This window comes from Ursus arctos, unplaced genomic scaffold (genome assembly GCF_023065955.2).
Source record: "Ursus arctos isolate Adak ecotype North America unplaced genomic scaffold, UrsArc2.0 scaffold_4, whole genome shotgun sequence".
Classification (NCBI taxonomy): Eukaryota; Metazoa; Chordata; class Mammalia; order Carnivora; family Ursidae; genus Ursus; species Ursus arctos.
This window is the reverse complement of record NW_026623056.1, coordinates 4,428,639-4,675,267: the sequence shown is the minus strand read 5'-3', so window position 1 is coordinate 4,675,267 and position 246,629 is coordinate 4,428,639. Positions and strand designations below refer to the sequence as shown.

At 39.1% G+C, this 246,629-nt stretch overlaps 3 protein-coding genes across 11 annotated transcripts; 1 reads left to right on the top strand and 2 right to left on the bottom strand.

Annotated features, from left to right (window-relative positions):
* Positions 1-23,529: 23,529 nt before the first annotated feature.
* On the bottom strand, positions 23,530-99,306 carry PRKCI (protein kinase C iota). Its single transcript, XM_026498813.4, has 18 exons — positions 98,969-99,306; positions 82,740-82,861; positions 60,613-60,702; positions 58,919-58,969; positions 55,601-55,686; positions 53,911-54,051; positions 50,757-50,811; positions 49,397-49,455; positions 41,504-41,680; positions 40,978-41,075; positions 39,889-39,975; positions 37,896-38,031; positions 34,679-34,766; positions 33,317-33,442; positions 32,706-32,785; positions 30,501-30,590; positions 30,008-30,123; positions 23,530-26,155 (listed from the first exon to the last, which is right to left on the bottom strand). Exons 1-18 carry the CDS (start codon positions 99,067-99,069, stop codon positions 26,068-26,070), a joined length of 1,791 nt encoding a protein of 596 aa, XP_026354598.1. The 5' UTR covers positions 99,070-99,306; the 3' UTR covers positions 23,530-26,067.
* Positions 99,307-123,628: 24,322 nt separating this feature from the next.
* On the top strand, positions 123,629-201,169 carry PHC3 (polyhomeotic homolog 3). 9 transcript variants are annotated; one of them, XR_003316226.4, is made up of 17 exons: positions 123,629-123,700; positions 126,407-126,572; positions 130,724-130,879; positions 131,978-132,055; positions 145,147-145,305; positions 147,349-147,447; positions 155,269-155,515; positions 162,182-163,053; positions 163,346-163,393; positions 167,399-167,549; positions 172,075-172,325; positions 175,113-175,272; positions 183,369-183,483; positions 186,485-186,617; positions 186,709-186,940; positions 187,112-187,239; positions 192,256-192,343. XR_003316226.4 is itself a non-coding variant. In XM_026498818.4 (16 exons), the coding sequence occupies exons 1-16, from the start codon at positions 123,687-123,689 to the stop codon at positions 192,408-192,410; spliced, it is 3,036 nt and encodes a 1,011-aa protein (XP_026354603.2). In that variant the 5' UTR covers positions 123,629-123,686; the 3' UTR covers positions 192,411-201,169. The 9 variants fall into 9 exon arrangements, 7 of the variants coding, with proteins under 7 accessions (XP_026354603.2, XP_026354622.2, XP_026354608.2 ...); XR_008957366.1 differs by lacking the exon at positions 163,346-163,393; XM_026498818.4 differs by lacking the exon at positions 187,112-187,239 and having other exon boundaries at positions 192,256-201,169.
* A 686-nt stretch (positions 201,170-201,855) lies between these two features.
* Positions 201,856-245,113, bottom strand: GPR160 (G protein-coupled receptor 160). The gene is made up of 4 exons (XM_026498863.4): positions 244,879-245,113; positions 244,109-244,239; positions 207,271-207,372; positions 201,856-203,321 (listed from the first exon to the last, which is right to left on the bottom strand). Exon 4 carries the CDS (start codon positions 203,247-203,249, stop codon positions 202,233-202,235), a length of 1,017 nt encoding a protein of 338 aa, XP_026354648.1. The 5' UTR covers positions 203,250-203,321; positions 207,271-207,372; positions 244,109-244,239; positions 244,879-245,113; the 3' UTR covers positions 201,856-202,232.
* Between the last annotated feature and the right edge of the window lie 1,516 nt (positions 245,114-246,629).

Here is a 246,629-nt window from a genome sequence, read left to right as displayed (position 1 = left end):
TGACAAAATACAAATAGTACAATTGGTTTGCAGCGTCAAAATGAAAATCAGAATAAAACTGGGAGTAGTGCAGAAACACCAGAGAACAACTGTGAAGTGCCTGACTCAGTCATTGTAAACTACATCCCTACCTCCCAACCCATATCAATATGGAAAAGGATAATAGGAATTACTTGTAAAACAAACAAAAAGAAAGAAAGGAACAAAAAAGGGAAGGAAGGGAATGCCTGGGTGGCTCAGTTGGTTAAGCGTCTGCCTTCAGCTCAGGTCATGATCCTGGGGTCCTGGGATCGAGTTCTGCATCAGGCTCCTTGCTCAGCAGGGAGCCTGCCTCTCCCTCTGCCTGCTGTTCCCCCTGCTTGTGCTCGAGTGCTCTCTCTCTCTCTCTCTGACAAATAAATAAATAAATAACCTTTAAAAAAAGAAAAAAAGGAAAGAAGGAGGAAAGCAGAGAGAGGCAAAAACACTTTGAAGACATAAAATGGTTCTCTGGGGGCACCTGGGTGCCTCAGTTGGTTAGGCGTCGGACTCTTGGTTTTGGCTCAGGTCATGATCTTGCGGTCCTGAGATCAAGTGCAAAGTCTGCTTCAGATTCTTTCTCCCTCTTCCTCTCCCTCCCCCTCTGCCCCTTGCCCCCTTCTAATAAATAAAATCTTAAAAAAATAAACATAAATGATAATAAAATAAAATAAAATAAAATGGTTCTCTGGTCAGAATAAAATTCACCAGATGGCGGGGCGCTTGGTGGCTCAGTCGGTAGAGCATGTGATTCTCGATCTTAGGGTCGTGACTTTTAGCCCCACGTTAGGTGCAGAGATTACTTAAAAATAAAATCTTCAAAAAAAATTCTTGACCTGATAACATGAACAAACCTACCAAATAAACGTATTCCTCAGAAGGCCTAACTGGTCACCAAGATTAGCAAGGCTGTCTCAATTGTGGAGATGAATGCATCAGCCTCAAGGTATCCAGAAAGCAAATTGTGTATTTAACCTTCCTTATTCTGAAGCAAACTTCTGATTGCAGTTGAGCTTCCCAAACCACGGGCACGTGGGGAGTGCACGTCAGTGCGAATGTCCAGTGCCTTTCTAACTGTAAGCAAAAGCTTGCCGTGCCGACTGTGCGCACCAGATGCTGCGAGTTTGGTTAAAGTGAACCTGCTCGCAGACCAGATCCAATCTTGTTTGTTGACAAAATCAAGTGCCTGAACCTTCAAGGCCAAGAACCAGGTTCTAATGAAGCCAGATAAGGCCAACCGGGTCGAGCCCTGGCAGACAGCCAAATGGCCTTCCCACACAATCCCTGACCTGTCCCAGGGACTGGTTCTAGAAATATAAATTCCTAAAGTAGAATCAAGAGAAACTCTCGAGCTCCTCAGTGGATTCTGGCATGGGCCAATAAAAACAGGAGAACCAGAAAGGTTAGGAATGGAAGACTGTGAGACACATGAGTTAATTTTTTTTTAAAGATTTTATTTATTTATTTGACAGGGAGAGAGACAGCCAGTGAGAGAGGGAACACAAGCAGGGGGAGTGGGAGAGGAAGAAGCGGACTCATAGCGGAGGAGCCTGATGTGAGGCTCGATCCCATAACGCCAGGATCACGCCCTGAGCCGAAGGCGGACACTTAACCGCTGTGCCACCCAGGCGCCCCAACACATGAGTTAATTAAAAAGGATGGATAGTAAGAGAAAGCAAGGGCCAGCAGCATTCTTGTTAGGGAAGTACTGGGTTTGAAACAGGGTCAATTTCTTCTTTAAGATGCATCCAGATCTGGGGCGCCTGGCTGGCTCAGTCAGGGGAGCGTGCAACTCTAGATCTTGGGGTTGTGGGTTTGAGCCCCACGTTGGGTGCAGAGATTACTTAAAAATAAAATCTTAAAAAAAAATAAAAAAGATGCATCTAGATCTGACTTACTGAAACAAAGAGTAGCATAACCATTTTTTATAGGAAAATTTTGTTAAATAGAAAATTTTTGCTTTTTATTTCCTCCCACCCAAAAAGTACCCATTTGGTCCCCCAAACAATTTTTCTCCAAGTGGGGTTTACCAAGCACCTGCACCAGAGTCATCTGAGGAAGTTGTTAAAAATCTAGACTCTCGGGCCCCAGAACTACCAAATTAGCATCTCAGGTGTTGGAGCGCAGGGATCGGCACTTTCAATAAACATCCAGACGTGTCTCTGCCCTCTCAGGTCTAAGAAGCTCTACACCAAGGGAAGTATACAGAAAAGGTAAAGGGGAGAATTCTTCTACCCGAACAACCGGCAGCAGAACCACTCAGACCAGCCACTTGGGCAGACAGGGCAGAATACCCAGGCAGCTCTCCCAGACACAACAGCCAGGCCCACTTTCCAGCCTCTGTCAGCTGTCACCCCCACACTGAGGGCAGTTTGACTTTTGTTTTTTGATCTTTTACAACATTCACAAAAATAAGTGAAAAAGAATATTTTTTATCTTTTTCTCTCCCTCGGATGCTAGCCTCCCTAGCAGCAGTCAAGCAAACCCTCACCTTTTCTTGAAGTAAAAAAATTCTAAAGGTGTAACAATTTCCCAAAACATCACATTAAAAATCTTTCGTCACAGCTTCACAGAAAAACAAGAAAGAGAGCAAAGTGGTAAGGCTCAACCCTTTTTGTGAGCTGATTGCAGAAGTAAAACTTGTATTTCTTACGTTTACACACATGGAAAAAAGGAGTATTATATTCTTGGTGTTCGGTAAGTGAAATAGTAAGAGACGAACACAGGGTAGACATATAGCAGGGCAGGTAGCAAAAGTAAAATTTTTTAGATCCTTGGACTTAATAGTTACTCTTCTAGAAATATATCCTAACAGAGTTAATGGACAAGTGCAAGAAGATATAAAACAAGGATGTACATCAGTGTTGTTCACAACAAAGACAGACTGGAAACTTCTGATATGAAACACATCAACCGCGATGCCAGCAACTTCTCCATCCTCTTAACAGAACCCATCCTGCTCAGTCTTTCGCTATGACCTAGACTATTCTTTGAGCAAAGGGCAGTCACTGAATGGATCAGGAGTGGGGCCCTGAATCAGAGGCTGGCCAATAACTTACACTTAGCCTAACCCAAAAGTCCTGGCCCAGAGGGGTTGATATTAACTAATTAGGCCAATTAGACTTTCTCCTTTTACAATTTAAGAGAAAAATACAGAACTAGCAATGGAAATCGACATATACATTTTTCTTTATAAATAAATTATAAGGTTATATATTAAAACGTCAGGCAATAAAATGATTACTTGAAAATATGCTTAATATAAGTACAGAAGTTATTTTCATAAGAAAATATTAACACTGTTGTTTCATCCATTAATGTCTCAACTATTTACCAGTTAAATTAGTTACAGTAGGTGGTCAACATATTCTTTCAATTGACAGCATGGGAAATAAGTGTTGGTAATAAAGTCTTATATTCACAAAGTTAAATATCTTGGATTTTAAAGCTCACTAGAATTGGCCTCTGTGGGATATGAATATTGGCTCTGTTACCAAAATCAGAGACTGGATTTCTAATGAATAGGTTTTCTGTACACAGGTAATATAGATTTTAAAGAAACCACATGGGCTCATTAAAGGTTAATATAAATGTGAAATTACTACCCTGAAGTTCCATTAGCCACTCTGTTGATTTTTAAATAAATCAGCTTGTCAAATAAAGCTGTATATAATATTTTCCTCATGTGCTCTAGTCACTTTCTTCCGGATGGACAAGTGCCAGGCAGTCAGTATGTTTTACACACTTAAAAATAGATAAAATAAACATGGCATTACCATAATTTTAGGCACAGGGAGAACAACTTGCCAATAAACGTTACAGAATTATTTGGTTGTAAACAATCATCCGTATTGGAACTTCTAAGGCCCTCCATGAAATACACGCTGCAGGGATTGTGGTGGGTCATAATAATTCCCACAGACCTCTAGGACCTTAGCAACCCCACGCCTGCTCAGATGTCCAATTGAGACCTGTACCTAAACTAGGTGTCACCGCTCCACGTTTGTCTCTTTGATGCCAACCATAACTAACCTGCTCCATTGACTGTCCGCCTACCAGAATGTCAGAAATACGCATCTACTGTGAAACAGCTGTATCCAGTTTCTGCCCTTCGGGATATAACCTCTCTATCCTTTAATTCTTATGAAAGCACGGTTGTGAGGAATGTTATTCATCAAACATTTCCTGGAGGACTGGAAGGCTGTCCGCTCCTCTAGGCATATTATATTTTCCCCCCTTAGACTTTTTCCTGGGATCAAATCAAACCATCAATATTCATGCTTAAAACACCCTTCCTTAGCAGAATTTCATGTTATGCTCTTCATCTGTGTAATGGTTATTCTAAGAAAGAGCCACATGTCCTTCACTGGTTGAGAATGACGTGGTGTTTCCTTCACGAGAACCCATGAGACGTATTTCCCTTGGGCCTCAGCTGCTGTACTTCTGTCTTACAAATACTAAAAAGGTTGTTATTAACCACATTTCCCCCCAGCTAGTTACAAGCTCAGAATCAGATTTGTAGACCACATCCAGTTACAGACCTGTGTTGGCTCTACACCTGGTTTGATTTTATTTCTCACCTTAAATTTCTCGTTGCTCTCATTTCATCCATGAGACAAGGAAGGAGGGAGGGGGAGAGAGAAGTTGGGAGTAGGAGAAAGAGAAACTGGAAGTTCTGGTTAACTCATGCCCCTTCTTAGTTCCTGTTGCATGCAAATATAAGGGTAATGTCTACCCTATAAATACTAAGACGGCTTTCAAGGTATTTGTACCAAGAGAGTATAAAGAGCTAAGAGGGAGGGCAAAAACTTACTATTTCCATTCATCTTGTCCATGTAACTTAATCAGATGATTTGGTTAAACAGATCCATTCCATTTACTTCAAGTCACTTAGAGGCGGAGGATTACAAGGACACCGTTAACCGGAACCAGAAAATGCTCGTAGACTGGTACCACCACTGAAGTCCTTCAGAACTTTGACTTACACATGGCATCCTTCCATTCAGCTCTTTTCATATCTCTACTTTTACATTGTCAAAAAGGAGACTCTCACGGGCTCAGAATGTCTTTGTAAGCTGGGCTAGGCTGGTCGGGCCACACGTGGGAGTGACATTCCTGGGTCATGTAACCAACTTTTACCTACCTCGCTGGAACAGAGGCCATGGGCATTAAAACGTGACTGCCTAGAAGAGCCTTGGGCAAGACAGCTTCTTTAGAGGGAATGCAGACAACATCTAGTATATCATGAAAGAATTAGATAAGGAGGCTCCCTCCCCCCCAACGCCTACTAAAATTTGGGCCACCCTCCAAAGCTAGTGTCATTTCCCAGATCTTTTGTGCAGATTTGCCTATCTCAGCCTTTGCTAATCTCACAGCCATTGGTAGTCACCACATTGTGTATCAGAATGTCATTTCATGATCTCAGACCGTCATCTGTATTGAAAGATCTGACAGGGCAGGACCTGCGTCTTATTCATGTCCGTATCCCCCACGGGGTTTCGTATGGTTCCTTTCCGTGGTACTCTCAGTATTTGTTCTTGACAACACAAAAGTTGATATGGTCAGCCTTCCTATTAACCCACCCCATAAGCTAATAATCCTATCAGCAAGATCCTGAAACACACCAAAAATCCCGGGTTTTTTGTAATACTTTCCTGCCACAGATATTTCTCTAATACTTAGGAAGAACCTCAGAATGATTTTTTTTAGATTATTTATTTATTTCTGAGAGACAGAGAGAGCACAATGAAGAGGAGGGGCAGAGGGAGAAGCAGACCTCCCGCTGAGCCGGGATTCCCAACATGGGGCTTCATCCAGGACCCTGGGATCATGACCTGAGCCGAAGGCAGACTCTTAACCGACTGAACCCCTCAGAATTATTTTTAAATTGAATAAAAATCAACCAATCACAGGGAGGAAAGGAGTAGGTTTCCTGCTTCTTTCCTAGGCCCTTAATCCTCCTCCCACTGCCCTTTACTCCCTTACAGTGTCCAAGAAAATCTCTGGTGACTGCAAAGTCTAGACATGCCCTTTGCCTGTGTGTATAAAGGGTGCCCTTTGGAGCCAATCAATGTGGCCACAGCCTGTCAGTCCTGACTGGGTCACTTCTGAGTCTCCACCAGGATGGGTTTCCTGTCTGGCTGACACCGTTGGTGTACAGATTCTTATCATTAGGTCAACACAGACAGGCTCCCTATGGGACGGCCTTTTTCCCGGTCATGCATTTCCTACCCATTCTTGCTTTGTCAGTTTGATAAGCGAAATATTTTTTAATCCACTCTGACTAGGCGCTAGCTAGTCAGAGTTCCCTATTGGCTGTCAAAGAGATGGATATGGCCAGAAGTTGTACTTCCAAGAAAAGTCTAGATTCAGCTCAAGTATAGGTTAAGGTTTAGGTCTACCGCAGGGATCACGAGTTTGACGAAAGGCTACAGCTTAGACCTGTACTCTTTGCTCTCCTGTGTTCTCTTTCTGTGTGACATTGAATCTGAATGCTTTTGGATAGAGCGTGTACTCTTCAGTTTACCGTGACCCCAATACTCCCTAGCGCTGACCCTGGCACACATTTTCACACTCAGCAATTACTACCATTCACAGTGTCAGCTACGCTGGATCTTCCTTGCTCTGAAGACCCAGCCTGACTCCAAGGGCCCGCACAGACTGGGCTCTGTGACAAGCCAGAGGAGGCCTGGACATCTACACCAGCTTTCTGACTCTCTTGTAAAGAGAGCCCATCCCGTGGGATAACAGTTGGTGGGACAAAGAAGACAAGCAAAAAGATAAACCTCTCTTTACTCTGGTGTGTACCTCTAAACAACAAATCCTCTTAAAACACAATCGCCACACCAGTGCCGTACCTTAACTAATTAATAACAATTCCTTAATATCATCAAATATGTTGTCGGTGTTCACATTTCCCTGGGTGTCTGATCAAGTCTTGTTTGCTTGTTTTCATAGTTGGTATATTTGAATCAAGGCCCACCTCCTACAGCTGGGTGTTTCTTGTGCCTTTAAATCTATAGGTACTCCTTTTTCTTTGCAATCTATTTGTGGAAGATGCTGTCATTGGGGCCTGGACAGGTGCCTATATTCTGATTTTGTTGACTGCATCCCTGTAATGTCAATTTTTCATGGTCCTGCGCCCTCCATTTTCTTTGATAATGGTAGTAAAATTGCAGACTTGAGCAGATTACGTGTGATTTGTCGGCACGAAGAGCTTATTGGCAAAGTAGTGTGCCTCCTCTTTACATCACCTGAGACACGCGATGTCTGCTTGACTCTCTTTCCTGTAAGATTGAGATCAATCATGGTTTTCAGCCTGTTTTCATCTATTATAATGTTCCCCATCAGCTTTCAACAAATGAGTTCAGAGGCCATTGATGAGCAATGCCTGGATTTATTATCTCATTAGAGGTTGCGGTATCATCTACTCCTTCCTCATTTATTAGCTAGGATGTGTTTTTAAAAGAAGAACTCTCCCTCGTCATTTATTGGTTACCCTGAGGTAGAGGCTTCTTGTTTTGTCTTGTCTTGTTCTTCAGGGAAGGCGGGGTGTTCGCCTTTTATTCACCAGTTCTCAGCATAATGAGCATCCTCCAAAGATGACCAAGGAATATTTAAGGTTTTAATCTTTGTGTTCTTATGAACTCATGGATTTTAGCATATTTTCTGCATCTCAAACTATTCCAGTGTGTTTTTGTTCACAATGTTTCACTTTCAGCCATAGCAGCTGCTTTGGTTCTTAGAGATGAATGACCCACAATCACGTAAGCGCTCACTTTCCCGTATGTCTAAGAGCTACTTGCCAGAACCTACAAAATGACTTGTTGTGAATTACTTAAATCCAGTATTTCTAGACTGAAATCTGTGTGCTACTAGGGTGGAAGAGGACTCTGCCTTCCTCTGTGAAGTCTGCCGGTTGTGAAGGTGGTTGGAGTCAGCTCCAGCTGGGAGAAGGAACTTTCCTTCGGTGTGTCCTTGGTACTGTGCTGCTCGCGGTTTTCAGGCGCTCCTGTTTCTGTGTGGCTGCTATGACTTTTACTCTACAAGACTGAGGTTGGGAAATACCACATTCCTACTACCCGACAAGCAGCCATCCTGGAAAAATGATCTGTGCGTCTTTCTGAACCCTCATTAAAGGGGGAGTGAATGAATAAACAAGAACAGCCACAACAACAGTGACAAAATGCCAGAGATAAGGACACAGGACAGAAAGATGAGACTGCTGTGGAAGGGAAGCCCCAGGTGAGAGGCATGTTCCAGGCGAGGTTAGTACAGGAGAATGAGAAATGACAGAAAAGGACACATTTCCCAACATATTGAGAGAGCCCTAGTGTGTAGGGAGAAAGTTTGAAGATGAATGAGCAATAAATGGGTATATAGAGAACTAAGCAAAGTTGTTTTGTTTTGTGTTTTTAGGTGCTAACTAACTCTAGGGGAAAAAAGTTATTCAGGAAAGGAAATCATAATATATTACCTGGCTCTGCTGTGAATAAAACTGATATAGTCATAGTAATGTAAATCCTCTATAAATAACCAAAATTGTGAAACTGTGATATGACTATATCGAGAGGAAGGAGGAGAGGTAGTGTGTGTGTGTGTAAGGGAGTTGAACTTTTATCTTCCATAGTAAGAATTCCTTAGATAATACATAAAACTCGGAAACTTCAGAATTCGTATGAATTACCTTATTTAGAATTATGGAAGTAAATGTGGGAAGAAACAGCTAAAAAAGTTGAAGGTGGTTGCTCCTGGGAAGTGGGAATCTAAAGTGTGGAGGTGGGGTGAAGGACTTTTATTTTCATTTCTATTTGACGTTTCAAATTATGTAACTATGTACATTTATAAATTAAGATATTTTTCATTAAAAACTTGTCACATTTCAGGGGTGCCTGGGTGGCTCAGTTGGTTGAGAGTCTGATTTCAGCTCAGGTCATGATCTTGGGGTCCTGGGACAGAGCCCCACATTGACCTCCCCGCTCAGCAGGGGGTCAGCTTGTCCCTTTCCCTCTGCCCCTTCCCGCCCCCCCATGCTCTCTCTCTCTCTCTCAAATACATAAATCAAATCTGTAAAAAAAAAAAAAAAAATTAAAAACATAAAAAAAAGCTTGTCACATTTCTATTTCAAATAATTCTACTGCCAAGAAATTAATCTCAGTCATGATTTGGAATCCTCCTCTCCTTAAGGTCATTCAAGAGTCCCAGATGGTCTCATGTATTCTAAAACAAATGGGGCAGGTCCTCTAGTCTCTAGTGTAAGAGGTTCCTATGCAATGTCCAAGCCCATAATCTCTTCAGTTCTTGGTCCAAACTTGGGCAGAGGAGTCTTTCACTGCTGCCTTCAAATCTTAGCATCTCCCTACACTTGTCATCAGAAAGGTCTTGTCACCTCTCGGGGCCCTATGTGGAGTGGGACTCCATTGCCCCTGCTCATAGAACCTGAAAACATAGGCACTGGCTCCTTCTCCACTTTCTTCTTTCCTTTCCTTCTCTTCTTAATGAACTTTTAGAAACTCAGATCCTGTTTCTCTTAACTGTAAAAGGGGGCAGTGGGGCGGGGGGGGGGGGGGAGTCGTGGTGGAGGGGAGAAGATACCAAGCAGCATCTGCCTTAGTCCCTCTCCCATAATCTTTGATTCCAACAATTGACAATTTTGCAATCCTATGTGAAGTTTTGCATACAGATAGCTTCGGGGCTAGATCTCACCGCTTCTCACTTGGCCCCTCCTCCATTTGCCCACCAAGCAACTAACTTCTGCAGCTGCAACTGAGAGGAGCTTCCTGCTAGTCCTTTTTCTTTTCTTTTTTTTTAACTCAAGGTGTAACATTTGTAATATTTTACTTTGGTTGTACTTGTGTAATCTGTGTATTGTTTCAATTTTTATTGTAATTTTGTTTCTCTCCCATCATAAGCACCAGTTCCCCTACTCCCCAAAGGAGTGTGATAAATGGGTCCTTTGCCTCATCAAGAATCAGTTCTAAGGTAGCAATTTCCAAAGGGGTATGTGCACATCCCAGGGGTACACATGGAGATCATTCGGGTGTGGGAAGAAGATACTGAGACTTCTATTCGTATGTTTGCTTTCTATTTTTGCATGTTTTCTAATGTACATAAAGTAAACTTCTTTATTTTTTTAAGCCTTTATTTATTTATTTATTATTTATTTATTTGACAGAGATATAGAGAGAGCCAGAGAGCACAAGCGCAGGGGCGGGAGGGGGGGCAATGGCAGAGGGAGAGGGAGAGCAGACTCCCCGCTGAGCAGGGAGCCCAATGCGGGGCTTGATCCCAGGACCCCAGGATCATGACCTGAGCTGAAGGCGGACACTTAATCGACTGAGCCACCCAGGCGCCCCGTAAAGTAAACTTCTAACAAAAAATGTACATTTTGGGGGGTGCAGTCTCAAACACTTTTTCATTGATGAATTGTTGTTATTGATGTTTCAAGATTTTATTTATTTACTTCATAGAGAAAGAGAGAAAGAGCACAGTGGGAGAAGCAGACCCCCGCTGAGCAGGGAGCCCAGGGCAGGGTTCGATTCTAGGACCTGGGATCATGACCTGAGTCAAAGGCAAATGCCTAACCAGCAGAGCCACCCAGGTGCCCCTTCACTAATGAATTGTGTGATCTAAGATATTTGAGAGTTACGTTCTAGGCCAACACTGTCCAGTAGAAATGTAATGTGAACCACAAATGTGAGCCCCCTATGTAACTTTAAGTATTCCATAGCCACAATTTTTAAAAGTAAAAAGTATTTTACTTTTTACGTAAAAATGTATTTATATAAAATATGCATTAAAATATATTTTGTTTAACACATTATGTCCCAAATAGTCTCATTTCAACATGCAATAAATATAAAAATTACTAATAAAAATTTTTACATTTTTTTTTTCTTACCAAGTTTTTGAAATCTGGCATGTAGTCTACACTGACAGCTCATCTGAATTTGAACTAGCCTAATGCTCAGTAGTGCATGTGGCTCCTGGCCAGCACGTGAGACCGTGCAACTCAAGGGCATCTGACCGGACTCTAGGAACTGCTTCTAAGATGGGGACCTCCTGTGGTTAAGACAGGGGTGCACCTGCTTCGTATCTGTGCACACCCCGAGGCAGTGAGGAGGAGAACGATAGTTCATGGAGTATCCGCTGTGCGCTTCAGCGTGTTTCCAGCCATGCCATTTCATATTCTAGCACCCCGTTTGAGAGAGAGATTATTAAACCATACGAAGTGAAGAGACAGAGACTCGGAGCACGGCACTAGTTAGAATCCCAGTCTTCTTCATCCAAAGCCCTGAATGGCAGATTCTTCTAAATGACACTCTGTTCCTTCCTCTACCAGCTACTGAACTGATTCCACTCACCGCTGTGTAATGCTGTTACCTACTGAGAAGGCTTTCAGAGAGCCAGTGAGCAAAATCTGCAGCAAGACCACAGGGTCTTGTCAGGATGCCCTCCCCCACCCCTGAAAGAACAAAAACTGAAAATTATACCACAGGGCATTCTCCTGCCCTCTTGGACTCTCCAACTGTTCACTGTCAGATTTCCGAGCGTAGGACTTTCCTGGTTGGGGCTTCTTTATGTGAAGTCGATCTGCAGTAGATTAATTAAACACTGGATTGATTTTCTATTCTCTGGGGTATTTCTAAAAGGGTTATATCCTTGAAACCCCTCCTCTGAGTTAGTAGAATGTTTCCCTTTTGGAAATGTGATACTTGGGACTATCTCTCCGTGCTCCCACCCACCCCTACTCAGACATTGCCCCCACCCCAATCACTTGGCATGAAATCTGACTTCTTGCCTTTCCCAAAAGACGGTTGTGGCAAGAAAAGGGGGAGGGAGTCCTGCTGGTTTAGGTCATGTTGATTTAACACTTCATGATTTATGCATCCTGTCTGTCTCGCTTGTAGATTTTCATTTTTGCATCTTGCTAAATACCTTGCAGGGGTGTTGCTCCTTAATGTTTGTAAGGCACGTTCCCGAGGAAAGTGCTGCATCAGTGCTAATACGAACCCTCGGTATCCTCAAGCTGTCCTTTGTCTGTCTGCACAGGGGTTTTCGTGGTAAGACAAATCGTGAAAGATCTGCATTGGAAAAAGGCTTGGGCATGCTCTCAGGCTTGGGCTCTGAACTGTAGCTTTTATTAAAATACACATACTCGGGAATCAAGAGTCGCAAGAAACACAGGGCTATTTGCATTCACACGTTCTTCTGACCCCGATATAACAGTGCTCTCCCCACTTAGTCAAAGTGTTATGATGGTGGGGAGTGAGTGAGAAAAGAACCTTCCTTGTGAATTGTGCTGCGCTAGTGGTAGACCCTCCACCGTCCTGATATGTACCAAGCAATAAGTCATTTTTTGGTTCAGGGAGTGGGCGACTGAAACAATGTAGCTGCATCTTCAATGTGTCTGAGTAGGAAAAAAGATTCATTTAAAAGTACAGCATATTAAATGAAGTGTTGAGTAATGTTTCACTAAGAAAAATTTTTAAATACCAGTTTCATTTGCTTTTGTGAACACAGTCACTAAAACTGACTTTATCAAATTTCTAAATGTGTAAAGAATCCTCCCTGCGAAGGTATGGGTTTCAATGGCCCATCTTTGAACACAAATAAAAAACGTTTTCTTTTAGAAGGTTAAGCGGCTTTCCATTCTTTATTATTTTCTAATCCTCAGCCTTTAAGCTAGATTTGTTTTAGAATAAGAAAGCCGCTTGCAATGGAACCGAGAGAGTTGCAGCCTTCTATTTTGACAACGACGGTTTATGAAAAAGATGATTTGGGGGGTACCTATCTATTTTTTATAAACAAAAAATCAAAAGTAAATTTATAGCCTAAAACTTGACATTCGCCCTCACATCCACGAAATGGCTGTTACCTACAAGTAATTTACAGTCATGTTAATAAACATTATTTTTGCTGGTCCAGATTTCATGCTAAGACTGTAGCAAATTATCCTTCGGTTCAATTGTTTTTCAATGTAAGAAAATCTTAGATTTGTTTTTAATAACCAAAATTCCTAAATGCTCCAACAGGATCTTCAGTCAATGTAAATTTACATAATTCATCTTCTTCCACTCAACTTGTTTTTCTATAATTAGTGCAGCTGTCACCAGGGAGCCACATTCTTGTGGGCAGGTAGCTATGGGTACAGCAGGCAGGCTTCAGTCAAACATTTCCTCTTAAACCATCCATCAGTTTTTTTCTTCCATTTCAAATAAATGGAGTTCTTTAAAAAAGAATTCACTTCTTACCTAGCAGGTTTCCCTTTTCACATTTTGCCTGTTATTCCATAATTTACAATTCCTTCTCCAGGTTCACTTAGCCAGAAGATACAGATGAGTGTCTGCAGAATTTCTTGATCAGGTCAACTTCTAGCCAGCATAGGTGATATTTCTCTTTATAGCGGCCATATTTTTACCAGGACAGATCCTCATTTCCACATGTAGTTAGAATGCTGTGAAAAGCACAAGTAAGCCACAGTGTAAGTACAATGACAAAGCAAGCTTTAGAATAGTACAATAAATATCTAGCTTTACATCCTTCTAGTATATATAGTCTTTAAACTGCTTTTCTCTTTAGCTTTTTATAAAATCTTCCTCAGTAGGGCTGTATATTTAGCCTTTTCTATTGTCTATTCTGTCGTTGCTTCATTTGTAATATTTATTTTAAGGGCTGAGTTGCCAATGCTTAAGTCATCTAAATCTTCACTATAAAAAGAATTTCCTGGAGCGCCTGGGTGGCTCAGTCGGTTAATGTCGGACTCTTGATTTTGGCTCAGGTCATGATGTCAGGGTCCTGAGATTGAGGCCTGCGTCGGGCTCCAGTCCTGAGGGTGGGGCCTGCTTGGGATTCTCTCTCTCCCTCTCTGCCTCCCCTCCCCCAACCCCACACTCACTCCTTCTCTCTCTTTCTCTGTCTTAAAAAACAAAAAAAATTAAAAGTTGCTGTGATGATATTTAAAAAAAAAAGAATTTCCCTTAAAATAATAAATGGATGAGGGAAAAGCTAGTCTTGATAGCATTTAGCGAGTGCTTAGTATGTGCTAGGCGCTCTGGGCTAAACAAAGAAGTATACATGCGCCACAATACTTAGGTCATAATAAGATACTCAGTAAATATAGACCAAGGGTTTACAACTTAGATGGGGAGGCGGGTGGCAGATCACCCACATAAAAAAAAAATTCCTGGGGAGTCTGGGGGGCTCAGTCGGGTAAGCGTCTGCCTTCGCTCAGGTCATGATCTCAGGGTCCTGGGATCGAGCCCTGGGTTGGGGGGGGGGGGTCCCTGCTCAGCGGGGAGTCTGCTCCTCCCTCTTCCTCTACCCCTCCTCCTGATTGTGCTCTCTCTCTCTCAAATAAATAAATAAAATCTAAAAAAATTTCCTGCAACAAGGCTGTTGACACATGTGAAGTGACAAGTGGGGATTCTTAATGGAGGGTATTTTAGGTCTATCTGTCTTCTGAACTGCTTGGGCCACAGAAGATTTCCAATTAGGGAGCTCCTCACGGGAAGGAGGAACTAGGCCGTCAGCCCTAGGCCTCCAACACAGACACAGTCTGCAGCTTGGGAGAGCAAAAAGCTGAGTGTGTTTGAGTGTGAAAGAGACAACTTCAAGAAGGCCAAACCATTGCTGGAGTGGAGGAGGGTGGGAGGGATGGGGGGGGCTGGGTGATGGACATTGGGGAGGGCATGTGTTGTGTGAGCGCCGTGTGTTGTGTAAGACTGATGAATCACAGACCTGTACCCCTGAAACAAATAATACAGTATATACTAAAAAAAAAAAAAAAAAAAAAAAAAAGGCCAAACCAGCCATCAGCCTGGAGGGAGGTCAGATGGAGGTGAGGAGAACAAAGGAGGAGACCAAAGTGCCAAAGCCAATGGGAAGCCATGAAGGCATCATGGGCATGGGACATCAGGACAAGGACTCAGAGCCCCCCGGCCATTCTCTGCATTAGGAGGAACAAAGGGACCCCCAAGGCACACGAGCCAAAAGCCAAGGAGTCCCCAGGCAGTCGAATAAGGGACCAGGAAGCTCACTTGGCAGGTCGTGGGTAGCAAGGAGAGACTGTGAGCCTGAGGCCACACTGCCTGGGAGCAGGGCACAGGAGGAGAGCAAAAGAAGGAGCCGGAAGTCCAGCTGAGCCAGGGATGGGAGAAGGAAGTCAAAGCAGGACATAGCAGCCGCATCCACCAGGAACCAAGAGGGGGTCGTGCCAGTGACCCTCCGATGGTCAACTCAGGACGTCCCACCTGATCTCTCCATCTGAAACATATGCTGACGTCCCTCCAAGTGTCAGTTCAGGGCCTCTCATCAGACGTGACCCAGTCTGAAAGAAATTCTGCCGCAGCATGGTGGAAACAGCTGGCCTCTTCTTCCTAGGGGCACAGCTGGCTGACATTCCTCAGCCTCCCTGGTTTTAGGAAAGGCCAAAGGACCGAGTTCTAGCCGAAGAAACGTGAGCTTGAGTAAGGCAAGCTGCTTGGGGCTGGGTCATCACACCTCACGTGGACATCCCTCCCAGCCTTTCCCCTTCCCATGGTTTGAAGACGGCAGAGCCACCATCAGCCTGGGCCCCTGAATGTCAATGGGAAACAGAACCCCATCCTTCCAGCTCCAGCCCCAGAGCATCTGTCCTGGACTGTTAGGAGAGGAAGAAATAAACTTCCCTTACCTTACGAGTCTGTTTGTTAGAGCAGTGTAGGCTACCTTACAGTAGTACTCAGTGAGGCCACAGATTCGCCAGGGCCCCAAAAGGACCGTCACAGAGAGAATGCCCCAGAGCAAGGCCTTTATGTGTGCTGTGGGTGTGACCACCCATGCAGACACATAGAGACTGTTTCCACGGTAACACTAGGTCTACTAGTTTGCTTGTCTGTCCTTATTCAGAACATAGAAGATCTTTCCCCATGTAGATGGTGTTAGAAATGGCAGTTAGGTCCTCACACCTACACTTGCTTAACCTACAATACCAAAAACAACAACTCGATACAGTCTCCCATCATTTATAACATCTCTGTCTGATGTTGGAGGGCGAAGAAAACAGGAAATTGAGAAGGGGAAATCAGACGTGGTTTCTGTTAAGCTCACATTAATAGAAAGGGACTTGGTAATGATACTCCAGGTTTTAAAAGGAGACAGATGCTCTTTTAAGTCCCAAAGGCCCAAGAATCATGCGAGCAGAGAGAGTATGAATCTTAATGGTAGACCTGGAGATGCAGCCACAAGATATTAATCCTCACGATGCAAGGCGTCTGATTCTTTAGAAAAAGGAATTTAGAAGGGACCCCAAACAAAACAAAGCAAAACAAAAAACACAAAACAAAAGCAAGGCAATTGTGATTCTTTTCTGCCCCCGTCCAACCCCGAAATGCCTGTCCCCCACACCCATCTGAGCAGCCGCGGTGGGATGTGGGGTAAGAACAGCAGTTACTCATGGGCTGAGGAGGTGGATTAAAGATGGACGATGCGGAGGGAGAAAGGGGGGCTCTGAGTGGGACATTCCCTGCTACCGTAGAGAGAACCCACGGGAGAACACTTCCAGGCCTGCGGCCGAGCCCCTGCAGTTGTGTAAGCCTCTAGGGACGAGGATTCTTTTTTTTTTTTTTTTAAGATTTTATTTATTTATTTGACAGAGAGAGACAGCCAGCAAGAGAGGGAACACAAGCAGGGGGAGTGGAAGAGGAAGAAGCAGGCTCCCAGCGGAGGAGCCCAATGCGGGCCTCGATCCCAGAACGCTGGGATCACACCCTGAGCTGAAGGCAGACGCTTAACGACTGAGCCACCCAGGCGCCCCAGGGACGAGGATTCTAAACTAGAGGTACGAGGCCTCTCTTTTCACCCCCACACCCCAACCCTGTGAACTCCTGTTATGAGTAGCCTGGAGTACAGAACTAATTAAATATTCTTCCGGGTTCTGCAAATATAGACTTAGAAGAGCTTTGGAAGTACACCCTCTCCACCCCCTGGTCCACAGCCAAGCCCCCGAGGTAGACCCAGTGCACTGCAGGCGAAGACAAAGGACACAGCTTTGGGGAATCATTATGCTGGAGAGAGAGAGAGAAAAAGATGTTCTCTAGGTCATCATTTCTTCTCCCCTGAGAATTTAAGTCTTCCTCTGTGAGCCAAAGAGAAGAAGCAAAATGTCCTATTTACCTCAAAGTCATTCCAACAGAGGCTCTTCCATCAGGGGGTAGAAAGGAGGCAGAATTAAGGTCCGAGTGTCCAGAACAATATTCCCCAGATTTGCCACCCACCTGAGACTTGACTCCGAATAGCTTTTGAGGATTTCTGAGAATCAAATCCATCTTCAAAGGATGAAATGTGCTGCCACTGAGGATTTCCAAGAGGTTCCACCCGGTCAAGGCAATCGAGGCAATCTAGACACTGAAATTCTCCTCTCCTCAATTCTTCCTACAAAACAGAAAACTAATAATCAATAAACGGCTCTATGCTTTGCAGTCTCTACATTCTTTCAGGAGCCCCCCTTCCCCGGATTTCCATGTATTACCTGAGAAATGTAGGGCCTTCTCTAAAAGCTTCCGTTTACATCAGTGCTGGGGAATCCCACAAAACCCCAGAATGATTCACCTTCCCAACTGTAGCAGAAAGTTTCTTTAGCCTAGGTCAGCATTCAGTGTGTGGGTGAAGGCCTTTTCCTGGCTCCGCTTTCCAGTCCCTATTAAAGCATCAAAACCAGCTGTGTGGTCTCTTCGCAGTCCTGGCTCCTTAGCCCCAACTCTGCTGCGGCAATGAGTTACCCTGGCAATCTCCACTCAGAGGGAAGCCACAAGCCACCGGGAGCTTCCTCCCTCCACAGTACAGAGCTGATGTTTGTTCATTCGCTTGTTTATTCATTCATTTAATAAATATTTCTGGAGGGTCTGTGTGCCAAGCATTGCTCCAGGTGCTGGGATTACAGTGGTCAATGAAGTTGACATGGCCCCTGTCCTCGTGGAACCCCCAGATTGGTGGAAGTGACAGATGTTAATAAAATAAGCCAACGAAGGGGACGCCTGGGTGGCTCAGTGGGTTAAGCTTCTGCCTTTGGCTCGGATCATGATCTCTGGTCCTGGGATGGAGGCAGCCCCCAGCGTAGAGAGAGCAATGCGCCAGGTGCCAAATCCCCCTCGGGTGAAACGGAATAAACAGGAGTACGTTATAGGACAAAGAGGTCGAGCCACACGGCATGAACCCCGAAGAAGGGGGATTTTCATACTTGGGGGGAGGAGTAAGAACAGGCAGTGGCATTAAGGAACCGGAAGAGTGCTGACCCCCAGGCTGGGAACCATCCAGAGAACAAGGAGCTTCCACGTGACAGGATTGCAGGGAAAGCAATGACCTCAGGGGAGTCAGAAGGAGAGGGAAAGTGCAATGAATATGCTGAGAACATTGATGTTCATTGACCCAGGAAGGAGGGTCCCAGTGGACACTGGGGAAACGGTAGGAGGGCGGGGGGGGAGGGAAGGGTGAGAACAGAGAAGAATGGGACAGCGAGGGTGGGGCCGGCTACCTCACCTGAGTCACAGAGGGCGGTGCGCACAGATCACCGGGCGTGCGGGCACAGCGAGCTCCAAGAGAGCTAAAAGAATGAACCCCTACAGTCACCAAGTGCATTAGGGACGGGTGTGTGTCAGAGGGCACCCTGAGTTCCCAGAAACCAGCAGCACCCTGGACGTCTTGATCTGAGGGTGTCCGCGCTGGGTGAGGAGGCCAGGCCCAGGCTTCTTGCACGGGGCAGGCTCGCACCCAGTGTTGGATGTCGGAGCAGTTTCTGACGGACTACCCCATGGTTCTGGAAGGAAGGGGGCCTGGGCTGTCTGTGAAGCGGGAGGCTCACACTAGGGAAAGATAGAGTACAGCATCACCGGAAAGGCTGGGGAGCTTGAGCTGACACCGTTGCAGAGACCTGACTAAGGCCTTAAACAGACCCGCGGAGATGGCCTTCAGCTTACAAGACAGAACTTGAAAAACAGTATTCGTTGTATGTAATTTCTCGGAAGGAGACTGAGATTTTAGAGCAAACTTTATATAAACTCTCTTGGGAAGCGGTAGACACTGGAGCCAGAGGGACCTTGAGCAAGTAACTTCCTAAATTGCCATTGTTTTGCACCTGTTGAATAGTGATAGGAGTACGTATTAATACAGGCTAGTGGTTCTCGAATTTTAAACTGAGACCAGTCTGAGATGCTAGCCCCGGGTCCCAGCTCCAGAGATTTCAGTTTAGTGGCTCCAGGGCAGGAGGCCCTGCCAGAGGATTCTTAGGATTGAATGCAAAATGTTTAGCATTATGAAGTACAAGCTTTCCCCTCTATTTTAAAAAACAAAAAGGAATTCCTGTACTTCTAAGCTTACTGTGCAAGTGGACGGATATTATACTTCCTAGTGACTCTTACTACCAAGTTGCAATGTGCAGGTTATGAAGTGGTGTCATCAACATGACCAGTCTTAAAAAAGTTGTTGATGAAAAGCCTGTGAAAGAGAGGGTGTGAGGTTGTTTAATGCAACTTACGGCACATTGTACAGTCAATTATTTTGGGCAATGAGGTAAATACCTGCCTGGAATTGAGGCACGGCGCAAATTAACTTTCAACAGGATTAACAAGAAAATGCTTTTTCTTGGCATATTGATGCTCTCAACCATTTACCTCCAGTACAAAAGTGTTTAGTGTTTCTGAAATAGCAACGGAATCAAAATTCTTCTGAAATCATGTTTTTAATGGACACTCTGAGTGTCTACAAACGTTCGTGGGTTAAATCGGTAATGCCACACTATATTTGATGTAGACAGTTCCACAACTAAAGAATGTGGACAATTTCGTAGATTTTGTTTTTGCTGAATTTCTCAGTATTTACATGACCAAAAACAGCCCTGGGTTTTATTTTCAGCTAAAGGTACCCTCCCTAGTGGGAAAAATGCCCAGATAGCATGAGACATGATATGACTAAATTCTTGCTTGATATAGCCTCCGTGCCTGGCACATAGTAGGTCCTCACTTGTGTTGAAGAACTATAAAAGTTCTGACACCCAGAAGGCAAAGCACTTCTGTGGAAACTTGCCTGACTCCCAGATACATACTTGAGATATGCTTCAGAAGAGCAGTTCAAATGTTGATTTCCGATAGTTCTGTAAAATCACAATACACATGCTTAGCACCCACGAATTCCCGGAACCTCTTGTTAACCGGACTGCAGCCACCATACTGCCTCTTCCAGAGGGCTAAGGTGCTGGTAACTCTGACCTTGACTACAGCAACAGACTGGCCCCTGGTGGTGGTAAGGCAAATAGAATCACCAGTCTGAGAGGTGGATGCAGTGCTGTCTCCCACTGCCCTGCGTTTCAGACCTCACTGCCTGGGGGGAAATGTCAATCTTTATTTTAATCATAGGGAATATCCCCTGACTAAAGGGATAACATACCCACAGACCTTTCTTTTTTTTTTTTTAAGATATTTATTTATTTATTTGACAGAGACAGCCAGCAAGAGAGGGAACACAAGCAGGGGGAGTGGGAGAGGAAGAAGCAGGCTCCCAGCGGAGGAGCCTGATGTGGGGCTCGATCCCATAACGCCGGGATCACGCCCTGAGCCGAAGGCAGACGCTTAACGACTGCGCCACACAGGCGCCCCCCACAGACCTTTCTTTTGAACTTACGCCAACTTTTCTGAACGAATTTATTGTTTATATCACAAACAATTCCTCATAATAAAAGGTTTCTAAATCTTGCAGCACTGGCAGAGTGCTAGACACATTGTAACGCCTCCAATATATATAATTAAAAATTTAAACTTAAAGAATAATTTAGCAAAATATCGAGTCTTTGCCACAGTGCTTTAGATTTCCTCATTAAAATATTGTTTCAAACTGGGTAAACTTTTAAATTGCTCACAAATGTGCATTCTTTCATGATCCTTAAATTAAAAAATCTGGCTTTTAAATAAAAATCTAGAGTGCCTAGAAAAAAATTTTGCTTAGAAAAAAATGTTCTGTAAAAGGCCATAAACTGTTAGAATAGGTTCCCGTACTTAACTACCTTTACCTGATTTTCCCCTAAATATGTTATGAATAATGTAAAAAGTCACCAAGTATAACCACCCACATTGCAGACAGTTTATATCATGTAAGTTTCAAATCTCTTTTCGTGTCACTACCTCTAGAAACCCAGCACTTAACCTTTTATGGAAAAAAAAGCAGCATCTGATTTTTCAAGGATTTTGGGAGAGCTTTTCACCTGGCTCTTTTTTCTTTTCTAACGGGTTTTCCTATATAATTAGAATTTGCTTCTGATCAGCTAAACTGACAATGAAATGCTAAAGCTCCTGGGGTGCCCGTGTGGCTCAGTTGCTTAAGCATCTGCCTTTGGCTCAGGTTGTGATCCCAGGATCCTGGGATCGAGCCCCACATTGAGCCCCCTGCTCAGCGGGGAATCTGCTTCTTCCTCTCCCTCTGCCTGTCACTGCCCCTGCGTGTGCTGTCTCAAAAAAATAAATAAAATCTTAAAAAAAAAAAAAAAGCAGCTAAAGCTCTCTCAAATCTCAAAGCCATCTGGCATGGGTTTTAACTTTCAGACATCCTGTAAAAGGTCACACCAAGCACTCTTAGAAAAGATCACACAGTTAACTCTTAGAAAAATTATCATTTCATTTTCTTCAACACTAAGAATGGTAATTAGAGTACAAATAGTGAAATGCAGCAAGGCACAAATGGGTACATGAAGGTGGACTGACTGCTGAAAGTCACTCTCAAATTCTGAGCCGGATTCATTTTCATCATAAATTTCAGAGATGAACTGTACAATATTCAATCTAAGCAGAAGCATCTAGCAATTTTCTCTCCCCTTCCCATTCCTATTTCTGGGCACAAGAGCCAAAAACAATCAAATAAAAATATACGAAAGCATATATGTATATATATGAATTCTTATTGTATATAAATGCATTCTGTGTATTTATGAATTCTGAAAGCTTTGTGGAATCTACCATAAATCTGAAAAACGTCTAGCATAAATTACTTACGAATGTCAAGTAAAACTCAAACAAGTTTCATTGGTGAAGCTGATAAACTATCACGACCACATACTGTAGATATTACTGCATTTACTTGGCTCCTATCATTGGACGGTTTGTTGTAGACGTGAACATCTTTCTCAGTGCGTCCCTGCTCTATCTTGAAGGTCAAGGTCAGAGATTCTTTTTTAGTGCCACACATAGTAAATTACAGTGTATATTCTGGAACAATAAACTATGGACACAAACTACTCGGACTATCTGGGTCTTAACTGATCCCTTAAGTGCTAGGGCAGGGGAGGGTAAATCTAGGGAGACCGGCCATCAATACACCAACCTACTGTTGGGTGTTGTCCAGAAACCAAGCAGGTGAATTTTAAAAACTGGAGGTTGGCTTTACCTATCAGGGAGAAACTGGTTGCCCTAGTGACTGCCTTAGTGCTCAACTTCCCTAAAGCTTCAAGCTCCTCTTTGGACTTATTTTGGGATTTTACTATCTCAAGAGAACAATCAAATTTATGATTTGATACAGGGGTCAGCCTGAACAGAGCTTCCTTAATATGGCCTATAACTCCATTTTAAGCAAGAATTGAAATTAGGATAAAACAGTAAGACACAGGAGGTGCGGGGCTGGCTCAGTTGGTAGAGCATGTGACTTGATCTCGGGGTTGTAAGTTTGAGCTCCATGTTGGCTGTAGTATTTTATTTTTTTTATTTATTTTTTTTTTAAAGATTTTATTTATTTATTCGACAGGATAGAGACAGCCAGCGAGAGAGGGAACACAAGCAGGGGGAGTGGGAGGGAAAGAAGCAGGCTCATGGCGGAGGAGCCTGATGTGGGGCTCGATCCCATAACGCCGGGATCACGCCCTGAGCCGAAGGCAGACGCTTAACCTCTGTGCCACCCAGGCGCCCCGGCTGTAGTATTTTAAAATAAAACCTTTTAAAAAATAAAATAAGACACAGGAGATCAATCTTTGGGGGTTTTAATATACAAGTCCTAACTCTGTGACAAGTCCACTGAGAAAAAAAGTAAAGGCACTTAAGATTTCATTCTCCTCGTGAAGAGGAGACGTTAAGTTATGGTAAAGAGGTTTGGAAGTGTGGGGTGCTGGGCTCACACCTGTTCTATATAGACACGAGCTACAACCGAGAAAGGAGAGGTCCTGGAACCTCAGGTCACTGTACTAAATAATTTGGGAATAACCTGTTCTGAATCTGTTTAAATTTGCTTCAGTTTTAAAACTAGTTAAAATGCTCTATGTTCAGCTGATTTTTTTTTACTAATTTGTTTTCCAATAGCAGGGATGCACAGAAGAGTGAGTAAAAAAATACACTCCATCTTTTATGAATGAATGTCTGTGATACGGCATTAGTACTACCAGATGCTGCTTTACGTAGAGCAAAATTCCGAACTCTAAAATTTCAGCTTTCCTTCTTGAATCGATTTTGATGCACCCTGTTCTTACACAAATTTCTGAAATACTACATATTAAACCTGTCCCAGTCGAGTATTAAACATTTTATTTAAAGATTTTTAAAGTAAAAAAAGGGTACACAAATACAGATTACATCATGATGACAGAGGCAGTATTCTACATGACAAAAATCAAAACAAAATTTAAAAAGTGGACGTACAGATACTAAACAAGCATAATACCTGATAGGCAACTCAGGCTGCATACACATAGAACGGTCCGACCAGACATGCTTATGCAAAATAAATTTTTTCTTAGAACACCATTCTGTCAACTGCCTTATTCCCATTGAGTATTTTGAGAGCACTTCTATAGAAAAGGAACTGGCATGGCACTTAAAAACTACAAAAAAACAGAACGCAATTAAAAACATATCTGTAATGCAATTTTGTATAAAATATACATGGTAAATCTTATTAGTTAAAAAAAATATTTAAAAACAAACGAAAAAAAAAAAAAAACCCCACCCTGAATAACGGTTAAAAGCTCATCACAGAAAAATGTTCATCATTTTAACATTATTGATAGAAAATAGATGGGATTTTGGCGGCGGGGTGGGGGGAGATCTCTAACTTGAAGAAGTCATTCAAAATTTATGTAAAATTGTAGATAAGATAGTAACTCACTGCCTACCCCTTTCTCAAAACTTATCATGAATATTCTAATATATAACTACAGGACAATAAAAGAATAGCTCAAAGAAAGTGTTTCTCAAAATAAGGTCCAAAGACCCAGCAGAATTCTAAGGTAGGCCCAGCAATGTGCATTTTAAACAAATGTCCCAGGTGATTGCTCCCCATTCTGAAATCTGAGAACTAATGCCCTAGGGAAACAGTACCACTTAAAAGATAATAAATATATTTCTGATATATCAGAATTTTCTATGACTTTATGGTTTGCAGTGAATACTGCTTCTTAAAACAAGTTTCAGGTATTAAGAAAAACATATATACCTGTTACATGAACGTGGGAATGTATATAAACTTTTTCCTTTGAGGTTTTCGTTGCTTTCAGATTTAGTTATTTCACGAAAAATGAGTATATGGCCAGAAACTTCAGAAAAATCACATTTCTAATAAAATGTAGCATCCAAAAAAAAGGGAGATAATTTCTTAAACGCCTATAAATTTTAAATCATCCTAAATTTAAGACTAGATGGCTTCCCCCAAAACTCAGTTTTACTAAACTGGACAATTGTGACTTACATGATCAGGGTTACTTTTTACATCCCTTTTCATTAAAAAAATATTCAAAATAAACAGATGCTATCACTGGCATCCCTTTAAATAATAAATTGCTAAACATTAATATTAATAAAAAATAATCTGAAGAACTCTGCCCCTGAAATGTACTCCACTCTGATTACATGTGTTACCTACTTAATAAAAACTCACTTAAGGAGCTGGAACTATGGGGTATGTATGTGTGAGTTCCCTAATATTTAATCATGTTTATCTTATTTTTTAAAATTTCACTGACGACTCCATAAACAGGGTCCAAACGTATGGATAATAGGGCTTTGGTGAAGAAGTGAGTATGGTTAAGACACTATCTGGAAGATAAATACTTTTTCTGTATACTAAATTATAAGGAAAAAAATAGCATACATTCTGTCTCCACTGGATAATGGAATGCTTTTACAAGTCTGATAACAAGTGCTTCTTTATTATCTAAATCAAATCACAAAAAATAGCCGTGGGATTTGCTAATAAAGAAATAAATCTCACCATTGCACTTTTCTGTATCTATTTTAAATTTCTATTTTTTTCCCTTTCTATATACTGAGAAATGCTCCATTCAAATGCATCCTGGGCTCTTTGAGTGACATTTATTAACATACCAGTTAAAGTTCTGGCTAAGGGGTAAGCTCAGAAGCTAAAGCCCCGATATGAAAGAAATCCCTCTCATCGGTTTTTCAAAAACAGCTAATGATTTAGAATCTGATACTTAGTAAAATGTGTCCGTTTTTTTTCCCTCAAGGAGAATTTGTATTCCCTAACTCTAAGCAAGCGACATCTTTTATTACCAATTTAATAAATGTTGCCTTAAAAATCAATAATTTAATTATCCAAGGCAATAAAATTTACAGCTGAATTTTTAAACACAACTCAGAAAGTAATAGGTAATATAATAAATTGTTGTTTTTTGAATTATTCTTTCATATCAAAATTAAACACTTCAAGGTGAAGTGAATGAGGAATGACAAAAAAATCACGGGAGGCTTATGACGTAATGTCCCACCAGGTGCCTTAATGCAACGGATACTCTGTTTAAAAGCAGTGGTTAAGTATTGCCTTTAAACAAAAAGGATAACTTCATGACTCATCAGTGGGCTGCTGGATTACCAGTAGAGTTAAGCGCTGACACGACTGTCTGGAAACAGGTAGTTTCATTTTCTTTTTCACAGTTAGATGTAATAATTGACTCTTACAGCCAATAACAGAAGATACTGAGTGATTTTTGGGGGGGTGAAAAATATAAAATGGTTCACTGTATCCAGGCTGGTAACAAGTTTATTCATGCATTAAATGGCCACACAAGCAGAAGGAATAGTTGGAAAATGAGGATTAGACACATTCTTCTGCAGACATCAGAAGAGGGTTGATGTACTCAAAACCTTCGAATTCAGACTGATCAATCTTCCTCACGATGTCACTGTTGAAAGAAAAATACATTAATTTTCATAACCTAGATTTCTTTACCTTTTTATTTATTTAATGGGTAAAATAAAATGGAAAAAAACCCAAAAAATTAGGCTAATTTACATGATTTATGGGGGGGGGAAATCTGTGTTTAGATTAGTTCCAAAACATTTTCTAGAAGAACCAAGAGTACTGAAAATAAAAGAAGACTAACAATCCTAACGTGGTCCAAAATTGAAGGCTAGGAATTAAAAAGTCGCAAATTGTCACAAGTCTAGCTAATGTTAACTTTGGACCTGAACAACTTTCATACTTATAGGTGAACATCCAGGTCTGAATTCAATTTAGTAGTCACCTCAACAGGAAGATGGTGACAAGGCCCAGAAGAAGTTAACCGCAAGGAGAAGGCAATAGGGGCAGGTAGCCGGAAAGACCTGAAATAAGGAGAGGACACCGCAGGGAGGTGCAATAAGAGTAGTACTACTGAATGTTTTAACACTTAAATGCACACCCCATACTGCAGAGCACAAAGTTACACAGGATACAGTCCCCTCCTTCAAGGAGGGAAGGTATCTCATGTAACAAAAAGCTGCAAGAGAAAGCAGTGCCTGCTAAGTTTCATAAAGGACAGCGAAGCCTGATCTAACCACAGTTCTAAAAAAAAAAAAAAAGAAAAAGAAAAAAAGGGTGACTTCTAGTTAGAGAAATTGAGAACGCCAACGTTCATCGTATAAACACTTACCAAATGGAATTATAAAAGATCAGATGTTGGGTCTGAGAAAATGCAAGTAATTTACTTGAGTTGGAAGCACAGGAACAGAAGCATGTCAGACGGCAGATGATCTGGAGGGAAGGTAATGGCTAGCTCCAAGAAGCCAGTGATGCTCACACTAAGGCGTTTCACCTTGATTCGTCAAAGATCTGGCTGCATCTGAGGCAGCTCGGAAAGATGGAGATCTCAATATGCAAAAATGAAGGATGCGCACGGAGGAACGGCGCGAGCAAAGACAAGGGCACAGCATCAGGGAACGCAGAGTCACGCACACTGGCCAGAACACAGCATCTGCGTTAGAGCACAGTGAGAGAGGGCCGGACAGGCAGGCGGGAGGAGAGGGCGGGGCCGTAACTGCTGGCCAAGGGGACAGATTTTATCTGCTAGGCAAGCAGGAAGTGCCTGGAGGCTTCTGACAAGGAGGGTTACAGAACTGGGAGCGCTACTGAGATGTGCGGAATGGCTGGCAGAGCAAAGAAGATGCCCAATGAGGAGGATGGTGTAATATTCTGGGTACGATCGGAAAGAGACGTGAACTGGACTCATGGCCATGGAATGGAAATGAAGGCTCTGATGCAAGGAATGAAGTAAAGGGAGAACAGACAAGGACTTGGCAGCCGGATGTGTTCTCGTTTGTTAAGGAAGAGTCAATAATCATGGACACTCTGAGTCTGAACGAATATAAGATGGCACAGTGAGCAGAAAAAAGGTAAATAAAAATAAGAGATTGAGAACAATAAAAAAAGCAAACATAAAGAGTCATTTCTTTTCTTTTCTTTCTTTGTTTTAAATCTCTATGCCCAAAATGGGTCTCGGAATCATGACCCCGAGATCAAGAGTTGCACGCTCTCCTGACTGACCCAGCCAGGCACCTCGAGAGCTGTCACTCAAAGTATTTTAGATTTCGTATGTTTGAAGTGTGTAGCCTACAAACTAGGGGAGATGTTTATCTTTTTTTTTTGTTTTTAAGGATTTTATTTAGTTATTTGAGAGAGAGAGAGCGCACATGAGCAGGGGCAGAAGGAGAGGGAGAAGCAGACTCTGCCGCTGAGCGGGGAGCCCACTGTGGGGCTCGATCCCAGGACCGAGACCATGACCGGAGCCGAAGGCTGACGCTTAACCGACTGGCCCACCCAGGCGCCCCTAGGGGATATGTTTAAACAAGCAGATAGCAGTGCAGCTCAGGAGAGTACCAGGTGGAGGCCAGGTGCTTCAGAATCATTGTTCACTTACCCTTCACAGCAGCCTCGTGATGCAGGCAGTAAGAGAACAAATAGGCTCAGAGAAGTTATGAAATTCAAACTCAGGTTACCCGGTTGGTAAGAGGTGGTGTCAGGATTCAAATTCCTGTCTTTTGATGGAATCTAGTGTTCTTTCTAATATATGACGCTGTCAGAAGTAATGATATTGGTACACATCTCTCTCCTTTGGAAGACATTAAACGTTTTGTGAGACTGACCTACATCTTAATCATCTTTCAATGTCTAGTACTTAGCACAGTGCCTTTCGCTCAACACTATTTGCCAGTTTAGCTGGGAGTCACTTAAATAGCTGGTATCAATATTGTGGGCCTGGCTGAAATCTCCAAGGTTCAAACTGCATATAGCAAAGAGAAGGCTAACATGAACAGAACTGTGGAACATTCCAGTCTCAAGGGGACAGGGAAAAAAGGGTGACAAGTGGCCACAGAGATGCAGCAGAACCAGGATGGGTAGCGCCAACCAAAGCAAGGCCATGAGCACCAAATGCTGTACAGACATCAGGGGAGATGAGGACTGATCACAATATGCTTTAAAAATCAGAAATTAACAAGTCAATTCAACTTTTGGATGCTGAAGGAACAGGTTAAATTGTAAGGCGTTCAAGTGCTGGTAGTAAGAAAGCATAAGACAATCAATGTTGACTATCCTGAAGGAGTTTGATAGAGATACTGCTTATTTATTTTTCTTTTACCAAGAGCATCTATTAACTATTCTGAAAAGGAAATGAGGGAAGAAAATGTGACGGTTCAAAGATGTGCTGAGATTCTGGGGAAAAACTAGGATTTCCGAGCATGCTGATAAGTAGCAGAAAAGCAGCCGGAAAAGAGAAATTAAAGGAGGTGGAAGAATGAACGTTAACTGACAAAATGAAATCCTGGCAGAAGCTAAGGAGACAGACATAGGGAAATGGAGCACCCCCTGCAAACGAGGGACATCCAAGCACAGGGAAGAAGGAAGAGGAGGGAAGAGAGCAACTGTGAGCCGCGCGGTGGTCTGGTGAGAGTGGAAAAGGGAGCAAGCTCACACCAGGAGGTCCCCAATCCTTGAAGTCAAGGCAAGGCCGGTCCCCTAACGGTGCTGGACGCGGGGGTAGGACTGAAGGCTTCTAAAATGGACAGAGTTTGGAAGAGCTGCATGAGGAATGTGATAGGAATTAACAAGATGTGAGTAAAAAACTGCCCAGGAAGAAGGTCCTCCTTGAGATCAGAGAACAAATCTGTAATGACAGGTAAACGATCAAATGTGCCCAAATTATTCTAAACCATACTTTTAAAAGATGCAACATGAACATAAAAAATTCGTCAGATCACTGCTGGCTGGACATGGTAGGGTAATGTAATCTTTTTAAAACCAGTCGGGCAATACACATCAAGAGCTTGAAATATTTGATCCCCTTGGACCTCATTCCCTTTCTAGGAATCTGTCTTAAGGTAACACGCGGGGACTCAAAGATGGCCATCTGCACAAAAGGGCAGCCCAGGGCAGCGGCAAGAGCGTGGGCCTCGGGCGGACTAGGGTTTGTGTCCTGACGCTGCCACCTGGCAACTGTGAAACTCTGCTTCACCTCTCTGAGCCTCAGTTTCCCCGTCGGTAAGACGGGGAGGACAGTAAGTAGACTTTCAAGGTTGTCGTGAGAATTCGAGATAAGGCATGGAAGGCAAAGTAGAAGAGGGCAGTCGTTATAATTTGTAAGAGTGTCATAGATTCAAATATCCCATAACTGAATGGCTAAATAAATTATACTATAATGTGAGAATGAAGCACTGTGTAGCCATTAACAATGAAACTTTCAAAGAACTTTAGAAATATCTCCGTCTATAGAATTACTTACTCATCATCTGGAGTGAGCTGGACAGGTTCATTAGTAAACTGAGAATCAAAGTTGTCCAAACCAAATTCCCCAGAAATATTTGGTTTAAAGGGAGGTACCACCTGCTTTTGCTCCATCTAGAAAAGACATATTAGATGACAGCTCAAGCCTACGTTCTCAGAAAAATGCCACCTCTACATTGCTCCTCTGCCCTCAGATGCCCCCTGTCCTACCCCAGTGAGTTCCTAGCAATGGCTCTACGGTATTCACAATGATGGAAATTATTCACTAAACTGAACACTGATGCGGGCCTTACTAATATTACAACCCGCTCCATTAAATTCGTATTCTAAGCTTTTATTGTTTTAAAAGCTTTTTAAAAAGCACTTCAGAGAGTGGTTTTAAGTTACTGAGGCTGTGATATATTTGTTTTACAACAATCTTTTTAAGATAATAAAATGTGGCCCAAGAGAATAATGAAACCTAATATAGAAAACAATGAAAATTTACATACCATATCCCAATCAACATTTCGAAAGAATGGGTGTCCCTGAATATCAGCAAATCCTGTTTGAGGATGACAACCCAATCGTTCCTTTGGGTCCTATGGTGGGAAGAAATGTTTCAAGAAGTGGATGGATATCATGCTTCAGAATAAATCACCTTTGTGACCTGGGTTTTGTGTCTATTATGATACCTTTATATCTGAAATCAGAATGCCTTTCATTTCTACATAGTACAACACTAGACTTAAATGGATGTCTGAAGCTTGTGACAAGTAAGATTTCCTCACGGCTCTCTGTCCAGCTATCATGTGATTATAGTGGACACAGGTCACTACTTCTTGCTGAAGAAAAATGGGAGGAAAAAGCAGTAGAATCATTTGAGCAGCATCCTGATATTTCTTTGGCATAGATTAGAGTGCTGGTCAAAATATACAGACTCCAAACTTCACAAGTTTGCTCGTGGCTCATTTTAAAAGCCCTATGCCCAAATACAGCAACAAACCATAATCTGCGTACGATGATACAACCGTTATGTGAACCACTGGACTGAGACGGGGCTGCAACTTATAAAAAGTCACGGCTTATTCATTACTACGAATGAGAACATGTTACTATTTTCCTTTCCAATAAAAGACATTTTGTTTTCAATATAAAACCTCTCACCTTCATTTTTCAGTGTAATATTTAGATTTCCATTTTAAATCTTTCTTCATATAAAGTACTCAAAAGCTTCAATTTCTTATTTTATTAAAATTCCTCATTACCTTATCTATACGTACCTAGGAAGTTAAATGCATATCAACCTACTTTATAACCTACGATTTATTTAAAATAAGATTTATGATTGCCAAGATCACTGTGAGGCAATACGAAGTGTATCTGGGGTCTGTCCCAGGTTCCCGACACAGAGCCCCTAAAACCCTTGTCATTTCCTCAGTCACAGACACATCGTTATTCATATCACGTCCCTTTCAATTATACCTTAGTTTATGCTAGTTAGGTGACTTTCGGTGGGCATGTAATAGCTTCAGGATGGGATCTGGTTGCCAGAGGAGCCAACCATGTGATTAGAGAGTTCTAATTTTCAGCCTCCTTTTCAGAGGGGCTGGAAATTGAGTTCAATCACCAATGGCCAGTGATTGAATCAATCATGCCGATGTCACGGAACCGCCATAAAACCCTCTGAACCCTGGGGTTTGGAGAGTTTCTGGGTTGGTGAACACATCCATGTGCTGTGAGGGTGATAGACCCCAACTCCACAGGGACAGAAGCTCCCGTGCTCAGGATCCTTCTGGACCTCGCCCTGTCTATCTCTTCATCTGGTTGTGCATTTGTACCCTTTATAATAAACCAGTGATAGTAAGTCAACTATTTCCCTGAGTTCTGTGAGCCGTTCCAGCAAATTACTGAACCTGAAGGGGGAAGGTTGTGGGAACCCCCATCTGTGTAGCCAAGTCAGACATAACTAGGGGTACTCAGTACTTGTGACTGGCATCCGAAGTGAAGACAGTCTTGTGGGACTGAGCCCTTAAGCCCCTGGAATCTGATGCTAACTCTGGGCAGTTAGTGTGAGAAAAAAAATGAATTCTAGGACACCCAGCATGTCCGGAGAGTTGGAGAATTGGTTGTTGGTATGGAAAAAACCTACACATTTGGTGTTAAAAGTGTTATGAGTAAAAACTGTTCCGAATCATAATCTTAGATCCTAAAACTCTTCTAACCTACAGACCACAACAAATAATTGAATGGTTTTCAGATTTTTTAAGACCAACGATGGCATTTCATTTCTTCTGACTTTTAGCTAGGGCTTTTGACGTGATAATCTGTAGGGAACACTGCTGCCAAGCGCTCAAGAAGTAATGAGACTCTAAGAATAATAATCCAAAGAACACTGGATAATAGAGCTATAAGTATGACTGAGGTGATCCCCCAAGATGTAATTGTTCCCTAATTGTGTACATGGTACGTTATCATTTACACTAAAAACACCATATGTAAATAGCTGGGGGTGAATTATATTGCCAAAATGGAAAGGACAACTCATGTCAGGTTCTCCCGCTGTCAAATTACTCTTTGGTGAAGAGACAAATTCCAGATCTAACTGAAAAAATTACATACTCTGATGTTCTGGAATGTGACTCTGCCCGAACTTCGACTTACAGTTTCATTTACATACAGATAAACCACTAGCGATTGTTACGTGCAATTTCTACCTTGTTGAGAAAACTCTTCAGGACACTTGCAGCTTTTACAGACAGAGAACGCGGTATGCGTATTTGCTTCTCCAAAATAACTAGAAAAATAAAATTATGGCATTATGTTTAACTTTTACGTGGCTTCAAGCTTCACATTTTTATTACGAGGTACATAAGGTATTCCAGCAGAAGAAATAAGACATTACATATATTACTTCGGCGTCTGCTTGCTTTTATCCAGTTCGATTCTTTGTATTTCCAATCGTGGGCCCTTTTTTTCACCTTTCGATTCTCTTATGTTTTGGGGACCCTACTTTTTCTTCATTGTTCTTGGACTTACACGCTCACCCTCGGGGTCCGCGTGAAGAGACTGTCCTCTCTAGCCACAGGATTCCTTCCTCTAATCTCTGTGATATACAATCTGAAGGAACCTCTTTGTTATATTCGAGTATGAGAAAGCAGTTGGTAAATGGACTGAAGGTTCAGAGGTAGGAAGATACATTTTTTTAAAAAATTGAAGACTCACATATTAAGAAGTACACATTAAGAGGTAAAAATGTGAGCCATCCTCATTCATGCCCTGGAATAGGTTTATTCACAGAGAATCTCTGTAAAATACTGTACATTACCTTGGAAGAGATAATCCTCTGTGTTTTGATCAGGGTTGTCAGAGCTTCCAACAATATCAAATGGAGATCTTCCTGCCATCATCTCAAACATTAGTACTCCAAGGGCCCACCAGTCGACACTGAAACCTTCAAAAAAGAAATTTTTTGAAGCAACGAATTATCTATTCTGCAATTCTTGAAAGTCAGTAACTTGAGATTCATTTTATCATATAATAAAAAAATAAACATAATGAAAAAACTAAACTCCAAATGCATTATAACTATCATGGTAGGCACCGAAGGTTATAGGAATAATTCACTTAACAAGGGGAGGTACCTAAAAGATTACTTTAAAAATAAAATACTGGAGGGACGCCAGGGTGGCTTAGTCAGTTAAGCGCTTGACTCTTGGTTTCAGCCCAGGTCGTGATCTCAGGGTCATGGGTTTGTTCCCCGCGTTGGGTTCAGGCTCAGTGCTGTCTGCTTGGGATTCCTTCCCGCTTCCTCTCCCTCCCCCTCCGCCCTTCCTCCTACCTGTATAGGCTCTTTCTCACTCTCCCTAAAATAAGTAAATAAAATCTTCAAAAATAAAGAATAAAAAATAAAATATTGGAAACGAAACGTAAGTTTCTTTCCCCAAATATGCCTGTACTTTCAGACTCATGACCTGTTTCTAACATGTTGTTTTTGAGGATATAATTAAATTGTACTTGAGAATAACCTTCCTTGGTCTGAAACCTGATCTTCTGCTAGCTGATTAAAGATCCTTGAAGGACCCTGGAATCAGATTATGAGCAGCTGTCGGAAGTACCCATCCTCCTTTACATCTGCTGAAATCAGAGGGCCAGAACCCAAGAAGTCAAATGTGTTCTTAAGATAAATATATCCTCTGGTTCCGGACAAGCAGTCAATCTTTCCCTCATTTTTCAGATTCCTGGAGGAAACATCCCAGGAAATATGAACAATCTTCTAGGGGTTCATGACCCTAGAGTCACATGGCTAAAATTTAAATCCCTACTCTGCCACTTTCTAGCTGTATGACCTTGGGCAAGTTATTTAAACTTTCTGTATAATGGAAATTAACAGTGCTTAACTCCTAGGATTATTGAGAGGCTTAATTAATATATGTAAACTGCTTATATTAGTGCCTAATATTTTTAGTGTTGCCATTAATAAAATATTATTCAAATCTGTACCCCAAATACTGCTAAGGTCCCATGGTCTCCGATTTCATAGTTTAGGGTTTTCATGTAGGTTTTAAGGGGATCAAGGTTTATATTAATAAGATTAGTATTTAAATACTATACTATACTATAATGCAATTGGTACCACATTTAACCACCCATCTAGCATATAGCTAAATGCCACCTATTTATTTATTACCATAATCTTCTCCTCTTAAAATTTCAGGAGCAATGTAATTGGGAGTACCACAAAAAGTGCTGGTTGTATCTCCTGGCCGTAATCCTTCCTTTTATAAAAAAAAAGAAAAGAAAAAAAAGATATAATAAGATAGAAAATTATCTTCTAAATTCACCTCTTTTATTTCATCTATTAAAAAAACTCAGCATCTATAGCTAATATACTAAGCTGAAATAAAATATCACTAGCATAGTTGTCCATATTATTAAAATCACAGGTTGCCATTAAATAGCTTAAAGAAAACCTGTCCTCATTAGATGTTGGTAGAGTTAAGATAAAAACTGCACTTGAAGTAATTTATATTCAAGTAAAAATTTAATACAAAAATTTAAATTGTATGAGTAAAAGGAATCATCATATTTTATGAAGAAAAGAAGCACTGTAAATCCCATCTCCTAACACAAGCACTGCTGGCATTATGATGTTTTCCTTCTGGTTGTATTTCCTAAGGCATAAATTTTTTTGGTTTTGTATCTCAATTGAAAAAATTAAGGCAAAACATACTAATGTGTATAAATAGAGAAACTACACAATGACAAATGGAACAATCACCAAAAAGTTATAACAAACTTGTATGCATCTAACAACACAGTCTCAAAATACAAAGAGTAAAAATAGACAAATAAGGAGAATTTCACAATCCCTGCTATGGAACGAACATTTATATGCCCCCAAAATTCATATGCTGAAGCCCTAATCTGATAGCACTGGGAGATGGGGCCTTTGGGAAGTAATTAGGTCATTAGGTTGGAGCCTAATCCTGATGGGATAAGTATCTTTATAAGAGGAAGAGAGCTCCCTCTCTCTTTCTGCTATGTGAGGATACAAGGATACATGCAAATCATGAAGAGCGCCTTCACCAGACACTGGTTCTGTTAGTACCTTGATCTTGGACTTCCCAGCCTCCAGAACCATGAGAAATAAATGTCTGTTGCTTAAGCCACCTAGTCTACAGTATACTGAGATAGTAGCCTGAACTGATAATACAATCCCCAATCATGACAGGTGATTTTAACACGTTTATATCAGAAAATGTATATCATACAAAAAAATTTTTGTAAGCAGACTTAAGATTTAGACAAAAGCTAGAGCTAAATATAACATATGTACTTATAGAATATGTATAATCTATGTGCATGTGAGGAGAAAGGGAGGAGGGAAAGAGAGTGTAAAGGACAGAGAGAATCCTTGCATGCAAAGAAGAGATTACATATCTTTTTTTAAGTACATGTGGGATACTGATCAAATACTAAGTCACAAAAGAAAATCAATATATTTTCAAAGAACCTGTAACATTCAGACCATTTGCTGGCTACAAGGCAATTAAAGAAGAAAACAATAAAAAGATAGTTTAAAAACAAGCTAAATAACATTAAATATACAATTAAGCAAGCAAGAGAAAGACAATTCATTTTTGTGAGTTTCAGTTTTAAGTAATGCATGCCCATTATAGTAACTTAAAAAATATGTAAAAGTAAACAAAATAAATGTGCAATGCTACATAACAGAACAACACATACAGAATTAGACAATCCTATACTTTAGAACTTGATTTAATGTTATAAACATTTTACATTGTTATGAACTTTGGTAAACATTTTAATGACTTCATAATGCTCTGTTCTGTGGTCATGCCGTAATTTCCCTAATCATTCTCCTTACCAGCGGCCATTTAGATATTTGTAATATTTATCACAAACTACAATAAAAAATTTTGCTCATAAACTTTTCCTCATAGACCAAAATATTTACTCAGAATATGCCAGAGGCAAAAGTACTAGATAAAAGAGTGTGGCTGTATATCTTGAAGAATCCTGATACTTCCCCACCAACTACTTTCCAAAAGATTGTAACAATGCATACACTCACCAATGATACAGGAGAGTACCCATTTCTTTAAACTCTTTTAAGTGACTATTATAATTTTAAAAACCAGTACCTGGCATGCAAAAATGAAGTCTCATTATTGTTTTAATGTGTACACTTGATAACAAGGTTAGCATTCTTCATGGTTTTGTTGTTGTTGAGCTTTATTTTCCTTTGACAAATTATAAGACTTTTGTTATTGTCATTTTCCTTTTGAAATAAGAAAAAAATCGACTGGGGAAAAAAGTGATCAAGAGGGGCGCCTGGGTGGCTCAGTGGGCTAAGCGTCTGCCTTCAGCTCATGTCATGATCCCAGGGTCCTGGGATCAGGCTGTGTTGGACTACCCGCTCAGCAGGGAGTCTGCTTCTCCTTCTCTCTCTGCCCCTCCCCCGTCTCATGCTCTCTCTCTCTCTCTCTCAAATAAATCAACAAAATCTTAAAATAAGATTTGTGTAATAGAAAAATTTAAGGATACAGAAATTTAATATAAGAAAAGATAAATGTCTGAGTTTTGTACCTAAAAGCAAAAATACTTTAGGTAAAGATTTTCTTTTCTAATGTTGCTGAACAGATAAGGTCAAATCTTCAGTATTACTAGAGTGTCTTACTTACTGTTAACATTTAAATAATCTCCAAGCTCTGGAGGCATTTCCCTCGGGTGAATGGGGAAGTGTAATTCACACATTTACATGCTTGTTGCCATATTACGGTGTGAAGATAATTCTATCCCAGCTACTTTTAACAAGGAGAGTAGCTCCCTACACATTTGGTGGAAAAACACTGGACCCTTAAATGAAATACTGTTACAAAAAGAATAAAGTACCAAGAAATAAAGGACATTGTCCTGAGATTCTTATTGTAACTGAAATTCTTATTTTGTTCTACTGTACTTTATGTCAAATATTTAACCTTAAATATAAAAAAAATGATGATTTCCTGGGAAAATCTTGAATGCATTATCAAGAGTTACAATTAAATGGCAAAAACTGGAAGGTGACATGCAAGTAGTTATGCTAAAGTCATGGATTGCAAACAATTTTTACTTCCAAATTTTCTTCTATGGCATCACGACATTCAAGATAAAAAGTTACAGACAAAAAAAAGAAATTAACTCTTATTATAGTAAATATAACACTCACAGAAAATACCAAATTTTGTAAATGGTTAGAAAATACGTATATTTGTCCTTGTGCTAAAATCCCAAAAAGTATCCCAAGTAGCAGTCATTTCCTCAACTTTAAATATTGTTATTTTACCAAAACAATTTTATGAGCTGCTGAGACCTTCTGATTACCTAGAAATTTCCCTCACCTTACACATGCCGTAGTCAGTGAGTTTAATGTGTCCTTCTGAGTCCAGCAATACATTGTCCAATTTCAAATCTCTATAAATTATCCCTCTTTCATGAAGATAATTTAATGCTAGACTGATTTCTGCAGAGTAAAATCTAAAATGAAAAATAACGCATTTGATTCAAATTTTTAAATTGTGTTAAATTTCTAGAAGTCCTACCCCCATCTGCAAATGAAAACATCAAAATCATGTCAAAAGATTTTTTTCCACTGATGTTTTTAGAAACACCACCAAAACACAAACTGAAGTACCACTTTAAAGTATCTGAGCCCAAAACACAATTATAGAAATTCCAGCCTACGTTAAACTCATACTGTTCATAAAATTATTAATTTGCAAGTCTCGAACAGAAGTTCTTAATCTGGGTCCTTGGCGGACTTCAGGCAGTCCGTACCGCTGCAACCGGAGGCACAGCGTGTGTACATGTGTACTCGTGCATCTCCATATGGTGTATATAGCTTCCGACACTTCTCTAAGAAACAAACGATCTCCCCAAATCCCAAGAATCACTGATTCGCCTAGAATAGAAAAAATACTAGAAGTTCTATTCAAACTATAAAATCCGTACCAAAATTCTACAGAGGGAATTAAAATAAATTATTCTACAACCATACCATTTAATATTAAGGAGCTTTTTAGAACTGCCACTAACTCATTGGTGATAACCAGAACTTTTCACCTTAATAATGAAAATGAAACACCCAAGTTCGTTTATGGCTACTTTGGTAACTGTTACCATGATCATGTTTGGAGGTGCATAACACATACCTTCTCAGCTACTTAATTCTATGCATAGAGAACTTGAGCCTGTATTTTGTACTTTGGTTCCCCGGAAAAGTAAAGATGAAATAAAACCAGAACTGGCACTTGAATACAGTAAAAACTACTTTCCCCAAGTCCAACTGAACAAACAAGGAACAGATACAGTTATGGTCACAATTAGAACTATCATTTGTGGCTTTGCTGAGAAGGGTGATCATTTAATAAAGACTAAATACAGGAAATGAACATACAGGAAATTAACAGAACACAGTTAGGCCCGAGGTTAGATTAGTACAATTTCTACCTTCTTATAAAATCAATGAAAGGATATTATCTCTTTTTGACAAGAAATAATCAATGTCCTAGCAAGATTTCCACTAAACAAGTATTTATAAAAATAAAATCTTTAACCTTTATTACATGCATATACAAATTCATATGCTTCATTCTTGCATTACTCTTATGGAACATAAAAGGGTGAGAATTATTCCTAATTCTGAGTACAAAACAAAACAAAACATGGCACAGATGGATTAAACTTATCCAAGGCCATGATCGTTCCCTACCTAATTCCCCCAACATATAAGCAATTTACAATCTTATATAATAATATCAAATTAAAGGCACAAAATAAACAAATAAATAATATTTAATGATATTTTCTCTTATTTATCAACACGTGTGAGAGCAGAGGGGCCAAAAAAAAAAGCCAAAGGCAGAACAACTCAGAGATTATAATTACAGAAGAATAATCTGATTACTCTCAAGTATATACAAATAATAATCAATGAAAACTGTCCGAGATCACTGCAAACCTTAGATGAATAAGTGTTTGTAAATTTATCAATTATTTCAATTGTGGATGTTGAATAGACAAAGTATTTTAAAATAACTGGGTTTAGTAAACTAAAGGTTCCCCCTTTGTTTATACCTTTCAACTGCTTATATTAATATATATATATGTATATAATATACATTACGTTATATAATGTAAACTAACTTTTAGCTTAGCCCCTACATGACTTACAAAAAACTAACTAGCATCAAAATCAGTGATTTATCTACTGTATTCAACCAATGACACATAAAAAGTCCCATAGCATTCCCTTCCCCCTACACTTCCCACCCTCCCACCACCCCCACCACCCCCACCTCCAGCAAAAATCTAACACAAACAGTACACATTTACCTGGCATGTTCTTCAGGAAGTTTTCTTTGTCGCTGCATATGAAACATTAGATCTCCCCCATTTACATACTCTATGACAAAGAACAACCTAAAACACAGAAGAGATAAGAAACAAAACAAATGAACATGGGGGAGAAAAAGGAAGGCAAACCAAGAAACAGACTCTTAACTCTGGAGCACAAACTGACGGTTACTAGAGGGGAGGTGGGCAGGGGCAGAGGTGATGGGGATTAAGGAGGGTACCTGGGAGGAGCACCAGGTGTTGTATGAAAGTGCTGATATACTATACTGTACACCTGAAACTAATATTACACTGTGTGATAACTAACTGGAATTTAAATAAAAACTTGGAGGGAAAAAAAAGTATTTTTTAATTAAAAAAAAAAAGAAAGAAAAGAAAATCAGCAGGGCTTAAATCCAAGAACTTTACATGTTAGCAGGCTTTAAAAAAAAATAAACACAGGAGAGCACAAGAAACCAAGATCCAAAAGAAGGCAGTGTCACTTTGCATTTTAAGCACCGCAGAGACCGCGTACAACACAGAGAGCAGTCTATAGATTTACCCTTAACAAACATTCCAGGAATTTGGTGCAAACAAAGGGTAGCTGGAGTGGAAAGCTGTTTAATCACAGAAGATACAAGAAAATAGACCAGCATAATTGTGGAAACTGTTTCTTCTATTTGAAAGTAGTACCACTAGCAACCCAGAGCCTCTCACTCTCACCCCGATTTTAGCATTTGCAAGATTAGTCATTTTCAACTGTCACTTAAGGTAAAGAAGTTAGGATCTCTCTCTAGTTAAACTTTAGGAAACGTTAAGTACTAAAACTAGAATCTTGGAGATATTTATGACCTGGCCTTTTTTTTTTTTTTTTTTTTTTTTGCCTAAAGCGGGTAATTTCCTGATGCTGATCCCATGTTAAAATGACATCAGGGACTGGAGTCTGAGTAGTAGGAAATTTTAAGCATAGTACTGTTGTGTCCATCTCCATGTCTTCCGCTTCAGGCTTATAGTAGAAAGCAGTTCTCATTGTGGAATATAGCAAAATGTGTAAAGCCCAGTAATCATTCCATTATCTTTCAATCTTACCTGCTTTCTGTCTGAAAGCAAGAATGCAGCCCAACAAGAAAAGGATGATTGGATGCCTGCTCAAAAACATGCTTCTCCGTCTGTACCCAATCAATATCCTATTTCAAAATATGAAAGAAATCTATGTCAAATTGAATTATCATCAAAACGATGATAAATTTGTCCTTAGTAGTTCAATTACCACAATCGCAATTAGTAACTACACTAAACAGCAAAAGCACTGATAATCATGAAATAAGAGCTTATATACAAAGAGAAAAACACCACCAACAAATCTTTCAGTATTATGAAACGGTCGAAAACCTTTTACAAAGCTCCAGTACTTTCCCTTGGGAATAATATGGTTTGATTTTTATTTTTTAAAAATCTAGTAATCATCACATTACATTCAATCTATCTTATGTAATCTGTTTGAAGCATATATTTAGAATAGACTGAAATTATAAGACACAAACATTGAGGTTTTCTCTGAAACAGTACACTTAAGCAATTTAACAGTTCAGAAATAATAAATCATTGTGCTTACCTCATCATCATTGACCAGCTCTTTTTTCACAACTTTCATTGCATAAATACGATCTGTTTTTTTTAATCGCACCAATAGTACTTTGGCATAACTTCCTCTGCCTATTACCCGAAGCAAATCAAAGTCCTGAAGACCTAAACTGGATGAAGCTTTGCCACTTTCCCTGGTATTCATTGCCTGTCGAGAACATTTATATCAAAGAGTTACACCTGGAGGAATTTTGCATAATACAGTATATTTCTAACACCTGGTTATACCTAAGATGACCTTAAAATATCTTCTGATTTAAGTTCTTAATAATTATTTTCTTACATCATTCCAAACGAGATAATCTAACTACTCAAGAGGTAGGATGAATTCAGGAGTTGAGGTCAGAGGGATAGTGACAGGAAGTTGAAATCTGAGAAGTGTTAAAGCATATCTTAAGATCTGATGAATTCTGGGTCTGGAGGCAATGAAGATACGTGAATTCAAAAAATGACACTAACTTTGATGACTGGGAGATTGGAGGTACTACTGACAGAAAAACAAAGTGTGCACACAGGATAAGATTGACAGAGCTGTTGAGATAATAGGCTTGGTTTTTCATCCTGAAGATACAAGCTACAATGGGATATCAAGATTAAAGAGTCTACTGGAAGCTTGATATATGACATCTGAACTAACGGGAGGACACATTCAGAGACATTTTTAGAAGCTATACACAGAACACGAGCGTGAGGCAGTTTAACTAATGGAAAACATTTTTTTCTACACACTACCAAGGTTCCTTTGGAATGACAAAATCAGCCTTATAATGCATTTACAACTAGAAACTTGGGCTTCTGGTAATTTATAGAGAAGACCAAAGATAATCTTTTTTAACATATCTGCAAAATCCTCTGCATACAATCAACAGATGTACCCATAAGAATTAAGTATGAATTTTCTCAAGTGAAGAGAATCAAGAAAAGCAAAGAGCAAATTGAGAAAAACTAGTAAGCACAAATCAGAAAAAAAAAAAAAGTATTATGAAAACTGAAGGAGAATGATGTTTCAAGAGAAGAGTCATTTATAAAAATCTAGAAATAAAAATCTGATGTGGTAACAAGGATCAATAAAGAGGAGTGAAAGAAATCAGATTAGAGCAGATTAAGAAAGCACAGAATGGTAAGAAGATTAAGGCAATCTACAGACTTCAAATGTGGTTAACTGGAAACTATAAAAGAGAATGACATGGAACAAAAGCACAATACCTCCATAGAATCGATAACAAGGCAGAAGCCAGAAACTAGTGGTATGTCACCTTCAAAGGATCTAAAAAATACCTTGCTGACCCATAAAAATAGCCTTCAAAATGAAAGTAAAATAAAAACATTTGCAGACAAACACAAACTAAAGAAACCCATCACTAGTAGCCTCTCACTAAAGGAAATACCGAGTTCTTCAAGAAGAAACAGAATCTCATATGATGGAGAGATATACAGGAAGGAATGTACAACAAAAAGAATAAAATGTGGATAAACCTAAATAAGGACTATTTAAAAACACTACTACAGGGATGCCTGGGTGGCTCAGGTGGTTAGACAACTATCTGCCTTCAGCTGAGGTCGTGATCCCAGGGAAGTAGGATTGAGGCCCACATCCGGCTCCCTGCTCAGTGGAGAGTCTGCTTCTCCTTCTCCCTCTGCCCCTCCCACACAGTCATGCTTGCTCGCTCTCTCTCTCAAATAAATAAATAAAATCTTAAAACAAACCCAAAACACTAGTACATACAAACAGAAAATATACAGAATTATAAAATATGAAAAAAAAATTGAAAGTATAAAAGAAATAGCACCAAAGGCAGGAAGGGAGAGTGAGTAAATTATTCTAAGGTCCTTGCATATCTTGGGAAGGGGTAAAAGTATCGTTAATAATTTGCATTGAATTTAAGTAAGTTAAAGACATAAGATGCAGTCTCTAGAACGTCCAGTAATAGAACAGAAAACAATGTCAAATAAGCTAAAAGAGATGAAAAAATAATAATTAACTGAAAAGAAGGCAAAAAAAAAAATAAAGTAACAATAAAAGTAGAGACATAGAAAACATCGAAAATGGAGAAATTTTTTTAAAAGATTTATTTATTTTGGAAAGAGAGAGAAAGGCAGGATAAATGGGAGGTGCAGAGGAAGACAGAATCTGAAACAGGATCCGTCCTGAGCGTGCAGCCCAATGTAGGGCTTGATCTCACAACCCTGAGCCAAAACCAAGAGTCGGACACTCAACCAACTGCACCACCCAGGTGCTCCATAAAATGGAGGATTTAAACACAAATCAATAATTAGCTTAAATATAATTACATTAAATGTAAAAAAATACATAAATAATAAAACATATTAAATACTATAGCCAAGTACTATCAGGCTAGAGGGGGAAAAAAGCCCAACAATATGACCTTAACAAGGCATACCTTAAGTATATGGGTACAGAAAGGTTGTTAGAAGTACAAGGATAAAAAACTGTATACCATGTAATCACTAACCAAAAGACAGTTGTAGCTAACCCAGTATAAGATAAAGTAGTTATAGCCTCCCGTGGTAGGCTGACTTCTAAGATGTCCCCCAATGATCCCCACCAGTTAGTATCCATGCCTTTGTGTTATGCCCTCCCCTGGAGTATGGGCTAGATGTAGAGACTTGCTTCTAATTAAAAAAATATGGCAAAAGTGACATGATGTCACTTCTGAGATTAGGTTATAAAAGACTGAGTTCTGTTCTGCTAGTATTCACTCTCTCTGGATCTTACTGCTTACTTGCTTTGATGAAATAAAGCCAGCTACTTTGTTGTAAGCTGCCTTACAGAGAGGCCCATGTGGCAAGGAACAGAATCCTGCCAACAATTAGGTAAGTATGGAAGTGGCTTCTTCCCCAGTAGAGCTTGGAGATAACAGCAGTCCTTGCTAGCACCTTGACTGTAGCCTGTATGGGATTCTGAGGTAAAGGACTCAGATAAGTCATGCTTGGATTCCTGACCCATGGAAACTACGACATTATAAATCTTGTTTTAAGTCATTAAATTTTGAGATTATTTGTTATATAGCAATTACTTAACATAAGGACTTCAAGGCAAAAAGCATTACTATAAACAGAAAGGGATATTTCATGATGAAAAAAGGTTAATCCAATAGAAGATATTATGATTCTAAATTTGTATGCATTTAATAACATGGCCTCAAAATATATAAAGCAATAGCTAACAAAACAAACAAGGAACAGACAAATCCACAATGTAACCTTGTGGTTGAGAAAGAACAAGCAGTCAGTGAGGGAACAGAGATGCAATAACATTAATAATCTTGACCTAACTGACCTGTATAGAACATCACACCCAATAACTATAAAACATAACTGTATTTGAAAATATGTAGGGAACATATACCAATGCCTATGTGCTTGGTCTTCAAGCAAGTTTCAACAAAATTCAAAGGACAGAGATCACATGCAATGCATTTTCTGATTTGTAGAGGAATTAAGCTAGAAGTTAAAAAATTTTCCAAATATGTAAAAATCTGTGTACTTTAAAATTATGCTCTGATTAAAGAAGAAATCTTAAAAGAGATTAAGATATATTTTAAAGTGAATGACAAAAAAGCATAAGGAGATCATCAGAGGAAAAATCAATGCACTAGAATAGTAAATAAGCATTCAATAGAGAAGAGTCAAAAGCTAGTTCTCTGTAAAGACTAATAAGTTGATATCCCCCTGGCAAGAATGATGAAGTAAAAGGGAATGCACAGTAAGTTTTGTCAGGAATAAAAAAGGATGTCACTTCATATCCTAAGAAATGGACAACATTATGTCGCTAAATCTGAAAATTTAGGCTAAACAAATTCCTAAGAATAACATAAGCACAAGACAAAATAGAGATATCTAAACTGTCCCAGATCTATTCAGACATAAAATACAGAATTAAAATACTTCCCACAAAGAAAATGTCAAGCCCAGCGTGCTTTTCTGATGGACTTTTTTCAAAAATATAAGAAATAATGCAATCTTATAGGAATTCTTCTTAGGGATACTGAAAATTCCAAAATATTTTATGACACCAAAACTTGGCAATCCAATTTAAAACACAGAAATTGCAGGTCAATGACTCGCATTAATATTTAAAAGAAAATAAAAAACAAAACCTAAACTAAATATTGGCAAATTGGATCCACCAATATAGAAAAGAATTACATGTCATGACAAATGGAGTTTATTCCAGAAATAAATAGACTTGACAATTGAAAGTTAATGAAATTTACATATGATCAACTCTACAAATGTCATAAAATGTTTTTCATAAAATTCAACACCTTTTGATGATAAACAAGAATCTTAGCAAACTAGAAATACAGACAAACTTCCTCATTTTGATAAGGGGTATCTATAAAATAAAAACCTGTGGCAAACATCAAACTTCCTGATGAAATACTAGATTTCCTCTGAGATACAGAACAAGACAATGATATCTGATCACCACTTTTTTCCAACATCATTTTGGTCATCTGTAGAGGTACTTGCTAATTCAATAAAGTAAGAAAACTATAAGTCTATAGACGTGAAAAGGAAGGAAGGACACTGTTATTCATTGATAAGATGATCATAGACGGAGAAAAACTAAAGGTATCTATAGATAAGCTATCAGAATTAATAGGTAAATTTAGCAAGGCGTCAGGATACAAGGCAATTGGGAAAAATACCTTATTTCTATATAATGGTATTAAATAGACAATTGTATTTTAAAATAATACCACTTACATCCAATAGCTACAGTTCAAGGACTCTGAAAACTACGAAACATTGACAGTTTAAAGAACACGTAAACAAGTGAAAGAACATATCATGCTCATGGTCTGAAGACTTCATATTGTCACTTTTTCTGAAATGTGTCTAACGGTTTGGTTTGTTTATTTGCTTGATTTTGTGGGAACCAGCAAGATGATTCTAAACTTTACATGGAAATTCAAAAAGCCAGAAAGAGTAGTCAAGGCAATCCCCAGAACAGCAAAGTAGAAGAATTTTGCTAGGTAGACTTATTATAAAGCTATTGTAATCATGAAGCATGATATCCAATAACAAAATAACAAAAAATAAGAGAATCCAGAATTAGATCATGTAATGAGCATATAATTAATGAAGAGATAGCTTTGCAGAGTAATGGGCGAAGGTACAGCCTTTTCAATATCTTCAATAGTCTTGAGAAAAACAGGTTTCTTAAGGCCCAAAAGCACTACCAAAAAGGAAAAGATGAATGTATTTCACTACATTAAAGATCAAGAACATCTATTCATCCAAAGATACCGTTAACATAGTGAAAATACTAGCCATAGAGTGGGAGAATACATTTGCAATATATAACTGATAAAAGGCTAATAATGTCAAGAAATACAATGAATGCCTATAAATCAACACAACAAAGGCCACTCAAAAACAGACACATAACTAAAGAGGATACCCAAACGGCCAATAAATACATGAAAAGTTGTGCAGCAAGGAAATACACATTAAAAAACTATGACTACCACTATATATTCAACAGATGCACTAAAATTAAAAAGAAGGACCACAGAAAGTGCTGACAAAGATTTGTGGAGCCAAACTCACACATTATTGGGGAAAGTATAAATTGATACAAGCACTTTAGAAAACTCGTATTATCTACTAAAGTTCAGTTACACATGACTCAGGAATGCCACTCCTAATTATATACCTAACAGAAATGTTTATATATGTGCACCAAACTCCACTTACAAGAATGTTCATGACAGAGTATCATAATAATCCCAATGTGGGGGGGAAATCAAGAGAATAAATTGAAACAACAGTGAAAATAAATGAAATACTACTACATGAAACATGACTGAATCTCACAAAAACAATATTGAGAAAAAGCAGCCAGATACAAAAAAAATACATACTGTATGAATCCATTCATATGAAGTTTGGGGAAAAAGCAAAACTAATCTCTGGAGTTAAGACAATGGTTACTCATGGGGAGAGGGGGTGTTAGTGACTGGGAAAAGGCACATGGTGGGCTTCTGGGATATTAGTAGATCCTATTTCCTGATCTGGGTGGGTGGTCATTACACAGGGTCCACTCTGAAAATTCGTCTAGATATATACTCATGATTTGTGTACTTCACTGTATGTTATTCTTCAATTTAAAAATTTTTAAAAATCTTGATGATACAAGCAAATGAGTCTTTGGTAAACAACCAACCAATAAATAAAAACAATAAAGGCGAGAAACTCCAAAAAGAATAAAAAGCTGTAAGAGTGTCAAGGATTGAAAAGAAAGAAATATTAGCAATCATGGTGCTAGAAGAATAGATTATTCATTCCTTATTATTAGGAATTTCCTCTTTTGAATGATTCATTCAACTTGTGAACAAAATATGGAAGATGTAGTTACAGTTGCAGGATGGATTATAAACATTAACAACTGTGGCAATGTAAAAAAAATATGTACGTAAAAGAGGAAAGTTGGAAGAAAGAGAAGGAATGGCTAAAGGAGAGTCAAGGTATTGACTTAAATACAACAAAAAACTAAGATATGAGATTAAATATGGAATCAACAGATGTGCTTCAAGATAATTCAGGAGTGAAGGAAGTGGGTAGACAAAACAACACTGGCCATGTATTGATAATTGTTTTATCTGGTTAATGGATACAGGGGCTTTGTTATACTACTCTGTTTACTTTTTTTTTTTTTTAAGATTTTATTTATTTATTCGACAGAGATAGAGACAGCCAGCGAGAGAGGGAACACAAGCAGGGGGAGTGGGAGAGGAAGAAGCAGGCTCATAGCGGAGGAGCCTGATGTGGGGCTTGATCCCACAACCCCGGGATCACACCCTGAGCCGAAGGCAGACGCTTAACCGCTGTGCCACCCAGGCGCCCTATACTACTCTGTTTACTTTTAATTAAGTTGGAAATTTTCCAAAATGAAAAGTTTTTTTTTTTTTTAAAGGTAACCAAGAGTAAAACATAATGCACCTATCAAACGAAAGAGAAGGGAAAAGGGGGAGGTACTGTGAACTAAATCTTTATGGCCTAAAATATATAAAGTTGGAAAACTGAAAAACAGAGGTATAAATATTATAGGCACAACTAGAAAAGATGAAGAAGAGTTGTCTCTCAGAAGTCAGTGGGAGTGGAAGGTGTAAGGCATGATAAATCTTTTTACTACAAGCTTTTTTCAAAAAAATATCATATTAGGGGCGCCTGGGTGGCATAGCGGTTAAGCGTCTGCCTTCGGCTCAGGGCGTGATCCTGGCGATCTGGGATCGAGCCCCACATCAGGCTCTTCTGCTGTGAGCCTGCTTCTTCCTCTCCCACTCCCCCTGCTTGTGTTCCCTCTCTCGCTGGCTGTCTCTATCTCTGTCAAATAAATAAATAAAATCTTTAAAAAAAAAAAAATCATATTAATTAGACATTTTAATTAAAAATTTAAAAGCGGACAAAATGTTTAATAGAAAAAATAGTAGTTAAGATGCTTAATCATTTATACTTTAAATAAACAATTAGCCCATAAAATGGAAGGAGTTAGAATATATCTTAACAATACTACCAAGTATTCTAAATTTCATTCTTAATTATATTGTTCAGGTTATGCTATCTCAAGATGAAATAAGTTATCCCTGTATGCTATTAAATTTGATTTTCTCTGGTTAAAAAAAAAAAGGCAGTTATCTCACCAGATTTAATTTAAATGAAATTAATAATGATTAGATTAAATCAGAATAAAACTGTTAGCATCATTAAACAGCATTCCTGCATTTTACCATTATGATTTAAAATCCAAGCAAGTTAGTTGTCATATTTTTAAACTGTTAAGTCTTATTAAAAAGCTGATGATGTAATATACAATAAAACTTAATTATCTTACCTCCTTTTCTTCACCAACTTGGTCCAAACTCTCATGACTTGAAGGATTATATGGAATTACTGAAAACCCAATCCCAAATGTGGGCGGGGGGGGGGGGGGGGGGAGAAAAACATAGGATCCATTAACTGAGTTTGACTTAAAATGTACTCATAATTTGATTTAAGTTTTTATTTCGGAATAAGTTTTCATTATTTAAAATTGAGTATCTGTCCTACTAGTAATAACTTGTATGTATTTATGAGTTAAATCCTCATCTTTAATGAGAGCAAGAACCAATTAGCAGCCAAGTACTGATTCTAACAAATATTTTTGGTATTTTAAAAATATTTCTCTTCACAAACTAATTCTTTCTATAAGGGTGACTCTATAAACATTCAATTATTTTATGTTTTTTTTAAAGATTTTATTTATTTATTTGACAGAGATAGAGACAGCCAGCGAGAGAGGGAACACAAGCAGGGGGAGCGGGAGAGGAAGAAGCAGGCTCACAGCGGAGGAGCCTGATGTGGGGCTTGATCCCATAACGCCAGGATCACGCCCTGAGCCGAAGGCAGACGCTTAATGACTGCGCTACTCAGGCGCCCCTAAACATTCAATTATTTTAGTATGACTAAGGCACAGAGATAGGGGGCCTTTGGTTTTTACTCTTCACTTCCTTCATACTCAAAATGTTCCTAAGTACCATACCATACAGGTCAAGTAAAGAACTGACAAAGATTGAACTCTAGGTTTCTATTCCTCAAAGCTGCTTCAGGCAAAAAAAGCCCACGTTTCATATAACCAGCTTCTTGTATGAACAAGAAAGTACATTCTGTCCTTTCAGAGAAACCCCCTCACCTTCCCTTTCTTGATTCATCCGAGATCAGTATACTCTGCCCTGCTAATCGCTCTCCAAACGTCACAGATACGTATTTAAGGTCTGTATCTATTTGACTCACACTAAAAGACTCACACACGTCTTTTTTGAATATTTTATGCTGCATCTCTGTATCTTCTACATAATTTCTACGTCTGATAACAAACCTTTTTAATAAAAACAGATCACCCAAACAGTCAACATGACCCACAAAATCACATACGTGTTTTCATTGTTGAAAAAACTAGGTTTGCGCAATTTAAAAAAAAGTCTCAGAAGAAAATTATCTGAATTAGAGAAAAGAGTCATTTGTTGTACATAGTCGTCTTCTTAAAATGCCAAAGGCATATGTTGAGTATTATGACTGATAGTGCCACAGCAAAACAGGGTTAACTAACTTATTTGGGAAGAACATAAATGGTTTTAAACTTAAAGAGTCACCAGAAGAAGTCTTTAAATGATACTCTGTCGATGAACACTGGTTCCTACCAGCATCATTCTTACCTGTCTGTGCGTGGTCTGCATGCATGGATGACTGGTCCATGGGCATCATTGGTTCCTACAAACATTTCCAAAGACACAGTAACTCAGTGGGTTCTTTCTAAATCCCAACACCACTATGAATTCAGAAACATTATTTCAATGAGACACGGCATGTTACAATTTAAACGTCAAAGAATAGAACTTAAGTGAAAACTGCATTACTATATTTAATTATATGAAATTTATATTTAATTATAAGAAATTATGCAATACTCCTGTGAATGAGGTAACATTAGTCACATTTTACAGACAACAGACGAAACAGAAAAGTAATTTCAGTAATTTCTTGAAGTTAGAAATCAAATTAAACTTCTATCTACTTTGTTTCTCTTCTACACTATTCTTCCTTTGAGCACCATACACTCACTTGACATCTTCGACAAAGGGAGTCCCTGGTCCATAAGTTCCTTTGCTGAGACCAGAGATGAACTTCAAGATGGTCTGTGAGCCTAAAATTTTGTGGGTTTTCTATTTTTCTGAAGATTCTCAAAGGTGCCAGAGACCCAAATAAGGAAAAGAAATACCTTCTACAAACTCACTTAACCAACTCACTGCCAATAACCTCAGGAAAAATGTTAATTCAAACCAAAATGCTACTAATGCATTAAACTTGAACCCAGGTTTAATGAATACCAACAAGAAAGGGAAAAGTTGGGAAGGAGCATTAGTTAAAATTATTTTTTAAGATTTTATTTTTAAGTAATGTCTACACCCAACGTGGGGCTCAAACTCTCAGCTCCGAGATGAAGAGTCGCAGGCTCTACAGACCGCGCCAGCCAGGCGCCCCTACACAGGTATAATTTTAAGGCTGTCTTAAAGATAGGCCCCTGGATTTTACAATGCATTTAGTGATTATCAATATAGTCACTAATCCAATCCCTCTTTCCTTCCACATTTATAAATTTACACAGGTCATTCCAACACCTAAGAATACTCAAGAATAGGGGCACCTCGGTGGCTCAGTTCTTAAGCATCTGCCTTTGGCCCAGGTCATGATCCTATGGTCCTGGGATCGAGTCCCGCATCGGGCTCCCCGTTCGGCGGGAGGCCTGCTTCTCCCTCTCTCACTCCCTCTCCCACTCCCTCTGCTTGTGTTCCCTCTCTCGCTGTCTCTCTCTCTATCAAATAAATAAATAAAATCTTAAAAAAAAAATACTCAAGAATATCAACAGTAACCTAAATAAATTATGTTCACAATTTTTGGCCATGTTTTTTTCCTTAAGATGGGATTTTCACCTTCCTAACGACAAACTCACTCCTGAGCTTACATGAACTAGCTAAATAATTGTAATAGAGCCACCAATAATAACCTCATTCACAATGTCCAAAGAAGATACTATGAATAAACATGGTATACTCATTCTAGAAGACAATTTAGAAAGATGCACCCAGATCTTTTTTTTTTTTTTTTTAAGGTGGGATAGGGAGGGACAGAGGGAGAGGCAGAGAGGGAATCCTAAGCAGCCTCCATACCCAGAGCTCAATGTGGGGCTGGATCTCACAACCCTGAGATCATGACCTGAGGCAAAATCAAGAGTCAGATGCTTAACTGACTGAGCCACCCAAGGGCCCCGGTATCCAGATCTTTTTAAAAATGCATAACCTTTAAGCCAATAATTTACTTCTGGATCCTTAAGGAAATAATAAGATTTACCTACCAGAAAGTTCATTATAATTTTCTTTACAGGAAAATGTAGAAAACAACTCAAATGTACAATCATGGGGAACAGGTTAAGTAAATCATGATATAGACATATAACAAAATATGCTAAAACTGATGAAGAGATGGATAGACAGATATGGAAAAGTGACCAAAAAATATAGTTAAGTGAAAAAACAGGTTAGAAAACAGTATATGTATGAGCTCACTTTTGTTAAAAAGTATGTAACAGAATGAGACTCAATCAAACATTACGTACATTCTGATAAGCACTCCCCCTTCTATGAAGCAATCTCAAAAACAATCTACAAAAACCAAAAATGAAAAGCTGGAATCTAACTAAACTTCTAGATCCAACTATAATACACAGAAAATAAAGAGGACAGGGGAACATTTTAAACACAGAGAAGCAAAGAGAAAAATACCGAAACACTTCAAATGACAACCTAAATTCTTCTACACTTAAAATTTAAGAGGGGGAAAGAGAGAGAGAGAGAGAGGGAAGAGTCAGTTAAAAACTATCCAGGACACACATCAGGCAGCTGCAAATACGGGCTTCGTTTACATCCTGATTCAGAGTGAAAGCTTTAAAAACAGTATTTTCACGTTTATGAGGCAACTGAAGTTTTGAATGTTGCCTAGATGAATATTTGATTAAGGAATTTGCATTTTAGGTTTTAAAGAGTCCTTAGCTTTTGGATTTCTTTCAAAATAATACAGGATGCGAGCAGGTTACATGGGTAGGGGTGTAGCTGAAATAAAACTGGTCAAGAGCTGGTACCCTACTGAAGCTGGGTGACTGGTATAAGTTCATTATACTGCTACAGTTAATCTTAAAAATACTTAAAATTTTCCACATAGAAATTTTCCATTTAACATTTTTCATTTATGCATATAAATTTGCAAAGAAAAAGTTCTGGAAGGATATACACCAGAAGACAATTACCTTTAGACAGTAGATCTCATGGGGGATTTTTATGTAATTTTCATTTATCTTTATTCTCTATTTTTTCTATAATGAACATGTTGTAATTGTATATTTAAAACAGAAAGTGAAAATAAAAATTTTAAATTCAAGAACTCCCCAGGAATCACACACTTTAAAGAGCAAACAGGAAGCCTCTGACTCTTCTTCCCTGATCTCTGTTTATTGTAGGTGCTAAAACAATGCGAGCAAGAAACTAATCAGTTTATCCTGAGAGAAAAGTCTTTTAAATAGTTCTCCCGACCTCTTCCTAATTTAGACCAGATGATTTTGTAGCAGATTAAATCAAGAAGTTAACCGTATACTATAAACAAATTTATAATAACAATTCCAAAATTCACAATATACCAACTGGATTGTAAAGTTACATTCTGTAACAACTGCGATTCCTTACCACCTCTGTGTTTTAGCTCTCTGTCCTAGTAGTGTTACTGAAAATGTTCTATTAAAAAAAGACAACGGAGTCTTACCGGTGGCATAGAATGCCGCCCACATTCAATTGTGACAAGTTTGTGGCACTTCTTATGAACCAGGAGCTTGCAGTTGATGCACTTATATCCCTGACGTCCAAGTCCCCATATTCGGTCAGTACAGATGGCACAGTGGGCACGCTGGAAAGGGTAATTCAACAGTATTTTATTAACAAATGAAAAGTCATAATCATTTGCCAACACTTTGCTGATAAAATTGTGAAAATAAGGGGCGCCTGGGTGGCTCAGTTAGTTAAGCGTCTGACTCGTGATCTTGGCTCAGGGCATGATCTCAGGGTTGTGGGAATCAAGCCCTGCATTGGGCTCCACACTGGGTGTGGAGCCTGCTTGGGATTCTCTCTTCCTCTGCCTCTGCCCTCCCCATGCACCCCCCCCAACCTGCTCTCTCTCTCAAAAAAAAAGAAAAAAAAAAAGTGAAAACAAGTGGCTTTCTTCTCTAACTCAATTCCCTTTATCATACATAACTTTCCCAAAGCTATGATGGTCACAAGAGTGAAATTTGCCACCATATTGTTTTCTGTTATATGTTCAAGAATTTTTGGTCTTCCCATAAATTCGGAGTACTGAAAATAGTAAAAGTGAATTAAACTTGAAAAACATACAGCAGAAAAAGCTATGCAAGGACTCCCAAGCAAATATAAACCTTCCAGATCATTCAGAGGTCAAACCAAAGCCCTGCTCTCTCAAAAAACAATACCTAAAGTGATTTGTTCATTTCAAAGCTTTTTAAATATCAGTGCTACTGGGAAAAGGATTTTGGGAACCTCCGGTGGTAGCTTTTATTTACATGAATGAATTCAGAACATGAAACTAGTTTTACAATGGAAATGGGGTCCACATATTTGTAGTTACCGAGAGTGGTTAAAAACATGGACTTCTGGAAACAGACTTCTTTCAAACCTTGGCTCTGCTACTTCCTAGCTGTGTCACCTTGGGCAAGTAAACCGCCCCACACCTCAGCTTTTTTATCTATAAAACAGAAATAGATAGTACCTATCTCACAAGGTTGTTGTAAAGATTAAATGGGTCAATATCTGTCAAGCATTTGGAAAAGGATCTGGTACGTAGTAAAAGCTAGATAAGTGGTCTGCAATTATTATTTTTGCAACAGTGAAAGTTAAAATTACATTAAATGGTTTGGAAAATAAACTGCTTATTTTCCGGTTGTCTGGAATTACAGTAAAAAAGCCAACTTTCTTTTAGCTAAGGTAACTATATAATTTAATCAGGGGTGTTTTTAAGAGTGAAAGGAGATGCTATTAAAAATTACCTCAAGATAACAGGGATACTGCCCCAGGGAAACTGGGAATGTTGTCACCCTACTTACTCCTTTAAAAGGGAAAACAAGGGGTGACTGGGTGGCTCAGTCATTAAGCATCTGCCTTCAGCTCTCAGGTCATGATCTCAGGGTTCTGGGATCAAGCCCCGCATCAGGCTCCCTGCTCAGGGGGGACCTGCTTCTCCCCCTCCTTCTCCCTTTGCCTGCTGCTCCCCCTACTTGTGCTCGCTCGCTCTCTGTCAAATAAATAAATAAAATCTTAAAAAAAAAAAGAAAGAAAACCTTAATCTTTAAAAAAATAAAAGGGAAAACAAGACTACCTTTTTTTCACAGTAGTGAGAAAAAAATAGATTATCTCAAATTATTAATATTTAATGAACTAAGGTTTACCCTGTTGAAACGCTTAGCTTGAAAAGTGTGGCCATTTGCACAATAAAGCTTTCTCCAGCGGCGTGCGCCTCTGCGGTAGATGGATTCTAAAGAGAGATAAAAGGTTAAAAAAAGAAAAAGAGCAAGTGTGAATAAAAGCCTTTTTATAATTAAGTCTGTGATTTTTTCATGATATCCACTTCAAGAAAAAAAATATTCTTTTTTTTTTTTTTTAAGATTTATTTATTTATTCGACAGTGAGAGAGACAGCCAGCGAGAGAGGGAACACAAGCAGGGGGAGTGGGAGAGGAAGAAGCAGGCTCCCAGCGGAGGAGCCCGATGTGGGGCTCGATCCCATAACGCCGGGATCACGCCCTGAGCCGAAGGCAGACGCCCAACCGCTGTGCCACCCAGGCACCCCAAGAAAAAAAATGTTCTGATAAAAACCTGAAAGTGAAAAAATAAAACAGATTTATCAAGGGACTAGATGAGAACAAAGCCCATGGAGTAAAAATCTATGAAAAGTTACTATTCAGGCTTTTCTGTCTTTTAATTTTCCCCCCAACCTTCAGGCGCCTGAGTAGCTCAGTCGGTTAAGCATCTGCCTTCGGCTGAGGTCATGATCCCGGGGTCCTGGGATCAAGTCCCATATCAGGCTCCCTGCTCAGCAGGGAGTCCGCTTCTCCCTCGGCCCCCCTTCCCCACCCAACGCTCTTGCTCACTCTCCTGCTCGCTCTCTCACAAAATAAATAAAAGCTTAAAAAAAAACTTTTCCCCCAACCTTTAACTTTGAAAAATTTTAAGTCCCCAGAAAAGTTTAAAGAACAGAATAGACAGCTGCCTCCCTCACGGAGACTTACCAATATCTAACATTACGCCGCCTTTGCTCTCCTCTCTGCAGATGCCTTTTTGGTCTGCATCATTTATAAGTTGCAGACATAACACTTAACCCTTAAACACCTAAATATCCACTCACTGCCATAGATTAAGGGTGTTTCCCCTAATTCTACTTAACCCTAATACCATTACCATGTCTTAGAAAATCAACATTAATTCAATATCACCTAAGAGACAGCTCATATGCAAATTGCCCTATTTGCCCTTAAAGTACCTTTGATAGCTTTCTTTTTCTCTGCAGGATCCGATCAAGATCCAAGCATTGCCCTTCGTTACTATACCTTTTTTGTCTCTTGAATGTATGCAGAAACAGTCATGCTGCCATATTGGCTGTTGTTTATTCTTTGTGATGTTGATTTTTTTTTTTTTTTTAAAGAATCCGGGCAGCTGTCTTATATCCTACATTCTGGATTTGCCTATTTCCTCATTCGAATCAGTATCAAATACTTTTGGCAAAAATAATATATAGGTGATATGTATTGCTTATTGTGTCACATCAAGAGATACGCAAAAGTCAGACTGCTGACTCCCACTACTGGTGTTCAATCACTCTGTTAAAGGCAGTGACTACTTGTTCTCGTCATTGCAAGGGTACATTTTACTTTTCACAGAGGCTCTAAAAAGGACACTTTGCAACCACAAGAATATTATCTTCCCCATTAATCTCTCTCTCTCTCTCTCTTTTTTAGGGGGGAGAGGGGGACAGGGAGAGGGAGAGAATCTTAAGCAGGCTAGTACCCAGCACTAAGCCAAGGTGGGGCTAATCTCATAACCCTGAGATCAAGACCTGAGCCAAATCAAGAGTCGGAGGCTTAATCAAATGAGCCACCCAGGTGCCCCTCCCCATTAATCTTTAATCCAATGGTTTTTATATTAATACTTTTTCTAAACAAACTAAGAGGTTCCCTAAGACCAAATCTAGTTGACCTATGTAATTTTGGTTAAGACAATCATGATTATACATATTGTCTATTAGTCATTCATATTAATATTCCGCAGTGATAGCTAATACTGTAGAAAGATTCCATTAGGTTTCTAAACTCATATTTTAAAGCAGATGTAGCACTGGGTTTACCATTTAAAATTAAGATAGAAAAAACAAGTTGAAATGCTCTGAATTAGAAATCTTAAGATAGCATAATAGGGAACTTTAAATACAGATGCTTTTATTCTTATTTACTTATTCTGTCAGGAGTAACCAAAGCAGAAAGTTTCTGTTAACCATATTTGAACCTAGGGGTGCCTGGGTGGCTCAGTCTTTGATCCATCCATCATTGGAACTATGGCAAAATATTCTTAGCTGAATCCAGACCTAAATTTTTCGATATTGCTTCAGGGTTCTACCTACTCCCTTAAATTTCCCCATCTTCCTATACAGTACATGGCCCCCATTCAATTCTATATAAATACTCATAGCTCTTTAATTTTTCCTTTTCACCAAGTTGCAGGAAGAGTCACAGAACTGGGGATGCCTGGGTGGCTCAGTCAATTAAGCGTCTACCTTCGGCTCAGGTCATGACCCCAGGATCCTGGGACTGAGCCCCACATCAGGCTCCCTGCTCAGCGGGGAGCCTGTTTCTTCCTCTCCCTCTCCCCCTCCCCCCTGCTTGTGCTCTCTTGCTCTTTCTCTCTCTCTCTCAAACAAACAAAAAAAGAGTCCCAGGACTAAAAGTTTAGAACTATTTCATTTATTTCAAAGGAAAACACTTATCACTATTCTTTCTAAAGCCATGGATATGTACAGAAACCACAAATGAAAATGAGTAATATCCACAACTAATAAGTTATACTGTCTATCAAAAGCAATAACTGATGATCATAAATAAGTTTACGTATTTCAGCTCCATCAGACCAGTTGTTTGACTCTTCAGTTCTCACTAATGGTAACCATCAGCCTCGACATTCAAAAGAAAATCCCTAACTATTTCTAATTACACATGCTCAAGTATTTAGAGAGGAAGCATCATGTTACTTTCAAATGATACACTAAAAAAATTTAAAAACAAGCATGTTTCTTACGTACATACATGTATGCCTATGTGTGAACACATACAGATGCAGAAATAAAGCAAACACAGAAAAAGTCAATAATTGGTCAATGAAGGCAAAGGGTATCTTTGTGTCCTTGTTTTCAATGTTGTTTCAACTTTGTAAGTTTGAAAATTTCCAAAATTAAAAGCCAGGAAGGAACATGACTGAAAGTGCACTTAATTCTCCTTTCAAATGCACAACACTTAAGTCAGTAACTTGCAGCTAAGAACTGCCCGATTTTCATGTGGCAAAAGTAGAGAGTTTAGGCAGTTGCTAAGATAGTCTAAATTAGGCTGAAGAATGGAAAAGAAACCAAATGGACTAAAAGTTCTATTTCTGATTTCCTTTCACTTGTACAATTGTGCCCTAAACAACTCTGCACTCAAAGATATGAAGTATATACACACTCACTGTCTTCTCCTGGACACGGCATTCCAGGACGTTCTGGTACACAAGGGAAGACTAAAAGAAAAGAAACTAAAATTAATATAGCAAATTTAAAACATACACATTACATAGAATTTTAAATTCTACATCAAAAAATTGACCCAAATTTCAACCTGACCCTCTCTTGACACAAGATACTTAGCATATGGCCAGTAATATTTTTTCAAAGGACTCATTTATCAAGGCTATATGAAAGAAGTTTTCATGAAAGTAAACGGCCAAAAACAAACGCATTAGAAGCTCAAATTATTCATGCTAGTTCCTATTATGTTACTAATTGATTTTTTTGTCCTTAGAGAAATCCTTAACTATTTCCTTAAATCTTTGTTGTACTGTCAAGTTTGCTACAATGAAGAATTAAAACTGAATTACAAAAAGTATACAAATATGAACATAAACCATTACAGTTCTTAAAAGATGTATACTGAATTTTGGAAAAAAATTACACCACTAAGAGTACCCAACTCCAAAAAATGTAAGTTTTATCTTAGGAACTATAAATTTATAAACATGCTAATTCAGGGCATTTTTATAAACACAGTATATTTATGAACTAGCCAACTATTTGTAGTTGGTGACATAAAAAAGGACATGGCTTAAAAAAACACAAAGTATGGGAAGCATAGTTCCTCATATATTCTTAAAAGTTGAAATATAAGCTAACTTCTGAAAACAGATTCGTGATATAAAAATAATGAAAACTTAAACAAACTGTTTAATACTATTGATCAATCACTTCTTTAAACATTCATTGTAGTATTATTCTAGAAAGAGGTGACTCCAAAAATGGATGACTTCTGGTCTGCTAGAACCTCAATAAATTAGATAATGGATCCGTTAGGAGCACTATGTCAAACTCAGAAGGTAGAAAAATATTAAGCTACTGAGTTTTAAAAAACACACTGTAAAGAAAAGTACAAGGGAATAATAACAAGGTGTTGACTCGGTATACTTACGGGCGATTTCTATTTGTTCAAGTTTTAAAGAGTTCCCTAGGTCTCCTAAAAATGTTACATGAAATATTGCCAATGAATTGCAAAGAAATGGGATATATAAGCAGGGTTTTACTTGACATAAAAAATTTGAGGGGTAGCATAGTAAAAGAACAGACTTGGAAGCAGAATACCCAGATTGTATACCCAGGCCTACAACGCACCATTACATGATGGATGAGTTTCGTCTCTTCTTCTACACCACTATCCAGCTTGTGGGCTTGCTGATGTTTCACACACTAATCTCTATAACTATGTAAATAGTTCACTGTTAACCCTCAAATAAAAGAACGGACATTTCTGATACCTTTGGAGATCATTATTTGCATACATTACAAAGCTGCAAGGGAATGGCTTAGGAGAATTCTACTAGGCACTCAATTTTAAATTCTCTCCTAAACTCGGCTGTGAAACACTTGAGAGATGATCAGTTTAATATCCACAAAGGCATACTCAAATAACAAATTTCCTAAGATGGTAAGAAAATTGATTTTATTTTCTCTAGCATTTGAGAAACTACTGAATATGAACAATTACATAGCAATGAGGGACAGAGTTTAAGAAAATGACATCGGGATCATGTTTTTTAAAATGATCAAGAATATAGGGTTATTTAAAAAAAAAAAATTATAGCTCTAGAAGAATAAGAAACGACTACTCCTTTACCGTGAATCAAGAGCTCAGAATCCTTGTTTAGCTCATAAAGTCTAAAGGCTTCTTCTAACTCCAACTGAGATGATACTGTACACGGGTCTCCTAAAAAATATAAAAAGTAAAGCAAAGCTCACTTTTTAAATCCTCTAAAATGTACTGTTTAATAAGCAATTTCCATTACATAAAATCTTGAGCAAAAATAATTTCTGTTATATAAAATCTTGAGAAAAACAATTATATATATATGTATTTATATTATATATACATATATATATATACACATATATATATATGTATACATACACACAGAAGTATATGACAAGGACAAATTTTAGATATTTATTTAGACAATTCTATTTTCTAAAGTAGGTAACATAACTTCCATTTCTATTTCTACAGAATATTACATGAGGCTCATCAACACCAAATTTGATACATATAAAAACCATTTAATTCTCAGTAACATATATATTCAAAATATAGCAAATGGCATCTACCCTGACCACCTTTGGACTATTACTACAATATGACTAATGGCCAGGGACAAGCTTTTTGTTACCTACATCTTCAAAGGAGGAAGTGAAAGTGGTCTCACTGCTGTAATATGGTTGGTTAGGGGTCTCCATGTAATCATTTCGTCAAACTTTTCCTTCACCTGAGAGCCTTTCCTCACCCAAGAGGCTCACAGAAAGGAAGCCGAACTACTCAAGTACTTTGGACTGAAGAGCAGTCCTGCCTGAGCCGCTTTCGAACGTGAATGCGTCGTTTTAGTAAACTTACCCACAGAAAGGCTAAGGGAGAAGCAGCTCCCTAGCCAACCTGCCAAAGAACTGAGTCATCCCTGGCAAACAGTGAGATGGCACACCTCCCCAGATGATGGCATTCCTCAATGAAAACTCACTTTGATGGTGGCTGGGGCCTGAGCTGGGGCCTCCACACTGCAACGCTTTTGCTCATTCCTGTGGTTACACCAAATGTGACCGCACACAAGATGCCACCAGCCATATCCAAACCTCAGTCACTCTCAGCGGACAACTATGTCTATTACTCAAGAGAGAAAAACAAAGCCATCTCCTTCCCTCTGGTCTCAAAGAAATGAGCGCCTCTGTACCTTTCTCCAACTTGGAGAGTCCCTTAACGAATCTCTTCCTTTTATCTTCTCTGGGCCTTATCCCACTAGTCCCCTTCAGGTCCATTTTCATTTTTTCTTTCCTTCCACTGGCTCTTCTCAGGGAAAGGCAGGTCTGAGCCTGCCTTTCAATAATCTCCCTCACGCTCAGCCTGCCGTGCCATTCATTCATTCAGCAGCCACATGTCTCAAGAGCAAACTCAAGACTGAAACTGAAGGGGGTCAGTGAGAAGAGGGGAAGAAAAAAGGTAGGGCCTTTGATGTTTGGCTTCATACTTTTCTTTTGTAATTTTAATCAGAGGCTTATAATCTTTTAGATTTACCAGTAATAACTTTTCTTAATATCAAGAGTGACCCCACCCTGCTTTCTCCATGTTCCTATCCTCTCAAAATTCTGCTAACAGGTTTTAGTCTGTACACGCTACTAAAATGGCTATATCCAAGCTCATGAAAAGAGCCGCTAAAATCCATAGCACCTTTTCTGTCTTTACTCTGATTGACCTCTCTATGGCATCTAACAAAGCTGCCTACTATTTATAGAAACCCTACATCTAGATTTCTTTTTTTAACTTATTTTATCTAAATTCAATTACTTAACACACAGTGTATCATTAGTTTCAGATGTAGCGTTCAGTGATTCATCAGTTGCATATAATACCCAGCGCTCATCACATCACGTGCCCTCCTTAATGCCCGTCACCCAGTTACCCCATCCTTCCACCAACACGCATCTAGGTTTCTAAACACCATTCTTCTGGTTTACTAACTCTCCTTTTTAACCTTTTATTTTGGAAATTTTCTTTTTCTTTTCTTTCTTTCTTTTTTTTTTTTTTTTTAAAAGTAGGCTCCACTCCCAGTGTGGAGCCCAACGTGGGACTTGAACTTATGACCCTGAGATCAAGATCCGAGCTGATATCAAGATTCAGATACTTAACCAACTGAGCCATCCAAGCGGCCCTCGTTTTGGGAATTTTCAAACACATTACCAAATCTGGCTTCCCCCTATATTTCCACTCACTTATTCCCTTCTACCATATCAGTCTGAACAAATCCCTATAACTCTAGATTAAAATTCTTAATATAATCACAATACCATTATAAACCTATAAACACTAACAAAAATTAACTATAAAATATCCAAACATAACTATATGCAAAAGAATAAAGTTGAACTTTTATCTTATACCATAAACAAAAATTAACTCAAAATGGATCAAAGACTTAAATATAAGTGCTAAAACTATAAAACCCGTGGAAGAAAACATAGGGAGAAAGCTTCATGACATTGGATTTGGCAATGACTTCTTAGATATGACACCAAAAGCACAGGAAAGAAAAAAATTGAAAATTTCTCCAAAGAAGAGATACGAATGGCCAACGAGCACATGAAAAGATGTTCACCATCACTAATCATTAACAAAATGAAAATCAATGAGATACCACCTCCTTGCGATGAAACTACACAGAGAGAGAGAGAACCAACTACGCCAGCATCCCCAGTGAGCCTCCACGTGACTCCGGACCCAGCTGCCCTCTGATGGCCACTACACGAGAGACCTCTCGTGAGACCAGCAGAGCCAGTCAACTCACAGAAGTGCGAGAGATTATAAAATAAAGTGGTGGTTTTTTTAAAGCTACTCCACTTTGAGGTGAGTTGTTACGGAACCAACACCTTACTATCATCTTTGAAGCTGAATCTTGAAATTCCGTGGATCTTTACAAGACCCAGGACAAAGGCCACCTCTTCTGAACAGCCTTACCTAAGGAGATAATATTTCACATTTTAGGAAAAGTCTAAAGATAACCTAATTTTAATAATGGCTTTATTGAGATATAATTCACATAGCATCCAACTTCCTCGTTTGAACTGTACAATGGTTTTATGTTCACAGTGCTGTCAACTATCAATACAATCAATTTTAGAACATTTTCATTACCTCCTCAAAAAAGCCCCTTGCCCACAGCGGTCACTCTCCATTTCCCCCCAACCTCTCCTCCTACTGCCAGACCTAGGCAACCACTAATCTATTTTCAGTATCTATATTTTTGCCTTTTCTGGACATTTGATATAAATGGAATCACACAATATGTGGTCTTTCATGTCTGTCTTTTTTCCCCTGAGCATGTTTTCAAGGTTCATCCATGTTGTACCATGTATCAGTACTTCAGTCTTTTTTATTAGTGAATAATAAAGCAAATATTCTTGAAGTATTTGAGTGTTTGAGTAACTTCTCATGATGATTTCCTAAAAGTAGGATTGATTAAAGTGTGCCCATGTGAGGCACATGGATGGCTCAGTTGGTTAAATGTCCTACTGTTGGTTTCGGCTCAAGTCACGATCTCGGGGTTGTGAGATCCAGCCATGCGACCGGCTCCACGCTCAGTGTAGAGTCAAGACAAAACTTTCTAGCCCTGCCTGTGCCCTAGGACTCATCAGATTCACCTTCCACACATGCTCAATTTTCTTTCTCTAAAATAAAACTTTTAAAAAAATAAAGTGCCCCCATTTAAAATTTTGACAATTATTCCAAAATTTAGAATGACAGGAACTTCAAAAGGTTATCATATACACAACAGGGTATCTTTCCTAACTACCTACAAATAATTATTAAATTTTAAATATCTTCAAATCATGTAGTGAAAATGTCTTATTTTTAAATCTTTGGTTTTTTTAATTATTAGTAATTTTTGAGCTTTTTTGGGTCATTTATGAATTAGCTATCTACATTTCTTTAAGTAGATTTTTCACTTTTTTTACTTATTTTATATTAGAGATAGCAATCCTTTGGAAAAGTTACAAATATTTTCTGTCAGTTGTAACTATTCTTATGTCTGTGATTATGATGTTTTTCAACATAAAAATTAGGAAAATTCTTCCTTCTTTACATTTCCGTTTTCAGAATTTTCCTGTTTATTTTTCCAAATGAAACTGTCAGTTTTTTAGAAGTCCTATTAGAATTTTGGGGGGGATCATGCTCTTTAGACTGATCTATAGGGAGCTCTCATTTTACACAATGCTTCTTCCTAACCCCATTCATTTAAAGTTTTGCTCATGGCATCCAGTTGTTTTTGTTTCAGTTTTCTTTAAATGGTTTCTTCACATTTCTTTAAAGTTTATCCCTAGGTTTAAAAAAAAATTATGTTGTTACTATGGATGAGATCTTTTCTTCCGATATACTTTCTGACTGAGTATAATTTACATAAAAGGAAGACTGGTTCTCTCATAAACCCACTTTTTAACTTACTGTTATTGATATTTTAAAGATGCTAGATGAAAAACAGTGAGTCAAAATGACTCAACCAGGTTACACAGATACACCATATTTGGACCAACACTCAATACACTGATAATAAGTATTGGTGAGGATGTAGAGAAACTGGAATCAATCCTCATATGGTGCTGGTGGGAAAAGAAAATGGTGCTGCCACTTTGGCAAACAGTCTGGTAGTTCTTCCAAAGATTAAACATAGTTACCATATGACCCAGCAATTATACTCCTACGTATACATCTGAGAGCAATGAAAACATACGGCCACACAAAAAGTTGTAACTAAATGTTCATAGCGGTATTACTCATAACAGCCAAAAAATGGAAATAACCCAAATGTCCGTCAACTGAACAAGTCCTGATATGACACATCTAGATTAGGCGAATCTATAGAAACATGAAGTAGATTAGTGGTTACCTAAGTCTGAGGGCTGCGGGCGGTAAAGAGCTTACGGGGAAATAGGTAGTGAATGCTAACGAGCATGCAACTTATTTTTGGGCTGATGAAATGTTTTAAAATTGACTGCGGTGACAGCTGTGCAACTCTGTGAATATACTAGACACTCCTTTAAATAATAAATTATATCTCCATGAAGCTGTTTTAGAAAAAATGTTTACTGCAGCATTTTTATAAAAGTGAGTCTGATAGCAAAATAACATTCTAGTCCAAAAGCAAAGTCTTAGTTTGCCTCAAAGAAATAAAGTAATTCAGTCACAGACTCACTTTCTCAGTTACCCAAATTTCTCCCATTTTGCCACATTTATGAAAGTAAAAGTCGATATATTTACATATCATTTTTGACACAGGTTAAAAAAACTTCCATTTCTACAGAAGTAGATTTAAGTACAAGCCAAAAATAAAAAAGCAACATAAAAGTAATGAAAATTTCACATATCGGTGTGTAAATTATTCTTCCAGTTAGACAAACAAGCCAGTTGACTAAATTAATTCTAAATAATGAAATACTCTAAGAATTCTAGAAATAGATTGAGACTGAAATTTAATTAACACTTCATTTCCAATTTTCCAGGTAAGGAAACTGAATCCACACTGGAAAATACATGCAAACGTAGCTCGGGTTGTTTGTAAACAATGAGAAACATCGATGTCATTCCTATGTGTATACATGTATGTGTGTGTACATATCTATCATCTCTCTCTGCAGAGGCCTATTACCTATATTGTGAGGATGATGGGAACACTGGGGAGTATATATTTAAAGTGACTCATAGTATGCTTGGTTCATTACACATGGGGCTTTTATTATTGCACCTTGACTAAATGCCATGAATGGAATTTACTATTGTTGAAAGTATCATTACAACCATATTTTAAAAAATCAATCTTGCCCTTCTACTAGACATTGTCTTTTTGCCAGACCAGTACCTGTTTGCTGTTGGTTGAAACCTGGACCGGGTAAAGTACCTGTATTCAGTATTTACCTAGAGATTGATACTTTTGAATAACCACAAGGAAGTGTGAAAATAGAAGTTAATTACTGACATTACGTATACTCAAACCTATTTTGTTTTTATTGGACTGAATGTCTGTGGTTCAAGTATTACCTTTTTGGGCCAACTGTTTAATGCCTGATAAAGCAGGACACACACATAACTCAGAAGTAAAACATTCCATGAAGAGTCATCATGAAACAAAGAGGAAAAGCTATTTCTCAAAGCCCACTCGTTTATTAAAGTCCAAATTCACATCCTGCAACAGGCATACAGCCACAGTGAGATCTGCTCAGGTCAATGAATTTCAAGGTAATAAAATCTGTGTATTATAACCAGAAGATCAAGTCTCTTTCAATGCATCTACATTTTCTTTCACCTATAAAAAGAAAGAACCAAATTAGGGCACTGGACCTCAGGTGTTTGATATATATGCAAGATTCAGTTATTTATGAGATAACCTGACAAGATGCAGAACTTAAAAAACATACATTAGGTATATTAGGTATTTCAGCATGTGACTCAAGTCAGTGGCCCACACTGGAAAGAATCAACATAGCGTAAAACCCAAGTTGGCAACATTTAACATTTGCCTGAGATAGCATCACCACACTCCTCTCCCTGATGTCTGAGTCTGCCGTAGATTTACAGACTCACCCTGTTCCCACCGGACCCACCTCTGGACACTGGGTTCAGAACACTACATACCACCTGTGAAAGTTCTGGCACTCCCTACTTGGAAGGGTTGCATTGCTTAAAATACAGATTGGCAAAAACTTTCCAAGAATGCTATCGTGTTTAAGTGGCCACCCTTTCAATATTAGGACCAATCACGGTAGTAATGGATTTCTGGCCTCTCGCTTCCTTTTCTATGGGAGGCGGAAATCAGCGGTTACAGAAGCGTATGTTAACCTATCGAGCTGCCCATCCTCAACTTCTACTTCTGGAGATGATGAGGTAGTAGGAACTGGATTTAACCCTCCACCTAAAACACCAAAAAACTACACTAAACAAGTGAAAAAAATGATTCAAGATACTGGAAATAAGCAACAAAGGATCAACTGTTTCCAAGTAACTTAAATGCATCCCTAAACAAAACTCAGAAATATTCATAAAAATACAAATATATCCAACACCCAACAACACCGACGTCACCATGTCTAGGACCCGATAAAATACACCCAGGCATGTGCGTGAAGAAGAGGAAACTACGACCCACACCAGGAGAAACATCAATCAGTTGAAATTGACCCTGAAAGATGAAAGAATTTGTAGAAATGATATTAAAAGTTATTATAATTATATTCCACGTGTTCAAGGAGCTGTAAGTATTGGGTATGTCAAGTAAAGATGGAAGATACTTTAAAAGGCCCAAACTGAACTATACTAGATGGGATTAACAGCAGAAGAAAAGGCTACTGAACTTAAATAGACAACAATAAAACTATCCAAAATGAAATGCAGAGAAAAAGACTGGGGAAAAAAATGAACCGAGCATTAGTGAGCTTTATGACATCTCAAGAGACCTAATATACATGTAATTGGAGTCCCTAAAGGAGGGGTCTGGTGACAGAAAAAAAATTTTCTTGAAGAGATAATGGCCAAAATTTTTCCAATAAAGAGAAAAATCTTAAAAGCAGTTAAAGAGACACACATTACATAAAGAACAAAGGTCGCTGACTGCAGATTTGCATCAGAGACAATGTGAGCAAGAAGACAGTGTACAGAATGAAAAAAAAATGCCAACCTAGAATTACTTGCTCAGCAAAATTATCTTTCAAAAACAAATGTGACCTAGAGAGCAAGGAGTCAGAAATCCATTTCACAGAGAAATTCGTAGGGAAAGACAAATTCATAGAGACAGAAAGTATAAGTGATGCGTATGAGGAAGAGGAGCTGGAGGGGGAAATGGGTTTTTTTTTTAATTTAAATTCAATCAGGGGAATTATTATTTAATAGGTATAGAGTGTGTTTGGGATGATAAAAAGATGCTGGAATAGGGTAGGGGGGATGGTTGCATAAAACTGTGAATATGCTCAATGTCCCTGAATTGTACACTTAAAAAAGGTTAAAGTTTTATGTTAGGTATATTTTACCACAATAAAAAAAGAATTTTTTCTCAAATTCTTCTTCTTTTTTTTTTTTTAAAGATTTTATTTATTTATTTGACAGAGAGGCAGTGAGAGAGTGAACACAAGCAAGAGGGAGTGGGAGAGGGAGAGGCAGGCTTCCCGCCAAGCAGGGAGCCTGATGCCAAGCAGGGAGCCTGATGCCGGGCTCGATCCCAGAACGCTAGGATCCTGACCTGAGCCAAAGGCAGCCGCTTAACAACTGAGCCACCCACGCGCCCCGTCAAGTTCTTTTTTTTAAGATTTTTTAAGAGCAAGCACAAGCAGGAGGAGCAGCAGAGGGAGAGGGAGAGGGAGAAGCAGATTCCCCACTGAGCAGGGAGCCCAATGCAGGGCTTGATCCCAGGACCCTGGAATCATGACCTGAGCCGAAGGCAGCTACTTAACCGACCGAGCCACTCAGGTGCCCTAAAAAAAGAATTTTAAAAAAGAAGTACACTAGTTCTCTATTCTCATGAACAGACCTCAAGATATAATGTCCAGTGAAAAAAGTGAAGTTTCAGAATATTCCAGAATACATGCTAATACCATTTATAGGAATTTAAAAGCACATGAAAACACCATATCTTGTTTTATATGTGTGTGTGTGTATATATATATATATACACACACACATACACACACACATATATATATATATATATATATATATAGAACAGTGACAGAAAACAGATCCATGTTTACCTGGGGGTGGAGGGATGTGAGAAATAGTTTGGATTATAAACTTATCCTATGACAGTAGTTGCCCCTTAAAGAGGGAAGGAAGCCAATGCAACTGGAGGTGGGAATGCCAACAAGGACAGACCTTCCAACAGACCAGCACACAAGTTGGAGTTTGGGATCCCTGGTGCCCAATCAGGCTCTTATGGCCCCTCCTGTCTCACCTCTCAACTCATCTCCACCCCACCACTGCAAGGGATTTTCTGCAGGTGGGCCCCCGTCTGATCCCTTTGCCTTTCAGGCATCTACACGGCCTGCTGTATAGAGAGTTTACCGGACAGAATGCCTGGAGCACAGAGTTGGGGCAGAGGCCAGAACTGAGAGAAGTACTTGAGGACCCCTCTAAGTCAGCTCCTTGTCTTCTGTGTGGGGCACTCTATCCTTAGGAATGGTCCAAGACTTTCCAGGGATGACCAGGCTTACACGGTTTTTAAAAGATACCAATTTCCATATCCTCAACTTCATATAAATTCCTTTCTAAAAATCATCAGCCCAAGAATGTACCCAGGGTGCAAGACCCCACCTCATCTCCTTTTCAAATATTTCTTTTCCTATTTTATTTTATTTTTTAAGATTTTATTTATTTATGTGACAGAGAGACAGCCAGCGAGAGAGGGAACACAGCAGGGGGAGTGGGAGAGGAAGAAGCAGGCTCCCAGCGGAGGAGCCCGACGTGGGACTCGATCCTGGAACGCCAGGATCACGCCCTGAGCCGAAGGCAGCCGCTTTAACGACTGCGCTACCCAGGCGCCCCTCCTATTTTATTTTTTAAAAAGGATGTATATCTACCAGATGATCCAGTCATTCCACTTCTAGATATTTGCCCATGAGAAAAGAAAATATGTATCTATACAAAGACTTACACCTGACTGCCACAGAGCTTTTATTTGTGATCTCCCCAAAGTGGAAACCACCTCAATGTCCATCAGCAGAGGACAGATAAACAAATTGTGGTACATCCATATAATGGACTACCACTCACCAACAAAAACAAATGGACTATTGATACACACAATACACATATCAATACTTTTGCCCAGTAATAGAAGCCAGACTAGCCCCTCCCAAAAGAGTACACACTGTATGATTCCACGCCTATAGAACTCTAGAAAATGCAAACCAATCTATAGTGACAGAAAAACATCACTTGGCATGGAGGGTTACGAGGGAGGAATTGCAAAGTACACTGGAACACTTGGGGTAATGAATGTGGTCTCCATCTTGCCTGTGGTGATAGTTTCCTGGGTGTTGAAACTCATCAAATTATCCACTTTTAATATGTACAGTATATTGTGTGTCTCACTAAAGCTGTGTTTTTCTTTACTTTTATTTCTTTTTTTAAAAGATTTTATTTATTTATTTGAGAGCGAGAGAGCACATGTGAGAGAGAGCACAAGCAGGGGAAACGGCAGAGGGAGAGTGAGAAGCAGCCTCCCTGCTGAGCAGAGAGCCCTATGTAGGGCTTGATTCTGGGACTCTGGGATCATGACCTGAGCTGAAGGTGGACACTTAACCAACTGAGCCACCCAAGCGCCTTTTTTTTTTTTTTTTAAGTAGGCTGCACATCTAACATGGAGCCCAACACAGGGGCTTGAACTCATGACCCTGAGATCAGGACCTGAGCTGATATTAAGAGTTGGATGCTTGAGAGGAGTTAAGATGGCAGAGGAGTAGGAGACACCTTTTTTCAGCCGGTCCCCCGAGTCGAGCTGGATAGGTACCAGACCAGCCTAAACAACCACGGAACCAGCCTGAGATGCAGGAAGATGCATCTGGATCTCTACAAATGAACATCTCCAGCGCTGAGTATTGAGGTACGAAGCGGGGAGCCATGAAACCGTGCACAGATATCAGAAGATAAACGGAAGGGGGAGGGAGCCGCCGCGTTCTGGCGTCGGGAAGCGGTAGCCACCTGCACGGGGGAGCGGGCGGGCTCACGGACAGCACCCGCAAAAACAGCAGACTGAGACCGTGAGTCAGGTGCGCACCACCAGGCATCTCGCGGAACACCAGACCGGTGTGCTCACCGGAAATAGACTGAGACCGGGAGCTTCCGGAGCGCGCGCGGGGCGGCTGGCGGCTGGCGGCATTAGAAACACAAAGGACAGAGACGCGCAGGCCCTGGAAGTGAGGGCTGGGACGCCGGGTGTGGGGCACACATCCCGGGACGCTGCAGGGTTGAGCAGCACCAACAGTAACAGAGTTAAAGTGGCCAGAACATTAGTAGAGAACGGGCCGCAATCCCTCTGTTCTGTGACAGAGGCTGAAATTCGGCCGCTGCTGCTCTGACTCTCAGAAGAGGCACAGCAAACCGCCAGGGAAAGCCGCCAGAGAACAAAAGCCTGGAAATACCGGCTCAGAGAGTGTCCATCCCCATCCCCCCTCGCAGGGGACGCGGAGACTCTACCCAAAAGGGTTGCCTGAGTATCAGCGCGGCAGGCCCCTCCCCCAGAACACAGAAGGCAGGCTGAAAACTCAAGAAGCCCACAACCCGGGCACCTGGGTGGCGCAGTCATTGAGCGGCTGTCTTCGGCTTAGGGCGTGATCCCGGCATTCCGGAAAGGAGTCCCTCATCGGGCTCCTCCGCTGGGAGACTGCTTCTTCCTCTCCCACTCCCCTGCTTCTGTTCCCTCTCTCACTGGTTGGCTGCCACATAAATAAATAAATAAAATCTTTAAAGAAGAAGCCCACATCCCTAAGATCCCTATAAAACAAGGGGCACGGCCGGGGACCCAGTCAATAATTTGGGCTCTGGACAACTCCGCAACCTCTCCTCATCAGAATGACAAGAAGGAGAAGCCCCCCCCCCCAGCAAAGAAAAGACAGTGAGTCTGTGGCCTCTGCCACAGAAATAATGGATATGGATGTAACCAAAGTATCAGAAATGGAATTCAGAGTAATGATGGTCAAAATGATGAGTAGAATTGAAAAAACTATTAATGAAAAGGTTACTGAGAATATAGAATCCCTAAAGACAGAAATGAGAGCGAATCTGACGGAAATTAAAAATTCTATGAGCCAAATGCAGGCAAAACTAGAGGCTCTGACGGCCAGGGTCACAGAAGCAGAGGAACGCATTAGTGAATTGGAGGATGTGTTAATACAGGAAAAAATGAAAATAGAAGATGGTCTTAAAAAAATCCACGCCCACGAATGTAGGTTACGGGAGATTACTGACTCAATGAAACGATCCAATGTTAGAATCATCGGCATCCCTGAGGGGGTGGAGAAAAACAGAGGTCTAGAAGAGATATCTGAACAAATTGTAGCTGAAAACTTCCCTAATCTAGCGAGGGAAACAAACATTCGTGTACAAGAGGCAGAGAGGACCCCTCCCAAGCTCAACCACGACAAACCTACGCCACGTCACGTCATAGTGCATTTCGCAAATATTAGATCCAAGGATACAGTATTGAAAGCAGCCAGGGCAAAGAAATTTCTCACCTACCAAGGCAAAGGCATCAGAATTACGTCAGACCTGTCTACACAGACCTGGAATGAGAGAAAGGGTTGGGGGAGCATATTTAAAGCTCTTTCAGAGAAAAACATGCAGCCAAGGATCCTTTATCCAGCAAGGCTGTCATTCAGAATTGATGGAGAAATAAAGACATTTCAGAATCGCCAGTCACTAACCAATTTCGCAACACGAAACCAGCCCTACAGGAGATATTACGGGGGGTTCTATAAAAGTAAAAAGGCCCCAAGAGTGATACAGAACAGAAAGTCACAGCCAATACAAACAAAGACTTTACTGGCAACATGGCATCATTAAAATCATATCTCTCAGTACTCAGTCTTAATGTTAATGGCTTAAATTCTCCCATAAACGCCACAGGGTTGCAGATTGGATAAAAAGAAATGACCCATCCATTTGCTGTCTACAAGAGACTCATTTCAAACCCAAAGATGCATTCAGACTGAGAGTAAGGGGATGGAGTACCATCTTTCACGCAAATGGACCTCAAAAGAAAGCTGGGGTAGCAATTCTCATATCAGATAAATTGGATTTTAAACTACAGACTATAGTTAGAGATGCAGAAGGGCACTATATTATTCTTAAGGGAAGTATTCAACAAGTGGATATGACAATTATAAATATATATGCCCCCAACAGGGGAGCAGCAAGATACACAAGCCAACTCTTAACCAGAATAAAGAGACATATAAATAAAAATACATTAATAGTAGGGGACCTCAACACTCCACTATCAGAAATAGACAGAACACCCTGGCAAAAACTAAGCAAAGAATCAAAGGCTTTGAATGCCATACTCGACGAGTTGGACCTCATAGATATATATAGAACACTACACCCCAGAACCAAAGAATACTCATTCTATTCTAATGCCCATGGAACATTCTCAAGAATAGACCATGTTCTGGGACACAAAACAGGTCTCAACCGGTACCAAAAGATTGAAATTATCCCCTGCATATTCTCAGACCACAACGCTCTGAAATTGGAACTCAACCACAAGGAAAAATTTGGAAGAAACTCAAACACTTGGAGACTAAGAACCATCCTGCTCAGGAATGACTCGATAAACCAGGAAATCAAAAATCAATTTAAACAATTTATGGAGACCAATGAGAATGAAAATACAACAGTCCAAAACCTATGGGATACTGCAAAAGCGGTCCTAAGGGGGAAATACATAGCCATCCAAGCCTCACTCAAAAGAATAGAAAAATCTAAAACGCAGTTTTTATATTCTCACCTCAAGAAGCTGGAACAGCAACAGAGGGACAGGCCTAATCCACGCACGAGGAAGCAGTTGACCAAAATTAGAGCTGAAATCAATCAAGCAGAAACCAGAAGTACAGTAGAGCAGATCAACAGGACTAGAAGCTGGTTCTTTGAGAGAATCAATAAAATTGACAGACCACTGGCAACACTTATCCAAAAGAAAAGAGAAAGGACCCAGATTATTAAAATTATGAATGAAAAAGGAGAGGTCACGACGAACACCATTGAAATTAGAAGGATTATTAGAAATTTTTATCAACAGCTATATGCCAATAAACTAAGCAATCTGGAAGAGATGGAATCCTTCCTGGAAACCTATAAACTACCAAGATTGAAACCGGAAAAAATTGATTCCTTAAACAGGCCAATTAATTATGAAGAAATTGAGTCAGTGATAAACAACCTTCCAAATAACAAAACTCCAGGCCCGGACGGTTTTCCTGGGGAATTCTACCAAACATTCAAAGAAGAAATAATACCTATTCTCCTAAAGCTATTTCAAAAAATAGAAACAGAAGGAAAGCTACCAAACTCATTCTATGAGGCCAATATTACTTTGATCCCCAAACCAGGCAAAGACCCCCTCAAAAAGGAGAATTACAGACCGATTTCCCTAATGAATATGGACGCCAAAATCCTCAACAAGATACTTGCTAATAGAATCCAACAGTACATTAAAAGGATTATCCATCACGATCAAGTAGGATTCATACCTGGGATGCAAGCATGGTTCAATATTCGCAAATCAATCAGCGTGATACATCATATCAACAAGAAAAGACTCAGGAACCATATGATCCTCTCAATCGATGCTGAAAAAGCATTTGACAAAATACAGCATCCTTTCCTGATTAAAACCCCTCAGAGTGTAGGAATAGAAGGTACATTTCTCAATCTCTTAAAGCCATCTATGAAAAGCCTACTGCAAATATTATTCTCAATGGGGAAAAGCTGGAAGCCTTTCCCTTAAGATCAGGAACTCGACAAGGATGCCCACTCTCGCCACTATTATTCAACATAGTACTAGAAGTCCTTGCAACAGCAATCAGACAACAAAAAGGGATCAAAGGTATTCAAATTGGCAAAGAAGAAGTCAAAATGTCTCTCTTCGCAGATGACATGATACTCTATATGGAAAACCCAAAAGAAGCCACTCCCAAACTATTAGAAGTCATAGAGCAATTCAGTAACGTGGCGGGATACAAAATCAATGCTCAGAAATCAGTTGCATTTCTGTACACGAATAACGAGACCGAAGAAAGAGAAATTAGGGAATCCATCCCATTTACAATAGCACCAAAAACCATACGTTACCTTGGAATTAACTTAACCAGAGACGTAAAGAACCTATATTCTAGAAACTATAAATCACTCTTGAAAGACATTGAGGAAGACATAAAAAGATGGAAAGATATTCCATGCTCATGGATCGGAAGAATTAACATAGTTAAAATGTCCATGCTACCCAGAGCAATCTACACTTTCAATGCTATCCCAATCAAAATACCAATGACATTTTTCAAAGAACTGGAACAAATAGTCCTTAAATTTGTATGGAAACAGAAAAGGCCCCGAATCTCCAAGGAACTGTTGAAAAGGAAAAACAAAGCTGGGGGCATCACAATGCCGGATTTCGAGCTGTACGACAAAGCTGTGATCACAAAGACAGCATGGTACTGGCACAAAAACAGACACATAGACCAATGGAACAGAATAGAGAGCCCAGAAATGGACCCTCGGCTCTTTGGGCAACTAATATTTGATAAAGCAGGAAAAAACAACCGGTCGGAAAAAGACAGTCTCTTCAATAAATGGTGCTGGGAAAATTGGACAGCTACATGCAAAAGAATGAAACTTGACCACTATCTCACACCATACACAAAAATAAACTCCAAATGGATGAAAGACCTCGATGTGAGACAGGAATCCATCAAAATTCTAGAGGAGAACATAGGCAGCAACCTCTACGACATCGGCCAAAGCAACCTTTTTCATGACACATCCCCAAAGGCAAGAGAAACAAAAGATAAAATGAATTTATGGGACTTCATCAAGATTAAAAGTTTCTGCACAGCCAAGGAAACAGTCAGAAAAACTAAGAGGCAGCCCACGGAATGGGAGAATATATTTGCAAATGACACTACAGATAAAGGACTGGTATCCAAGATCTACAAAGAACTTCTCAAACTCAATACACGAGAAACAAATAAACAAATCAAAAAATGGGCAGAAGATATGAACAGACACTTTTCCAATGAAGACATACAAATGGCTAACAGACACATGAAAAAATGTTCAAAATCATTAGCCATCAAGGAAATTCAAATCAAAACCACACTGAGATAACACCTTACGCCAGTTAGAATGGCAAAAATAGACAAGGCAAGAAACAACAATTGTTGGAGAGGATGTGGAGAAAGGGGATCCCTCCTACATTGTTGGTGGGAATGCAAGATGGTACAGCCACTCTGGAAAACAGTGTGGAGGTCCCTTAAAAAGTTAAAAATTGAGCTACCCTATGATCCAGCCATTGCACTACTGGGTGTTTACCCCAAAGATACAGACGTAGTGAAGAGAAGGGCCATATGCACCCCAATGTTCATAGCAGCAATGTCCACAATAGCTAAATCGTGGAAGGAGCCGAGATGCCCTTCAACAGATGACTGGATTAAGAAGTTGTGGTCCATATATACAATGGAATATTACTCAGCTATCAGAAAGAACGAGTTCTCAACATTTGCTACAACATGGACGGCACTGGAGGAGATAATGCTAAGCGAAATAAGTCAAGCAGAGAAAGACAACTATCATATGATTTCTCTCATCTATGGAACATAAGAACTAGGATGATCGGTAGGGGAAGAAAGGGATAAAGAAAGGGGGGGTAATCAGAAGGGGGAATGAAACATGAGAGACTATGGACTATGAGAAACAAACTGAGGACCTCAGAGGGGAGGGGGGTGAGGGAATGGGATAGACCGGTGATGGGTAGTAAGGAAGGCACATATTGCATGGTGCACTGGGTGTTATACAGAACTAATGAATCATCGAGCCTTACATCGGAAACCGGGGATGTAATGTATGGTGACTAACATAATAATAAAAAAAAATCTATATTTAAAAAAAAAAAAAAAAAGAGTTGGATGCTTAGCCAACTGAGCCACCCAGGCACCACAATAAAGCTGTTTTTTTTTAAAGGTGAAATATAGATATGAAAAAGAGGAAAAAATTAATCAAACACAAACTTCTACAGGAAAGCTAAAAAGTTCTCAAAGTAAAAGGAAAATACCAGTTACAAAACAAGATCTGTTCAAGGAGATGTTTTTCTTATTGATGGCGATTTTCATTTTTTAATTTCCAGGTTTGGATCCATAATAGTGCTATCTAAGTAAGTGACATCACTCTGAATTCAGTCAAAAATTTTTTCCTCACTGTTTCTTTTGACATGATTACCACTGTCAGTATACCGTGTTAGGTAACAGGGAAAAAGTATGAAGAATGACTGTTCCTAACACACCAGCTAAAAATACAGCAGATTAAAGATGGTTGGAAAATGTCACGTAAGAGAAGTTTGTTTCTTATCATCCTAAGTGTGGTTTTGTTACATCTTGATACTCAATGTCCCCCGTGTGAACACATCAGATTTAATAATGCAAGCAGGAAGAAGTTTAACCTTGTAGAATTTAGAAACACTCCATACATATACTGTTTATGTCAAAGAATGTTTATATGCATTTGAAATTTCCAAGAATCTCACCTACTGAAGCCAACAGGGTATGAATTAAAGAATTACATCCGAATAAAATCCTCTCCAACTCGCTGCAAATCACCTACTTTTTCTCCTCACGTAGTCTTTGACAGGATGTAAATAAAATAATAATTTACATATGTTATTGGTGAAAAGTATAACAAAAGGTACAATATTTTTGGAGGTCAATTTGGTACCTCCTATTATCAAGGACACATTCCATTTCAGGGAATTTACCCTATAAATAATACAGTTGCAGGTGTCCCAAAAAACATATGCACAAAGATATTCTCTGCACTAATATTTTTTATATGCTACAAATAATCCAAATATCCATCAAAGGGGTATTGGTTAGATAAGTTATGGTACAACCATGTTATCTAAACATTATATAAAACCACGTTATATAAATCTACATACACTGACATGGAAAGATAATCCATAAGATGTTAAGTGAAAAGGTAGGTTAAATATCAGCTTGTACAATATTTGACTATTTGTAAGAAAGAAAAAAATTGATACCCTATCCCTTCTAGCTGTATATTCACCGAAAAAGACATCATCAGTTTGTTTATAGGAGCTATTTGGGGGATCTGAGGATCCTCAGAGATACTTTTTCCTTCAACCAAATCAGTATTTTTGTTAAAAAGCAAGCACCACTCTTAATAAAAACTTAACTAAGAAATGAAATATCCAAAGGCTAGTTTCTAATAGAGAAGTGACAGAATAGAAATAGTTAAATATAAACCTGGTAATCAGACTCTGAATAAATTAGAAATTGACAGAAATTTAGAAAATACTTAATATTAGATTGTGAACATAAAAAAGCATATCCTTATGGAAAAACAGTCACAATTAAAATATGATGAACTAAAAAATCATTTATCATTCTCTGTCCCATACTCTCTCCTCACATGAGAAGGGAGGTATAATTGTTACAAAATTACTAATCATTCTAAAATGCCGAGTTAGATTAAGCAAACCAGTTTTTCCACAGGCACATCAAAACAAATCAGTAAAACTGGTTTTGAACACAAGGAAAAAGAATGGCTGTCATAGATCTATTTAAAGAAATGAAGTAAGCTTATGAGCATTATTTGCTCTAATATAAAAAAAATCCCACAATTAAAAGCTTAGCTTCTAGACAGTTTGCTCATAAACCAGAGAAATCACAGTCCTGTGTTCCACTGATTCTAGAGAGAATTTTTTCTCTAGATAAGCATGCCCCAATGCCCACCTGGCTAAAAATAAAGGTAACAAAATTACAACTGAAAAATAATCATAAGGAACTTAAAAATAATTACTGGCTCTATATGCCTAAAATTAAGAAGAAACTGGTATCAAAATTAACCAGGGTTAAGAAGGATCACATGGGAATCAGCAGACCTTAATAGAAAGTTTAACCTTTTACTTGAATGAGGCTATAGTTTTATAGTTTTCCCCAGAAAATTAGGACACTTAATAGCTACTTAGAGACAAAGAACTTTGAATTGCATTATAAAAGGATAAGACTATTTCACCAGAGAATTAATTTAATTTACTATGTGAATCTGTTAATTAAAATATGCTATAATGTTAAGAAAAAATAGAATAAACCACAACTCCCAACGCTTAAATCTTCAATAATGAATATAAAACTATAGGAAAGGCTTGCTATTAGCCTTTTCTACAATTCATAAGTGTTTTTTGAGCATACTATTACTGAGTACTGCTCTGGGCACTGGAGCTCCATGGCAAAGACAAGATCTCTGTTCTCATGGAGCTTATATTCTACCATAAAATAAGATACAAAGTGAATAGGAGTAAAGGCTTCTTGGAGGACAGGACATTTGAGTAACCTGAATGACAGCCACATAACACTCTGGGAACGGAACTCCCCAGGTAAAGACAATACACACTATAAGAGTTACTACAAAATTTATTTTATTTTCTTTTTTTTAGGGAGGGGGAGAGAGAGAGATGGGGGGAGGGGCAGATGGAAAGAGAGACTCTTAAGCAGGCTCCATGCCCAACCCAGGGCTTGATCTCACAACCCTGAGGTCATGACCTGGGCTGAAATAAAGGGTCGCATGCTTAACCGAGCCACCCACACACCCCGAATACTATAACAATTTTTAATGGATTATCTCTAAATCAATTTCTTTAATAAAACGCATTATCTATGATTCCTATGTGCACTAGTTTGAAAACCACCAACTGAAAAAAATCCTAAGTGGCAAATAAATGGCATGAAATGATCAGGCCAGGATTAAAATGAGAATAACACCGGGGTGCCCGGCTGGCTCAGGTGGCAGAGCATGAGACTCTCGATCTCAGGGTCAGGAGCTCAAGCCCCACATTGGGCAGAGAGTTTACTTTTTAAAAAAATGAGAATAACATTAGTTCCTGATAAGAATCAGTTTATTGACGCTAACTATATTGTATACACTGCACTAAATTATAGACTCTCACGTTCAGGCTGAAGATATACTGTGAGATACCCACCCCACCTAGAATTAACAATATTGAAACTAATCTTGTGTCAAAAGTGGATGAATAAAGATGGTCTCATCCTTAAATAATAGAGAATTGAAAATATCAAGTTAGTATTTTCCTTACTAGACTTCAAAAAATGTTAACACTCAGAATATCTGAGGTTAGTGAGGGCAAGAGCAAAGGGCTGCTCTCATTTAATATAATTGTGCCATAAACTGGTGTAAACTGGTTTTGATAGCTAACTGTCGCTAGCTGCCAAAATTTATGATGTGCGTATTCTATGAACTTGCCACACAAAGCCCCATACGATAGCACAAAATTACATATAAAGATGTTCATTATGTATTGCTTACCGTAGCAAAAAAACAAAAAACCCCCAGGAAACAGTCCAAGATCCATCGATAAGGGATTAAATAAATAAATCATGAAATACCTACAATGATGTGGTATATTATACACCATTTAAAAAAGTAATGCTGTAGGGGCGCCTGGCTGGCTCAGTCAATGGAGCATGTGACTCTTGATTTTGGGGTTGTGAGTTCAAGTTTCACTTTGGGTGTAGAGATTACTTTAAAAAAATAAAATAATTAAAAAATTAAAAAAAGGTAGGGCGCCTGGGTGGCTCAGCCGTTAACTGCCTGCCCTCAGCTCTCAGGTCATGATCCCAGGGTCCTGGGATCGAGCCCCGCATCGGACTCCCAGCTCGGCGGGTAGCCTGCTTCTTCCTCTCCCACTCCCCTTGCTTGTGCTCCCTCTCTCGCTGTGTCTCTCTCTGTCAAATAAATAAATAAAATCTTCAAAAAAAAAAAAAAAAAGGTAATGATGTAATTTCATGCACGCTGAAATGAAACATTGTTCAATTCACAATGTAAAAGGAAAACGTCATTTAATGGTTTGTAGGATTTAATTCTTTTTGTATAAAAAAAGTATGCTTATAAATAATGTACAGAAACAAAAATATTTGTACATATAGAGAAAATACCTCAAAGGATTTATACTAAGCTGTTACAGTGGTTTTGTCTCTCATGCCTGGGACTGATGAGGAAGGAAAGAAGACAAAGGGCAAACAGACCCCTTTTAACATTTCAGAACAGGTCTACTTTTTTTCCCCAACAGCAAACATGGATTACTTTAGAGAAAATTAAAAATGTCTTTAAAGGGGTGCCTCGTTGGCTCAGTTGGAGAAGTATGTGACTCTTGATCTTGGGGTCATTGGTTTGACCCCGCATTGGGCACAGAGGTTAGAAAAATAAAACTTTTTTAAAAAACGTGTTTAAAGAGTGAAAATGCATTTTCAGTTTACATAGAGCTTGGATCTGGGATATCTTTCCAGGGCTCTTCATATCACGAAACATAGAAATGGCCTCAAATATTGAGCTACATATTATAATAACACTCCTTAAAAAGAAATTTCATTCGCATTACAATTAATAGAGGGCCATAATACAAAGCTAGTATATTTAGGGTATCTTTAAGCTAAACTTCAGTGACATTCCATCATGTAAAATAAAATCTAACATGGTCTGCAAAGCCTTTCAGGACTGAGTCAACCCTAAGCTTCTCCAAGTTTAATATTCATGTGACTTACCTGTAGTTCCTGTTAAAATATAGATTCAGATCCAGGAGTCTGTGACGGGGCCTTTTCTAAAAGTTCTGCAGACCACACTCTGAGGAGCAAGGATCTAGTCCTGATCCCACACCATTCCCCACACTTTCATTAACTGAATTACTGCTCTTTCACACACACCATGTTCTTCATACCTCTGTCCTTTTTCTATCTTATTCTTCGTCAGAAATGGTTTTCCCCTCACCTCCTCCATTGCGAAAACGTTTATTCTTTGTCACTGTTTTAGTCCAAATGTCACAAATATTTCAGGCACGTGTAGATGCTACTTCTTTTGCATTCTAATACCCCTACGCATCTATGTTCAAATTACCACATTTGTTATTTACATGTCCATCTCCCTATGAGACAATGAGTTTGAGGAGAGAAAATATCTATCTTCAGTACACAGATATTCGATAAATGTTTTCTGAGTCCAAGTCATTAAGGTATCAATGCCACCATCTTTGAAATCATGGTGTCACAATCACTTTAATTCTATAACATTTTCTTTGAAGTAATATTCAGCCAAAAAACTGCCAAATTATTGAAAGTAATCTCTGAAGTATAAAATAACATTCATATTCAAACAAAGTAAAATATAACACTATTTGATGAGATGTTTATGTTAATGGTGGAAGTCAGTCACATTGATTTCACTCTATCTCGGGGTAAAAAGGACAAAACAAAGACTGTACCCTTTGGTATTCTTTTCATGTAAGTACCTGAAGCAAAATAAAAATGGCATCAAATTTCTATACCTAACAGTCCTAATTTATTAGGACTTTTACTACATTTTAAAAATAAATGACAAAATAGCATCTTCAATCAAATGCCTACACACAAAGCCCTCTCTTTATCACTCACCTTCCTCATCTATCCATTTCATGGTGAAGAGCTGTTCATTGTCAAAGGAACACATATCTCGAACCTCACTGCAAAGGCCCTCGAAGGAGATCGAAGGTTCAAAATGTGTTATCATGATATCCCTGAAAAAGGAAAAAGAATTTTAAGTTTGAGGATGACTGAAACTAATGACGCTCTGCACACTACTAAGTGCCTGACAGTCTGAAGAACACCGGGGGTTCCGAGAGCACATCAAACATGCATTGGCTCCGGTAAACTCTCTCTGAAAAGTAAAAAAATTTTTTAAAATCCATATTAATAATGTTGAAAAATAAAAATAGTGGAATGTTAGCTAAACTGAATTTAAATAAAAAATTTAAAAATAAATGTAGTGGACGGGGCACCTGGGTGGCTCAGTCGTTAAGCGGCTGCCTTCGGCTCAGGGCGTGATCCCAGGGTCCTGGGATTGAGCCCCACACCGGGCTCCCTGCTCGGCGGGAAGCCTGCTTCTCCGTCTCCCACTCTCCCTGCTTGTGTTCCCTCTCTCACTGTCTCTCTGGCAAATAAATAAAATCTTTAAAAATAAAATAAAGAAGTAAATATAGTGGATCTGTGCGAAGCTTTAATTCCATCTCCCTCCTCGTTCAGGAAGCCCACCCTAACTGCTCTGACGGTTCTCCCACTCTGCTTAAGTATTAGTTTTCGGGAGCACACTCTTTTGTGAGGCACTGCACTCCACAGATGAATAGCTCAGTTACTGATTAGCTTCTGCCTTATATTTAACTGAAATCTGCTCCCGTCGCTGGTCCCAGATCTCCCCTCCCTAAGAAGTCTACCCTTCGTCTAAGAGATGACTCTTCAATATTTGACAAAGATCTGTCCCATCCTCTTCCTCAGCCCTCCCTTCCACAGATTAGCCCCCCCCCATGAGACTGTCACCAGTTCTTTGTATGGCACGATTTTTAGACCTCACACCTTCATTTTCACCTCTTCCCAAAGAACTCCCATTTGCCACAACTGGTTTTATAATATGACTAATATTTTAAGGTAGATACCCAAAAAACATTGGACAGTATTCAAATAGATCTACCCAGCTGCTACTCACTACAAAACTTAAAATTGCAACAAAATGTTTTAGAGCAGAGGCCTGGGGTTTCCTCCAAGGAGCCACAAGAAGGCGTCCTATGATCTAATCTCTGCCCAGCCAGCCACAGCATCCTTTCAAACACAGACAGACTGAATGACTCTAACACTTACAGAGTGCTCTCTAGGTGTCCGACTGTTCTCACAGTTTTACAAAGATAATGTAGTTCATGTCCTTCCTGTCTTAAACTCTCCCAATGCCTTTCTCTCTCACGCAGAGTAAAATCCGAAGTCCCTGCAGGGTCTACCAGGCCCTGGCTACCTCTCTGACCAACCTCTTAGACTGCTTCAACAGGTAAACCAATGTGCACAGTCTACCATCTACCCCAGCTAGAATGTAAGTCTGGTGAAAGTAGGGATTCTGTTTTGTTCATTATAGTCCTAGTGGCCAACACAGTGCCTAGCACAGAACGGATTCTTGAGAAATACTCACTGAAGAAAGGAACTGTGAACAGACGTGGGTAGCTGGAACACAGAACACAGAGTAGGAAAAAAGGAATTTAGAATTTTAAATCATCTGTAAAAAAAAAAAAAGTTAAAAAACTATAGTCTTTAGGGGTTGTCAAAGGTAAGCAGAGAGCAGAGCATGAAAACTGATAGGCCTTTTCTTGATAATCATTCTAAGCCTCTCATAGCTTTCTGCCCCCCGCCTCTGAGAACCCTCTTGCCTTGGCTGTCGTAATAGCAGGCCACCCTGGCCGTCTGCTTTTTTGAACACTTAAGTCTCCTTCGGCCGTCAACCACAAGACGGTCTTTACACCCTCTCTCATATTCATTCTCTGTCACTCTTTCTCTCTAAACCTAATTCACATTCAATGTTTTAACAACTCTATCTATGTGGGGGTCTCCTAAATCTGTAATTCCAGCTTTCTGTGTGGTATTTAAGTCTCTTGATAATCTGCTTCTATTCTCAACTTGAACCCACCATTCCCAACACAAATACTCTACTACAGACCTCTGGTTTACTCATAACCCCCACACATAAGACCTTGATGATCCGAGTTTTAATTCTGACCTTTCCACAGTTCAAGGCGCAGTTTATAGAGGGAGGTGGGGATCGATTCTTTCACAGGTGCTTCAACATGAAATTCCATTAAACCTTTTTCAACCACACAAGCCCAATGGTCTATACTTCTAAATCTGTCCAACATGTATCTTATGTTCCATCTTCTGTTATTTAACTCATATACTCATAACACATCCTCAACTAAATTGTACGCAACTGGAAGACAAAAATTCTCGGACTTTTTCATAGATTCACATAATTATTAGCATAATAAGGACTTACACATTTCTTAACTGAATGCAGAAGAAATACTCTCTAGGAGAAACCTATCTTCCAGAAAATGCACTTTTGACAAGGAAATATCAAGGTTTATGCTTCCTTTGCCTGTAAGCATTTATAGAATACTGAGTGTGCGCTGAGTGTTTAAACAAACTTTATCTTATGTTACCTTCACAATAACTGTCAAAGTAGACATACTCATCTATTTTACAGATTTAAAAGCAAAGCACAAAGGAATATTTGCCAATTTCTCCTAGTTAAAGAACAGAATATGAATTCAAACCCAAACCTAGTGACACCTCAGTGGACACTGTGATCTGACCCTCTCCCTCCCCATCAAACCTTCTAAAAGCAACACACAGAAGCAACAGATGATTCTGGTTTAATATGGCAGGGGGAACACACAGCTATATCCCTTCATTCTAAGGGCCCACTGAAACAACAGAAAACTGAAATGGCAAATTATCTAAGCTTTAGAAATCAGAAAAGGCACCAGCACCGGACCAGAAAGTAAAAATCCCAGGTAACTGAAAACAGATGGGGTAAAAGTGACTAACATACCAGCCCCGAACAACAAAGTTAAGTAGGACCCTTAAAAGAGAAACGTTTTATTTACACAAGATTACTTTTCCTTCTTCAAGCATCTAATCGTACTACTTGACTCTTCAAGTGCTTAACACCTACACAAGCACTCATTATAAATGCTTTCTTTGTTAAGATTTTATTTTTTAAAGAGATTTTATTTATTTGAAAGAGAGTGAGAGAGAGCACCACCAGCTGGGGGTCGGGGAGGAGCAGAGGGACAGGGACAAGCAGACCCCCTGCTGAGCGTGGAGTCCAATGCAGGGCTCGATCCCAGGACCCGGAGATCATGACCTGAGCTAAGGCAGATGCTTAACCAACTGAGTCACCCAGGTGCCCCAGATTTAATTTTTAAGTAATCTCTACACCCAACGTGGGGCTTGAACTCACAACCCTAAGATCAAGAGTTGCATGCTCCAGCAACTGAGCCAGCCAGGCGCCCCATAAATGCTTTTTAAAATTGCTTGAGAACAAAAATTTATAAGTTAAAGAACAGAATAATGTTATAAACTTTTTTTATTTTTCTAAAGATTTTATTTATTTATTTGAGAGAGGGAGAGAGAGAGAGAGCAGGAGCAGGAGGAGGTAGAAGCAGACTCCCCACTGAGCAGGGAGCCTAGGCAGGTCTTGATCCCAGGACCCTTGATCCCAGGACTCCTAGGACCCTGGGATCATGAACTGAGCCGAAGTTAGATGCTTAACCATCTGAGCCACCCAGGCACCCCTGTTATAAATTTTTAGAATGTAAAAATTACTAAGAAAAATCAAGATGTGGAGAAAGTAAAAGGAAGTATAAATTCAAAATGTTTCTTTCCTAGTGGAGCGTCAATACTCTATCCAAAACTAATAATTTAAAAAATAAAAACAGGGAACAAGAAAAAACCAAATAAGGGCACCTGGGTGGCTCAGTCAGTTAAGTGTCTGCCTTAGTCTCAGGTCATGATCTCAGGGTCCTAGGAGTGAGTCCCACAATGGGCTCCCTGTTCAGCGGGGAGACTGCTTCTCCCCCTCCCTCTGCCCCTCCCCCTGTTCATTCTCTCTCTCTCTAATAAATAGATAAAATCTTTCAAAAAGAAAAAAGCAAATAACCCAAATAAAAGATGGGCAAAGGACTTGAACCAACATTTCTTCAAAAGGATATATGAGTAGCCAACAAGCTTATGGAAAGATGTTCCAACATCACTAATCATTAGGGAGATACAAATCAAAACCATAATGAAATATCACCTCACACCCATTAGGATAACTACTATCAAAAAACCCAAAACAAAACAGAATAACAAGTGCTGGCAAGGAAGTGGAGAAACAGAAGCCTTGTGCACTGTTGGTGGGAATGTAAAACAGTGCAGCAGCTACAGAAACAGAATGGAGGGTCCTCAAAAAGTTAAAAACAGAATTTCCATATGATGCAGTAATTCCACTTCTGGGTACAGGTCCAAAAGAACTGCACGTAGGGACTCCAACAAGTATTTGTACACCCATGTTCATAGTAGCATTACTCACCCTAGCCAAAAGGTGGAAGCAACGTAAGTGTCCATTAACAGAGGAACGGATAAACATGACCTGAGCTGATATATAAACACAAAGGAATATTATTCAGCCTTTAAGGAAATTATGGGACACCTGGCTGGCGCAGTCAGAGGAACACGCAACTCTTGATCTCAGGGTCGTGAGTTAGAGCCCCACACTGGGCGCAGAGATAACTTAAATAAATAAATAAAAATAAATAAAAGTAAGGACAGTCTGACACATGGATGAACCTCGAAGACATTATGTTAAGTGAAAGGCGCCAGTCATGAAAAGACAAATACTGTATGATTCCACTTAATTGGAACAGTGGTTCCCAGGGGCTGGGGGGAGAAGGAAATGCGGAGTTGTTCAACGGGTACAGTTGCAGTTTTACAAAATGAACAAGTTCTAGAGATTGGCTGCACAACAATGTGAATATAGTTAACACTACTGACTGTACGCTTTTTTAAGTGTGTACAGTCAGTACATTTTTATGGTTAAGATGTAAATGTAATTTTTTTTTACCACAATTAAAAAGAAAAGCAGAGGAAAGTACGTTACTTAAGTTACAAACATAACCATTAGAAGAACTAAAAACAGGAGAGACGGTGATGAAGAAGTACTAAATTCCTCATCTTTTATATTGATCAATGGATATAATAAAACAAAACAAAATTTTAAAGATTTTTATTTATTTTTTTGAGAGCGTGAGCATAGGGAGGGAGGAAGGGGTAGAAGGAGAGGGAATCTTAAGCAGGTTCCATACCCAGAGTGGAGCCCAAAGCTGGCTCCATCTCAGGACCCTGAGATCGTGACCTCAGCTGAAATCAAGAGTCAGACGCCTAACCAACTAACTCACCCAGGTGCCTCAAAACAAAACAAAATTTTAAAAGCAGTTAACTCTAGGGATTGGGGAGAGATTAGAGATGGAAAGAAGATGTACTTTGTACTTAGACTCTTCTGAATGGTATATAGATTATCATTAATTTCTCTACCATATAAAGATATGATTTTATTATAAAACTTACTTTCCAGTAAAATATATAAATACTTTAAAATTTTTTAATGACTTTTATAAATAAAATTGTTTTAAATATTTTCAAATTTTATTTTTGAAAAAGAAAATAAAAAAATAGCTCCTTCTTCTAACAACATTATAAGAGAATATGCTTACCTTAAAGCAATTTTGGGGGTTTTTTTTATTCAATTTATTTTTTTATATATTTTTTTCTTCCAAGTTTTTATTCAAATTCAAGGTAGTTAACATACAGTGTAGTACTGGTTTCAAGAGTAGAATTTAGTGGGGCGCCTGGGTGGCACAGCGGTTGGGCGTCTGCCTGCGGCTCAGGGCTTGATCCTGGCGTTATGGGATCGAGCCCCACATCGGGCTCCTCCGCTATGAGCCTGCTTCTTCCTCTCCCACTCCCCTGCTTGTGTTCCCTCTCTTGCTGGCTGTCTCTATCTCTGTCGAATAAATAAATAAAATCTTTAAAAAAAAAAAAAGAGTAGAATTTAGTGATTCATCACTTAATAGAACACCCAGTGCTCATCACAAGTGCCCTCCTTAATACCCATCACCCAGTTAGCCCATCCCCCCACCCACCTCCCCAGCAATTTTTCTTTCAAAATACCCTCAAGGTTATTAGTATGAGGGAGTAAGGGTTGAGAGAATGTATTTTAGAATTAAATAAGAGAGGGGCACCTGGGTGGCTCAGATGGTTAAGCGTCTGCCTTTGGCTCAGGTCATGATCTCCAGGTACTGGAATCAAGTCCCACGACAGGAATCCCAGCTCAGCGGGAAGTCTGCTTCTCCCTCTCCCTCTCCCTCTGCCTCTGCCCCTGCCTCTGCCCCTGCCCCTGCTCACACTCGTGCTCTGTCTCTCTCTCTTTCTCTCAAATGAATAAAATCTTTAAAGAAAAAAAAAAAAGAGACGTAAAGGGTTCCACAGACTTTCTCTGGCAAAGAGCAAGTATGGCACTATGTTTTTTGAATGCAAGGGGAAAAAATTAACATCAGATATCGTCAAAACATGACTTCCTTATTAAGGTCCACATGAAGTTACAATTAACACATATGTAAGCGTGTCTGTAAACAATAGGGATTTTTAAGAAATACTTATTTTTCAAGAGCTAAAAAATATTTATCAGAACAAATATTTTTAAAATAATCCTCAAAAAACATAAGTACAAACATCCTAAAGAGACTCTGTGAAGGAGTCATGCTTTATCAACCGCCACTCCTTAAGTTCCAGGAACTAAAACATTTAAGGGAGTTTTATATAAACATTTCTCTAAGTAATTGAGAAAGCACCATGTTCATACCCTCTACAAACACCAGATCCTTATTATAGCACGAAAGCTAAAAATGAGCTGCAAAATAAAGATATTACATTCTAAAGGTATAAAACGAATTATGCATGAAAGATTTTTTTTTCTGGTTTTAACTTCAGCGTTAGCATAAATTATCTTACCACTGGTCTTTGAGAGAATATAGTCTGCTTCACCACAAAGATTCCCAAAATGGCAAATTTAGATATAGTTTTAGCTGAATTTTTAAAAAAGAAAAAAAAAGCAGTTTAATTCTGCTACTGGGCTTCGGAAGACAAACTACTTTAAGCTTTCATTACGTTCCTATGTTCTAAAATACAGAATCTGAAGTTTTTCCATAGGACTAATTGCTTTTAAAAATAAACCTGAAAAAAGAACCACCAGTTCAGTCCTTCTGCTATCTCAAAATAAGCTTTTCTCCAAAATTAAATGTAGTATAAAGAGAAAAAAGTCTTATTTGTAATCACTGGTATAATAGATTTAGGCAGAATTATCCATGGATGGTAAAATCACTGGGTTAAAGGTTCTGAGGAAAAAGAATATTATACAATCTCATAGTATCACTCCTCAAATTAACTGTTATTCATAAAAAAGTTATAAAGCCATTTCCATTTTTAAATGACCAAGACCATAGATGGGGCCCCCGGGTGGTACAGTTGGTTGAGTGTCCAACTCTTGATTTGGTCTCAGGTCATGGTCTCAAGGTTGTGAGATCGAGGTGAGCCACACACACTCCCCACACACACCCCCATCCCCATCCCCACCCCGAGTCAGGCTCTGAGCTCAGGTAGGAGTCTGCTGGAATTTCTCTTTCCCTCACCCTCTGCCCCTCCTTGCGTGTGCGCGCACGCTCTCTCTAGTGAATAAAAAATCTTAAAAAAAAAAAAAAGGAAACTGGCTCAGAAAGAACTGTGAAATATGAATTTGACAATAAAGCAAAACAAGTGATTTTTAAAAGCCCCATCAATACAGTAAAAGGAGAAAAAGAAATTTCTCTGAAGGCTAAGACTCAGCTTTGTGCTGTGGCTTACTAAGCTTCAATGTTACCATTCATACAATGCAGATAATGATATCTCACTCTGAATATTGTCTATTGTTGTGAAGATTAAATAAAAATAAGGGCAAAACACTTATAGTTCTTGGAACAACTGGGTACACTTTTACAAAGATTAGTTTCTACGCTCTTTGGCATTCCGCAAAAGGGGAAAAGGAGACTGGGTATCTTTGAAGATAATTTGTGAAATTTTTCTAACTATTGATAATATTTCATTAAAATAAAAGACCACTGCTGGGGTGCCCGGGTGGCTTATCAGTCAAGCGTCCAACTGCTGATTTCAGATCAGATCATGATCCCAGAGTGGTAAGAGGGAGTCCTGCACTGGACTCCATTCTGGGCAAGGATCCTGCTTGAGATTTTCTCTCCCCATCTCTCCCTCTGCCCCTCGGAGCTCCCCCTTTCCCTCTCTAGAAAAAAAAAAAAAAACAAGCAAAAAACATAAAAGAGCACTGTCTAGAAAACCTAGCCAAATAGTTAAGAAAGATAAGTGAGATATATAAAGAAGAGGCAAAATTGTTATTTGCAGATGACATTATCCAGCTATAAATTCTAAGATAGTTAACTAAGAAAGTATTAGAATAAGGTGACCAGTTAAATATTCAAAAATAGGGGCGCCTGGGTGGCACAGCGGTTAAGCATCTGCCTTTGGCTCAGGGCGTGATCCCAGCGTTCTGGGATGGAGCCCCACATCAGGCTCCTCCGCTATGAGCCTGCTTCTTCCTCTCCCACTCCCCCTGCTTGTGTTCCCTCCCTCGCTGGCTGTCTCTCTGTCAAATAAATAAATAAAATCTTTAAAAAAATATATTCAAAAATAGATGGTATAGAATAAACCTATGAAAACAAAAGATCCTATTCACAAAAAGAACAAAATTATAAAACATTTAACAATAAATTTAACAGGAAATGTGTAAGAACTAAGGGACAGGAACCTTAGTGAAAAAAAATCAATAAATAGGTATTATACCTCATACTTACAAGGCAAAGCTCAATATTATAAAACTATCAGTTCTCACATTAACCTATAAATTCAAAGCAATTCCAAATCAAAATACCAGTAAGATTTTCCCCCCCTGGGGGCACCTGGGTGGCTCGGTCAGTTAAGCTTCTGACTCTTGGTTTCAGCTCAGGTCATGATCTCAGGGTCCTGCGATCAAGTCCTGCATCGGGCCCCATGCACAAATGGGAATCTGATTGCCCTCTCCCTCTGCTCCTCCCCTTGCGCTCGCGCGCTCTCTCTCTCTATCTCTGGAATAAATAAAATCTTTTTTAAAAAAATAAAGTAAAATAAAAAAATAAAAATAAAAGTTTTTTTTTTTTTCCCTGAAACCTAGAAAAACCTTCAAAAATTGATCTGGAAGAGAAAATAAATGTACAAGAATAGCCAAGAAAAATTGGAAATAGAAAATAAATGAAATTGCCTTTCCATAGCATATATCAAAACCAACTACAATAACTAAACCAATGGTGGTATGTGCAAAAATAGAGTTCTCCCCAAAATCAACGAAACAAGGGTGCCTGGGTGACTCAGTCAGTTAAGCGTCTGCCTTCGGCTCAGGTCATGATCCCATGGGCCTGGGATAGAGTCCCGCATCAGGCTCCCTACTCAGCAGAGAGTCTGCTTCTCCCTTTCTCTCTCCCTCTCTCCCCCTCTCTCTCAAATAAATAAAATCTTTTTAAAAAAAAAATCAATGAAACAGAATACAAAGTATTTATGTTCATCTGAGAAATTAGTATGGAAAAAGTTGTCCTTCAACTCAGTGGTGAAAGAATCTATTCAATAACCATATTAGAATACATTTTTTAAAAATTAAGTTGTATCAGTACACCACAAATAACTAAACCCCCAAATACCAGATTTATTGAAAAGATAATCACTTGAAAAGCTTTACATAATAGATGAAAAAATAAAATATTTTTAGATGAGAAATACACACACCTAAGAGAACCCAGAAGCCATAAGGAGGGGGGTGGGGAAGGATGGATTTGATTAAATAAAAGTGAAAAACTCCAGACGAGCAACAGGTTAGAGAAATGCTGGCAACTTTTTTAACAGACAAAATGTCAATGTCCCTTCAAATAAATTAATAAAAAAAGAGACAGAATCCAAGAGAAAAACTGGGCAAAAGACATGAATAAACAAGCTATAGAGGAACTACAAATGATCAGTAATGTATAAAAAAGGCAGCTGTAAAAAAAAAAAGTTAGCATTTGCTGCCTATTGGGAAAATTTTAATTTTTTTCAAGACTATTTATTTTTAGGAGAGAGAGAGCACAAGCAGGGGAAGCAGCAGGCAGAGGGAGAAGCAGGCTTCCACTGAGCTGGGAGCCCGAGGCAGGACTCCATCCCAGGACCCTGGGATCATGCCCTGAGCCGAAGGCAGCGGCTTAACAGCCTGAGCCACCCAAGCGCCCCTATTGGGAAAAATTTTAAAGGCCAATAATGTGCAATGGGAACACAAGGAAAACACTTCATTTGTACACTGTTGTTTGGAACGTAAATTGGTAAGTGTTTGGAGGACAATATCAAGTTTTAAAACAGGCAAATTTGGACCATGTTTGAAGAATATATATTAAATAAAAAGGATGTTCCTTCAGCATAATTTGAAATAGTGATTTAATGAAAGTAATTTTTTATGCTCATCAGGAAAAAGATTAAATTATGGTATAACAATACTATAGAACACTTTATATCAATTATAAAGTAAGCAGATTGCTCTCTATAAATGTATCTCCCTGTCTACCTTAACATGGAAAGATGATCATGAATGAAAACAAATCATGTTGCAGAAACGTGTAGAAATATGAATCTGTTTACTTGAAAAATAAAAGGCTATGTGTGTACACAATACCTATACTTACAGATACATTAATATGATGGAGACTAGCCCCAACTATTAACAATGGCTATCATTAGATAGTGGGGGTGAGAAGCTACAAGGGGAACTTTCCACTTTACGTACATCTGTATTTTTAAAATTTAGTTTTAATGCCTTGCCTCCGTCATCTGTATTTGGTCACTGGTGGCATTTATCCATCATCATTCTCAGCCACATTCCTACGTAGGTTAGCTGTCAGGTACAGGGCTTGGGACATACAGCAGGCACACAATAAACGACTGTTAATTCTGGGCATTTCCACCTGGATGCCCGCAAAGCATGATGAACTCAAAACCCGGTTGCTTGTTCCAGGTAATGAATTACCTCCTCCCACTAATCTTTTCCTCCTCTATTCCCTATTTTCTCTCAAATAAGAAACCTATTGTTGTCAGACTCCCTCTCTTTCCCACAGGCAATCAATCTGTAATTCCTATTGAGTCTATCCCCTAAAATCGCTGTTCAATCCATATCCTCTTGTCCTCCTCTGAATCTCTCAGTGAGACTACTTCTAGAGCCTCCAAATTAGTCTTCATCCACTGCTAATTCATTGCCCATACTGGTTCCAAGAGTGAGCTTTCTAAGATGAAAATCTAAGCGTGAATCTCTCTTACTTAAAACCCTCCCCAATGAAAAAAAGTCCGAAGCCCAAAGTATATTTGAGAATCTTCGTGAGCAGTGCTTGTGAGCCCTCTTCTTCGCCACGCTTATCAGCGCGCACTTCACACTTTATGTCCTAATAAGGAATGACTACGGACTAACAACTAAACTGATCTGAATGCCGCAAACATACCACACGCAGTTGTGCAATGCCTGGAATGACCCCCACCCAACATCTTCATCAACCAGGCAAACCTATTTAACCTTTAAAAGCCTCAAACATTTCATCCTCTAGGAAGGTTTCCCAAACCCCAAACACCTCCCCAATACCCATCCCTGCAAGTGCCTTACACACAACCACATACACACTCCTTTATTAACTCTTCTATGCCTTTCCTCCTAGAAGTTTCTCAGTCCCGTGAGGGCAGAGCCTTAGATCACCCACCTCTGCGCCCTCTGTGTCCACCCTAGCACCCTGTGCCTACCTTAGAGTACGCACTAGGCATTCAACAGTATTCATTAAAGTGTGGTTAAACACATTCTCCGTAATATGTGAAATCCTAAGCAAGACTGGAATTTTAAAAATTCAGGTTTTAATTATGCTCATTTCAACCATTAAAAAAAAAAGCAAAACTCAAGTTCCCTTAACAAGAGGGTTGGGAGTTGTATTAGAAAGTTATCATGGACCTCCAGGAAGAATTTTTTCTGCAGAAAGCTGCTTCCTTCTCTGCTTTCTCAGACCTGACATTTGCACATGGTTGGTCTTGGCCTCACTAGCCTCTCCCTTAACTCTTCAGCTCCAGTCTTCACTGCTAACAAGCAATTTATCTCTATATTATCTGATTCAAATTTCTGAGAGAGCTGTTTTGGTTTTTGGCACCAGGCCACCAAGTCCTTTCTTTCTCTGATAAAGCTACTATGATCAGTGGTCCTGTGGTTAGGCACCATGCCAGAAGCTCCAGGACCAGTAACTAACATTCCCCCAACTCCCAACTCAATATACTATTTGTATTTCCTTAGAACATTATAGAGATATACTTTATATTGCTAAAATTATTTTGCAATACTTTTAAAGACAACTCTTGCCAAGACTTGTTCACAGAAAAATCCGGCATACTTCTTCACTGAACCAGCTATACAATCCAAATATACAAGGAGTTAATCTCTTCCTATTTGTAGATGTGCACAGAAAGAATCCTCTAGATTTTATAACTGTTCAACAGCAGTGGTTTAACAAGTTTTACCACCTTTTTGCAAAATTTCCCATACATTTATAATGTAAAATGAAATGAGTAGTCCAGACATTTCCTTGTTAAACTCTATCCCATAATATCAAGTAACTTTAATATAAGGATAAGCACATGCAATAGCAATTTATCACTAACCAACAAAACCTGTTTCTCTTCCTCCTAACACTACTAGGTAATGATTGAAGAAGGAAGGCCATTCACTGACAAGCTCCCATGTCAAGGAAAGAAGGGTCTATAGGCCGTGACACAGTCAGATTCTTCTTTTTTTAAAAATATTTATTTATTTATTTTAGAGAGAAAGCTTGGGTGTGTGCTGGGGGAGGGGCACAGAGACAGGGAGAGAGAATCTCAAGAAGACTCCCCACTGACCGTGGAGCCCCACACTGGGCTCAATCTCACCACCCCAAGATCATGACCTGAGTCAAAATCAAGTCAGACAACTAACTGAGCCACCCAGGCACCCCAATACAGTCAGATTCTCAATGCTATTAATCTCCTGCTTAAAAACTAGAAAAAAATCTAATTAAATCTGTTATCTAGAGAGACATCACATTTGCACTAAGAACAAATTTAACTGAATGAGAGAACACTACACACATCTTTGAAAGGAGAAGGCAATTTATTCACTAAAAAATTCTGGCTATTCCAAGATTCAGCGTTCACTGGAAAGAAATACTGTTAGAAGGGGATAAGGAGAAAACTTCTCGATAATGGCCTTTCATAAGACCTGAAAGAAAAGAATTTTTTTCAAATGCAGATTGTCCTTACATTTCTTGATATAAAGGAAGGATTTTCTATTTTAAAATCAGGTAGGTGTTCTAGTTAGCCAACCTGTTTATTAGCTATCCTCATTGGTGACTCATTTTAGTTTCATCTGTAGTAATGAGCAGCTGACTCTGTAATATCAAAACCACCAGTTTAGACTATTGTTAATAAACATATAATCTTAACAGATCTAATTTCGGGGGACAGAAATTGGTACAATTTATAGAGTGCTGATGTTGTCTTTAAATGAGGCTTGAAATGAAGGCACTGTTAGAAAAGCTTTCAATGAATAAAAAGCAATAAAGGGCAAGGGCTTTATTCCTTCATTCCTTAGCAAAAATTCATAGATTTTAAAAAACAAAATGTTAACTTGAATAAGTCTTGGAGAAATTTTAGTTAGGCACTAAAAGGGTTATATGTCCTCTTTTATTCTCTTTTGTAAAAATAATTGTAGTAATAAGCCAAGATAATATGACACCTACATTCCTAAAATATAACAGACTTTGATTTCTTTCCAAAGGAGAAGTTTACAATAATTTTGATTTACTAACCAGGCCTATTTACATTTGTCAAACCAATAAAAGCAGGAAGGAAAAACTAATTTCTTCCTCTTCATAGTTAAAATCACTGGAAACTATCTAAATTTAATAAGCCACTAATTTACATTGTTTAAAGTCTTAAATATAAACCAGAGAGCTGAAAATAATAGTTTAACAATCAAAAATTGAGAAGCACCAACCAGGAGAAGGGTAAGCAAAAGTCAGTATTCACCCAATTTCTCATCTTTGAGAGGAAGGAATTAATAGGTATTATCTAAAGTTGAATCATGAAACAAAGCATGACTTTAAAGTAATAAAGGCAACCTCCAGAATAACAGAAATAAACTGTCAACAGTATACCTCTGGGAGTTGGGACGATGGGATGGAAGACACTTATTTTATACCTCTGTACAATCTGCACCTTCCTACCATGTGAGTATATTCATTTAATCCAGTTTTTTTTAACTGTCAATAATGAGACACCTTAAAAAAAAAAAAAGAAAGGAAATACCTACTATATACTTCATTTTCTGGGCCTAATAACTCATGGACTGTCAACTTTATAAAATGGAAAGTAAGGGGCGCTGGGTTGGCTCAGTTGGTTCCGCAGCTGCCTTCAACTCAGGTCGTGGTCCCAGGGTCCTGGGATTGAGCCCCACGTCCCCCCCCCCCTCCCAGCTCAGCGGGAAGCCTGCTTTTCCCTCTCCCTCTGCTGCTCCCCCGTTTGTGCTCTCTCACTGTCAAATAAATAAATAAAATCTTATATAAAAAAAGCCTATATGACTAATCACTATTCTTAAAAAAAAAAAAAAAGGTAAGTGAAATATCTCATCTGTCAAATTAAAGGTAAGGTAAAGGAAGCAAAGCTTTCTCCTTCCGCAGTGCAAAGGTCACGGCTGACCACATTCCAGTCAGCACAGCTCTTACGACCACTACAAACTTCCAAAACACATACACACACTTCTTGGTATTGTTTTAAAATGAAGACCTCCTTGATCGGTTTAAGCAAAAACACTGATACTGTCCAAAATAATTCTTGTAAGCTACTGCTGAATACAGTCAAGCTAATTAACAAGAGGTCAGAGGCTACATGGCAGCAAGTGAACAAGTAAGTCGTTACATCAAATCAATAACACATTTTAGGGCTTCTACTGCCTTTGAAATCAAAACAAGAGAGGCGTTTTGAAAGTTTGCTATCTTCACTGATCCCCTCAGGAATGTAAAAGTATGCATTGCAGTTTCAACCTCCTAGTGCTTGAGTTTTTTTTAAAGCAATTTACTTCTGCTTGGACAAACAGTAAGACAGGCCAAAGCCATTGGGTTTTCTGTTAACCCTTAGCTTCAAATCTTCATGGTCACACTAACATTTCACCTTTCTAATGCTACTAAATGTAATGAGCTCCTCTTTCAAACCACCACAGAATTCAAAGGAAGGGGGATACTTCAGGCCACTGATTATAGAATATGAGTTAAGACAATAATATTAGGACTAGGCTATTCCTGGTAAGCACAGGAGTTATAACTTAGTAACAACAGGAGTAAAGATCACAGATTTTAAAACTGTGCCTCGGCCGGTCCTCTTCTCTCCTTGCAGTATCTCCCCCTATCAAATGGTCTCAAGCAACACTAACAAAGAAGCATTCACAAATTTTTAATTCACACATATACAACCTAATCTTGACGAGACATAAGTACCTAACGCACATCCCTAAAAACGCGTCAACTGTACTCTTCAATAATAACTCCTATGCCCAATACACAGGCAGCCTGACCACAGTCCGGATACACTTTGTGAACTCTTCTAGGCGAGGAAGGTAAACCTGAGTTAGAGAACCAGAGGCTTTGGGCCTTCTGGTAATCAAAAGAGCCAGCAAACTAAAGTAGTCTGTCTTTTCAGCCCCTAGCAAACTTAGTTCACTGAGGCATCACTCCGAATCAACTCTCAATCCCAAACACATTCAGACTTAATGACGTAAAGCCCTTGTAAATCTCTTAGTAAGCCAGTCTCTCTCGAACCCACCAGGTGGACCTACTCTATTCCAAGGCTCCTCCCTCGGACCCTAGTCTGGACCATCAGCCGCGCGACTCCCCGGCGCCGCGCGACTCCCCGGCACCCCGCAACACACCTTGGGGTGCCCCAACGTAGCGCCCCATGCTCCTCCCCCGACCACCTGGTCACCCATCCCGAGTCCCTAGAGTCGCCCGCCCGGACCAATTCGCCCACAACATCTCCAGCCCCTCACCCTCCCCTCCTCCAGTCCAAGTCGAGAGGGCCTTTCCTCTCCCCTCCCACCCCCACCCCTACTCTGGGACACTCACCCGCGATAGTAGGCTTTCACCCGGACCTGGTGAGAATGGTCCCCGCTGCCGCCGCCTGCGATCGGGTGAGACATGGTACTGCTGTCCCTCTGGGTCGGCATCTCCTTACTCCCCCGCCTGAACGCCGGAGGCCGAGGGTGCGGGGGGCGCGCCGGGCGCCGTGGGGGACTCCGCTGCCCGAGCCTCTTCCAGAGCCGCGGCTGCCGCTTGCTTACCCGTCCACTCCGCCCGCGGCGCGGACCCAAGGGTCGCCTCGCCGGGGCAGCCGGAACCGCGCGGCTCCTCCCGCCGCCCGGGCCCAGCACGCCTCCCCGCTTCGGTCCCTCCCACCTCGCTCGCTCCAAAGGCCCACATTCCGGGGGAGGGCGGGCGCAACCATCGATCCTTTTCAAGGAGCCTCAGCGCCCGGCTGAACCATTCTTACGGGGGCTAGGAAAAGGGGAGAGACGATGGGAGACGCTGGCTATCACATCAAATAGGCCGGGAGGGAGGCTTTCTTGGACGCTGTGACTGAGAGAATGCCACAGTTCTCCTTAAAAGGCCCCTTTCCTGCAAGGAAAACATTAGGGGACAAAGGCTGCGGCATCTCACCCCTGTTTCCTAACTTGGTGGCGTCCGCGGTCGGCCGACTAGGGACTGAGCTAGATTTGCCCAGCCGGGTTTCTGGGATTTGGAGTCCCGATGGGATTCTGGGACTGGAGGTTCTTTACGTAGAAAACCACCCTCCCCTTCTAGCCGACTGAGGCTGTCTCCAGCTTGCACGCCGCCGGGAGTGTTCGGCTCGGAAATCCTGAATTCAACTTGGGCATCTGAGGTCACTGCAAATGATTGGGCTTCGTCACGATCTACAGTTTGTTGCCTGATGAAGTCTCCCTTCCAATTGCATAAATATCTCAATTATACAGCGCTTTTTTGGGAAGCAAGACTTTGGTTACCAGCTCAGCACAGGCTCTTTTATGGAAAGAATTTAATAACATATGTAACAAATGTAAAAATGAACGTAATAAAGGAGGAAACTCAACCAGAAGGTATGATGAAAGACCGACATTTCTTCCTTTGCAGCCCCCATACCTAGGCCCTTGTATAGTGCCATCGCATGGCACAGGTGCACAGTATTTATCCAATCCATCCAGCAGAAAAAAAATTTTTTTTTGTATTTTTTTCTGCCGCTGCCTAGCCAGAGATAGCAGTATAAAGGATCCGACCTTGTAGCCTAGTCTCTGATCATCCACTGATCTTGGCTCTGTCACATACTGCAATTACAGATACATGAATCCAGCTCCTGCATCAGTCCTGGCACCGACACATGCCAAAAAGGTTGGAATAATCAAGGAAATAACTTTCTCTACTATGATAAAATAGGGTTAGAGGATTGACTCATCAGTTACGTCTGACACTTAGTCTGGCATGATGTCTTTCAAATGCTACAAACTTGGATTATAAACACTTTATTTTTAAGATTTTATTTATTTGACATAGAGCAGCACAAGCAGGGGGAGCAGCAGAGGGAGAGGGAGAAACATGCTTTTTGCTGAGCAGGGAGGCCGCGTGGGGGGGAGGGCAGGGTGTTGTGCTGGATCCCAGGAACCTGGGATCATGACCTGGCTGAAGGCAGATGCATAACCCACGGTGCCACCCAGCGCCCCTGGATTATAAACTCTTAATAAAAAATTCTTGTGGAAAGACTTGGTATCAGAGTATTGAGAATTGGGGACCTGCATCAACATGTTAAATATGAATCAATTAATTTTGAAATATAAGCTATTTCTGAAGTGAGATTGTGAATTTTTAATTGGCTTAATAGAAAATTTAGGATGCTTATGACAAATTTGAAAGATTATATAATGCTCTAGAAAAGGAAATTTACGTTATATGGGAAGTGAGAATTTAGAAACGTATGACATGAAAAGCTTTTTATTTTGGATTCTTATCAGTTTGAAAAATCCTTCATCATTGGCCTAATGCTCTGACGGTAATTACTATTTTCAGAGGAGGCTTATTGCTTACTTTGTCATCAATAAGAATCTGTAAATTGTAAATATGTGTTTCCATGTCTTGGCTATTGTAAATAATGCTTCATGGGGGTGCAGATATCTTTTCAAGGTAGTGCTTCTGTTTTCTTTGGCTAAGTAACCAGAACTGAGATTGCTGCATGTCATCTATTTTTAATTTTTTAAGGAACCTCCATTCTGTTTTCCATAGTGGCTGTGTTAATTTACATTACCATCCTAATCTCATTTTTTGATTATTCATTGCCAGTGTATAGAAAATTAATTTTTCATATATCTTGTATCCTACAACTTGCTGAACTCATTTATTAGTTCTCATAGTGTTTTGGTGGATCCCTTAGAATTTCCTATACACCAGATTATGCCATTTTAGAATACAAATTGATTTACCCCTTTCCAGTTTGGATGCCTTCTATTTCTTTTTCTTGCCTGAATACATTAGCTAGAACTTCTAGTACTATGTTGAATAAAGAGGAGAGTGTGAACATTTTTGTCTTATTGTCAATCTTATGTGGCTAGTTTTCAGTCTTACACCATCAGATGTGATTACTCTAGATTTTTTTTTTTTTTTTGCAGATGCCCTTTTTCAGATTGAGGAACTTCTATTCCTAGTTTGTTGACTTTATTTCTTTCTTTGTTTTTAAAGTAAACTCTGTGCCCAACATAGGGTTTGAACTCAAGACAGGGAGATCAAGAGTCACACGCTCTACGGACTGAGCCAGCCAGGCGCCAGACTATTTTTATTTTGAAAGAGTGTTGGGATTTGTTTAGCGCCTTTTCTCTATCTATTGAGATAATCCTGTGGTTTTGTCCTTTATTCTATTGATATGGTATGGCACATTAATTGATTTTTGGATGTCAGCCCACCTTGCGTTCCTAGGACAATTCCCAACTGGTTAGGACGCATCATCCTTTTTATATGCGGCTCCATTCGGTTTGCTAGTATTTTGCTGAGGAATCGCGAATCCGCACTCATAAGCATTGTTTCCTTTAGCTCTTTGGACACAATTATGATAGCCGTTCTGAAGTCTTTTCCGCTAAGTCCAACATCTGCATCCTCTCAAGGCCAGTTTCTATGAGCCTGGGTCTCCACTGCCTGTTTGTATGTCTCACTATTTTTTTGTTGCAAACTGTGCATTTCCACTGTAGCAACTCTGGAGACTGATCCAGACTGGCTCCAGGGTTTGTGGTCATTGTCGTTCAAGTCTGTATTTGTTGCGTGACTTGTCCAGACGAGTTCAGTAGGGTTCATTTCCCCCACAGTGTGCAGCTCTGATGTCTCCCCGGGGCTCTGGCATGCGTGCTGACACCCTGACTCCTTCTCCCGCCCCTGGGGATGACAGTGGTTTTAGTCAGGTTCTCTGACTCTTTTCCTTCTCTCCCTATCCAGCTTCTGGTTGGTTTGCCTTTATTGATATTACTCCTAGCTGTTAGCCTCCACTAATTGGCAAATGATTGCCCCAGTGCTTCTGACAATGCCCTGGGCCATAAATGGCTCCATGGTCTGATCCGATGGTCATTTTTTATTTATAATTTTCACCAGTTATGGTTGTTTCACTAGGGAGAATATCTAGGGAGCTCCTCGTGTTTCCATTCTGGAAGTGCTCTGACATTAGTTTTTAAAGTCAATGTGATGCAATTAAAACAGATGTAAGGTACAAAGAGTTATGCATATAGGATGATCGGGTCACAGAAATTATGTTATTTTCAGTAACAGAAAAAACCCTGAAAACTATTGAGCCATCTCTTTAGTTTAAAGAAAAGACGATTCTGTAAAAGGGTTTAAAAGGAACCTGGCATCACATTAATCATATCTTTAGGAAAATTCTACTTCCTTTCTATAGATTGAGCTGCTCCAACAAGAATAATCAGAAGAGGTTGACCTTTATTTTCAGTCTTAATGAGCCTCACCTGTCTTGCAGTCAGGATCAAATATGAAAACTTGTTTGCCATGTTCTTTATGTCATCTAATAAATCCTGCTACGGTATTTCTGATGCCTCTTCCTCAATTGAGAATCAAATGGTACACAATGGAAAGTCAATGGTAGACACTGTGACCAAGTCTCCCACAGCCCATTTTCTTTCTGTTGGTGCTTACTAACACCCTCAGCTTTGGGTAAGCCTGCTGCCCTTAACCTAGCATCCTTCAGTGGTTACACTGAGCATGGGGTAATATCATTAAAAGGAGAAAAAAAGCGTTCAAACTGCAAGTCCTGATCATTTGTCGGGGAGAGAGAGGGAACTTTGTGACCTGCAGAGATAAACGTTGAGCACTGGGCTCAATTAACCTGCTTTGGCTCACTGCAATAACTTTAATAGGAAAAATTAATTAACATGCAAATCCACAGGCTTAAAAGATTTAAAATATTTTGGCCAACATTTTCTCATTTTGTGATCACAAGAGTATTGTCCCAATGTGGAGCAAAAATAACCTGCTTGGGGCACCTCGGTGGCTCAGTTGGTTAAGCCTCTGCCTTTGGCTCAGGTCGGGATCCTAGGGTCGTGGAATCGAGCCCCACATCGGGCTCCCTGCTCAGCGGGGAGCCTGCTTCTCCCTCTCCAGCCCCTCGCTTGTGCTCTCTCTCTCTGTGTCAAATAAATAAAATAAAATCTTTTAAAAAATTAAAATAAAAAAAAAAACTGCTTGGAAAATGGCAAATGAGATAATAAATAGTAGACATGGGCCTCGTGAGATCATGTCTTAATATCACGTTGTTTTACGTAAGCTTCAAGAGCAGAAGCCTTGACCAAAATTCCTGATTGGAATCCTGACAGCTGAGGTTAGTGAGAGAGTCTGGTTTTTATTATGTTGATTAACCTTGCTGATTTAGAATGGAGAATACCCCCTTGAGTCCTTCTTCCCTCTTCTTCTATGCCCTCTCCCTGCCCCATTGACATGGCCTACTTCATCTCCAAGTCATCTGGGGACTCCCTTCACTCCAGCCTCACACACTTATTCCCATTATGTTTCCCAATCTCACTCCCGCACTACAGATAATGACATACAGCAGTTTTAGCCTTACTTATTTAAATGTCCTCACTTTGGGGCACCTGGCTGGCTCAGTCAGTAGAACATGCGACACTTGATCTTGGGGTTGTGAGTTCAAGGCCCACGTTAGGTGTAGAGATTACTTAAAAATAAAATCTTTAAAAAAATAAAATGTCTTCACTTTGACCTTAAAATAATTTTAAGATTCATGTCATACATTCCCTGACAATCACAGAAAAGGAAGCTCATTTATTTATGCCAATGACAACATAGCCCTGTCTCTTTACCTGTAGTATCCTCTGCTTAGTCTGCATGGTGTCCCAAACTCAGTCCCCACCAGTGGCCGACTCCCACTCTTTCTCTAAGAACCGTTTACAGCCTCTGCTCCACTAGGCCGTTAGGTACGCATTCTCTTCATTTTTCCTCTCTGTTTGTACTCTTGTTCCGCATTCTGTTTATATATCAAACATAGCACATCTCGCACAGTATCATAGTTTATGTTCTTGCATGTTTATAAGGCTGGAACTGTAATTGGTTCATCACTGTGTCCCCTGTACCTAGCCCATATCGGGTTCTCAATAATGTCTGTTGACACTGAACAATACCCCTTTGCTTCATTTTTCTTTTTTTTTTTTTTTAAGATTTTATTTATTTATTTGACAGAGAGAGAGAGACAGCCAGTGAGAGAGGGAACACAGCAGGGGGAGTGGGAGAGGAAGAAGCAGGCTCATAGCGGAGGAGCCTGATGTGGGACTCGATCCCATAACGCCGGGATCACGCCCTGAGCCGAAGGCAGATGCTTAACCGCTGTGCCACCCAGGCGCCCCTGCTACATTTTTCTTATCTGTAAGATAGGGAAAGACTTTTTTTTTTTTTTTTTTTTGAGAAGGATGGACCGGACTAATTATTTAAATCTTAAAATATAAAGCAGAACGATGTTAATACAACAACACATGAAAGAAGAGGTTTGTTTTAGTGAGCCATCAGTGGAGAGCTCCATTAAGTGGAGGAGTCAGTAATGCAAAAAATTATACAACATTTACTTAATGAAAGTTGCTGCATACTCCAAGAAGTCTAAGGAATCTCAGCATAATTAACTCCTATAAGGTTAATTGGTGTCAGGCACTGTTGTCTCCTTTTCAAGAAAGGTATGACCCAGGTAGAATGTCAGGACATATACCAATAAAGAGGGGGAAAAAACCCAAAGAGCAAGCTGTGTGCCAAAAAGTGATAAAGAATAATTACAACAGCTCACGAACCCTGCCTCGTCTTCTTTGGGAGCCAGAAGAACCCACTGGTGACTGGCTAGATCGAAAGGCACAAAGTTGACTAGTAAAACAAAACATGTTGAAAGAGCCTCCATCAACACATAGAAACTTCGTTTAGAAGTGTCATTGTCTCATGATGTTTGCATACCCAGGATGCTGTCACTAACGGCAATCAACCATTAAATGTAAACTCCCCTCCAATTTGAAAAAGCAAACCTGTTCTTGAGGCTGGCACATTCAATTGAAAATGTAAACTTTATCTAATAAACTCTCGCTGCTCCAGCCGCTCACTCACCCCAGCACTGGCCTTTGCAATGACCCAGTTCTTTCTCACATCCTCTAGAGTCAACCCCTCTCCCCAGCACAGACAACCCCTCTCCCCTGCCACAGACGCCTCACTCATTTTCTCTGCAGCCTCCACCCACTTCCTATTGGACTCAAATACTTTCATATTGAATTTCTGCTGACCTTGAATTAAACCATAGTCTATTTTGGGCCACAGAGAAATCAGAGGAAAAAGCAGGGCTCGCAATGTATAATGATTTCTGGCTGCTTAATCACACATACAATGTCAATGGGAACAGCACTCCAGAGATAAAGCTGACAGTTAGTTCATCTGCACACTGGGCTTATCATCCTGCAGCTGGAGCAGGAGATACTTCCCGGAATCGCTATGGCTTCTTCTTCCAGATAATAACAAATTACGCATCGGTCCATAATTAAATCAGCAAAGCGCTCCGGACACAGAGACTTTTACAGCAAAGCTACTATCTTCATTAGGTGCCTTGAGAGCAGGAATCTTACCTTGTAAGTTCTTTTGGCATTTAGAAAATTCTAGGTATTTAACATATATTAAATTATTTAATATTTAAATTTTACATTGGTTCATGTCCACTTAAATACTAACATTAATCTCAGTGAAAGAGGAAGGAAGCTGGTACCACCAAACCAGCAGAGCGAGTCTATTTGCTGTTTGCCTTAAAGCTGTGAAAGCTGTGGCCTAAGAAGTTAGTTCAGCTTGCTGAGCAATCTATTTACTCAAGTCAAACACAGCTTGTAAGGAAGTGACTCTGATTGGAACATGGAACCTTTCAATTCGAGTCGTGGGTTAGGAGAGTTTACTAGCTAGAACTTACTTGTATCATCTAATTCAGTCTTCTGAAACTTTAACAGGCATACAGATTAAAAGGAGTTTTTATTACAGTGCACATTCTGATTTAAAAAGGTATAGAATGGGACCCAGATTCTGCATTTCAAACCAGCTTTCGTGGGATGCTTATGCTGCTGATCCGCTGATGAGTTTGAGGAGCTAAAGGTCTGGGCCTTGTTTTGCAAGTGAAGTCCAGAGAAGTGAGATGACAATGATTTTTATCATTGCTTCGGAGCTTTTCATTCATGAGCATAATTTTAAAATACTGTGAATTTGAAACAGGGAATGAGTGATTTCTGGCAGATGAAGAAAAAAATTACCTTCCCCAAATTCTTAGTTTTGTTTTTTCTTTTTCTTTTTTCTTTGTTTGTTTTCCATGATCTAACCACATGTGAAAATGCTGTTGGGATTTGTTGTAATTAGAGAAACACTTTAACCCACACATAATTTGTTTTTCATCACAATCAATTAATAGGCTCACTGTATTCCCAAAGATGCATGACATTATACTGAGTATCATCTCCCGACATACTCATTCTTTCTCGTTTAGCAACCTTTTATTTAGTCTTAATTTAAAATTTTAAATCAGGTGGGCGCCTGGGTGGCTCAGTTGGTTAAGCATTTGCCTTTGACTCAGGTCAAGATCTCCCAGTCCTGAGATGGAACCTGCATCGGGGCTCCACTGCTCAGTTGGGAATCTGCTTCTCCTTCTCGCTCTGCCCCTCCACCTTCTTGTGCTCTCCCTCTCTCTCTCTCAAACAAACCCATAAAATCTTTAAAAATAAAACAAAATTTTATTTATTTATTTTTTTAAAGATTTTATTTATTTATTTGACAGAGATAGAGACAGCCAGCGAGAGAGGGAACACAAGCAGGGGGAGTGGGAGAGGAAGAAGCAGGCTCATTAGTGGAAGAGCCTGATGTGGGGCTCGATCCCATAATGCCAGGATCACGCCCTGAGCCGAAGGCAGAGGCTTAACCGCTGTGCCACCCAGGCGCCCCATAAAACAAAATTTTAAATTGGGATGCCTGGCTGGCTCAGTCAGTAGAGCATGCAACCCTTGATCTTGGGGTTGTGAGTTCGAGGTCCATTTGGGCATAGAGGTTACCTAAAAAAACAAAATCTTAATAAAATAAAATAAAATAAACCCAAACAGTTGAAAGATTTTTTTTTTTAAATTTTATTTATTTATTCGACAGAGATAGACACAGCCAGCGAGAGAGGGAACACAAGCAGGGGGAGTGGGAGAGGAAGAAGCAGGCTCATTAGTGGAAGAGCCTGATGTGGGGCTCGATCCCATAATGCCAGGATCACGCCCTGAGCCGAAGGCAGAGGCTTAACCGCTGTGCCACCCAGGCACCCCATAAAACAAAATTTTAAATTGGGATGCCTGGCTGGCTCAGTCAGTAGAGCATGCAACCCTTGATCTTGGGGTTGTGAGTTCGAGGTCCATTTGGGCATAGAGGTTACCTAAAAAAACAAAATCTTAATAAAATAAAATAAAATAAACCCAAACAGTTGAAAGATTTTTTTTTTTAAATTTTATTTATTTATTCGACAGAGATAGACACAGCCAGCGAGAGAGGGAACACAAGCAGGGGGAGTGGGAGAGGAAGAAGCAGGCTCATAGCGGAGGAGCCTGATGTGGGGCTCGATCCCACAACGCCGGGATCACGCTCTGAGCCGAAGGCAGACGCTTAACCGCTGTGCCACCCAGGCGCCCCTGTTGAAAGATTTTGGTTATGTCCTGCAAGTCACTATTCAATATGAGGCTAGATTATTCCATCTTCTTTCTCCATCTCATAACTAGAAAGCAAGTTTGAGATAAGAAGAGAAACAGGATGTCTTTCTCTACTTTCTGACTCAGTACTTTGAAACTACCACTCAGAGTTCCCTTGAGAGTTAGTTTAATTTACTCAGTTCTTGGGGGAATTCTATTTTTTATCATTTTAATAGAATTTTAGAACTTTAATAGTAATATTAAGAAATACTTAAATATATTTATGCACCAATTATTGGGCTGCTAGTCTCTCCATTCCTTCAAGAAAGCAAGTAGAGAGGCACTGGAAAATTTCCAAATAAGAGAAGGTGCTTTTTCCTTAGAGCCTATTACCCTGGCCATCTGAGTAAGCTGCCTTATTATCTGTGGAAGGGGGGGAAAGAGAATGACACTTAGGCCAACTAGCTTCTTATTTTAAACATGAGTTATTTAAATGGACGAATAATATCAAGAAACATGTACTGCATGTTCCCTAGACACAAGGCTCTAGATTTCATACAATAACATATAAAATCCAGTTTTGGCCTCTAAGGCGAGTTGGAGCAGACTACTTAGGAAGGTCACACATAAACCTGCGATAAGTAACAATTCAAGATTATGTGACAATCGAAAGCAATAGGGCAGTACAGAAGAAATTGCTAATCTTGTGAAGAGCAAGTCTGATCCATAGAAATCCAGAGAAAGGAGGAATTATGTACAGCGAGGGTGGAGGAATTTTGTTTTCAATCTCTGATAGCAGTTATCTCAGAAGATAAGTGTGGTATAAAACAGAAGCAGTTGTCTTTCATCTGGAAGGGAATTTCTCAAGGACTAACTGAAAAAATGCTTTATCAAGGACTCACTGAAAAAATCCTTTGTTAACTGGTAATAGAATGTAATTTCAAAGGGACCTGAGTCCCTTGGCAAATTTACATAAGATAGGCCACAAGTTGCTATGCAGCCTTTCAAGGCCTGCTTTTTCTTACTGGAAAATGAGGTCCGTGATCTCCAAGACCAGTTCCAGCCTAGAATTGTAGGATTCTGGGATCTCTTGGACCCTTTTGGGTTTGAAAAATTCACTGGACTGTGAACTTTCTTTATGTATTAAATTTCCCCAGCACCCAGCAAAGTCTCTGGCACTTGGTACTTGTTGGTTGACACTAGGAATCTTCAACCAATTTTTCATTCTTTGATTCGTTGCTGAGGGCTTACTATGTCATAGTCCCATGCCAGACATGGAGGTAGGAATACAAAAAAACTTGCTCCCAAGTTCACAGTACAGATATGTGATATGTGTCAACATTTATTTAAAAACATGTGGCAAGGGGGAGTTCCTGGGGGGCTCAGTCGGTTAAGCATCTGCCTTCCGCTCAGGTCATGATCCCAGGGTCCTGGGATTGAGCCCCATATCAGGCTCCCTGCTCAGTGGGGAGTCTGTTTCTCCCTCTCCCACTGCCCTGCCCCTCCTACCCGTACTCTCTCTCTCTGCCTCTCAAATAAATAAAATCTTTAAAAAAAAAATGTGGTAAGAGCCAAGCCATTTAAATGCAGGGAAATAATTGTTGTTGTTTTTGTTTTTAACAAATGATGCCGGAACAGTTGGATATCCATGTACAAAAAAATGAAGTTGGACCCCTACCCAAACCATTTACAAAAATTAACTTAAAACGGATTAAAGATCTAAATGTAAGAGCTAAACTCTTAGAAGAAAACATAGTAGATCTATATGACCTAAGATTAGGCAGTGGTTTCTTAGATTGACACCAGAAACACAAATAACAAAAGAAAAAAATAAATTGAACTTCATCAAAATTAAAAACACTGGTCTGTCTTTCTTTCTTTCTTTCTTTCTTTCTTTCTTTCTTTCTTTCTTTCTTTCTTCAGAGAAAGAGAGGGCACACAAGGGTTGGGGGTGAGGAGGGGAGGGGCGGAGGTAGAGAGAGAGAATCTTAAGCAGACTCCATGCCCAGCACAGAGCCTGATGGGGGGCTTGATCCCACAACCCTAAAATCATGAGTCAGATGCTTAACTTAGCCGGTGCCCCCCAAAATACTGGTATTTCAAAGGACACCATCAATGGGTGCCTAGGTGGCACAGTCGGTTAAGCAGCTGGCTTTGGCTTAGGTCACAATCTCGGGGTCCTGGGATGGAGCCCCACATCGAGCTCCCTGCTCAGCGGGGAGCCTGCTGCTCCCTCTGAGCTCCCATAAGGCTTGTGTTCTCTCTCTCTCTCGCTCACTCTCTCCCTCAAATAAATAAATAAAATCGTAAACAAAAAAACAAAAAACAAAGGATACCATCAAGAAAGTGAAAAATCGTCCCACAGAATGTGAGAATATATTTGCCAATCATGTACCTGATAAGGTGCTAGTATTCAGATTGCTTAATGATCATGGAGTTTCTTTTAGAGTGATGAAAATATTCTGAAATTAGATAGTGGTGATAGTTATACAACATTTTGAATATACACTGAGTTGTACACTTTATTTTAATTATTTTATTTTTTCAAGTAAACTCTACCCCCAACATGGGGCTGGAACTCATGACCCTGAGATCAGGTGTCCCATGCTCTACCATTGGAGCCTGCCAGGGGCCCCATGAGTTATAACTTTAAGCAGATGGATTTTATATTATGTGAATTGTAGCTCAATTAAAAATATAAGTACTCACAGAGGAGTATAAACAGAGTACTACGCAGCTAACTACATCTGAGAGAGGCAGTGTAGGCCAAAGGAAGAAAACGTTGAGGGGAATCTGAGGGATAATGCCAGATGACAACAGTGGATGGAGAGAGTCAGCCATACTGAAAAGGCCAGAACATGGATCTTGGAGTTGGACTTTGGCTCCAAACTAGTCCTGCCATACACTAGCTGTGTGACCTTGGACGAGGTTACTTAATCCCGCTAAAATGAATATTCTCATCAGCAAAATGGAGGAACCTCTTTCATGGGTTTGTTGTGCAAATTAGATAGGGTACTGTATGCAGAGCACTCAGTAAGTATTCAACAGCATAGCCTTGTCTTTCTCCCCTCAACCTCTTATTGCTATTTTAGGTGGAATTAACGTGGAGGGTAAAGGCAGAGCAGGGAAAAGCCCTACCTTGTAGCTGAATGGCAAGAAGTTCAGTGAGGCTTAAGTATAAAGGGAGTTGGAAGCAGAGGAAGGCATTTTTGAGTCAGAAGATAGAGACTGTAAGCCAAAGAAGGCGCCTTGAACTTGGTCCTATGATTTAGTTCTACATCTGCGGAAGTTTTAGGGAAGAAGAATGTGAAAATGTTGGTTCTTTAGATGAGATCAGAGGGAAGGGTGGCCCAGAGTACACAAGAATGGTCACTCTGGGACCTTAGGAGAGGATGTAGGTTTTTAACTTCATTAAGTGTAAACCAAATGCCTGAATATTAGAAGCACTTTATGTGGCCTATTTACTGATGAATTGTTAATAACGATTTGATGTCAGATTTTTTTTTTTTTTTTTTTAAGATTTATTTCAGAGAAAGAGAGAATGCAAGCCCGGGTTGGGGAGGGGGCAGAGTTAGAGGGAGAGGGGAAACAGACTCCCCACTGAGCTCTGGTCTGGTGATGGGGGCTCAATTTCCCCGACGGGGAGATTATGACTTGACCTGAAAACCAAGAGTCCAATGGCTTAACCGACTGAGTCACCAGGCGCCCCTTGATGACAGACTTTCTATATTTTAATTGCTTGTTTTGGTTAAGTATTGTGATAAAACCAAATCTTAGATGATTCCAGCAAAAAACGTGCTTATTGTAGGAAGCTACAATCTCCTGAGCAGTACAGGGCAAAACTGAAAGACTTGGCTCTATTTTTGACTCAAGCAGGTTATGTAACTTGCTGTGAATTTATTTCCCTTTCAGAGAATAGATGATGACAACGTTAGCCTGACTGATTTCAAAATATTATGAAAATAAATAAACATTTCAAAGCTCTTTGAAGTTCATTGATGGAAAGTACCCTTCAAATCTGAAATTTCCCTATATAAATAGACAGTGAATTATTATTCTTTTCCTGAATCAATTTTTAGTGTTCCCTCCTCTGATCTTGCCCTTGAACATTTCTACAATTACAACAACAACAAAAAACCTTCTGAAAAAGTCCCTGCAGTGCATTTCGGTAAGAGTAAATTCTAAACACATGTGAACGCACTGCAGTTACTAAACACTTTTGCAAACACAATCACATTTACATTAATTGATTTCTCGCAACAAGCTCATCTGGTAAAGATGACTGTTATCTGTGCTTTACTGTTGATGAACTTGGTGTGCGGAGAGGTTAAATGAATTGCCTAGGAGCACCCAGCTAGACATGAGCAGGACCAGCGCTTAAGACTTAACCAGCTAGGCTCTGCCTATCTTCCTGCATTGAACAGACAAAGACTCTCACAGACGGACAGATAGACACACAAATATTTAATTTCCTACAGAACGTTCCATACCTCTTATGAAGAATAGGCTGCTTCTGGGCTCTTAAATACTATATTGAGACAGAGGTAATTTATTTGTAGATTAAATAGTGTAGTATTGGCTAAGAGAGATTTGTCTGCTTTTAAATGTTTTATTTCCATAAAACTATTTCAAAGAAATAACCCAAGCATTACTCAAAGGAATATGTCAATATTACACAAATTATTTGAATAAACTATATGTATTAAATCATCATAGCAGAAATTATTCTGAAATCAATGTATATCATAGTATGCTTTGCATAAATATATAGTGTACTTAAAATACCACATAGTAATCAGGGTTTGTAGTTAATCTGAAGAATTTGATCAGGGAATGAATTTCATAATACATAAATTGGAAATGTATTAATCATGCTTTTTATTTTGTGTATTTTGTGAGATTTTGCCATTTTGGTGGCCTTTGTGACAGAGGAGCCCTTCCAGGGCTGGCTAATTCCTAGAGACAGCAGGTGACTCCCCTGCGACTGTGCCTTTCATATGCAAACCAACCCCCCCAAAGTCTATATCCCCAACCACCTCCATTATCTCACTCATATACAAGCCACTATTTCCCCTGCTCTAAACTACTCGAGGGCCAGACATTGGACAAGTGGAGACCACCATTATAGACAAGAGCCTGCCAACACGATTCCAACTATCCAATCCCAAATTTGCTCAAACTTTCTTGTACTGCCTTGTCCATTCCTTCCTGCAGAAACCACAATACATGCTCTGGGCCTTGCTTTCTCTTTCACTCCTTCGGCGTCCCACCTGGCTGGTGCTTCCCACGTGGCCGTGCACAGTATGGCATGCCCCCTCCCCGTGGAAACTGTAAAAATAAACTCTTCTTTCAAAGGAGTTGTCTCTGGGTCTGTCACCTTGCCATACCTAATTAAAACAAATCTCAGGTACAAATCAAGACAACTACGGTATTGTTCCTTAACTAAGAGTAAATAAAGACTAGGAAAAAAAAAAAAAGGAAGGCAATGCTCTATCCATCATGTATAGGAAATGAAAGATCAAATATACTTTTTTTTGGTGCATTACTTATATGTTTATTTATTCTTCCAACATTTATTTATTAAGAGCTTACTGTGTATGTGCCTGGCACTGTGTTAGGCACCGAATGTCCAGTAAAGAATAAAACAGGTTTAGTCCCTGTCCTTGTGAGAGTCAGTTTGGAGAGAAAAGATAGGCAAGAAAACAAGTGAACAAACGCATAATTACAAACTGTGGGACATGCTCCGAGCAACAGAGATATTGTGTAGTTACAGAGAATAACAGTGGGGAGAACTCTATAAATTCTTCAGGAAAAATTTATCCAAATAAATAGCACTTGTGCAGTGAATTAAAGGGAAACGAGGGACTAGATTTGAAAAGTGTGGGAAAAAATATTCTAGGGTTGTGTGGAAGGTCCCGAGGTAAGCCTAGTTTGGCATGTTTGAGGAACTGGGAGGAAATGAGGCATGCTGACATGGAAATATATTGTGATGCAAAAAAAGTTGCTTCCAGGTACGTATAGTCCAATACCATTTCTGACAAAAGAGATATATACACTTACACGTATGTCAGTGCAGAGAAAATCACAATAAGAATATACAATAGGCTGTTAATAATGATTATTTTGGGGCATAGAAAGCATGGATTTACAGTGGACTTTTACTTTCTACTTCATATATATTTCTGCATTATTTAAATTTTTACCCAATTTGTAGTCCAGATTTACTGAAGATAAATATTAAAATTAAATTTTGCGTCTTTGGATGCTTCTGCCACATAACTTTTCCCCAACTTTTCATCCCTGCTCACAAGCTTTGCTTATTCTCTATTATGTATTTTGTTCTGCCTCCTGGGGGTATTTTATATAATTATGAAAGCCTTATCTCTCATAAATAGGACATTACAGTTAAGATTTAATGTGAAGGGGCTCAGTCAGTTAAGCGTCTGCCTTCGGCTCGGGTCATGATACCAGGGACCTGGTCTGATTCCTGCATCAGGCTCCCTGCTTCTCCCTCCCTCCCTTCTCCCTCTGCCTGCCACCCCCCTGCTTGCTCTCTCTCTCTCTTTCTCTTTCCCTCTCTCTGTCAAACAAATAAATAAAAATCTTTTTAAAAAAAAGATTGAATATGATGGACGCCTGAGTGTCTGCCTTCGGCTTGGGTCACAATTCCAGGGGCCTGGGATAAGAATCCCACATGGGGCTCCTTGCTTACAGGTAACCTACTTCTCCCTTTGCCTGCTGCTCCCCATGCTTGTGCTTGCTCTCTCTCTCTCTGACAAATAAATAAATAAAATATTGAAAAAAATTAAAAAATTGAAAAGAGATTTAAGATGAAATCGATATGACACTGTTTAATACATTAGGAGCATATGGGCAAAAAGCTATTCTCAGATACGAACACTAAATATTTTAAATACAGCTTATGCAAATTAAAAAATGTATAATGCTAACTAACTTTCAAAAGTAAGAACTGCCTCATAATTTTTAAAAATGCATAACCTTTGGAAGTAGGATAGGAAGATTATTTTCCTTTACTTTCAAAATAATAATAGTGTGTGACAAAATAAAAAAGTGAGCAATCATAACAGCTATGCTTAGTGAGCATTTATTATGTGCTACCATTTATATACATTATTTCATATTTATTTAATTTTTCTTCTTTTAAAGATTTTATTTTCAAGTAATCTCTACACCCAATGTGGGGCTGAACTCACAACCCTGAGATCAAGCGTTACATGCTCTACTGACTGAGCCAGCCAGATGCCGTCCCCATTTTTAGTTACCTCCTGCAATAACTTTGGGGTTAATATCCCCATTTTTCAGATCAGGAAACCCATAATTAGAGAGGGTAAGTAATTTCATTCATTTGATAAATATTTATTGAGCACATAATGTTTTAAGAATTAGGAATACAGGGGCGCCTGGGTAGCGCAGTCGTTAGGCGTCTGCCTTCGGCTCAGGGCGTGATCCCGGCGTTCCGGGATCGAGTCCCACATCGGGCTCCTCCGCTGGGAGCCTGCTTCTTCCTCTCCCACTCCCCTGCTGTGTTCCCTTTCTCGCTGGCTGCCTATCTCTATCAAATAAATAAATAAATAATCTTAAAAAAAAAAGAATTAGGAATACAGCAGGGAACAAAACAATAAAACATGGAGCTTACCACCTGCAAGTTGAGGGGTGTCATAAACAAACAAATGTGTACACAACATCATGTCGGATGCATTCCAGTGTTATGGAGAAAAGTAGGATAAAGGAAAGAAAGTGATGAGAAACATTCCCAGCCGCAGAAGTAGGAAGTGCAAAGGAGGAAAAGCAAAACAAGGAGTCCAGTGTAGCTGGAGCAGAAGAACAAGAGAAAACTCTGGGCTCGCTTGCTGGTTTCCTTCCTCCCTCCCTTCCTCCCTTCCTTCCTCCCTTCCTTCCTCCCTCCCTCCCTCCCTCCCTCCCTCCCTTCCTTCCTTCCTTCCTTCCTTCCTTCCTTCCTTCCCTCTTCCTAAGATGTATTTATTTATTTTAGAGAGAGAGAGAGAGTGCAAAGGGAGAGAGAGACAGTCTTAAGCAGACTCATGCTGAGTGTGGAGACTGACATGGGGCTTGAGCTTACTTACCATCCTGAGATCAGGACCCTGAGCCAAAACCAGAAGTTGGACCCTTAACCAACTGTGCCACCCCGGTGACCCTCTTCTTAGTGTGATGTGAAGCCATTGGAGGAATTGAGCAGGGCTGTGACGTGATCTGATGTAAAGTTTTAAAAGCTTACTTACTGTGTGGAAAATAGGCTGTAGAGGAACAAGACTGGAAGCTGGGTGACCTGTCTGGAACCCTATTGCAGTCGTCCAGGAAAGAGATGACGGTGGCGGGGCCTGTGCAGGTAACAGCAGAGGCGGTGACAAGTGTCAGATTCGGTGTGTATCTTGATGATCTCATGCATGTTCATGATGGTGCGGCCAGGGATGAGGTGATATTTTGAAGGTGGAGCTCACAGGATTACAAGAGGTCACACAGCTCGTGAGTGGTGGAGTCATTCTTCAAATCTAAGTTTGTCTGATTGACAGCCATGCTTCTAACGACAATTCTAGGCACTACAGTGCTAAATGACTAAAGTGTAAAGGCAGAATGGAAAGTACATAGTATTTTAAGTGTTTATTGAGCACCTCTATACTTGAAGTAAGGCTTTATGGCACAACACATGAAAACTCTGGACTGGGCTGATGGGAGATCGAGGTTCAAACTCTGCTTTTGCCTTTGATTCTTCATCAGCTTGGGTCACATGACGTCTAATGTCCCTTTTAGCTTTATTGCTCTGTTTCCACTACTGAACACCTGGGGAGACACAGCTGACTGGGTATGGTGCTGCCCACAGGTGTACAAGGGAAGATAACATGGATTAGCATATGATTAGCATACTGATTACCGCTAGAGCAGATGAGAGGCTGCAGGACTAGAGACCGTCTTTTCAGTTTCAACACTATTTGGCTTAGGAAAAGTATTTGCTTTTAGGAGATTACTTTCAAAGAAAAGAGAAAGCAGGTCTATATATTGCTGTCATTCTAATTTTCAGGATATACTAGAATTTTACACCTCATTCATCCAAATATTCAAGCATTTATTCCCTCAACAAGCATTTAAAACCTGTTGAGTGTCAGGCATACTCAATAACATTTATTGAGCAAATTTAGGTGAAGGGAGACCACGAGAAAAAGTTAAAAAATAAACAAGAGGACTTTTTTAGACTTTACACTTGGCCTTTTAAGGCTTCACAACAATCTTTTTTTTTTTTTTTTTTTAAGATTTTATTTATTTATTTGAGAGCAAGAGCGAGAGGGAGAGGGAGAGAGCACGAGTGGGGTGAGGGGCAGAGGGAGAAGCAGAGTCCCCACTGAGCAGGAAGCCCAATGTGGGACTCCTGGATCATGACCTGAGCTGAAGGCAGACGCTTAACTGAGCCATCCTGGTGCCCCAAGACTTCACAACAATCTTACAAGGTGCTGTTGCCCCTTTCTTTTCCATCTGATAAAACTCAAACCTGAAAGAGTGTAATCATTTGCCCAAGGGGGCTCACGTGGTAAGGGAGTGAACCCAGTCTTCAGATCTGGGTCTGCTGGATTTTTTTGTCTCCCCACACGGGATCCTATGAGAGTGATCACGGTCTAGTTGGGACATGGGACAGTGTGTGAGCTGTACTAACCACCCGGAAAGTGTCCGGCAAGGGGGGGTGTCAGTGATCTACAACAGAGGTCAGCAAACTCTCTCTGTCAAGGGCCACATAGTGAGCAGATTCTTTTTTTTTTTTTTTAAGATTTTATTTATTTATTTGACAGAGATAGAGACAGCCAGCGAGAGAGGGAACACAAGCAGGGGGAGTGGGAGAGGAAGAAGCAGGCTCATAGCGGAGGAGCCCGATGTGGGGCTCGATCCCGTAACGCCGGAATCATGCCCTGAGCCGAAGGCAGACGCTTAACTGCTGTGCCACCCAGGTGCCCCTAGTGAGCAGATTCTTATATTGTCTGTTGCAGCCACTCAGTCCTGCCCTTGTAGCACAGAAGCAGCCGCAGACGACAAAACAGAAATGAGTGGGCATGGCTGTGTTCCAACGAGACTCTACTTAATGGAAAATGAAATTTAAATGTCCCGTAATTTTCACTTGTCTCTGCCATTCTTCTTTTGACCCCCCCAATCATGAGAAATGGAAAAACAATTCTCTGCTTGAGAGCCATACAAAAACAAGGGGCAGGCTGAATTTGGCCCATGGGCTTGAGTTGGTGAGTTTGGGCTGTTATAACAGATATCACAGCCTGGGTGGCTCAAACGACACACAATCCTTTCTCACAGTTCTAGAGGCTGTGAAGTCAAAGACCGAGATGCTGGCAGATGTGGTGTCTGCTGAAAGCCTTATTCCTGGTTTGCTAATGGCCACCTCACTGCTATATCCTCACAGGACAGTGAGAGAAATCATCTCTCTCTCCTGTCTCTTCTTATAGGGGCACTAATTCCATTTATGAAGGCTCCACCCTGATGACCTAATTACCTCCCTAATTTGGAGAAGTCTCTAAATACCATCACATTGGGGATTAAGGCTTTAATATATGAAGTTTGCGGGGGGGGGGCACATTCACTCCACTGCATTGAATGAGGGGAGCCCTGGCATCTTGAAGAGTTCTGTGCTCACTTTTCTCTGCAGGCCAGACCTTACAGTGGGAACTGCAGTCACTGACTTGGGAAAGTAAATGCAATAGGAGTAATTGGATCCTAAGCAGGCAGGGGCCAAGTGGCAGCACTTAACTGCCAAAGGCTAAGTGGGCATGGTTACCATGATGGACAGCAGAGTCCAAGCAGCAATCAAAAGAGTCTGACTTGTGCAGACCTATGTCATTAGCTAGTTCATCATGGTGTTCCTAGAAGGGAAATAGGAAGCTTACTAAATTCTTACATGAACTGGATCAGTAGAAAAGTTCTTGGTTAAGGAAACAAAACTTTAACCTGTATCATAAAAAGAGTCATAGCCCCTCAATCAATTCTCAGACTCCAGCCAGTTTACAGACTCCAGAAACCCCTAAATGAAGGGGAGGCCACATCCCCTGGAGGAAGGATGCTGGACACTACCAAATATTTATAGTTAATCTTTCTCTAGCCTTTACCAAATGGACCTACAACCTTCCACTAGAGTAACTGCATTGGGGAAAAGGAAATAATCAGACCCTTTGGGGACTATTGGACAATGGCTCTGAACTAACAGTGATTCCAGAAGACCCAAATGTCACTGTGACCCATTAGTCAGAGGAGGGGCTTACAGAGGTCAGGTGATTGGTGGAGTTTGATCTCAGGGCGGTCTCACCATGGGCCCAGTTGGTCTCCAACTCCATCTCGCGGTTTCTTCTTCAGTTCTGGAATACTTGGAATAGATACACTTGGCAGCCAGCAGAATCCCCACATTATTCCCTGACCTGTGGAGTGAGGGCTGTTATGGTGGAAAAGGGCAAGTGGGAGGCCCTGGAACTGCTTCTACCTAGAAGAACAGTAAGCCAAAAATCAATAGCCCATTCCTGGAGGGACTGCCCAGATACCTGCTACCACATACCCATCCGACTCCCCTAGCTGGCCTGCAGAAGGCAGGAGGATCCTGGAAAATGACAGTGAACTATCATGGGCTTAACCAGGTGGTAACTCCAGTTGCAGCTGTTGTACCAGATGTGGTTTCCTTGCTTAAGCCAATTAACACATACCCTGGTACCTGCTGCATAGCTATTGATCTGGCAAAGGCTTTTTCTTCTTGATACCTGTTAGTAAAGACCAGCAGAATCAGCTTGCTTTCAGCTGGCAAAGCCATCAATACACTGTCCTACCTTGGGGGTACGTCAGCTCTCCAGCCCTATGTCATAATTTAGCTCCCAGAGATCTTGATCACTTTTCCCTTCCACAAGGTATCACACTGGGTCATTACATTGATGACTTTATGCTGACTGGGCTTAGTAACCAAGGAGTAGCAACTACTCTAGACTTGTTAGGAAGGCATTTGCATGTCACAGGGTGGGAAATAAATCCAAAAAGACCTTTGGGCTTCTACCTAAGTGACATTTCTAGGGGTCAAGTGGTATGGGGCATATCAAGATATCCTTTCCAATGTGAAGGATGAATTGTTGCATCTGGCCTCCTACAAACAAAAATGAGGCACAATGCCCAGTGGGCCTCTTGGATTTTGGAGGCAACATATGCCTCATTTGGGTGTTTTACTCCATCCCATTTACTGAGTGACCTAAAGAGCTGCTACTTTTGTAGGGGGCGAACAAGAGACGGCTCGGTGACAGGTCCAGGCTGCTGTGCAAGCTGGGTTGCCACTTGGGCCATATGATGCAACAGATCCAATGGTGCTTGAAGTGTATGTTGCAGTTGGCGATGCTGTTTGGAGCCTTCGATAGGCCCCTATAGGTGAATCATCATGCAGGCCCTTAGAATTTTGGGGAAAAAAGCCCCATCCTCTGCAGATAACTACTTTTCTTTTGAGAACCAGCTCTTGGCCTGCTATTGGGCCTCCGTAGAGACTGAATGGGTCACCCAGTTACCATGAGACCTGAGCTACCTATCATAAACTGAGTGTTATCTGACTTACCAAGGCATAAAGTTAGGGGATGAGCATTCCCTCATCAAATGGAAAGGGCCCAGCAGACCGTGAAAGCACAAGTGGGTTTCATGAAGAAGTGGCCCAAATGCCTATGGTCCCCATGTCTGTGACACTGTGAGCAAGGGGGCAGCTGTCTGCAAATTGGAGAAAGGTTCTCACTAGACACTGAATCTGCTGGCACCTTGATCTTGGACTTCCCAGCCTCTAGAACTGTGAGAAATAACAGTAGTTTAAGCCACCCAGTCGATGGTATTTGTTGTAAGTGGCCGCAACTGACTAAGGCAGAAATAGTAGTGTGCCAACCCCTCATCTAGAGTCCAAACTGGCGTTGTCCAGTAGAATTTTCTGTGATGATGGAAATGTTCTATATCTGCACGGCACAATATAGTTGCCACTGGCCACATGTGGCTATTGAGCCCTTGATGTATGACTCATGCAACTAAGGAACTAAAATTTTGATGTAAATCTTTCTTCCACTCCCGTAGCCCTTACCATTTCTCTTAGGATTCATACAGTTTCTCAATTAGTTGCCCTGTGTCCATTTCTATTTTCTTCCAATCCATTCTTCACAAAGCTAGAGGGGTTTTTCTAAAATCAAATAGGATCCTAGCACTTCTCCACGGTAACGGTTCCTGGAAACTTTAGAAAGAAGTTCAACCTGCTAGCATGATATATACATCCTTTCCTGAGGAAACCACAAAGCAGTGAAACACCTTCCTCCGTCTGATCAGGTAAGTGATGATAAATTTCTTAAAAGTAGTCCCTTATCATACTTTTTCTATTCTAACATATCTCACAGTGGCTTGTTGAATGCTGCTGTGAAAAAAAACAACTTGGCTTTGGAGATGGAAAGCTTAAATTAGAACCCTGCGTCTGGTACATTTGAGCAGAGACACCCTGGGTACTTAATCACCTCACTATGGTTCTGTGCTAAGTGGGAATGATGATAATTATATCACAGGGTTGTTGCGAAGGGTAATGAGTTTGTGAAAATCCTCTGCACTTAGTAAAAGACTGTAGAAATGGCTGCTGTTAAAATAACTAATGAATTTGGAAATGTTTCTAAAAAGCAATACTGGTCTGACTTTACCTAACATACATCTGGAGATTTAAAGCCGATCTTCACCAAGTGACAATATAGACCTCGGCCTTAGATGTTCAAGGAAAAGAAGGATGACAGGAACAATTTGCCCCTTTTTTATTTCTTTGAACTCTGCATTTTCCATCTTTAGGTTTAAGACGGCTTTCTTCACTTTTGTTTCTCTAAACACAAATTTCATTAATACCAATGGACAGTTGATTCTTGAGAGTCAAATGACAATGACATCATACAAGCAGGTCAGAAAAGAAAGAAAAAGTGGTAATATCTTATTTTTAAGTATCTACAGGGACTTTTCAAAGGGGACTCTCTCAGGGAGTTCTCCTAGGAGTAGTAGGAAAGACATTGCTCTCGGAGAGGAAAATAAGGTAAAGAAACCACATTTTCAGAGGTGCCTGGCTGGTTTAGTCAGTATAGGGTGCAACTCCTGATCTAGGGGTTGTGAGTTGAGTCTGTTAGGTGTGGAGATTACTTAAAAAAATAAAGTATTTTAAAAAAACAAAATACCCATGTTCTGGGGTGGGGGAAGAGGTAAACACAATTTAGTTTACATTGGAAGCATTCTTTTCCTTACCCTAGGGAGAGCCTGAAACACAAAATTTCTAAGATTAAGTATAGTTTTCATTAGACCACGTTACACTTTATGATGGATTTATATCAATACTTCATTTCTCAGGTCTTGAAATTAGTGCAGCTCCAACATCTTAAGAAATACCAAAAGACGACATTGTGATCAGTAAACAACTTCTCCTTCTCCTTCTTCTTCTTCTTCTTCTTCTTCTTCTTCTTCTTCTTCTTCTTCCTCCTCCTGTTAAGGGTAGTAAAGATTGATTGTTCCGTGAACTTAAGGTTTCCAAAGCACTTAATGGATCTGTTTCAGAACATTTATATTGCACAGATATTTCTACAAAACTCTCCCCACTCTCCAGATTAAGACTTCCGGGAAGACAGGGACTTTTTGTACTCATCTTTGTTTGTCTCATTCTGCCTCAGAGTACTTGCCATATTTACTCTAACAGTAAAACATTGTAGCAAAAACTGGTGGCCTTTCCTGCTTACTCTTTCTGGTATTCAAGTTTGCAATCCCTAGGGGGGTGGGGGATTGGGATAGTCCGGTGATGGGTATTAAGGAGGGCAGGTACTGCATGGTGCACTGGGTGTTATACGCAAGTAATGAATCATGGAACTTTACATCAAAAACTAGGGATGTACTGTATGGTGACTAACATAATAAAAAATTATTAGAAAAAAATAAAAAATAAAATATATAGAACAAAAAAAAAAGTTTGCAATCCCTACCAAGTGCTCAGTAAATTCAAGTTGTAGTCATGAATGATATTCATAGGGTAATCAGGGTGATTCCTTAATCTCACCAGCGTCTGGAACACTATCTTTGAGCCTGAGAGAGGAACTGCTGTTTGGACCCACAACTCTATTGAGCCCCAGGTAACAAGGCCTGCAGCCACCACAGCATTTTCTTTCCCACTGAAACTTTAAGCATCCAGTCTTCTTCCTATTCTCTTTCATCTCACTCTGCAATTTACACAGGCTTTCGTGTATTTGAGATGTTTAAAAAATTTTTAATTTAACAATCTAAACAGAACTTTTTATATCTTGGTTACAGACCCCTTCTCAAAAGTGAGACCTTAGGCAAGAGAAAGGGAGGGGCTGGAGGGGAAACACCGGTATCTAAATTGGGGGGAAACCTAGTCACTTCCCAGAGCGAGCAAGGCCCCAGGTGGGAGGGGGGATTGGAAGCCGAGGACGCCACGTGACCTCGGGGGCCCCCGGGCTGAGTCGACCCCGCCCCTCCGCTTGCAGCCGGGGGGCGCATGCGCAGCCCGTGTTAGTGATGGAGGAGAGAAGATGGCGGAAGCGGAGTGAGTGACTTGCTGGTGACTGATGTCGTAACCGGGGGGCGAGTGGGACAGCGACATGTCCCCTAAGGGGAAAGCTCAAGGCTCTTTGGCGGGCAGTGCAGGGAAAGGGAGACCCAAGAGCTTCCTTATCGTTGAGATCCCGCTTGGCCCTACCGGGGGGCGGAGGCCAACTGTAAGGGTCTAGTTACCTCCAGGCGGGAGCGCCCCTTCCGCCGTCTGATCCCAAATCGGCGGGGCCCTGCGCGCAGAGTCACCCCAGGGACCCCGATCGCTGGGGTCTTCCGGGAGCTGAGCCCGAGTGGGCTCCTCAGGCGCTGTCATCCCTGCAAGTGGGCCCCGCGGGCAGCCTTGTCACGGATGCTCGCGCCAGGGGCCCGCGGAGGCTGGGGAGGGTTGGGCGGGCACTGCCAGGCCTCCTTCGCGCTCCTCTCCTTCCCGCGCCGGCGTCACCCCACTCCTCCTTAGTAGGAGAACCCGAGACGAGTTTGCTCACCGCCCTCCCCCGGGAGGCGTGGAGAAGGTGTCCCAGCGCGGGCCTTAGAGCGGAGGGTGGAGTGTGTGTGTGTGGGGGGGTTTGTTCCTGCGGGTCTGGACGGGCAGAAACACCCCAGAAAGAAGGACCTTATTTCCCTTGTATCTCTGGCTGCAGTGTTGATGCCTCCTTAGAGGGCCGTATTCTTGTGTGGCGGTGTGGTGTGATGGTATCCTTAGCTAGCTACTCAAACTTAGTGTTTCCTGGGTAGGCCTCTTGTGCACCAGGACTGCCAGCTGTATTTTGCAGACAGTACTACGCACAGACGGTGGAGTTAGCAAAATTGCTCATTTGTGCCAGGTCTCCAAATGCAGTACAATGGTTTGGCCAGTTCTACTCACTGATGTTTAGATTTGTGCCTAGAATTTGGATTATCTGTGACCATTTTGGTTTGTTACTGAACAAACCTACCATGGGGTTTGAGTTTGAGGACATGATTGCGTAGAAGAGCACTCTAAGAGGACTGGAATTTAAACTGGCTTTTTGTATATCACTGCTACATGTTTCAGAAGTGTTATGACAACCAGTAATTTGGTATAAAGTTTACCTTATCTACTACTAAATCTGAATGATGTTGAATAGTTACCATATGATGCTGTGATTTGATGATTGAAAGGCAGTTTGAGAAACTATAAAAAAAAAACCCCAAAAACCAGAGAAGTATAAAGATGTGTGAGTCATTTACTAATCAGAAAAGTGAAGTCAGCTGTTTTCCTCCACTGTATTGCTTTCACTTTTCCTTTTATTAAATTGAGGTTTTTTTTTTACTTTTAATTTCTTGAAGAGCATATAAATACTATTTACATAAATGATATAAAGAACAAAGAATATTTGTACATAAAAGGACACCATATGGGAATAGCATATGCATGCACAATTAGTGCCAAATTCCTTTGTCTTTTCATGAAGTAGAAAGTGTTCTTGTTAACATTCTTGTCAATGATGCTGATGTGATGTGTGTCAGATTTTGTTTCTCAGAAGAAAAGAGGGGTAAGAAAGGCAGATAAGACCAGTGTATTCTCAAGTGTGCTTTTTCACCATTCTGGTGCATTTCTAACGCTACAAAAACTATTGTAGTTTTACGTTCTAACAATATTGAGGCCTTCAGAATTGACTTAAAATACAATGTTGTTTGAATGTATTCAAGTATAGATTCAGGGTTAAGTGGAAGTTTATATCACAATAATGAAGTGAATTTGCAATATTGGAGGGGAGGGAATCAGAAAGTCTGGTACAAAAATGTACTTTATGAACTTTACTGTTCATACCTGAGGAAGGTGACATAATTGTGCTGTTTTCAGAATTTGGAGCAATTCTTTGTGAAAAGAGGTTTTGGTAAGGAAGTGGGAAAATTGTTGTCAGCTGCTTCTCTGATTTCCCAGAGTGATCTGCTTATAAGCATAACCAGAGTTATTAGATGTAGTAAGGACAGTGTTGTAGACTAATTAGGGAAAAGCCAGTGTGAGTGAATAAAAAAATTACTATTTTTTTTTTTATGTCAGTTCTGTGCTCAACATTGGGCTTAAACTTACGACGACCCTGAGATCAAGAGTCACATGCCCTACCCACTGAGCCAGCCAGGCGCCCCTTAGAGCCCCATGTTAGGTGTGGCGATTACTTAAAAAATAAAATCTTTAAAAAATTATTTTTTAAATTAACTTATTTAATAGGAGAATATGTTTTTAAAGCAGAGTGCATATGATAACCAGAAGTAAGCTAATCAACACAAGTCCTTAGGCATGTTATTTTAATGTATAGATAAGAATTAATTTGTAATTAGTGTGGGCAAAAGAATGTAAAGAAATATTTTGAAGTACTCTGATGCTGCTTAAGTATTTTTCAGGTAGTTTAGTATTCTCTTATAAACCTGTTTTGGTTTCACTTACCTGTCAATAACAGAAAGATAAAGTTTAGGCCAGGATTTATTTAAGTTGCATACCCTGAATCATTTGAACACAAATTTAGTAGGTATCAACTATCAAATATGCTACATATTTGTGAAGTACTTTTCCTTTCTAAGTGGTTATGGTGGCTGTGTGCGATCTATGCCATTTTGCGAGGGTCTTCTTAAAAATTTAGATCGTTGTTGATTATTTCTTTGAAATAATTAAATATTCTTTAAAGCCCATGAAATAATGCTTTTGCCAATGCAAATCCTTTGTGTTATCTGACAGATTCAAGGACCACAATACAGCTATGGATAGTGAACCAAACCCTGGCACATCTTCTGTGTCAACAACAACCAGCAGCACCACTACCACCACCATCACCACTTCCTCCTCTCGAATGCAGCAGCCACAGATCTCTGTCTACAGTGGCTCAGACCGACATGCTGTACAGGTATTTCAGTTAGAATGAGGGGGGAGACTGAGACTTAGAATGTCATTACTTTCCTCTTAAGCTAGATGAAGCTATTGTTTCACATCCTCAAATGAGTCACTCGATAGTCTCTAAATAAGTACAGTTAGAATTGTTAACATTTGGAACAATCAAAGAGTTATTTAATAGTCATTCTTTTGAGAGGGCTTATATTTGTCAGCATGTGGCTTATAAAACCATCTGTCAGGAAAATTATAATTGGAAGGTCTCTAGGTGCTGCTGCAACGTGGAGACATTCAACCTACAGCCTTAATATGCAGAATGGCTCTCGGTTTTTCTGGGTTCTTTTGTATTTGAACCCAAAATATACACTTAGGAAGATCTATTCAGGTCTGTAGATGTGTTAAGAGGTTCATTTTAAACTCAAGTGGCCTAACAACTTAAGTAGGAGGATCCATTTAAAGCTCCTAGGGGCAGAGGGGGAAGGGAATGTTTAACTAGGAAAAGTTTTAGGTATTCGCTTGATTGAGAAAATTAATCTTTGTAATAATGGAGGTTGAGACAGTATGGTATTGCATAAAGAGGGCACGGGCTGTGCAGTCTGATAGGGTCTTTGTTTGAGTTCCATTTTCTTAACCGTTAGTAGCTATGTAGTGTTGGCTGAGGGGCGTGATCTCTGCGCATCAGGAAACTAAAATGAGGATGAGACTACCTAGTTCCTTAGTTACTGTGAGGAATTTTTAAAAAGATTCTCTTTATTTTGGAGAGAGAGCGTGAGTGCATGAGCTCAAGTGAGGGGAGGGGCAGAGGGGGAGGAGGGGAGAGTGAGAGAGAGAGAGAGAGAATCCCAAGCAGACTCCCGGCTTTGTGCAGAGCTGGTCATGGGGGCTTAATCTCAGATCATGATCTGAGCTGAAACCAAGAATCAGAGGCTTAATCGACTGAGCCACCCTTTGCCCCAGTTATGAGGATTAAAGGAAGCATTAGAGCTGTGTGGGGCACAATATATATGCCCAGTCAATAATAATAGCTAATATTTATTGAACAGTTGCTGTGTGCCAAGCATTTGATGAATGCTTTACATGGATTATCTCTTTTAATCCTCACCACACCTCTATGAAATAGGTACTATTATTATCTCCATTTTACAGGTGGGAAAACCGATGTTTTAAGTGGGTTAAATAACTTTTCCTAAATTCACATAGCTAGTAGGTTGTCTGGTTTTAGAGTTGTGCCTTTAACCACTCTGAGTTTTATTTTTTTCGTTATACCTGCTTATTCTCTCTATAATCTCCATAATTTCATTCTACTCTGAAAATAACTTACTTGTTTGCAACATATTCCTCTCTCCACTCCATTGCTATTTAACTGTTCTGTTGTTTAGGATTCTGAAGTTACCATGGGGTGGAATCAGAATTGTTGGAGACTGAGTCAGTTCAGCAAAAGTTCAAACTGGAATGAGGAGTGTTTTTAATTTTCTTCACCTTTCTTTGAGGCGAAGGATATAAGAGAGAGTATCCAGATCTTTGAACACACAGATGATGTGGTATTTTAATGTGCCATTTTGATCTCTAGTTCTTACCTAAGCTTGGATGTGTTAATAAAAAATAAAGTGTTCCGGGATATGTATACATATACATGTATCTCAGAAATAGCACTAACGCTAGTTCTCATGAAGTCATATAATTGCTTCCCCTTAAATGTAACCAAATCAATATTTATTGAATTACCTAAGGAGTTCTTTAATACCTTCCAGCATTCTTTTTCAGTCCTATGAATCCCCTTGCCCTCTTCATTTCTTTAGAGGAATAATATAAGAACAGTGTGTTGTATTTTAACTCGTATTTATACAAGAGTCTCTCTCCCATGAGTGTATGGTTGAATGGATGAAAGACTATGCTGACAATAGAAGAAATGACTACACTCTGGCAAAAATGTGTCAAATAGATTATTCATTTGTTGTTTCAGTGTGATTTTAGTTTTGTTATGTAATTTAAAGAACATATATAGATTTACCTGACCAAAAAGACACACTGTTGTAATTTTAAATCACTTAGTGCTAGTCTATAGTCTTCTACAACTGGAGGTCAGAAGCCTACATTGATTTTGTGACAAGAGTCTGTAGCAGGTTTAGCAATCTATAGTTGGAGAGACGAGATAAGAATACATGAAAGTAAACACAAGGAAATATATTTTCTTGGAATTTGGATAAAGAGATTCATTGCTTTGTGGTTCATGGTGTCCTGACTCAGACCTCAAGCTGTAGGATTATGGCTCTATTACTCCCTTAGCTCTGAAAACTCTGTGGTTTGATGCTGAGATTAGGGTTCTGTGCTGTTTCAGAGTCACTGTGGGCTCGATGTGACTTTGGGACATGGTTGCAGAGGACTGGCGTAGTCTGACTTATGGGTTTGGACAGATAAAGGATTTTTCTCTGTTTTTAGAATACTTGACTTTACATTTATCTTTTTGTGAAGTTTCAGGCTCAGATTTTATATTTCATTAACAAATATTCACAGTAACACTTTTTCAGGAATTTTTTTTTTTAGTTAGAATAGTTTTATTCCATGTTGAAAGAAATCTGACGTTTATTTATTTATTTTTTTAAAAATTTTATTTATTTATTTGAGAGAGAGAGAGAGAGCCAGTGAAAGAGGGAACACAAGCAGGGGGAGTGGGAGAGGAAGAGGCAGGCTCGCAGCGGAGGAGCCTGATGCCGGGCTCGATCCCAGAACACTGGGATCATGCCCTGAGCCGAAGGCAGACGCTTAACGACTGAGGCACCCAGGCGCCCCAGGAATCTGACATTTAAAAAAAATTTAAGAAAGTAGTTATTTATTTATTTTTTTTAAAAAAGATTTTATTTATTTATTTATTTGACAGAGATAGAGACAGCCAGCGAGAGAGGGAACACAAGCAGGGGGAGTGGGAGAGGAAGAAGCAGGCTCATAGCAGAGGAGCCTGATGTGGGGCTCGATCCCAGAACGCCGGGATCACGCCCTGAGCCAAAGGCAGACGCTTAACCGCTGTGCCACCCAGGCGCCCCAAGAAAGTAGTTAATAATTTAAAACATGAAACAGCCTTATAATTTTATGTGATTATTAATATAATACTACTCAGATTTTTTTCAGACATTTAAAGAAAAGTACAAATGAGAAGGTAAAAATCACTTCAAATCTAGTTATCTATTGGTAGTCTTTTAATGTTTTTCTGAATATTCTTCAAATATTTTAATATAAAAATGGTATCTTACTCTATACACTATTTAGTAATCTGCTTTTTTCACCTAATGATATATTGGGGAATTTTTGTTGTTGATAAATGTAGATATGTCTGTGTTCAATACACAGTAGCTCCTAGGTACATGTGGCTATTAAGTTTTAGTAGAATTAAAAACTGATTTCTTAGTGGCATTAGCTACATTTGTAAGTATTCAGGAGACGCGTGTGGCTAGTGGCTGTTATATTGGACAGCATTGATCTACAATAATTTTTTTTTTTTTTTTTTGAGAGAGAGAAAGAGAGCTGTGGGGAGGAGATGGGGGAGAGGGAGAAAGAATCTTAAGCAGGCTCAATGCCCAGTGCGGAGCCCCACACAGGGCTCAATCTCACGACCCTGAGATCATGAAATCAAGACCTGACCTGAGCTGAAGTCAAGAGTCAGACCTTCAACTGACTGAGCCACCCAGGCACCTCTGTGTTACCATTTGTAACAACTGCAGGGTTATGCATATTCTTCTTTACACCCAAGCCCCGAATTCTACTAAGTTTTATCTAAAATAGTTATATCAATTTACATTTTTACTAACACTATGTGGGGGTATCTGTTTTGACATTTAGTGGTAATACTCTTTTAAATCTTTACTCATCTGAAAGTTGGAAAATAGTCTCTTGTTTTAATTTGTAAATTTTGTCTACTAATGAGATTGAAGATCTTTTCAAGTGCTTATTTGGTTCTTTTTTTCTTTTGTGAATTGCCTCTTCTGGGTGGTTTAATTTGTATAAATAAGTGAGTCTCAATGATATGTAACTAGGAGAGAACTATGTTAATAAACTTGACATTGAATATTAAAGTAGTGAAATTTTAAACTGCCAGTGTTTTTATACTTTATTTTATAGTTAAGATTAATGTTAAGATCATGGTTTGACCTTAGTTCAATTGACTCATCACAGGTCATTCAGCAGGCCTTGCATCGCCCGCCCAGCTCCGCGGCTCAGTACCTTCAGCAGATGTACGCGGCTCAGCAGCAGCACCTGATGCTGCACACCGCGGCTCTTCAGCAGCAGCACCTGAGCAGCTCCCAGCTGCAGAGCCTTGCTGCTGTTCAGGTGAGACTTCAGTAAATGAAGACTTCATGAGGCTCGAGTTGACATAAAGTTGACATTATTTGCAGATAATTACTGAAAATAAAAGCATTGGGTATTATTTCAGAATTCTCAAATGTCCTGTGATAATTTTTTCTTAAAGAAATTAATAGGTGGCCAAATACAAGTTAATTAAAAAAATATGGATTTGTTGTATATGGTACTTCGTCGCTAGCCACTGCTTTTTATCTGCATTGCAGAAATACTATGCTAGGGTCATGAATTTGTGTATAAAATTGTGTACAACAGTGAATCCTTTGGGTTGCATGAATTGTATTTTCATTTCAATGAAAAAAGGTTTTTATTTAATGTAAGTAATTTACATTCATTAAAAAAATGGAACTGTATAAAATTGTTTGTAAGAGGCAAAGTGGGGGTGTTCCTTTTCCAGACTCACTGCTGTTTTTCATTCTTCAGAGGTGGCCGCTGCTTAATACGTATCATTCCAGAAATTTTCTATCTAATATATGTATCCATGCACCTTTCTAATATCTGCATACTTTTCCTACTGATAACAGGATAATTTTATGATTAAATGCTTTTTTAAAAAGATTTTCTTTATTCTGTTTGTTTAAATAAAACTATATGTGAGATTTAAGTCTTCTTACTAGAGGATCATCTCAGTTGACTAAACCTGAAAAAGAGTTACTTCTGTTAGAAACACATCCCCAGCTGTTGCTTCTTCATAGTGTAATTTTCAATAAGCTCATGTTCATGATACAAGTTAGGAAACTGAAACCCACTGGCAGTTGATGTAGCTCCAATTTCTTTTTCATAATGTTGGAATGGTGGTTCCCCTTCAAAGAAGACAGAGAGCTGATGAGTAAAACTGACAATGAGTGCAGCTATTGAAATAAGATTAGCCTTTGGATCCTCTGTTTTCATCGTTCAGCTTTTTCTTTTCTTCATACTCTGGCCAAAGCTTAATCTATGTTGACTGTGAAATGGATTGGTTTATAATGTAGATGTTTTGACTTTTATCGTGGTTTTGTGGTATCCTGGTACCAAAAGCTTTTAACTTCAGATTCTTATAGATCTATTATAAAGGTCTTATTATTTTAGGCAAGTTTGTCCAGTGGAAGACCATCTACATCCCCCACAGGAAGTGTCACACAACAGTCAAGTATGTCGCAGACATCTGTAAGTGCCCTAGTTTTTTTCCTGGATTTAAAAATTTTAACTACTGTTTTCTAAAAGTAAACTGTTAATATTTACAAAGTTGCTGTTGTGATTTGTTGATTGCTAATTAAGTAATAAGTGCCTAGAAATAGAAATGTTAAGTTTCAAGATTTCAGAACTAATGTGAAGCTTCTGAAAATCCGAGTCTTAAAAAAAGTGTTTTTTATTATTTCTTATACATGTTTTCCCACTGATTTTGTTCAGATCTTATGTGATTCAAAATGATTGCAGTTTTCAGTGTGTATTGAAAGCCTGAAATATCCAGTGCAAGGGATATTAGGCCGTGCATTTACTGTGATATACTATGATATACTAAAGAATGTTAACTCTTGGTAGACATCTAAATGTTTCTAGCTTTTTCTAGGCACCTCCCATTTTAGAAATTAATACTTTTCAGTTATGCTTACTTATCTCGACCAAATTTACAAGTATCTATTCATGATAATGTAATTTATTTTGAGAAAGGAGTAAATCTGATTTGCTATATTAAACATATATACTGGGAAATTGTGCAAAGTTTCTCAGTTAAAAGAAATTTATGGGCATGGTAATACTTGCTTAACTTTTTATTTTGATTTAGTTTCAAATTGGAAGAATAATAGACATTTCTGTACATTCTTTACTCAGATTCACCAGTTGTTAGCATTTGGCTCATTGCTTTATCATTCATTCTTTCTCTCTACATATATACACATAGATATATCTTTTTCTGAACCATTTGCAGATAAGTTGTGACATGTTCCTTTACTTCTAAATACTTTGATATATATTTCCTAGGAACAAAGTTGTTCTTTTACAGAGCGACATGAAAACGATAAGATTCAGGAAATTTAACATTGATGCAGTGTAGTCCATTTTCACATTTCATCACTTGTTCCAGATTTCTCTCCCTCATCACTGTAGATGTTATAGACCAGATAATTCTTTGTTGTGGGGGGGACTATACTGTGCATTATAGGATGCTTAGCAGCATTCCTAGCTTCTGCCCCTAGATACTAGTAGGCTGTGGCTCTCCTGCTTGCCATAGTGTGACAACCAAAAAAGTCTCTAGACCCTGGCAAATGTTCTCTGGAGGGCACACCTGCCTCTGGTTGAGATCCATTAAGTTAACCTAATCATATCCTTACTAGCTATTTTTTCCTGATCCAGGAGGATAATACTTTGATACTTTGTAAAATTGACTCCAGTAGAATTTAGTTTGTAGATTGCCAAGAAATTGAAGATGAACTTGTGTTGTATTTCTTTAGCTAGGGGTTTGGTCTTTGCTGAATATATATATGCCTATGGTTATTTTTCTGGAAGTCGATCTTTTTTTTTTTTTTTTTTTTTTTTTTTAAGAGAGGGTGAGAGAAAGGCAGGGGAGGGGCAGGGGAGAGAGAGAGACTCTTGAGTGGCTCTACACCCTGTGCTGAGCCTGTTGTGGGGCTCGATCTCACAACCCTGAGATCATGATCTGAGCCAAAATCAGGTGTTGGACGCTTAACTGACTGAGCCATGACATTTTTTTTTTTTTAATGATTTTTTATTATATTATGTTAGTCACCATACAGTACATCCCTGGTTTCCGATGTAAGAGCCATGACGTTTTTAATTAAAAAATTCTATTCTTTTTTAGCATGGAAGTATCCTGGAACATAAATAAAATTAGTGAAGAAATTATTTATGACTTGAAAATGTTAGACTGAAGAAAATGAAAAATTTAAGTAGTGTAATCTAGCCCTAAGCATTAATACTACAATTATGGTTATTGATGTCATGTCTGTCTTTAATACGTTGGTAGTTAAGGCAAGCACTGATAAACATTTGTGGTCTGGTTAAAAAAATTACAGACAATTGTTTTATTCTATGAAATACTGGAATAACATTAGGGTCTATATGTATAAAGAGAGGTATTTTTGAATTTTTTCAAATTATTAAAAGAGATCCGTTAAACTATTTTTCTCTCATTATGATTTTTATGTATGTGACTTTCACAGAAATTATAATTCCAGTGATTGTGTTTATTTTTTATGATGTTAGTGCTGCTTGTCATAAACCAGGCAGCCTTGTATGATAAAGTATGCCAGAACCTGTGAGTGGTTGGTGGGGGAAGGAGAACAGATGTCCAGGAAAAAAAAAAAGGAATAGTGCATTGCATTTGCTTCATTTTCTATCCCAGCTGAATAATAATAGCTCAAGTGAGTTGACTAGGTGTCCAGATTATGATACCAAGGTATCTTAGTGAATATGGGTCAGTCTCCAAAAGAGTGGCAGGACGTGGTAGCAGAAATCTCTAGGTAATAATAATAATGACCCATGTTAGGTGGCAGTCTAGAAATTTTCAGAATTTTGGTCATTTCGAGGTGGGGTTCCAGATTAACAGTGAAAGCCCGTGGGGAAGGGTCCAGCCTCCAGTAGAAAAAAGGACTAGAAAGTAGGTGGTCAAGTCATCAGCCAGGTAAACTTGGGTTTAGAGTAGGAGTGGGATCCCAGTGGGGAAAATGGAGTATGATTAAACAGTGTAATCATAAGTCCAACCATTATGACCTGGGGAAACTGGAGAAGGCTTTTGTTAATTGAATATATAGGTAAATAGTGAGTGCCAGCATCCTCCTCTTTCCTCTCATCAAAACAGAAAGACTAATTCTAGACACTGATTAGTAGTGAGAGTGGTGGTTTTATGATTGTTTGGCTCTAAAACTAGTTGGGACTGAGTGTTTAGGTTGATGTCTCTGTACTTTTACTGAACAGGACTTAGATTTAGTCAAATCTGATTTGTCAAAATGAAATCTAAACCATTTTAAAGCATCAATAAAGTTAAAAAACATATTTGAAAATATATTTTACATTAGGGTGCACTCTTGGTGTTGTATTAATCTGTGCATTTGTATATACCCCTATTTTTTACAGGAATGTATTCAAACTGTGTTTAAAATGCCCTCTTGAAATTATTTTCAGGGAGTCTTTAGCAGCCAATTCATTGTAAATTCTCAATGTTTCATTGCTCAATAAAGAAGTTCCATTGCAAAAAAAAGAAAAGAAAAAATATTTGTACCTTGTAGGTCAACCAGCTTATATTTGTGGAATAACGAAGGCTCTTTTATAGTGGTGAGATAAACAATGATTCACAAAAGACCTGCACTGGTAATTTTCAAAAGAAAGACTATTTCTGGCTTTTAAACATGTGGAAATGTATTTGCCGTATTAGTAATAAAGAAATGTATGTAGAAATAACAATGACATCTTTCAAATTAGAAAACAGGGAAAAACACTGAGCCAGTACCTGTTCTTGGCAAGGATATGAGAAAGTAGATACACTCATGCACAATCAGTGGGAATATATTTTGGTACAACTTTTCTGGAGGATTATTTGACAATGGGTATAAAAATTTAAACTGTGCATTCCCTTTCACTTATCACTGTTATTTTTAGTGATGTCATTTACTAAAAATGGTAGATAATTATGACAGATAATCATGTAAAAATGACATAATTATGCAAATATGCATGGTTTATAATAGTGAAAAATCATAAACAATATAAATAAGTGCCCATTAATCGAAGATTAAATTATAGTTAATTCATACAGAGGAATACTATAGCTAATAAAAAATGCTGTATGGGTGTATACAGAGAGACTTAGATTTTCATTAGGTATTAAGTAAAAAAAGCAAAAATATATGATCTCATAAGTTATTTAGGTTCTATTTTCAGTTCTAAAATTTCCATTTGGTTCTTATTTATATCTTCTATTTGCTGAGAGATTTTGCTTTTTCATTCAAGTGGGCTCATGTTGCTTGTTCAAAGCATTTTTATGATGACTGCTTTAAAATCTGTTTGAATTATCGTATCTCTTTCATCTTGGTGTTGGCATCTACTTATTGATTGTCTTTTTTATTCAGCGTTGGTCTTTCTGGTTCTTGGTATGAGTGATTTTTGATTGAAACCTCAACATTTTGAGTGTTATGAGACTATGGATCGTATTTAAACTTTGTGTTTTGGCTGGCTTCTGAAAGGGAATGTGTTCCAACTCCTTAATACTCTCTGAGGGTAGAAGTCCAGGTTAACCATTTGGTCTCTATTGACACCTGAGAGGGTGCTTCTCGTAAGTGCTGAGGGGGGAGTGGTGAGAGGTCTGGCTCCTCACTAGACCTTCATGGATGCATCCCTGGCTGGAGGGGGTGGGGGGAGGGAATAAGAATGCCATGTTATGGCTCCCCACTTGGTCTCCACTGATACCTTAGGGATGGGGTGGGTTGGTAGGGGTAGTCTATTCCTGCATGGCTGGGATGAAAGTCCTGGCTCTCTACCTCACCTTCTTGGATGCTTATCCGTTGGAGGGATTAGGGGAATTGGGGTGCCTTGTTACAACCTGGTATAGGTGGAAGTCTTTACTGGTGTGGGTGGGGCCATAGTGTTTTCTGTGGTGTTTGGCTGGAGTAGAGCACTTGTCTAAAAGTTTTCTATGTTGCTAGGAAGTCTCTTTCTTGTTCCTTTGGCTAGAAAGAGCAGGCTTCTTTTGGGTCTTTATTTGTTTGTTTGCACCCATTTGTATTTCTGGGTTACAGACTTTTTCATCTCTAAGTTTGGCTTAGATAAGACAAAAGGAAAACCCAGGGAGCTCACAACCACATGGTTCTGTATGTTCTGAGGTCCCTAGCCAGTCTGCTTTTCTCCATCTTGCGGGATCTTCTTACGCTTATTATATATGTTACATTCAGGGTTTTTAGTTGTATTTAGGGGAAAGAGTAGAGAAAAGTATGTCTGTTTCTGGAAACAGAATTCCTAAAATTTAACTTTTTAAAAAATTATCTAATTTTTCAAGAAGAAAATCTGTAATACACAACAAATTGTTAATCAGTGGTTATCTCTGAGGAAGTAGGTTGAAGAGCTTTATTTTGTTAAATTTTTATAAAGATTTTATTTATCTGAGAGAGAGTGAGAGAGCATGAGCGAGCATGGGAGGGGGGAGGGGGGAGGGGGGGACGCAGGCTCCCCGCTCAGCAGGGAGCCCAATGTGAGGCTCCCTCCCAGGTTGCAGGGATCATGACGTGAGCCAAAAGCAGATGCTCAACTGACTGGCGCCCCTATTTTGTTAATTTTTATATTGCCTAAATAAAACATGAATATACTCTTGTTGTCTAAGGGACAGACACTAAAAATGTGTAGAGTAAAAGGGACATCCCTTTTCAGTAGTCCCTTTTGCCGTGAAAAAGTTTTGTGTGAAGCTTTTCTATTTTATTACTGTTTCTATACCTAAATGTAAATAGATAGGCCTGTGGTTAATTTTATTTGTTTTAATATAAGTGAAGTTCTATCATTCTCTATACTTTTGCTTCATTGAGTATTTTCAGCTGGAAAGGATTATGTAGCTGAAAATTGCAGTCATAAGTCTCTAAATGACTCAAGGGCTGTTTGTATCCCATTCCCTTTCTCTTTCTTTGTTGTTTTTTGGTCCCGGAATCTACATTAATCCCAGATGTTTTGACTTTAATTCACTGCACTATTTAGTCAGAAAGGGAAAAAAAACGTTGTTTGTGATAGCTTTCTAGTTATGGTGCTAGACAAGATGAGCTTTTGAAGCCGGGTTAGTTTTATGGTTTTTTTCATTCATACATTCACTCGTTCATACAACAAATATTTATTGAGCATTTAATATGTGCCAAAACCCTTTAGGTACTGGGAGCACAGCAACACAACAGACAAACTCTCAGCTCTTAATGGTGCTAGGGATAGACAGATGGTAAACTGGTATATAATATGTCAGATGGTAAGTGCTGTAAAGAAAGCAAGAAAGGGGAATGGGATGAGGGAATTTGCTGCTTTAACTAGGGTGGTCAGGGAAGGCGTTGCTAATAAAGATGGTATTTGAAGGAGAGAGTGAAGGAGGCAAAAATGCTTAAGGAACAGAAAGGAGGGTATTGTGACTGGAGTAGAATGAGAGAGTGGGAGTGTGGATAGAGATGACATTAGAGAGGTAATTGTAATCCAATCATGAGGAGATTATGAAACTTACTTGAGTTGGGAAGCTATTGGAAAGCTGTTTCAGTAGGGAAGCCACGTGATCTCAGGTTTTAACTTAGTGACACTGTTAGGCTCTAGGGGCAAAGATGGAAGCAGGGAGAGCAGGTAAGTGATTCTTGTAGTAATCTAAGAGAGTTTGGTGGCTTGCACTGTGATGGTGACAGTAGATGTGGTGAAAAGCAGTTGGCCAGATTCTAGATATTTTTTTTTTCACCAATATTTTATTACAGAAATTCGTATATGTTTTAAAAGCAGAGCTAATAGGGTATAATGATGGATTGAATCACAGGTGTGAGGAAAGGTGAGTAGTCAAGGATAACTGTAGTATTTTGGCTTGCACATCTGGAAGGATCTGACAAAGCAGATGTTGGAGAAGAAAATCAGGAGTTCAGTTTTGGGCCTTCTGACTTTGTGGTGGATGTAGAATAAACATTGGATATATGAGTTTGGAGTTCATGTGGAGGTCTGGTGATCAGTGATGTCTTGTGAATCTCATTGAAAATTGAAGTCACAAGAAAGAGTACATGATGACTTTATTACCAATTCTGGGTTATCATGAAACATTGGTAGAACAGAAGAGATGAGGGACATCGGTTCTAGTCCTCATTCTGTGACTGACTGGTGGTGTGACTTAGGGCCAGTCATTTAGACTCCTTAGTCATTTATATATACCCAGTTTTCTTCTGTGTACAATTCAGTTGTCTAATTACATGGTTTTTATTACTCTTCTCATCCAGATAACCCTGGGTCTAGATCAAGGAGGAGGTTCAGCGGAGGGTGTTTTACGCTGAATTGCATCTCCCCAGAGTTCATGTGTTGAAGCCCCTAAACCCCACGTGACTGTGTTAGAAATTTTGCTATTACAAGTAAACCTGCATTGGATATTCTGTTTTGTATACATATTTAGTTATTTGTTTTTAAAAAATTTCTTTTTTTTTTTTTTTTAAGATTTTATTTATTTATTCGACAGAGATAGAGACAGCCAGTGAGAGAGGGAACACAAGCAGGGGGAGTGGGAGAGGAAGAAGCAGGCTCATAGCAGAAGAGCCTGATGTGGGGCTCGATCCCATAACGCCGGGATCACGCCCTGAGCCGAAGGCAGACGCCTAACCGCTGTGCCACCCAGGCACCCCTAAAAAATTTCTTAAGAGTACACTTATTGTGTCAGTGAGATTGTTTTTTTAAGTCAAGAAACTTAAAAATGTTTACTTTTCTCTAAAAATGTCTAAATCAGATCAATAACATATCAAATGAACCCATTTAAGTTTCTTCTGAGAGATTACTTGCTTATAACCAGTCATTCTCAGTGGTCTATTGCTAATGTCCTCATCCTCTTACCTATTTTAGGGGGTACTTTAATCAAGGATTTTTAAAAATATAATTTCAGGTGATTGAGTTTAGAAATCTATTCCAAAACTTAATACTACCTTAAAGTAAAACTGTAGCCTGAAGTTTGTATGGTCATGAGCAGCTTTAGTTCATTCTTGTAAAATATTCCAATAGTACAGAAAAAGTGAGAAAGTGTTAAGTCCCCTTCAGCCTTCTTTCAGTCCTCTTCAGTCCTTCTGACTCCTCAGTTTGCTGGATATCCCTCCATATCTTTACCCATGTGTTATGGACATATATAGCATGAAGAAATGTATGTATATGTAACACACTTTTTTTTTTATACACTGGAAACACAGTATTCTGCATTTCGTTTTTTACACCCAGCAGTGTTGAGATCTTTATGTATTAGCACACAAAGCTCAGTCTCACTTAGTCAAGCTGTTGCATGGTGTTGCACGGTATGGATGCACTTTATTTTATGTGACCATCTCTGTTGCTGAACACTTTATTTCCAGCATTTTAATTGTCTCAGCATTGCGACTTTTTAAAGATGTCTAAATCTGAAAGCAAATGGGAAATTACGAGGTTTCTTGTTTGTTTTGCTGGTGTGTGTGTGTGTGTGTTTAAAGATTTTATTTATTTGTCAGAGAGAGGGAGGGAGAGGGAGAGCACAGCAGCGGGAGGAGTTGGCAGAGGGAGAAGCAGGCTCCCCACTGAGCAAGGAGCTCTGTATGGGACTTGATCCCATCCTGGGATCATGACCTGAGCCGAAGGCAGACCCTCAACTGACTGAGCCACCCCGGCGTCCCTGCTATTGTGTTTATAGCTTGTATTGCAAATAGTAGAAATAATGGTTTTCTGTAATAAATAGGATTCATATTTTGTTTCATATTATTATTAAAAGAATACAGTCTTTAAAGGAAATCCTTCATGGGTAGATACTACTATTTGAAATTTTAATATAGCATTTTACACTTCTAGATACTTGAATTACTCATATACAAATCCCCACTGAATTATGAAGCAAGAAAATGTATACACTGCTTTGAAGTGGTAAAAACAAACAGTGTACTAAAGTAAACATTAGGGAAAAAAAAGGAAAGTAGTATTTCCTGTCTGATTCTAAAGTTAATACCGACACAGAAAAGACATAAAAGGTAAAAGAAAGCACACATCATCCCAAATTTTACCCCTAGTAGGCATTATTCACCTTTACATTTTGGTGATTATTCTTCCAGAGTGGTGTGTGTATGCCTACATATCTATATCAAATTTAATCGTACACAGCTTTATGAGTGTGCATTATTGTTTTTCTCTCAACATATTTTTCACGTGTGGTATGTATGTATACATGAATACATTTTTATGTAATTATATAAACGGGATTTTACTGTGTATGTTATTCTGTAGTTTTTTTCATTCAGCAGTGGGTTATAAAGATATTTTCATGTCATTGAATAATACAGGTATACATTATCCTTTTAATGTCTGTGTACTATGTTTCTATAGATATACCTGATTGCTTCTGATCAAATGGCAGCAGTGGTTCTCAAATGGGCTTTGGTTCTAGGGAGTACTCTGGGCCAGAAATCCTATGTAACCTCGTTTTGGAGGGACACCAAGATGTGGTTGTGAGTTAAATGGCTTTTCTTTGTAGACAAGGTTTTCTCTGGTGACTCTTGGAATTAGTACTTCCAACTGGGGCGAGAGCTTCCAGTAGTAAGGGCTCAAGGAGTGCGTTCCTTTATGGAGTCTGGGGCTTGAGGTATGAAGTGACAGGATTGACCAAGGCTTTAAAGTGAAAAGGAACTAGGAATGGTGGGATGGAATTGACAGAGAATGTAACGCAAACAGTTAAGGCCTCGGATGCAGGTCAGCAGAGCACAGCAGAAAGTAGAGGAGAGCCTTATCAGTTGTGGAAAAGAAGGGAAGTTTTTTTTTAGTTAGGCCAGTTGTGGAGATGGACTTCTTGCAGAAATATAATTGCCCTTATTCACAGGTTGGGCGTTTGTTAGTAGACACTACCTGAAATGTTACTTGCTATATGGAACTTAAAAATAAACATGATACTGGTTTTTTGATCTCATAACTTAGAGAAAATGGAATGCAGGTGGTTAGGAAGTTACTATTTCGTTTTCTTACTTCCTTTTTTTCTTTTTTAAGAAAAAGAAAAGCATTCTGTTTGTACTTTGTGTTCTGCTTCCTTAAAGAGCACTCTCTCAGGCATTTTAGCTACCAACCAGTCATTTTTTTTTTTTTAAAGATTTTATTTATTTATTTGACAGAGATAGAGACAGCCAGCGAGAGAGGGAACACAAGCAGGGGGAGTGGGAGAGGAAGAAGCAGGCTCCCAGCAGAGGAGCCTGATGTGGGGCTCGATCCCATAACACTGGGATCACGCCCTGAGCCGAAGGCAGGCGCTTAACCGCTGTGCCACCCAGGCGCCCCCCAACCAGTCATTTTTTAAAAAGACTTTTATTGTGTTTGTTTAAAGACTATGTGATCTGTCCTTACTAGAGTTCCTTCCTTCTTTCCCTCCTTCCCTCCCTTCTTCTCTTCCTTCCACTGACTGAAAAAAAGTGCCATTGCACTATTATTGCAGTGACCCAAATTCACAAGCTATCAGGGTGTAGGAACCACTCTGAATGCCAAAATACATGAGTCAGAAAACCTGGGTCCAGTTTTATCCTCCTAAGTGATTTAATCTTTGTAGCAAGGCTTTATACAAAATGTCCATTTGTAGAGGTGTAGGAAAATAGAAAGTTTTTGGGGGGCTTACTGATAATTTATTATTGTAGCACATCAAAAATAGGGTTGAACTAATATCACCACACTGTCTCTTCATTTTTACTCTGCTTTGTTAGAGACTACACCAAAATGGTTTTTTTTTTTATAGACACACTCTGTATGATGAGCTTATATATTACATTAAAACTATGAAGTATGCCTTAAAATAACATGGCATTCGTTAACTTAAACATTGAATGAAAGTACTTTTGTAGATATTGCGTATATGAAGATGAATAGTTCATGATCCCTACCCTTAACAGAAATTATTGTTTAGAAGGGTGAGGTAGAAGTATATGGATGATAACAAGAAAAAAGGAAGGGAAATATTTCGTTTGGGGGATGTAGGGATGCCTGAAAAAGCTTTTTAGAGCAGATGTTTTTTGGGAGAGGGTTGTTCACTACATAGGTGCAGATGGGGTGGGACATGGGGCTAGGGGGATGCCAGACCAATCCAGAGCATTGTTACTAGGACCACAGAGGCCTGGAACGTTATGCTATTGCAAATAGCTTCATAGAGCTAATGTGGAGGGTGTATATGGAGGAGTGGGAAGAGATGATGCTAGAGGGCTAGTCAGGGGAGGTCGAATGTTATCCAGATTTTTAAATGGTTAATTAATTAAATCAGGGAAAGATTATCTGGCAAGTAGGAGGAAACAAGATTTCAGGCAGGGAGGTCAGTTTACAGCTGTTAAAGTAATCTAGCTGGAAGTGCCATAGGCCCAGACTCTCAAACTAAGTGAGTAAAACAAAAATGAAGAAAATCAAGGTGTATAAACAGTACGATGTGACTGATTTTGTATGTGTGGTAAAGGAGAAGGACGAATCAGGATGACTTCCAGATAATCTGTTTTGTAGGATTTTAGGAGATGCCAGTGACTATTGGAGGAGAAGCTGGTTTAAGAAGGAATAATAATGAGTTTGGTGTTTGAACATATTGAATATGAGTTGATAAGAGATATCCAGGAAGATGTGTTCTGTAGGTATGTGGATCTGGAGCTCAGAATGAGTTTATAATTAAGGATTCAGAGTCATCAGGTTTGAGTATTTTGAAACTGTGGGAGTATGGATGTGATAATCTGGGAGTTCAAGAAGAAAAATGTGGGGTTGAACATTTTGGAGGTGGGCCTGAAAGAAGAGCTGGTAAAGAAGGTTGAGAGGGAATGGTCTTAAAAGATCTATTGAATTTGTCAGATGGAAGGTGTTGGTGATTGTTGCTAATGTGACTTTAGTGGTGGTGTGCTAGGAGTAAAAACCATACTGCAGAATAATTATATGTATTCATTGCCTTTATACACTGAATTATAGAATTAAGTACAATGTATTTTATTAAAATTAAAAATACTTCTACAGATAAGTTTAGAGAATTAGCTAACCAACTCTTGTGTACTCCCTATACAGTTGTTTTCAGTTTTAAAAAACTAAATTTTTAAATAATTATAGACTTACAGGAAGTTATGCAAAACCAGCACAGAGAGGTCCTCCAGTATAGCCTTCACTTCCTTCCTCCAGGCACTTGTACAGTTTAACAAATGTCCTGGACTGGTTTAAATGCTGATGTTTTGGGATGGGTTATGAAATTGCAGATAGTGTAAATTTGGATATTGTACCCCCCCACATGGCGCAAGCCTGGCGTTTTGATTCTCATAGGAGCCTTTCTCCTTCCACTGGGGGCAAGGCAGATGGCAAGCTTCCTTGCTGGTTCTTAGGGCATGAGTGGAGCTTTTCCTGCTCCGTTCTCACATACTGAGCACCCCTTTTGAAGATCTTGGTTCAAAATAGGGGTTTTACCTCCAGCTCTTGCCTGAAATAGGCTCAAAATCAGGTCTTCTGTCTCTAGACCAGTGTCCCCTCAGTCTGCCTTGGTGCTTGGTGTCAAGCTAGAGTTTCTTCCTTCCTGGAACCTGGGAATTTCCCTCCCCCCTCCCCTTTTATGAGTTCAGTTGTGTTCTAGTAATTCATGTTGATTTGTCATTTCAGTGAGAATATTTGGGCACATGGATGTATTAGTCCAGGCTACCTTGTTGCTTGAATCAAAAGTCTAATAAACTATTTATAACTTCTTACTGAATACTTTGTCCACAAAAAGTACTTGTGGTCAGGTTACATTACTCATTAAAATATTTATTTTTAAAATGGACAACACATAAAAATGAAGAAAAAAACCAAATAGAAGAATGAAACACACACACAAAAAAAAGAAGGAAAAAAGGATAATATATGCATGTGGTGTGGTGTGAAATTTGCCTCAGCCAGTTTGCCTTCATAGATAAGAACCATTTATGAGGTTCTCATGTAGCCTAGAGATAGTCTCTGAACTGGTTTTCTTTTTTCTGACAGCAGTTTTAACTTTAAAGTAGTGCTTATAATTTAATTTTGTAACCAGAATTCAGGATTTTTCCATCTATTTGACAAGTAGCAATTCTATTTTCTTCTTTGAGAGCTTTTGAGTGAGAACGTTATACTAATTATATGTTACATGTATGTTTATATATATGTGAATGGATTATCTGTGTTTTAATTTTTGTTCACTTGAGAAACCCCTCAAAATGTGACAGAATCTGACAAAATAGTATAAACTGTTGATTCAGACTTTTTAAGTTAGTATGTGGAATATTAAAATAGTGGAACATTAACCCTAATTTTTGGGAGGTAGTGGAAATGATATTTTAAGATAGTGGAATCTTACTGAGTGAAGCACCTTGAGGATATCCTTAAAAATTATCCTAATTATTAATCAGTACATACTTTTATTTGCATATGTGCAAATAATTGCCCAAAGAAGTGAGGGAGGCTCTGTCAAAGATGAAGCCCTCTCTTTTAGGTTCCTTAGCCATAGTTTATACCATTGATTGCCTAACTGCAGCGTGGTGAAATTCACTGGCATGGAAGCAAGAAATGGAAGCCTATGACCTATATGTTTTCTTCCTTAGATCAACCTCTCCACTTCTCCTACACCTGCACAGTTAATAAGCCGTTCCCAGGCTTCCAGTTCTACCAGCGGCAGTATTACCCAACAGACTATGTTACTAGGGAGTACCTCCCCTACCCTAACGGCAAGCCAAGCTCAAATGTATCTCCGAGCTCAAATGGTAAGATATGAGCTACCAAATTTTTTCAGTGTTTAAGGACTTGAGAGAGATCGAAATGTTTCTTGATTTGATGCAATAAGAGGCATTTTTAATATTTAAGAAATGTTTAACAAATTTTTTATGTATGTGTGCTTAGCTCTTATACATTTATGTCATGAAAAATTCTGCTTTTAATTGGTAGGCCTTCTTGGTGTATCAAATAGTAGCAACATTGGGAAGCTAACAGATTCTGTACCATGGAGTGACTATTTTTTTAATAACAAAATTTATGGATTTCAGGCCTTTTTCACATCTTAACGTCTCTGAAAGTTGAGATGCATTTATAATTGATGATATCTTACAGTTATAATTAATATTTTCAGTGAGATATATATATCAAGTCATTGTATATCTTTGACATCTTAAATTTGATGAAATAGTTAGCAGTGTTAAAAAGTTGGTGGTTAAGTATAAGTTAGAATTTATACCGTGGGATCTTCTTAAATCTGGATTTGAGTTCCTGGTAATTTACCAAATGATTTTTAGCTTTGGTTATTCCCATCTCAAAATTAGCAAGGTATTTGTGTTCTTATTTTCACTTTGATCTTTTGTTAATACAGGAATGTTAATTTGGCTGTTCTATATTTGAGTACCTACTGATTTCCTAATGTAACTGTTGAGCTTCTTTAAGGAGTTGGTTGGCATTTACTTTATTTGATGTCTTTACAGGTAGCTAGACACGAGCTTTGGTCTAGTATATATTTACGTATATTCTTTTTTGTCCAATGAACTGAGAATATATATCTGGATCCCCAGTTCTCTACTAAAATTATAAAGAAAGTTTTCCATCATATTTCTAACAGGAAACAGTGACATGACCCACCTTTTATTTACAGATTATTCAGTGGACATTACCATATTTCTGGATTTTTTTCTCCAGGAGATCTTAATTAATAATATGCTTTAAAATTGGGCTAAATCATTTGAAATGACCACTTTTGACCTCTATAAAACTTGCAGTTTCGTTTGGTTCAAGCTAAGTAGAACAAACATCTTCTCTTTATTTTGAGTGCTTTCAACTGTTTGTTCTGGCAGTTACCTTCTTGTGAAAGTTATACTTTGTTCTTTAATTCACTTAAATTTAGTATTATAAAGAACTGAAATTTAAAAGATCTTTTAGTCAGTACTTCTAATTTCAACAGGAACGGTTCAAGGAACTGAATAACTCCTAATGCAATTTTGAAAGAGTATTTACACATTGTTGGAAATGACTGTCATAATTTACTAAATTGGATAATCTCTGAGTGGATTGTAGTGCCTTTTTAAAATAATGGCATTCTGTTTCAGTATTGAAAAATAACATTTGAAGAGATGGTGATAAGTAAATAAATCGAGTATGTCTTTTCTTCCTTCTTTATTTGATGTGAAGCTTTTTTGCAGGCAGTTTTGTTGTTGCATTTTGACATGTTGTGGCATTTACATTTGGAATGAATATTTCTTTATGAATAGTTTTAAAATCAAGAGCAACCTAGGTTTGTACTATGGATCCCATGTAGCTGAGTGAAATAGTGTAGTATGGGGTATAGTTATCTTTTGTGATAAAGAAGACCGAAAAGACTTTTGTGTTTCTTTTCAGGTTTCTCACTGAAATTTGTATTCAAGAGTAGTGACTATGGTTGTCTATTAAAAATAACTTCCATTTTAGGAATCCTGCCATAGTAGTTTTGAGCTGGGAAAAGTTTGAGTGTAATAATAGCTTATTTGGGGCAAAATTTGGTATGAGGATTTCACATTACCAAAATACATTTTCTTTTTTGAGCACTGATTTATTTTTCTACTCATCAGAATCATGAGCTGTTTCAAAATGTTTATGCTTTTTTTTTTTTTTTTTTGAGTTCTCTATTAGAAACTTCTCTTTGTCACGTAAAACCTTTTGCTTAGGAGACAATCCTAAACTGCATTGTCTTTCTGTCACAAATTTCAGTCTCTCTTGCCTGCTATACATTGTGTGTGGGACACGTTCTTTTGTCTTAGGGTATTTTTTTGGTTTTTCTGTCTGTACAGCTGATTTTCACACCCGCTACCACTGTGGCTGCTGTACAGTCTGACATTCCTGTTGTCTCGTCGTCATCGTCATCTTCCTGTCAGTCTGCAGCTACTCAGGTGAGCTTGTCTGCTTCATAATGTGGTACTTGAGGTCTGGATCTTCAGGTTAAAGATAAACATACATTGTGTTTAAGTTACTGATAATTTCAGTGCTCTTTGTCCTACATTTCGGATTGGAATTTAATGAAATTCTGTGAGAACTTCAGGAAAGTTTTTTGGCTATCTAGAAATTACATTTCCATTGAGCACAGATATTTAGGTTATTTGACATTAGTGAAAGTTAATGAGTTTTTGCTATAACATTGTTTAGTTTTTTTATAAAGCAGGCTTATTTTTCTTACTTTGTGAGTTGTATTCTTTTGTATAGATTCCTTTGCAAGCAGTTGTGTAATAACTAAGTCAAGATAGATTTTAAATTTAAAAATGAATTGGGGAAATTTTTAACTTTGAAAATGGAATAGAGTATTATTTTGTTTGGTACTATGAAAGAAACAAACCTTAATTTTCTCCTCACACCATTCACAAAAATGAGCTAGAAGTAGAATATAGATTTAAAGGTAAAAGCCTAAACTATAAAACCTCTAGAAGAAAACATAAGGATTATCTTTAGAACTCTAGGGTAGGCAAAGCTTTCTGATGAGATTGGGTGCGTTCAGGGTGGTATGGCCATAGACTAGGCAAAGCTTTCTTAGGACACAAAAAGCACTAACCATAAAAGAAAATAATAACAAATCAGAATTCATCAAAATTAAAATCTTCAAAAGACATTGTTACAAAAGTGAGGAGGCAAGCCACAGACTGAGGGGGAAAATATTCATAATACATGTATCTGACAAAAGACTTGTATCCAGAATATACAAAGTAATGCTTACAACTCAATAAGATCATGAGCAGTTGACTTAAAAATGGGCCAAAGATTTAACATTTCACAAAGGAAGATACACAAAAGGCCAATAAGCTCATGAAAACATGTTCAACATCATTAATCCTTGCAGAAATTAAAATCAAAACCACAATGAGTATCACTGCACACTCACTAAAGTGGTTGAAATGAAGGAGACTCATAATAACCACATGTTGGTGAGAACTTGGAGCAACCATAATTTCATAATATTGCTGGTTGAGAATGTGAAATGGTACAACAGCTTTGGAAAACAGTTTGTCAGTTCTTTATAAAGTTAAACATACACTTAACATGTGACCTAGCAAATCTGCTTATAGTTGTTTACTCTGAGAGGTTTGGAAATGTATATCCATATAAAGACATGTAAATGAATATTTGTAGCAGCTCTATTCAGAATAGCCCCAGACTGGAAACAACCAATGTCTTTTAACAGGTGAATGGATAAACAAATTGTGGAATATTACTCAGGAATAAAAAAGGACACTCCCCTGATGCATCTCAGAAACATTGTAATAGCAAAAGAAGGCAGATACCAGAGAGTACCTACCCTGTGATTTTTAAAAAATATTTATTTATTTACTTGAGAGAGAGAGAGAGAGCGAGAGAGTGCACAGGTGGGAGGGGGAGGGGGAGAGAGAATCCCAAGCAGTCTCCAGGTTGAGCATGGAGCCTGAAGTGGGGCTGGATCTCATAATGCTGAGATTACAACCTGAGCCGTAACCAAGAGTCAGGCACTCAACTGACTGCACCACCCATGAGCCCTTCCTGTGATTCTTTTTATATGAAATTCCAGAACAGGCACAGCTAATTTATAGTGAAAAAAATTGGATTGGTGGTACCTGGATTAGAAGGTGGGAGAGATTGACTGGGGACGGGCATGGGTGATAGAAATGTTCCATATTTTCATAAGGTGGTAGTAACATGGTGTTTACATATATCAAAACTCATTGAACTGGTTCATTCATCTTATTGTATGTAAGTTACACCTCAGTAAAGTTGATTAAAGTGAATTAAATACATTCTAATTTTTTAATTAATTTTTTTTTTTTAAGATTTTATTTTTTTTCAAGTAATCTCTACACACAGGGCTCCAACTCACAACCCTGAGATGAAGAGTTTCATGCTCTACTGACTGAGCCAGCCAGGCACCCTGAATAAATTTTAAATTAAATAATTGAGTAGAAGGGGCACCTGGGTGGTGCAGTCAGTTGAGCATCTGACTGTTAGTTTCGGTTCAGATCGTGATCTTGGTCTCATGGGATTGAGCCCTGCTTGGGGATCTGTGCTCAGCACGGAGTCTGCTTGAGATTCTCTCTCTCTCTTACACACACACACACACACACACACACTCTCTCTCTCTCTCAAATAAACATACCTTTAAAAAAAAAACAACTCAATCGAGTAGGATATTACTTTGTATGATACTGTTTTGGTATTTTTTCCATAGCTAATGTTTTAGACTACATATGGCAGAAATAGATATAACTTAGAGTCATCCTTGGCTTTTATTTTTAATTTAATCTCAATTTTTTGGTATAAGGTAAAAATGAGAGAGTAGTAATATTCTTTGGTACTTTTCCTAGAACCTCTTTATTATTTTATTTAATAATAAAGGCCAGTTTTCATATATCAGCATATAAAGATGGTGATCAGTTAAACTGAGGTTTCTAATGTGCTCTGCGACCATCCACAATTCCTTAACTTTTTTGTTTTTTAGTTTCCATATTTACAGAAGTTTCCATATTTACAAAATGAGACCTTTTTACCTTTAAGGTTCTTTGAGGTCTAAACCTTTTTGATATCTCTTTGTGGAGTGATTTGTTGAAGTAATGATCTTCCTGTTTTCTTTTGGTTTTATAAAACCTAATAAAGATAGACCATTATCAACGTTCAAAACATGTTAAATTTTATTTTATTTATTCTTGACTTTGTTCCAACTAAGATTTTAATTGATAACAAGCATATAATAAAACAAGATAAAATAAATTGAAAACATGCATGAAAAAAGCAGAAATAAAAATAGAAAAGTGGCATAGAGTTAGGAGTGAGGTTCCTTTTCAAATTACATTCATGAGGTCCTCCTTGGATTTAATTTCAGCTCCCACTTCAATTATTTATTAGTTGCATGACTTTAGCCAAGTTATCAAACATTTTTATCATATATATGTATATAGTCATACATACTTGTAAGTTGAAGAATGAATAATAGATGTGTTTAGTGTCTAGAACATTACGGGTACTCAGTACTTTTTTTGCAGAGGGAGGAATTGAAAGACTTGGGTTGAAATTCTGACTTCAGCAACAACTGCCAGCTATGTCGCTTGCTAGTTGATTGATTTTGGACAAGGTCATAGTGTAGCATACTGTTAAAATTTGAACTCTAGAGCTAGACTCTCCTGGTTCAAGTACATGCTCTGCCACTTTTTCATTGTAATCATTGATCTCTCCCCTCAGTTTCAACAATATAAAATAAATATTTATAAAATACTTCATTGGCTGGAGTGAGGATTAAATATATTAATAATTGAAAAATAAGGGGCGCTTGGGTGGCACAGTCAGTTAAGCGTCCGATTGTTGGTTTCAACTCAGGTGGTGATTGATCTCAGGGGTCCTGAGATGGAGCCCTGTGTTGGGCTCCACACTCAGCGGGGAGTCTGCTTGAGATTCTCTCTCCCTCTGCTCTTCCCACCGCGCTCTTTCATGCACGTTCTCTCTCTCTCTCAAATAAATGAATACATCCTTAAAAAATAATTGAAAAATAGAACAGTATCTAATACTTAGCACTTACTAGATGTTAGTTGTTTTTATTACCTATGTTTTTCTTTTTTTAAAGTAATCTCTACACCCAGTGTAGGGCTTGAACGCATGACCCTGAGATCAAGAGTCCGCATGCTCTAGCAACTGAGCCAGCCAGGTGCCCTGAGCCTCAGTTTCTTTTTTCTTTTCTTTTTTCTTTTTTTTGGACATTTAAAAGCTTCTATTAAAGTATAATATACATCCAGAACATATCTTAAATGTTCAACAATCCCTACCAGAATACACTTATGTCCCAAGCACCCAGATCAAGAGGGAGAACCTTACTAGGACCAAAAGAAGCCTCCCTGATGGCCTGTTTTGGTCCTGCCATTACTGCCCCTCAAGGATCACACTATCCTGACCTATGTTAGTTTTGCCTGTTTTTTAAACTGTGTTCAAATGAAATTATGTTGGATATAATTTCTTGAGCCTCAGTTTCTTCACTGTGAACTAGAATAGCTCAGAGTTGTGAAAAGGAATAAATGAGACAATACTCAAAGTATTTAGCATAGCACCTGGCACATATCACAAGCCACTAATCACTAATCATTTTGTTATATATTGTCTAAACATAAGTCATGAATTTAGTTCTTAGCTTTCAAGTAGCTAATAGTGAAGAGAGAAAGACAGCCATTTAAATGATTCACAGTTTCCAAGATAAAATAAACCAGTTGTTAGAAAAACAACATGCTCTCTAGAGAGTGCTCTAGAGTCTGTCTTGTGGGTTCTCATGGAGAAAACATCTTAGAGTGTCTTTAGTAGTACCTTTAATGTGAGCATAGTCGAAGTAATTTATAAAAGTGGCTCTTTGGGGTCCAGTTTGATGTGATGTAGGTATATAGCTCTGTGATAATCTGGCTTAATTCGGGGATAGACTTTGAGAAATTAAAGGGTTGGATTGACCTTTAGGAATTTATCTTCAAATGTTTTTTCTTTTCTGTGCTTTTGAAATGGCAGTAAATGAAGCTGGCAGTGGTAGGGGATGCTAATACCTTGCATATTCTAGTGGTAACTTGCCTCAAATTCGGGGCTGTTAGTTTTGAAAAAATTTGTGCTCCACTTTGTTAACTTTTAAACTTACATGAAATATTTTAAAACAATGAATTTGTAATTGAGAGATGCCAAAGTTGACATTTTATTTTAATGCTCTTTTACAGAAGTCATATAACAGTTAATTTTTCCTTAGTATTAAAATTCATTTGTAGCATACTGTCCAAAAATAAGAAATTTGGAACATCTTACCCTTATTTACTATTTTAAATGCTCTATCCCTTCTCCCCACCATGACTAAGAAAATAAAAATAAGTAAAAATATGACTTTCAGAAAGACGTAGGACTAAAAGTAACAAATCTTACTTACAAAGGCTATCTGGGGAATGCATTTAGAATTGAGAAGAAAATAGCCCTTTGGATTTAAAAGCTAGAAACTGAGCTCTACAGCTGGCAGTGTGACATTAAATCTTAGTTTCCTGATCTGCAAAAAAGGGATGCTACACAGTAATTCACACAGTATTTGTTAGAACCCAATTAAATGATAGATGTGAGAGTATTTGAGTAATCCATTATAAAAATGTAATGTGTGAAATTAGCAGAAATAAGTCATGTGCAACCTAGACTTTTTCAAAAGTTAGAATGTTTCCATAATTTGATCTTAGGAAAAGTTCAGATGAAATGAAAGTTGGACATGAGAGAGCTATTCTGTATCTGGAAAGGGTGGGTTCTTCTGAAAAGGGAAGGTCTGTCAAGGACATCTGAATATGTGATCTCTCTACTAACAGCTAAATTAGCTCTAACATACTTTAGGAGTATGGTTGACATGTTTGAAATTTGTTATGAATATGTAAGCCAAGATGACCATAGCTATTATAGCCATGTTCCAAAATTTATTCATATAAGTAATGTATATAAAATATATAATAAGCACACACACATTTTCTTTCAGAATTTCAGAGAACAAAATTAGAAGAAAAAGTATATTATTCTATAGAAATGAACTGCTGCAGGTTTAAGGTTCATTGTGTGAAATCCTCATTTACTGTGAATATGCTTTTTATTTGAAAGAAAGTTTTCAAGATTTTCAGATTATAATTTAGCCTTTGGATATCATTATGATTTGGTTCCCTTTGTAGATCATTTATGGCAGATGTTAAATTTTATGCTATTTTCCCCTTTCTTCCTGAAAGATTTTAATGTGCCTCCACATTATTTTTTTTGTTGAGATTTTTTTGGTTAAATATGAACAGATTTTACCGCTTGCCTAAAAAAACCATAAGTAGAACTAAACACTTAGCAAAAAAAAAAAAAAAAGTCAGTTAATATATATTCTAAAATCAGATATATGAGAATATCTCAGACTAGTGGAGTTTATGTTATGTCTGTAGCATTCAACTGTGGGAAGTACAAAAATGAATGTCAGAGATGAGAGCCTGCCAGTGAGTGTCTCAGCATTTCATAGACATTAGTAATTCTAAAATAAGCTAGACATTTGTCAGTGCTGTAGGCCAGTATGATCGAAATTCTGTGGGAAAGGCATTGTAGAGGGGAGGAGAAATTATTTCTAACCAGGGGAAAGGTTTCTTTGGGGGAGAGTGGGATTTTTACTGGGCCTTGAAAGGATTGGGCTTTAGGAGACAGCTATGAGGAAGAATGACATTTTAGGCGAGAGAAACTTGAGCAAGGCCTCTAAATGGAGGAAGTACAAGGTGTGTTTGGAGAAGGGTGAGCAGAACAGTTTGGCTAGAATGTGAATATTGTGGATTGAAGTAGTGGAAGGTGGGGCTTGAAGTGGTTTGGGGCTAGACTGTGGAGGGCTTTGAGTGGCAAGCTGAGAAACCTGGATTTTAGCACATTTTCTTTTGTATTAAATTTCAGCAATACAACAATTATTAGTCCCCTTACATTGCTATGAAATGTTTGACAAAAATCCGAGAGCATGCTCCATATGGTCTTAGAAAATTCTTTCAGTAGCTTAGAATAGACTGATTCAAGCCTCACCTGCTCTGAAGTGAACATTTGTTTAGCACCTGCTGTTGGCTGCCCGCTGCATTTGGCACTTGGGAAGAGAAGGTTTAGCCTGTGAATATCAGTTAATGATATAGTTGTAGAGACAGAAGACACATGAAACTGAAGAAAGTTCATAAAGCAGCAGTATCTCATTTGCTTTGTTAATTTAGAATCTTGCTTCAGTTTCCTTCTCGGGTCATTGTTAGCATAAATGTATTTAATGCATTCATTCCATATAGGTAAAAGGTTAGGCAGCTATTAGAAGGCATTTTCTGCCTTATCATTTGGAAATGTTATAAACCTCAGGTGAGAGTCATTGGGATGATTCTGCCATCATCTGGACTGGTGGTGTGTTCAGAATAGCCGCGGGTGTAGACAGGAGCCATGATGTAAGCCATTTCGAGGCCATGCACAGCGTATGTGCTCTAGTTCTCAAAGCCAAGTGAGCATTCCATAACAACAACAGGACTTTAAAGAGGAGTTGATGGGAAATGCTTTTCATAATTAACACAATGGGTAGGTGATTTGATGAATGACTTTTCTAACTTACAAGATGAGTGTTCCCTTATAGTCTCTGTAGAACGGGTAGCTTTTTTTTTTTGGAGTTCTCTTTCTGATCTTTATGAGGATGACAGTATTGTATATGCATACTCCTAACTGTGTGTAGTAACATCCCACAGGGTATGAAGCACTTGTAACCTTAATGTTTCACACTCCTGGCCTGGAGAAGTCAGAGCAAAGTTGAAGGAATTGCTCCTTCCCTTATGCACCCTGAGCTTTTCTGCCTCTGCAGCTTTGCTCAAGTTTACCTTTTTATCTGGAGTACCCTTCTCTCTCCTTCCCTTTGGCTGTCTCTGAGCTGGTAACTTCAAAATGCCGTATGTTGCAGAGTGATTTCCTCATACCCATAGTTGATTTGAGATACATATATATACTGTTTTCATTTTGTTCTTAATGATTCCCTTAATGTTTTCTAAAAAATTTTTTATTTAATATTTAAGGTATGATTGCTTAGAATAACTTCCCTTTCCTTTAGGATTAATCAGTTGTTTCAAATGCTTGAAACTTGATATGTAAAAAACAATATAAATGTATTGTTGTTATAATCGTAATGATTATCACATCTCAATTAATACCATCTGTTTCATCCTTATTTTTTGTTGTGTGGTTCTTAGGTTCAGAATTTAACATTACGCAGCCAGAAGTTGGGTGTATTATCTAGCTCACAGAATGGTCCGCCAAAAAGCACTAGTCAAACTCAGTCATTGACCATTTGTCATAACAAAACAACAGTGACCAGTTCTAAAATCAGCCAACGAGATCCTTCTCCAGAAAGTAATAAGAAGGGAGAAAGCCCAAGTCTGGAATCACGAAGCACAGCTGTCACCCGGACATCAAGTATTCACCAGTTAATAGCACCAGGTGGGATAAACTTGTTGAAAATAGTTGCATTATTCACTTTACTAGCAGGCAGAGCAAAACAGAAGATGTCTATTACTTGAACAAGAACAATACTTTTAAAACATTTTAAAATGTGAATTTCATGAGTTTAAAAAAAAATCAGTATTGTAACTTGAAAAAAGAGAAATCAAAGAGCCCAACAGCTAAAATAAATAATAGTAATAAAATAAATTTTTTTGGTTAATTGACATTTGATTAACATCTTCATTATGTGCTGGTCTTTCATTGTATTGGTAAAACCGATAGCTTTTATTTTTTATTGATTTACTTAATGATTTACTTTAATGATTTACTTAAAAAAAAATTTTAACTCCCGTATAGTTAATGTATGGTGTTACATTAGTTTCAGGTGCACAATATAGTGATTCAGCAATTCTGTATATCACTCCGTGCCTATCAAAAAAAAGGGTGCTCTTAGGGGCGCCTGGGTGGCGCAGTTGTTACGCGTCTGCCTTCAGCTCAGGGAGTGATCCCGGCGTTATGGGATCGAGCCCCACATCGGGCTCCTCCGCTATGAGCCTGCTTCTTCCTCTCCCACTCCCCCTGCTTGTGTTCCCTCTCTCGCTGGCTGTCTCTATCTCTATCAAATAAATACATAAAATCTTTAAAAAAAAAAAAAAAGAGTTCTCTTAATCCTCATCACCCCCCCTATTTCACCTGTTTCTTCCTCCCCCGCCTCTCCCTCACCAATCCTCTCCCCTCTGGTAACCATCTGCTTGTTCTCTATAGATAAGAGTCTGTTTTTTGGTTTGTCTCTTACTTTTTTTCCTTTGTTCATTTGTTTGTTAAATTCCATACATGAGTGAAGTCATATGGTATTTATCTTTCTCTGACTTATTTCACTTAGTGTTATACTCTCTAGCTCTGTCTATGTTGTTGCAAATGACAAGATTTCATTCTTTTGTATGGCTGAATAATATTTCTGTGTGTGTGTGTGTGTGTGTGTGTGTGTGTGTATTACATCTTTATCCATTCAGCTGTTGATGGACACTTGGGCTGCTTCCATAGTTTGGCTGTTGTAAATAATGCTGCAATAAACAGTGTTGCATATATCCTTTCAAATTAGTGTTTTTATATTCTTTGGGTAAATACCCAGTAGTGTGATTACTGGATTGTAGGGCAGCTCTGTTTTTAATTTTTTGAGGAACCTCTATACTGTCTTCCACAGTGGCTGCACCAGTTTGCGTTCCCACCAACTGTGCCAGAAGGTTCCTTTTTCTCCACATCCTCGTCAACACTTGTTTCTTATAAAACCTTTTAGTTAAAAAAAAATAATAATAATAAGATTTGCCTATAGTTTATTTAGTATGCTTTAGTGGAACAAAACTAAAAGCTCTTAAAGCACGTTTATTTTTTGCTTAAAGTTGTCATTAGTGATAGTGGAGTTTACCACTTTCCAAAAATAATGATTTTGTATAATTATTTTTTTTACCATGTTGCTTTTTTTCCATCTCTGATTTCATCTCTGAGAGGAAGAGGTCAGGCAGTTAACTAAGTTGTTTCCATTCTCATCCACCTTTGAATCCCACATGTGTTCCCTCTGCTATCCACAAGATAAGATCCTCTGCTTCATGGTTCTCATGCTGAAAATGTTGGGGCCATCCAGAGTGAGTTCCTTATCACCTCTTCTGTTCATCTCACAATTACTCAGTGTTGAGCTTTCTTCACTTCTAATAAGATAAGGAGTTATTCGTTTTCTACTTTAACGTTAATACTGTTTGTGTCATTGATTGCATCTTTTTTTACCAGCTCCTAACCTTCTCTTGTAGTCGTTATAGGATCTTTTGTCTCCCTTGTGCTGGATCCTTTCCTTTGCTTCTCAAGCATACTTGGATCTCTTCTATTTGTAATATATCTGCATATGTTTTTATTCTAGTCCAACTATTTATTGAAAGTATGTGTGTATGTCATGCACTGGGCTAGACACCACATGTTTAATTAAAAAAAAAAAAATCCTTCCTTGATTCAGCTTCCTCAAATAAGCACCTTCCTTCTGTCTTTTTATAACTCTATATTACCTTTTTTTTTTTTTTTAAAGATTTTATTTATTTATTTGACAGAGAGAGACAGCCAGTGAGAGAGGGAACACAGCAGGGGGAGTGGGAGAGGAAGAAGCAGGCTCCCAGCGGAGGAGCCTGATGTGGGACTCGATCCCGGAACGCTGGGATCACGCCCTGAGCCGAAGGCAGACGCTTAACAACTACGCCACCCAGGCGCCTCTCTATATTACTTTTTAAAAATTCATTTTATACTACCGAAGTCTGCTTTTTCTCTACCTAAACCTATTTCTCTTGCATGTTTCCTCTGTGCTAATATTGCTTGCATTCTCTGTAGTACCCAATCTCAGTGTCTTGGAATTGTTTGATTCCCCTAGTTAGAAATATCTCATCACTTTGAACTTGTATAGCGTTTTTATGCTTCTTTGTGGTCCTTTTTCTTTTATAGTTATTTATATACTTACTGATCTTAGCTTTTCTACTGTATAGTAAGCTCTTTGAGAGTAGGATTATAATAATGAGCACTTACATGTCAGGTACTTTACAATTATTAACTTCTTTAATCCTTTTTCAGTTTCACCTTTTCATCCTTTTATTTTGACAGCACTAAGTTGTGCCTTATATGTACTTACCTACAATAGGTGGATAGTAAATATTTGTTGGATTAACAGTTGATCTTTTTTCTATTAGAATTTTGGAAATTACAGTACAATTTTTTTCATTCATACCGATTGGGTATCACTGCTTGGAATTCTTAAATCTGAATCTTTAGAAAAGTGCAGTCTTTGTTGTAATATATAAATTAATAAATCCATTCATAGTATAGTGTGATGTGAATTCTTTTTGCTAAACATCTGTGTGCCTAGGTCCTGCTCTCTGTATGGCTTGATAACAGGATTTTTGTACTGTACTGTCCAGAGTATTTTCAGCCTCAAACCAGCCTCTGGCCAGCTTTGATAGGAGTCATTGTGGAGCAGTAGTGACCCACTGCACTTGATACGACTGCTCGGGACAATTTTTAGTGATTCTTATAGTTTTGATAGATTATAATGGAGGGTAGGTTAATTTCTTTCCAAAGAGAATGCTACCTTCAGATAAAGCTAGGACCTCTTGCAGGGTTAGTTCAAACAAGATCTACTTTTAGATTTTCAGTTCTCCTGAACTCCCAGTACCTGGTTCTAAGTCGACAATTACTTTTTCCCTTTTCTTTCACTGATAGTGTGATAGGATCCCTATAGCTGCCTTCATCTGATGGCCAATATTTTAGGTAGGTATGGAGGAGACCAGTAAGCTAAAACCATCAGACTCTCAGGACAATTGGAATTCCAAATTTAGATCTCTTAAGTGTATTAACCAAACTCCAGTTTCCCATGGTGTTGTTGATTAGAAATAAAACCAAATGAAATACCCTAAGCCACAAAAACCTTTGCAGTTACCAAACTTATAAATTCACTCAAGCCTTACACTGCAGTTATTCAAAGCAGTTTGTATCTTCTGGCTAGGCAATAGCTGGATTTTTCCATAGTTTTTCTGCTTTTGTTGGTGAGAAATTAGTCTGAAGCAAAGTGTTTGTTTTTTTTTTTTTTTTTTTTTTTTTTGAGATTCTTGAATTGGTAATTTATCCTATTCCTCAGTTAGAAAAATGCCTATTTATATAGGTCGCTCTCAAATATTAAAAAATCTACTGGTGTTCTGTAGTATAGATAATGGGTATGGTTATTGTTTCCTTAAATTTGTTTCTAGGGTGCTAAAATCATTTGGTTTTCTTCATTTCTTCTTGAATGTGTAGCTCTCATTTTATAGTTAATCTATTTTTAATATATAAAATAATGGTGAATTTTAACCATATGACTGGAAATTATCATGAACTGTATTTGAGTTCAGGTTTTTATAGCAGTTTTTAGGGCTTTTATGAAATTTGTTGGAAAAAAAATATACCACTTTTTGTAGACATTAATTTAATATGTAGTGAAAAGCCTATGCTAGTCTGCTCAGGCTGCCATAAAGGATATCATAGACTAGGTGGCTTAAACAGTAGAATATTCTTTTCTCACCGTTCTGGAGGCTGAAAACCCAAGATCAAGGTCTGGCAGTGTTTGGTTTTTGGTGAGAGCTCTCTTCGAAGCTTGCAGATGGCTGTCTTCTTGCTGTGTCCTCAGGTGGCCTTTCATCTACGTGCCAGGAGAGAGCTTTCTGATATATCTTCTTGTAAGGTCCCCACCCTCTGACCTCATTTAACCTTAATTACTTCCATAGAGACCCCATTACCAAATACAGTCACATTAGGTTTAGGGTTTCAACATGTGCTTTTTGGGGGACTCAAACATTCAGTCTATAATAGGAACCCAGACTCAGCTGGGACTATGTGTTCTTTCACACCCAGGGCTGCCCCTCAATAGCCAGGTGATTTCAGGCAATGCACTTAACCGCCTAGTTTCCTCTACAGTAATATATTGGACTAATGTAGCACCCTGTCTACCTCATGGGGTTGTTGTAACTACTTAGTAAAATAATGTGTTTAATAATTTACAATAATATATAATTATTTAATAATGTATTTAATTGTAAGTAATTATATAAAGAGTTCTATGTATGTCGGAGATGATGCCAATCATAAATTCTCCAAATAAAGGCCATCCTGACAATAATAAAGGGTTTATTAAAAATCAGAGAAGTTAACAAACATGGTATCATTCTCCAGAGCACTAGGACTTTTCTTATACAGGAAGTATTGTTTCAGATATCCTCACAATTATTCTCTAATATATGCTTGTCAGTCGGGCTTAGGGACTAATACAAAACATATAGATTCACTTTGGTTTCTCATCAAAGAAAAATTTAATTTAGGTGAAAGAGTATTAATTGAATACTATTGAATTATCAGCTCTAGAATATAAAAAAAGATTGCTTACTAACTAGAGCTGAGAAAGAAATTTTATTCCCATAAATATACCCATTGTACATCAAGAATATGGTATTTTAATTATAACTTAAAAATTGAATTAAATTGGGCTTTTGCTGTTATGCTGGCAAAACCTCTATTTCCCTATATGTAAAAGAAGAAAAATAATACCTACCTACTCCACAGGCATTTTGTGAGAACAAAATGAGAGAAATGTGAAAGCATCTTGTGCCCTTTGGAGGAAAAACACTCTAGGATTCTAAGATTTTGTTGAATGCTCTATAATATAGAGTCTTTATCAACACATTTATAAAGTGCTGACATAAAATTTTCAGCCTTCGTTTGAAGTGCTAGTTTAGTTATGCGAAACTTACTTTGTTAGGTGAAATTTTAGACCTAATCTCTTTTTTTTTTTTAAATAAAATTTGTGGATATTTGTTGAGCCTTCTAAATGCTTCTCTTTTGAGATGTTAATCAGATGTTAATTTCCTTAAAGGATCTCCAGAATTTTAAATGATAACCAACCAAAAGCAAGAATGTTAAAAAAAAAAAGTTATGTTTTTTATAAGGCCTTTGTCACAAATGTGGTTAACTATAAAAATAGATGCAAGATGTTATAGCTTTTATTTTAATATTCTGAGATTAAGAAAAAAATTTTGCCCTCTCTTTAGACCTATTTTAAATGCATATAGCGTTTGTATGATATTAAGCAATCTTTTCACTTTATCTTCTTGTGAGCCCCATTTTCATTTTTATTTAGAGAGGATTTCACCAGCATCTCCCTCTGTGTAAACATACGCACTAGTATGCAGAAGAGGCATAATAATGGGACAACTATTTACTACTTGATTTTGCTAATTCTTGTAAATATTATCCCTGTTGTGAGTGACTCCTCTGTGGAAAAAACGGATACTGTCATTTGTAGATTACTGTAGAGTTTTTTTATTGTTTTTGTTGTTGTTTTTTTTTTGGGGGGGGTGGGTCAGGGGGAAGAGTAAAACAAGATCCGATTGCCTCATTCTTTCTGCAAGCAAAACTAGTGTAGTGCTCTCCTGAATTTGGAATGGCCCCTGAAATTGTATTTCTTAGTTACAATAATTATTAAACAGTGCTATAGAATTCACACATGTGTTTTGCTTAGCTGAATTAACTTGTTATATAAGACATTTTCTCTTCCTGGGTCAAATAATACCAACTTTTCATCTTGGCTCAAATTTGGGAAAATAATTACATTGACTGTTAGTTGGAAGACTATTTAGACATAGATTAGAAAGTTATGAGACCTTTATTTTATGAATTTTGATATTGCATTTTTATGATTTTGAAGTTGTTTTTATAGATCTTATATTTGTTCAGGGATACTCCTCTTCTCCCCAAAGGAGGAATTCAGATGGATATACTTTGTTAAAAGTTAATGCAGATATTCTGGTGACCTCTAAAATTTAATAAGAATAAATCGTGTATATTTCAGGTTTATGAATCAATCGTTTTAGGCCGTTTTTCCTTTTGGAGCTTATCATAGTACAGTTTATTTCAGGAAGTCTTTATAGTTTTCCAAGGAAAAGTCGTTTGTCATTACATTTTCAGATCACTCTTATCTGGAAGACTTGTAAAAGATTTCTGGTGATTATAACTTTCTGATGTGAAGACTTTCCTCTTTTAGATTTGTTTATAAATTTCTATGCTATTTTTGGAAAAAATACTAATTGTCATTTTTTTCTCTCACAGCTTCATATCCTCCAATTCAGCCTCATCCTCTAATAAAACATCAGCAGATTCCTCTTCATTCACCACCTCCCAAGGTTTCCCATCATCAGCTGATATTACAGCAGCAGCAACAGCAAATTCAGCCAATCACACTTCAAAATCCGACTCAAGACCCACCCCCATCCCAGCACTGTATGCCACTCCAAAACCATGGCCTTCCTCCAGCTCCTAGTAATGCCCAGTCACAGCATTGTTCACCAATTCAGAGCCATCCCCCTCCTTTAACAATGTCTCCTAGCCAGTCACAGTCAGCACAGCAGTCTGTAGTGGTGTCTCCGCCACCGCCTCATTCACCAAGTCAGTCTCCTACTATAATTATCCATCCACAAGCACTTATTCAGCCACACCCTCTTGTGTCATCTGCTCTCCAGCCAGGGCCAAACCTGCAGCAATCCACTGCTAACCAGGTGCAGCCTACAGCACAGCTGAATCTTCCATCCCATCTTCCACTTCCAGCTTCCCCTGTTGTACACATTGGCCCAGTTCAGCAGTCCGCTTTGGTGTCCCCAGGTCAGCAGATTGTGTCTCCAACATCACACCAGCAATATTCAACCCTGCAGTCCTCTCCAATCCCAATTGCAACCCCTCCGCAGATGTCGGCATCTCCTCCAGCTCAGATTCCACCACTGCCCTTGCAGTCTATGCAGTCTTTACAAGTGCAGCCTGAAATTCTATCCCAGGGCCAGGTTTTGGTGCAGAATGCTTTGGTGTCAGAAGAGGAGCTTCCTGCTGCAGAAGCTTTGGTCCAGTTGCCATTTCAGACTCTTCCTCCTCCACAGACTGTTGCGGTAAACCTACAAGTACAACCACCAGCACCTGTTGATCCACCAGTGGTAAGCCCTTGGAAGCTCTTTGACTTTCTTGCTGAACTGAGAGTAAAAACGATTTTCTCCCACATTATGTTATATCGCTAGATCTAAATGCCTATGAATTTAAAAAGCTTGAAATTTCCATCTGTCAGTGTCTGACAAACATGCTGTATGGGCAAAAAAAAATAATGCCATTTGTTGTAGTATGGTTGCATGCTTGATAATTTGTGATGGTTATTAAAGTCCCTCGTTAATTTTATTACTATTTAAACAAATCCATCTGCTATCTTTACAGAGTTGATTTTTTTTCCCCAAGGGAATGCATTTGAACCAGTGTCATCTGCACAAAGTTTTTTCTCTTAAGGTGATTATCCTTCATAGATCCCTTCTGTTGGCTTGTATGTTCTTAAACGTATGGTTTATCTACCTAACCCTTTTGGTTGTGTGCATTCTGAAGTCCTGGGCCTTTAGGGGCTTTGGTTTTAAGGTGGAGGTATGCTTGTATGATGTAATTTTGGGGTAAGATTATATTTTGTAATTAAATTTTGTAAAAAAAGACATTTACTCTAGGAAAGAATCCAACTTTGCAAAAAACATTAACTGTAGCCCATCTTTTAGAATTATTAAACTTATGATTTTTAAATTTCTTTGAAGAGAAAATATATACTTTAAATATTTCTCATTTAAAAAGCTAAAAAAACTGAGTGCATGAATTGAATACTGAGGATGAAAAAATCCATTGGCAGGAATAAAAGTTTTGAATAATTGAGATTATGGAGAAATTTATCAGAATAAACCTCTAGCAATGGTACATGTTGCCTAGAAAAGAAAATTAGCTTAAGGAATGTTTTTTAAAACGTTCTCTAAAAGACTTTTTAAATTTGTAAAATAATTTACAATAAAAATTGAAGTAAGTCTCTAAATGTTTAGGCAGAATGATCAAATTAATAATTAATTTATAACTGGGGAAAGCAGTCTTCCCAAAGCAGGTTTCATATCAGATTTCACTGAAGGGATTTTATCACTTAAAGATTAATAACCATTAACTCAGGAAGGAAAGGAGTTTCAAAGTCTGTTCTTTAATGGGAAACATTTTGGTTTTTAGGATGCAAATTTGTAGATTCTTTATTCTTGTCCTCATTGATGTTAATAGACATAAAGAGATTGAGTTCCACTTCTAATTTACTTTTATTAAAACAACCTGATAGAAAAAACAATGGGCTTCTAGAAATAAGTTTGTCATTCAATTCTTATGTCTCTATATCTTCTTTTAGATTTTTGAAGAACTCACAGTGGAAATTGTAACATAAAAACACAGGCTTCAAAGTGTACAGTAATTTCAAAGAATCAAATTTAAATTTATATTCGTTCTAGTTCAGTGAATTGGGTTTTAATAAGTAAAAAATAAAATTTCTTTGTATGTCTTCTAATTTTCTAATTGTTTTTGTCAGGGGAAACTTTGGAGGAACGTATTTGGGATAGAAATATCAACATAAAAGCTAAAAAATTTAAGGTCTTGTTTGTTCTTGCTGTCCTCTCTTAAAAAAAAAAGATTTAAAAAAAATTTATATTATCTCATTCTTGGAAGTTTTTGTTTTCCCCCATGAAAACAGTAACTTTTTCTGTTGTCACAGGTGTGGTCATACTTGCTATAGATGTTCCTGTGTTATCTTTCTTACCTTTTTCTTTGAGTACCATAGCCTATTTATTAAGTTACTGTGTTTTTCTTTTATTACCTTTGATCACATCTTATTTTTTTATCAAATCATGTTTCTTCATGAATTGCACATTTCTTCACAATTACTTGTTTGTTTCAAATATTTAAAGATAGCAGTATCTGTTTAACTTCTTAAGAATTGTGAAATTTTAAAAGAGTAAGTGTGAATTATCAAAGTGTATTTTTAAAAAAATATATTTATAAAAGATACATTTATAAAACTAAAATTTTTCATTGACATTTGGGTATGATAAGATACGTGAGAGTAGATAATTTAGAGCTAATAAATGTTCTACAGTTTGTTTAGGAAAGGGGGACAGATGGGACTAATGTGTTTTATTGAGGTAAGTTTGGCAGTCATTGCCAGTGTTAGAATAGTTGTAGTTATGAGCTAAACAGAAATTGTGTTGTGCAGTCTCCTAATGATCTTGTGAGTAAAACCTCCATTTCTTTGCTTTATTCAATATTTTAGTTGTTGCACTTAGATTTTTTTATGCTGATGGTGCCAGATGTCTGTGACAGGTCTGTTTTTGCCTACTTCTTTTATTAACTTATTTTGCCTTTACATAGCAGATTTGAAAGAAAGTGTGTGTAGTTAGGCTTACCTATAAAGAATGACAAGTATTTGATAATATTCTTTGATGGATTATTTCAGAATATGCTGCTAATGTTATTATAACTCTTATCCTTTAAAACTCTTTCGTTATTTTTTAAAAACCAGAATTCTGTGCACGATCAAACTTTGATTCCTTAAAAGCTACTGTAGTATAGGTGCTTGAAAAACTTGTGACAGCATTAATGTTACAGAGAGAACTTCAACATTTTGAGAAAAGATAATATCTAATAAGGGAATGTTACACAGATACAGTTGAACTGGTTGATAAAACCATACTTGTCTAATTACCTCTGAATCAACATCCCTACCACTGCCAAATTAAGGTAATCACCACGACAGCAGATGTCCCTCACTAGAAAAAAAATTTTTTTTTTCCTTTAACCCCCAGGACATTTCTTTTGGATGACTTTCCCTGTATTGGACATTATTGCCATTTAAAAAAGTTATCATGTGAACAGATACTAGCAGCTATCATGGTTGTGCTGTACGATATGTACAATAATAAGCAACTGTTTTTACTTCAGGGGATCCAAACATGAGGCAGGGAATCTCTTGGTGAAACAGATTTCCAGATGCAGGGTTCGGAGCAAATAACTTTTAAAAATGTAGTCTACTCAGTTATCAGATCACAGTTCTGGATATTATATTTGGTATAAAATTATCAGTAACTGGAAGATTCTTAAAATTTTTTTTTTTTTTTTTAGGATTTCTAAATTTTTAAAAAGACAAAGGAAAAGACTGTTTTTTTTAAAAGATATTTTATTTTTAATAGAGGCTTGGAAAGTTTGGTTTTTAAAAAACTGTATCACTGTTGCTAGATTTATGTCTTTGTAGGTGAATCTTGATGTCCTTTTTATAACACATGGTTTATGCTGGTTTTAATAATCTTGACCATTTTTATATTTAATTTTATATACTTCAAATCATCAAACTTTAATAATTTGATTAAAAATACAATATTATATATCATAGAGTTTTTTGTGAATATTGTTGAGAGATTTTTGTTTTAACGTTTGTTAGAAATATTAATCAGTTTAGGTGAAACTCATGGCCTTTGTAAATTTTAGTAGTAAGTTTGTATATAAAAGGAAGGAAGGGAACTGCTTTGTGGCTTTGTTTTTAGTAACCTATCATTTTTCAAAAATAATGTTTAAATAATGACAAAATAGTCTAAAAGTGGCCTTTGAAAACAGCCGTAAGTTTAATGAAAAAATTAATGAGTTATTTTTAGTTACATATTACCTTCTCAGATTGAGTCCATGTTTTCTTCTTACAGTATGCTCTTTAGCATTAGATAACAAGGTTGTTAAGTTGTTAAGTTAAAAACTTAAAAACTTTATAAGTATGGAACGATATTAAAGAACTAAAAATTTGTCAAATGGCTTAGGAGGGGTATGTGTGTGTGTATTATTTCAAGGACATATATTTTCTGTTTACCTGGTACTAGCTTATAAAAATTCATTAGATTGCGTAGATCAGAAGATTAAAGAATTAAAGATATAATTGCGTACCTTTTTTGTATGTTTTTAAGCATTACTTTTTATGATTTAATCTTCAGTTCACATAAATAAAAGAAGAGCCTGGGGTGTCATCCTTTAAGCAGTTCCTGATATATGTCATTTTGGAGAATTACTTAGTGTGCTTGTGAAAAATACTAGTATTTATTTTGATTCATGACAGTTGAAGTTAATAGAAACAGTAGTGAATTCCCCAAGTAGTTATATGAGTGTATAAAATCAAAACTTTTTTTTATTCTCAAAATTAAAAATATGTTCTGACTTGACTTTCACCTTTTTGAAACTTTTGTAATTTGTAGCTTAGATATTGATGCACAACTTGCTTTTAGTGAAATATTGTCAAGCATTATGAAAAACCTCATTTGAGCTGTTTTAAAGGTTCCTTTCAGCCTGTCAAATAATTATTCTGCCTTTTAAAAATTTAAAACACTTAGAATTTATTTTTTTTCAGTTAAGTTAGGAACACCTTAGTAAATGTATTTTGAGAAACATTTTAAGGCAGTGTGGTTGTCGTTGCAGGTTTATCAAGTAGAAGACGTGTGTGAAGAAGAAATGCCAGAAGAGTCCGATGAGTGTGTCCGGACGGACAGAACCCCACCACCACCCACACTGTCTCCAGCAGCTGTAACTGTCGGGAGAGAAGATTTGACTTCGGAACATCCTTTGTTAGGTAAGGAAATACTGAAATGTTGGGGAATTTTCTATTAGGTAAATGATAGCAACAAAGTTTAGTAAAGTTAGTGAAGTTTAATAACTGGAGATGGTATTAAGCTATTATATAATTGCAGCCAAATATAAATAGAATTCAAGATTTTTTTTAAATGGGGAACAATTAAAACAGTTGATGAGGAACCACCCAAATAAAAAACATTCTTTAGCTTTCAAATTTTCAGTGGTTTGCACAGATATATTTTATATGCCCATTCAGATTCATGTGTCAAGCTATTTCTAAGCTTGAAAAATTAGAATAAATCTAGTTCTATTAAAAGATTTCAGTTATGCTTTCCAGAAATCACAAAGCATTCTGAGTCATATCTGACATTCCTCATAATTGCTTTTGATCCAGGCTGTATGTTTTTAAAAGTGTTCTTTCCCAGACAGTTCTTAAATTAAACCTCACTAATTCTTACTAACGACATGGATTAAAAAATCGTTGGCCTTAAGCATTTAAATTTTTATTCACTACTTTAGTGCTACTCATGAGATCAAGTAAATCTTTTGTATGCTCCTTCTCCTCCTCACAATATTAAAGTGACTGAATCCTGAGTGTTTTACTAAAACATTAGTATGACCTAGAGCCCAGTGTCTAAGTACTAAAAAAGACATAGTCCATGTTAGATTTTTATTTTTATTTATTTAATAAAAGCTTTTCTTTTTTTCCCCTTTAAATGTGGGGCTCGAACTCATAACCTTGAGATCAAGAGCTGCATGCTGTACTGACTGTTAGATTTTTTAAAAATTTATGAATAATTTATTTAGATTGGGGTTGGCGGACTATAGCTCATGCTTTAAATCTTTCTTGCTGCCTGTTTTTTTGCATGACCCATGAGCTGAGGATGGTTTTAAAAATTTTAAATGGTTGAAAAAAAAAATAAAAGAGTAATATTTCATGCCACGTGAAAATTATGCCAAATTCAAATTTCATTGTCCATAAATAAAATTCTGTATAACACAGCTGCCTTCACTTATTCAAATATTATCTTTGTTTACTTTTGTATTACTGTGGCAAAGAAGAGTAGTTGCAGAGCCCATATGGCTGGCTCTTTGTGGAAAGCTTGCTGACCCTTGACCCAGCTAATCTTGAGTCAGTCTTTCTTGTAAGGATTCAGTTCTCTTGAACATCTCTTGGCCCTCGTGATTATTTACAGTAAACAAGAACCGCGATCACTTACAGGCAAACAAATTGTAACAGGACACTGACTTTGCTACCAAAGCTTGCCCTCCCTCTCTTTTTTTCAACTGCTACCAAAGCCTTGCCCTCCCTCTCTTTTTTTCAACTGCTACCAAAGCCTTGCCCTCCCTCTCTTTTTTTCAACTGTGCCAGCACTCTAACCCTTTCCTTCTCTCTGATATTCTCCCTTACTATACTATCAGTGTGAATCTTCGGAAAGCACAGAAGGGGGGAAAATCAGTGTTCTTCAATATTTTCTCCCTCCCAAGAAATAGAAAATGTTTAGTCAATGAAATGATATAAAATATTTAAGACAAGTTTAATGGTATTGCCGGTGTTTATTCATAATAATACCTCAAAAGATAGATTTAGGAAAATCTATAGTATTAAATCTTTGTAGTTTCTCTGAACTGAAAATGGATTTAACGTTGCTGCAGATTTCCTGGAGTTTGATTTAAAGGCAGAAATAAAAGTTTAATTGGATACTAAGCTTGCATTATGACTGTGATTTAATTACCTAAAACGCATTACTAATGGTAACGCAAAGAAAATTTAAACACTTCTGAAATATTGGAACACAATAACATCTTCACATTTTTTCCCTCAAGAATGCAGGGCAAGATCCTGTCAAGCAAATCCCTCTGGCTAAGTTGTCTGAGTACAATGTAGACTTCTGAATCTTCCTATAATTCATTCTTACTACTTTGCGTGTGAGGGGGAAAAGCAAGCACAAGTTGATTTTTAGAATAACTCTCATCAAATCATGAAATAAACTGACCTGCAGAAATAGAGGGATTTGTTTCCATCCAATATTCAGTTTTCATAAATCTCTAAAAATTCTTTAAAAGTGAAAAACATCCATAAAAAAGGGTGGAAGAAGCTCATAGATCTTGCGCAGAAAATGAGACTGTGAATAGGCAGAGAGTACCCTGTGGCAAAGTTCTGTCAGTTGTGTTTTCTCTCACAGTTACCTTAAATCTAAAGAGTGTGATAATTGTGGTTTTGTTCTACTGTAATACATCAGTGTTTCTCATATGTTTTATTTTAACAGCTGATTGTACACTGACAAGTAATAGCAATTAGCTTCTTCAAAAAGTCAGTAGTAACTTACAGCTCTAGTTTTAACAACACTTAGGATGTTAAAAGATGGGTACATATGATCTAAAAATTAATTAGAACATACACCAAGCAATATTTTCTTAACAAACCATATTATACTTAATGCAGCTTTATATATATATATATATTTTAAAGGTTTAAAGCTTTTATTTATTTGTTTTAGAGAGAGGGAGGGAAAGCAGTAGCAGCGGGGGGTGGGGCGGCGGTGAGGGAGAGAGAATGTCAAGCAGACTCTGCATGAGCTGGGAGCCTGACATGGGGCTCGATGTCATAACCCTGAGACCATGATCTGAGCCAAAACCAAGAGTCAAATGCTTAACCGATTGAGCCACCCAGGTGCCCCAAGGCAGCTTTATATTTCTAAAGTAACAAAGTATCTTTAAATCTGTAAGGGACATTAAAATTTTATCTTATTTTTCAGTACCCCATAGATTTATACTTTCCTTCAGACAGGGAAAAATACCTTTCAGTCCCACTTTAGAATTTTATAATTTTTATCCCTTTTCCTCTAGGAGTAAATGTGAAGATTTGGTATGTAGGATAGGATTTTCCTGGAGTTTCTCAGTTTGGTAATGCATGTGTACAATACTGTGTGTGTTCCTGAAATCAGCAAACTAGCATTTTCTGTTGACTTTCTTGTTTAGTTTTTAATAAGGGATTGTGTAATTTTAAGGTGTTTTTCCTGTGCAGTTTATCTTGGTGGATTATTTGATGCCTTATCATAGCGCAGTGATAAGCTATATTATATTAATCACAATTTCTGAGTGTGAATTATTAGAGCTTTTCCATATCTGAGATTATACAGATGATCACTACACTATTTTCTTAGCTGAAATTTTTATTCTGTAGGGATTCCTGTTCTTTCTTTTTCACCTAACTGGGCTTTGTTTCGAGCATCTTTGATAGTGGTGTCAACCCTTTTCATACTAGTGGAGAGGAGTTAACCACAGCAGTTAAGAACATTGTCTCAGGAACTGATCCCAGCTCCATTACTTAATAGTTGTGTGCCCTCGGGCAAGTTACTTTATCTTTCTGTTTCCGCACTATGAGATGGAGATAACACCAGTACCTACTCTTGGGCTAGTTTTGAGGGTTAAATGGTTACAGCATGTGAGGCATTTACACAGTACCTGGCATGTTAGTACTCGGTAAGTTGTAGCATTATCTTTACACTTGTGCTCTTTTTGGGCTATTTTTCTAAGACATCTGTACTCACTGATGTTTTTAGCTGCCAGCTGGTTCCATCTTCCCACTTTAGTACAGTGAGTAAAGGTTTGGTGCTATCGTATGGGTAGGTAAAGTCTGTCATAGGCTGTGGGGTCTATCTTATTGTGGTCTTCAGAGTTCGAAGGGGAGGGATCACAGTGATCCAACCCAATATTTTGCAATTGCCGGGCACTAAAGTGTTCCCCCAAATTGACATACACAGTGTCACTGAAGAATTGTTAAAAAAAAAAATTGTGCATGGATCTGGATTAACCTTACTACTTGAAATAAAGGTGATGCTATGTAATCCTTTAAAAATCTCTACTTATTCTGTGGATTTTATGATCCTTTTTTATTTAAGTGTACTTTCTTTCTTTCTTTTTTTTTTTTTTAAGATTTTATTTATTTATTTGACAGAGAGAGAGACAGCCAGCAAGAGAGGGAACACAAGCAGGGGGAGTGGGAGAGGGAGAAGCAGGCTCCCAGCGGAGGAGCCTGATGTGGGGCTCGATCGCAGAATGCTGGGATCATGCCCTGAGCCAGAGGCAGACACTTAACGACTGAGCCACCCAGGCGCCCCTATTTAAGTGTACTTTCAAAGTACTTTTTCCGCCATGCCATCTGGAGTACATAAATAGGAACATAGGGAATTTAATATCTGTGTAGCTTGAAATTTTTTAAAAAAGCAACAGTATTCATAATTATTCTTAAATTGACACTCTAAAACACTTTTCATATCTTATGGGACAGTTCTTTTTAACCAGGGTTGGAATGATCACTTTTAGCTAGTTATCCCCTTCTGTAAAGTGGGGATAATAGTAGCTTCTATCTCATAAGATTAAATGAGATTAAATATAAAGTTCTTAGAATGGTGTTTTAAAGCACCAGGTGTGGACTGTTAATAAATGTTTATTCTTGAATTTTGTTTCTTATTTGCCTGCACAGAATGCTAAAGATAAAAAAATGACTTTTTTTCCAGAGCAAGTGGAATTACCTGCTGTGGCATCAGTCAGTGCTTCAGTAATTAAATCTCCATCAGATCCTTCACATATTTCTGTTCCTCCACCTCCACTTTTACTTCCAGCTGCTACCACGAGGAGTAATAGTACATCCGTGCCCAGTAGCATTCCCAGTATAGAAAACAAACCTCCACAGGCTATTGTTAAACCACAGATCTTAACCCATGTTATTGAAGGCTTTGTAATTCAGGAGGGATTGGAGCCATTTCCTGTAAGTAGTAAGCAAATTTGTATTTTTTTAATTATTCATGTAGCATTATCTTTAAATGTAGTGTGTTGTTCTTTAATAAAATACTTACAATTTTATTTCAAAAAGTTGTCGATCCCTTGTCTAGAATTTCTCTATATATTCTTTATTTATTTCCAGATATATTTCTAGAATTTTTATGCTAGCTATTGTATAAACTAAGGGAAAAAATTTCAGGATATTAAGGATACCAGTTTTATAATTTTTAGAGAAAGATAATGGGAAGTTTACTCCAGTGAAATAAATCTTTCTTTTTTCTGTTTAAGGGGAGTGAAATGACACCTAAAGTGCATTATTTTTTTAAAATGGTGTTTCTTATATAATGTGATACTTTGTGATCTTTAACTTGAGTGCATAAAATAATAACTGCCCAATGACCTGATACTTCTGAAGTTACCCAGTTGATGGTTTATAATTAGCAAATAGATTTTCTCATTCTTAAATCTCAGCCTTTAGCCATATTTTAAAAATGCCTTAAAATATTCACATTGGAGGTGCTATTTCTGTCACTGAAAGTCTTATAAGTTGAGACTAGCTATACATAATTTATATGCTAATATCTAGAGATGAACGTCCATTTTTCCTTAGAAAATAAAGACAAGTGGCCAAAGTCAAAGCCAAAATCTAAGACAACAAAAGCATTCATTTCAAAAGCCTTTGAATTATACCCGGTGTTTTAGATTCATGGTGGTGAAGATCTTGCATTGTGATAGTGGGTTGCCTCATCATTTGCCTTGGCTTCAGTTAACTGTGTGTTTCAAATTTGGATCTCCTGTAAGAATTCTGATAGTGGAGCAGTATTTTTTCCCTGCTCCTCAGGGTTTGGATCTTTCAGTGCTGCATAAAGTCACTCAAACTTTTTGATCTTAATTTTTGCTCATCTGACAAATGGAGATGATACTTGGCTCTGAGGGTTGTTGTGAGGATTAAATGTGCACATGTTGTTCTGTGCAGTTCCTGGCACTTAGTACCCATAGTTGCTGCTATTAATAATCACTAGTGACAATGACAACTTTTTTTTCTGATTACAAAATTAATAATGTATTATCGTAAATGGAAAATATGGGAAATGTACAGAGCAAATAATCCCCAAGCAATACCACAATGTGTATTTTTTTAGGTATATATTTCATATGATCAAGAATATATATATGTAGTCCTTCTGTCAGTATATTTAGTTTTTGTTTTCTCATATGCTTAATAGTACTTTGGAAACATTTTGAAAGGTTACATAATACTCCACTTTATGGAAAACCATAATTTATGTAATCCTTGCATTATTATTGGACATTTTAGGTTTCCATATTTAGTAATTTCTTTAGCACAAATTTCTAAAAGTACAGATACTGAATCACATTACATATATATTCATAAGGCTCATGATATATATTGCCAAATTATTTTCTGGAAAGATTGATTATTTATTTGCTTTATTTTTATTTTTAAAGATTTTATTTTTAAGTTATCTCTACACCCAGTGTGGGATTCAAACTCACAACCCCAAGATCAAGAGTCACATGCTTTTCTGACTGAGTTAACCAGGCGCTCCTGGAAAGATTATTTAAATATATTCACACACTAGAAGTGTGAACTCTTAGCAGCACTGAGTATTAGTTTCTTCAGCAATACCCTTTGTAAATTTTACTTGAGGTATATTAAATATACTAACTGAAATGAACAAAATTTGAAAGTTCATGGGTGCTTTATTCTCTAAAGTTAAATGTAGAAATTTACAATAAGCTATCATTCACCATCTGGCAGATATTGGAGACTTAACCAGCATTCTTAAAGGAGGTTCTATATCAGATTAGCTAAAGGTTCACTCGTAAATCGGTAAATATTTTTGGTCTGGATTGTTTTTGCTGAGAACATTTCTAAAATAAGTAGTATTTATGTCTTAACCAAGTATATTGAACATAAGCGAATATTTTGTTATTGATTTTCATGCTAACGTTTGAGGATTTTTCCATTTCTTTTTGTGATCATAGTGGATTAGGTTGCTGAACTAGGTAGGAGTCAGGAGACTGAGTTCTAGTCCTGATTCTGCTTTTGTAAAGAAATCACCTAAACACTTAGAACATTAGTTCATTCATCTTTAAAATACATACAATAATGATCTATCCTGAGGAGACCAACCCTATGAGTAAAAAGGCTTATACATGAAAAATAAATCTTAAAAGTTGTTGCAGAAACAAAATTAAGGATACTGGTTAATCAAAATTTATAACCGATTTTTATTATTTATTTATTTTTAAAAAGATTTATTCACTTATTTCAGAGAGAAAGCATGAGCAAGCATGGGGAATGGGAGGAAGGGGTCAGGGGAGAGGGAGAGAGAGTCATAGGCAGACTCCGTACTGGGTGTGGAGCCCAGTGCAGGGTTTAATCTGATCTCACGACCCTGACATCACTACCTGAGCCAAAACTAAGAGTCATGCCTAACTGACTGCAGCACCCAGGTGCCCCTATTACTGCCTTTTAAGGACATTTTTTAACTACTTGCCTAAACCAGGACACTAGGTTCTGTTTGACAGAGACTTTGAAGCATCCATACTGCTGATGATTTGAAATACAAACTGTTGATGTCCAGATTGCCTAAAATGTTCTTAAGGAATAAAGCACTTAGCGAATCAGTTCAACTGATCAGTTGAACAAGTAAATTAGCACAGATGCTGTTCATTTCAAGAGGTTTTTTAACCAAGTTATTTCTGAAAAGCCTTTTAAAAGATTATTTTATTCTCTCTTCTAAAGGTGAGTCGTTCATCTTTGCTAATAGAACAGCCTGTGAAAAAAAGGCCTCTTTTGGATAATCAGGTGATAAATTCTGTATGTGTTCAGCCAGAGCTACAGAATAATACGAAGCATGCAGATAATTCATCTGACACAGAGATGGAAGACATGATTGCTGAAGGTTTGTGGATTTTACTTAAGATACTGTTTAACTTTGACCTTTACCATTTGAAACAGGATATGGATTTTTATTCTACACATATTTTCACACACTAGGAAGCTATTCACTTTTATTCTTATATAATGCATTATTTAACTGAGGTAAATGGAAAGCTAATCAGACCTTTAATGGATAAATAATTCAAATAAAAAGATTGATGTTTAATTTGCATAATGTCAATTTGATTTTTGAAGGCGTGTGGGAGGGAAAGTTCCATTGTATATGAAAGTAATTTAGAATTTTAGCATCAAAGCAACCGGTTCTCTGTCTTTTTTTTCTAAGCAGACTTAACTAAGTGACTGTTTTGCTGAGTTTGCTTAAAAATTTAAAGCTCCTGGGTTGTTTGGTTTTAGACTTTCCATATCCTGATGTTTGATGTCGGGTAGGTGTTAACAATTGTAGTAAGGATGTACTTGTCAATCAAGAGGTGATTAAATTTGTTCAAAGAAGAAAATATCACTAAATCTTCTTAATGTCAGAGATTCCTTCTTTATAGATTTTAGTCTAATAGTGAAATATTACAGAAAAGTCAGTCATATACAAATTTACTATAGGAAAACAAACACAAATAAATGCAGAAGTTATATATTTTATTTTTTATTGATTCTGATCATGGTCCTGTAATTGTGATACAGTTTAATCAAATAGCATTTAGTGTAGTCAGGGCTCTACAGTAGTGATTTAATTAACATCTGTGTCTAAGTAATTGTCCTTAATATCTTAGTATATTTCATCTAAAATTAATTAACATTCACATGTTTATTGAGCACGTATTATGTGTGCCTATACTTTGGTAAATTAAGCAAAATAGCATGCTGGTAAACAAAATAGTCTTCACCCACGGTTTTCCTGTTTGTTCGGAGGAAGGCACCTGTGTCATTGTTAGTAGGTTATAAACTGTTGAAATGTATTATTTGAACAGCAAAGAGTATGCTAGTGGTATAAAATTTGGTTTTTACTGCTAACTTAATATATTGAGATCGGTTTGATTTTTTTTTCACTTTAAAAGAATGTTAACAATGAAAAATTTCAAACATACATAGATTAGAATTGTATAATGAATCCTCACTCACCCAGACTCAGCATTGTTACCCAATTTCAAACATTATTTTTGCCATACCAGCTTCATCTATCCCTTTTGTTTTCCTCCCTCCATTCCCCCTCTTTCTCTGTTGCCTTTCTCTTTCTCTTCTTTTCTTCCCTCCTTTCTGTTTAAAAAAAAAAAAATCATAGTCCTCATTTCATTTCACTGGTATATAACTCATTGTGCATTTCTAAAAAACATGCATTTTCTTATGTAACTATAGTGCTATATCACACAAAACAATATTAATAGTAATTCTTTGGGGTCATCTAGTACCTAGTTCATATTAAGATTTCCTCAATTGTATAATTGTATAAATTGTTATAAATATCCTTTTATAGTTATTTTTCAAATCAGAATCCAGACAGGTCTACATTTTGCCTTTTGTTATGAACTTAATTTCATTTAATTCCTGAATACTTTTATCTGAGAAAATGTTTCATTTGAGAAGAAGAGTAGTAAAGATGAATATACAGGGTTTTTTTTCTTCTTTTTTTCTTTTTTTTGAGGGGGGAGGGGCAAAGGGAGAGAGAATCTCAAGCAGGCTCCATGCCCAGCGCGGGGTGGGGGAGGGCTGCTATGTGAGGCTTGATCTCACAGCCCCAGGAGCATGACCTGAGCCAAAATCAGGAGTCGGATACTTAACCGACTGAGCCACCCAGGTACCCTGCAGGGATTCTTTTTCTTGCCTTGAACTACAAGAAGTGTATAAATGAAAGTTCTAGGCTACAAAAAATATATATTGTGCCCTGTTGTGTGTACACATTGGAGAAAAATGGAAAACTGCTTAGGAAGCTTCACAGCATATGTCATGATACTCGTGGTTTATAATAGACATACAGCATATGTTAGACTGTGGTAGAATCTGAGAGGAACTTTTGATCTAGTAGGAACTAGTGAATTTAAGATAACTAAGGAGTAACGTAAATTTTAAATGAATTGTATAGATGGTAAGAATTTGGGACTTTAAAACTGATTTTAAAACCAGTTGAGATAAACCACACTGTGGTTTTGGAACTGAAATGAGGTATCACCTCGCACTGGTCAGAATGGCTAGTATCCAAAAGATAAGAGACAAGAAATAGCAAGTGTTGGAGAGGATGTGGAGGAAAGAGAACCCTCATGCACAGTTGGTGGGAATGTAAATTGGTGCAGCCACTCTGGAGAATAGTATGGTGGTGCCTCAGAAAACAAAAAAAGATGTACCATATGATCCAGTAATTCCACTTCTGGGTATTTACCCAAAGGAAATGAAAACACTAATTTAAAAAGATACACGCACTCCTATGTTTATTGCAGCATTATTTACAATAGCCAAGATAAGGAAGCAGCCTAGGTGTCCATCATCAATAGATGAATGAATAAAGAAGATGTGGTATGTATACACAATGGAGTATTTCTCAGCCATAAAAAAGAATGAAATCTTGCCATCTGTGACAACATGGATGAATCTATAGGGTTTAATGCTAAATGAGATAAGCCAGATTGAGAAAGACAAATACCCTATGATTTCACTCATATGTGGAATCTAAAAAATAAAACAAGCAAACAAATAACAATAGAAAGAAACAGACTTATAAATATGGAGAACAAACTGGTGGTTGCCAAAGGAGATAGGGTGGGAGGATGGGTGAAATTGATGAAGGCGATTAGAAGGTACAAACTTCCAGTTATAAAATAAATAAGTCACAGGGCTGAAAAGTGTACAGAATAGGGAATATAGTGACTAATATTGTAATACACTTGTAGCAAGTATTTCATGAGTATAATTGCTGAATGACTGTTGTGCACCTGAAACTAATTTAATATTACATGTAAATTATATTTGCAATTAAAAAAAACCTGGGTGATGGAATGTTCTGAATATGTCTATTAAATCCATCTGGTCCAGTGTTTCATTCAAAACCACTGTTTCCTTGTTGATTTTCTGTTTGAATGATCTGTCCATAGTGGAAATGGGGTGTTAAAGTCCTCCACTATTATTGTATTACTGTCGATTATGTCCTTTATGTTTGTTAGTAACTGTTTTATGTATTTGGGTCCTCCTGTGTTGGGTGCATAAATAATTACAATTGTTATGTCTTCTTGTTGAATTGTCCCCTTTATTAGTGTCCTTTGTCTCCTCTTACAGTCTTTGTTTTGAAGTCTGTTTTGTCTGATTGCTGTCCCAGTTTTCTTTCGCCATTCATTTGCATGATAAATGTTTCTCCATCCCCTCGCTTTAAATCTACAGGTGTCTTTCTGTCAGAAATGAGTCTGTTGTAGGCAGCATATAAATGGATCTTGTTTTTTTATCCATGTTGTCACCCTATCTTTTGATTGGAGCGTTTAGTCCAGTTATGTTCAAAGTAATTATTAGATATGTACTTATTGCCGTTTTGTTACTTGTTTTATGGTTATTTCTGTACAACACTTGAAAAGAATGCAAACTGGTACAGCCACCATGGAAAACTGTATGGAGGTTCCTCAAAATATTAAAAATAGAACTACTCTATAGTTCTACTCTACTCTATAATCCAGTGATAGCACTATATACCCCCCAAAAACAAAAACGCTAATTCAGAGGGATATATGCACCCCTGTGTTTATTGCATCATTATTTACAACAGCCAAACTATGAAAGCAGCCCAAGTGTCCATTGATGGATGAATGGATAAAGAAGATGTGGTATATACATACAAAGGCATATTACTCAGCCAAAAAGAAGAATGAAATTTTGCCATTACAACAACATGGGTAGAGCTAGGGAATATAATGCTAAGTAAAATAAGTCCGAGGAAGACAGCTAACCATATGATCTCACTCATGTAGAATTTAAGAAACAAATGATCAAAGGAAAAAAAAGAGACCAAGGAACAGACTCTTAACTGTAGAGAACAAACTGGCTTCCAGAGGGGAGGTAGGTGCAGTAGGTGATGGGGATTGAAGAATATGCTTATCATGATGGAAAACAACAACAACAAACGTGGCTGAGATTATTGCCAGTTTGGTAAGTTTTCTGTAGAGATGGGATTTGACCTGGGTCTTGGACGATAAAACATAGATAACAAACAGGAAGAGCCTTTCAGATTGGAACCATGAATAAATGTACAAAGGATGTTCACATAACTTCAGGAGGGGGCAGTGAGGAGTGGACTGTGGGCTTAGAGAAATAGTGAGAAGTAAGGGGCGCCTGGGTGGCTCAGTCGTTAAGCGTCTGCCTTCAGCCCGGGGTGTGATCCCAGGGTCCTGGGATTGAGCCCCGTATCGTGCTCCTTGCTCAATGGGAAGCCTGCTTCTTTCTCTCACACTCCCCCTGCCTGTGTTCCCTCTCTCGCTGGCTGTCTCTGTCAAATAAATAAAATCTTAAAAAAAAAAAAAAAAAGAAATAGTGAGAAGACTGGCAGAATCAGATTCTAGAGTATTTTGGATAGTTGACCAAGTCGTTAGGAGTTGTCTTCTTGTCAAGAGGATGCTTACTGAAGATTTTTAGGTAGGTTACATGAAAGGGGTGTTTTTAGAGCTGCTGGTCATCTGTAGGATGAGTGTAGGTTTGGTCTGTAATTGATACTTGTAGTTATAGTGGGAAGAGGAAGGAAAGGATTTATGGAAGACAAGGCAAAGGGTAGTTTAACAGGAGAAGTTACCAGAGTAAAGAAAAGGAAGATTTAAAGATGATTGATCTATGCATTGAGTAGTAAATAAGCCATAGAGATCTAATGCATAGTATAACAAATATAGACAACAGTATTCCTTAGAGACTAAAACTTAAGTATTCCAGTCACTAAAAAGGATAACTATGTAAAGTGATAGAGGGTGATGGAGGTGCTAAATATTGCTACAACAACAACCATAATATATAAATGTATCAAATTAACACATTGTACACTTAAATGTGCACAGTGTTATAAGGTAAATATAGTTAAAAAAGATTAATCTGTTTCATAGTGGAGCTTTATTTACATAAAATATGCCAAATTTTTAAATACTTCATAATTTAATTTCCCAAGGTAATTTTATAAAGTGTTTCTATAACTGTGTACTTCAGTACTATAGAGTGAAATGAAGTCATTTATTTACTGGCTTTAGTACTATATACAGTGTAATTCAGTACTTAAAAACTTAGTGTGAGGATTATTGTCTTTTTAGAGGATAAACTCTGTTTCTGGTTCTGTAATATCTCCAACCAGTAGACTGTGATTTACCAAAATATCTTGTGGCTTCCCTGGTAAATCATCATATCATGATTTCTGGCTCACTGCCTCTCTCTTTCGCTTCTTATCGTTAAGGGATCTCAAGTTTTCTGGAAAACGAAAAAGTACTCCTCACAAAAAAGGGGACATCTCTTAGTTAGGATATATATTTGGCCACTCCATTAGAAACCCAGAATAATTTTTTTTTTTTTTAAGATTTTATTTATTTATTTGACAGAGATAGAGACAGCCAGCAAGAGAGGGAACACAAGCAGGGGGAGTGGGAGAGGAAGAAACAGGCTCATAGCGGAGGAGCCTGATGTGGGGCTCGATCCCGTAACGCCGGGATCACGCCCTGAGCCGAAGGCAGATGCTTTAACCGCTGTGCCACCCAGGCGCCCCCCCAGAATAATTTTTGATTAAATAAGGTAGAAGTTTAATTTTTGCCCCAATGCAAGCAGGTGCTGGGCACCCAAGCTGCCAGCTGCCAGTGTGTTATGGCTCTCTCGTCCCTAGAATGCTGCTTTCGTTTCCAAGATGGCTAATTTTCATTTTCACATTCTAATCAGTGAAGTGAGATGGGGGAAAAGGACACCACCTGGTATTTGCAAGCATTTCCATTCACATGTCATGGATGGCCACACCTAGGGCAGAAACCGTAGTTTATTTTCAGAGCCCATATAACCTTGCTGAAAATTAGGATTTTGTTACTGTGGGAAAAAAGTGAAGAATGGATGTTGGAGAATTACCAGCTGTTTATGCCATAGACTTCCATCTTTATTAACTAAAGCAACAATTTTTGAACTCATTTGGCTCTGTAATTTTTTATTCACAAATGTGAAAAAGTAGCCTTGGTAATACCAAATCTGTTAAAATTCTGACAAACATGAGAACAGGGATTTTTGAAGGTTAATGTTCCTCTCTTTGTTATGAGAAATAAAACCGATGTTCATTTTTTGTTAGGTTGTCTTGCCTTAGACCATACCTGTTTGGATCTCCCCTCTCTCACCAGCAAAAACATGTCTTCTCCTTTATAACGGATTCTAACCCATTATCAGGTGTTATATATTGCTACATTAATGAATACAAGCTTTTTAAAGCTTTCAGTGTAGTCTGGAAATGGAACAACTTGACTAGATTCTTTGGGGCCAGATTGGTGGCAGTGGTGGTGGAATGAGAGGTTCTGTCTCCTGTCAGACCAGGTTACAAGCATGACAAAGTGAAAACAATACTGGAAGTTATGACATCAGTTCCCAGGAATGTGTTGTTGAGCCACAGTTGTGTAAAAGCCATTTCTAGGTCATTGGAAGGAGCAATTTTAATTTTACTTGTTTTGAGACTCTTTCTCATTGCTACTCACCGGATGACTTGCTTATGAAGGTCGTCCTGAAAATTTTTTTACAATGAACTCTTGCTGGTTCATGATTTGATCAGTCATGTTTATATATTTGGATGTCCCTTGGAACTTTAGATATTTCACAGTATGTTTTTTAGTAGTTCTTGCAGTCTTATCTTGATTTAGCACTTTGCTGTTTGCTGCTTCAGTAACACTAAGATAATGTGACTGCTTAAATTTTCTGAGTACGTGTCATCCATGTCTACGTTTCAGAGTCCCTTTCTTCATCTTATTTGGTTAAATGAGTAACATAGAGAAGCACACAGGGGGCTCAGAGCTAAAGGCTTTAGTTAGTGAAGTATGCTTTTTTACTTGTTCTACGTGACTTGGCATAGGAATTATGGTGATGCAAGAACATGGCAGAATATGGTGGATTTAAGATTGTAACAGTTAAAAAAAAGAATTTAACCATTTTTACTTGTAAAATACTTATTACAGGTCTTGGTACTCTTAATTCTTATGTGGAAAATAGGAAACGGAACTGTCACTTTTTATGTCTCCTATCTACTGGGTACTCATGTAGTCTCCATTGCAGTTCTTTGGGAAAGGTATTATAAACCTCATTTTACAGATGAAGATACTGTGGGTCATGAAAATACAATTTATTGCTTATAGGTGATCGCTGCTTATACTTGAGGATTTAGGTAGGAAGTTTCCTTGGGTCTAATAATATGGCTTGAAGAAAATTATGGATATAGAGGTGGAGGGAAGGACATTCTAACTTAATAGAGAGCGCTCTGACAAAAAGGAGAAGTTCGAAATTATAAAGTTAATTGTGATTTTTAAGATTAAAATTTTTTTTGTTTTAATATGATATACCTCAAAGGGACTGTTTTACAGTTAGATATGTGTCTCTGTATTTTCTGTTGTACCTTTGAAAATGTTATCTTACATGCTCCTCTAAAATCAAGCTAATCAAAAGTTTAGCTTCTTTTTGAAGTCACCCTCATTCTCTCCAGTTACAAATAAGTGTTCTCTGCTATGTGTCTTCAGAGCACCATGCACCGAAGTTCACTTTCTACACAGTGCTTTTTGAGAGTGTTCGTTGTGAAGGTTGTTACTTTGCCTTATTCATCTTCGTTTCTTTTACACTGCTCAATAAAGTTATTTGCCCATTTTAGGTATTGGATTCTTAACAAAATGAACCTTTAAAAATGCATTGCTTATTTATACAGAGAAAACTCCATTAAAATGCTTATGGAGGAGTAAGAGGGAGTTGGTGGAGGCAGTTGTTTTTGGAGTATTTTTCCTGCCACAGTGGCTATGGATTGAAAAGTTAAGAGACCATTCCTTTAAGTTTCCTGGAGAGACTGAACTAACTGTATCCAACCAAAGTAGATGCGATAAGAAAATCTGCCACAATTAAATTTTTGGAAGTTTTCCCCTTTGTTTCTTTCTTTTTTAGAGACATTAGAAGAAATGGACAGTGAGTTGCTCAAGTGTGAATTCTGTGGGAAGATGGGATATGCTAATGAGTTTCTTCGGTCAAAACGATTCTGCACTATGTCCTGTGCCAAAAGGTATTCCTATTCCCTTGACTTTCCTAAAGCGGAAACCAACAACTATTGTAAGAAAGCCAAAAAACGTGTAGAGTTTACGTTGCCAAAAGGAAGAATATCAAATAGGCATTATCTGGAGCTACTTTGATATTTAGTTACTAAATTTTGCTCTGTGAATTACAATATTCATAACATTTACAGTGAGTTTTACAGCATATTCTCACATTGAAGTAGCAATCTCTTGGTAAGAATACGCTTAGGAGAATGTCTCTTGTGAACAGACCTACTAGTCCTTAAGGTATCAAAATAGTATTTGTTTTATCACCTCATTGTTTGATCAGTATGAAAATACCAGGATTTACTTTGTTTTGTTTTAAACTGTTTTTATTATACCCTGTTTATCCTGAGTTTTTAAGTGGGATAGCTGCAGCACTAGTTCCCTGCATTATTAAATCATCAGAGAGCAAATAGGTCTTTTCTAAATCTGTTTTCAATAGTAATATGATAGGTAAACTGTATTCATAACTAAAGAAATGTTCAGTATCTTCATTGTTTTCATCACAGGTTTAGTTTCCATTAAAAAAAAAAAAACCCTCTGATACTGATGATAAATCCTAATATAGGTATTTACCACTAGAGGTAAAGTGTATGCACAGGTTATTTTGAAGTTTGTTCTCTGTTCCAAGAAGTGATTATTCTCTCAAAGAATATAAGATCTTTTTTTTTTTTTAATTTATTTTTTAAAAGAGTTTTATTTATTTATTTCACAGACACAGCGAGAGAGGGAACACAAGCAGGGGGAGTGGGAGTGGGAGAAGCAGGCTTCCTGCCGAGCAGGGAGCCTGATGCGGGGCTCGATCCCAGGACTCTGGGATCATGACCTGAGCCGAAGGCAGACGCTTAACGACTGAGCCACCCAGGCGCCCCAAGAATATAAGATCTTAATTGTTTTTATCTAGGGATTTTCTTGCATGAACATATTATTTTGTATGATGCCACTACAATATATTTAGTAAAACTTAAGATAAATAAATAATGGGAGTATTTTCCTCCAAAAATGGCTTCATTTGGTTTCTCAAGTTGTCAGTCTTTTATTCACATGTTATCTCATGTTACTGATAGCCTTAACCAAGTTATGTAACTCCTGTTTTAACTCGGGAGTTTTCCAGTTTGCATACATCACAAGAAAGATGGGTGGCTCTCTAAGTCATTAACAACTGTGAGGGAAAAGGATGGCTTTTCAGACTATTTTAAATGTCTTGACTATTAAATATTTCAGAACATTTAACACTATCATCACTCCTCCCAGAGATGATTGCTGAGTTCAAAGTTGTTATACCTTTAGGTGAACCTCTTTAGGGGGTAAGGGATCCTAATATAAGGGGAATGCAGAAGAGAGAGCAAGGAGGACAGGATAAATTAGGTCAGGGAAGGACTGCTATCTACATGTCTGCCTTGGGGACCTAAATATTGAGGGACTAAATAGCAAGTGCAAGGTTAGTCTGTCTGTTCTCTAGTCAGTGGGGAAGGAAATTTTGTAGATTACTGTGAGTGGAAATCAGAAACCTGTAGAGCTGAGCGCACAGGTCAGCATATTGAACACAGCGGGGGCTTGTTGAATCGTTTTAGGGTAAAAGGAAGCGGCCATCAGGGCACTTTTTTAAAAATCTATTTTTTGGGGGAAAAAATAGCCTATTTATTTTCATAGCATTCTTTACTTCCACCTCCCGATATTTTCATAAAACGTAGATGAGGAAAATTTATTTTGGTATTTCTATATTGGTCCTAGAATAGTTATCAATAGCAAAGTTCATTGGGATTTATTCTTGTCCTTTTTCTGAGAAATATTCTAGAGCAAAGGAGTTTTGAAAATAAGAAATCACAGCGACAGTTTTATATGTGTTAAAAAGGAACTACATAGTTTTCTTTGCCTTTCTTTAGCTTCTCAGAAATTTGTTTCTTAGATTATTTTTCACTCTTCTTTCTAGAGAAGGGGTTGGCAAACTACCCAGGCCAAGTCCTTCGTGTAGCCCGTTTTTGGATGGTGCCTGAGCTAAGGATGGTTCTTAAATTTTTAGATGGTTGAGAAAAACATGAAAAGAAGAATAATATTTCATGACATATGAAAATTATGTGAAATTCAAATTTTGGTCTAAGTAAAATTTTATTGGAACATGGCCGTGCTCATTGTTATTGTCTATGGTCGCTTTCATGTTATAGTTCCAGAGGTGAATAGTTGTGACAGAGACTTGTATTGCCCACAAAGCTTAAAATATTTACTGTCTGGCCCTTTGTAGAAAAAGTCTGCCGGTCCTGTTCTAGGCCTTGAAACCCAGTAAATAGCATAGGACTCTTTTAAACTGTCACCATGCCTTATAAAGGTCTATATTAAAAAATACTAGTCTATTTTGATAAAATGAAAATAATCTTTCAGCTAACTTTAAAGAATTATGTGTATTTGAATTTCCTGAATAGTGAGAACTATGAATTCCTTGTGTAACTCTGAAATCTCAACTTTACATTTTCACTTTTTGATTTCAGTAATATTTGAAAAACTTTTTACTAGCCATTTGAGATTTCCCCCTCTCTTCTCCCTTAACTTCTTTATATTAATCTCTCTTCAGAAATGATTACTTGGGAAAACACCAGTTTGAACATCTACACAATTCATTCATAACGTTGTTTTCTCCTGACCCTTGAATTATTTTGCAAAAAATCGGTTATCATCTGTATTTTGCATGAAGTTTCCCACTATCATGCTGTTATTAGGAGAAAATATCAGTACCTTGTTGTAGGTGTCCAGTAATGTATTGAGAGCTATATTATGAAATATACAGAGGCCATTTTTGACTGTCAGCATAAGTAAATCCATTGAACACTGTGGTTTACTTTCTGAGGTATTGCAGGCCTTAATGAAGTATCTGGCACTTACTGATTCACAAGTGCACTTTAAAGTCATAATTAAATATAAATGGAGTGTTCCATATATCGTTTAATATTTTTTCTTACTTGAATTTCTTAGGTACAATGTTAGCTGTTCTAAAAAATTTGCACTTAGTCGTTGGAATCGTAAGCCTGATAATCAAAGTCTTGGGCATCGTGGCCGTCGTCCAAGTGGCCCTGATGGGGCAGCAAGAGAACATATCCTTAGGCAGGTCTGTAGAAACCTTGCTTCAATGTACTATACCCTTTTCCGAAACGCAAGGAAAGTGCAATGCTGTATTTTACTTGTACTACATTTTCCAGCTTCCAATTACTTATCCATCTGCAGAAGAAGACTTGGCTTCTCATGAAGATTCTGTTCCATCTGCTATGACAACGCGCCTGCGCAGGCAGAGTGAGCGGGAAAGAGAGCGTGAGCTTCGGGATGTGAGAATTAGGAAAATGCCCGAGAACAGTGACTTACTACCAGTTGCACAAACAGAGCCGTCTATCTGGACAGTTGATGATGTCTGGGCCTTCATCCATTCTTTGCCTGGTATGTAATGCACCACTTAGGCCTTACATTTTCCTCGTGCCTTCGCCACAGGAGTGTTAGATCCATCCACACCTACTGCACGAAAGGGCTAGGGAAGTACTGTGTATATGTATTAATTAAATGGCATTTGCTATTGAAATGTGATCTGTTTCCTCTTGCTTATTCCCTCAGCACAACTGGGTATTTTCTCATACCCCCCAAGTCGATAAAAACTGACTAGTCCTGCTTCTGCTGTGACACCTCAGCCGGTGAAGATATTAAAGGTGCTCTCTTCTCTTCAGTCTGATTTCTCTCGAGAGGTCAGTAGAGAGATTGAGTCAGACACTTCTTCCCTTCTGCTCTTCTATTTTTCTATTCTATTTCCTCTTTATTTCCTTATTTAACCTTTTTTAAATAAAATAAGAGAGACTATATATATATATATATTTATTATTATTATTATTTTTTTGCATTTTAGAAAGCTAAACAAGACCTTTTAGAATATGATAACATTTTGGTTTCTTTTTAAAAAATCAAGCTGGTTCTCTTAAAGGAAGCTGCATTCCTTGATTCTTTTCAATAAGTAGACATCAAGAACACTTCTAAAATTTGATTTTTTAAGTAGACAACTAAAATTCAGTTATGATATTCCATTCCAATATTGAGGGTAACTTTCTTATTTATGTTTTTCTGCTCTCTCATTTTGGTACTCTTTCCATCAGCTTAATTCTTTGTGTTCTTTATCTTTTTTTTCTTTAATGCAGCAGTCTTTTATATCTACTTTCTTCAAGGGGCTGGTTACTAAAGATAACTGCACCATTGCTCATGATCAGAGCCACACTGATTATATATGTTAAGACTATTTTTTTTAAATCAGCAAATCTTACTCATTTTGACCTTATGAATGTAGAAAACAAGGAGATTTTTTAAATGTTTGCTCCATTTTGATTTTATTGTGAGTCACACTATTTCTCTTGATACAAGCTTTCCAGAAAAATATATCCCCTTTGACCCCTACAGACTTAATAAAATTAATCCGGCTGTTTTTGCTGATTAGTCTTTCTGTGAAGGTAACCACTATCTCAGAAGCAAACTAGAGTTAATGTGCTGAGTGAAGAAAGTATATTCAGAACTGTTAACTGCTTTAAAAAAACAACTGCCTGCCATTTTACCTTATATCAACAGAATTCTATGATGTTTTATTATTTTTTCAGTAGCTTGTTTCAGAAATGCTAAATAAGTTTTTTATTATTTTTTTAAACAAGATATGGTCACTTTTAAAGAAAGATTGCAGTTGTTTAAAGAGAAGATACATTTTTCATGGAAGATTTTTAAACACGTACCTAAGGAAATGTAGGTGTGAGTTAAGTGCTAACCATATAGGTTTTGAATCCGCTTTAAAACTGACATGTTAGAAGATGGTGAGTCTTCACTGGTTGTGGTTTTAATATTTAATGACATAAATTTTAGTTTTTAGACCAGTCTAGATATCTTGAATTAACACCAGAATCTCTGCTGATCCCCTGGGGTTGGACTTTGATTCTGTCATCTTCAGTGGTCTCAGTCTTCCACGTGGGGCGTTGGAACTGTTAGCCTGATTTCTCATTTGGGGAAACTATTTCCTTTTCTTTGGGGAGGAGCGTTGGTTCATATCCTGAGGAAAGTAATTGGTCAAATAATTAACAAATAATAGGTCTCTGATTCTTCCAGCATCTCATATGCTTTTTTTTTAGGGCTAATTTTCTAACTTTCCCCAATATCCATTTGCTATGAGGTTACTTTGGCTGCTGTATTAGAACAAGGGCTAAACTCCTTTGTCTCATTCTTGCTTCATTTCACTTAAAAAAAAAACATGATTGCTTATGTTTGAGATGCTTACCTTAGTTCATCAAGACCTAATTTTGTTGCCAGTTGTTTAGAGAACATTACTTATCATTAAAGGGAAACTGCTTTATAATTTAGAATTGCTTGGTACTGTTGAAGAGTCTGCTTTGCTTTTAGTGATTAAATGGGAGTACTTCCAAACTGCTTTGACGGGCTAGGCTTATTTATGTGATCAGTTATATCTTCTTTCTCAGTGTTTCTTTCTGAATAATCCCTGTGGCCTAAAGTAAATCTCATATCAGAAAACGCTTTTGTCTTCATTTCTCTTATGTTCCTCTGGCCCTTGTAATCATCTTTTGAGCCTCTTTCAAGCTCATTCAGGGCTGCGTTGTTTTTCTTCCCCCAAGTGGTCTACCTCCAACCTTTCCTCATAGAATGTACAAACTTACACATTTTGTAATCTCTTGTATTTTCTTTCTTTCCAGTTGAGATAGGCTTCCCTCTCTCATCAGGGCACCTATATTTACTCCTGGAGTTTTCTCTTTTTTTGTGTGTAATGTCATCTTGTGAACCATCCTGGTGGGACCATATTAGAGCTGTATGCTGTATATCCAATCTCAGAGCTGCTACCAAACTGAAAAATTATTTTCTTCTGGGCTGCCTGGGTGGCTCAGTCAGTTGAGTGTCTGACTCTTGGTTTTGGCTCAGGTCACGATCTCAGGGCCTTGAGATTGGAACCTGCTTAAGATTCTCTCCCCGTCTCTGCCCCCCTCCCATACACACTCGTGTGCGTGCTCTCTAAATTAAAAAATATATATTTTCTTCTAATTTTTGTGCATTAAAAAGGTCTCTACGGGAATGATTCTTATTTTCAATTAACTGTAGTTATCTTCTTACCTCTTGATACAGTGCAGAGGTCAATTTATTCTGTATTTATTGATTTGTGAATCTGCAGATTTGGTTTCTCTGTAGGCATATGATAAAGTAGGAATTAACCTAAAAACATATGACTATTGGTTTTCATAATACTAATATTAGGACTTGTTTATGTAATATTAAGTGGCAGGTGATATATTTTCACCAGCCTTACTGAGATCATTTTTGTGCAGAGTGTTTTGTTTTGGGTTTAGCTGGAAAAGTGGCTGGACATTGCAGACCTTGGTTGGGACTTGTCCAGTTGCAGAGGTCCGTGCCCATCCTGATAGCTGCTTCTGGTGACACAAAGCCAGCAATGCTGACTGGTTGCTGCAATTGGGGTATGTTTTACACGAGTCCCTGGGGGCAGTAAGTCCTTTTAGAGAAGTAGATTCTAATGTCAGAAACTCATCGAACTTTAGAGCTCAGAATACCTTGAGCATCTAAACAGTTTTTGAAAATTCATTTTTCTTAAATGAGTTTCTGGAAAAATATTTGCTTCTGCCTTCCCCCCCTTTTTCTTTTTTAAGTAATTTTATTTTTTCATTTCTATACTAATGTATAGCATAACTGCTCTTTGTTGTGGTTGGCTTATGAAGTTGTGATCTAAAATTCTGAAGATAATGCATTCCTACACAATCATGCGTTTCCCAAAACATTTTTTTGTACTTTATTATTTTGCTAATACATTTACCTACTACAAGAAGACATTTGAAGAGGGATCTCCCAGGACAGAGGAACAACACATGCTGTATATTTCCTCATGGAGAACTCCTTGTTTCTATTCCCAAATGTAGCTCTTACAGTCCTCATTACTTCTCATTGCTCCTGTTTTCTGAATCTAAGTAAGTCCCGCCCTGTCTTTCTCTCTCTTCTTTTCTTTCCTGTGTTCTTGTAAGTAAGACTGAAGAGAGAAGAACATTAGTTCTTTCATAAAAAGAAGGATGAAGTCACAACTAGATGCAAGATTAGTCAGTTTTGTCTGCCCAGTTTTGAGAGCTACCTCTGGGAAAAGAAAGGGAGCTTTTCTATGGTGAGTAATCCCATTTTAACTGTATAATTTCTTTTATATGGTAAATGGGCAAAACCATAACATTCTGCTTAGGGTACTTTTGAAATGTCAGTTTTTAAGTCTGAGAAATTAAAAGAGAGAAATTGAAAAGCTGGCTGCTATATGTGAAACAGGAAAGAAACAACTAACAGAGAAGATGGGAAAAGAAATAACCAAGAGAAAAGATGGCCATACAGCTGAATACCGAAGAAAGTGTATTACTCTTTCTTATAAATAGTCCCTCCCTAGCAGATTCTATTTTGTTTATTGTTTGTTTATTCACTCATCCAGTCCTTCACTTATACAGAAATGTATGTATTTAGCACCTAACAATGCTTTGTGCTTGGTACCGGGGTTATAGGGGTGACACCATTTTATGTAAACAAGTGGATGACACATTTGCAGTAAAAAGGATAATCATTCCAGCAAAGTTGTGCTCTTAAGCAGTGTAATGTAACCATTTCCATTATTTGTTATCTTTGTGTTTTCTCTTAGAATGCTGATTTGCATAAAATAGACTTGAAACTATTAGTTTTTACTCTTAAATTCATTTGTATAATTTCACTGTCTCTTCTAAGGAAGTTTCCACATTATTGCATTCTCTCCTTTCTTGGTTCCTTAACTCATTCCCTTCCCTGGTCCCTGGTTGGTTCTTTACCCTCAGTGGGGGAGTTTACTGAGTAGCCTGCTGTGCAGAATTTGGTAGATAGTAAGAACGTTTGAGGCTCAAGTAGGTGTTAGCGTTGGTACCTGCTAAAGCACCTGGTTTATACTGAGAGATAAACTATTATTTGTCAAGAGATTAGAGAGCAAGCTCATCATTTCAATGGGAATTTATGTTTTCTTATTAAAAGTGGAGACAAATCCAGTGATACCAAGATTTGAAGTTGAAATTACAAGTCAAGCAGTGTAATACATTTCAGCAGCACTGCAGTAGATTGACACTACAATCTTGTTTCAGTTCTTTCCTGAGTGAAAAATAAAAGTGTTTTGCATGTGCTTGGCAATTGAAGATTGTAAATTAGAATAAGGTACAGATGATAATGAAAGTGGTACTCTGGTACTTGAGAAAATATTTCTAAATTGTTACTCAAATGACAGAACATTGTATTTTATTTCTCTGTACCTGTACGAGAAGGGTGTATTATACAAAGACAAGTTCATGAGGTGTATTAACTAGTTAATGCAAACTTGTGATATGTGTGGCATGCTTTGAGGTAACATTGTCTTTTTTGTCAAGGTATGTTATATCTGAACTGATGAATCTACATTTTTCCTGACTCTTACTAATTATTTCTATAATAATATTTTTAGAACAAGAATTCCAAGTAAAGTGCTTTACCTGGATTTTGAATTCTTATTTTCAGAATGCCAAGAAATACTCTCTTCTTCAGGAGTGAACCCAAGACTACCATAAATAAATTTCATTTGTTTCTCAGCCTGGATTTCAGATACTCAGACCCACTGAGAACATAACTGTGACTATTAGAAGTAACATCTGATTTTATGTATTAATGCTAACTTCCTTCCTCTGATCAAATTCTAGGCTGCCAAGATATTGCAGATGAGTTCAGAGCACAGGAGATCGATGGACAGGCCCTTCTTTTGCTAAAAGAAGACCATCTTATGAGTGCAATGAATATCAAACTAGGCCCAGCCCTAAAGATCTGTGCACGCATCAACTCTCTGAAGGAATCGTAACAGGATCATGAGGCTGTGAGAAAACAGCACTTTTTACTCTTCTTAAACAGACCTGTGAGGTAAAGGCTCCAGGTGACCGAGAATGTTATCATATATTGTGCTGGATGGCCAAGCACGGTGGGGTCTCCGCATCAACAGCTGGCATTTCTTCTACAGATATAATTCATCATACATTTTCATAATTAGCCAACATTGGTAAAATTAATTTTACAGGTTACATGCAACAACGAAAGACTGATATAGAGGGCCATGATATTTTTCAAAGAAACGTGTTATACTAGATAATTTTTTAAAGGTGATGTTTATCGTTAATATAAAGAAACCTTTTAAAAGTAATTTAATGATTTACATTTCTCCTCTTTTGATTCGGTTTTCTTATACATTTTTCTACCCTGTAAGTTTTCTATAGGTTGTCATGAGGGATATAATTTAGGAGTAATTTAGGAATAGTTTAGGAGTCCAGTGACTGAAATTGTATGCAATGAGATATCAGTGTGCATTTTAAAAAATATGTCTATCAGACAATTGCTTTGTCTATAAAAAAGGATTGCATTCTAGCATGAATAATACTCATCTGGAAGCCAGAAGAGTTGGTTTCTATTCCAGACTTGGCTAAGAATTTGGTGCGGCTAAGAAAGTTAGTTTTGCTCTCTGTTTTTGTATATTTAGAACAGTGGTTCTCAACAGAGGTCTGTTTTGCTTCCCAGGGGACATCTGACAATGTCTAGGGACATTTTGGTTGTCACAGCTTAGAGGGGCTGGGTAGGGTTGTTATTGGCATCTAGACCATGGAGGACAGGGGTGTTGCTAAATATCCCCCCATGCGTGGGACAGTCCTCCAAAACGAAGATTTATCTGGTCCAAAATGTCAAGTAGTGTCAAAGTTCGGAAAACCTCCTGTAGGAGTGATAAATGTTGCTCTTTTTTCCCCAGAGGGATATTTTGAAAAGATCGGGCACAATAAGGAATACATGATACGTGAAGTATTTCAGATAGCATTAATGTCCTGCTGAAGTATGCTCCCCAGTTTTATGCATACTAGAAAAAAGGGGAACAGTCCACTACATTGACTTGTAAAATAAGGACTAGCATACAAATAATCCCTCAGAAAGTACAGATTCATATTAATTATCTTCAGTGTCTGCTCTCTGCACTGATGAAGGCATAATGTGATTATACCTTATGAACCAGTGCATAACCTTTGCAAGTAGTCCAGGCTTACTTGGCACGACAGAAGTTTGTAGTGGATATGTGGTTGGTCTTTGGATTTTTCTCTAACCTTGAACATGCTGGGTCTAGCTAGAATGCACATTCCTTTTTCCTTGATTAAACCCTTGCATGCTTCCTACAAAGTACCCACCAAGTAATATCTCTTGGATCATCAGACCTAATTTTGTATGTACATGTTTTAGGGAAAAAAATTGTAAAGCAAAAATTTTCACTGAATAGTGTCCTATCAGAATTACGACATTAAAACAGATTCGTTGTGGGAGCCATGAGAGCCTTATAGTCCTGGACATAAAAAAATTTGTTTTAATCTTTTTTTTTTTTTAATCTTTGCCACAGGATGGAAATGTTTTAAAATTGAAGGAATATACACAGATACTTGGCAGAAGTTCAGTAAGTGGGGAAGAGTCCATGGGTTTCAGTCGTTGTCACTGCTCTTTTCAAAAGACTGTGTTGAGCTAGTAGAGGACTAAAGATGTCATGAAAGACATCACAGATATTTATCTTTTGGCTTTGTGTACATTAGAGAATGTTGATTATTTTTATACAAAAATACAGCGGGTAATTTTTTTAATCTTTAGATGCCTCTTGTTTGAATGTATGCTTTGTGGGATTCTGTTGTGTAGTAATCTTTGAGAAAAGCTGTTTACTGATAGTTACGTGTAGGATTAGAATGTGTAATATAGTGTAAGGCTCATGTTCCAGACCTACAATAGCTTGTAGTCTACGTTACATATTTCTTTATATCACGTTTTTAATTATTGGATTAAAGTTTCAAGGACAGGTAGGTACTCTACAGTCGGTTTTCATTTGTTAGCAGTTATTCGTTATGACAGAGTTGTCATATGCTTGACTTCCCCCCTCATCTTGCAGTTTCAGAACTCAAGTATAGGCTAAGCATTAGTAGCAGATGGTCTGCTGTAGGGGGGCGGGTGTGGAGGGCACAGAGGAAAATCTCCCCTGGAATTAAAACTTTTTCATAGGTAATCCACAAGCAATTGATTATTTGGGGATAGAATCCCCTAGCAATAATGATTACTTCCCATAACTATGTCATCTATAGCCTTTAAGGTATTAACTTTGAATTATGTATAGGTTTTCCTTTTATTTTACTCCCTTTTCCTAATATCAGTCATTATATACTAACGGAAAGCCCCGGTGCCTAGCACTGTGTTAAATATCCAAGAAAGCTCTTATAAGAAGGGGGGTTTTCCATTTGATGAGAGCACCTTATAATCTTAAATCTTGTAATACTCTCGAAAGTAGTCCAGATCTTCTCTTGTTCTCACTTAAAACATACCTAGAAAATATACTTGGTTTTTCAAATGAGCTATTTTATTTAGAAATGGCTTATCTGCTCAATTGGTAGTTTTCCCTGTTGATGCCTCTGTTTCTTTCTAGAGGATTTAACCATCTTAAAGTCAGCTTCAGTTATGTATGATGGATATGGACGATAACACTGGGTGTCCACCTCTCTCCTAAGTTCTAAGCACAGTTCTAGTATGATGTAGGTGGGGACAGCGTTATTTTCTTTTTCCTTCATGCTACTAATTGTTCTAGGATTTTCACTGAGAAGGAATGACAAAAAGGGGACATGGGAAGTTCCTCCTACTTTTGCTACCTAAGTTTGCGTTTTTTGACTTCTTTAAACTGATGCACTCTTTTCCCATTGTGGGAAATAAAACCTACACGTTTCAAATTTTATTTGCTTTAAGCCATGTGTTCCTAAGAAAATGAGAGAGCTGGTTTGTAAACGTTTTTACATGACCTGGATTTTCATCAAGCCTTGTGTAGGCACGTGTCTGACAAGCTATGCAGCTTTCATATAATCACTACCGTATAAGGCAGAGTGCTGTCCCCAAACCTGTCACTTTTTACGTGGCATATAATTATTTCCAGGATGATACTTTCAATTTGCTGTGGCATCGCTAAACAGATGTTTTTCTTAGTCTCAGCTTAAGGGCTGTCACATAGGACTAGAGAAGGTGGAATGGGGGGGAAGACATGGTAGTGAAGCAGCTTGAGAATGGGAGAGGGGCAGACAAGAGACCTGCCACGTTGCTTATCCCACTTCAACACTGAACACATTTCTGCACTTTTAAAGTTAATATTCATGATTTACCTAGTGTTAAATAGAAATGATTTTTTTAGGTAGCCCATTGTTTGTTTTTGTTTCCTAGTGTGTTTAAACACTTAGAACTGTATGAAGTAAGTATTGTTGTGCCCATGCCTTTGAATAATTTTTGACTTAGCTAATAATCTTCATATATCTAGTGTGAAATTATAGTCAGACATTTATTCAGATACCAGTGTGAGACTGAAATCTGTTACAGTGTTCTGTATCACAGACTTGTTCAGTTAAATGTTATAAAGTCCTGTTATTTGCATTTGCAAGCTTCTGGTACCATCACAGCGTACGGATGGCAGGAAGGCAGTATATAGATCGTACACTCTTAGGTTGTGTTTACACGCGTGTAAACTGTTTCGGAAAGAATAAACTATTATAGATGGATGGGAATGATGCTATCCTCACAGCCATATTGAGTAGCTGAAATCCTGATTGGACACACTGTTAAAAAGTTTTAAAGACATTTTAAACTAGAACCATGTGATTATAGTTTGTGGTTTGAAGATCCTCACCCTTAATGACTGGCAGGAACACAGGCTGCCTGTGTGCAGCTGGCACTGAGCCTGACCCGACAGCCTCAGAGGGCCTTGCTTACTGCTTTCCTCCCCTAAAGCCTGTTCTAGCCGGAAGAGAACTGTGGGAAAACTTCTTAGACACCTTTGTCTGAAAATCCTTAGATTTTGTAGTAAGGTTAATTTTAGGAAGGCAATTGGGGCAAGACTTTCTAATACCTAACGGTCATGTTTCAGTGAAACCTCTGGGCAGTGGAAACTGGCCCATCTATGCACAATGTTTAGTCTGTTTCCTGTATACCATATATGTAGCTGGGCCTTGAGGAAGGCTTTCCAGGGAGAAGGATAGGGAAGTGGAGGAAGAGACAAACAGGAGGAAAAGCATTCCAGACCAGGGGATAGTACAGTTAAAGGAGTGAGGTTGTATAGTATAGATATGACCTTCAGTTCAAAATAATACAGTGTAATGGCTGGATCCCAGTTACAGCAATAAGATTCACCTGTAATCATACTGGTTCTTTCAGTCTGTCAAGTGATTCTGCCCTTAGGAGGACTTCCTGCCCCTAACAGGACTATTAATAAATAGTTCCAATGATACATAAGTTAGTGATTTTTGACTTCAGAAAAAGGTGACAACTTGTATTTGGAGAATATCTGTCAAAAACTCAAAGGTTAATTGTTACAATTGAGTTATTGGAATTATAGAGGACAGTATCCATTTTCAGATACCACAGTTGAATCAACCTTGTAGATTGTTATAAAGGCATTTTAAGATAGTATTTTGTTAGGTTGTATCTAAGAATTGGATGACTAAAGAGCTATAGCTTTCTCTCTATGGATTTCAACAGAAGCCTACCTCTTATTTCTTTGATGCACAGTAGTGTGGATCATGAAATGAATGGTTTAATTCACATTCATCAATATTGGTATTTTATCAGTCTATTTAGAGCATTTGATTTCATCTTGAAGATTGTGATTCAATTTAGATAAGCACAAATACAGTATTAGAAAAATAAATATGCAATCTTGCTAAAGTTTAATTTCAACCTATTATAAGCTGTACATCTTAAAAAAAATTCTTTGGGAAGACATTCCTTTTTTGTTAGTTCATAATATGTACCACTATATAGTTTCCTTCATAGCAGCAATACAAGCCATTTCTTCAATAATAAAAAATGTTGAAAATTATATTACCTTCTTTGGAAAAAGTTTCCTAAATTTTTAAGAATTTAAAGTTTTACATATTATTTTTTAGAGCTTATTTAATCTATTCTAAAATAATACTATGAGAAAGCTTTTTTTGAAAGTTGTAAAAGCACTAATACAAACAGCATCATTTCCCAAAGCACAGTGTTTGGCTTTTTCTGAACTTTCACTTGAGCTCACAGACGTTGAAAGGGAGTGGTCTCCCCCCTCCTCAGTTCTGAGGCCCAGCTTCTCTAATGAAAACCCGTTCTACTCAAACCCATGAACACACACCTCTTAAGTAAGTGCCATGTTCATGGGACCCTTTAGGAAAGGTTTTCCATGAATGTTTCATTTTTTTCTTTTTTTATAGCTTGTGAACATTTAATTTTATTTAAAGATGACAATTTTAATCTCAGATGTTGGAGAAGAGGGTACATTAGAGAAGTATTTGTTCCCACTACTTTTGAAAAGTATAATTGCTCTCAGTGATATTGATGGCGTATGAATCCACAGAAAGAAAACCTGTACAAAGGTTTTAAAATGTATTGTTGAACAGAAATCTAATGATGAATTTTAATTCAGAAAAAAGAACTTAATATAAATTTAAAATACTGTTATGCTAACATGCATAGTTATAAGAGTAATTTAGTAAGTCCTTTTAGACCACCTATTTAAACTGACTCCAGTAATCTTCTTAAGGATTGATAGTAGCCATCATTTATTGGCTTAAAAGTTATGCTTTAGGGAATATTATCAGTGTTAAATCCATGTTTTGTGGAGCTTTAATTAATGGAGGTGAAGAAGTTGGTGTTTATGATAGTGGTGGGGCTGGTAGTGAAATAAACATCAATCATCTGTTTTAGAAAGGAGGAACTTTTTTTTAGTCTTGCCTCAAGCAAACCAGAAGGGTCCATTGCTTAAAATCTTTGTTTAGACTGTGTTGTTAAAGTCTTTTTGTTTTAGGTAGTACTAAATAGTCTACTTCAGTAGTAAATAATAGATGAACATAATCATTGAGTTAACATGATGAATGAAGATAAAACGCTGGTTGGGGGGCTGGGAGTTTTACTTGCAGTTGTGGACTTAGGGGCGAGTGACACCTTCAGCCCCTCCTTAGCCTTTAATGTGTTCCGTCTTCTGAATACACAGTACAGAGCCTCTACTACTCAAAAGGCTGATTTTGGTTTAAATCATCTTTAAAGCACCTCCCAGCTCGAAATCTGTGATTCTAGGCCACATAATGGGGTATTTTTAAAGTTGCTTCTACTTAATTCTCTTTCACTTTTTGATGGTTCATTTCATACTAAGAGTTTTTGCTGAAAGGTAATTGTTAAGCGTCCATTTCCTGGGTCGCCTGCAGTCTTTGTTCTCTTACGGATTAAAGTAGAGAAGGAAAATTGTACAGACAAGCAAATGAGGGCATTTTTCTAAATGCTTCCTACTAGTTAACCACTGAACATATGAACTCATATGAACACTGTCATTCGTGCATCGATCCATTCATTTAGCAAACCATTTGAACACTTACTATGTGCAGTGTGTGGTAGACAGGACTTAATGATCTGGTAGTAAGTACAGACAAAATTCTAATTGTGGCTTTAAACGAACATGGACATTGTTATTATCCCTTACTGTACTGAATGTGAAGTTGGAACCGAGAGGGAAAGTTTTATGCACTGGGCAAATAAAGTATTATTACATTAGATGACATCTAAGGGGTCTGAGTGAATCACAGCACAATATTCCTCAAACACATTTCACGTACTAACCATAGTCAGTCATATACCTGATTAGGATACAAAATCAAGGGTCCCTGATAAGGATTTACATGTTGAGACTGTTGCGACAGCCCATGTTTCTCAGAATTATTGACACTTGACTATTCCAGAGGTGTTGCTATACAGGGTGTGTGGCAGAACAATACAGAAAGAAGCTGGTGCTGATTTACTCTTTTTTAACTACAAAAGCTTCACACCCAGTATTGACAGTGGAGTAACTTTCTAAAACTGAAAAGTCTCAAAGGAGATCGCTAAACAGGTTTTTTATTGTCTTTTGTTTATAAAGCAAGAAATTACACAAAATTTATTGTTACTACAAAATCTACTTTTTAGAAAGCACACATGTATTACATAGTAAAAGGGTTTCCTTTAAAATGCAGAACTGGTCAACGTAAAAGCATCCCATGCTTGAACTGACAGCTACTTGGGGGATAAATATCGAATGGCACTGGTTAATCGGGTGAAGGTTCCTTACCACTTGGGGTTCTGGGAAATTACGTTCTCACTCCCGCTGAGCAGCAGTACACATTAACATCACCTGATGCCAGCGCTCCCCGTGAAGATACAAAGTGAAAATATCTTTTTTCCTCACCCCCTCAATATAAAAATAATATTAAAAAAGACCTTTTATGCATCATAGTCGCAGCTTTTAAAGCAAGATGTCCCAATACATGTTAGATTAGAATCTAAAACGGATTGAAAGTAGAACACTGACATCTGAGTAACCAGATAGTCTCGGCTTAAAAAAAATTTGCCATGGTCTTAGTTAAAATTTACTTTTAAAATGTTTTAATTTACCTAACTTTTCAAATATGTTATGCTGTCAAAATAGCTATTGCATACTTTTTGTATATGTATTTTTAAATTTTAAAAAGCTAACGGAGTGTGCAAAGATGGTATAATTTTAGATGTCTGATTGCCAGTACACTTAATTAGATTCCCAGTCAACTCATTCAGAAGTCTGGTCTTGTTTTTTCCATTGGAAAAAAAAAAAAGTGAGTTCTAAAAACTATCTTCAGAGTGAGGCGTGAGCTGTGGTGAAGGCTGGAGTTGTAGACACAGTGTGCAGAGGGGTACTGACAGGAGAGGCAGGGGTGGGCATTTCAAGCCTCTGTTAAATTACTGCTTTTGTCTTCTTCTTTAAAAAAAAGTTACTTTGTTGATTTAACAAAGGCAAATTGTGTTTTTTTTTTGATGTTTCAAGCACATGTTAACTGATTTTTAAATTCCTTTTGGTTCCCCCCACTGTTCTAAAAGAGGACTTTCATATTACTAAAACCTCAAAAGCTCATCTACCCAGGTTGAACAAAGCATCACCAAGGGGAAAGGAAACCTTTTTTACTTTTACAGAAAACAGATGTGTTAAGATTATGTATAGATGTATTCTTTCCATTGGATATTGTATTAGAGTCTCCTTACAAGAGATGAAATAGTTTTAGCACTCTTAGCGTTCCTAGGCTGGTGTCTATAGCTACAGTTTTAAAATGTATAACCTGAAAATGAAGTTAATTTTGCATTATGAGAGCACACCATGATCTATGTAAAAAGACTGTCCATTTGGTGTATTTTTTTAAAAAAGAAAGCACTTTCATATTAACAAGTAGCATGTGTATGAATTTTAGATTTTCATATTTGTTGTGTCTGTATTCAGTGAAGTAAAATTGAGCATTCAGATGTTTGTTGATGGCAACATTAACTGTTAAATTAAAGCACCTTATACTCTGCTGCTTAAACTTGCTTGTAATTGCACCTTTTGTTACCTGCACATTTTCACATAGAATATTGTTGTTAACATTGCCTCGTGTGGGTCTGGATGGAAGGTTAGTGGGCCTACAGGATCATTTATTTATATTGTTTATATTACAATAATATATTGTAGACCAGTTGTAAGTTCATTTCTTTACAAATAAAAGCCTCTTCCATTTGGCTGGTCTATTGAATAATTTTTTTCTTTAAGCTTATGAGGGCTTTGAAATAGTTACAAAAATCTGCAGAGTGTAAATATCTTTACTAATTAAGTACAATATATTTTAAAGCATCTCAGTCCTATTTAATGGCCAGTTAGAAAGTGGTACAGTCAGGGGGAGAGTAACACCGAGAAGGAGGGGGACCAAGTTTGGAAATGGTGACAGGTAGTTCAACAAAGTGACTTCAGGTGATTCTGCCACTTAGACTGCTTTACTCTGGCAGTTCTGCCCATCAGCGGAGGTCTGGCAATGTCTGGAGACATTCTGGTTGGCATGTCTCGGGCAGAGGGAAGGCACGCTGCTGAAGACCCTGCAGTGCACAGGGCAGTCTCCCACAACCAAGAATTACCCACCCCAGACTGTGAACAGTTACTTTTACAGTGTGATACACTGCCCATGTGATTATGATTTGACATGCAAGTATGTGACCTATAAGTTATAAATGAAAATGAATCTGGTATGTCATGGAAAGAGACCTAGTCACTACTCCCAGTTCTGTAAGGTGAGCAACTAAAACTTTTTTTCCAGGAATATCTGTATTAAAAAGAGAGATATATTTTTGAAAATTACCGACATTTAAATTGAGCTAATCTTCCCTTTATGTTAAAAGAATATTTACACCAAATAATTTTAAGAAAATGATTCTTGATTTTCTTGCTCTGAATTTAATAAAAATGTTTATTTACATTTGTATATTATTGGCAGGAGAATCTCACATTTACATAACAGCTTGCATCCATTAGTTTTTTGGGTAACATGAAATCAGTATGGCCAAATATTAACTGGTTTCACTTTGTGTTAATATTGGTAACACGCAGTGCTCTGAACAGGTGTAAAAAATTGTCTTGGAATTATTTTGTTTTTAATACCATAGCCCCAAAAGACACATTCTGCAAAGGTATGTAAGTTGGGGCCGGGGAAGGGAGCTTCAGTTCAGTTCAATCTTTGTAATTCCTCTCCCGTTTGTAAAATTACGATTCTTACTGTAGTTGTCAGTTTTAATGAGTTTTAACATGGCAACATTAACAAATTATTATTGATATAGGCTTTTCACTTTGCTCAAGATTATGAATTGTAAGTGGAATGAAGCAGCATTTCCAGCTGACGAATGGATCCACAGGTAATGCAATGTCTCCTGAATTAAGCTTGTGACAATTAAACCAATAAACTGTAGCAATGAGAAAGCTATTGACGAAGTACAACCACGGAATGTTCATCTCAATATATGCTGGAATCTGTACTTTAAGTAAAAGGATAATTACTTGAAGTAGTACAAATGGTAACCAGGTACCGAGAAAACAGATAATGAACTTGGGCAAGAGTGTTTTTTTAGAGCTCAAAGTGTAACTACAGTGGGATGAAAAGGGAAAATATAGGATAGTCTCATTCATATAGGAAGTCATCCTAACAGCCTGTACCAAAGCAGTAACTTCTGACCAAGAGGTTAGAAAAGCCATAAATAAAATCCCCACCATGGCAAATGACAGCCAGTAACTCTGAGTGCTACTGTAGAAAGGACACTGGTAAGAATAAATACTGTGTGCCTTCAGGCTGTGGTAGACAGCTGGATCTCCCAAAACGTAAGCAAGGACTGAAATCCAAATTAAAATTACTATAAAGAAATAAAATAATTTTTGACACTTAAATGCAAGCTTTGTGGTTTTAGAGAAATTCAGGTAATAATCTATACAAGCTGTCAGGAAAACTGGATAATGCAGAAAGCCGTAAGTGAAAGAAATAATTTGAGTAAATAGGCAGATGTGGTATTTAGTAAACCTAATGCCTAAAAGCACAAAATCCCTGAAATAGAATATAATGGAAATGTTTACTAAAAGTAAAAGATCAATGAATGCTAGTGAAATGCAAAAATATTCCATAAAATTCTGGTAGATGATTTTTCTTCTCATTCCTAGTGTGAGGATATTCAGTAATATTTTCCCAAGTATAATCAAGAATAGCAGACAGTTACCATCTAGAGGCTGATTTGCTTGATGTAACTGGTACTGAAAAGAGCAGTTCTCTGAAGAAAGAGCAGTCATGGTTTTAGCTGAATTGCAGAAGGTCTGCTGAAGTACGTAGGATAAAACACTGCTTTACTGTAGCTTCCATCCCTGTAAGGAAAGATGAAAAGAAAACCTGATGCTATGTCTGTTTTAAAGCTTTATTCTCGGGGCATCTGGGTGGTTTAGTCAGTTAAGTGTCTGCCTTCGGCTCAGGTCATGGTCCCAGGGTCCTGGGATCGAGTCCCGCATCGGGCCCCCTGCTCAGTGGGAAGCCTGCTTCTCCCTCTGCCACTCTCCTTGCTTGTGCCCACCCCGCATGTCAAATAAATAAATAAAAATCTTTAAAACAAACTTTATTTTCAAAGAACTAATTTAATTCAGTCACTTCCCAGATAATTACAGTTGATCCTTGAACAAGGAAGGAGTCAGGGGTGCTGACCCCTGTACAGTCAAAAATCTGTTATATAACTTTGACTCCCCCAGAACTTCACTACTAATATAGCCTACTGTTGACCGGAAGCCTTACTGGTAAGTCAGTTAACACGTATTTTGTATATGTGTTATATATTGTATTCTTACAGTAAAGTAAGCTAGAGAAAAGAAAATATTAGGAAACCATAAGGCAAATTCGTATATAGCACTGTACCATATTTATTGGACAAATCTGCATATAAGTGGGCCTTTGCACTTCAAACCTGTGTTGTTCAGGGGCCCACTATATATAAATAGGAATTTATATTTCTCATAATACAGAATATGATCAGAAAGAATTAATGTGTACACTTTGGTCATTTTCTGAGACCCAGATGGTCCAGAACTCTCAGATCTATAAGCAAAATGTTACATATATTACTACAACTTCTGTCAAAGTACAGGTTTTAATAACTTGTAGAGATAGAAAAGTACTTTTAGCTACCAGAACCAAAACACAAAAATAGCAGCCTGACAAATACTCCTTAACGATCACTGATGGCTGTTAACCCAGTTTCACCCTGACTCCAGACAATGAGCATTATTACCGACCAGCTTTCTTTTTGTCAGTGAAGTTTATGATAGCATTTTGCTGCAGGATCATCATTCTGAAACTTGAAGATATAAATAGCAGACGGTAAAGCTGAAAATACCGGGGACATAGCCAAAGGAAAGAACAAGATTTCGCTTTGGGACCTGATCTTTCAGATATGGCACCCGGACAGATGAGGGAGTCCAGGGAAGGAACAGTGGTTGAGTATGGATATCAGAGAACATTAAGAACTGCTAGGTAAAAGCAAAGGGATAAGAGTTAAGGCTTGAGGGACTAAGGCATTTGGAGGGAGTAGTAGATGATGATGAAAAAGGTCAAAGGGGAAGAAATCAGAAAAAGGACGATGGAAGGAGAGGCACCTGGCTGGCTCAGTTGGTAGAGCCTGCGACTCTTGATTTCAGGGTAGTGAGTTTGGGCCCCACACTGGAGGTAGAAATTACTTTAAAAAAAAAAAAAAAGGATGGAAGGAAGTTCAAGAAATTTATCATTAAAAAAAACACACGGTTGACCAAAAGTTGTTTCTGTAGGACTGTTCCACCACAGTGTTTATAAATAATGAAATACACAAATGTCAACAACTGGGAGATGGGTTAAAAATAATACAGGGTACATCCTTATGATACACTGTTAAGGCAACTACTAAAAATGCTTCTCCAGATAGGAGGAAGACTGTTTTCACTCTTCCTCTTCTGTACTCATTAAATGTTAAGCCTAATGAATTTGTTACATGTTCAAAAATACAAATTTCTACAGTATGTTAAGTGAATTGCAGGTTACAGAATTCTGCCGCAACATCTAATTATTAAGACATTATACACACACAGAAAAAGACTAAAAGGGTACACATCGAGTTATGAATATAGTGTTACAGCGTTCTCTGAATTTCTCAAACTTCAAGGAAAAAAGTAAGGGAATATCAAGTCTGAAAAGTAAAAAAACTGAATTTGCCTGAAACCAGATAAATGAGGATTAAATAATTTCAAGGGAGTCGTTGACGACATTGTCTGACGGTAAAGAAAAAAGATCAGGGTGAGGGAAGGCTATCCGTTCTCTCGACAGACTGAACCTAACTTGAGTCTTTCCATGTTGAGAAGAAAGTTGAGCTTCCTTGTTCATCTTTCCATTGTCCAACTTTAGCAAGACTCCTGCTAAGTGAGGTTAGCTAGACTCTGTCATCCTCGGGATCTGACCTCCTTCAATATCGGATTGGGTTCCTTATCTAACCACACCATCTTCCACTGATGACCTATCACCCTCTCCTGCCTTTAGCAAGAATCCCTTATTATCCCTGATGTTTCCTCAATAATATTCTACCCGCTAACCTCCACCTTGCTCCTTGGCTATAAATTCCCACTATTCTTTGTTGTATTCAGAGTTGAGCCCAATCTTTCTACCCAACTGCAGAATCTCACTGTGGTGGTCCCTACAGCTGGTGCAAGGGGCCTGGGTAAGTCTGCCTTACTGTTCTTGAGCAAGGGGCATGAATAATTTTTTCTTTAACATACTGTCGTGGCTATAAATCTACCATGTCATAAGCTGACTTACTAAGGTACACAAATTATGTATTTACACATACACACAGACACACGTGTATATATGTAAAGACAGTTACCAAAAAATCAGTTAATACCTACTTTCATAACTATAAAAGAACCAATGAAACAAGTTCTTTTGTATGCTCAATTTTCCCCCCAAATTATATATAGTTTAAATTACATAGTTTAACTTGACCCTTTCCCAAAAAGTTCCATTCAGATTTGATGTACAAAGGATTGACTCATGGCTACCACCTCGACAGATGCCACTGGCTTTATAAGTGGCGGTGTTTGGATAAGGAAGCCCAGATAGAATGATAATATATGAAGTCTTCCTTGTGCCAAGAAAAAACCCAGGCTGTTTTAAATAGCCGATGTTGGTTTGGAAGGGCTGTGAAGAGGGTAAATAGAGTAGGTTCATATTTATAAAGACCCCCATTCTAAGAAATGTATCTTTAGGATACAAGAAACAGAATTATCTGCATCCTTTATAACTCCTCCGAAACTAAATAAAGCTAAGGAACCCATTTTACGTGGTAAGCATCCAAGGGATCTTTCCCGAGTTCCCACTACCTCACTGGCTCTCAGAGAGGGGCCGACTGGAAGGACAGAAGAAAGTCGCGAGAAGGACGATCAGCCATGGCCACCAAGGCACCAGCCAGGAACCTCTTTAGAAGAGGAGTAGAAGAATGAAGACAAGTTTGAAATGGAACACGTCAGAGAATCAGAAAGCTGTAAGAAACTAGAGATGAGGGGGAAAAGGCCCTGGGAAGATACGCAACTCGAGGCAATTTAAGCAACCAAAACGAAGTATATCGGAACAAGAGGTTCTAGTCGTTTTACACCAGTTCCTGAATATCGTGATCCTGGAAACCATTCAGAACTTTCTCGTGATACCAATTTTACACCACGCTTCCCCCATAAACCACTGAAAGTACTCAAAACTCCAGTATTTTGTTCTTTAAACAACCTCCCAAGACAAGAAATCCGTTGACAGGCTACCTGTCCTGAATTTTCCTTTGAAAAACGTTCACAATAACTGCAGGGGTCCAGAGATTTATAAGATAATGGCTCTTTTCCTGAATGATTTTTTAAAACTATGTATGAATCGATTCATATGTTTCATATACAAAGTGAGTAGTTAATGTGGAAGTCCTTTTAAGGCATCTTTGGGCTTTTTGATCTGGCCAGTTTAGAAGAATTAGCAGGAAACAAACCATGATTTCTTTTCACTGATCCAGTCTCTGGGTTCCTGTTTAAAGCAGGGGCACCTGGGTGGCTAAGCTGGTTAAGCATCTGACTCTTGATTTCAGCTCAGGTCATGATCTCAGGTTCCTGGATTGAGTGAGAGCCCTGTGGCCCTGTGTCAGGCTCTGAGCTCAGCAGGGACTCTGCTTGTCCCTCTCCCTCTGCCCTCCCCCTGCCTCGAGTTCTCTCTCAAATAAACAACAACAAACCCAATTAATTCTTAGCAACACATGACACTTAACATACTTACTCCGCTTTCTGCAGGTCTGTCTTGACTGATCATCTCAGTCGTACTGCCTTCAGTGATCTTACTTTTGGTACCTGGCATTCCAGAATGCCATGTGACTAAGCTCTGTGGGAGACAGAAAACATAAATAACCACCATTAACAGCAGTCATAGTGGGAGTTCACGGTAACTAACTGGCTCCAACTCTGCTTAGAAAAACTGTAACTTTCTGGGGGATTAGAGCCACTAATTAACTGCCTATGTTCTTTTCTTCCAGGGAAGGGAAGACAGAGGATACATTTAGGTTGAAGCCCCCGAAGACCCTAAGATACGTGTACATATCACACGGCATCTATTTAAAGAAGTCCTGCTTGCATTGCAGTTTTTGCCCTGGGGCTTCAGAGTCTAAACCAGTAGTTCCCAAACTATTTGGTTTCAGGACCTTTTGACACGTGCTGCATGTAACATAAGTAACATTTTTTTTAATGGAAAATTACTGTATTTTCCCAAAAAGAAACATTTAGCGAGCAGAGTGGCATTTTTTCACATCTCACGAACCGCTCTGGTGCTCAGCTTGACGGCAGGCAGTGAGCTTCTCCTCTGCGGTCAGTTGTGCCATCGCCCATAAGGTAGCTTTTGCAAAGTCCTGTGTTCCATGATGAGAGTTCGAGAATACAAATACATAATACTGTACTCGGAGCTGTGTTATGCCATCTCAGGTTTTCCAGAACCAAGTGCATTCAGCAGCAGTATGTCAGGAGCGGGGTAACATCCCGGTCTCCTCTCGTACGGAAAACGGAACGAGCACTGTAGCTAGACTCGCTGATCCCAGTGAATGGAGAAAACCTATCGTAGAAATAACGGACTGAGCCTTGTTCGTCAGGGGTTTGCATACCTTTTACCTAGTAACCCTTACACCAATCCCAAAAGGTAGCGATTTCTCCGCACGCGGAAACAGGAGCGGGGTAAAGAAGCGCATCTCCCAAGGGTGGATGACTGATAACGCTGGAGCCGAAGTTCAAGCTCAGGTCTGAGTTCAAAGCCCATATTCTTCACTAAGTTACATTATGGCTCAACTCACAACTGGAGATGTAGAAAGGGACCCAAATTATGTACGTGAAAAAGTTCTGAAAAGGTAACATCCAATAAAAGTGACTAGGTTGATTACTGATACCCAAAGGACTGGAACTAATCTACGTGGATAATGTAATTTTATTCCTTTAAAAGGTAACTGTAAATAAACTTTTCAAAATATGGTCCTTGCTTGATGATATGTCAAAGTTCAGTTAAAAAAAGCAAAAAGTCATTCAACTGACAACTTTTAAAGAAACATGTTCTCATTCATTTACATAGTATAATTAAATCCAATATAGAAAGTTAAAATATAGGAAACAGGTTTTTATTTAACTTGTTTTTAAAAATAGGTAACATAATTTACATGGTAAAGAAGTCAAGTTATAGAAGTGTATGCTGTGAAAATTATTCATCCTGCCCACTCTCTCAACACTCCTTACCCCCAACTCCTCGCTATCCAGTCCAGTTCCCTCCCTAGATAAAACCATGATTACCAGTTACTTGTCTATCTTTCAGAGATACTCTAAAGCAAGGTTTAAAAAACAAACTTGAAATTTCCATGTTGTTAAGGCAGTTAGCAAAGGATTCTTGATCTGCCCTTTCCCAAGTCTCATTCGTGTACTGATAAAATCACATAAGAGCTGCAAAAGTAGAGCACCCCAAAATAGGAGTCAATGATCAGTCAGATCAGGAGTAATTCCCACCAACCCCAAACATGAGGCTGGCCATGAGGAAGGTCAGCGAGGCCAGGCAGGAAGACAGGAAGTAAGGATGATCCTGGAGTAGGGGGAGAGGTGAACTCTTTTTCCTGGAGTGTAGAATTACAGTGCTCACTCCTACCTACTTCTCTGCTTCTAGGCCCATGTGGACATTTCAGTTCCTTGACCCTTAAAATTAGGTGGGCCCGTGATGTGGCTATTTCTAGCCAAAAGGTTATGAGGCCAAAGCATTTAATTGCAGAGGAGAGCCCCTTCAGTGTTCTCTTCTCCTGCCACAGGAAATAAAGAGGCCATGTGTTCCCGATGGTACAGCTCAAGATGGTGGAGCCTCTGTCAGCCTGGGTCCTTGAGTGACTGTAGGACAAGGCCCCTGATGACTCACAGTGGATGTATGGTGTAAGCAAGAAATAAAAGTCTGTCGTATTACGCTGTAAGGATTTGTGATTATTTCTTATGGCCTATCCTAACTAACACATTTCCATAGAATTTGAAAATTTTCAACAGCATGTATTATTTATATTATCAGAATTTTAAAAAGCTATAGTAGAAAACAACTTTGAAAAGCAACAGTGCAAATGTCAGAAAATGGGTAAAATAAAAGCCCACTTTTAATTCCCAATACATTAACTGCTTTTGCATTGTTTTGTTCTGGTTTTCTTTACATTTGTCTGTTTTGGAAAAGAAGGTCTCAATTCAATGACCTAAGTTTCCACCTTAAAAAAGGGTGAATTAAACCCAAAGTAAGCTAAAGGAAGGCTCTAAGAGCAGAAAACAATGAAGTTTATAAAAGAAACAGAACAGCCAGTGAACCAAAAGCTGGTTCTTTGGAAAAACAACAACAACAATAACAACAACGAATTGATAAAACTTCAGCCAAACTAAGCAAGAACCTACCAAAATTAGGAAAGAGAGGACCTCACTACAGATCCTACAAACATTAAAAGGATGATAAGGGACAGTTATGAATAATTTTAATAAATGAGACAACTGTCACGGAACATAAATTTCTGGAGGGACACCACCAAATCTCAGTCAAAAAGATCCCGAACAATGTCTGTGAAACTCCTTTTGCACTTAAACACCTTCCCACAAAGAAAACCTCGGCTCAATGTAGATGAATTCCACTAAACATTTAAGGAGGAAACACCAACCCTGAAAGAAAACAGAAGACAGAAACACCTCCTAACTTCTTTTACAAGACCAGAATCACCCTGATACCAAAAGCAAAAGCATTTCCAGAAAACTAAAGGAGAAAAACCGTATGATCATCTGAAAGCATTTAACAAAATCCAACATGATTAAAGCTTCCACAAACAACGAGAGGGAACCTGCCAACCAGATAAAAAGTGGCTACGAAAAACCTAAAACCTACATCTAACCTCATGCTTAGTGGTGAAAGAGTGGCCATTCCCCCCCTAAGATCCACCTTCACTCCTCAACATAGTTTGGACACCCTATCCAGTGCAACAGGCCTTAAGGGGAAATAAAAGGCATGAAGACTAGAAAGAAAGAAGTAAAACCGTAGTCATGGGTCATGTACTTAGAAAATCTAAAGAATCTATAATAAATCTAAAAGTAACAATTTAGCAAGATTGCAGGTTTTTAAAAAATCATATTTCTAGACAGTAGTGATAAACAATTGAAAAATGAAATAACATTTTATTAGCATTAAAAATATGAAACATTTAGGGATAAATTTGACAAAAGCACAGGCAAGCACAGTGTTCTGAAAATTTTAAACAATATGGGAAAAAATTAAAGACCTAAATCAATGAAGATATATATCATGGGTTGGAAGACTCAGTATATTTTTTTGTTGTTGAAACTGGCAAGCTGATTCTACAATTTTTATGGAAATGTAAAGGACTGAGCAGAGCCAAAATAATTTTTTTTTTAAAGATTTCATTTATTTATGTGACAGAGAGACAGCCAGCGAGAGAGGGAACACAAGCAGGGGGAGTGGGAGAGGAAGCAGCAGGCTCCTAGCGGAGGAGCCTGATGTGGGGCTCGATCCCGGAACGCCGGGATCACGCCCTGAGCCGAAGGCAGACGCTTAACGACTGCGCTACCCAGGCGCCCCCAAAATAATTTTTAAGAACAACAAAGTTGGAGGACTTATACTACCTGATTTTAAGACTTGTTATAAAGGTACAGAAAGAGGGAAGAGGGGTGGTATCAGCATAAGCATAGTCTATAAATCAGTGAAACAGACGAGGATCCAGAAATAGACCCATATATTTATGGTCACTTGATTTTCAAAAGCAAGGTAAGTCAATGGGGGAAAAGGACAGTCTCTTCTAAAAATGATGCTGGAAAGTGGATATCCATCTGGGAAAAATTACAGCACATCATACACAAAAATAAACTCAAAATGTGTAAGATTAAATGTTTGTGTGTATGTGTGTGTATGTGGAAATGGGTGAAATATGTGGTGGGGATTAAGGAGTGCACTTGTGATGAGCAGTGGCTGTTGTATGGAAGTGCTGAAATCACTATATTATATACCTGAAACTATTACTATACCGTATGTTAACTAGCTGGAATTTAAATAAAAACTTAAGACTTAAACATTTAAAAAACTTAAAAATGTAGACATGAAACTGAAATTTCTGGAAGAAAGAAGAAAATCTTTGTGATCCGAGGCAGGTGTATTTGATTCCTCGGCCTGCCGTAACAAACTAACCACCGGGGGGCTCAAAACAACAGTTTATTCTCACGGTTCTAGAACCCAGAAGACCAAAGTGTCAGCCAAGACACACTCCACCGAAGGCCCTGGAGGAGAACCCTTCCTCATTTCTCCCAGCTTCTGATGGCCGCTGGCAGTCCGTGGCTTGTGGCAGCACACCACCGATCTCTGCCTCTGTCTTTATGTGGCCTTCTCCTCTTTTGTAAGAGCACTATTGGATTTAGGGTCCCCCTCAATCCTATATGACCTCACCTTAATTACATCTGCAAAAACCCATTTCCAAATAAGGCTGCATTCCAGGTGGACAGGAATTTTGGGGGGATCCTAGTCAATCCACTAGAGTAAGCACAGCTTTTCTTAGGCCATCCAGGTACATATACACAAACTGAAAAATTGGGCTTGTTAAAAAAGAAATACTTCTCTTTAAAAGCATAGTTAAGAAAAAGAAAGGGAAAGTTACAGATTGGGAGAAAATATGATAACTGTGTGACCAATGACTTGAATCCAGAATGTAAAAGGACTCTTACAACTCAGTGAGGCAATTAGCCTGTTAGAAAAATGGGCACGAGATTTGAACAGACACACTGAACAGACACAAATGCAAATGAAAACCACAAGGAGACGCTGTTGTGCGCGCGCGAACAGTAAAGTTCGGAAGACTGACCGCGCACGTGCTGGCAGGGAGTAGGGCGAGAGCTCTCGGCACCGCGCGGGCACGTCGGAGCTTTCTGACGGTGCCCAACGTCCAATTACCATTCCATCCAGTAACCCCACTCCTACCATTTACCCAAGAGAGGTGAAAACAGATGTCCCCGAACTGGTACACAACTGTGTAGCAGCTTTATTCACCACGGGTCCACACTGGAAATGTCTCACAGGTCCACCAACAGGACGAGGAATAGCCACATTGTGTTGCACCCGCAGAATGTACTTCCCGGCAATACAAAGGAATGAATAAAAAGGATATGTGCTACACTGGGGTAAACCTCCGAAATGTGCTGAATGAAAAGAACCGGACACAAAAGAGTACAGACGGCAAGATTCCACGGAATTCCAGAACAGCAAAACAAACCCACAAGCCAGGCGGACTGTCAGTGGACATCTGGGGCCAGGTTGGGGCAAAGGCACACCAGGGAACTTCCGGTAGAGAGGCAGATGTTCTGTATTTGGATTGAGGTGGTGGTTCAACGAGGGAGTAGCTCTCACAACTCAAGCTGTGCCCTGCAAGTGAGGGTATTTATTTTTAAGGATGTTCATCTCACAGTACTGGACATACAAGTGACAGCCCAGAATTAATTTAGATATCCAACAATAAGAAATTGGCTGTATAAATTATGATACAGCTTCCAGTGAAAGATGGCATTTTGAATAAATGCAATTACCTCTACTCGCTCTCATAATGCCACGAAACTACTAGTAAATTGAATTTGTACCTGATTCGAAAATGAACAAGCAAACCTAATTTGTCCCATGTGAGGACACTAGGGAACCAAGTCACTATGTTTTTAAACCGGTAAAAATAGGAAACAATCAAGCATTTTTTTCTGCCTTTTCTTTTTTTTCCTTTTTTTTTTTTTTTTTTTTTTAACTGTGCCACTAGGTGACAGAATAGTAAGTGAGGGGATGTTTACTTTTAGAGAAGCACTCTGATAAGTGAATAAGGAATAATAAAATCTGAAAAATCACCATCCGGTAACTCCTGACGTGTTAAGGGAAGCAGCCAGTGATGATCCGTAGCTACAAACATCCGAAGGGACAGAAGGAAGGCTGCACCACCATCTGTGAAGCCGACTTGCCCAAAACAGAGCCTGACCAAGCCTGGAGACTCACCTACTTACTTACAAAAGAACACGTCGCACTGCCCCCGGAGACGCAGTAAGCAAAATCCAGGTGGAGGCCACCTCTCCAGGACAAACAGCTCATATGTTCAATAAACTGCATCGATAACAAAAAACCAAGCAAGACTTCAGATACATCAGCTAAGTGCACTGTGTAGAACTCATCTGAATTCAGCGAAACAATTCCACTTATGGGGCACCTGGGGGGCTTGGTTGAGCGTCTGCCTTCAGCTCAAGTCATGATCCCAGGGTTGGGGGATCGAGCCCCACGTCCAGCTCTCTGCTCAGTGGGGAGTCTGCTGCTCCGTCTCCCTCTGCCTGCTGCTGCCCCTGCTTGTGTGCTAATAAATAAATAAAATCTTTAAAGAGAATTACACTTATAAGACAACTGGAAATTGGAACACTGCCTAGAAATTTGATGATATTAATGAGTTATTAATTTTTGGCATTATAATGGTATTTTGTGATGGCTGAACTGCGGTCCCCAAAATTCATATGTTGAAGCCCTAATCTCCAGTACCTCAGAATGTGACTGTATTCGAATATGAGGCCTTTAAAGAGACAATTGAAATGAGGCCACCTGGGACCTAATCCAATCTGACTGGTATCCTTCTAGGAAGGAGAGATTTGGACACACACAAGAGACCCCTGGGCTGGGTGCACACAGAGGAAAGGCCACGCAAGGACATGCCAAGCAGGCAGCTACTGCAAGCCAAGGCGTGCAGCCCTAAACAACTTCTTCGGTAATTCAAAAAATGTAAAAATACGTACTGAGATATTTACAGATGAGATACATGCTCTGGAATTTGCTTCAAAATAACACAGTGTATGTGTCTGGCTGGGGTGGGTGTTGATGGGAGTATAGATGGGGCAGGATCGACCACAGGTTAATGGTTATTCTATTTATTTGCATGCATGTCTGAAATTTTTAATAAAATTTTTAAAGGGAAGAACTTCCAATGACAAAAGAATTTAGAGCAGACACCAGGAAAAAAAAAAAAGTCCAGAGGCTGGAGAACGAATGGATGAATGGCCAGTGACTTAGCATCTTGCTACGTAAAGTGCGGTCTGAGGAGCGGAGACATAAGCATCACCTAGGAGCTGCTCATAAATCCAAAATCTCAGGCTCCGACTTGGACCTACTGAATCACTCTGCATTTTATTTATTTATTTTTAAAAAGATTTTATATATTCATTTGAGAGAGAGAGCACAAGCAGGGGGAGAGGTGGAGGCAGAGGGAGAAGCAGACTCCCTGGTGAGCGGGGAGCCTGATGTGGGGCTCGATCCCAGGACCCTGGGATCATGACCTAAGCCGAAGGCAGACGCTTTGCCATCTGAGCCACCCGGGCGCTTCTCAATGTGCAAATTTTTAATAAAATGCTCCAATGAACCACATACACTGATAATAGCCTGAAGAAAGCTAGCAGGCAAGCAGGCACAGTCGCAGCCTAATTTCTACCTCCGGGCCCCCAAAAGGCTCAGGAATTGCTGGCTCAGGTAACTCTGGAAAGGGATGCAAAGGTGGGGCTAAAACCAGGACTGTGGCAAATGAAAAACAATTCGATCCCTGATCCCCTGACTTGGTGCAACAGATGGCTGCCTCTCCATGGAATAAGAAGGGAGGTTTTCTCCTCTGGCAAGAGTAAAACGGATGGTCTCTGGACTCTAGAAAGAGTTGAGAATACAGGGATACCATGCCGAAAAAGAGGGAGACCAAGGCAAAATACACATGGTAAAAGCGGAGACCTCTCCAGCCTTCTTTTCCTCACTTGGATTTTAGAGATTCCATCATCACAAAAATACCTAATGATACTGACCTTGAGTTTTCCCTAAGGAAACAACCTAGATAATGCCCTGTTGGCCAATGTGACCACACATCCAAAGATCATCAGACATTCAAGTAAAATCTCTACTATGAAAAGTCAAAACCACAAGGAGAAAAAGACAACTTGGAGGAAAGAGATGCAATCAATGTTAGAAGAAAACTGTATTCAGAAACGTTGTTTTCAAGGAGGAAAATACTACCTCCGTGAAACAAGGAGAGAGGCTATTTACAATGACAACAACAGAAAACAAGAAAGCACTCTTGGAAAATAAAAGTATGATCATGGCAGAAATGATAAGCTGAACATAAGAGTTAGAGAATTCAGGAAATACCCCCTCCCCCCGCCCCCGGCAAAACAGAAAAAAATGAAGGACAAAATTAGAGAACCAAACCCGCAGGTGCAAAATTTCAATAATGGGTGTCACAGAAAGAGAATGAACTAGAGGAGAAGAAATCAAAGAAAAGGCTCTAACATTTTCTAGAACTGGTTTTTCAAAAGTAAAAGAGTCCATCAGTGCCCACCTTGATGGAAGAAAACAGAGATACATCACTGGAAATTTCAAAACAGTGGTAACAAAGAGATTACCAGTTTTTCCAACAGAAAAACAAAACCAAAAACAACAGGTTTCATTCGAAGAAATGAGAGCTGGGGTGGATGTCTTGAAAACAGGTAAATTAAGGGAAAGAATAAAGCATTTACCCCACTCCATATGAGATGTACCACTGGACAACCAAGCAGCAGATGGGGGGGAGTAGCTCTTTAAAGAGTGTTCTGACTTGCAAAATAAAAAATAAGCTGTAGACTTAGAATTCCATCATTTTGCAACCAGCTCTTCTTCCCCAACCTCCCACCCATGAATTAACGGTGTACGCCTGAAGCAACTATTACCACCATCATCACAACGGGAGAGAAACCAGACATTCTGTGTCTCCTACAGACTGACCCTGAGTCTGATAAAAATCTCCGGAAAGAAATACAGAGGACACAGACTGGAAGCAACCCAAATGTCTCTCCACAACTGACTGGACGAACAGTGGTGTAGCCACACGATGGAATATTACCCAGCAATAAAAAAGGAAGAAAATATCAAAACTTGCAACAACGGGGATGAATCTCAAAATAATTATGCTGAATGAAAGAGGCCAGGACAAAAGAAAAAAAAAGAATGCACAATTCCATTTATGATTCCATTTATATAAAATCTTAGAAAATACAAACTTGCCTCTCATAAGGAAAGCAGACCCTCAGTTGCAAAGGAGATAGGGCGAGGCAACAGGGAGAAATTACAAAGGGGCACAAGGAACTTTTGGGGGCTGACAGTTGTATTTAATATCCTGATGCTGGTGATCTTTTCAGGGGTGCAGATATATGGCAGAAGATATCACGCTGTGCAGAGTAAGTATGTGCCATTTATTGTATGTTAGCTATACTTCAGTAAAGCTGGTGCTACCATGAGCGTGTAATCAGCAAAAGTCACACTGTGGAAAATTCTGAAGGTCAAATGGTTCAGTTCTTCAATAGAATAGTGGAAAGGGGAATGGACAAGTAATCTACAGGGCAAAAAAGAGACACAGACATCTCAGGGGCACCTCGGGTGGCTCAGTCGGTTGAGTGTCTGAATCTTGATCTCATTTCAGGTCTTGATCTCAGGACTGTGAGTTCACCCCATACTGGGCTCCACACTGGGTGTGGAGCCTATTAAAAAAAAAAAAAAAGACATCTCAAATATTTTTTTTTAAAGAGTAAGACTAAAGTCTCCAGGGATACACATTCGGGTGATAAAACGATCTTTCAGAAATACAAGAGCATGACTGCTCTAAGAGCTGTGTTACTTTGGGGGGAAGGGGCTGGGAACGGGAGAGGCCACGCGGAAGGGCTGTATGGGCAGAGGCCTAGCTCTTTATCTGAGCGGCAGTTACAAGGGTGTCCACCTTATAATCCATTAAGCTAAACATCTTTGTGCACAGCACCCCATGTAAATTAGAGCAGGGCATATGGCTAGGGGAGAAATTTCTAGGAGAAGATGGACATTCCAAACACCTTTGAGTGTACTTGATGAGACGGACAGAATAAGGAAGAGCTTACAGTTGAATTAGTGATAAATGTAAAGAAAGAAAGAAGAAAAAAGACAAAAGGGAAACAAACATGTCGCTGGGGAAAGGAAATGCAAGTGTAATAGACACACAACACTGGCTGGCTGTGGATGGTTTTTGCAGAGTCCTACTGATGGTAACACTGGACAGCGCTCCAAACGTGATTAGACCAGAGTGACGGTGGTAGCACGGGGCCTGGGAAGGGTGCACTGGTACAGAATGGCGGTAGTGGGGCTTCCCAGCAAGACACAAGAGGCCTGGATAAGCACCTTCCCTTCAGGAAGTGAACAGCTAATGCTCCGAGTGAGAAGTGCAGAAGGTGTAACCAGCGTGGTACCAGGTATGAGGGTGAATACCGTCAGCGAAAGGACCGAAGTTGCCTGTGAGGAGCAGGCAGAGAAGGGACTCCTTTTTTTTTTTCTTTAAGTCCTGGAATAAGCCTGTGACCCCCAATGAGGTAGTCCTTTGAACAATGTACCTTTGTTACTTGGGTGAAAATTAAAGTTATATTTGAAAATGACAATAAGGAAATTTTACTTTACAACAAAATTCTGTATTTCACCGATTTTTTAGGGCACACTGCTCCCCAACATTTTTTATCTCTTGAGTCAGGATGCTGATGGCCTCTTACAGTCAGTCTTCAGCATTAAACATTTTTCACAAAAACACTACCTAGCTTACGCGTCCCCTTATGTCCGTTCGTCTTGTTACCGCTCCCGTGGAGCTGGGTCATTTGAGGGAGGTGTGTGCCATACTTCTCCACCTTAGGGGTACCGTCCTCCTTTTGTAATCGCTAAGGAATCTCCAGGCTAAGACCTCCAGACAGCTACACTGTTGGGCAACAAAGTTTCACCTCAGAGCTTATCATCCATTTATCATCCTTGCCTGAATCAATTACCAGATTGGGAAAACTGATTTTCTAATTCTAGGAGTCATTCTGCTTTCATGAACTGGCAGGTTTTCCCCCTGGAAACATATTTTGGGTTTGTTTTTATTCAATGTGTTATAATCCAGCACCATCATTATTCTTCTGAATGCCTGAGTTTCCCCAAATTCCTCCTGTCAGAGTCCCTTCAAGCCAGCTCCTGTGTCCTCCTGATGGGTCTCAGTCTCTAAGCGCTTGGTTGCTTTCTGGCATCTTGAACTTCTGCCACCCCAGGCATGGTTTTCAAGGAACCCTAGTTCCTTTAATTGAAAAAAATGGTATTTAGAAAGCAACATCTGAGCTCCAGGTATGCACATTACACTGGGGTGTCACTGCGTCTAGGCCCTTTCAGTAGGTGGGGCTAGAAATTAATTTTTTTAAATCAAGAGTTCATAATGATAACCTCCGATTCAAAGCCAACATCACAAGATTCTTCCCTTCACCTTACCTCATTATTTTTATCTCCCTTCTCCCATAATGAGAGCCTGGTTCCCAATTACATTAGTATGTGGATTTATTTGTTCTGATTATAACACATACTTAATAGTTCCTGACTTACTACACTGACACTATTGCCAATAACTAACAATGAAATAAAGGGCAACATTTCTTTCCCACTCTTTTTGTCCCCAGAACATATTCCACTATGGTGTACAGTCAGAGCACTGCGTTAAAAGTCACCGAACTTTTTTTTTTTACTTTGTGTTTATGTAATCAATTTGTTTATATTAGTTGCTCTTTATATATTCAGTTATAGGATTTGCTTTGTTTTCATTTTATTTTATGTAATTGAATATGTAAAATATTTACATGGTTGAAAGTGAAGGCTATATGTAAAAGAATACTCAGGGAAGCCCCATTTCCATCCTTACGTAAGCCCCTCCAACCACACCCACCACCCACTTACCATTTGTTCCTGGTTTACAGTTCCTAAGCATCTTCTGCAAAAATGATTTGTGGGGGGGTTTCCTCTGGAAAAATTACTAGAAGTGAAACTGCTAGGTCAAAGGGTCGATGCTTACAAGCTTTGTTAGGTCTCACCAAATTCTCCTCCGTGGTGACTGCTGACTTCATGTTTCTTACCCCGGTAAGTGGTCATCACTTGTTACCATACCACGTCGTTACAATATTATTAAATACATTCCCTATGCTGACCTTTTCATTTCCATGACGACTGACTTCGTAACTAGAAGTTTGTCCTCTGAATTTGCTTTACCAATTTTGCCCGTCGCACCATCTCCCATCTGGCAACGGCCAGTTTGTTCTCTGTATTTAAGTCTGTTTTTTGGTTTGATAGTTGTGTTTTTTAGACCCCTCATGTAAGTGAAATCATGTGGTATTTTTCTTGTCTGACTAATTTCACTTAGCATTATACCCTCCAGCGCCATCCATGTTGTCCCAAACGACAAGATTTCCTTCTCTTACGGCTGAGTTATGTTCCATTGTGTGTGTGTGTACATGCAGCGTCCTTATCCATCCATCCGTCTGTGCACACGTGGGCTGCTTCCATATCCTGGTTATTGTAAATACCACTACAATAAACATAGGGGTGCATGTATCTTTTTGAGTTAGTGTTTTCTTTTTTTTTTTTTTTAATTGTGTTATGTTAGTCACCATACAGTACATCATTAGTTTTTAGTGTTTTCATTTTCTTTGAGCATATACCCAGTAGAAGTACCGGATCACAGGGTATTTCCATTTTTAGTGTTTTGAGAAACCTCCACACTATCTTCCACTGGCCGCACCAGTGTGCATTTCTACCAACAGTGCACGAGGGTTCCCTTTCCTCCGTATCCTCGCCAATAGTTGTTTCCTGTGGTTTTGATTTAAGCTATCCTCACTGATGTGAGGTGAGATCTCATTTGGTTTGGATTTTGCATTTCCCTGATGATGAGTGATGTTGAGCATCTTTTCATGTGTCTGTTGGCCATCCATGTATCTCCTTTGAAAGATGTCTGTTCAGGTCCTCTGACCGTGTTTTAATCGGTTTGTTTGTTTTGGGGTTTTGTTTTTTGTGTTGAGTTGTTAAAGTTCTTTATATACTTTAGATATAAACCCCTTATCAAATATATCATTTGCAAATATTTTTCCCATTCAGTAGCTTGCCCTTTTGTTTTGTTTTGCTGTGTAAAAGCCTTTTATTTTGATGTAGTCTCAACAGCTTATTGTTTTTGTTTCCCTTGCCTGAAGAGACATATCTAGGAAAATGGTGCTAAGGGCGATGACCAAGAGATGACTATTTTTCTTTTAGGAGTTTAATGGTTTCAGACCTCACATTTAGGTCTCTAATCCATTTTGAATTTATTTTTGTGTATGGTGTTAGAAAGCGGTCTAGATTCATTCTTTTGCATGTAGCTGTCCAGTCTTCCGAACACCACTTACTGAAGAATGTCTTCCCATGTCTTGCCCCCTTTGTCACAGATTGACTATAGAAGCATGGGTTTATTTCTTGGCTTTAATCCTGCTCCATTGATCTATGTGTTTATTTCTGTGTCAGTACTACACCGTTTTGATTACTATAGGTTTGTAGTGTATCTTGGAATCTGGGATTGTGATACCTCCATCTTTGTTCTTTCTCAAGACTGCTCTGGCTATTAGGGGTCTTTTGTGGTTCCATACAAATTTCAGGATGGTTTGTTCTAGTTCTGTGAAAAATGCGACTCGTATTTCGATAGAAATTGAATGCACTGAATCTGTAGCTTGCTTTGGGTAGTATAATTCTTCCATTCCATGAGCATGGAATATCTTTCCATTTGTGTGGTGTTCAATTTCTTTCGTCAGTGTTTTATCATTTTCAGAGTACAAGTCTTTCACCTTCTTGGTTAAATTTACTCCTAGGTATTTTATTATTTTTGGTGCAATTGCAAATGGGATTGTTTTCTTAATTTCTTTTTGCTGTTTCATTTTTAGTGTATAGAAATACAGAAGATTTCTGTATATTAATTTTGTATCCTCCAACCTTACTGAATTCATTTATTCTAATAGGGTTTTCTATGTATAGTACCATGTCGTCGGCAAACAGTGAGTTTTACTTCTTCCTTACCGATTTGGATGCCTTTTTATTTCTTTTTCTTGTCTGACTGCTGTAGCTAGGACTTCCAGTACTATGTTAAATAAAAGTGGTAAGAGCAGACATCCTTGTCTTGTTCCTGATCTTATAAGGAAAAGCTCTCAGTCTTTCACCATTGAATATAATGTGACAGCTGTAGGTTTTTCATAGATGGCCTTTATTATGTTGAGGTATGTTCCCTCTAAACCTACTTTGTTGAAGTTTTTTTTTTTATCATCAATGGATGTAGTACTTTGTCAAATGCTTTTTTCTGCACCTGTTGAAATGATCATATGGTCTTTATCCTTCCTCTTGTTAATATGATGTATTACACTGATCGAGTTGCAAATATTGAACAACCCCTCACATCCTGGAATAAATCCCACTTGATTGTGGTCAATGATCTTTTTTAATGTATTATAATTAGTTTTGTTAATATTTCATTGAGAATTTTTACATCTGTATTTATCAGGAATATTGGCTTATACTTCTGTTTCGTTTGTAGTGTCTTTGTCTAGTTTTGGTATCAGGCTAATGCTGGACTTGTAAAGTGAATTTGGACGTTTTCCTTCCTCTTTTACTTTTTCGAATAGTTTGAGAAGAATAGGTATTAACTCTTCTTTCTTTGGTGGAATCCCCCTGTGAAACCACCTAATTCTAGACTTTCGTTTTTTGATAACTGATTTAATTCGTTACTAGTAATCAGTCTGTTCAAATTTTCTATTCTTCCTGATTCAGTTTTGGGAAAGTGTATGTTTCCAGGAATTTATCCATTTCTTCTAGGTTGTCCAATTGTTGGCATATAATTTTGTATAGTATTCTCTTATAATCCTTTGCATTTCTGTGGTGTTGGTTTTATTTCTCCTTCTTCATTTCTCATTTTAGAGTCCTCCCTTTTTTTCTTTGTGAGTCTGGTTAAAGGTTTATCAATTTTGTTTATCCTTCTGAAGAACCACCCCTTGGTTTCATTGATCTTTTCTGTTATTTTTGAGTCTCTACTTCATTGTTTTCCACTCTAATCTTTATTATTTCCTTCCTTCTCCTAACTTTGGGTGTTGTTTGTTCTTCTTCTAGTTCCTTTAGGTATAAAGTTAGATTATTTATTTGAGATTTTTCTTGTTTCTTAAGACAGGCCTGTATTGCTATAAACTTCCCTCGTAGAACTGCTTTCATTGTATCCTAAAGATTTTAGATCCAGGGCGCCTGGATGGCTCAGTTGGTTAAGCATCTGCCTTTGGCTCAGGTCATGATCTCAGGGTTGTGGGATCAAGCCCCACATCAAGCCCCACATCAAGCCCCACATCGGGCTCCCAGCTCAGCAGGGAGTCTGCTTCTCCTCCCCCTGCCTCTGCCTCCTTGCGCTCTGTCTCTCAGACAAATAAATAAAATCCTTTTAAAAAAAAGATTTTAGATCATTGTTTTCATTTTAGTCTTCATGTATTTTTTATTTCTCCTTTGATTTCTTCATTGATCCGTTGGTTGTTTAGTATCATGTTTTAGCCTTTATGTGTGTGTGTTTTTTCTAGATTTTTCTTGTGATTTCTAGTTTCATACCGTTGTGGTCAGAAAAGATGCTTAAAGTGATTTTGATCTTCTTAAATTTACAGAGACTTGTTTTGTGACCTAACATGTAACCTATGTTGCAGAATGTTCCATGCGCACTTGAAAAGAATGTGTTTCTGTTTTTTTGACAGAATGTTCTTTATAAATCTGTTAAGTCCAATTGGTCTGTATATGGCACTCAAAGCCATTGTTTCCTTGTTGATTTTCTGTCTGGATGATCTATTCACTGATGTAAGTGGGGTGTTAAAGTCCCCTCCTATTATTTTATTACTCTCAATTTCTCCCTTCATATCTGCTAATACTTGCTTTATGTATTTAGGTGTTCCTATGTTGGTGCATAGATATTTACAATCATTATATCCTCCTCTTGGATTGATACCTTTATCATTTAATGCCCTCGTCTCTTGCTACAATCTTGGTTTTAAAGTCTATATTCTCTAAGTTGCTGCCTCAGTTTGTTCTTTTGTTTTGCTTCCACGGAAAATATCTTTTTCCACCTCTTCATTTTCAGTCTGAATGTGTATTTAGGTCTGAAGTGAGTCTCTTATAGGCAGCATATAGATGGATGTTGTCGTTTTATCCATTCAGTTACCTTATGTCTTTTGATGGGAGCATTAGTGTATTTACATTTAAAGTAATTGTTGATAGGTATGTGCTTACTGCCATCTTATTTGCTGTTTTCTGGTTGTTTTTGTAGTTTTGTTCTCTGCTCCCTTCTCTTGCTCTCCTCTCTTGTGGTTTGACGGCTTTCTTCAGTGGTGTGTGTGGATCCTGTCTCTTTATTTTTTGTGTATCTATTACAGGTTTTTGATCTGTGGTTCCCATTGGGCTCATATACAATGTTCTATGTGTACGGCAGTCTATATTAAATTAATGGTCACTTAAATTCAAACACATTCTAAAAGCCCTAAACTTCTCCTCCCTCCTCCATTTTACGTATGTCATATTTTACATCTTTTTATTTTGTGTATCCCTTGACTAATTTTTTTTAGATACAATTGATTTTACTACTGCTGTGTTTTAACCTCCCCTGGCTTTATTAGTGGTCAATCTACTACCTTTACTATATGGTTTTTACCTGTGAAATTTTTTCCTTTCATAATTTTCTTTTACTTATGGCCCTTTCTTCCTACTTAAAAGAACTCGGTTTAACATTTGTTGTAAGTCTGGTTTACTGGTGATGAACTCCTTTAACTTTTGTTTGGGAAACTCTCTCTTTCCTTCAATTCTGAATGACAATCTTGGTGGAGAGTATTCTTGGTTGTAGTTTTGTCCTTTCGGCACTCTGAGTATATCATGCCACTCTCTCCCAGCCCACATAGTTTCTGCTGAAAACTGAGCTGACAGTCTTATGGGGTTTCCCGATGTATACCTATATTCTCTTCTGTTTTGAAGATGATCTTTATCATTAATTTTTGTCATTTTTATTATTATGTGTTTCGGTGTGGCCCTTCTTGGATTCATCTTATTAGCGGATTTCTGTGCTTTCTGAACCTGGATGTCTTTTTTCTTCCCCAGATTAGAGAGATTTTCAGCTAATATTTCTTCAAGTATGTTTTTTGGTCCCTTCTCTCTCTTCTCTTTCTGGGATCCCTATAATGTGAATGTTATCATTCATGATGATGTCACGGAGTTCCCTTAACCTATTCTCGTATTTTATTTTCCTCTCTTCTTTTGGCTGTTCAGCTTGGTTGTTTTCCATTACCCTTCTTCCAGATTGCTGGTCTATTCTTCTATACCCTCTAATCTGCTGCTGATTCCTTCTAGGGTATTCTTCATTTCAGTTATTGTATTCTTCAGCTCTGACTGGTTCTTACGTTTTCTATCTCTTTGTTGAAGTTCTCACGAGTTCATTCATCCATTTGTTTCCCAAGTCCAGTGAGTATCTTTAGACCATGACTTTGAACTCTGTATCGGGTATATCGCTTATCTCCATTTCATTTAGCTTTTTCTGTGATTTTTGATTTGTTCTTTCATTTGGGATGCATTCCTCTGTTTCTTCATTTTGTCTAACTCTATTTGCTTCTATGTATTAGGTAGGTCAGCTGTCTCCTAATCTTGAAAGTAGTGGTCTTGCGTAGAAAAGGTCCTGCGGTTCCCTACAGCACAGTCCCCACTAGTCAACCATACCAGTTCTCCAGGGGTATCCCCTGTGTGGGTTGCATCAAACCTCCCCTACTGGCTTAGCCACAATTGCTGTGGGTATGCTGGTGGATGGGGCTGGCCTTTAGCCCAGCTGGATGCAGTGACCTGCTTCATCTAATGTGGGTGCACTAAGAGTTTACTGCCCATGCTGTTGAGAGGTCCAGCTGCAGCTGTGGTGGACTCACTGGTGGGTGGGGCTAGCACTCAGCCTAAGTATCCGCAATTAACCTCTGCCATAGCTACAGGCACACTGAAGGGCAGAGCTTGCTCCCCAAGCAGCTACCTAAGAGGTTTGGCTGCAGGAACTAAGGGTATGCAAGTGGGTGGGGTTATTTTCTCTGCCTCCCTAGGACACTAATCACTTTGGAGTAGTGCCTGCAGAGGCAGGTGGGCTGGGTCTGCAGGGGAACTCTGGACCAGAGCACACAGTGCTAGCAAGGTAGATGGAGAATGTTAGAATTGGCTCCTGCAAGTGTCTGGCAATCTAGGCTAAGGGAGGGCAAGAAAAATGGCACCCACCAGTACTGTTGTTCCAGGAGAAATCTCCTGCAGATTCCTGTCCCTGCAGTACATGTTACAAGATTAGTCAATAAATCTCCTTCATGTATACCCCAGGTGCTTTTCAAATTGCAGCGTCTGTGCTGTCTCTGGGCAAGTTATTTAATTATTTTATTTATTTTTAAAGATTTTATTTATTTATTTGTCAGAGAGAGAGAGAGCATGCGAGCACAAGCAGGGGGAGCAGCAGGCAGAGGGAGAAGCACACTCCCTGCTGAGCAAGGAACCCGACATGGGACTTGATCCCCGAACCCTGGGATTGTGACCTGAGCCAAAGGCAGACGCTGAACCAACTGACCCACCCAGCCATCCCTCCTGGCTTAGTGTGCTGGCTCTATAAGGGCAAGGACTTGGTTTCCTGTCATCCAGAGTTAAGCCTGGGCTAATTTTCAAAGCCAGATGTTAAAGGGTCTTGTTTTCCCAGGGCGGGTCCCCAGGACCAGGGTGCCTAGTGGGGGTCATGTGATCCCTCGCTCTCCTATGCTTGTGATGCCCCTCCTGTCCGGAGTGAGTCACAGCAGGGAGTTTGGTCCCAGACTGCACTTCCCCCCGTGCAACCCTTTTCGGTGTGGCCTTCTCTCTGCAACTAGCAGATCTGTTCTGCCAGTCTTCAGGCTTTCAGAGTTAGCTGCACAGATGTTACTGTTGCCTCACAGAGTCTGTGGGACAAGGTGAGCTCAGGATCCTCCTACTTTGCCATCCTTCCCCTCGCTGACCTTCACTCTTAAATGATGGTTTAATACTGAATTCCAAGATGAAATATTAGTCTCCTGTGTTCTAAATTCTATTGTTGATGAGAAACCTGCTGTCAGTTTAACTGTTGTTTCTTAGAGGTATGGCAGAAACCGTCAGCAGCTCTCAAAATTTAGGTCCCCTTCTTTTTCTGACATCCAGAGCTGACCTGTATTTCCCAGCTAGGAAAACTCCTTTGCAGTTATGTATGGACACATAACTGATTTCTAGCCAAAGGGATGTAAGCAGATGTGACTTTGCCCACTTCTGGGCTGAGCTCATCCCCCTTCCTGTGGGCAACCAGAACTACTCTAAAGAACACACGGTGAAGGCAGCAGACCTACCATCAGCTGGGTCCCTGAGTACGCAGAGCCACCCAACGACCTGAAATACCCACCCAGGACTGTGACATGAAAGAAATAAACTTGTACTAAATTGGAGCCATTTCTGGTCTATTTGTACAGCATTTTAGCCCATTCTACTTAATACAATATACTTCTAATCGGTTCTTTTCATATCTTTCCCCTCTTGCTGCCTATGTCCCTACTTCCATCAAAAATCTTTATTCACTGTAAGCCTTCACTCTATCCTTGGCCTGCTGTCAGCCGAGCCAGAGCGCTGATTTATGGAATGTGGTGTTCTGCAAGTACTTGATGACGGTTACTGATGGCTCAACTACCTTGTGACTCACCATGGCCCAGGAGCTTTTCCCACCAGGAACAGGCACAAAGCCAATCATTTAGCAATTTGAACTTACTTATAAAATTAATTAGTCTTCATTTGACTTTGTCCAATTTGTAAGTACCCAATTTATCTAGGTTACTTTGACTTGTTTCCAGTATTTCTGGCATATGAATAACATATACACAGTATATCACTACTCATGGACTAAAACTGATTAAATAAAACTGGGTCCCAGCCTGACCTCTGAAAGGTTAACTGATAAAAGCTATCTATACAGCACCATATCCTTTATAATGTCTCTGTATGATCTTCCCACCATCTAATTGTGGTATCATCTGAGCTAAACTATGTTTCCCTGGCTTGTTGATGATTACATTTCTCATAATTAAATAAGCAGTATGAGAAAGTCAAGATATATGTGCCCTGCTTCCTCCAAATCCTTCCAATGGTTCTTGAAAAAATTAGGTTATACTGATATGATTCAGTTTTCCATACAGCTACCATTAATTTTTACCCAATGCTCTATGTTTGATTAAATAGAGTAAATTAATATTCTGGTGATGTATATTTTAACATATCCCTCCCCTCACAATGTGACTGTGACTTCTTATTTACTGAGAATTCCACACATATATTCATCTCTTCATCATTTTGGTGGGGACAGATAATTAATATAAGTACAATGCTCAGAATTAGGGAAAAAGGAGTTTTATAAGTTGTATTGGTTGTTCACTTTTTGCTACCAAATTTGAAGATATCACATTTTGAGATATCAATAAATAGGAATATACCTGAAAAAATTAACAAAGCTATTCATAACAGCAACAGTTAAAGGATCATAAGAACGGGAGTTGTTGAAAGGATATATCTGTTTGGGAGCTAGGTTTGCGCCACCACCAGAAATGTCCAAATACAGATGGGATGACTGCTTAGCAAACACGCTCATAAAAGCCGCTCTGTCATCAGAGCGCATTTGAACTAGAGACTGTTTCTTAGTCCTCGGTGATTATCATCAACTTTAGTCTCGCTCTTAAGCAAAGGAAGAGTGACCGTACAGTGACCTAGGAAGTACCAGTCAGGAACATATGCTCAGTAGTCCTGAGACCTTACTCAGAAGTCCCAAGCTACTGAACACAGCTCCTGGGATAACTCAATAGCCAGAGAGATGACGACACTGCGCCAGTTCAGTTATTTATGGCTTCTAAATGGCTCTGTGTGTCATTGCTGAGAAAGTGAACCAAGCCAGTCACCTGAGGGAGAGCCTTTTCTCAGCCTCACACAATCTGGGATAGCCTAGTCAATCGGCCACAACGGCACTGGAGTCCTGCACCAGCTTCCTCTACTACCACGAGCACCTGCCTGGTCCGTTTCCATTCCCTCAGTGTTCAGAAAAGATAACGTACACATCTCCTTGGACTGATTTTTTTTTCTTTAAAAGCATAACACTAACGGTGGAAGTTTCAGAGACCGAGACAAGTTTTTTGGGGCAGGCAGATCCCTCAAGTCAAATAATTCTACCCAAATATATATCGTGCTTTTTAGTTTATACTTCACAGAGATTGCGTGATTCAAAGTGTCTAAATCATGCTTCTGAACCTACATTCCATGAATGATACCAAGATGTTCAAGCGTTAAAATTGAGTAATAGTTTTTTCCCCCTAATAATTTTTCCTTAATTTGAGGAGAAACTGCCCTATGAAAAAAAGAGATATTCATATTAACAGAATAAAGGAAAATAAATCATATGATAATCTTGAGACATGCAGAAAAAGCTTTTGACAAAATTCAACACTCATTCATGATAAAAAAAAAATCCTCTTGGCAAAGTAAGAATTGTGAGAAATTTCCTCAGCTTGAGCAAAGACATCTATCATCCATCACACTTAGTTGTGAAAGACTGACCACTTCCCCTTAAAACTGGGAACAAGGCAAGGAGACCTGCTCTGATCATTTCTATCCAACATTTTAGGATGTCCTGGCCAGTTCAGTTAGGTGGGGGGCGGGGGAGTAGAGCACAGAGATTAGAAAGGGAAAGTAAAACTACTTGTAAGTGATGCGTACAGTTGACAGTTGACCCTTGAACGATAAGGTTTAAGCTGTGGAGGCCCATTTACGTGTGGATTTTTTTCAATAAACATATGGGGAAATTCTTTGGAGATCTGTGACAATTTGAAAAAACTCAGACACACACTGTGTATCCTAGAAATATTGAAAAAATTAAGTAAAAGGTATGCCATGAAAGCAGAAAATATATACAGATATAATATACTAGTCTGTTTTATCATTTACTAATGTAAAATATACACAAATTTATTATAAAAAGTTAAACTCACAACTTACACACACACACACAGGTCATACATGGCACCATCTGCAGTCAAGAGAATGTGAACAGGCGTGAAGACGCAGTGTGGAATCACGACGCCATAAAATTAACTGTGGTATGCACAGCGCTACTGTAAGAGTCTCCCAGCCACCGCGCATCTGCGGTGGGCTCAGGTGCAGTGAGCATCCACGTAAGATGCCCTGTGATGCCAACCTACTCATCTCCTCATGAGCAGCTTGCCTCTCCAGTAAAAGGCTTTTCGGAGTAAAAAGTGAATTCTCACAGTTCTTGAGTATTTTTTATCATGTTTAGCTCAATACCACCAACCCTGAATAACATGACAGAACCCATATGAACCCCAGAACCCCACTGAGTGAGCACCAAGGCACTGAAGTGGCCCACTTGCCTCCGAACACAGTGTCTCCAGCCCGGCCTCTAGATCAGGGGGTCACAGAGACCGTTTAGGGCTCATCACGCACGGTACTCGAGGGAAAGGAATGTCAGTGCTACGGTAGAGAACTGTGATGGGCAGAACATCATGAAAGTCTGGAAGGATTACACCATTGAAAACGCCATCAAACCTGAAACAAATTCCTGCTGGGGAAAACTGTCCAGATGTTGTGCATGACTTCACAGGGTTTACAACCGAGCCGATCCAAGAGGTCATGACAGAAACTGTGGATATGGGGGGGGAAAGGTGGGGGAAAGGGTTACAGGATATGGATTTTGAAGAAATTCAAGAGCTAATAGACACCACACCAGGGGAATGAACAGAAAATGCCTTGAGAGCTTCTGAACCTGCGCCAAGATGATGAGGAAGAAGACGCAGAGCCCCAAGCCGGCCCAGAAAACAGACCGGACAGTCCGGGCGACAGTAAGGCTCCGCTTAGTCACGACTGCTCTTTGCTCTCGCCGCATGGACTCTTCTTCAACACGGGCATGAAGCTAAAGCAAGCGGTGGAAGGAGGGCTGGCACCATACAGAAACCTTTTAGAGAAGTGAAAAAGCAAACATTTCAGATAGAAATGACGACGGATTTCCATAAAGTCACACAAGCGTGCCCACCTCGCCTGCCTGCCCGTCCACCCCCGCTCCCTCCGCCAGCCTCCTCAGCTCGCCCAGTGTGAGGAGGCCGAGGACGAAGACCTACAACGGCCCCCTTTCACTTACTGAGCAGTAAATAATCATCATGCTGTACGGTTAACAAGCCTATCTGGTGTGTGTGGGGGGGGTGAGCATCTTCGTGTGAAATCTGATAACTGTACGGCAAGAACCGTAGGACACACTTTTAGCTCATCATCATCACCTAAGTATTCATCGTAGAAAACATCGTGCACAAGCTTGTATGTACGTGGACAGCCTCTCCTACACGGGCATAAGCTGAGTGATAGTTAATGTAAAATTAAGGTGTTATTTTTCATATTTTTCTATAACTTTGTTTTCAAAGAATAACACCACCATAGTGTATGCCCCTCTCTCCAATTGGAGAAACCGTATCAGCCTACCACCACAGGTAAGCAGTTTTAAAAAAATGTAGTATTTCCAATATTGCATTACAAACATGACTGTAATACCGTATGCCATAAAAATTTTAAAGATGTATATATTTGAGAGAGAGAGAGTATGAGGTGGGGGGGGGTGAGAGGGGGAAAGGATCTCAGGCAGACTGCATGCTCAGCACAGAGCTGGACACAAGGCTTGACCTCATGACCCTGAGGTCATGACCTGAGCCAAAACCAAGAGCTGGACACTTAACTGATTGAGCTACCTAAGCTCCCTGCCATAAAAACATTATAATGATTCATTCATTAGCATATAGGCTAAGCTACCAAAAGCAATCATATTGTTGCTTCTTTGTTATCAATGCATGAATCATTATACCTGTAAATAAACACGAATTTCTTTTTCACATTGTCATTTCTGACGCCTAGTGTTAGCAATATATGTAACAGCTACAGTGTTTTTGCCATATAAATAAATACTGAGACAATGATTCATCTTATAAGGAAACAACATCAACTTGTGGTATCAATAAATACAGTACAGTACCGTAAATGTATTTTCTCTCATGGTTTTAACATTTTCTTCTCTGTAGCTTACTTTATTGTAAGAATACAGTATATAATACACACACAATATATGTGTTAATCAACTGTTTATATTATTGGTAAGGCTTCTGGTCAACAGTAGGCTACTAGTAGTTAAGTTTTCGGGATTCAAAAGTTGTATGTGGATTTTCGATTGTGGGGGGAGGTCAGCACTTCTAATCCCTGCACTGTTCAAGGGTCGACTGTATAGAGAAAATGCTAAGGCAACAACCAAAAACTTACTGGGATTAATAAATTAATTTTATTAAGGTTGCAGACCAATTTTAAAAAATTGTATATATATACACATGTGCATATATATAAACAAAATTTTAAAATGCAAAAAATACCATTTACAATAGACTCAAAAACATCAAATACATAGAAACAAAACTTTTAAAATATGTACAAAACATCAAGGCCGGAAACTATAAATACTGCTGAGAGAAACTGAAGGAGACCTAAATAAGTGACAAATATGCCGTGTCCGTGGATGAGAAGATTACTATTAAGATGGCAATGCTCCCCAGACTGACAGATTCAATATAGTCCTGGTCAACGATGCTTTTTTAATAGAAAAACTAACCAAGCTGATTCTAAAATGTATAAGGAAATACAAAGAACTGGAATAGCCAAAAATTTTGAAAAAGAACAAAGTTGGAAGATTTACATTACCTGATTTCCAGACCTATTAGTCGCAGAACCAAAGGTACTGACTTAAGAACAAAGAGAACAGATTAGAAGGCTCCAAAGGCCCATTTGATTTACAAGAAAATATCAATGCAATTCAATGGAGAAAAGGAAAGTCTTTTCGACAGATGGTGCTGGACCAACTCAATATATGTGTGTGTTGGAGGGAAGGACCTCAATCCCACCTCATACCATACACACAAGTATTAATTCAGGATGGATCACAAATTTAAACATAAACGCTAAGGCTAAACCCTGTAGTAGGAAAACAAAGGAGAATATCCTTGCAATCTTGGGGTAGGAAAAAGTTCTTAAGCAAAACACAAAAGGACCAACCATAAGAGAAAAAAAATTGATAAAGAGGACTCAATAAAATTAAGATCTTCTGCTCATAAGAAAATGAAAAGGCAAGAAACACGCTGGAGAAAATATTCACAATATGCACATCTGACAAAGGATTTGTGCCCAGGGTCAGATCATACACACACACGTATACAGCCTACAAACCAAGAAAAGAAAGACAAACACTCAAAACAAACATGGACAAAGTACCTGCAAAGACACCTCAAAAGGAAAATATACAAATGATCAACAGCAACTGAAAAGGTGCTCAACATCCTCAGTCACCAGGAGAAAGCTAATCAGAACCACAGTGACATACAATTTCACGTCCATCAGAACGGCTAAAATTAAAATGGCCAACACCGCATACTGGAAAAGATGAGTGAGTGTCAAATGGTATAACCCCTTGGAAAAAGTCTGGCACTTAAACACATACCCATCCTACGATTCAGTACTTCCACTCTCAGGTATGTATTCAGGAGAGACCAAAATACACGTTCACCAAAAACCTGTGTGACATCACCACGCGCTGGCAAGGACTGGGGCAGCAGGAGCTCTCCTTGCTGGTGGGGGTGCAGAATGGTACAGCTACTTCGGAAGCCAGGCTGGCAGTTCTTTTTGTTTTGTTTTGTTTTTTTACAAAACTAAACATATTTTTTTTTAAAAAGACTGTTTTTAAGCAATCTTTACACCCACTATGGGGCTCAAACTCAGCCTGGAAAGCAAGAGTCACATGCTCCACCAACGGAGCCAGCCAGGCGCCCCTAAATGTCTTATCATACAATCGTCCTCCTTGGTATTTACCCATAGGGGTTGGAAACTTATGTCCACACAAAAGACTACTCACGAGTGTTTAAACAGCTTTACATACAATGGCCCAAATTTGCAAGAAACCAAGATGTCCTTGGATAAACGGTCATTATTCAGTGCTTTAAAAAGAAAAATACTATCAAGCCACGAAAAGACACAGAGGAAACTTAAATGCATATTACTAAGTGAAAGAAGCCAATTTAAAAAGGCTACACACTATATGATTCCAAGTGTATGACTTTCGGGAAAAGGCAAAACTAGGGAGACAGTAAAAAGATCAGTGGTTGCCAGGAGATAGAGGGGAGAGAGGGAAGAACAGGCAGAGCACAGAGGATTTTTAGTATCACTCTGTAGGATACTATAATTGTGAATACATGTCTTTACGGATTTGTCCAAACCCGTAGAATACATACCACCAAGAGTGAACTGCAGTGTAAACTGGATTTTGGGTAATTATGAATGTGTCAATGTAGGTTCAACAACTGCAGCGAACACACCACTCTGATACAGCAGGGGAGCTGCGCGCGTGTGGAGGGGGGGTGTAAACGGGGAATCTCTTCGGGAAATCGTACCTTCTGCCCAAGTTTGCTGTGAATCTAAAATTGCTCTAAAAGAAAAAGTTCACCAAAAAAAAAAAAAAGGCCTGTAGGTTAGGAACTATCTCTTAGATGTGTACTTAAAAACACAAACCATTAAAGGAAAAAATGGGTAACTAGACTTCATCAAAATTTAAAACTTTTTCTATAAAAGGCACCATCAAGAAATTAAAAAGCTGGGGCGCCTGGGTGGCACAGCGGTTAAGCCTCTGCCTTGGGCTCAGGGCGTGATCCCGGCGTTATGGGATCGAGCCCCACGTCAGGCTCCTCCGCTGGGAGCCTGCTTCTTCTTCTCCCACTCCCCCTGCTTGTGTTCCCTCTCTCGCTGGCTGTCTCTATCTCTGTTGAATAAATAAATAAAAAAAAAAAAAAAGAAAGAAATTAAAAAGCTAAGTCATAGACTCAGAGAAAATATCTGCAAAACATATATCTGATAAGACTTTTTAAGAGAATTTTTAAAAATATGAATATTTTTATTAAACATTTTGAAGAATATTGTTAAAATTTTGAAACTAAGATAACAGTGACAACCCAATTTTAAAAATGAGCAGAAGATCTCGCCAAAGATATATGAATGACTACGGAGCACATGGAGGGTGCTCAGCATCATTAGTCACTGGGGAATGTATATTAAAACTGCAATGAGAGAGCGTTACGCATCCACCTGAACGGCTAGAATCAAAACCACTAACAACACTGAGTGTTGGCAAGAATGTGGGGAAATCAAGACCCTCCTATACTGTTGGTGAGACGAACACTGTACAGCCACTTCTGGGAAAAGTGTGGCAGTTTCTTAAAAGGTTAGACATAAACTTACTATATGATGCAGTAATCACACTCCTAAGAATCCACCCAAGAAAAATAAAAACATAGGTCCACATGAACACGCGTGCATGATTTACAAGGGCCCCAAACTGGAAACAATTACAATATCCATCAACTGGTAAACGGATAAACAAACTCCGGTACACATCCGTAAAATTACATAGTATTCAACAATACAAAGGGACAAGCTACTGACAAATGTGGCAACGCGGATGAACCTCAGAACTATTATACTAAGTGAAAGAAACCAGACACAAAAAACTGTGTACTCTAGGATTCCATTGATAGGAAATATCCAGAAAAGGCAAAAGACAGAAAGTAGATTAATGGCCATCTTGGCTGTAAGCTGGCATGTGCAAACTTTGGGGTGATAGAAATGTTCTGAAATTAGAATGTGGTGATGGGTGTAAACGTCTATAAAAATAAAGAACTGTAACCTTATGATGGGTGGATTTTAGAGCATGTAAATTACACCTCAATAAAACGTTTTTTAAACTTGTACAAGAACGTTTATAACAGCTTTATTCATCATAATAGCCCCAAACTGGAAACAACCCAAATGATCTTCCAAGGAGAACAGATAAATAAATTGTGGTATATTAAAAAAAAAGAGTAGTTAATAAAAACCAAATTACTGAAACATACAACATGCATGAATCTCCAAAACTTGTTGACAAAAAGAAGCCAGTTTTGTTCTATTATATACTGTATTCCATTTATAAAATGTATATTACATTTCATTTATATGAACTTTGAGAACAGGCAAAGCTCACTTACGGTGCTAGAAATCAGGACAGCAATTGCCTCTAGGGTAGGGAGACTGACTGCAAAGGGGCATGAGAGAACTTTCTGGAGCATGAAAATGTCCTGTACTTTTTTTTTTTTTTAAAGATTTATTTATTTATTTGAGAGAGGGAGAGAGTGAGAGTGAGTGGGGGGAGGAGTAGAGGAAGAGAAAGAGAGAATCCTCAAGCAGAGTGCAGAGCCCCAACGAGGGCCTGGATCCCAGGACCCCGAGATCATGACCTGAGCTGAAGTCAAGAGTTGGACATTTAACAGAATGAGCCACCTAGGCGCCGAAAATGTTCTGTACCTTGACAGGGATGTTGTTTATCTGGGTGCATATACTGATCAAAACACAACACTTAAGAGCTGTGCATTTTATTGTATGCACCTCGACGAATTTTTAAGTGATTAAAAATGCCCTCCAAACTCCACAAAAACCTTACTACTGGACAAACCTATCACATTTATTTCCTGGAAGTATGGTATGTGTCTATTTGGAAACCGTATCATGTCAAATAGTTAATAAAAATGACTGGCTAGTGATTTAATACTCATTTTTAAATGTTTTAATTGTATCATATGATACACACACATATATTTAACTTATGTGTGTTATGGAACAGAATCAAACCCATTTATCCTTTGTATATTCATTCACTCATTTACTCCAAAAACATTTATGGAGGGCTAAAAATATTTTCCAGGCATCCAGGTTCAAACTGCAACTCAATCACAAATGCAATATGGATCGTTCGCTTTTTCTTTATGTCAGAATCAGAGTGTACCTTTCAGAACGATGTTTGCTTCACATGAGTTCCTGGTCTGGTCATGGGAAGAAAAAGTGTCAGACCACCTAACCGTCTCAGACTTCTGAGGCAAAACCACGCTTGGCGCCAGTCACGGCCAGCAGACTCAGGACTAGTAAATGAGGTGGCACTTGGGGCTCCCGCCAACTACGGGTCCACCCACACAACACACACGGCTGCGCCCCTCCACCGCTGTAAGCTGCCCTGAAGCGGCTGTCTGCACAGTGGCATCTTTTACAGCTCAGGACTCAGGCTAGGAGGAAGGGAACGCTGCCACCACAGGAAGCCACCACCCTTCCAGTAACTTCCCTTCCACTCCCCCAACCCCCCTTAGAGGCACAACTTAGAGTCTGCTCTGAGCCAGGCCTGGAGATGTGATGACGAAGGAGGCATGAGCTCTGCTCCGCAGGGAGGCTGTCTACAGACCACAGCGGCCAGTGCCCGGGAGGGTACAGTGTCAGGGTACTTCCTACACTCCGGGTACGTCCTCAAGAGCGTTTACAATGTTGATGCTTTCTGGTCCAGTATCTCCACTTCAGGAATTTATCATAAGGAAATAATCAAAGTTGAAGGAAGGAAGTACCCCATGAGCAGCTCATTTTGGCATATTTATAACTGCCTACAGAACACTCTCGCGCCCCCAAAGAATCAAAACAACTTAGGTGCCTGACAACAGGGACGTAGTCACATGAATCATGATAGTCACACTACCTACAGCCATGAAAGGCAGGCTTGGCGGGAAAGAGTATTGGAAGATGCTGACAAATGGTCGATGACAGAAGCAAGCTAAAAGCTGTATCTGTCAGGGCTTCTCACAGAGGGGCAGAGTGGAATTCCCCTGCTTCCCAGAGATTCCGCTGATCCCGGAATCGGTGTTCCCGAGGGGAGTGAGCTCGCCCTCAGACAGTCTTGCGGTAGGGCAGATGGGAGACTGAAACACAGTGGTACGGACAGCGCTATCCCAATACCGGCTGACTAGGAAAAATGTATGTATATATACAGATCAGGGGCAATCAGTGCCAGGCCCCTGTGATTAGTAAGATTATGGCTCTGTAAACCAACACTTCGCCAAGCTGTGTGGGACTTGTTAAAAAATGGATTCTGGGGGTGCCTGGGTGGCTCAGTTGGCTGACAGTCTGCCTTTGGCTTGGGTTGCGATCTTGGGGTCCTGGGATGGAACCCCGAGTCCAGCTGGCTCCCTGCTCAGCGGGGAGTCTGCTTCTCCCTCTCCCTCTGCCCTTCCCAACTCCCCCACCCGTTCTCTCTCACTCTCTCTCTCAAATAAAAAAAATCTTTTAAAAAACAGATTTGATTCAGGGTCTGGCATGAGCCTGAAATTCTGCATTTCTTTTTTTTTTTTTTTTTTAAGATTTTATTTATTTATTTATTTGACAGAGATAGAGACAGCCAGCGAGAGAGGGAACACAAGCAGGGGGAGTGGGAGAGGAAGAAGCAGGCTCATAGTGGAGGAGCCTGATGTGGGGCTCGATCCCATAACGCCGGGATCACGCCCTGAGCCGAAGGCAGATGCTTAACCGCTGTGCCACCCAGGCGCCCCTGAAATTCTGCATTTCTAACGAGCTCCCAGGTGACGCCCAGACTCTGGTCCACCGGCCACACGTGGCTGGAGAGCATGGCTGCAGGTGCACACATCCCGAAGGGCAGCCAAGCTACACTGACAGTGACTTTCTGATTGGTCACGGGATGGGCGCGTTTACTTTTTACACCCCCCCACCACGCTTAATGGATCCTCTGCAATGAAAATATGTTGCTTTTGTAATCAGAAAGAAAACTTTTTACTATTCAAAACCTGGCACTCGGTAATTATTCGGTAATTAAGTCCATCCCCAAATAATGTGAAATAGAATCAAAAGGTTAAAAACACCATCTCTACTCACAACATTTCTAACACCAAACGTGAGGTTTTCCACACCACTCAGTTCTGACACTGCCTAGAGTTCGCACAGACCCCGCAGGGTGGGGGTTCAGCCCCCGCCCCCAAGAAGGCTGCTTCCCACTCCAGACGCCAGCCACGAGTCCAGGCTGTCACACTTCTACCAAGGTAAAAACTGGGGGTTCCCACAACACCCTGCTCAGGTTTAACAACTGAACAGCTCACCGCACTCAGGGTGACACTTTGCTGTTACTGGTTTATTATAACGGCTACAATTCAGGAACAGCCAGACGGAAGAGCCGCACAGGGCAAAGTACGAGGGGAGGGTGCAGAGCTTCCACAGCTGCTCTGGGCACGTCACCCTCCCTGCACCCCGATGTGCTCACCAACCTGAAGCTCTCCAAACCCCGTGACACAGGCATGATGGAGTAATTGGCCATTAGTGATCAAGCCAATCTCCAGCCCCTTGCGGGGGAGAAGGGGTCGCAAGCTCCACCCCTCTAACCACAGGGCTGGCTCCTCTGGCACCCAGTCCCCGTAAGGTCAGAATCACCTCAGCAGCATAAACGCCCTTGTAATGGAGAGGGGCTTATTCTGAATAACAAAAGACACTCCTCTCACCAGGAGCTCTGTGCCAGAACCGGGGACCAAGACCAAGTGTATTTATTGTATCACAGAATCGAGTTTCTGTACATGCAACTTAGCATGATCTATAATATCAAAAAATAAGCAACCACCTAGTTCTCTATTAAGAGAATGGCTTAAGAAAGGTTGAAATAGCATGTAATTATTACATATTGCATTTATAATGACATGAAAAAACGCAATGGTAAATTTTAATCACAGTATGAGAACTTTGCTAAATGCTAACATAAAATGAAGTAAATGTTTGTAAGATGTTAAAACCATTTTTTTTAAAGCAAAACACAACAAAACTGGCAAGAAATATGCCAAAATGTTCATGTCTTTGGGTCCTTGAATAGTGGGGGTAATAGACGATTTTTTTCCTTTCACCTTTCCAGAAGAAAATAAAATGGAAAGGAAGGAGGCTGAGCGAGATTAGGATAACTGGCTGGAAGGGTACCCATGGAAAGTGGAGGAGGCAGTGGAGAGAAGTCCATCCAAGAGCCGGCGACAGAGAGCAGGCCTGGGGGCTTATTAGCTGGGGGGTGGGGTGCGAGCGTGAGGCTGCAAGAGAGCTCAGTGGAACACCTTGCTGGGAGCGGAGGGAGAGAAATCAGAGAAGGAGGAGGACAATGGGTTTAATGCAGGCAGGCTGGACTGCTGAAGCTCTGTCTGGAGACGGGCCGGGAGGACGAAGTTGTCCAACAGCCCACTCCCTTTCTCCCTGACCCCCAGCTGGCACGTCCACGAATGGGGCTGGGCAGAAGCTATCAACAGGGAAGGGGGCCAGCTGCGCCTCCACTCAGCCTCCCTGGACACAATGGATGATTTCTGCTTCCTAGGAACACCCAACTATCGATCTCCCCCTTTCCCTCCCCAGGATGTCATGGCTCCTTAGAATTCCTTAAGGGCATAAGGAATACACACTGACCTTGACCTCCTCTAATGAAGCCCAGTGCTGTGTTCCCATTTCTGGGCTCATTTCTGGCCTGATCTTCACCTCCCTTTTATACCTCTCCTGATAGGAAATGAAAGGCAACAGAAACAAATACAAATAAATCTGCACCACTGGTTGATGATCGAATTAGATCACTCCTTTTAAAACTGCAAAATGCTATGTAAGTATTAGTTAATGGCATCTCCGTTATGTCTCCAAGTTAAAGGGTTATCCCGCCAGCGTACCTGCCCTATGATTTCACTTCTAACAAGGGGCAAGCTGGACTTCACCGGGGTGCTTGGGTGGCGCAGCCGTTAAGCGTCTGCCTTCGGCTCAGGGCGTGATCCCGGAGTCCTGGGATCGAGCCCCACATAGGGCTCCTCCGCTGGGAGCCTGCTTCTTCCTCTCCCACTCCCCCTGCTTGTGCTCCCTCTCTCGCTGCCTGTCAAATAAGTAAATAAAATCTTAAAAAAAAAAAAAAAGTTGGACTTCACTGTACCTGTGCCAGGATTTCACAAATTTTTTGTAAGGCTCTCTTAACACCCTTATGAGACACACTTATCCCCAGCTGACGGAGGGGCACTGGTCACACAGCGTCCTCCATCTGCCACAAGCCACCAAAGAAGGTGGCAGAGATGGGACGAGGGCTCCTGCATCCCCCTATTCCACGCTGACATCAGCCTGTCCTTCCACCACAGGACGGAGTCCGCACGCACATGGAACCCAGGAGAGTCCATCTCTTTTCCAGAGTCAGGGCAGATTTAATCCCCCGACAACAGAGCCGAAGCTCAGGGTTCACCGGCATGGGCTCGGGCTTCGCTCTCTTCATCAGGTCCAAAGCTGCCGCTGCACCAAACACCCTGTTAGCATTTGTCGTGGAGAACATTTCTCTAAGGCCACGAGGCAGCTCCGATGGGCAGCCCTCAGCTCACTCTGAAAACAGAGGGGCCAGGGCTGGGACCCCTCTCTTCCCTGCAGCCTGCCTTCTAAAGCCATGGGGGGGGGGGTGTCCTGCAAACAAAGGCAAAAGTGAGGGGGGCGGGGCTCTTCAACCACAGTAAAAGCTAAACCCCGGTGACCCTCATTCCGCGACGCGTGACGTGCCATGGAACCCACACGGCCCTACCAGATCCGCAGTATTACTACCTCCCTTCCACACAGGGGAAAACCGAGGCTCAGAATGACCTAAAAAATCGGTCAAGGACACACAGCGAGGTAGCCGAAGAGCCAGAAAGAATCCCAGCGATCTGGCGACAGTCCGCACGCAGGACCGCCCCGCCTCAGCGCCTCAGGTCTGGCCAATAACCCGCGGCCGCCTTCCCTGGCCGGCTGTCGCTCGACCAGCACTTCTAACTCCTAGCTGAGGGGGCGCGCACCCACCAGCCTGAATCCGAGCTCTGAAAGGATCCAGTCAAGGCGCTAGCCCAGCATATCCCAAACACCCAGTCTCTAAGCTTGTCTTTCAAGCAAACAAGGCATGCTACTTTTTTGGTGGTGTTCTTTTCTACCATTTCTTTTTGTTCCTCATGTGTTCTTTTCTATCCCCTAAGGTATGTATATGCACTGACAGTTCTAGTGACAAAGAGCACAAAACATCACCTGACATGTCCTCAAAACCACTCCATGAGGTTCCATTTGTGGTACTTTCTCTTCCTTTTCGACCCCCTCTCCCCCCACGAGATCTATGAACACTCAGACTTCAGGGGGAAGGAAACAGATCAAAACAGAAGCTTCAACTATACGAAAACTCCAGATATGGAGAGAGGTGAGAACATCTGTTCCATGACCCTTAACTGGAAGTTTCAAGACGAGGAAATTAGGCCACAGGATGGCATGAAGTGGCGCAGATGAAAGCAGGGTGCTTACAAATTAGAGAAGTATAATTGCCAACACCTTTCCCTCTCATTTCAAGGCCAACAACGCACTAATTTGCTTCCCTAATGCGTTTCTACCCTTCCATAACGCAAGGCGGGGAGAAGATGGAATCACAGTTGTGGTCATTCCTTAAAACAGCTATTAGCAATCAACTCCTCTGCGCCAAATCCCCCACCCTCACACAGAGGCCAGGAAACATTAGGTCACTGCCTGGTCACTTAAGGGCCCAGCGAGTTTGTTTTCTCCCTCCACGCTCTTGTTTTAGAGAACTGAGGTAGAAAAGAGAGTCACTGACCAGCTGCATCTTTCTTTTACCCACACAGAAAAAAATGAGCCACAGGCCAAATGACTACACTCAAGTATCCTCAAGAATTCACTATGACATTTTCCAACTGTAAGGGGATTTTTGTCAGTTCTCATTTCCCCACACCCTGTGACAAAACTGGGACATGCTTGGCATTTCCTCCACAGACCGACTTACAGCATCTTTACAACTTCTCTCCACTAGTGGAGCCACACCAGCAAGGGCCGGGGTGATCTAGCATGCCAACTTTCAACGGTCACAGTATAACGTCGTTTTTCTCTTAAAAGCAAAGAGGCATTAAAATCAGCTCTACTGACAGTACTAAGAAATGTAGGGTTATCTTTCAGGAGTACGCCTCCCCCACCCCCAATTTTAACAGCCCCCCTCATGCAATCGCCACATTTCCGAATTACTCATCAAGCATGACAGAATGAGTAGCAATTGTATGATAAATCTGGAGGAAAAAAAATGAGCAAATTGGATGAATATACAGATATTACTGCCCATGTCCCTCCCCTTCAAAACAGGTTCTTGGAAAGCAAAAAGAACAGTGCAGAATGTTTTAGGAGTCAATTCTTTGCTAAATATTTACACATTATGAAGCCTGAGGCAAACAAGGTGAAAAGGGCAATACAAACAGGTACGATGTCTTTCAGGCAATAAGCACTTCTCCACTCACCCTGTGATTTGTTTTTATAACATACACTTTTTATCGATGTATACCATGCTTCCAGAATTATACAGATATATTTTTTTAAGATTTTATTTATTTATTAGCGAGCGAGAGCGAGCGAGTTTGAGAGAGAGCACAAGCAGGGGGGAGAGGTAGAGGGAGAAGCAGACTCCCCGCTGAGCAAACCCAGCTGGGCCTGGGATCATGACCTGAGCCGAAGGCAGATGCTTAACCGACTGAGCCACCTAGGCGCCCAGTATATACCAGTCTTAAGTGGGTAAGTGATGTGTTTACTACTCTGAGCTCTGTTTTTTTGATGAGCATAACTTGGAAAGGATTTGGGCAGTTCAGAAAAATTGCTAACACATTTTACACAACCTGTCTGTTGGCACACAACTCAATCCCCAGCTTGCTAATGCCCTTTGTATCAAAACAGCTGACCCAGCATCCACCTGCATCCACTTGATCTCCTCAGCTCTGTCACGCTCAGCAACACCTGATGCCTTCGGAGCCACAAAAAAAAAAAAAAAAAAATAATAATAATAATAAAGCACACAGGAGGGAGAAAAAGACTTTTTAATGAGTCTGGAGAAGCAAGCTTTACACCTGATTTACACAAAGACTGAGGGTCTGCGAAAGGCCTGGAATCTAGAAACACTGCAAAAAAACGTCCACTGGTGATGATGGTGGTGGTGTTAGTTTTAAAGGAAAATGCCAAACATACCACAGTAGAGACAATAGTGTAAGGAATTCCATACCTCATCCTTCATCCCAGCTAGTGACAACTCACAGCCAATCTCCTTTGGAGCTCCCCCCCTCACTTTTCCACCAGCAGCGCTCCCCTAAACTAAATTTCAACCTGTATTTCAACTTCGGTATGTAGTTCTAAAGATCAGTTTAAAAAAAAAACAACAAATCATAACACCATTACTAAAAATAGCAAAACCAATCTTAATCCTACCAACTAACCAGTAAAAATTCCTTTATCAGCTCAATTTTTCATGAACTTTTTTCCTTCAAATCAGGATCCAACCAATGTTCGCCCACTACGATGCTGTGTCATGTCTCTTCAACAGTGTTTAAACCGTAGGCTCCCCTTCCCCGTGATTCTCAGAGCGGCCAGGCTGATCTCTACTGGCAATTCCCAATAATTCGATACCGCGGATACCACAGAAAGATTCCAGTCTTAGAGTCTTGTCAAAAAAATCAGATACGTATATTAAGCAGTGGTTTTTATAATTAAACAAGTTTTTAAAAATAATCTGAAAAGCACAAGCGAAACGATTTGACCTGAGCAATTAGCAATTCTCAGAGCCAAACACTCAATCACGTGTCCATTGCAATTCTGATCCGTGTGGGTTTATTTCTGGGGTTTGAGCATACCCCCGCCTTACCCGAGTCATTTGCACAAGGTGGGGCGAAGCAAGCACGTTTCCTCCCAGCTGGACGTTCCTCCGCCGGCTGGGTCCTAGCGGTCGCCTCTGGAATTCCGGGGTTGGGCCCTGCCGACACCTCCCGGGGCCACCTGCTCAGGTGAGAAAAGGGAGCTTCAGCCGAGTTCCGGAGGGCAGTCCTAAGTTACCGAGGGAGAATTTCGAGCCAGCCAGGACGCCACAGTCTCCGCGAACAAACAGCCCCGCAAAAACCTTGAGGCTTAATGCCAGTGCCCGGCGCGCAGGGGCGAGGAGAGGGGACGCCGAGTCCGACCCAACGAACACACGTGCGTCTGTGTACGTGACTGCTTACACCCACCTCGGGGTGCCAGAAGAATGAAAATTACATACACCATTTCTAAAACATCACCTATTTTATAATGTTTAAAAGCTATCTCCACTGCGAAGACAGGGTACGAGTGTCCGGCCAACCCAGGCCAGCTGATTCCATCCCTGGACCCCAAACCCACGACAGACCGCGGAGGCTACACGATAAGCCCGAGCGGCCAGGCTCGGGCGTCTGCAGCTTTCCGCCAAGGGCCCCCGCGCCCTACTCCACGATCTCGTAAGTGGCAGAGAAACCCCAGCCTCTGAATCCCTGCAAGAGAAATTCGTCTCCCTCCTCGACGCGCAAAGCGCCCGCCGGAGAAGCCGCGAGCGGCGCGGGTGCCGCAGACCTCCCGAAGCCCGGGCCAGGCAAGCAGCGGCGAACCGCCGGCCCTCGCACTCACCCGACGCGTCGAGGCTCCGGGCTCGCGCTCTGCGTCGCCGGCTCGGGGCGCCAGACCAGACACCTGCTGCGCCCGGCCCCAGGTGACCGCCGGGAGAGGGGCGGGAGCCCAGCGCGCCCGGCCGGCTCCGCCCCGAGCGCTCCCAGGAGGAGGGGCGGGGGCAGCGAGCGCGGCCCCTGGGACCCGAGTGGGACCCCGCCGCCGCCGCCGCCGTTAGGCCCGCTCCCACCAGGAAGTGCGGGCGTCCGAGCCGGGCAGCCTTTGAGCGCGCACGTCCCGTCGCGACCCCGGCGGGAGGCTGGCCGGAGGGGCGCCGCCTGCCGGCGGGGGGGCGAAAGGCGCTGGAGGACGGGGAGAGCTGGAGCCGCCCGCCGCTCGGTGAGACCCCCTTCCGCGTACCAGGCCTTGAGGCCCCAGCCCCAACCCCAAGGAGCTCCTATATCTGCAGGATGGGCAGGGGCCATTGGCAGTTGTCTCCAGATGAAGGCACACACAGGGTGACAGAGCTTGAAACATGCGTGCCACTAAGCAAACGCCTGTAGCGCGCTATGAATTCACCTTTTTATATAAAAATCTGCAAATAGCACATTTGCAAATAGCACAATTATATTGCATTATTTTTTTTTTGTCAACAACGGTGTTAAAGTGTTGCTTTTATTCAGTAAGTATTTGTTGAACACTTACAACTTGCCAGTCGTTTAAACATTCAAAATGTGGCACAATTTCCTCCTCCTTTTCAGGCAGTGCCTTGAACGAGGGGAGTGGCGGAGCCGTTCTTAGCCTGGCCTGGCGTTAGGAATCTAGTAAACGCCCGCCAGAGGGTGCAATAAGAACCGAGCCGTGGTAGGAGTAAGGGTGCGCTGGCACGGGAACCCAGGAGCTCCCTGAAGAAGGGGAGAGGTGAGCTGTCCGGAAGGGCTACAGGACTCACCGGGCTGTGACGTGTTCCAGCCGGGAGTCCACCGTGAGCAACGCCAGAAGCAGGGAGCTCGGCGGGTGTGCGTGTTCTGATAGAGGAGTGGCACGTGAGTCAGTGTAGCCGCGAAGGAGAGCATGTGAGCTGAGTTAGAGCCAGGGCCGTGGGGGCCAGATGATGCTCCTGCCATCTCTGGAGCGTATATAAAGCAGGAGCTGGACATGCATCACTTGAAACTAAGCTCACACCAGCCCTACAAGGTAGGGTTGTTACTCCTCCAAGAACGAAATGAAGACTCGCTAGGGACAGAGTTGGGAAGAGGTGACTCTGGGGGGCTGGCCTCACCCTTACATTTTCCAGGCCGGACCAGCAGGCTGGATTTGTCTTCAGAGGCTCCCAGCATCCCCAGATATCCCCGGAGTGCCTACTGCTTTCCCTCCATCTCCAAAGCCTGTATCAACAACGGCCCTCAGACCCTTCCTGTCTAGGAAAGATTCCGGAGCTCCTGGCTGTGCACATCAGACTCTTTCCCAAGGGGAACCCAGTCTCAGGGGCCTGTGGAGGGACTGAGGCAGAGCCCTTGGTTGTTCCCCAACATCTAGCCTCTCCTTCCATAATAACAGAACTGAAGCTGAGCCTAGGGCCGCTTAGAACAAAGACTACATTTCCTCTCTTGCAACAAAATTCATCCACAGTGGTGCCCAGAGCCCCTAGAATCTGTTTGATCCAGTAGCACTTCTGAGGTGACTATTCCTCCCCGAACATCTTTGATCTGTGGGATATTCTTCATGGGGCAGACATTGCTCACTGCCTTGCTGATATCCACTTGCCCTAC

Bases quoted from the DNA above. Each gene is read 5' to 3' on its own strand.
- PRKCI (XM_026498813.4), bottom strand. From the start codon at position 99,069: ATGCCGACCCAGAGGGACAGCAGTACCATGTCTCACCCGATCGCAGGC. The intron at 54,052-55,600 runs GTAAACCTTAGT...TACCCTTTCCAG, and splicing joins AAGCTAAGCGTTTCAACAGG to CGTGCCCACTGTGCCATCTG. The intron at 34,767-37,895 runs GTGAGGGAAATT...TTTTTATAAAAG, and splicing joins CTGACTACGGCATGTGTAAG to GAAGGATTACGGCCAGGAGA.
- PHC3 (XM_026498818.4), top strand. The intron at 130,880-131,977 runs GTGAGACTTCAG...TTATTATTTTAG, and splicing joins AGAGCCTTGCTGCTGTTCAG to GCAAGTTTGTCCAGTGGAAG. The intron at 132,056-145,146 runs GTAAGTGCCCTA...TTTCTTCCTTAG, and splicing joins CAAGTATGTCGCAGACATCT to ATCAACCTCTCCACTTCTCC.
- GPR160 (XM_026498863.4), bottom strand. From the start codon at position 203,249: ATGACTGCTCTTTCTTCAGAGAACTGCTCTTTTCAGTACCAGTTACAT.